This window comes from Leptodactylus fuscus, chromosome 5 (genome assembly GCF_031893055.1).
Source record: "Leptodactylus fuscus isolate aLepFus1 chromosome 5, aLepFus1.hap2, whole genome shotgun sequence".
Lineage (NCBI taxonomy): Eukaryota > Metazoa > Chordata > Amphibia > Anura > Leptodactylidae > Leptodactylus > Leptodactylus fuscus.
The window spans coordinates 89,843,704-90,069,767 of record NC_134269.1 but is presented as its reverse complement, the minus strand read 5'-3'; the positions used below and the strand labels follow the sequence as shown (position 1 = coordinate 90,069,767).

The 226,064-nt window shown below is 41.7% G+C and overlaps 7 protein-coding genes across 11 annotated transcripts; 4 read left to right on the top strand and 3 right to left on the bottom strand.

Moving 5' to 3' along the window:
* The first annotated feature begins 9,814 nt into the window (after positions 1–9,814).
* On the top strand, positions 9,815–14,053 carry PCLAF (PCNA clamp associated factor). The gene is made up of 4 exons (XM_075276228.1): positions 9,815–9,901; positions 12,090–12,173; positions 12,562–12,739; positions 14,004–14,053. Exons 1-4 carry the CDS (start codon positions 9,847–9,849, stop codon positions 14,041–14,043), a joined length of 357 nt encoding a protein of 118 aa, XP_075132329.1. The 5' UTR covers positions 9,815–9,846; the 3' UTR covers positions 14,044–14,053.
* Positions 14,054–23,849: 9,796 nt separating this feature from the next.
* Positions 23,850–95,109, top strand: CSNK1G1 (casein kinase 1 gamma 1). Of its 4 annotated transcripts, XM_075273707.1 has the most exons (14): positions 23,850–24,260; positions 51,899–52,292; positions 58,135–58,175; positions 61,484–61,553; positions 62,924–63,075; positions 63,842–64,076; positions 71,942–72,027; positions 76,245–76,329; positions 76,732–76,880; positions 78,423–78,530; positions 85,422–85,532; positions 86,879–86,985; positions 88,334–88,357; positions 94,544–95,109. In XM_075273707.1, the coding sequence occupies exons 2-14, from the start codon at positions 52,112–52,114 to the stop codon at positions 94,599–94,601; spliced, it is 1,407 nt and encodes a 468-aa protein (XP_075129808.1). In that variant the 5' UTR covers positions 23,850–24,260; positions 51,899–52,111; the 3' UTR covers positions 94,602–95,109. The 4 variants fall into 4 exon arrangements, with proteins under 4 accessions (XP_075129808.1, XP_075129811.1, XP_075129810.1 ...); XM_075273710.1 differs by lacking the exon at positions 85,422–85,532; XM_075273709.1 differs by lacking the exon at positions 88,334–88,357.
* Positions 95,110–100,583: 5,474 nt separating this feature from the next.
* Positions 100,584–112,909, top strand: STOML1 (stomatin like 1). Of its 2 annotated transcripts, none has more exons than XM_075273723.1 (7): positions 100,584–100,813; positions 105,196–105,302; positions 106,350–106,499; positions 108,833–109,036; positions 110,649–110,859; positions 112,360–112,500; positions 112,618–112,909. In XM_075273723.1, the coding sequence occupies exons 1-7, from the start codon at positions 100,738–100,740 to the stop codon at positions 112,815–112,817; spliced, it is 1,089 nt and encodes a 362-aa protein (XP_075129824.1). In that variant the 5' UTR covers positions 100,584–100,737; the 3' UTR covers positions 112,818–112,909. The 2 variants fall into 2 exon arrangements, with proteins under 2 accessions (XP_075129824.1, XP_075129823.1); XM_075273722.1 differs by having other exon boundaries at positions 112,354–112,500.
* Positions 112,910–117,993: 5,084 nt separating this feature from the next.
* Positions 117,994–128,949, top strand: PPIB (peptidylprolyl isomerase B). Its single transcript, XM_075273738.1, has 5 exons — positions 117,994–118,180; positions 122,812–122,925; positions 124,024–124,117; positions 125,915–126,099; positions 128,522–128,949. The coding sequence occupies exons 1-5, from the start codon at positions 118,046–118,048 to the stop codon at positions 128,642–128,644; spliced, it is 651 nt and encodes a 216-aa protein (XP_075129839.1). The 5' UTR covers positions 117,994–118,045; the 3' UTR covers positions 128,645–128,949.
* Positions 128,950–129,445: 496 nt separating this feature from the next.
* Positions 129,446–158,785, bottom strand: SNX22 (sorting nexin 22). The gene is made up of 7 exons (XM_075273742.1): positions 158,503–158,785; positions 149,912–149,995; positions 146,857–146,961; positions 136,002–136,096; positions 134,713–134,748; positions 131,619–131,686; positions 129,446–130,452 (listed from the first exon to the last, which is right to left on the bottom strand). The coding sequence occupies exons 1-7, from the start codon at positions 158,563–158,565 to the stop codon at positions 130,340–130,342; spliced, it is 564 nt and encodes a 187-aa protein (XP_075129843.1). The 5' UTR covers positions 158,566–158,785; the 3' UTR covers positions 129,446–130,339.
* A 17,828-nt stretch (positions 158,786–176,613) lies between these two features.
* Positions 176,614–209,289, bottom strand: SNX1 (sorting nexin 1). Its single transcript, XM_075273706.1, has 15 exons — positions 209,119–209,289; positions 202,931–203,033; positions 202,223–202,344; positions 197,989–198,055; positions 197,253–197,296; positions 194,834–194,975; positions 194,489–194,567; positions 190,905–190,980; positions 190,522–190,635; positions 188,211–188,304; positions 185,500–185,705; positions 184,424–184,567; positions 180,012–180,092; positions 179,278–179,349; positions 176,614–177,309 (listed from the first exon to the last, which is right to left on the bottom strand). The coding sequence occupies exons 1-15, from the start codon at positions 209,227–209,229 to the stop codon at positions 177,259–177,261; spliced, it is 1,506 nt and encodes a 501-aa protein (XP_075129807.1). The 5' UTR covers positions 209,230–209,289; the 3' UTR covers positions 176,614–177,258.
* Positions 209,290–218,950: 9,661 nt separating this feature from the next.
* On the bottom strand, positions 218,951–225,748 carry LOC142202956 (uncharacterized). Its single transcript, XM_075273350.1, has 7 exons — positions 225,647–225,748; positions 223,285–223,416; positions 223,035–223,214; positions 222,779–222,921; positions 220,455–220,533; positions 219,430–219,575; positions 218,951–219,247 (listed from the first exon to the last, which is right to left on the bottom strand). The coding sequence occupies exons 1-7, from the start codon at positions 225,746–225,748 to the stop codon at positions 219,139–219,141; spliced, it is 891 nt and encodes a 296-aa protein (XP_075129451.1). The 3' UTR covers positions 218,951–219,138.
* Positions 225,749–226,064: the final 316 nt, after the last annotated feature.

The window sequence follows — 226,064 nt, the reverse complement described above, 5'->3', positions numbered from 1 at the left end:
TGCTGAGATACAGCATTCCAAACACAATGCCCCCCCCCCCCCCTTAGCCAATACAAACCTGCAAGTCTTTCACTCATATTCCAACTGCAATACACACGGTCACTCCACATACACAACCCAACACTGATATCCAAACTGAGATACACGCATCAGAGGATTAGATACACAGATCAGCACACAGTATCACACGCCAGAGGATTAGATACACGCGTCTGCACACAGTCCCACAAACCAGAGGATTAAATAATCGCTTCTGCACACAGTTCCACATGCCAAAGGATTGGATACACGCATCTGCACATAGTTCCACACACCAGAGCATAAGATATGCACATCTGCACACAGTACCACATGCCGTAGGATTAGATACGTTCATCTACACACAGTTCCACATGTCGTAGGATTAAATATGCGCCTCTTCACACAATACCACACAGGGGAGGATTAGATACGTGTGTCTGCACACAGTACCACACTTTGGAGGATTAGATACATGCCTCTGCACACAGTACCACAAGCCAGAGAATTAGATACACGTCTCAGCACACAGTACCACACGGGGGAGGATTAGATACGCGCATCTGCACACAGTACCACATGCCAGAGGATTAGATATATGCATCTGCACACAGTACCACACAGGGGAGGATTAGATATGCGCATCTGCGCACAGTACCACATGCCAGAGGATTAGATATGTGCATCTTCACACAGTACCACACGCCAGAGGATTAGATACGCGCGTCTGCACACAGTACCACATGCCGTAGGATTAGATACACGCATCTACACACAGTTCCACACGCCGTAGGATTAGATATGTGCCTCTTCACACAATACCACACAGGGGAGGATTAGAAGCGTGTGTCTGTATACAGTACCACACTTTGGAGGATTAGATACATGCCTCTGCACACAGTACCACAAGCCGGAGAATTAGATACGCGTCTCAGCACACAGTGCACACAGTACCACATGGCGTAGGATTAGATAGGCGCGTCTGCACACAGTAATACATGCCGTATAATTAGATACGCGCATCTACACACATTTCCACATGCCGCAAGATTAGATACGTGCCTCTTCGCACAATACCACACAGGGGAGGATTAGATACGCGCGTCTGCACACAGTACCACACTTTGGAGGATTAGATACATGCCTCTGCACACAGTACCACAAGCCAGAGAATTAGATACGCGTCTAAGCACACAGTACCACACGGGGAGGATTAGATATGCGCGTCTGCACACAGTACCACACGCCAGAGGATTAGATACACGCATCTGCACATAGTATCACATGCCGTAGGATTAGATACGCGCGTCTACACACAGTTCCACACACCGTAGGATTAGATACGCGCCTCTTCACAGAATACCACACGGGAGGATTAGATACGTGTCTGCACACAGTACCACACTTTGGAGGATTAGATACATGCCTCTGCACACAGTACCACAAGCCAGAGAATTAGATACGCGTCTCAGCACACAGTACCACACGGGGGAGGATTAGATACACGCTTCTGCACACATTACCTCATGCCAGAGGATTAGATACGTGCATCTGCACACAGTACCACATGCCGTAGGATTAGATACACGCGTCTACACACAGTTCCACACGCCGTAGGATTAGATACGTGCCTCATCACACAATACCACACAGGGGCGGATTAGATACGCGCATCTGCACACAGTTCCACACACCAGAGGATTAGATAAGCACGTCTGCACACAGTACCACATGCCATAGGATTAGATACACGCGTCTGCTTACAGTTCCACATGCCAGAGAATTAGATACGCACATCTTCACACAGTTGTACACGCCATAGGATTAAATACACGTGTCTGCATACAGTACCACATGCTGTAGGATTAGATACGCGCGTCTACACACAGTTCCACACTCCATAGGATTAGATACGCGCCTCTTCACACAATACCACACAGGGGAGGATTAGATACATGCATCTACACACAGTACCACATACCAGATAATTAGATACGCGTCTCAGCACACAGTACCACACGGGGGGAGGATTAGATACGCGCATCTGCACACAGTACCTCACGCCAGAGGATTAGATACACCTGTCTGCACACAGTACCACACACCAGAGGATTAGATACGCGTGTCTGCACATAGTACCACATGCCGTAAGATTAGATATGCACGTCTGCACACAGTTTCACTTACCGGAGGATTAGATATGTGCCTCTTCACACAATGCCACACGGGGGAGGATTAGATACACACATCTGCACACAGTACCACACGCCGGAGGATTAGATATGTGCATCTGCACACAGTACCACACCAACAAGGATTAGATACTTGCGTCTAAACACAGTACTACACAGGGAAGGATTAGATACAGCTTTACTCCTGGTATCCATAACAACTGATCACAGGTTTTTCACTGATATCCAAAATGAGATACACATAATCACATGACGCTTATGGACATACACACAAACCACATACAAAATACACCAGTGCAAAATTGGACATTTCTTATGGGGCCACTACACAAACATAAAATGTAATATACCCGTGCGAAGCCGGGTCCTCCCTCTAGTAAGTGTGAATGTTTGTGGGTTTGGATGTTTGTTACTCATTCACGCAAAAACGGCTGAATGATTTCGATGACATTTGGAGCAACACGCAGACAAAGTCGCGGGCAGAGGCTAATTATTTATATTTGCAAAAATATTTCACTTTTAATTGTCTAGAATTTTAAACATGGTTATATTTGTGGGAAACCCTCTTTAGGCTGAGGCCCCACGTTGTAGAAGCAGCCTTCATGCCTGTTTGGGAGGCATTAGCACAACCAGCAGTATTGCATCTGGTGGTGGATCAATACGAACTGAAACTGCTATTATACTCTGGAGTTCCTTCAGACTTTGGAGTATACAGTGGGGCAAAAAAGTATTTAGTCAGTCACCAATAGTGCAAGTTCCACCACTTAAAAAGATAAGAGGCGGCTGTAATTTACATCATAGGTAGACCTCAACTATGAGAGACAAAATGAGAAAACAAATCCAGAAAATCACATTGTCTGATTTTGTAAGAATTTTTTTTTTCAAATTATGGTGGAAAATAAGTATTTGGTCACCTACAAACAATCAAGATTTCTGGCTCTCACAGACCTGTAACTTCTTCTTTAAGAGTCTCCTTTTTCCTCCACTCATTACCTGTAGTAATGGCACCTATTTAAACTTGTTATCAGTATAAAAAGACACCTGTGCACACCCTCAAACAGTCAGACTCCAAACTCCACTATGGTGAAGACCAAAGAGCTGTCAAAGGACACCAGAAACAAAATTGTAGCCCTGCACCAGGCTGGGAAGACTGAATCTGCAATAGGCAACCAGCTTGGATTGAAGAAATCAACTGTGGGAGCAATAATTAGAAAATGGAAGACATACAAGACCACTGATAATCTCCCTCGATCTGGGGCTCCACGCAAAATCTCACCCCGTGGGGTCAAAATGATCACAAGAACGGTGAGCAAAAATCCCAGAACCACGCGGGGGGACCTAGTGAATGAACTGCAGAGAGCTGGGACCAATGTAACAAAGCCTATCATCAGTAATACACTACGCCGCCGGGGACTCAGATCCTGCAGTGCCAGACGTGTCCCACTGCTTAAGCCAGTACATGTCCGGGCCCGTCTGAAGTTTGCTAGAGAGCATTTGGATGATCCAGAAGAGTATTGGGAGAATGTCCTATGGTCTGATGAAACCAAACTGGAACTGTTTGGTAGAAACACAACTTTTCGTGTTTGGAGGAAAAAGAATACTGAGTTGCATCCATCAAACACCATACCTACTGTAAAGCATGGGGGTGGAAACATCATGCTATGGGGCTGTTTCTCTGCAAAGGGGCCAGGACGACTGATCCGGGTACATGAAAGAATGAATGGGGCCATGTATCGTGAGATTTTGAGTGCAAACCTCCTTCCACCAGCAAGGGCATTGAAGATGAAATGTCGCTGGGTCTTTCAACATGACAATGATCCAAAGTACACCGCCAGGGCAACAAAGGAGTGGCTTTGTAAGAAGCATTTCAAGGTCCTGGAGTGGCCTAGCCAGTCTCCAGATCTCAACCCTATAGCAAAACTTTGGAGGGAGTTGAAAGTCCGTGTTGCCAAGCGACAGCCCCAAAACATCACTGCTCTAGAGGAGATCTGCATGGAGGAATGGGCCAACATACCAACAACAGTGTGTGCCAACCTTGTGAAGACTTACAGAAAACGTTTGACCTCTGTCATTGCCAACAAAGGAGATATAACAAAGTATTGAGATGAAATTTTGTTACTGACCAAATACTTATTTTCCACGATAATTTGCAAATAAATTCTTACAAAATCAGACAATGTGATTTTCTGGATTTGTTTTCTCATTTTGTCTCTCATAGTTGAGGTCTACCTATGATGTAAATTACAGACGCCTCTCATCTTTTTAAGTGGTGGAACTTGCACTATTGGTGACTGACTAAATACTTTTTTGCCCCACTGTAAGTAGCGGAGGTCCAGGGGAGGTGAGTAAACATAAAAAAAATACAGTGTTACTCACCTCTCATGGGCTCTGGTGCGGTTCCCAGTTCTCCTCAGTGCCCCTGCCTAATGTCAGGGACCATCGGTTATCTGGGTTGATGTTCAGCTCTGGTTATTTTTCTATTAATTAGACAGCCCTAATATTTTTATTCATATTTAATTTACTTATTTTGCATACTTGAATAGCGCCATCATATTCCCAGTCCTTTACAGACATTGTCAGTCACTGTCCCATATAGGCCTCACAGCCTACACTCACTATCAGTAAGTCTTTGGAGTGTAGGAGGAAACCAGAGTTCCCAGAGGAATCCCATGCAAATACACAAACTCCTTTTGTTATTTTATGTTTATTGCCTGAACAAATTCTTATGATCTTGGAAAACTGCTTCAAAGGGGCGCCACACATTAAAAAGGACATTCAGGCATTGCTAATGTTATATTAAACTACCCCCCCCCTCCCCTTTTAAATTAATACCCTAAAAAAATATATAATAATCCTATTTATTGTGCACGCTGGGTGAGCATGCACAGTCCAACATCATCTTTAGCCACGTCTACATCTTCTTTCTTCTTGCAGCGATGTCCTCGGGTCCCGTCTTCATTGCTTGTAATTCCGTGCCGGCGCAGTAGCAGGGGAACTGAGCATACTGAGCATGCTCAGTTCCCCTGCTACTCCTCGGGTCCCGTCTTCCTCGTCTTCTTCTTCCGACGTCATTGATTGTAATCCCGCGCCGTCGCAGTAGCCCTGCTACTGTTCCCCTGCTACTGCGCCGGCGCGGGATTATAAGCAATGACGTCGGAAGAAGAAGACGAGGAAGACGGGACCCGAGGACATTGCTGCAAGAAGAAAGAAGATGTAGGCGTGGCTAAAGATGACATCAGACCGTGCATGCCCGCCCAGCGTGCACGATAAGGTATGCTTATCATATTCTTTTTTAGGGTATTCTTTAAAAATGGGGGGGGGGGCCTTGTAACAATTGGCCTTGTAACAATTTTGTACAGAATACTGGTGTAAATAAGTTAATAAATCACCCTTTTCATTAAAGATTTTTAATGAAGTTTTCAAAAGTAACATGCAATAGAAACGGAAAGTGAATGGAAAATAAGCTGCAATTGCAGCATTGGGGAGAAAACCAAGATGGAGTTGTGGCAAGGGGGAACGATACATGGGAAGCGGATAAAATGAAAAAGGACCGATCCACACTTCTGTAGAGAATTCGTGTGGGGGAGTGCCTTCTTCATCATTCTCTCTCTGTCATACATAGACTCCTGATTGACCCCACTGAGGTTTGTTCCAACTTTTAAGTTGAAATGGGAAGTGGATTTATCCCATTCACTCTCCTGAGAGCAGAGGAGACGTATGTTCCACATCTCACATTAGCCCTCTGTCAGTTCCCGCTACCAGGAGGCAAGCTTCAAGATCCTATCCCATTGGTATAGGGTTCCCACAAAGATACATGTGTTATTCCCCCAGGTATCTCCAATGTGCTAGAGGTATAGGCAGGGAGAGGGTGACATGCTCCATATCTTTTGGTCCGGTGTTGTCCTGTCCCCATTCTAGGATGGTGTTAAGCGGATCATTTTGCAAATTACATACAAAGACATCTTATCATCTGGGCCCTGCTTTGTTTCTTCTCCACCACTGTGAGTCTTAAGTGCGAAGTTATAAGCGCTCCCTACTTTGATTTTTGGTCCTTGCTGCCCACGCTTGCATTCCACAATATTGAAAGCGAGTTGAACCTCCTCCTCTCTCTCTCTCTCAATCGATTTTAAAGGTCAAAGAGATCTTGCGCATGGAAAACAACACTTCCTTCCTGCATGACGTGGCTGAAGTCTTTAATAAAACCTGTTTTTATTGGTTGCAATTCCAACGCTCTGGTGAATATCAGATGCTTCTGGGCTCTGGGCCTTCCTCTTAGGCCTCAGCTTTGTTCCCTGTGCAGGGTTTCCAACATTGGCTATGGTGATATTGTTATTGATCAGCTATTTTCAGTCCTTATATGATTGATTATTGTTCCTTGTCATGGGCATCTGACATCCCCGGGACCTCATTTGGCCCTTATGTGTTTTATTTTCTGCTCATTCCCCTACTCACGCCCTTAAGCTATGCCCCCTCAACCCCTTTTTTTTTTTTTCTTCTCTCTCTCCTGTGTCTTTCATCTTTTTCTCTAGTTCTCTGTTCCCCCCACTTTCAATCTTTTATTTTTTTTTCTTAATATCTCTGTAGCCTTGCTGGCTGGTTCTGTCTGGGGGTCTCCTTGATGGTTCCAGCCGCTTTGCATTGTTATGTTTTGTTTGTATCTTTTGCACTATTGGTCTGTTTCAGACCTTGTTGTATTATTATAAAAATGCAATAAAAATTTTAATTGAAAAAAAGATGAAAAAGGACAGGTAGGAGTCATAAGCTCTGAGACAGCAGAGGAGCGATCAACAAAATACAATGCAGCAAACAACAGTGTGAAATGAGGTGGAGATGGTGGGAGGGGGGGGAAGGAGAGGTTAAGAGGGATAGGTAGGAAAGGTGATTTGGAAGGAAGAGGAGTAAAATAAAGTATTCTATAAGAGCCACACTTTCAGAGGGGCCACACGGTGGCTCAGTGGTTAGCACTGCAGCCTTGCAGCACTGGAGTCCTGGTGTTCAAATCCCGCCAAGGGCATAAAACCATCTGGAAGGAGTTTGTATGTTCTCCCCGTGTTTGCATGGATTTCCATCCCATATTCCAAAGACATACTGATAGGGAAAAATGTACATTGTGAGCTCTATATGGGGCTCACAATCTACATTTAGAAAAAAAAAAAAAAAAAGAGCCACACTTTCAGGTGGGGACTACTGTCCTGACTGATTTCCACGCTGAAGTCCTCCATTCATCGAATATACAGGATCTCTTGTAGCCAATCCGACATGAAATTGAGTTTGGTAGATTACCACAACCAGGGAATGATGTACCTGCCCACCACTAGCAGGAAACTAAACAGCTGTCAAATATGTTTAGGAAATTTGAGGGTGAAAATGGAAAGTAAAAGAGGAGCACAGTGATCCTCCAATTATCATGCCCCATAGTGGCCCCTGCGTAGAGTATTATGCCCCATAGTGGCCCCTGCGTAGAGTATTATGCCCCATAGTGACCCCTGAACACACTATTATGCTCCATAGTTGCACCTTCACACAGAATTATGCCCCATAGTGGCCCCTGCACACAGTATTATACAGCATAGTGGCCCTTGCACACAGTATTATGCAGCATGGTGGCCCCTGCACACAGTATTATGCCCCATTGAGGACCACCCATGAACAATTATTATACTCTTTTCAGACCCCAGAGTATAATAATTGGACACCCAGGGGAGGATACAAACATAAAAAACACTCACTTACCTCTCCTGGGCTCTGGTGCACTCCCCGCTGATGTCAGCCATCTTCAATTATTGAAGAGACGACGCTTGAGCTGGGCTTGCGTCGCGACGCATAAGCACGCAATCCCGGCTCATGTGACGTCTGGGATGTCACCAAGTAGGCCGAGGCTTTCCAGAGCCCAGGAGAGGCAAGTAACAGTGTTTTTTTTTTAATGTTCCCTCACCTCTCCTAGCTCTCCGATCATTATACTTGGGAGTCTAAAAAGACCCCCGAGTATAATAATAGCAGTGTTTGTAGGGTTCGCGGGCCTGCAGCCTCACTTACCGATCCTAGCTCCTGCTCACAGCCTCTTCAGAAAGGGAAGCGCTGACGGCCGTTAGCAAGAGCCAGGATCGGTAAGTAAATAGGGCTCATTATCTGCTGCAGTGAAAACGAAAATTATTATATTCTGGGGGGGTTTCAGACCACAAAGTATAATAATAGTTTTTGTACATACTATGGGACATAATACTGTGTGGAGGGGCCACTATGGGTCATAATATTGTGTAGAGGGGCCACTGTGGGACATAGTAATGTATGTAGGGGCCACTGTGGGCCATTATACTGTTTGGAGGGGCCGCTGTGGGACATTATAGTGTCTGTAAATGGGGCGTTATACTGTGTGGAGGCCAGGAAAGGGGCCCCTATGCCATGTGTGTGGGGAACAGTCCTTACTAGTTGAACCTCTGAACCTAAGGGAATTGCTTTTGTCTTTGCAGGGTTAAGAATGGACCACCCCAATGTATATAGCGCACATGTTGATCAAATCTTTAGCAGCTTTTGTTGACTTTATTAAAATCTAGGACAAAACATCAGAGTGTTCTGTGCTATCTGTTTAGCAAAGCGGCTGACAGTATTACAGTAAGGCCTGGTTCACATTTGTGTTTGGTAATCTGTTTGGGGAGTCCGCATGGGAACCACCCGAATGGACTACCGAATGCAGTGGCAAGCAGTGAGCAGTGAAAGCTCACGGACCCCATAGACTATAATGTGGTCCGTGTGGTCTCCGCACGAGTCATGTGGACAGAAAAGTACTTCACGATCTACTTTCCTGTCCGCATGACTCGTACGGAAATCACATGGGCCCCATTATAGTCTATGGGGTCCGTGTGCTTTCATTGTACACTGCTTGCCAATGTATTTGGAGGTCCCCATGACTCCCCAAACAGATCACCGAATGCAGATGTGAACCAGGCCTAAGCATGGGCCCATCAGGCGTAGTTTGTGTCGTCATATGACAGATCACTCCGTTGATGTTTCTGAGATCCTGATAGAGATGTGAATTGCCATATTGTCTGTTTTTACAGACCCCAAACTATTTGAATTCTATAGAAAGGTCTGGTGTCCATATTTATTTAGGATATTTTAGGTGCTTCTTGTGCATAGTCTGTATGCCTTGGAGGGGTCTGATGTGTGATTTATATTGATTTTTCATTTCAGATTTCCTCTCTTTCCGGGTCCCGATTGTGGAAGGGAAATAACTTGTGAGATGTATATGGGAATCACTATGGATTACTTTTCGGCACACTTGTGATATACAGTCATTAGTCATAGCACAGTATGTAATCTGTAGCATGACTACAGTTTGCCGCCAGCTAGTCAAACAAATGAGCGGGAAAACCAAGAGCTGCTCTCGCCAACCCCGCCTCCCTTGCACAGCCTGACTCTGCAGACTTTGGGCGGGAAAGAGGCGTCACAGGATGATTGACAACATCTTCTATTCTATCATTGGTAGATTATCAAAGCCTGGGCGGGGCATAAAGAGCAGCGTCCAATAGGAGTGGAGAGGACGGGTTGCAATTTCGAGCGCCAAAGTCTGAGCTTTAAATCGCGCTTTAGTCCGGTCTCCCGGTCGTGTGGTGATAGAGCGGATCGCGGCGATAAAATGGTGCGTACTAAGGCAGACAGCGCGGGACACTCCACCGGTAGTTACAGGAAAGGTGAGAAAGCAGAGTGTCATAAGACGTTATTTTCTGTTACGGGATCGCTTTGTAGAGGGCTTATGACGGGATGAAGTGTTTTTTTCCTCGTTGTAGAAGCAGCGCTGATTTCTCCATAGTAGTACTTGACAAAATCGTATTGATATCGGGATGAGTTAGCTTTCTGTCTGCGTTGTGTTCCTATTGGAAAAGTAGGGCGAAAAGGTTAACGTACCTGTTTGGCGCCATGAGGAGGTGCGCGCCAAAATACCTGTGTGCTCTGTCCTGTTAATGTAAATGCGTGAGTGAGGTGGATCTATCCTTTGTATTGTCTATAAGGGATTCCTGTGCTATGTGCATGGTGACTAGTATCTGCCACACACAGCCCATTGTTTATCATTGTGATGAAATGCTTGTAAATCAGAGGTGTGGCCATCTGCTCTAAGCTAATACAGGGGTTTCTAGTGTATCAGTTAAGTCAATTATATCAAAATATTGCAGCTATATATAGTTATAGCTGAGACCTGTGTGTTCTGATCTAGTTTCCCTGTCCAGTTCTTTGATCTCTTTGAGGTCCCAAGGTATTGTGAACAAACTTGGAATATTTCAAGGGCTTGTTCAGCCATTTTCTGATGTGTGCCACAGAATAAGGCGAAGTTCACATGTGCTGGTATCTCTACCACCACATAAACTGCTAGAAAATGGAGGGATGTCCTGGTTTTTTTTCCTTTCCACTGGTTTCAATCTAAAACCAGTGGATTTCATTTATAGTCTATGGGGGTCTGCTGATGTCTGTGGGTAATCAGTTTTGGGAATTGGGGTCAGCTGGTGGACTCAAACTAGACCCATACAGATGAGAACCTAGTCTGAGTTTGGGTCTTTAGGTCTTTTGCCAGTCTTCCTGGTTCTTCTTGCCACCCAGGAAATGAGCACTTGGTCTAACACTGACTATTAGTGAATTGCCTCACTTCCTGTGTGTTGAGGAAGACCAGGAAGTAGTTTAGTAGGGATTGTGGGAGAGGGAGAGAGATTCTTGAGAAAGATTGATCTGTTAACCTAAAGTTTTCCAAATGGTTAAACTATCGCAGCATAATAAAATATATATATATATATAATATAATCACCAGACACAACAAAAGTTGCTGCAAAAAAAACCCAAACATTCATTGACTTTTGTTTCCTTTGGGTTTATCGCGCTCCAGAAGTTTTGGTAATCTCTACTACATTTGTACTAAGTATACTGCCATTGAAGAAAACAACCGTTCATATACTGTATATGTCAACTTAAAAGTTGGGAGCCATTCACGTCATGTTTTGAGCATCAGCTTAACTGATTAGTTTTGCAGATACAAAAAAACTGATGTGAATAAAATGAATGAAAGCAGGTGAAAACTTATGACCAGACTAATGGCATAAATACCAGGTTAGCGGCTGCTACAGGGTCTGGAACATTAGGGGCCCAATTTACTTACTGATACCCCATTCACAGCTGCCTGCACTTCCACTTTGTGGAGACTGCTGTGATCAGGAGCGGGGATTGGTAAGTGTGGCTGCGGGCCTTTCAACTACTGATATTAGGAGTATAATAATTGGAGGCCCAGGGGAGGTGAAGGAACAAAAAATAGTTGCTTACATCTAAAAAGATCCCAGAGTATAATTGTTAATGGGTGGTCCTCTATGGGGCTTATTAGTTTGTGTGCGCAGGGGCCATGGTGGGGCGTAATAGTGTGTAAATGGGATGCTATACTGTATGGGGGGCTGGAAAGGGGGCACTGTGCTGGGGGACAAGTCTTTCTGGCTAACTCCACTGGACCATCCATTTACATAGTCAGTATTAAAGGGGTTTTCCCATCTTCTTTCAGAATTTTGCCTGCTGTGTCCTCTTCCCACTTCAAATATTCTGTAACCAGCTGGTGTGTGTGCTTTTGACTGTTTGGATTACTGTCTATGGGAAACTGGGTGCAGGTGTGAACACTTAACCTGCAAGGGACACGCTCTTCTGATCAAATGTATGATTTTCAGAGGAGAAAATAAATCTGTAGCAAAGCAGCAATCAAATGATCTGTTATTTAGGATTTTGCCCTTTGCAACAAGTCTTGAAATGTGACATTGATATTCAAAAAAAATAAATAAATAAAAAAATACGTTACAGAATAGGCTTGTCCTGAATGGATTACTGTAATTATTAATGTGTCTTTCTCTTTTTCAGCTGTTGCTGCCAGAGCACCAAGGAAATCTCTTGGTGCTTCACCCAGTTCCTCGAATCATTCTACATCCCCTACTGGGAAAAAATGTAAGTTGATAAATTTCTTATGTGGCTTATTATATTGGCTTATTTCTTTTAACTGGCACCATATAAAAAAAATAATACAGCGCAACTTTTTGTATTTAGTGTTCTGAACAAATCTTAAATGGGTTCTCTGGTTTTTGTTTTTTTTTTGTTCGTCAGTGCTATTAATGGGTTAAGTGGTTTCTGGGAGCCACTCCCCCCCCCCCCCCCCCCTCCCCATATCTTCACTGCACAGGTGTGGGCAGCTACTTCGGGCTCCCACGTTTGTGCAATAGTGATGGAGCATCTGTTTCAGCGCAAAGCCGGGGCTCCAGTTCTTTTGTGCATGTGTGAGCAACTGTAAACTTAAAATGAAACTTCCAATTTCTTCTCTCTTTTTTAACATGTGAAGCTGAAGGCAAATATGGTGGTGGCAATCCTGTATGTGTAAGACCTACACCAAAATGGCAGAAGGGTATTGGAGAGTTCTTTGGTTCGCCATCTACAAGCCCCCCTGAAAAGGAAAACCGTGTGCCTTCTGATGATGAAGAGGAAGCTGGGGGAAGTGGAGTGGGAAAAGTACAAAGAAAGTAAGTTGATGGTAATTTATGTTATTCTCCTGAGGTCCATTTGAGCTTTTATAACATATAGGGTAGACAGAAGTCCTCAAGTGAAATCAGTTTGCCTAGGGATTAGAGAATCGTTAAACATATTTCATAATTTGCTTACATTTTAGTGGGTATTTTATAGGCTTGGTTATATACAGCTATGGGTCTAGAGGATTGAATATCCTCAATTTTCCACCATGGTCTAGCCACAAAAGAATGCTGATGCAGGGATTAGAAATCAGCATAAGAATGACAGAACTTGTGATGTTTATTTAAATAACTGAGATTCCCCAAGTCTTGTCTTATATTTGGGGTCTGTAAAGGTTTATATGGTACTTGCGGTAATATATTCCTGGAAGATCTCACATCCTGTATAGTGACTTCTCTATCATCCAGAGCAGTGGTTCTGAAGGTGCAGTATGCCCACCCATCCTTGGTCTACGTGCTATGAAGAAAGTCCACTCTGCCCCTGCACTGGTAGTTTGTGGGGTTTGACTCGCATGAACTACAATTGAGGGTGTCTCTGGACTGCTGCAGCTAAAGGGTTATGTGAAGGGGTATTGGTGCTTTGTTCCTTGGTTTATACTAGTCGCAGTTGCGTACTCGCCTGTGATAGGTGTGCTATAAAAAGGCATATCATTCAATATATTGCCCCTTACTAACTGTTTTGGAGGTGTATTGACTGTGATCTAAGGGGGTTAAGTAAAGACCTGTGAATGGTCCCATAGACTCATTTTAAAAAAATATATATATTTGCGCTTTTTATGTAAAGGTTTTATTAATATTTAAGACCAATAAACAATACAAAAATGGTCTCTGAACATCATGTGCTGGTAAACAACTCAAACAAATAAAATAGTAGCAATGCAGGGTAGTATAGCATATTGGTAGAACCAACTTGTGGTGACTTTGGCATGGCTGAGGGAAGCAAGCAGCCCCAGCAATCACTCCATGAATGCAAAACCTGCAGAGCAGAATTCAACCCACTAGGTCCTGTTTCCCTAGAATATAATTCAGTGTCAATTAAAGACTCAGATACTTCTAGAGGAGACGTGGTGAGATCCTCCATTCGCTTGATATACTCCATGTTATGGCTTGTGCTATATGACTTTAGTGTAGGTGTCGTCAGCCTTAAATAATTGCACTGCACTCCAAGGACCTCATTTTATTTTTTCTTAATTTAAACTGGTATGCTTAACAAAAAAAGTTGACTACTCCTGTTCTAACTTATGAATTTTTATTTTAGGTCTCGCCCAGTGATTGAAGATGACGAAGATGAAGACTGAAACTCAAGACCTGACTCTTGTGTAAATTTGTAAATAAACTGTCTTCTTCTTTTTCTTTGTGTGTACATATTCTTCCGCTATAATACTTAAAACTCCTTTGTCATTTCATTACTTAAGTGTAGTGTTTTAGCTGTTTAATAAATCTCTAGACTTTTTTTTTTAATGTGCATATTCTTATTTAAGCTTGCCTGACTGCAATCCAGTTTTCTACTATCTGAAGTATTAACCTGGCAGGCCACATGTTACTAAACCAAGGCATGTTTTCAAGCAAAGTCAAATAAAACAATTATCAAAGGCTGTGGTTTTTTTTTTTTTTGCATTCCTTTTTAAAGTAGTATGTCAATTATACCTACGGAATCGCTGGTGTATTTCCTAAAGTGCACCTTTCACCAACTCAACTCTGCATTCTTCAATAGGCACAGCTCCAATGAGGTGGCGAGAGGTCCCCTTTATACTTTGCCTAACTAGACCTATTCATTATTGATGTATTGTATGAAGCTCATAGTCTATAGCAATAAACTGCAGTTCAAACTCAAATTTTTATTGCAGGTTTTTAACAATACAACATGGTCTGAAATGGACCCAAAGGAACATGAGTAGTCTGAACTCTTAAGACCTACCTTAGAGATGCATTGAATGACGGCAATGTCTAACGCCACTATGAGGTTAACGGTTTCCCACAATGGTACACAAATACAAGGCAGCACAGTGTGCTGGATGGTGTCTCATTGCAAAGTCAGTCTGACTTGCATGTAAAATAGTGGTACAGTAGAATCTTTAGGCTAGGTTAGATGGCTACTGTCATGCAGGTGATTTCTGTTGTAAAATTATATGGGAATGAGCAGCATGGGGCTCCGTGGCTCATCTTGCAGTTCTGGAGTCCTAGGTTTGAATCTGACCAAGGACAACAACTGCAAGAAGTTAGTGGTGTGAACCAGGCCCAAGGAAGCAAGTAACATCTGCATTTGGGGAGTCTGCATGGGGACCCCCGAATGGAATACCAAATGCTTTGCTGAGTAGTGAAAGTACACAGCTCTCATAGACTATAATGGGGTATGTGTACTTTCTGCGCAGTATTAACACGAGTCATGCAGACAGGAAAGTAGACAATGAAGGTTGCGCTCCCCCCCCCCCCCCCATGTTCTGCGCGGAAAACACATGGACCCCAATATAGCCTTGTCAGTTTCCATCCCATATGTAAGTGAGATAATAGAGCAGATGATTCTACAGCTCTGCACATATTTCCTTAACCCATTTATACTGGAGGTTATATATTTTGGAGTTCTAATAGTGGAACTCTAGGCATCAACGGGTTAATAGGAACACAGTTGCTTCTGGCCCGGTGTATAGCATCAACTTCAGGTAAAATTTTAAAGTAAACATACAACGAATGATGTCTTATTAGCTCTTAATTGAATTAATCATTTTAGCTTCAATCTGGAGTTGGTAATCTGACTCGGAGGTTACAGTAGTGATCACAACTACTTCGCCTAATGTAGTTCTGTGTTGTGTAAATCCATAAAACCCCTTATTAGAAATGTTTCCCTGTAATCCAGGAGGTGTTGCAAACAGACTTGGTATAGCCTTAGGGGGCGTTCACACCACCGTCGGTGTCCGACATGTAGTGTTCGCTCCTAGTGTCCGCTCAAAATCTGTCACGGACACTAGGAGCGGACACTAGATGTGTCCGTGACACCTGCCATTCACTTGAATGGGCATCGGGTGCGTTCTTTTGCACTCCGTGCCCGTCCTTCTCTGTCCGCAAGAGAAGATGTACGATTTCTCAAGCGGACAGAAAAACCCTGCATGCAGGGTTCCTCTGTCCGCTTGAGAAGTCGGACATCTTCTCTTGCGGACAGAGAAGGACGGGCACGGAGTGCAAAAGAACGCACCCGATGCCCATTCAAGTGAATGGCAGGTGTCACGGACACATCTAGTGTCCGTGACAGATTTTGAGCGGACACTACATGTCGGACACTGACGGTAGTGTGAACGCTCCCTTAGAAAAAGAACTTACCTTGTGGCAAAGTTTAAGACTACTTATGGAACAAGACTACGCTGTCTTTTTCTGAAGAATCAACATTTTTGATGAATCTTACGAGCTGTAGATATGACTTAGCCTAAAGACACTAGTAACTTCTACCATTCTGATGGGTGGACTCTTGCAGATCCCTATGGGCTAGCTCAAGGTAAAGTTGTGCCAGGTTTACCAGGGTTCCCTTAGGTTACTCTATAATGGTTGGCTGGCTGTGTTCAGGATTAAAGCAGCAGATGTTTGTGCCCAACCTCGTAGACATCTTAAAATTCTCTTGCAAAGTGCCGGCATCATTGACTGCAACCAGAAGACTATAAATGAAGTCATGGATAGGAATTATCCCATCAGAAATCAACTCTTGCTCTTGCCCTCTTTTGCTCTCTGAAACTGAAAAATCTGAATGAGAAGAATGGTATTTCTTTCCCCAATATCCCAAGTCTAGTTTAAAACTTTTTCGGAGCAGATCCAAAGGTCAGCAAAATTCCAGAACCATTTCAGAGTGTCTGATAAGACAGTTCTTAAAGCAGCCAGGGTTTAACTTTCTCTAAGAAGAAGCCCTCTAGCAAAAAGAATTGGAACGCATGACGCCAGAGAAGCAGTTCCTCCTATAGGGGGCAGACTGAAAAACTATCTCAGTTGACAACTATTCATTTGAGTGTGCTGTATTTTCCAGGAATACTCTCTGGAGTTTTTCACCCAACAAGTTTTTTTTTTTGTTTTTGTTTTTTTTTTTACTCAACATAGAGACTTGTTTCAGATACTGGAAGATTTTATCCACAAGAACGCAGTAGAGGAAATTCTTGTTACAGGATTGGGGAAGAGAGTATACACTCACTTTTTTTTTTTTTTTATTGTTATCCCCAAATTAGAAGGAAATGGGCATCTAGTGATAGACTTAAAAAATTTAAACATCTATTTGGTGCTAAATATGATTCAAGAGGGAGATTTCCTCTGAGGTATGCCTGTCTGGATACACCTGTCCTGCAGAAACACAAACTATATTTATATTGTACTTTCAATTCAGGGGAGTATTAAGTATCCAATTCACATGTATTCATGAAGGTAGCAGAGTTCATAATGGCTTGAATGAATAGCAATGAATGAATGAATTGCTGCTTTTTTGTGTGATCTGTAAAGAAGCTGAAATGATGTTAAAGGGGCTCTATCAGCAAAATCATGCTGATAGAGCCCCACATATGCATGAATAGCCTTTAAAAAGGCTATTCAGGCACCGTAAATGTTATATTAAACTACCTCCCAGTTTTAAAATAATACCCTAAAAAAGAATGTGATCTACTTACGCATCGTGCACGATGGGCGGGCATTCAGGGTGCGCCGTCTTCTTCATCCACGCCTCCTCTTCCTCCGATGTCCTCAGGTCCCGTCCTCCTCCGGCGCTCGCGAACTGACATTGATAAAAAAAAATGGCATCAGAGGAAGAGGAGGCGTGGATGAAGAAGACGGCGCACCCTGAATGCCCACCCAGCGTGCGAGATGCGTAACTAGATAACATTCTGTTTTAGGGTTTTATTTTAAAACTGGGGGGTAGTTTAATATAACATTTACGGTGCCTGAATGGCCTTTTTAAAGGCTATTCACGCATATGTGGGGCTCTATCAGCATGATTTTGCTGATAGAGCCCCTTTAATAATGTTCTGGACTTTTTTAAAAAAATTTGTATTTTCTTCCTTTTGCAAAAAGCACCCAGTTCACAGCATTTAAGGCTGATGTCCCACGGTGCTTAAACGCAGCTTCTTTTGTTGCATATTTTGTTGCGTTTTTTTGAGCCAAAAATGGCTACAGAGGGAATGGAGAATATATAGGAAGTTCTTATAATTCTCCCTTCAGCTGAATCCACTCCTGAGTTTGGCTCAAAAAACCGCAACAAAATCTGCAACAAAAGGAGCTGCATTTCTGCACTGTGGGGCCTCAGCCTAAATTAGTTTTCTGGACACAAATCGAGTAGTCTTACTGATGACTTATTCACAGGATAGATTCAGTATGTGACATGTGGACGCCGATGCCTGGACCCTGCACAAGATTAGCCGTCACAGCATACCAGGTGCCAGAAGCTGCTACAGTGGATGAATGGCGCATGATACACTGTTCCTGTTCAAGTAATGGAAACGGCACAGCAGCCCCATCCACTGCATAGCAGTAGTTACAGGGAGGACTGGCACCATTCCTAAAGGGGTTGTCCCATCTCAAGGATCCTATCTATACTGCTAGCTTATGTGGATTCAAGACTTTTCCTAAATACATTGCTTCAGCAAAACGGCTTTGTTTGGCTACTATATGAAATTATTCACTTTATTTTTTACACAGCGTCTCCATAACCATGGACAGGGGATGATTTTCTCTCTCCGCCCAGAACAAGTGACATAGCTCCATGCTCTCAGTAGGAAGGGGGAGCTGAGTGCTCGGAGTGAGCTGCTAGTTCTGACCTGTTTATCTCCCTCTCCCTGTTATCAGCTCTGCTATTTACATTTTGCTGATGAGGGCTGAGCTGACACACAGACTACAAGGCTCTCTTCAGTGGACCCAGACAGTACAATACACTCCAAAGTGGCCCCCATACAGTATTATTATTAGTCCCACCAAGAGCAGCCAGGTGTCCTCCTTTTCTGACTGCAAGCACTGATGAATGATGTCATCACGCTTGCGTAGGGGAGAGGTTGCACTCTGCAGTTAGTGTAAGCTGAGGACCTGTTAGTGAGCAATCAGGGCGGCAGCATGTGCGCAAACAGAGAGGGTTCTGAGTGCCCCTTTTGGCATGCGTGTCATAGGTTCGCCAACACAGGCCTAGAATCAACTTTAAATCTTAGGGCCCCTTCACATGGAGTTTACGCTCCGTGTATTCTGTCTACGCTCAGTGTATTCCGTACATTTTACACGTGTAAAAATACACATGTAAAATGTAGTTAGCCATTGAGTTCAATGGCTTTTCGTATAACGCACGTCTTTTTGCGCACGCAAAAAGACGCGTGTTATACGAACATGCCATTAAACTCAATGGCTAACTACCTTTTACATGTGTATTTTTACACGTGTAAAATGTACAGAATACATGGAGCATAAACTCCGTGTGAAGGGGCCCTTAGAGCTCATTCAACTAGATCCACAGCAGCTTCCCCGGCTAAGAGATTCTACATTCCTCAAGAACAAAACTACAAGGCGGCCATTTGATCAGTTCTGGGTACCTTCATCAGGCACTATCGCATGGATCTCCTGTGGATAGGTCATTAGTATTGGAATAGTTACAGAGCCCAGACAACCCCTTTAAAGTAGGAAGCCATGCTGTATTTAATTTATACATCTATAGGAACTGTTCCTTTATAGGCTTCCTTGGAGTAGACAAATCTGGAACCGTTGCCTCCTATTTATTGTCACAGCCCAATTAAATGAAACCTCACGCACTCTGCTTATGCCCATAGGCTTTTCTACAGGACCTACAAAATAGCTAAAAGTTAAAATTATCTGAATTTTAAAAAAATCCCAGGAAAAAGCTTCCATAATCCACCCAGTTCTAGTGAAATGATGGCGGTAGATCTTATAATAATCATGGGATTTATCTGTGTTATAAATGGGCAGCATCTAGTAAGCTGTATTATCTTCTTGTTGTAGTTGTCTATACACATTATGCCCTGGGGACACTGGTAAACCCTGGGGAAACTGGACAGCAGACAGCTTGCGAGTGGTTGACTTAAAAACCCATTCATTTGAATAAGTTTTCAAAGGTGACTGCCTGGGAGCGTTTTTAGCTTCTCCACCTGGTGTCCAGTTTTTTCCGCAGACACAAAATCCTACATGGAGGACTTTGTGTCCGTGGAAAAAAAAGGAAACCAGGCTGAAAACGCTCACGAGCGGTCACCATTGAAAACCCATGAATGGGTTTTAAAGCCAACTGCTCGCCAGCCGTCTGCTTTCCGGTTTCCCCGGGGTTTACCACGGACACCCCGGGGCGGACAGCAGCGGCAGTGTGAACACCGCTTATGCAGACATATTTAAAGATTCTAGTTCACTCCTCACCTTACCAGGCTTCTCTCCAAAAGTTCCATCTGTATCCAGCCTCAAGCAGAAATTTGCCCTTGCAGTGTTTAAAGAAAGAGACTTCTAAGAAGTTCTCCATTTTCTAGATGAGAAGATTATTCTTAGTTTGAACTTAAAAAGTCCTTTAGATGTTCAAAATATATTTTTCCAATTTCGTGGCCCTAACAAGGGCTAGTGATGCAACTTTATCATGTTGGATTAGAGACTTTATCAATGACTTGAGAGCCTAAAACAGTGATGGCGAACCTTTTAGAGACCGAGTGCCCAAACTGCAAATTTAAACCCACTAAATTATTGCAAAGTATCAACACAGCGATTTAACCTTTAATACTCTGCAGATCCACAATTGTAGACAGTTACTGATGCTCAGAATACAGTCGTGTGAATGGGGCTTTACAGAGCTTCAATAATACAAACTTTGGTAAAAGGTAAAAGTTTGCCTTTGGTACTTTTATACAATTATTGTTCACTATTTACATCTCGAAATATCTGTTTTATAGTGACCATGCAATGTTATTACAGCTTGTACTAATATCACGTCTGCTATAAAACAGATACTGTGTGCTATAAATAGTGAAGGCGCCCCTAGACAGTACAATGCTCTCCACAGTGACCCACAGACAGTACAGTGACTCCCAGATAGTACAATGCTCTCTACAGTGACCCACAGACAGTACAGTGACCCCAGATAGTACAATGCTCTCCACAGTCGCCCCCAGATAGCACAATGTGCTCCACAGTTGCCTTCAGACAGTACAATGCTCTCCATGGTGGCCCCCAGACAGTACAATGTGCTCCACATTGGACCCAGACAGTACAATGCTCTCCACAGTGACACACAGACAGTACAATGCTCTCCACAGTGACACACAGACAGTACAATGCTCTCCATGGTGGCCCCCAGACAGTACAATGTGCTCCACATTGGACCCAGACAGTACAATGCTGTCTACAGTGACACACAGACTACAATGCTCTCTTCAGTGGACCCAGACAGTACAATGCACTCCAATGTGGCCCCCATACAGTATTATTATTAGTCCCACCAAGAGCAGCCAGGTGTCCTCCTTTTCTGACTGCAAGCACTGATGAATGATGTCATCACGCTTGCGTAGGGGAGAGGTTGCACTCTGCAGTTAGTGTAAGCTGAGGACCTGTTAGTGAGCAATCAGGGCGGCAGCATGTGCGCAAACAGAGAGGGCTCTGAGTGCCCCTTTTGGCATGCGTGTCATAGGTTCGCCAACACAGGCCTAGAATCAACTTTAAATCTTAGGGCCCCTTCACATGGAGTTTACGCTCCGTGTATTCTGTCTATGCTCAGTGTATTCCATACATTTTACACGTGTAAAAATACACATGTAAAATGTAGTTAGCCATTGAGTTCAATGGCTTTTCGTATAACGCACGTCTTTTTGCGCACGCAAAAAGACACGTGTTATACGAACATGCCATTAAACTCAATGGCTAACTACCTTTTACATGTGTATTTTTCAACATTAGAAGTTTTATTGAAAGTTTTTCCAAGAAATTTTTTTACACAAAACCGAAGAGGGGAAGAAAAAAGGGGGGGTTTGAAAAGGGGGGGGGACTGGGGGGGGGGAAGTAATGTACAGAAGAATCAAATAATGGCAAAACTTGGGGGAAAAGAAGGGGATGGAGAGGGGGGGGTGAAGGGGGAGGGGAGGGAGATGGGCACAAAACAGATAAACGCTCTGGCGCAGAAGAGCTGAGGAACAAACCATATGCGAGAACCTTAAAACATATGAGTAACAATAGACAGAAGAAATAAGGAAAAATCTAACAAACAAACCACACAGGGGGACATTACACAGGGGACACAGAAGGAAAGAGGGAACGGAAGTCGGCAGAATAATAAAAATGGTTCCAAAGGAGCCAGGTTTGTTGATGCTTGGTATCATCCTGATGGAGCTCAGCCACCAGGGTTTCCATAGTTCGCAAGGCAAGAACCTCATTCAGCCAACAAACGAGCGAGGGAGGGGTCGTGGACTTCCATAGCCTGGGAATGACCGAGCGAGCTGCCACCAATAAAAATCCAAGTAGTCTACGGGTGGGTTTACGGAACACCCGGGAGAATAGTGAAAGAAGCAGCGGGGCCGGGTCGTCTTCCAGATCAATCCCCGTCACCTGCCGAATAACCTGTCTGACCCCAGTCCAAAAGGGACGAAGGAGAGGACATCCCCACCAAATGTGGGCCATCGTGCCGCGGTTGGAGAGACATCTCCAGCATCTTAGGGTGAATTCACACTGAGTAAACGCTAGCTTATTCTGAACGTAAAACACGTTCAGAATAAGCGGCGTCTAAAGCAGCTCCATTCATTTCTATGGGAGCGGGGATACGAGCGCTCCCCATAGAAATGAATGGGCTGCTTCTTTCACTCCGTGCAGTCCCATTGAAGTGAATGGGGAGTGCCGGCGTATACGGCAAGCTCTGCTCATGCCGGAGCGTACACGCCGGCACTCCCCATTCACTTCAATGGGACTGCACGGAGTGAAAGAAGCAGCCCATTCATTTCTATGGGGAGCGCTCGTATCCCCGCTCCCATAGAAATGAATGGAGCTGCTTTAGACGCCGCTTATTCTGAACGTGTTTTACGTTCAGAATAAGCTAGCGTTTACTCAGTGTGAATGCACCCTTACATGTGTATTTTTACACGTGTAAAATGTACAGAATACACGGAGCATAAACTCCGTGTGAAGGGGCCCTTAGAGCTCATTCGACTAGATCCACAGCAGCTTCCTCGGCTAAGAGATCCTACATTCCTCAAGAACAAAACTACAAGGCGGCCATTTGATCAGTTCTGGGTACCTTCATCAGGCACTATCGCATGGATCTCCTGTGTCATTAGTATTGGAATAGTTACAGAGCCCAGACAACCCCTATAAAGTAGGAAGCCATGCTGTATTTAATTTATACATCTATAGGAACTGTTCCTTTATAGGCTTCCTTGGAGTAGACAAATCTGGAACCGTTGCCTCCTATTTATTGTCACAGCCCAATTAAATGAAACCTCAAGCACTCTGCTTATGCCCATAGGCTTTTCTACAGGACCTACAAAATAGCTAAAAGTTAAAATTATCTGAATTAAAAAAAAAAATCCCAGGAAAAAGCTTCCATAATCCACCCAGTTCTAGTGAAATGATGGCGGTAGATCTTATAATAATCATGGGATTTATCTGTGTTATAAATGGGCAGCATCTAGTAAACTGTATTATCTTCTCGTTGTAGTTGTCTATACAGAACATTAGGTGGCGCCATACTGCTAAAGCAGCCACTTGGTTTATGTTTCCGCATAGCAACTACAGAAGCGGTCGCTATGGAGAGGGAGGACGTAGACGTACTTCTGACGCGAAAATACGCAGTGCGTCCAATATATTGCGTTGCCATTTTTAGTATTGGCAAGCAACTTAGCACTGAAGACCATTGATTATTTCTAGTGGTATGTTAGCATAGATGATATTTGCTTCGGGCTGCAAATTTACAACGTCTCCTATAAGAGGTATTCGGTACCTGTACACAAATGTATTGCGTGCGGAAGGGCTCGCCATTTAACAATCGTAATACATAGAAAATACAGAACATGAGGCGCCCTCTAGCGGCGCAATCCAAAGTAGCGTCATATGACGTCACGTCGTCTTCCCATGTGGTTCACGCCCCTTTCCTTGTTGTGCGGGAGGTTAGGGCGGAGCTGCTAGGGGAGTTTCCGGTTCGGCCCCGTTGTGTGTGAGGAAAGAAACCGGGACACCGGGGCGGAGCGAGTAACCGGAAACAACGGAGTTTGAGCTTGTTTTTTAGGCACCTGTCTAGTCGGTGCTTCCGGGAGGGTAAATGGTTTACTGGAGCTTTGGCTGTTATTGGATGTTCTAGTCCCGGCATCCGCCACCGCCCTGTGGGCTGAGAAGTGACAGACCCAGGAAGTGCTGGGTGAGCGCCGGTTGTGGGGCCCGGGCTGGACTACAGGTTGTGGGCTGAGCGCGGCCACCTGGAGCCTCTATGAGATCTGCACAGGACCGAACGGTGGAGCCTGCAGCCGTCTGGACATAGGTGGGAAGCAGCCATTGTCCCTGTGACACTCCCCAATCCGGTGCTGCTCCTGACACCTCCACATACCAGGTGACGCCACTATTCCCGGGCCTTTCTGTCAGACTGCTGGGTACTAGGCGCTATTGTCTGCCCCTCGGTGTCCTCACATCATCCCCCTGTCATTAGTGTCAGGCCCCTTCACCCTGCCAAGTACATGGGAGGGTGGACACCTGACACAAGCTATTGTTTACTGACTCACCCCACAGACCCACATTTCCAGTCACATAGGGGACTACTAGGGTGCCCCTAAGGTGAGGGGGTCTCTTTCAATGTGTCATAGTCATTTTATGGTTTGCAACCTTAGGCTGGGGCCACATGGGATAAACCTACAGCAGAGTTCTTTGGCAAGTTCTTTGGTGTGTCCTTCTACAAGCTGTCTCCAGTACACATGTGAACAAAGACTTAGATCTTTTACCTAGGCTTTCTTTTCTATTGTGCTGCTACTGTATTTTCTTTTATTGTAGTTCAGCCAACTATTCCTGTCACAGGACTGAGGTGTAGCTCATGGGCATGTAGAGGTAGCAGTCACTTCTGGGCCCAGGATTTAGAGGGGACCACAGCAGAAGACTCCTGTAGTCGGAGGCCCTGGGGAAGATTTTGTATGTAAAGAGATGTACTGCAACATTTCCAAAGCCTTTTTATTAGGTTTGTGTTTTCTGATGTTGGTACGGTTTCTTCTGGTAAAACGTTTCAGGGCTGTTCCATAGCAATAGTTCACAAATGGGTGTCGGGCTGTATGATCATCCATCTTCTGGCACTAAGTTCTTCCTGATCACTGCTTCAGCCTTAAAGATGCTGTACAGTTATTGCCATAAAATCACATGTTTTCCACCAGCCCTTGCATGGTAGTGACCCTGCCCTCCGTATTGCAGATGCTGGTGAGTTACAGTTTTCCGGCAAAGTATCATCATTTGGGACCCTGCACTAATAGCCAAAGTGGAGATCTGCTGCATAAGGTAGTGTATTAGTCCTTTACGTAGGCGGATAGGTGTTTACAAGAACTCCCATTCCCAATTATGACCTGTAAACTGGGCAGCACTTAGCTGACCAATGAGGATGCACTCATTTGTTGGCTGATCGCTTCTTTCATCTGTGGGTACTAAAATGCTTACTGGTCGGCAACATATCCCCTAGGGGTTCATTGTTGACATAATCGAACCGTTCCTCCCCCATACAGTTTCCATCAGCTTATGTAAAGGCTGCTGCAAACAAGCACTGATCAGTTTCCTGTATCGTTGATTGGTGCTTTCCTACTTAAACATCAGTCTGTGCTAAAGGACCCCTCCTCTGGAGGTCTCAATAATGTACAGGGTCTATTCTAGAATTAAGGCACAAAGATCCCTTAGTATTTCTCCTACATAGTGGTGCTCCTGGCCACCTGCTGTGAATGGAAGTGAAACATACCCCAGTAATGTAATGGAGACATGCTGTAGTTCCCTGCACAGCGAATCACTGGCAGTGTCTCTATAGCAGCTGCAGTGCTTAATTGATGATACAACTCATTTCATTCTGATGATTGATGGCAGTCAGACCCTCTCTCCAGTTATCAGTATGCCATGATGTCCTACAATGCGAAAACCCATTTAGGCTATGGCACCACATTGTATAAAAACTGTTGTTTTCTTTGCCACCAATAGTAAATTTAAAGAGGACCTTTCATGTCCTCATGCATATATGGTTTAATATACTGCTAGAAAGCCAACAGTGCACTGAATTCGGTGCACTGTCGCCTTTCCCGTTGTATGTCCTGGGGCTGGAGATATTAGTACCGTTAATTTTGGCACAGATCTCTCCCCACTGTCAAAAGGGTGTTCCTGACAGGCTAGCATCATTGCTGAGCTGTGAGAATACTGCTTTCTCCCCATGTTCCCTGACAGCACTGTAACGTAGCCTTGTACTGTCAGAGAGCGCATTCCTCACAGCCCAGCGAAGACGCTGGACTGTCAGGAACACCCTTCTAACAGTGGGGAGGGATGCCAATATCTCCAGGGCATATAACGTGTAAGGCGACAGTGCACTGAAGTCAGCTTTCTAGCGGTTTATTAAAGTACATGTGCATGAGGACATGAAAGGTCCTCTTTTAGAGAAGCGAGGGCATCCTTGGGTTTTTTTTTTTGGTTTTTTTTTTGCTTTTAAATAAACTTTGCAAGAAAAGGATCCTCAGGTTTAGGGCTAATGTACACAGCTAACACACTGACCCATTCATCTCTATGGTCCCAAACACCAGACCTTATAATAGTCCATGAGCAAAACTCCCTTTTATGGATTGGGCTCACTGGTACCAATCAATGGGGCCGTCTGTGCCATTCAATTGCTGCTCGGCGACACACACCCAGTGGTGTGTGTGAGTTCACCCTGAAGTTTTTTGCATGAAGATTTTGAGGTGGAACCCGCCTCAAAAATTCCCCTCCCCTTCATTTCAGGTGGAATTAGTAGAAGTCCGGTCATGTTGCTTTTATTCCTACCGTCTTCAGACCGGGCCTCGTGGGATGTAAACTCGTGATTTGCCCTGTGGCGGAAACAATTGCTATATTTTACAGTCAGGGCAAAGTCAATGGGATTCTAACGAATCCCATGCCCACTTTGCAGTAAAAACCGTGGTGCGGACATGTTGCGATTTCCAAAACCAGCACGGTTTTGGAAATTGCAATATGTCAATTATACCTAAAGAAACGCCGGCGGTTTCCCCATAGTTATAATTGTAACAGAAAGTCCGCAGAGGAAACCGCTGCAAACTTCCTGTGTAAAGCGATGCGGGAAGAACCGCAGTGTGTTGCCGCCGTGGTTTTTCCCGCAGCACTTTTGTTGCTGCGGGATGTCTCCTGGGGCCTTAGCCTCAAGTGGATTCGTCTTGTTAAAAAAAAAAAAAAAAAAACCCAAAAAAACCCAAAACATTGACTTCAATGGGAGGCAGAAAAAAACACCACACAGATTTCCAGGTCCATACAGTGTGCTGGCATAACAAAGCTACATTAAAAAATAAAATGTCAAAAATTGCATCGTAAAAAAAAATAAAAAATCCTGTTAATTCCTGGAGCAGATTTTATTCAGCTTGCAAAAAAAACAACAAAACTCAGTGGGAACATATCCTATGGGTGGTTTCATATATAGTGGTTTTTATTTTTAAAAATGCCACCACACGAGTTAGTGCTTTTTTTTTTTTTTTTTTTTTTTTTTTCTTTTTAAGCCAAAAGCAGAAGTGGATTTAGGAGTCTTTCTTCTTAAATTTTATTTCTTTTGAACCCACTTTTTCCTTTATCTCAAACTACAACTTATTTTTTTGAAAAAAGAAATGCTGGCATGTTAGAGTTTTGCAAGTTGGATTTTTAATGGTAGTGATGTGACTGGGCAATTGATGAGGGAGTCCCTCCATCAACATTGGTAACTAAACTGCCCAGTCAGGGTAAAAACAAAAGCTTAGTGAGTTAGCCCAGATTGGTAATGTTTGGCCAATGGATGGGCGTATGAACAGCTTTAGGTTGGGGACTCACAGTTTAAAGGGATCCTATCTTTCAAACACATTTTTTTTTTTTTTTTTTTTAAAGCTAAGGGTGAGTTCACACTGAGTATACGCCAGCTTATTCTGAACATAAAACACGTTCAGAATCAGCGGCGTATAAAGCAGTTTCCATTCATTTCTATGGGAGCTAGGAAAAACGAGCGCTCCCCATAGAAATGAATGGGCTGCTTTTTTCACTACGAGCACTCCCATTGAAGTGAATGGAAAGTGCTCACGTATACGGCTCGGCATGAGCAGAGCTAGCCGTACACGCGAGCACATTCCATTCACTTCAATGGGAGTGCTCGTAGTGAAAAAAGCAGCCCATTCATTTCTATGGGGAGCGCTCGTATGCCGGATCCCATAGAAATGAATAGGAACTGCTTTATACGCCGCTGATTCTGAACGTGTTTTACGTTCAGAATAAGCTGGCGTGTACTCAGTGTGAACTCACCCTAACACGTTGGAATAGCCTTAAGAAAGGCTATTCTTCTCCTACCTTTTGTTGTCTTCTCCGCGCCGCTGTTCGCTTGAAATTCCAATCTTTCTCGGTATGTAAATGAGTTTTCTCGCAGCACTGGTGCGCGGCCCCAATGTTGTGAGAGAACTCTCCAGCGCCGCCTCCATCTTCTTCTGGAACGAGGTCTTCACTGTGTCTTCTTCCGGCGTTGTCTTCTAACTTCTAGGGCAAGACGACTGCGCATGTCCGCCAGCCACGAGAAAATGGCTGCTTACACAGTATTGGAAGCGTCCATTTTCTCATGGCCAACGGGCATGCGCAGTCGGCTTTCCCTAGGCAAGATAGGATCCCTTTAACACTGCAGAATTTTTTTAAGGGTCCATTCACACGGAGGAAAATGGTGAGGAGTTTGGTGTGGAATTTCAGCGCTGAAAAAAAAAGCCTCCCATTGACTTCAGTGAGTTCCTTTTTCAGTCAATGGGAGGCTTTTTTTCAGCGCTGAAATTGCACACCAAATTCCTAACCATTTTACTCCGTGAGTGGACCCTATGGGAAATTCAGAATTGTGTTCTGTCAGCTGTTGCAACCGAAACGACACACAATAGGTTTTTTTTTGCTGTGTTTCACCTGCAGAAATTGCAAATGATGAAACCCATCGTGATAATTAACATGATGTAGGTGTAAAATCCACAGTGCAAGTCATTTTGTGCTGTAGGTCTTAGTCACAGCACATGGATGATATTTCTGTAAATCTCATATGCTGTGCTGCTACTGTAGATTTTGCGATAGCTACCCACTGTGACTCCCTCCTTATTTGTTCCCAGCCTAATGCTGGTTGCACACAACTGTGTGCTAATCGGTGGCCGTGAATGAATGGTACGTGCGGTGTGCATTTGACACACGGATGACATCCATGTTCTGCCCCTGCGTCAGCGTCCCCTTTCATACAATGAATAAGAGCCATGGAAGCAGGACCACAAAATAGGAGAAGAATAGGACCTTTTCCATATTTTGCTGCCTGGACATGCAGCCCCCACACAGAACCATTTAATTCATGGTCATGTGTACAGGCCCATAAAATGAATTGGTTAGTGTACTATCTTGAAAAAACTCAAATAGCCCACTGATCATTCATACACTCGTCTGCAAGAAGGCTTAGACACACAGGACCTACATTCTGCATCCTGACTGATAAGGTTTCTAAGGGCTAGTTCACACGGGGATTCATCATGTACACATTTCGTTGCGGCTGCCGCAACCGAATGTTGATGCAGTGCACGGCATCCCGTCACGGCTTTCCACTCCGGATTAGGCCCAATTGAATGGGCCTAGTCTGGAGGGTGCTATCGCGAGGCAGACGCCGCGGCTGAATCAGCCATGGAATCTGCCTGAAGAAAGGGCAGCTCGCTTATTTTTTTCCGCTAGCAAGAACAAACCGTTCACAAAAATAAGAACGCTAGCGGTCTACATAGACCTATATTGTGAGGGGGCATATTTTGAGGAGGATTCCGTGCCAAAATCCAATGCATTGCTTGTAACTTTGAAGTGCCTTGCTAGTCCTTGTAGTGCGTCTGTAGTTTTCAGCCTGGGCTTGTCTTGGCTCTCCTTGTAGCTGTAAAGAACTTATGCACCATAACCAATACTGGGCCTTAATTGTCCATTTGTGGTATGGGCAATTGCAGGACTCTTCTGCTCTCTTGTTTCATAGTCTCTAAATTTTAATTTTTTGTTTTTGTTTGTTTGTACTAAACATATCAATGCAGGAAATGGTTTGTCTGGATTAGCGTTAAGGGCCAGTTTGGATGAGAACTTAAGCTGTCTTGAGCAGCAGCATGCTTACACAGGGATATTGAAAGAACAGAACATGAGCTCACACTCCAGACTAGACAGGCAGCAATAGATTTTTGGGGTCTTGCTGTTTATGTTGAAGTGGTTGTCCATTTCTTTCTTTATTGGTTACTTATGTTCCAGATTGATCATTAATAAAAGATGAGCAGGGGGTCTGGCAGACACCTGGGACCCCTGCTAATCAGCTGTGTGAGAACTCTGACCCCTTTTACTGTTTATATCGCACACGATTTCATAGTGTCTGTGCAATGTACTTACAGCTACATCAACAACCACATTACTTGATCCACCACATTGTTCTACTGAACTAAACTGAGCTGTGTTTAGTAGAACTGGGAGGGTTAGTAGTTGCAGTCGAATGATGAACTGTGAGAATCATTTCATGGACTATACAATGAAGTTTTATGATGGGGCTTTGTGCTTGACACCTTAGACGTATCTATAATTCCACCATTCTCTTATCTGTATAACAGCCCATAGATTGCAGTTCAACTTCCCTTAAATTAGTGAGAGTCACAGGGCGACTAGAGAATCTTTGGTCACTATGGGAGTGAAGGGAAAAATGTGTTGGCCAAGCATAAGCCTAAATTCACACAAACGTTATAATCAGCCATGTGATGTTTTTTTTTCTTTTAATATTTAGGTGTGGTGACAAATATTCTATTTATTTTATTTTTGTCTTTGTTCATCGATCCCTCATTACAATCAAATATATGAGAGATCTGTGAAAATAGGGTGCCCCTGGGGTGCAAAATGGCTGTGAAATTTTTTTTTCACATCCATTTGCACACCGTTCATGTGAATCCAGGCTTAATCAGAGGTGCAATATCTATTGCAGACCTACATAACACTTGTGCATAAGTCTTAACACAACTTCTGACTTCGTCTTTTACACATATGAGGGCTTGCTTGTCTGTATTTTTTTTTTTTTTTTATGCAGTTGGTTGTTTGTGAGTAGCTGTAATGTCTTCTATACACATTCCTGTTCAGCTATTAGTTGGTTTATGAGCTTCTGCAGAACATCTTCATCGGATCTGTTACGTGATTGGGAATGCCAAGCAACTGTGTTGTTCCTCTGTTAGTCTGCCTGGAAATTTCTGACTAAATTGAAAACTACATATCGGTAGGGTGTCTTTGTAATCAGTCATCACTGCTTAGCTTGGGTCAATAGGATATATGCTTACATTTTGACAAGTGAAATAACACTCTGATGTCACTTATGTTAAACCTTTCCAGGCGGAATACCAGAAATGTCACAACAGTGTTTTTTAAAAAAAAAAAAAAAAAAAAAAAAAAATTACAATTGCTCCCGAAGAATATAACACTATGAAGCTGAGATGTTGAGAGAGCTGATAAATCTTCAAGTATTCTGCGTTCATACAGAACCTACACATCTGCAATTTTCCCACATGCAATAAAGCAACCTGCTGCTTTGTGGGATAACCAATATGTATCCTATTTGGATTAATATGAATGAAGAGCAAATGAATTCTGCACACGTCAATGGATCCTGTATGTGGGCAGACTCCATGTGCTGATGCCATATTTCTCTTGAAGCAATGCCTCTAGGGAAGGGTTAATGGCATAACAGTACACCAGTATGGCCTTGTGCATCAGGCCTAGGACAAAGGACTGTAACACTTCTATGAGCACAGAGTTAGAAGAAAGTTTTAACCTTTTATCTCAAATTTAGCATCCAACATAATATATTTGAGAGTAATGTTATTCCTCCAGTGGCATGCTGCCATATCCATCTTCTGGGAATAGGACATTCTTCCACAGGGGAATATTGTGCTTAATTCTCTGCCATTATATTGACTTACAATAATTTGATTGAATTTGAGGCACTTTATGGACTAATTGCTATCGGGCCCCATACTCCCTGCCTTTAGGCTGCACCCCAACGGGGGGTGTTCCTACATTGGTTTTGTTATTTAGGACCAACTGATGTTTTTAGTAAGATATATCTGAGAGTCTTTTTAATGCTATTTCATAAAGGTTATATTTTATTTTGGTATATTTCACACCCTTTCACTGATTATTCTATTTCAAATTTAGGTCTAAAAATTCTTTGCATATTAAAGGGGTTGTTTAGTTCTAGACTAACACTGAGAGACTAATGTTCTTGTTTGTATAATGAAATTCTACAATTTCCTATATACTTTCTGTATCAATTCAACGTGGTTTTCTAGATCTCTGCTTATTGTCATTCATTATGCTTACTGCCAGTGGATACAGATCAGTCCACGGTTATGTGATATACACACAGGTATACAGCTGTGCACGCCTGTTTGTCCATCACATGACCATGGACTGATTTTTATCCACTGACTGTAAGAAAAATGTATGACAGCAAGCAGAGATCTAGAAAACTGAGAAATATACCGTATTTTACGGACTATAAGGCGCACTGGACTATAAGGCGCATTGCCCATGAGCGCCTTATAGTCCGTCTCGGTTCATATATAAGGCGCACCGGACTATAAGGCGCAGTCCGGTGCGCATTATATGTTATTGAAAGCGGCGGCACGCAGACTTTGCCAGCGGCCGCTTAACCCCCCCGCGTGCCAGCCGCTTCTATTGGAAGCGCTCGGCAGGCGAGGAGTTAAAGGGGCTCTATCAGCAAAATCATGCTGATAGAGCCCAACCGTAAAAGTTATATTAAACTACCCCCCCCCCCCTTTTAACATAAAACCCTGAAACAGAATGTGAAACTTACCGAGCGGTGCAGGGTGGGTGGGCATTCAGGCCTCCTCTTCCTCCGATGTTCCGTCCTCCTCCGGCGCTCGTGAACTGATAATGGCCTGGGCGCATGCGCAGTAGCCGTAGTAGAAGCATTATGATATTGCGCATGCGCCCAGGCCATTATCAGTTAGCGAGCGCCGGAGGAAGTGATCAGGACATCGGAGGAAGAGGAGGCCTGAATGCCCGCCCGCCTACCCTGCACCGCTCGGTAAGTTTCACGTTCTGTTTCACGCCGGCGTGACAGCAGGGCTGCCGGACACTTCCCATTCATTTCTATGGGAGCCGGCATGCGAGCGCTCCCCATAGAAATGATTGGACTGCTTTTTTCCATTCATTTCTATGGGAGCCGGCATGCGAGCGCTCCCCATAGAAATGAATGGACTGCTTTTTTCCATTCATTTCTATGGGAGCCGGCATGCGAGCGCTCCCCATAGAAATGAATGGACTGCTTTTTTCCATTCATTTCTATGGGAGCCGGCATGCGAGCGCTCCCCATAGAAATGAATGGACTGCTTTTTTCCATTCATTTATATGGGGAGCGCTCGCATGCCGGCTCCCATAGAAATGAATGGGAAGTGTCCGGCAGCCCTGCTGTCACGCCGGCGTGTACGGCTGTGATGCACGCTGGCGTTCCGTAGTGTGAATGCACCCTTACGGTGCCTTTTATGTATGTATGGAAGCAGCACGCAGACTTTGCCGCCGCTTCCATCCATATATAAGGCGCACCGGACTATAAGGCGCACTTACGATTTCTGAGGAAATCGTAGGTTTTTATGTGCGCCTTATAGTCCGGAAAATACGGTATACAGTAAGTATATTGGAAATTGTATAACTTTATTATAAAAACACTATTGGTCTCTCATTGTTGGTGTTTAAAGTGGACAATATTATTTTGTTAATATATAATGTGAAATTATTTAGAATAAAAAAGCCAGCGGTCTGACTTCACATCAATCTAGTAAATCGACCAGTCAAGAGAAGTTCACATCAGTGTAAGCTTTCTGTTGGTCTGGTGGCAGACCAAGTAAAACAGCGATTGCTTATGGACTAATGGGGTCCACTGGGTGTCTGTTATTGTTAACCTGAAAATGGTGACCGTAAAAGCTGTGCGTGCAGGACTTTGTCTGCCAGTTTTAGGTGGACATTGCAGCAGAGTGTACTACAGAGACTCCAACGCAAATGTGAATGTAGGCTTACATAGTTATTTTTTCCTGCTACTTAACATATGGTAAAAATAAAGCCGTGAAGGGGAGTCTTTGCATGGCTCTGTGCTGTAGGTGTGAGAACTGTGCTAATGTCAGACGTCAGCAGTCTTGCATGAGTTGAGATTGTAGTCTGATTTCAGAACAGAAGGTGACTCACAAAGGGGACCTTTTTTGTTTCCTTCTGTCTGTGCCCACACCCATGTATTTAATGTAAAACATACTAATTAACCCATTATGCCTAAGATGATATGGTGTTTTTGTTCTTTAGTCCATCAGGACTTGTATTTCCTTTTGTAACCTATTATGAATCATAAATTATATTGTTTGAGGTGGCGGGCTGTCAGGAGTGAAGATATGAGTAGACAGAACATCATGTCCTTACAGGAAACGTATTATGTGACTGGGGTATAAGTGGACCTTGTAGCCAAATTTTTCAGCAGACTTCTATGGATACCTGTACAGTTCAGATAAGATAGGCAGATTGGATACCTGGCATCTGGAACTTGTTCTACTTGGACATGTGTTTGACTTTGTGTACTCCTTCATAGTCTATGTAGTTGCTTCAGTCAGTAGGACTGATTTATAGACTCACACCTAGTTACTTCAGTTTTTTAGCTCGGTTGCTGCTCCATTCACAGCCCTTCTCACTTTGGTAGTGTAGCCAGGATGAATATTTGGGCCTGTGAACCAATTTCTAGTGAATGGTGAAGATCCTAGCAGTGTCAAATGTACATTGAGGAGGCAGATTCCCAGATATGAATAGGTCATCAATATCAGATTTTGTGTGTGTGTGTGAAACCTGCTTCCCCACAATTCAGAAGAGCTTTATGGCCTCTTCATTGCTTACCAAGCACAACGCAGCACATTGTATAGTGGCTGAGTTACTTTAGCTCATCCCCATTCACAGTCCATGTCATGAAAGCACATGTCATTGGGCTGTAAGCTGGAAATGGAACTTGTCTGAGTGTCACTTGAGTCAGAAAATCTATGGGAATCCTGAGTGTTGGACCCTTACTGATCAGATATTCATGAAGACTAGGTCATCAGTATTTCAATGCTGGGAAACTCCTTTAACCTTAAGCTGTGTTTTGTTTGTAGGGCATGATGTGGATATTTCTTGGAAGAGAAGTACATATTCTAGCCTTCCTGGATACCCTCATAGATTACTGTTAGTGGCATCATCTTACTATTTTTACATGGTGGCATCATCACATTGCGGAAAATTGGTTCTTATTGGAAATTGTGGTTTTGCTGAACTATGGTAATACATCGAAACGCTATCTGTAAAATCAATTTCATAGAATGTCAAACTGGCAGCAGCTGAACTCACACCCCACAGATTTCTGCTGGGCGCATGTATACTGGTAAAATATTGAATTATACTGGTCTGGACCGTATTGAACCCTGCTATCTGGTCAAAAGTTTCTGGGTTTTAGTTTGTGTTTGACCATTTCATGCTGCTTGCAGTACTTTTCTCTCCGCATTATTAGTGTGGAAAACACACAGACCCCATTATAATCTATGGGGTCCGTGTGGTTTCATTGCTCACCACTTTTTAATGCGTTCATTATTCCGTTCGGGAGGGGGACTCTTTGAACGGAATATCGAATGCAGATGCGAACCAGGCCATAACATAGTATATAAACAGCAGGTGTGGCATATCATAAAATAATTGTTCACGAATTGTTATCTAGGTAAAATGCTAGAAATTATATTAAGATCATATTGTGCTTAGTTGGACTACATGTGGTCTCGCTTTCTAATAGTGGTTATGTATACTTGTAATATTGTGATTGTTTATTTGGTAGGAAATGAAGGTGTCAGAGACACAAGATTAGTAATGTGACAGAAGAAAAACAAGAAAGTGCTATGTTACTATACTTCCATACTGCTGCTTCTTGTTTTGTCAGATTCTCTGCCTGGCTTTATTTTAAGCACTCTTATGGCGCTGGCATCCTGCAAATGGAACAGGTGCACTGTGGGCACCATGTGTTTAGTGTAGTTGGCAGCAGTACGGTAACGTACTCTGTGGATTGCTGCATACCTGTCAGGAGTGCTGCGTCTGATCTTTCCTACATAGTTTAATCTTGGGGTGGGCAGTATGAATGCATAATCTTTACAAAGTATAATAATAGATTGTAGGTCTCTTAAAGGGGCTCTATATCAGCAAAATTATGCTGTATGAGCCCCGCATATGCCTGAATAGCCTTTAAAAAGGCTATTCAGGTACCGCTAATGTTATTTTAACACCCCCCCCTCCGTTTTAAAATAATACCCTAAAAACGATTATTCTATTGTTACTGTCCGTGCACGATGGGCGGTCCTGCACTGACCGACGTCCTCTTGCTGTCACACCTTCCTCTTCTTTCTTCTTCCAGCGACGCCCTCCTGTCCTGGCTCTTCCTCGCCTTCATCTTCTTTTCTTCCGGAATGAAGAGGTTCGTGAGGTACTTAGAACTACAACAAAAATGGCGCAGGATTTGAACACAACCCACCGGAAGAACAGAGGATCAAGGCGTGGAAGAGCCAGGACAGGAGGACGTCACTGGAAGAAGAAAGAAGAGGAAGACGTGACAGCAAGATGACGCCGGACAGTGCATGACCGCCCACCGTGCACAGGTAAGTATCACTTGAATAATCGTTTTTAGGGTATTTTTTTAACTGGAGGGGGGTAAAAATAAGATTAGCGGTGCCTGCATAGTCTTTTTAAAGGCTATTCAGGCATATGTGGGGCTCATACGGCATAATTTTGCTGATAGAGCCCCTTTAACCTCTCACTTCAGTAGTAGCTAAGTTCTCTCTCTAGCTCTGAAACCATGTTAGTATGGAGTAGTAACCATTGGCTCGTCTTGTTGCTGAGCAGCACACTCTAGTAGAAGTCAAAATTAACACTTCCCTACCCCTTTGTGTGCTGATGGTTCCCTGGTCGCCTTGCAATATATATACTGTAATTTTTTTTTTTTTTCTTGCTCCAGAATTCAGGTAATGCAGACCACTACTGGATTAGCAGAGGGTGTGTGAAGTTGAGTATTACTCCTTTTTGAGATGTAACTTTGTTATAAGGTGTTCCCTGTATGCTTGGCCTTTCTAGGTCCAGACACTTTGGCCATACAGTGTTGGATAAAGTATTGGCACCCCTGCAATTCTGTCATAGAATACTCATTTTCTTCCAGAAAATGATTGCAAGCACAAACTCTTTAGTATTAATATCTTCATTTATTTTGCTTGCAATGAAAAAATGTCAAATCATTGATCATTTTACACAAAACTCTAAAAATGGTCCGGACAAAAGTATTGGCACCCTCAGCCTAATTCTTGGTAGCACAACCTTTAGACATAACTGTGAACAACCGCTTCCGGTAACCATCAGTGAGTTTCTTACAATGCTCTGCTGGAATTTTAGACCATTCTTCTTTGGCAAACTGCTCCAGGTCCCTGAGATGTGAAGGGTGCCTTCTCCAAACTGCCATTTTGAGATCTCTCCTCAGGTGTTCTATGGGATTCAGGTCTGGACTCATTGCTGGCCACTTTAGAAGTCTCCAGTGCTTTCTCTCAAACCATTTTCTAGTGCTTTTTGAAGTGTGTTTTGGGTCATTGTCCTGCTGGAAGACCCATGACCTCTAAGGGAGACCCAGCTTTCTCACACTGGGGCCTACATTATGCTACATAATTTGTTGGTAGTCTTCAGACTTCATAATGCCATCAAGTCAAGCAGTCCAGTGCCAGAGGCAGCAAAGCAACCCCAAAACATCAGAGAACCTCAGCCATGTTTGACTGTAGGGACCGTGTTCTTTTCTTTGAAGGCCTCTTTTTTTTTTTTTTTTTTTTTTCCCTGTAAGCTCTATGTTGAAACCTTTTCCCAAAAAGCTCTACTTTTGTCTCATCTGACCAGAGAACATTCTTCCAAAACGTTTTTGGCTTTCTCAGGTAAGTTTTGGCAAACTCCAGCCTGGCTTTTTTATGTCTCTGGGTAAGAAGTGGGGTCTTCCTGGGTATCCTACCATACAGTCCCTTTTCATTCAGACGCTGATGGATAGTACGGGTTGACACTGTTGTACCCTCAGTGCCGCACCTCCCATGAGGCGACCTGAAGCGAGCGCTTCAGGCGGCGCTATGCCAGGGCCTCAAGGAGGGTGGCATTTTTGCTAACCTAAGCCAGTCCAGGACAATCTGTCCTGGACTGGCTTAGCACGGAGCGGTGGTTTGGGGAGGCCACTGGAGCAGCGCTGCTCCAGCAGCCTCCCCGCACGCACGCTCAGGCAGAGTGCAGGCAGTCTCCGGGCCTGCTCTCTGCCGGCGAATGGCGCCAAGCCACGCCCCTCAGCTAAGCCACGCCCCCGCTCCGCCCCCTCCCCGGCGGGGGGGGGGGGCGGCTTTCTGCACTTCGCCTCGGGCGGCGAAAGGGGAAGGATCACCCCTGTGTACCCTCGGACTGCAGGGCAGCTTGAACTTGTTTGGATGTTAGTCGAGGTTCTTTATCCACCATCCGCACAATCTTGTGTTGAAATCTCTCCTCAATTTTTCTTTTCCGTCCACATCTAGCGAGGTTAGCCACAGTGCCATGGGCTTTAAACTTCTCAAAGACACTGCACACTGTAGATACAGGAACATTCAGGTCTTTGGAGATGGACTTGTAGTCTTGAGATTGCTCATGCTTCCTCACAATTTTGCTTCTCAAGTCCTCAGACAGTTCTTTGGACTTCTTTCTTTTCTCCATGCTCAATGTGGTACACACAAGGACACAGGACAGAGGTTGAGTCAACTTTAATCCATTTTAACTGGCTACAAGTGTGATTTAGTTATTGTCACCACCTGTTAGGTGCCTCAGGTAAGTAACAGGTGCTGTTAATTACACAAATTAGAGAAGCATCACATGATTTTTCAAACGGTGCCAATACTTTTGTCCACACCCTATTTTATGTTTGGTGTGGAATTATACCCAATTTGGCTTTTTGACAATTCTATTTGTGGTTTTCCATTGAAGACAAATTAAATGAAGATAATACCAAAGAATTTGTGATTGCAATCATTTTCTGGAAGAAACTGAGTATTATCTGACAGAATTGCAGGGGTGCCAATACTTTTGGCCAACACTGTACATCATCTTGCAGTGGCCAATAGGTTAATTGAAAGTTAGAGCAGTAGCCATTGTTGGTTTGTTGTATTATTTGTTTTGTTGAGTGCACCCTTATTGAAGAAGATGAAGATAATCCTTTAATAGTCCCACGGTGGGGAAATTTCAGTATGTTATTGGTCGTCATCTTTGAGGCTAAGGCCCCATGTAGCCTCCCGGAACAAAAAAAACACAAAATGGCAATGCATTGTTTTTTTTTTTTTTGTTTTTTTTCCAGAGTTTTCCTCTGTGGCCTTTCTGGTTCAATTATACCTATAGGGAAACCACCAGTGTTTCCACAGGTATAATTGACATGCTGCGATTTCCAAAACCGCAGCTTGTCCACAGCACGTATTTTCCTGCATTGTGGGGATGGAATTCACTAGAATGACTTTATGTGGGACCCCGACCTAAACTTGTACTGTTAATATTCAAGTTGTGTCTTGAACCTGCTGACAAAATGACCGTTGTTCACCAGTTTGTGAAATGCAAATTCAGATGTGATAACCAATATGTACTTCGTCTTTTTGCTCATATTTAAATTGAACTGAATATTCAACTGTCATATTGAAATGATATACAAGGTTAATGCGAACTTGAGGTCTAGTTTCTTCAGTTTCAGCAGCTTGATTCTTATTGGTCCATGAAGCCTGGAGATCTGCTTTAGGTTGGGGGCCTCACATGGCGTATATGCTGCAGTTTGGCTGTGGCAGAAACGCCGCCATTTTACAGTCCCTGCATAATGGATGGGGTTCTAGCAAATCTCAACCACACACGGCAGAAAAATACTTGCAGCGGACGCGTTGCGATTTTAAAAGCTGTTGCAGTTTAGAAATCGCAGCATGTCTATTATACATACAGAAACCTTGGTGGTTTCTCTAAAGGTATAATTAAAGCAGAAAGTCCCCAGAGAACTTCTATTTTATGTTGATCAAGAGAGCGCCTCAGTATGTTTCCGAAGAAAATTAGATGTATGGTAGAGGCCTTATTCACACAACAGAATTTGGAATGGAATTCGGGCTTGTGCCTTGGATTACACTCCAGTTTCCAGCCCTGTGGAGCCCAAGGTGCAAAGCAAATTTAGAGCTTTGCCTTTCTGCTGCAGGTTTACATTTTCACTAGCGTCAGAAAAATGTGGCTACTTAGCCTGGGCTACAGGTTCTGCAGTCGAATGAGCCACGGAATCCGTGGAAAAGAAACATCAGTCTCTGTCTCCCTCTGAAAACAATGGAAGGTGGATTTGGTAGTGAATTTTGAGGTGAAATTTAGAGATGAGCGAATAGTAATCGAAACTCTTAGTTTCGAATACCTCGCTCCATAGGAATGAATGGAAACGGCTGGGATTTAACCCCTTGGTGTTAGGCCACTTCCATTTATTTCTATGGGAGCGAGGTATTCGAAACTAGAGTTTCGAATACTATTTGCTCATCTCTAGTGGAATTCTTTAAAATCTGCTCCCAATTCCTCCGTGTGAATATGTCCTTATTTTGGCGCTGTGTAAAATCTCCTTCTATGGTTGGGTTTTCATGACATTTTCCATTTTGATCAATAAAAATACCGTAACTACATGATCACTGGTAACCAATAGAAGAGTATGGCCTGCATTTCAGACTCTCAAAAGCTCTTGAAATGAGTGACAGACAGAAATATGAAGGATGCAAGACATTTGAGATAAATGTCAAGATAAAATAACTTGTAATGCTGTCATTTGTTTCTCCTTTAAATAAAGCTTTACAATTTGACATCTGGGGCAGTGGATTCTGAGCGTGCTCACTTATACAGTCCTCTTTTGTATGTTTTTCTGTCACAGTCAGCGGAAGTATGGTGTAACTTCTGCAAACAGTTTGGGGTATGAAACCAACGCATTTCCTTCCAATAAGTGATGCTAGGTTTTTGCCATGACAGTGAGGTGTCAATCATGTGTCTTGGCTGTGAGCTGGTTAGTCTGCAGTGTGCTGTCATGTTATACAGTCATGTAATATTAATGAGGGCTGGGCAGGGGCTAGCGAGTTAAAAATGGTTGTATTGATCGTGTGATGTGTACACACTGGGTCTTTTCTCCTCTGCTTTGCTTTCTGCAGGGTGGGGGTGCTTTGTTCCAGGCAGAGCTCACGCTGAGCTTTCTGCTCTCGTCATAATGTTCCTCCTCTCCTGAATTCATGTGGGTAAGATAATTGCTTGACACCCACTCATAGAAGCTTGTGCTTGCTTTTCCTCTATGTAATAGTGAGCATGGGTGGTAATTTCACTGTCTTCCAAGATTCAGTCCCAGGTAGCAGGCTTGCTGGTATAATGGGTTCAGCACATATGTGCTCTGTATCATACTGGATGCAGCTGGTTTCCTGCTATATACATTGATTACATAATGCATTAGTGGTTGTCAACAAAGTGACCTCGTGACTCTAGTACTACATGGTCAGCTTAGCATGTAATATATATTGCAGATTTATAAAGGAACGGTTATGTTTTGAGATCCCCTTCCTTAAAATGAACAAAGCTTTAAGAAATGTACTTTATAGAGCTGATCTAGAATATTACATAGCACCTATTACCTCTCTTGACACGTCTGTTTTACTGAATTTGTATGATCACTCTGGAAAATCTGTTCTTTCACCTCTGTGTTGTGCCGTTTTATTTCTTATTCCTGCAAGAAATTTATCCACCTCTTTTTATTAGAGGGGCGTTCACACTAACGTCGGTGTCTGACAGGTAGTGTTCGCTGCTAATGTCCATTCAAAATCTTGTGCGGACATTAGCAGCGGACACTAGCTGTGTCCGTGATATTTTGCATTGATTTAAATGGACATCAGGTGTGTTCTTTTACAGTCCGTGGGTGTCCTTAACTGTCTGTTCCCAAAGATGTCCAACTTTTCAAGCGGACAGCAAAAACCTACATGTCGGGTTTTGCTGTCTGCTTGAAAAGTCGGACATCTTTGGGAACGGACACTTAAGGACACTCACGGGACAGTAAAAGAACGCACATGATGTCCATTTAAATGAATGCAAAATGTCACAGACACAGCTAGTGTCCGCTTCTAATGTCCGCACAAGATTTTGAATGGACATTAGCAGCGAACACTACCTGTCGGACACCGAAGGTAGTGTGAACGCTCCCTTAGGAACAACTCAGGATAAGGTAAAGATGCTCCAGAATAGTTCCATTATAGGGAATACAAGTATTTACTTAAATGGACATGTAAGGAGAGGGAATGGGATGTTTTAAAGGTAAATTTTGATAAAGCATTGTATGTTTCAATATTGATGAAGCATTATATCTCTCCTGCTTTTTTTTTTATGCGCTTTGAAGGCGTTATGCCACAAAATAAACTTATTCAAACTAAAGGGCAAAGTATTTCGTTGGTTTGAGCAGCAGGCACCTATGCTTGCTAGGCCCTAGCCATCTGAGCTTAGTACAGAGTTTGGTGATCTTCTTTAATACCAGGGAGTGGAGTGGCATGACTGAAGAGGGGTGCCGCTTGTGATGGTTCATTTCTCCTGAAGGTGGGATAAAGTAAACTGTAATAGATTTAAGCCCATTTAACATGTGCCAACTGTGGCTAATGTATTTCTAGGAGCAATTGTTCCTGATTAAACGACTAATGGACACATGCCCCAGGTGTGGTTTTATCAGTATCTTCAGCTTCGTCATGCCTTCCATGTTCAGACTAGACGTACCCCCCTGACAGTTGGACTACACCCCGCACTGCAACATACTCTTATGGGATATATTACTAAGGGAATGATATCTACACTGTACCGACAGTTATTGATGGCATACTTGGAGTATTTCCCGGACAAGACTAGGGAAAGGTGGGAGGGGGATGTTGGTGCAGTGGATGAGGAAACCTGGCGAGATGTGTTAGTCCTAACCCCAACACTGTCCTCTAGTGAAGCACAGAGACTGTCTCATATTTATCTCTTGCATAGGGTCTATGGGACTCCACAGAGACTGTTCCGTATGCATATCCGTTCTGATGCCAAATGCCCCCGCTGTAGTATGGAACCCGCACATCTCCTGCATATGATGTGGGAATGTCGGGAGTTAGCCAATTACTGGAGTCAGGTACTGTCCTTGCTTGGCCGGGTGTATTCTATTGCACTTCTGCAATCACCATTAGTTTGCCTCCTAGGTCTTTTGGGGGAGGGTGTGGATACGGAAAGCCCGGATTTTATAGGGTTGTCCAGGGTTTTATACCAGGCAAGAAAATTGATTGCTTATCATTGGTTGGACCCGAGTCCTCCTTCTCTAGTGGAATTGATATCTAGAGTTAATAATACTATTAGGCTGGAGAGGGGAGTATATATACAGAGAAAGGCCCAAACTAAATTTGAAAAATTTGGGGAGCATGGTTGGACACACCTGGCCTTCCCTCCCCGTCTCTGATTAGGAACAGATATCTCACTTCAACTTTCTCTGTTTCCTTGATCCCCTGAATGCTATTCTTTACATGGAAATCAAAGAAGGTTTGGGAGATTTTCGGGGGGTCCTAATGGACTCCCCCCCCCCCCCCCTCTTTATGTGTCGGATTGTGTCTCCATATTTACTTTGAATTGTTATTGTGTTGCTGTTGTTTTGTCGATTGTTTGATTTTATGTTAAGAAAAATTTGTTAATAAAAATTATCTGATTTAAAAAGAGGCTGTTTGGTAACCACAGGTAAGGATGGATATCCAGCTGAAATGAAGCAATGTTTCACTTATCAGGCAGGGACACCACCCTTCTGCTGTACCAGAGATGTAGACAAGGAGGCGAGATCAGGAGGCAGAAGAAAGCATTTCATTTATGTGTACATCAGTTGTGTGAGATTGTTTTGATAGATTCCTTTTACAGCTGCTTTCACAAGAGTGATCAGTTTTTAGGCCAAAACCAAGGCATTGTACACCCTAATGTTAGTTTTGTTTCTTTTGGTTTCTGATCTGTGCACAATCTGCGTCAACCATGTATCGTTTGTGGTAGGGTTTTTTTTTGTTTTGTTTGTTTTTTTTTTCCCTCCTGTATCCATAGACATGCATGACTGTGATGTGTAGGGAGACAGATATTACATGTCACAATTTTTTTTTTTCGTCCCAAATTAAACGTCTGACCACAAAAAAAAAAGTCTGCCTACCTTCATGATTTCAGTTCTCCCAAGCCATGTTCGGGTGGGTAATTCCAAATGATATATGAACTGTTTTCTCTAATCCAGACACAGCTCTGTAAATTTTTTTAAAGTAATTCTGAACATTTTTTATTTTTTTTCCCTCTTTGTCTGCATATATCTTATGTCAAGTGAATTGTTTTTTTGTAACGTTTGTGTTCCAGAGCTGTGTAGTGAAGGCCTTTCTGTCTACTTGGTGATGTCCATTCTCCTTAATGCAGTACATAATCGCTCATCTGTCCTTCTAGGCTGTTTAATAATAAATGGGCTATCACTGGATGAGCTCATGTGTGTATATATAACAGATGGTGGCGTTGGATGAAAGACTCTTCTCGCCATCATCTTTTAACATTGATTTTTAAACCAAAGTTTTGACCTAGCAAAATGGCATCGAACAGGTACACATTAGTGAACAAGAAAAGTCTTGTTCTATGCAATACTTTTTTTTTTTTTTTTTTTTTTCTCTTTTGTCTGTATTAGTAATCTGATTTTTTTTTTGGTATTTAGCTTTTCAACAATCCAATAATGTTGGTTTAGAAGTAACAGATTTCATCCATTATAAAAGTAGCTAACATTTTTACTGTTGCTAAAGCTAGGTTCACGCTTGCGTTAGTTTCTCCATTCTTCTGATCCACATGGGGAACTGAAAAAACAGAGAGCCTGTCTGCTAAAAGTCCCCCCGTGAACCCTATAATGGGTTTTGTCGGATTTATACTGAAACGCTATATATACTGAGTGCAGCAGGACCATGAAAGTATAAGCTTTCTTCTGGGCCTGCTCTGCTGCTGGGAGCCAGGGGCTAAAAAATTAAGAGGAATCAGTGCAGAAGCCTGCCTCAAATTCCTCTTCATTTTCTGACATGTGAACAGGAATTTACATCTTCCCTATTCATTTGAGTGATGCAATGTACTGTAGTACGATTTGCATTGGAAAATCTAACCATATTGTTCTGTATGTAGGTTTTATTCACTTGAATAGGACCTTACTAGAGATACATTGGTACAGACTTAATATTGTATAAAAGACAAAATGCAAACTTTAAAAGGGTTTTCTGGTCCCAAATAAACTTTCATGTGGATAACCCTATCCACAGGTCATCCATTTCTGGCACCCAGAGTACGTAGCTTTGCAGTGCTGGAGTCCTGGGTTCGAATCCTGCCAAGGACAACATCTGCAAGGAGTTTGTATGTTCTTCCCGTGTTTGCTTGGGTTTCCTCCCACACTCTAAAGGCATACTGATAGGGAAAAATAGATACATTAAAAAACTAAACAAAAAAAAATGTTCATGGCCTATTCTTTGGAAAGGTCATCAGTGTAAAAATTTGATCTGGATAATGGAAGCAGGAAGACCATAGAGGAAAAATCTGCGGACTTTATGTGAAAAGCGCTGCAGGATAAACAGCAATGCTTTGCTGCTGCAGTTTTTCCCACAGCACTTTTTTTTTTTGTTGTGGCCCGCTATGTGGTGCCCATACACATGAAAGATTTATCTGCCGATCATTGGCAGACTCAACCTATTTTAGTAGCTTCTGCTGTTAATCTTTTGTGTGTGACAATCACAAACTTCAGAGTCTCACCAAAGTTAGCTTGATGTACCAAAGGTGTGCAGAAAATATTTTGTATATGGTCAACTTTAGACTAGATTATCTGGGGACTCTAATGGCTCGTTCACATCTGCGCCCGGGAGTCCATTCTGCAGGTTTCCGTTTCCTTCACAAAACTGGGCAGGAGACGGAAACCTGCCGGCATCTTTTCAAACCCATTCATTTGAATGGGATTGAAAAGTGTCCGGCCGTAAGTGCCGGTGAGCGTTTTATGCTCTCTGCAGCTAAACTGTTTTTTTTTCTTTTTAAACTGGACATGCAGTACTCTGTGTCCGTACCAGCCTGGAAACCTGAAGTCTGAACATACAGGACTCCTTCTGGAAACTGGTAAGTTAGAAGGACTTTTCACCAGCGACTCCAGTTCTTTTGTTAATTGACTTCCATCAATTTTGTAATTTATTCTGTAGCCTTTACCATACCTGAGCGAGCGTGTTTTTTTTTTTTTTTTTTTTTTTTTTTTTTTTTTTAATGTAGGTTGTGAGCCCCACATAGAGCTCACAATGTACTTTTTTTTTTTTTTCCCTATCAGTATGGCCTTTTTTAGAATATGGGATGGAAATCCATGCATACACGGGGAGAACATACAAACTCCTTGCAGATGATTTTTTTGCCCTTGGCGGGATTTGAACACCAGGACTTCAGCGCTGCAAGGCTACAATGCTAACCACTGAGCCACCGTGTGGCCCCTCCTGAGCGAGCGTTTAGGTGCCTGCCACGTTGGTGAGGAGCAGTCAGAGGGCCGTGGTACTGAGCTCTCTGACACTGTCCAATCTGTGATGCTCGCTCCTGCCTTAGACCACCTAGTTATTTTGCTTCTGTTATGTGTTAGCTGGGAATTTGTATAGTATATATTCCATTTGCTTCCGACTGTATATACATATTGGGGTAGAGCTAGGAAAACTGTCTAAGGGTCCATTCACACGGAGTAACGTGCCAAGTGATGTGGCACGTAAATGGCTTGTGAGACTGTGTGCGCCGTAAAAGCTCCCATTGATTTCAGTGGGAGCCTGGATCGTATACGCCGCGTTATATTGTGGCCGTGATTTTTGTGGCCGCAAAATCACAGCCACAAAACAACGCGGCGTATACGATCCAGGCTCCCATTGAAATCAGTGGGAGCTTTTACGGCACGCACAGTCTCACACGCCTTATACGTGCCACATCACGTGGCACATTACTCCGTGTGAATGGACCCTATAAGAAAAACCGTTTTTGCCTTTAGCCATCAATCAAGATAAGAGATGAAAGCTGTACAGTTACTATTGGTCAACAACAGATATGTTTGTTCTTGCAGGGTCCCCCCCCCCCTTTTTGGACATTTTTTGTGACCTAACAATTAGGTATCGGACCGTTCAGGAGCTACTATAGTTAAATGTACAGCAAAATGTAAGGCATTGTATTGTTGCTAGTTTTCTGAGAAGAACTTTGGTGGAAATTTTGGATGACCAGAAAGCTATAGGAAAATCGAACCTATCAAATTCATGGTTTCTGTTGACCTGCACTGGTGACTACTTAAATGCTACGTATTATAATTGTTCCTAGACTGACTCCTGGAAGAACTAGTCTACTCTGTTTAGTATTGTGTGTTTGTATATATAAAATGATGTATTTCAGCTGTAGTTTTTCCTGCAGCTCTTTTTTGCTGCGGCCCGCTACAGTGTGCCTTAGGTTAAAGGGGCATTCCCAACTCACCTGTTCACCACCTTGCAGGCTGTATGCTCTGTTCACTTCCTGTTTTGTTTTTTTCGGTAAATTGGTGGGTGGGGGTTCACTTGCTATCTCACAGACAAAGCCAGCTTTGCTAGCTCTCTTCATAGCAGTACATGTTTGCAGTCAGTAATGAGGGATTGTTGTAAATAAATTAGCACAGTACAACTGGAAGATGCTCAATATGAAGCTGATGTAGCATTTGATAGGTGATGAGAATCCCAAATTTACATGCTTCAGGACCAAGAGTCAGCTTGTAATAAACTCAGTTTTAGGTCTTTGTTTACATACAGAGGTAACAGACTCCCTGTCTCAGCCCTTATCAGCAAAAATCAATTAGCCAATCTGATAACTGGAAGAGCCAGAGATAACCAGCTCAGAAATACAAGCTGCTTCGAGCACTCAGCTCCCCCTCCCTCCTGAGAGAAGGGAGCTACGTCACTTGTTCTGGGCGGAGAGATAGGATCATCCACAGGTCCGCGGTTATGGAAATGCAGTGTAAACAATGAGGTGAATATTTTCAGCAGCCAAACAAAGCAGTTTTGCTGAAGCAATGTGTTTAGGAAAAGTCTTAAATCCACATAAGCTAGCAGAATAGATAGGATCCTTGCGATGGGACAACCCTTTTAAGAGTGACTTTGTAAAGGATTGTTAAACAAAAACAAACTACCTTCATCTTTTATTGTCATCCCAGGTGTTAAAAATGTATAGGTGTGTACATATAATTTTAGTGAGGCTAGTGGTATTTCTTGTCAAAGAGGGAGCTCCATTTGAGTTGCTGCATTTCTACCAGTGACCGGGAGGTGTACTAGCTTTTAGAGATGAGCGAGTACTATTCGAAACTGCCGTTTCGAATAGCACGCTCCCATAGGAATGAATGGACGCAGCCTGTGCCGGCATCCGCTTAACCCCATGTGTCCATTCATTCCTATGGGAGCATGTTATTCGAAAGGGCTGTTTCTAATAGTACTTTCTCATCTCTCCTAGCGTTCATTTCTGACAATTGGGTGTAAATAGTCCTGTATAATAGGGCCTTAATCCCCTTTTCCTCAGTGTTTGGAGATTTTACCAGTACAGGTGTTTGTTCTCGACAGTCGGCTTAAGTGCTGACAATTACCCAATGAACAAGTGTTCATTCATTGATCAGCTGATTTCAGCAGGTTGGACAAAAAAATAAATAATTGTCCATTGGCAGCACATTGCCCTGTCTGATAAGCACTGCTAATGGACAATAGAAGTGCAAGAGTGAGGAACCATCGCCTTAGCGATCATTTCCTCTGCCTCAGCTAGTGTAATCAGCCTGTACAGAACAAGTACTAGTGGGCATGGGCCTCACGTACCGAGTCACAGCCAAAAAGTGCTGTGGGAAAAATGTATTATGGGTTTTTCCTGGAGCGCTTTTCACAGAAAGTGGCAAGTGCAGACTTTCTGCTTCCATTTTATAGAAAATGCCAGCATTTCCGTAGGTATAATTGACATGCCACAAATTACAAAGACTCAACCGTTTTTGAAATCGTAGCATGCCTGATGCTGATATTTCTCTTTTATATAATGTGTAGATGGGAGTAGCCAGAATCCCTTTCACTTTGCAGGTACTGTAAAATACTGCAGAAAAATCATGGCATTTCTGCTAAGTTGGACCTCGGCCTAACAGTGACTTGTGTGTTTAAATTCTGATTTTTACCTACCTGCCATCCTTTGGTTTTGTATTTTTCACTCCACCCTATCGGTCTTTTGTTGCTGGTGTAACTATGCAGTTCTACTGTTATGGCTGGTTATTACACAAAGTGTAACAGGATTTTCAAGAACTCCATGGTAGGCTGCATGTATGTTTTCAGAGTATATATTGTACATTTAGATTACCAAAATATGCTTTTCTACCGTGCAGCTGTCTTTATTTTATTTTTTTACTAGAATTTATTACCACCTTGAATTTTTATTTGTTGACAGTTTTCCGCGCCTACACTGTTGATGCTTATTCTAAGGATTGGTCAGTCAGTATTCGTTTGGTGAAAGGCCAGTGCTTGGCATACCCAACCACTACTTAATACTAGTGGTTCTGGATTTAAAAGTATGATTCTCTCCCCAGAGGGATCTTGTACTCTTTAAAATGCTGGACTGAGCAGTGTTTTTTGGTGCAGGACTTCACCAAGCCACAGACCTCATTAGCAGCTGTAAGAATGGTGGAGCTGGAAACGGAAGTCTTCCTGCTTCACCATTCTATTCACTCTGTCTCCAGATAGAGCGTACATCAATACTGTCTTTTGTCTTGAAGAGGCTAGTCGCACACTTGCACCGTTTGCAAATTTCCATGAGTAATTTGCAGATTACATTTATAATGTTTTCTATGAAGATTCTTGTGTAACACAAATGTATGAACATATACTTTGCCACGGTGCTAAGCTCAGAAGTGACATGTCAGACATCCCTATGGGTGGCCATACGTTTCACACGCTGGGTTTGTGATTTGGCTTTGTATTCCCTCTTTCTGCTCTCCTCGGTTTACTAGCTGTTTCGCTGCACTCTGCGTTCTGAGCTCGTGTCTAGAAGGAATCCTCCTTGTAGAACAGTTTTCATCTTGTACAGCTTTTTTGTGTTGTCAGCATTGAATGCTGGCGGTGGGTAGGTACAGGGTTGAGACATTCATCAAGGAAACAGATCTGGGAAACCACCACCCAGGTTAATAAGTGCTTTGATGTGTGGAGCTGGCCAGCAGCAGGCAGGGGTAAGATGCAGGAGTTATTTATAGCAGCACAAAGGGGTGGAATAATTTCTGTATAAAGGCTGTGTTGCGAAAGGCATTAATATATGAAAGCAAAACGATGGTGTGTATACCAGTCTCTTCTACCCTGCCCGCCAGGCCTGATCTCTTCTGTATTTAAAGATTATTTGGTTTTTTGTTTGGTCTAAAGAAGGTTAAAAGACAAACAGTGACACTGTTTTTGTAACTAATCAAGTTAAAATGTAGCATAAGAAATGAGTGCAGTGTATTGTGTAAAGGCTATTATTTGAATTGTTGTAACTTCCAACTTCTAGGTCTTCCCCTTACTATATTCTCCCTTCTCCATCCCTATCCCCCTGAACGCAGCAGCCACTGTAGAATACAAAGCCTTTCACAGTGCTGCACTGCCCTGTTCTTCTCCTTTACATCCATCTACCATGCCATGAGTACTGTACATGTTCTGGCAATGTTCTGAGACTGGGGTGCTCTTACGGGGGCTGATACTTTGCCTAGAATGATACTGACAATCTGAAGTCAGTCACCGCTCCTTTATTACTTTTATTTTCAACGTGCAATAATTCAGAGGGGGTGAATAAGTGAGTGATGAGAAACCATGGATGGCTAAGTATAAGTGAATTGGATAGGGGGAGTAGTAGTAACGATTCGTTTCTGGAAATGAGGAAATGGATCGTTACCGGATTATCAGAAAATGTCCCTGATATGGGTAAATATACTTGTTTGGTTTTTTTTTTTTTTTTTTTTTTTTTTTATTTATTAATAATGATATTTATAAAATAGGAGGGGAAGGGTGTTTAGATTAGTGTGGGGATTTCAGAATATCTCGGACAATCCCTTTAATGTCTGTTACTCTCATCCTATGATAGTTTAGCTCTAAGGGTAGGTTCACACTAAAGTGTTTATATGTTTATACTATAAAAATAAAGGTTATTTATTATGTATATGCACGGCTGTGATCTCCTCCTCCTTTAAAGGGAGTCTCATTGCTCTTCGCTACTTTAAACCACTCCCATAGTGCCGTAGATGCGGTTAACTTTATATAAAAAAAAAAAATCATACCTTTCTTCTTTTTCAGAGCTCCAGGGATGCGTAGCTCTTTTATTCTTTATTCAAATGAGGATCTTGGAGCACAGGGGGCTACCGTCAGTTGACTCCGTGTCAGTTGATGCTCACTGTCCAGGGGGAGGAGCGGGATGCAGGACGGGTATGTTTAGTGATGGTGCAGCAGTGCTTAGTAATAGAAGAAAACTCCCCCTGTACTCCAAGATCCTCATTTAAATAAAGAAAAAAAGTGCTTTTTCTTCAGACTCTGAGGCTTTGCAACTTAAGCTATGTTTTTTTTTTTTTTATTCTTCTAAAAGTGTCTACAGCACTACGGGAGTGGTTTAAAGTAGCAGGGGCAATGATAGACTCTCTTTTAAAAAAATTTCCAACTATATTTGTGACACTGTAACTGATTATTCCCACTGAGAATGGACTTTATTTATTTTTGTCATGCCATAAAAAACAGTTCATACCTGCAGTTACTCTATTGAAATAATTTGATGTTACAAAAAGTGCTCTGCTGTTTTACAAACGTAATTTTTTATTTTTTTTTTTATTTCCCTCAGGATATCCTTTATGGAAAACTTCCATCATGAAGTTGCTGTGTGGATGTGAGATGGTACCTTGGCAATTCTGTGCGGTGATGTGATCAGCTTCTTTGGCCCCTGAGGATACTCTGCTGGGTCATTTTTGGCCCCCATTGTTTTTCTGCCTCTGTGGTTTGGGAGTCTCCTAGCATCAGCTGGGATTTGGAGGAATAGCTCTTATGGTATATTAACATGGACCATAGCAACAGGGAGAAGGATGACCGACCACGAGCAACTAAAGCTTTGCCAGTTCGGACTGGTCATAGCTCCCGACCGTCCAGCTCGACCACCTCCTCAGGGGTTCTTATGGTGGGACCTAACTTTAGGGTGGGAAAGAAAATTGGCTGTGGAAACTTTGGGGAACTACGGTTAGGTAAGAGAATATCTATTTTTGCATGTGTCTCAGAATTTTTTTTGTCTTGAACAGGTTGTCCATGGACTATTTTATTTTCAAAGGGTATTCCCACGTTGCATACTCACCAGTCTTCGTTGCTGTAAATTCTTCTTTCTTCCGGCTTTGTAGCGTCATTGGTGGGCGGGGTTTACATATGCAAAGCCAGCGGCGAGATGCCGCTGGCCCTGCGTGCACGCTCATAGACCAGTCTAGCCTTCACAATGCGAATACAGACCCGGCATCTGCCTCTCTCTATTACAGCGGATGCCGGGTCTGTATTTGCATTGTGAAGGCTAGACTGGTCTATGAGCATGCATGCAGGGCCAGCAGCATCTCGCCGCTTGGCTTTACATATGTGAATACAGACCCGGCATCCGCTGTAATAGAGAGGCGGATGCCGAGGAGTGTAGACGCCCGCACAGATGCCTGCAACATAGCTATGCTCCTACCCTGCATGAAGCCAGCAGCCGCAGAAGCAATGCTGTTATTCCACTCCTCCGCCCCCCCGGAATAGCAGCATCGCCCCTGCCGCTGCTGGCTTCATGCAGGGAAGGAGTATAGCGATGTTGCAGGCATCTGTGCCGGCGTCTACACTCCTCGGCATCCGCCTCTCTATTACAGCGGATGCCGGGTCTGTATTGGAGGCCCCTTCCCCCCCAAAGGGTAAACTACCCCACCCCCCTCCAGGCTCGCTCCCATGCACTTAGCCCCTCCTCCCTCCCCCCTCAGAGCAGGCAGATACATCACTTGACTTATGACCAGATAAGTCAAGGGATGTGTCAAAAAAAAAATGTATAAAGTAAGATAGTGGACAAACAAAGGAGTTTTGCTGAAGCAGTGTATTTAGGAAAAGTCTTAGGGTGCATTCACACTGAGTAAACGCTAGCTTATTCTGAACGTAAAACACGTTCAGAATAAGCAGCGTCTAAAGCAGCTCCATTCATTTCTATGGGAGCCGGCATACGAGCGCTCCCCATAGAAATGAATGGGCTGCTTCTTTCAGTACGAGCAGTCCCATTGAAGTGAATGGGAAGTGCCGGCGTGTACGGCAAGCTCTACTCATGCCGAGCCGTATACGCCGGCACTTCCCATTCACTTCAATGGGACTGCTCGTACTGAAAGAAGCAGCCCATTCATTTCTATGGGGAGCGCTCGTATGCCTGCTCCCATAGAGATGAATGGAGTTGCTTTAGACGCCGCTTATTCTGAACGTGTTTTACGTTCAGAATAAGCTAGCGTTTACTCAGTGTGAATGCACCCTTACATTCACATTAACAAGCAGTATAGATAGGATCCTTGTGATGGGACAACCCCTTTAACTTACTACCTTAATTTATTCCTTCAAGCTGGATTTAGGGACTTTGCTAAATTCTGTTAACATCATTTGAAAACTGGAACTAATGTACAAAGGAATTAAATGCAAGTCCTTGGACAACCCCTTTAAAGTCAGCTTCTAAAGGTTTTTTTTTTTTGAGGGGGAGGTGGGGGTTTGTATGCAGTTTCTTAGAATATGTGGCAAAATAAGCATTGAGCGAATTATATTTTTATTACTCTTGCAGGCTTTCACTTGATTTCATATTTTCCAGTTCATATGGAGACAACTCAGCAATTGTGCTAGAAATTCTGCATCAAAAACTCACTATTTTGTGTGGATTTCGCTGTAGATATCTGATGCAAAAAATATACAGCGTATCAACCCCATTTAGTCTGTGCAAAGCACAATGCTGCATGCTATCCAAGTGTTTTTTTAAGACATACAGATGTAATAAGATAAATGTCCCTTTCTCAAAGTCAAAATTGAGGTTTAATGGCCCTAACTATTCCACATTCCAAATTATTCTGATTATGTTTGTCTGATTTTCTTAAATGGTCGATGCAAAAGACAGTCAGTATAATGTTTAAATCTCCAAGAGTATAAATCAAATTTTATTGGACAAACCTCCCAATCACAAATTTTAAAAAATCAAAATCATTATTGTGCAAAACAAAGTTTCTAAACATTTTATAGGTTGTAAAGAATTGAAAATTGTCGTTTGTTGAATTTGCAGCATTTACATTTACTGAAATCAAAAGAAATTTCAATCAACAACTTAACAAGCCAAGTTACATGTTAACTTATGATATCAATTTCACAATTCTTGCATCTACGAGATTGCAATGCATGAAGATTATTTTTTTTTATTTTTTGTAGATTGTGAGCCCCACATAGAGCTCACAATGTACATTTTTTTTTTTCCCTATCAGTATGTCTTTGGAATATGGGATGGAAATCCATGCAAACACGGGGAGAACATGCATGAAGATTATTTTGTGACAGAAGGCACGGTTCTTCTTATTATACCATGGAAGAAAGTTGTCAGTCAGAAACTCTATAAACTTTGCAGAGATAATTTTTGGTTAGGAATTTGGTGTGGAATTTCAGCGCTGAAAAAAAGCCTATTATTGATTTCAATGGGTTCCTTTTTCTGATAGCAGAATATGCTAGCAGTAAAAGGAATCCATTGAAGTCAGTGGGAGGCTTTTTTTTTTTCAGCGCTGAAATTCCACACCAAATTCCTAACCATTTTCCTCCGTGTGAATTGACCCTAAAGGGACCTACCAGCTCTTTCTCCAAATCAGTCGTCATGCATGCCTGGGCCCACTGCACCAGTTTGTGAGTGTGTGAGTACTGTTTAGGGGTGGCTGAATAGTAGCTTTATGCACAACTGCAAGCCTGTAGAGGCTCCTACACCTTGAGCAGCTTCAAATACCAGTTGGTTGCTTTGTTATGGTATTTTAGTATTTGCTCTTTTAATCTGATGAATTTGTCTGGCAGAAACCTTCCTCATTATGTCTTTATCTGCACAAACCTGTCTGTGCTCTGAATCAGCCACAAATCTTTTCACCATACAATGAATCATGTATAAATTTTTCGTGAAATAGCTAATGTTTTCATACCTTTTCTAAGGCATTGCTCTATTTGACACTTTTGAACAACAAAGAGATCCTCTTTCTGTCCCATATTTCTTGAAACCTGTGTCCTCCTTCTTAGGCTGAGCCCCAAGTGGCATAAACTCCACAGTTTGACGTCTACAGAAACTTAGGGCCTTAGGTGGAACGTCCCACAGCAATAAAGCACTGCAGGAAAAACAGCGGCAGCAACGCATCGCGTTGCTTTAAACTGAAAGTTTGCAGATTTTTCCTCTGCGGACTTTGTTACAATTATACCTATGGGGAAACCGCCCACGTTTCCGTAGGTATAACTGACATGCTGCGATTTCCAAAACCGCAACATGCCCATGGTTTTGACCGCAAAGTGGGCACAGGACTTGTTAGAATCCCATCCACTTTGCTCTGACTGTAAAATGCCACAATTTTTCCTGCGGCGTTTCCACTGTGGGCAAATTGTAGTGCTTATACCACATGGGGCCCGACCTTAAGCACAAAACAAACTGAATATATTGTATTTCAGGAACTTTCTATTGCTCAAAATATTTGAGAGGAAATTCTGTTTAGGATCAGATTCAAAGTCAGATAATTTATCCCAACCATGATTGATCCCTGTTCTATCTATTACTATTTATCAATGATATTAATTTGTGAGGCATCCTTATATTACCTTGGTTTTGCTGTTTTTGCATCCTTTACAGGCGTAATAAGTCTAATGACTTTCTTTTCCATGTTATGAAGTCGACTGCAGTCTATTGTTTCCTGTAAAACACTAGTCCAATGAATTTGTAACGTGGGTCTAGAAAAATGTCTGCCCCCTCACTTAGTATCTCATCTCATATAGCTCAAGGCTTGAGAACCGCCAGAGACCTTTATATACTTTAATGACTAGACTAGCAGTTCTGTTTCTGAGCTTCTGTTTTATACCTGTATTTAGTTCCTGTGTTCCTTCAGTGATATTTGTTGTATATTAAAGGGGTTGTCCAGGACTTCTTAAAATCTTGTCAGTTTACTCCTTTATGTTCTCAAGTTGTCAGTGTCTAACACAAGCCACTGGCTTTGGAATTGGTAGGGTAAACCACTGACTCCATATCCTTATCCACAGCCTAACTCTGGCTCTGAATCTTGTCTGATTCAGCATAAAAAACAGTCATTGAATTCCTATGAAAGCAAGTATGTCCAAAAACCTACTGATAGGGAATGTAGATTGTGAGCCCTATATGGGACAGTGACTGGCACGATCTATAAAGCGCTGTGGAATATGATGGTGCTATATAAGTAAGCAAAATGTGTTATAAGTTATCTATGCAATTATAGAATATAAATAATTGTATAATTTATTTTGAAGTGAGTGGTAACTAGTTTTCTGACTCCAGTCGACACTGGCTACAACTCAGACCCCAACTCCATAGCCTTGATGCTACTTGCATCACTGATGTAAGGTGGTAAATTGTCAGCCCAAACCCCCAGAATTTTCAGCTGCTTCCCCTGTTGGAGCATAATACGGGGATTAAATTACATACCTGTCTGTTACTTATAACACTTTTTTTTTTTTTTTTTTGCTTTGGAGAAAGTCAACTTTGAAGTCTTACATGCAGCCCTTATTGCATTGGAGGGGTCTGCCTTTAGCACTGGGAGCCCTGCTGTGGGAAGGTAAAATCTCCCTCCACGGGGTAGATGTCTGTGTGAAGAGTGCTCTCAGGACTGAAGGCTTGGCACCAGTGCACCAACTACCATTTGCATAAGACGTCAAATCATTTTCTCCAAATCTACAAAACTGATATAAATAACAAGGGTATGGTGTTTATCCCTGTAATGTGCTCTGTAACGTGATGGAGACAGGTGAATATGCTTGGCAGAGCTGGTAGACTTCCTTTAAAGAAGCACTTCAACAAATGTATGCTCTATCACCTTGTAAGATGATGGAGATTGTAGCGTAGGCAGTCTTCTTAATGGTGGCTGTCAGTTATCTGTTGACGTCTTGCTCCCAGCTGTGTCTTATGACCAGCAATAAGACTCTCTGATCCAGCATCTTGTGTATGGACAGGAAGTCTCATTGTTTATTCCTGCTATCCTAAAGTGAGCATGTATGGACCTTGTACAAGTTACTGCTGCAGATAACTGTCCTCAGCAGTACATTACAGGTAAGCACAGGTATATATTTTTGTGTGCATAGTAAGTCCTCCCAGCAGGACCATTCACAGGGGTTCTTAAGGGATACTGTACACTTACTCCCTCCAGGGTTTTTAGGGATTTAAGGCCAGCTCCAACCTCAGCTTCACTACAACCTGCCAGCCCCCATATCACAGGAGAAGAGGGAGGATGCTAGGCAATTTGGGACTGGGTGCTGGTTTCAGTCATGTGACTCTTGGTTAAAACCAGCCAGGAGCCCTAGGTAAGATGTGTAAAAATCCAGGAGGGCAAGTGATAGTCTCTATACTTGCGTACCTGGGTTCTATAGCAGAAGAACCACAGGTTTTCTGGCTTTCTGATCCTGAGTCATGTTACTGAAACCAGCACCTGGCTCCCGAATTGTTCTGAATCCTCTCTCCTCTTTTGTGTTCACAGATTTGGTTTGGAGCACATGACCTAGGGATAGTCTCGGCCTGGAAACCCATAGTTTGTTCTCCCTTGAGAACCTCTTTAACAAAATTTGGTAGAAACACTGAAGGCAGTAGAATTTTTTTTTCTATATCCTTTGTTTTTATTTGGTGTTTTGTTTTTTTTCTCTTTTTCATACTTTGATACTGAGGATTTATGGAATTGTCCTGATATTGTTAGTTTGGTCTGTAAGAATCAAAGGAATATGAGGAAGTAATGTTGACAGAGTGACTGTTAATGTATTGTGAGTTCTTACAGATTTGTAACTCTCTCTATTTTCTTCCTCCTTCAGGCAAGAATCTATACACCAATGAATATGTGGCAATTAAACTGGTAAGTGTACAGCAGTCATGTTTGTGCTCTTGTCAGGATGACGTTTGTCTCCAGCTTCCTGACCTGAACTCATGCTTCCTTCCTTTTCCTGCTGTTAAGCACATGTATAAACTATGGCTGGCTTCCTGGTTCAGCATGTTAGAGTTCACAGGTCACTTGGATGTTGTGAGTCAAGCAGCACCTTTATTGTGTCTGCCTGTTTATTTCAGGAGCTTACTGAACATTGTAGGCTTCTGTCTTACAGCTTTTGACATTTGAAAATATGAGATTCATATTTTGCCATGTGTTTTTGGTTTTTTTCAAAACCTTATGTGATCATATATTAATGTTTCTCAATTACCAAAAAAGCATCTCTCTGCTTGGAGCCTGTGTTAAGCTTTATCTGTTAATATATCACAAATCTTAGAGACAATATTTAACTCTAAAACACTAGCCTGTTAAAAACGTTTTCAACAATAATTATCGGTTTTTCCAGCTTAAATGTACTGTTTAGGGCAGATGTGGTTATCAGGGCCGTTTTAACACATTGCTGGGACCTGTGCAAAAGTTTTGTAAGGTCTTATGAGTAACGCTAGGTTCACACTAGCGTTCGGGTCTCCGTGCTGTGGTTTCCATCTTCTGCATGCAGAAGACGGAAACATGTCAGACCGGGTCCGGTCGTGAGTGGCGGTGAGCGTTTTATGCTTTCCGCCGTGAAACCGTTTTTTTTTTTAAACCGGACACTGAGTACTGCAAGTCTGACTCTGTGTCCGATTTAAAAAAAAAAAAAAAAACGGTTTCGCGGCGGCCAACATAAAACGATCACCGCTGCTCACGGCCGGACATCTTTCATACCCATTCAAATGAATGGGTATGTAAGAGTCCTGCAGGTTTAAGTCTCCTGCCTCTGTTTTGTGCAGGAAACGGAAACCTGCAGAACGGAGACCGGGCACAGATAAACTATACCCTGAGATTAATATTTGGTGTAGATAGCTTAACAAACTTGATCACTTTAAAGAGGTTTTTGAGGAAAGAGGTCACACACAGTGAGTAAATGGGTAGAGAAAATCTTTAAGCTCTGCAAAATTAACTACTTATATTTGTTTCTCTTTTAATTAACTATAAATGTGGGTATGTTAATGGAAATACCCTTTAAGGCCCAGTTCACTTCTGCATTTGTCCAGTGGACTCCCTGAACGGAAAGCTTATATGCATTGAAAAGTGGTTACCTTGGAAAATACATGGACACCATAGACTATAATGGGGTTCATGTGGTATCCGCTCATTTTCCACACAAAGCATGTCGGAGAGAAAAGAACTGCAAGCAATGGATAAGTATTCTAAAATACCAGCTTTGCAAATCCCCCGATAAATATCCATAATATGGTAGGAATAGGAAAGAGGATTTAATTCTGAAATACTGCGAGTCAGTGAGGTTCAGCCAGCTGGTGTCTGACTCTGCCTTTCCTATAGGAGGTTTGGCTGTAGTAATAGTTGGCCCCCACTTCTGCAGCTGCTTAACACTGTAAGGATGTACTGTGTTATATACACCCTTGGCAGTGTTAAGAGTGGACAACCTGGACAAATGAGCAGTTAAAACCAAACCTTGCATGTAATGCCTGATTATGGATGGGGGTGTTTTTTTTTTTTTTTATAAATAATTGGGGTGCATGTCGAGCTGGGACCTAACTGGATATACTCGTAGTGGGTTATCTGATGTGTTCTTGATGACTCACCCACTACAATGTACTGTACTCTATACTCAGTCTCCTCCACTTGCTGTGACTTAATCTGAAAGAGCCAAGTGAGCTCTACTGCAGGTTTAAACCCTCAGCATGTCAGATATTACAGCCATTTGACCCATAATTTTTTACCCATTGAAATGCCAATTTTGAAAGCTTCAGGAGATCTGCAGGGGTTTTTGTTTCACATGATTTTTGCTGTGTTAGCTGTTAGGAACAAAAGTTGCTGAGTTGTTTGATGGAAATTCAGCAGTATTGTCCACACCACGTGTTCTAAGCTTAAATCGGATCTGTCGTCTGACTTGTCTGTTTTAATAAATACGGGTATATCCCATTGTGATGTGTGGAGGATCTTTTCTTCAGCTTTTCATTGTGCAGTTTCTTTGATCATCCACACTCTTATTGGAAACTATAAGAGTTTGTATGGATGTGCCCCCCAACTGGTAATTCCTACCGTAGGTGTGAATTTTCTTAAGTTTCTTATAGGAGTAGCACAAGCACTACACACCATATATAAATGATGATGGTGATGATGATGATGATAAAGATTCCAGGATCACTTACAAAAACAAGACCTGTCTGCAATGCCAACTTGTTCACTTTAGGGGCTAAAACTTATCACTAGTTACATTTAGCTTTTCTTTCAAGAGCATATACCCATGTTGCAAGGATTTTCTGCTTTTTTTGGATTATTTATTATGATTATTGGTGTAAAACAATTACTCAAACTGAACAATAGTAATGTAACAAGCTTGGAAGAACTGTAGGGATAGAGGAAACTCCACCCATGTCTATAATGCCAACCAGCAAACTTGCTACCAAGAAGCTGAAAGGAAGTCATTAACGTTGTGCTTTGTTTACCTGACCTTGGTTCCTAGTTCCCTTTACTAGTTACTGTTCATGTGTTGCACCGTAGTAGGGGTTCTGCTTCTGTACAATTGTTCTCTACATGCCCTATAGTACTATAGACAAATCTAAATTTGGATCATTTATGAAAATGAATTGCATAATTCCATTTTCTACCTTTTGGCTTTTCTAAGTTTAGCTTTGTATTGTTTGTGATTGCTATGGGTAACACTGTTAAAAATGTAACTTTATATTAGTTTAAAAAACTGTTCACCTGTGCATTTGCTGCCCTGAATAAGCTTTACTAATATGTATGCAGATCCATCAGAACACTAATAAATAGATACGCAGAACACATTAGGGGAGTCTTGGTCCTCTTCCTCCCCTGCTGACTCTTGGTCAGATGTGACCAACTCAATTCTTCCTGCATGTATGTATAGTAGAGCAGAGTTATTGATGTCCCAGAGCTGCAGCAAGAGAGACTGAACACAGGCCATAGGCCCAATGTTGGAGAAACCAAGAATGGCTACAAGAGGAATGGGAAATATATAGGAAGCTCTTATACTTCTACCTTCTGCTCAATCTACTCCTCGATTTGGCTCTAAAAACCACAATGAAAAAGCTGCATATCCGCAATCTCTTAGCCTAAAGGAGCAGTGTTCATTTATGGTGAGAGTGTATATGTATAAATAAATAATGTATAAATAAGTATACAATGTTTTTGTTTTGTTTTTTTAATAGGAACCAATTAAATCTCGGGCTCCTCAGCTTCATCTGGAATATCGGTTTTATAAGCAACTAGGGAGTACAGGTAAAAAAAAATTAAACCTTTTTATGTCTGAAAATTCAGGGGTGAGTTATAAGTCTGGTTTGGAAACCCCTTTCAGGCTAAGGCTGCACGTAGTCTGCTCCAGCCAAAAAGCACTGCTGTAAATACCATGGTGGTAACACATTGTGGTTTTTCCTGCAGCATTTTTCACAGAAAGTCCTTAGAGGTTTCCTTTGCCGACGTTCTGCTTCCATTATACCTATGGGGAAACCACTAGTGTTTCCATAGGTATAATTGACATGCTGTACATATTTTTCTACAAGGTGTGTATGGGAATCGCTAGAATCCCATCCACCTTGCAGTGACCGTAAAACACGTAGGGGCCTAGCCTAAACTGCTTTTCCCTCTTAGACCTTTTTTTTTGTCTGGTTTTTATCACAAATGTATGTGTGTGTAATACAGCATTGCCCCAATGTAAAAAAATAAAATAAAAAAGTCATTAAATCTTATTATAAAAAATGTAATGTTTTCAATAAAACATTTTTTTTTTTTAAACTGTTCTATTAAGTTGACCTAATTTCCTTCTTATATTGTCAGTTTAGTTGGGTATACAAGCATTTGTTGAAATGTTCATTGTTGACTGTATTTTTCCAGATGGTCGAACATTTCTTTTCTAGAAGAACTATATCTGCATAATTTGTATGGCCAGCTTAACACCTTAGATCTAAAACTTTCGGAAAAATGTTCGGGCATTTTCTGTAAATGAAAATGTAGTCATCTGGGTGGATTTCCTGTTCATCTAATTCATTGTGATGTTTTTCCTTGCAAGGAAAAGTCTCTAAATCAAGAAGCCTGAACACTTTATCTCCATATTTTAAAGTTAAAGATTCTGAACAGACAGTTCTTTGGGTCATAAACTGGGGGAAAGTTCTGGCTGTATCAACTAAGACGTTTTATGGCACATGTACAGGATTCTCATCTGTATCCCAAGAACATGGGTTGGGATCCACATCTCGTGGCCTCTGTAAATGTACAGATGGTATGGCACAATAGACAATGGAGCTTGATTCCTCAGCCTGATTCCCACATCAAAATAAAAGCAGAGAACCTGGCTTGTGCAGACACTTCACCATGCACAGTAGCCATGGCAAGGGGATCCTCCACTATGACTATCAGGTCCTGAAAGTTGGGCCTGCATCTATAAGATATTTTATAACCCTTCCTATGATGTGCCATAAATATTGGAGATGGGGAAAACCCTTTTAATGATTGTTGGTTACGTAAAGTATTGACACACTTTGTTCATTTGTATGAATATAGAAAATTTATATATTTCAGTTTTTTTGTTTTTTTTTTCCCCCTTTTTGCCATGACTTAAACATACTTTTTTTTTTTTTTTTTTTTTTTCCCAGCTGATGGACTTCCCCAGGTTTTCTACTTTGGCCCATGTGGAAAGTACAATGCCATGGTACTGGAGCTTCTAGGTCCAAGCTTAGAAGACTTGTTTGACCTGTGTGACAGGACTTTTACCTTGAAGACTGTGCTTATGATAGCAATTCAGCTGGTGAGTAGGACTCTTTTATTATCTCTGCCTAACGCAGCCTGGCATAGAAATCATCTGTTCTTTAGGACTACAGGAAATGTTTATCTGTATGGTTTGCTAAAAATTATTTCCATTAAAGCGATATTCACTAAAAGACATGCAGCGGTATATTACTGATAACCTGTAGGATAGGTAAATCCAATAGCAGGTCGGTCTAACTCCCAGCACCTCCACCAATCAGTAGTTTTTATCATTTGCAATGTACTGAAGCTAGCACATCCCCTTATACTTGTGTAGTAGCTGGAACTGATATAGTTTTATTATGTACATTAGTTTGTGGTAAATTTTCTGTCACAGGAAGACAATCCCTGGCATTTTAAAGAATTAGAGTATTTTTGCTGCTTCTGACTTACCATAGCTGTTCAACCCCCCTCCCCCCCCAAAAAAAACCACAAAAAACCCCACTGCAATATGTAAAATTAATTAAGTTAATTGAAGAATTTGCTCACGAACCAAGCTATATGACATGTCGCCTTGTTTGCCAACTTTTTTGTAAAACTTGCAGAAGTGGGGGCCACACGGTTTGCATGGAATTTCCATCCCATATTTCAAAGACATACTTATAGGGAAAAATGTACGCTGTGAGCTCTATGTGGGGCTCACAATCTACATTTTAAAAAAAAAACCTTGTAGAAGTGACAGATTTTTTTTTTTTTAGGACAAGGTTTTAGTTTTCAGCCCAGATACAATATTTTCTAATTTCTTCATCTCCTTTTGTATTTTTCAGATATCAAGGATGGAATATGTTCATTCTAAGAACCTCATTTACAGAGATGTTAAGCCAGAGAATTTCTTAATAGGCCGCCAAGGGAATAAGAAAGAACATGTCATCCACATCATTGACTTTGGACTGGCCAAGGAATATATAGACCCGGAAACCAAAAAGCACATACCTTACCGGGAACACAAGAGTTTAACTGGAACAGCCAGATACATGTCCATAAATACTCACTTAGGAAAAGGTGTGCATTGCTGTTTTTGGCATTTATTTTTAATGATTTTTAGGTTATGTTAAAATGCTGCAGATTTGTTGCAGGAATTTCTGTAACAAACAGTCTCATCTGAAGAAATGGCACTTATGAATACACACTATTCTGTCTGATTCAAATATTAACCAGAAAAAAATTCTCCTCAAATCAATACAAGAATTGGAGTCCCATAAGCTAAGAAAACAGCTACATGAAGAAAAATGTATGCAGATCTCCCATATAGTAAAAGTATTATCACACATTCATGTAAAATACCTATGTAGAAGATAAATATTACATGTCATTATAGTTATAAGAAGAGGTTACAAACAAGTAAGATGAAACACACAGCGTCTAAGAGACCAGACCCTCACCCCATGAGCCTATGTGAAGTAGACATAAAATCCTCTAACCACTCTATTAATATAATATATATATATATATATATATATATATATATATATATATATATTATGTTCCCCCAGTTGAATCTTTAAATTTCGCTGGTAATTTTGTATTTTTGGCTAAATTAATGTGGTTTTTAATTCAGTTTTTAAATTAGACTTGTCATTGCTTAGGATATGAGCAGAGGTGTAACATGAAGCTTCTGGGCTCCAGTTTAAAATCTGTTATATGGCCACTGTCTACCTGTGCTGTTTAGAGTAGTGGTATATTTTATGTGACACAGGAACCTTTGGGGTCCCCTTATGGTCAAGGGATTGATAGCAAACAGTACCTTTGCATCCCCCCCGTAGCTACGCCCATGGGTATGAGCCTTTCAAACGGCCACCTTGCTTCAAAGACATTGTGTAACACACATACAGTACATCATTTTACATAAACATATGCCTGAATAGTCTTTAAAAAGGCTATTCAAGTCCTGCGATTCGTTTAAGACCGCCCCCCCATATTTTAATGAATTACCTTTTAAACTTATATGTAAATGAGCCCTTCCATGCACTGTGGGCATTCCCGTGCACCCCTCACGTCATACTCTGTTCACACCCTCCTCTGTGGTTCTTCTATGTAAGTCCATCCTCCTGCTTTCGATTCATAGCCTCTAACTGTCTCTTCCCTGCTTCTGGAAAAGGACCTGTGATGACGTCACTACTGGTCTGTGATTGGCTTGTCCCTGTGATGTCACTACAAGGTTCATCGTCATCTTCTAAGTACTGATCTATGCAGAGCAGGGGCTGCAGCTCCTTGTGTCTATCATAGATCTCCATATGTACAGTAGATCTATGCTATGATAGAAAAAGGGAGCTGCCGCCCCTGCTCTGCATAGATCACTACTTAGAAGACTACCAAGGACCTTGTAGTGACATAAGCACAGGGACAAGCCAATCACGGAGCGGTAGTGACATCATCACAGGTCCTGTGCCACTAGCAGGGACGAGACAGAGGCTGTGAATCGAAAGCAGGAGGAGGGACTTGCATACAAGAACCAAGAGAGGAGGGTGTGAACAGAATATGACGTGAGGGGTGCATGGGAACGGAACACCCATGGTGCACGGAGGGCTCATTTACATATACGTTTAAAAGGTAATTCATTAAAACGGGGGTGTCTTTTAACAAACGATTAGCAAGACTTGAATAGCCTTTTTAAAGACTACTGAGACGTATGTATGTAGTGAAAATCAAGTGATAGAGCCCCTTTCAAGGGACTGTCCGGTTTCTTACAGTAGTCAGTACTATTGATATACTAAAACAAAAATAAAGCACATTCTCACATGCTTCCCTTGTAAACGCTACTCTATTCCCATATTTCCACTGTTCAATCCTCTTGGTTTACTAGGTGTCAGGATAGCATATATCTGTATGGCATTCATATGATGACATATGGAAATCATGCCAGTTTGCTGACACTAGGTTCACACTAGCGTTCGGGTCTCCGTTCTCAGCTTTCCGTCTTCTGCATGCAGAAGACGGAAAGCTGTCAGAGCGGGTCCCGCCGTGAGCGTTTTATGCTCTCCACCACGAAACCGTTTTTTTTAAATCGGACAGAGAGTATACTGCATGTCCGACTCTGTGTCCGATTTTAAAAAAAACGGTTTTGCGGCGGAGAGCATAAAACGCTCACCGCCGCTCACGGTCGGACATCTTTCAAACCCATTCAAATGAATGGGTATGAAAGAGTCCTGCAGGTTTCTGTCTCCTGCCTCTGTTTTGTGCAGGAAACGGAAATCTGCAGAATGGAGACCGGGCGCAGATGTGAACGAGTTAGGACTGAGGATCAGTAATGGAAATGCTGAGCAAAAATATTGATGTGATTCTCCAGGGTATCTGTGAAAACATACCACCTCCAGGGTTTTGTGAGTAACAAACCAACCGGTTCCTGGCTTGTTCTTACCCCTGGTTTCGAAATCTAAATCATTACCAAGCCCTTGAACCTCTCTGCTTTCTTCTTCATCTCCAGTGTTCATGGGTTTTCTTGTAAAGTGCAGGCTGCATTAAGTTCCCAAGATTTCAGGTCTAAAATCCAGAAACTTAGATGTTCAAGTGCTGAGATTTAATTTACAGTACAGTGCTAGCAAATTGAATTTTTTTTCCGTGTTTTCCACAGCCCTATGCACACACCTGTTTATAAACGGGTCTGGGGAGAAGGGGGGGGGGATTGTGAAACCCATCTTCCCCAAAACTCAGTAAGGGAGCGTTCACACTACCGTCGGTGTCCGACATGTAGTGTCCGCTCCTAGTGTCCGCTCAAAATCTGTCACGGACACTAGGAGCGGACACTAGATGTGTCCGTGACACCTGTCATTCACTTGAATGGGCATCGGGTGCGTTCTTTTGCACTCCGTGCCCGTCCTTCCCTGTCCGCAAGAGAAGATGTCCGACTTCTCAAGTGGACAGAGGAACCCTGCATGCAAGACCCTGCCTGCCAAGCCTACCTCTACCCGGTGACCATTCTCTAAAATTAATAAGTGAAATGACTGTATTTATCTCTCCTGAGTATCACTAGTGAAAACAAGACTGGAACTAAAGCAGCTATATGTTCTGTGTGATGTAGCAGGATAGTTCTAGAGCAGTGGTTCTCAACCTTTCTAATGCCGTGACCCCGCAATACAGTTCCTCATGTTGCCGTGACCCCAAACCAAAAAATTATTTTGTTGGCTACTTCATAACTGTACGGGCTAGTTCACACAGGGGGCTTTATAGCGGATTTAGGCACCGAGAGTGACGCAGAGAGCTGCGTCACTCTCGGGTCAAAACACGCTTGCCACGACTGTCGCGGCTTCCCCCCTGTAGGAGGTTGCTGCCGCCAGGCGGACGCCGTGGCTCACCGAGCCGCGGAATCCGCCTGAAGAAAGGGCAGCCCGCTTTCTTTTTCCGTGAGCGGCATAATCTGCCCCCCTGTGTAAACGGGCCTTAATTTTGCTACAGTTATGATTCGGAATGTAAATACCTGATATGCATTATGTATTCTCATTGCTACAAATCAAACATCATTTAAACATAGTGATTAATCACAAAAGCTCTCTTCCACTAAATCTGCTGAACCCCTCTATCATACTTACACACAGCCTGAACCCCCCTATCATGCTTACACACAGCCTGAACCCCCCTATCATGCTCACACACAGTCTGAACCCCTCTATCATACTCACACACAGCCTGTACCCCACTATCATACTCACACACAGCCTGTACCCCTAATCATACTCGCACACAGCCTGAACCCCCCTATCATGCTCACACACAGCCTGAACCCCTCTATCATACTCACACACAGCCTGAACCCCCCTATCATGCTCACACACAGCCTGAACCCTGCTATCATGCTCACACACAGCCTGAACCCCTCTATCATGCTCACACACGGCCTGAACCCCTCTATCATGCTCACACACGGCCTGAACCCCACTATCATACTCACACACAGCCTGAACCCCTCTATCATGCTCACACACAGCCTGAACCCCTCTATCATGCTCACACACAGCCTGAACCCCCCTATCATGCTCACACAGCCTGAACCCCTCTATCATACTCACAGCCTGTACCCCACTATCATACTCACACACAGCCTGTACCCCCCAATCATACTCACACACAGCCTGAACCCCCCTATCATGCTCACACACAGCCTGAACCCCCCTATCATACTCACACACAGCCTGAACCCCCCTATCATACTCACACACAGCCTGAACCCCTCTATCATACACACAGCCTGAACCCTGCTATCATACACACAGCCTGAACCCTGCTATCATGCTCACACACAGCCTGAACCCCTCTATCATACACACAGCCTGAACCCCTCTATCATACACACAGCCTGAACCCCTCTATCATACACACAGCCTGAACCCCTCTATCATACACACAGCCTGAACCCCTCTATCATACTCACACACAGCCTGAACCCCACTATCATACTCACACACAGCCTGAACCCCACTATCTTGCTCACACACAGCCTGAACCCCACTATCTTGCTCACACACAGCCTGAACCCCTCTATCATACACACAGCCTGAACCCCTCTATCATACACACAGCCTGAACCCCTCTATCATGCTCACACACAGCCTGAACCCCTCTATCATGCTCACACACAGCCTGAACCCCACTATCATACTCACACACAGCCTGAACCCCACTATCTTGCTCACACACAGCCTGAACCCCTCTATCATACACACAGCCTGAACCCCTCTATCATGCTCACATACAGCCTGAACCCCTCTATCATGCTCACACACAGCCTGCACACCCTTTCCCCCCCTCTTGCTTACACATGCTGTCTCCTCCCTCCATCTTACCTTCCAGTCTCCATTCACTGCAACTTGCTCTTCATGTGTAACTCGGCACTGTCCTGAATAGCTCTGCCCACACCAGAGTCCGATCACATGGTCATGACATCATCACAGGTCCTTCAGTACACTAGGACCTACCCTGCTGCGGACAGTAGCGCGGCTTCTCAGCTGCTAAAGCCATCGGAAATATGTATTTTCCAATGGCTTTAGGCGACCCCTGTGTTTTGGTCGTTCGACCCCCGCCGGGGTCGCGACCCACAGGTTGAGAACCGCTGTTCTAGAGAATGATACAGTGCCTCAAACCCTGACACCCCCCCCCCCCCCCCCCCAACAATAGCTCTGTAACATATTGGATGTTTTATGTAGCTAGACTTTTATTTAATGGATAATTGTATATGTCTGTTTATGGTACTGATCTTACACTGTGTTTCAGAAGGCAAGTGATATGTATTGTGGATTCCATTTACATGTCCTATTGGTCATCCTATAACTTGTGGTTTTGTAACTTTCACAGAAACTATGCTTAATAAAGGATTTTTATTTTTTTTTACTCCCCCACCGCCTTTTGAAGGTGTTTTATGGGGCACACATTGATGGCTTCTCCTTTAGGAGAAGCTGTCATAGTTTATTCATTTATACCTCCCACCAAACAATCTAGTGCAAACACCAACACCAAGATCACAAGCACCTAGTACTGCACCTCAGTCCACTACTTTTAAGGCTCCTTTTGAGCAGTTGGTGTTCTCAGGGTTGGATCCTTCTGATGTTGATGGCATATCCTAAGGACAATCCATCAATATTAAAGTCCTGGAAAAGTCTCTAGTTCTGTAACGTTTTCATGCCTTTAAAAAGGAACTTGCCATATTGTCTAACCCTCCAGTAGGATGTGGAGTTGGGTAGACCAATGTATATCTTTATGCGAAAAGAAGTTTGGGAGGTTGCCTGTCATAGAGAAAACCTGCCCACTTGACTCATAAACAGAAATATATGTGGGTTCAGAATCCCCCCCAAAAAAAATAAATTGTGGCATAGATTCTTAGGTAATCTGTCCTTGTACATATATTTGCTGAACTTGTCTAGTTCTAGAACTTGCTGCCCTTAGATTGTATAGTATCTACAGTAAGAAACTGATGAAGGGCTCAGTCTGTGCCTGAAACGTGGATTTATATTTCACAAATAAAGGACTCTTGGTTTTAATTATTGTGGATATTCATCAGTCTGATGGTCCGTGTCCCCAGAAGAGGTGCTCTTTATGTACAGTGAATCCGCATCTACAATTGATGGCTTCACTAAGTTTTTATGGTAGTGTGTTTTTCTATTTTTTTTTTTCTTTCCCCTCTTTAATTGGTATAAGGCAGTAAAGCACAAGCTGTGTATCGTACTGCCGGAGTAGAAAGCTTGAAAGATCAATAGCCGGGTTTTGATAATGGTCCCTACACACAGGGAAGGGACATCCAATACACTCATACATTATTTGTTACTGGACATTAGTTCAAAAAGTACTGTTATCGGTATTTTAATGGGGAATGTTTTACTTGATGCATAAGCTTTATTTGCTGAGAGCATTATATCATTTTGTCTTAAGTTATAAGAACTATATTCAATTACCGTACATAACTATTTGTTTTTAAGAACTTTGCTTACAGTCATTCAGTGGGATCCTTCATTGTTTGGTGAAGTTGGAGCAGGACAGAACAGTATCAAGCACCCATCCATCACATGATCAGAATAGGAACCATAATATCCTTATTTGAAAGTCCTATAAAACAGGACTTGTTTGAAGGATTGTTCTACTGTTTCTACAAGAGAAATTGAGGGAATTGTGGTCACTAGTTTGTTTTATTCATGATACACAGTCGCCAGAAAATGGCTTGGGAAACTTATTTGACATGGAATGAAAATAAATTACTGTCTGTTTCTCCTATGTAACAGAAAAAGCTGTTGTCTACCCTAAGAACTTTGCCAGTCGGCATCCTGTATTTCGGTTTTTTGCTCCCTTCTGAGTGTACCATTTTAGGGAAAAGGATTCTTGTTCCCTGCAGTGTAATGTGCTTTCAAGAACTGTTTGGAGTTGGTTGTTTTATGATGGCTTCACATTAAATGTAGGTTGTACAATTCTTCTATGCTGGAGTTTAGTGGATTGATCTATTGACGGTTCAGTATAAAAGGTCACTTATTTATGTATTTATCTGCTTGTTTTGGGCTTAGGGGTCCAGTGGGCACTTCTACTTTTTGATTGGCTGTCAGTCACTAAGTAGGACCGCCTACTGGACTCCTAAGTTCAGACCTGGCATAGATCTAGATAAATGACAGGTTACGCGATCTATCGCTCTGTTTTGTACCACGATGACGCTAGGCTGCATGGTGTTTTTCATGTGACAAGTCTGACAGCTGTTTAATATGTCTTTGCCATTGATTATAGTATGAGGTTGTGATTGGCTGTTCGCTATGGAGATTGCATTGTTAAACCTCTTATTATGCTGTTGCTAGCTGTTTGACAGACTCTGTAGAGGAACGTTGCATAATGTCATGATTTCTATGGCAACTACAGTGTAAAATGTTATTATATCAATGCTATTACAATGCTCTGCTTTAGTCTCACCTCCACTCCCTCACTAGTTCAATGGAAACATTTGCATTTACATAGATGAATGCACTTCAATTGCTTTTGTTAGCCATATGTTCCGAGATATATGTTGAGATTTTACTGAATAGTCTTATCAGGGCATGTAAAAGTCTTCACAAGGGCTCTCAATACTTCTGGCAGGTTGAGTTGCCTGCATTACTTTACTAGGAAGAAAATGCTTTTTAGAAATTTCAGCTACTATGTAACTTTATACCTTAATTCATGCCTAAGATTTATGGTTATTGATCTTGTGTATAAAAACAAGAGAATTGTATAGATGGTATAATAGGATGTTAAATAGTTTATGAGCAATCCTGGAGCTCCATTTTATTTTGTGTACATAATTATCCTGATCTCTTGTAATATGTGAAGTCTGTTAGAGAAAACTGCATTATAATGTGTGTGTCTGTTTGCATGTATGCATCTACATGTATCTGTGTTAGTAATTTACTTTTCATTTACCTGCTAAGAGCAAAGTCGAAGAGATGACCTGGAGGCACTGGGACATATGTTTATGTATTTCTTACGAGGGAGCCTACCGTGGCAAGGCCTAAAGGTAAGAACACTTCAATCCCTAAATTATACTTTTTCCCACAAATGTTAAAGTGCTGCAGTCAGGTCAGGTAATCTGAATTATATCTTACTTTAGTTGAGCAGTATCGCAATCTTGGATCTTAGGGCCTTTTTATGGCTGTAGGAAAAGGATTAAGGGGTTTTGACACAAATAATGCTTATTTCCCATCTGATACTCAACAGTCGCGAAAACTAAGGTCTCTAAGGGCTAGTTCACACATGGGGCACCCGCGTGGGTTTTGACACAGAGAGAGATGCGGCGAGCCGCGTCTCTCTCTGGTCAAAACCCGCCTGCCGCAACCATCGCGGTCACGGCTTTCCCCTCCTATGTCGGCTCAAATGAATGAGCCGACATAGGAGGGTGCTGCCGCTAGGCAGAAGCCGCAGTCCAGCGCGCCGTGGCTTCTGCCTGAAGAAAGGACATGTCACTACTTTTCTCCGCTAACAGCAGCCTGCCGCTAGTGGAAAAAAGAAGCCCTGCGTTCTGCATATACCACCATTGTAAATGGGCGGATTTTGAAGCGAAATCCGCTGTCAAAATCCGCCCCTTTGTTCACGTGTGAACGAGCCTTAGGGCTAGTTCACACGTGTTAGGGAGACGAGGAATTTGGTTAGGAAAAAATCCGCTTCAGTAATGAGGAAGCTTTTTTTGACATGAGGCGGTTTTAGGAACGTTTTTGGAGTGTTTTTTTTTTTTTTTTTTTTTTTTTTTTAGGCATTTTTTGTTTCAGGTTTGTCCTCCAGCACAGTGAATAGACCTTGAAAAAACAGCCTGGTGTTTTTTAAAGCGTTTTTGCCAAAAAAACGCTAGTGGGGGGTTCGAATCCAGCCAGAAACAACATATGCAAGGAGTTTGTGTGTTCTCCCCGTGTTTGCATGGATTTCTCCCATTCTACAAAGACATACTGATAAAATATATATATATATATATATATATATATATATATATATATATATATATATATATAAAATGTACATTGTGATCCCTATATCGGGCTCACAATCTACATAAAAAAAAAAGCTAGCAGTTTTTCTGCCTCCAATTGACTTGTATTGATTTCGTGAGTCAAAATCCGACTGAAAAAAGGTCATGTCACTTATTTTTTCCGCTAGTGGACAAAAGAATGCTAGCGGTCTACATAGACCTCTATAGTGAGGGGGTGGATTTTGAGGCAGATTCAGCGTCAAAATCTGTCCCCTCTTGCCCCGTGTAAACTAACCCTAATTCTCCATGTTGGTTTCTCTTTGGCAATCCTATATTGATAACTAGTATAGCAGCACGTGTGCATGACTGCTGCCTCATTTGTACAGGAGTACACAGGATCCCAATTCTCATTGTTGTCCCAACAATTAAACATTTTCTCCACAATCCCGTGAATAGGAGATGTTTTGTGGCCCAAATCGACACCTGTCAGCAGACTATGACCAAACTATTTGAATGTGGGTCTCAAGGCTTTTCATATTTATAAGGCTTTTTGTATTTATAAAAGTACAAAAAAGTTATTACTCAAAGAAATGAATAACTTTTATATAATGGTTTGCAATGCAGTATACTGTGCCAGGATGGATAACTTGTCTGATGGACATCTCCCCTCCAAATTGTCTGTGACAGAGCTCTTTGTTGTGACCGGTTGCCTATAATGAATCTTTCAAAGCAATTGTATTAATATTTCCTATACTACAAGAATCATGGTCTATGCCTTTTTAATTATTTCATCTATGATTGGATCCTTGAGAATTTAGAATCCACTTTTGGTTTTCTCCAGTCCTCAGTGACCTCTAATGTGTTCACTTGACAGGTGCTATGGCATGATAACGTAATGAACGTGGCAGGTTCTACTTGCTTAAATGTCAGCTTATGGCAACAATCCAGTTTCTATTCATGTAGCCAAAAGCAGTCAGATTTGCTCCTGCGTTCTTAGAAATGTTGTAGCATAACAGCCTAAAATAAAGAGCTCTGCATTCAGCTGACTTGTAGGGCTGAATCATTTAGCCTGTGTGTGTGTATATGTGTGCGTGATATATCTATATATCATTTTGGAGTTTTCTTGCTTGAGCCGTAGTACAATTGGTTTCATGTGCAGTACTGTGAAAATGTTTAAGGCAGGGTGGAAGTGTTGAGTTTATTTTTGTCAATTAATTATAATTAAGTGAATAAACAAGAGAAATCTAAATTGCATCAATATTTACCGTGACCACTCTTTTCGCTCAAAATTTCAGCAGTTCTTCTCTGTACACGTGCACACAATTCATGAAGGAACTGTTCCAAACATCTTGGAGAACTAACCTCATTTCTTGTGTGGATGCAGGCTTGCTCAAGTCTTTGTGTCTCTATGTAATCCCAGACAGACTCAATGATATTGAGCTCAGGGTTCTTTGTTCTTTACACTGAAATTGGTTCTTATTGACACTGGTTCTCTGTCCTGGGTTGTTCAGAGCCAATCCTATGTCTTCCTGATGTTGGTGTATGTTGGATAAGTATTTGTAGTTTGCACAACTGAGAACACCATTAATGCTAACCAAAATGCCCAATTCCATTTGCTTAGATTCAGCTCAACTTTCATGGCAACTCCACCTTGCTTTACGGTTGTCTGCAGCCACTCCTTTTTGTACATCTCTACAGACATTTGATAAATAAATTCATTTGCAGCTAAATATTTCACATTTTCATTTGAGTCCTGAGCACCTGTTGCCATTTCTCCATACCTCAGTTACTATGTTTTCTTTTCTAATTGAGTCACTTTGGCTTGTTTCCATGGTATGGCTTTTAGGCTGCAATTCTTCCATGAAAGCCACTTCTGGTTGTACTTCTGCAAACAGTAGATGGGTATATCTGGGTTCCACTGGTTTCTGCCAGTTGTGAGCGGATGGCACTGCTGTTCATCTTTCAGTCCCTTGGCTGACCACTCCGTCACTTTTTTAAATCTGTCTTTACCAGAAGGCAGATTCTATCACTAGGGTGGCATCTTGGTTTATGCTGCAGCAGAACGACGACTCTAAACATACAGCCAATGTCATTAAGAATTATATTCAGTGTAAAGAAGAACAGGAAGAGTCCTGCAAATGATGATATGGCCCCCAGAGAGCCCTGATGAAGAGAGAAGGATTTGAGGAAGCTTACATGCAAAGAAGAACTGCGGTTCGTTCTCCAAGATGTTTGCAACAACCTTCCTGCCAAGGATCTTCAAGCAGTGCATCTAGAAGGATTGATGTTGTTTTGAATGCAAAGGACGGGCACACCAAATATTGATTTTATTAGATTTAGTTTGTTCACTTTGTATTTTGTTAATTAAATTAAACAATTATCACTCTTATTTTTGAAAGCAGCATTTTTTCCACACCTGCTGTGTGTGTATGTATGTGTGTGTGTGTGTGTGTGTGTATATATATATATATATATATATATATATATATATATATATATTGAGATTTTTCTTTAGTTTCATCTCACAATCCACAAATTAACCCTTTCCCATAATAGAATAGCAGATATCTGGTATTCAAATATGGCAGCCACCCAAGAGCCGATATAGCCGTTAAGTTTCCACTGTATTATACAGCTGGGACTCTGTGATCGTGGGCATTAAACCCCTGCCATTTTGAGGAGGATCACCAGACCCCGGGAGTGAAATTCGAGGCAGTGGTGTGTTGCCTTTATGATTGGGGTAGCCTATTGAAGGCTCTCAGGCTTGTCTGCATTATCTTCTTCTATTACAGGCTGCTCTATGCTGCCTGTAGTAGGAGTGCTGCAGTTTTGCAATGCAATAGCTGATAACTGTTGAGAAGTGGAAAATCCATTACAGATGCATACACAATTTGGCTGTGTGTCTGGCTAAATTATAATATAAATATATATATACACACACACACACTATATGTATATAGAACTGTGTGTGTATAATAACAATTACTTATGGTTATGAGATTTCGATTGATACAGCAAAAAAAAAAAAAAATTGTAAAAACTTTTTTTAATAGATAGAATAGCGTAGTCCTAAGTTACTTTTATTGTTTGTACTTGGAAGTCTCTGTAAAATGGTAAAACAAATGCTCTTACGTTATGTATTTCGTAGCATAACTCTTTAACATATCAATCTAATGTTTGTTTTTGTTTTTTATTTTAAATTACACAAATAGAACTGACTGCATGTGTAACCTATATATATATTTTTTTTTACTCCCCTTATTCCAAACTTGTAGGCAGATACGCTCAAGGAGCGCTACCAGAAGATTGGGGACACAAAACGTAACACTCCGGTTGAAGTCCTCTGTGAGAATTTCCCAGGTGAGAACTTTTGATGACTTTTGGCTATGGGTCAGTAATACTGAAATTGTTATGCTGCCAGTTAGTTATTGATAGTGAATGTAGTTATTATTTTGCCAACAGTAAAGTCACAGTTGCGGCATCTTACAGGTAGCAACACAACCTCCCCCTCATGTGTATATCTGTAAAGCCAGGAATGAACCAGTCAGGGGACAAAATCTGGTAAAAGTTTTTAGATTTTCTGAGCTTCATAAAAAAAGAGGATTCCACAAAAATAAATAAATTACATATGTTTGCACTATAGTTCAAGTATAAATGTTGTGGGAGCACTACAGCTAAAACAAGTATTGAGGACATTGGTGTATATGACCAGATTGTTTCATTTTGGGAACTTCACATCTCATTTGCTTTTGTACTTTTCAGAGGAAATGGCAACTTACTTAAGATACGTAAGAAGGTTGGATTTCTTTGAGAAACCAGATTATGATTATTTGCGGACACTATTTTCTGAACTGTTTGAACGGAAAGGATACACCTTTGACTATGTTTACGACTGGGTTGGCAGGCCAATTGTAAGTAGCTTCTCTCCTTTTGAGTTTTTTTTTACTAGTCTTTAAATAAGACCTGTCACTTTTCCTTTCCAGACATGTCTGTTTTAGCAAATATATGTATTCTCCATAATATAACTGATGTAAAGCATGTTTTTTGGATTTGTGTGTTGTTCTCTTCATATTAGACATACATAAATTGATAACTGGGTTTTAATAGAAGGGGATTACATTCTATATCTGCCAGTCACTGGACAGTGTAAGAACGTGTATCAGATTGTCAGGTTATTCATACATTTCTATTCATAAGGAGAATAGTACTAAACATTATGAAAACAAATTGTAAGAAAGACACTCCAGGAATATGTGATGGGAAATAAAAGTATTTAGTAAGACAGACTACTCAGGAGTAATGACGACAGGTTCTCTTTACAGACAAAAAAAAAACAACTCTCCTGATTCTGTTTGTTATATTTTTTTTCTAGCACAAGTAAAGGGATGTTTGTATTGTAATTCACATTAGCCAAGGAGTAAACCTATATATCATGTTTTCACCAGGGTTATAAAATACAGAATATTGTACTGTGTTGAGGAGAAAGGGATTTTCTGGAACAAAAACTTTGAAGACTTAGGATAGGTCACTAATATTGGATTGACAGTGGTCCTATGCCTAGAACCTCGACGTTAATGAGTGAAATAGTCATTTTGCTTGGGTGAGCTCCTATTCACAGGCCTATGACATCACGTTCATAAGTTACATGGCCTCTTTGTAGCTCACTCCTATTCAAGTGAAGGAGACTGAGCTGATGTACCAAGCTGCTATAAAATTGATGGTGCTTTGTCTGGCAAGCCGTGAAGGGGCCGAGGTGTTTGACCGTGTGCTGTGGCCTCTTCTAATAAATGTTCATCTCCCTGATCTGATATTGATGATTAAAAGGTTAGGTCATCAATATCAAAGACTCAGAAACCACGTTAATGACTTATACGGTGTAGCTGTGAAAACTGTACGATAATATCTTTATCACAGGGAGTGCAGTCCAGTCATTGTATCTGTGATCTGGTAGAAAGCATCACGTTCTGTTGGGGCCTTGAGAGTAGTTGTACAGTGCTGAGACCATGACTTGACATTTATAAATAGCAGTAAATAAGAACAAACATAACCTGGGGTAATATCCCAGCAACTATTAAGAATGAGAAAGAAGGACCAATGTACTGTGATAGCCAAGTTAAGGCAGGTTCACATCTGTGCTCGGTGAGCATTCAGGCATTCTGTTACCCAGTCCTCCCAGTAGTAGAATAACTGGGGTGCTGCCACACAACGTTCTGCCCATCGTGCAGCTGTACTGAGTGCTGGGGCTGCTGGAGCTTTCACTTATAAGTACGAGTAACTTCAATTAATTCTAGGCCATTCTCATTCCTGGCTAAATGGTAACGGCAAATCCACTTGGCCTGTAATGAGAAATGGCCTGGAATTAATCAGTTACGCTTATTTATAACTGAAAGCATCAGTGTCCCCAGCACTAATAATTTAAACAAGGTGATAATTATTTGTTTAACTCTCTACAGCCTACTCCTGTGGGATCCGTCCATGTAGATTCTGGAACCTCTGCGATAACTAGAGACAGCCATCCTCATCGGGAACGACCGTCACAAACCCAACCCCTGAGAAATCAGGTGAGATCCTTTTCTCTTAGCCTAAGTGCAATGTTTAGGCAATGTGTTCCTCTCCCTTCTAGTATCTGCCAGCAGCTAAGGCTATGTCTCTGCTGCTTTGACACACATTAACCCTTTTAACTGTTATAATTTTCACAATGGGAAGCTGCATTTATTCGGCAATGTTTATTTTCCTTATATGTATTCTTTGTATTAAGTACTAGACTCATTCTGCCCTTTTTAATTTGGTGCATTTTTCCTTCCTATATTTTCTACACTCCAGTAGAATCAGTCCAATGGTAATATGATTCTATGTGACAGGTTTTTCACGTATATTCATCTTAAGAGATTTTGCCTTTTGTTTCTGCTATAGTCAGTTTGTATCCGAAGATCACTATTAGTTATAGCTGCTGTTCTAATTTTGTTTCCAATGCTCTTTCTGTACCAATTTTACCTACAGTATCTCAATACTACTTTAGAGCTAAGGCCCCGTGTAGCAGCCTGCAGAGAAGCACTTGCGTTTTTTTTCTGCATCGCTCAAAGGTTTCCTATGCAGACTTTCTGCTTCAATTATACCTATAGGGAAACTGAAAAGAATGTATTGTGCCTTTTCCCTTTTGAATACACCAGATTTTACAATCATTTTGTGCTGTAATAGAAAAGCAAATCTGTTCCTATATTATGCCAGCAGATCCATGGCCATAATCTGGCTGAGAAATACAGTGCATGTGTTGTTCACATTTCTTGTATGGCTCATATGGACCGAGCTGACCACATACTCGTGTTTTATAATGCTGGAATTTCTGTATTACAACAGCTGTGCTGTACAATTTTCACAGCACCATGTGAATACTGTGCAGTACAGCTGCTGTAATTTCAGAAGCTCCTAGCTTCATAAATCAGTATAATGCTGTGAATTCTATTCCCATTGGCCATGGTCAGGATCGGGAATTGGAACTGACACATGGATCGCATTCCCCTGCCTGAGACATGTTTGGAACTGCCCTTAAAGGGGGTTTATCGAGGAATTATTTAAAATCTCACTTCCTCCAGGGTCCTGCTATAGCTGTACCTGTTTTCTGGGATGGTTCTGACTTTGGCTCCCTTCTCTTCCATGTTTCCACATACTATGTAGGGTGGCTTTATTATTACAATTATGTATTCTGCCAGCCCATATAGTACAGGTGAACACGGGAGGAAGTTTCTGTGAACACGGGAGGAATTGGATCAACTCGGGTGTCAAGTGCTGGTTCCAATCACGTGACAAAGAGTTGGAACCATCCTTGAAACCTGAGCTTAAGCCAAAATAGAACCTCGGAGGAAGTGAGATTTTACAGTCCTCAGATAACCCTTTGAAGTTGGAGACTTGGTGAGTTATCAGCAGGTTAGCCTCTAGGAACTCGCTGGTGGCTAACCCGCTACGGACTACAGTAGAGCTGTAATGGATGGGATTTCAACAAATCCCATCCAAACAATGCATTAAAAAAAAGTGTCAGCACCAATTGTTCTGCAGGTTCTGAATACTCAGTATATCAATTATTGCTGCATATTTGACTGTGACACTAAGTTGGTTATAGCTGTTTGGTAGTCTTAGCTAGCCATTTTTTGCTGTTCTTTGTCACAGGTGGTCTGCTGTGTGATGTTTGCTAATGGCGTCTTGCACAGGACCCCGCTACATGTGGTTTAGACAGGAGAGGTCTTCGAGTTCTCTAAAACTGATAGTCTATTCTTAGGATAGGCCACTAACATTACATAAGTCCCACTCTTAGTACCCCCCAATAATCAGCTCTGCAATGAGATGTGTCTTCTACTACTACTACTCCATACAACACAGCATGGTGTACTTTCAGTAGTGTCTGTACCTGTTATTACAAATGAGTCCCGGTCAACCGAATGGGATGAAGTTGTAGCAAATCGCAATATTGGGTATGGCTGCTGTTAATAGTATGTGCTGTCCTTGGTAAATGGTGAAGGGGGTCTAGAAGCCTCTTAATACAGCTGATCTGCTAGGGTGCCAAGAGTTGGAATCCCAACTAATGTATTGATGACCTTTTTTTGACCCATTTTACAATGGAGCCTATTGCCTTCTGGATTTTAAGCCTTTTGAGTCTGTTATTAGTGTAAAAAAAACAAACAAATACATTTAGTACGAGGGTTTTTTTGTGATTGTATGGAGTAGCATAGGTATCTTTCAGTTATATGGTAGACAGTATAATAGAGAAACTTTTAGCAGTACAATAGTGCCACCTAGTGACCAAATGAATAAACTGGAATAAAAAATCTCAATCCGCTTCAGTAAAGCCAAGACTGTTTCAAAACCCTGAGCAGATAAATCCATTAAACTTTTTTACTCCCAAATGCAGAGCTTGTCTGCCCATGTTATATGCAGCTGTAAGCTAAACCACTTTAGAGCTTATTCACAAGACCATGATAAGCTGAGATTTCTAGCAGAAGCTTCTTCTTTTGGCATATTTATAAGAATTATTTATAGGAGTTTCTCTTTTTAGTGACCAACAAATAATTGGGGAAAAAAAAAATCACTATAGATTTTCTTTAAAAAATGGTTAAGGGGGTTGTCCAGGATAAACTGTTATTGGCAAGAAAGCTGGGAAAGGTCTCCCACTGCAGTCTTTTCCAGCAGCGCCCTGTCACTTCTGTCAGAACAAGTTCTCATGAGCAACAAGACTGGATCACAGTGGGAAATGCCAGAGCACCTTAAAAAGGAGTATGGGTTTTATTATTGTTCCCCCCCCCTCACCTACCCCTGACTTTCTTGCCAAAAACTGTTTATCCTGGAATAGTCTTTTAAGGCTGAAGCCCCACGTTGTGGAAACGCAACGTGGAGAAAAACATAGTGTTTTACAGTACCCGCAAAGTGAATGAGATTCTGGCTAATCCCATCCACCCATTGCAAAAATAACCTGCTGTGGAAAAGCTTTGTTTTCAAAGATGCAGCATATCAATTAAACTTGTGGAATAGGAATTTCCCTATAGGTTTAATAAGCAAAGAAATTCCACAAAGAAAAGCAGTGGGGAAAATAAAACTGGAAAAAAACTGTTTATTTCCCGACAGCATTTTTTTTTTTTCTTTAGCTGCGTTCCACAACAAGGGGCCTTAGCCTAAAGCAGTGATTACTTGGAAATCTGCTAGGGTCTAGATGCCTTTGTACAACGTTATCTGCGTCCTCAGGACATTTGTCTTTTTATAGAAAAAAAATATTTGTTAGGGGCGCCCGGAGGAAATTGTCCACCCCTGAGCAATCTTGTTTTACAAATAAGAATGTTGGTTTTGCCAGGATTTGCTCATTCTTCATGTCTTGTATCTGAGATGTGTATTTTCATTTTCTTTCTACTTTCTCTTATCCCTTTATCCAATTCCCTTCTACTAATTTCTATAATATGAATGCAGAGCATCTCGGCTACTTCTCTTACCATTTCAAGAAGCAGCTTCTGGGGTCATGTTCTAAGCGATGAGTCAGGGGGAAGTGAGTGGAGCTAGAAATAGGAAAAAGATAACTTTTTGTTTTTGAATAGTTTTATCACATGGGTAAAACATTGCTAATAAATGATTTGATGATTTAGCTGTTTCATGTATTTGGGTTTTCTCCTAAAATATTTCCATATATGTAAAATAAATTATATATATATATATATATATATATATATATATATATATATATATATATATATATTTTAGTGGTTCTCTTATCAAGACCATAATCTACCTTGCAAGTCTAAAAACTTTGATCTTTGATCTACAGCTCAGAACGTATATTGATAAAAACGTAATTAGCATTAAGTAAAACATGGGGGGGGAAGGTTTGTCCTCCTTGTCTTTCTGTACCTTTTAGAGTCTCTTTTATCTTGAGCTGTATACTGAGGGGGAAGAAATAAATAAATGCTAAAATGCTTGGTATATCTAAGGCAACTATTTTGCCCCAGTTTCTTCAGCTATTCTGCTCATGGCTGGACTGACTTTGTTGAGAGCAGAGAAGTAGTTTACTTCGACATCACACTGCTATTTTCTACCCCACTTTATTAGATCTGTTGTTGGAGAATAGGTATGAGTGGTGTCAATAAGAGTTCCCGAGTAGAAGGAGCAGAAGGTTGTTTCCAACTCCTAACAATTACTAGTTTTGCAATAACTAAGATCTTGCATATTAATTTTCGATTTGGAGATGGAATCAAACTCAGTTCTAAATGGAGAAGAGCTGTCTGTGAAGTACGAGGCACCGAACCATCCATTAATTTATCCAAAATATCAAAAGCTTCTTTCCAGTATTCAGTTACCCTGGGGCAGTCCCAGAGGATATGAAATAGAGAACCATTCTCCCCACATAATCTCCAACATGCCGGGGGAGAACTGGGGGACATCCCAGGGTAACCTTATATGCAGTCTCTATATGGGAACTGCATTTAAGTGAGAAAGCGGCTTTACATTCTTCATTAGACCAACTTTTATCAAGTGTTCTCTCCCATAAACGAATCGGGTGACTCTTTTGAAAGGATGAACGAGAATCAGTAGAATAGTAAATAGGTCGTAGACCACGACGAGGTAGTTTAAGAAAAAGTATAACTCCTGGGTTACACCTTACATTGAAATAATCGTAAGTATTGTATGCAATGTCTAACTTGTAGATATTTAGAAAAATCACTGTTAGGCAGATCAAATTCTTTGGACAGAGAGGCATAATCCTTAAGTATAATATTCTGAAACAAAGGATTTAAACTGACCAGGCCTTTAGCAATCCAGCTCTCCATACTCAAAAATGGGTCCGAAATTGAAAATATTCGGATAGGGATCATAGAATAGTCTAATATACCTGGTCTAACTGTTTCTGCTTGGAAATATGTTCATTCACGAGCAGAGTATTTAGTAAAAGGTGAACAAAGGCCCGGGTTAACTTTAGACCAAAAAAGGTAAATATAATGTGTCGAAAGCTTTTTGCTGAAAAATAAGATTTCTCAATATGCGCCCAATGAAGATCTTTCTCCCTAAACAAAATATTCATTAATAAAGACACAAGGTTAGCAATATGGTATCCCTGAATATCTGGGACTCCAAGACCACCCAGCAAGTTATGTCTAATCAAAATTGTACAAGAGAGGCGAGGTTTCATTCCTGCCCAAATAAATTTAGTAAGTAGGCAGACTATTGCTTCTGCAGTGATTACATGGGTAAAGTTTTATATTAGCTTTTCAGTTCAGTCATGTCAAACATGAACAAATAGAAAAACCAGGTCAAGTTCACAATACAGAAAAGAGTTTGTCCAGCACAAGAGTTAAAGGTAGTCTAAACTAGGTTTAGATGCCATTTTCTTGTGGCCGCTTACTGTGTAAGCAGTCATTTTCTTGTGACTGCTTACACCAGGCGGGCATGCGCAGTCGGCTCTGCCCAAGGCCCAACGGGAGTCGACTTGCGCGTGCATAGAAGTCTCAAGCCGAGGCTGGAAGAAGACTTGTGAAGAGGCCGTTCCAGAAGAAGATAGAGGCGGCGCTGGAGAGTTCTGTCGTAGCATTGGGGACGCCCCCAGTGCTGTTTGAGCGCATGGGACCACCCCCCGTGCTGCGAGAGAACTCATTTGCATACCGAAGAAGTATATAGGAAGTATACTTCTGCTCAATTCGCCCCTGCAATTGGTTAAAAAAAACTCCTCCTAAAAACGCCTCACCATAGGACTGTATGGTGAGGCGATTTTTGGAGGAGGAATTTGAGTCAGTTTCCTGACCAAATAACTCCATGTGTACGCAGCCTTAAAGGGATTCTATTATTAGAATCCCTTTTTAAACTGCTACCACGTAGGAATAGCCCGAAGAAAGGCTATTCTTCCCCTACCTTTAGAATTTGTCTCCACGCCACCGTTCCATAGATATCCTGATTTATCTTGGCATGCTAATGAGTTTCCAGACAGCACAGGGGGCATTCCCTCGTTCTCAAACAGCACTGGTGGGGGCATCCCCTGTGCTACGTGAAAACTCTCCAGCACCGCTACCATCTTCTACAGCCACGCCTCTTCTCTGCGCTGTCTTTGGCATCTAGATACCGTGCATGCGCCGTCGGCTCTGCCATCGGACTTCTGGCAGAGCCAACTGCGCATGTCCATTCGGCCATTTGCTTGTGGGAGCATACTGCTCGTCTAAGTGGCCACAAGAAAATAGCTGAATGCAAAATGGCGCAAAGCCTGATGGCAGAGCAGACTGCGCGTGCGCGGTATTTACATGTTGAAGACAGGATCACTGGAAGAGGACAACGCAGAAGGCGTGGCGGATAGGTGCAACTGTAGAAGATAGAGGCGGTGCTGGAGAGTTTTCCAATGACCTGAAATATTTCTGCTACTGGAATACGCAAAAAATAAATAAATAAAAATAAATTTCACAAAGACATGTCAGTCTTTCAGTGGTTGTGGGAATATTAATGTTAATAGGTAAATTATCTTGACTATTAGACGTTAGAGTGGTTTTACTACTAACTCTACAATTGTATTGCCTTTGGACTGATGCCTTGGAGTTCTGTTAAACAAATGCATCTCACTATTTTGTTACTTTGTAAAGTTTATATTTGCTTGGACTGCATTGCCAGCCCCCTCTTGTCCGAAAAATAACAAGCTTCATATACTGAGACTTGCATGAAAACAAGGTCAGGCACACAACCAAACTCTTTTCTTTATAGAATCTGGTTGCTGTGTCTGCTGTCTTTTCTTCTTTTGTGCTTTAGAGCCTTTGCATTTTTCAGTACAGAGAGGGCTGAGTATTTTGCTCCGCTTGCAGCACGCGACCATAGCTTGGCTTTCTACTCACCTTCACTAACACAGTGATCTGTTTCCATTGCTTTGGCCTGGCTGATCTCCTTCTCCCCAAATATCCCTCTCCTCCACACCTCGCAATCGCATGCTTCCTAACGCCTCTGCGCAGACGGGCGCTCCAGACCGCCGAGGAGCCTGGGAGTTACAGGCCAGCCGACAGGCTCACCCCGCTTACCTGGCACCTCACCTGGCATCAGACCGGCTTGGGGGATCTGTGCAGGTATTAGAGCATGTTGGGCTACTTATTTTTAGGCATGTGAAAGATGATTGTTGACAAAATGTTTAGTGAATAAATGATGTTATGGATGTAGCCATTCTCGGAACTGATTTTTCTAAATTTTGGGGTAATTGTCTTGCATGTGACCTCTGAATTTTTTATTTTGTGAACACTGGCCCACGTTTATCAAAGTTATATAATTTACTTACTGATGCTGTGACAGCTGTGAGACTTATGTAACTTATTTCCTTAACGTGCCACAGCATACATCTCTGCCATTAATTTTTACACTGGCTAGCAATATTTCATTTGCAACTTTTTAAAAAGTCAGCATTTTATAGGCCTAAATTTTGTCCAAACAGTAAGCCATGCCCACTTTAACTCCACAATTGCCAAAGTGCCATGCACAGAGCAGTGACTCTAAACTGTGGTGCAAATTAATAAAACTCACATGGCAAATAAGATGGCATTTGGCAATATAATAAATATAGGATATAAATGGTCTCTATCAGCTTCGCTGTTGAGATGGAAGTTAATTTCCTATATTTCACTGTGCCTGATAAGAGCATGACAAAGGTCTAACTGCTAGGACCTTTACCGATGACACATATTGAGGCCATATACTACCGATATGCTATCATTTTGTGGCCCTTTTCTTTTTCAGCTGCTACTGTTGTTCCCTTCACAGCTTTTCAGCTTTTCTCTACTTGCTGGCCCTCACAGGGAACTGCAGAACAGCTCCAGTCAAGTGAATGGTGTCATGCATAGTTGTTGGCTAGAGGCACTGCTGTGCAGGGAAGGTTTTCAAGTGGACATGGCAGCCCTTGTATTTTCAGTATCAATGTAGGCCTTCCTTATCAAACCATATGCCATCATTCTATGTGATAAACCTTTAAGGCTACATTCAGACTTGCTAGTGGATGGAGTTTTCAAAACACATTTCACTTGTAATGGAAGAAAAAAAAAAGATTTTAGGATATTCTGTAGATTTTCAGATCCAAAGGTTTTGTATTGCCACTGAATTGCAAAGTAAAATCCTCTCCAAAACACAAAGGTGAAGTCTACAGCATCTAAACATTGGTTTTGAGGTTTTAGAATGGCCAGCATGGGGATCTACGAGTGAACTATGTATTTTAAATATTGCTCACGCTCTATTCATAAGAGGTCAGGTACTCACATGTTTGGTTTGGCATGATTCTGACTTATTTTGTGGCTGGTGTATCGTGTTAAAATAATGCTTATTAAATTAAGAGTCCTGATAGGACTCATTGGATGTGTATACATTTCCTTATCCCTAATCCTTTTATTTATTTATTTATTTTTTTTTCATTTTTTAATTTCTGCTAAAGGTGATGAGTTCAACAAATGGGCAGCTGAATGCCGATGACCAAACAGGCGGTCACTCCAACGCACCGATCACAGCGCAGGCCGAGGTGGAGGTTGTGGAAGAAGCTAAGTATGTGCCTCTGCTTTGTTTCTACCTACAGTTCTACCCCAGCACGTGTTCCCATTTATTCCTTTCCCATGTGCCTCATTTACTACCTTGTCTTCAATGTTGTGCCTTAATGTTAATAAAGCTGCTGCAATACAACTTGCTGCCTAAATTGCAGCCACTTCTGCATGCGGTCAGTCTTCAGTAAACATGTTACATAACCACTGTCCTCCTTCAGGCACCACATTCTGTCTCCATTGCTGCTGTAAGATTAATAATTGTTAAAGGGGTTGTTCAAGACTTAATTTTGATAGCCTATTGTTAATTAATATAAAGTCTTGGGCAATCCCCTTAAGAATTGAGCTGCTGGTTTCTGGATTGTAAACTTTTTGCAGACCAGTTGTATATTGAAATAGACCAATAAACTGTAGTAACCACACAGATAGATAGTATAGATTTATCTTTATAATACTTGTTTGCTTCTACATCTCTGTTATTGGTTGCATTAAATTTTTTTAATATGCATAATTCAAAACATACAACAGGTTATCTCAATTTAAGACCGTACACATAACCACCAGTCATTTTGACCCTCGAGCAGCACACTTTTTTATTTTTTTTTTATTAGTATCTGCACTACAAACCTTTGTAGCAAATTCCAAACATGGCCCAAGACCAAATACTGTATATGTAGACTTATAGCTTTACATTAAAGTGTACCTCTGATTGTATAAACTAAATGACTATAGTGCAGGTCTTGTGCAGCAAATTCTGTCTCCCAATAGCAGCAGGTACCAACCGCAGCCTGTGCTATGGACTGCTCATATCCAACCAGTTCCCTTATTGAGCATGGGAGCACCCTCTGTCTACTAGTGTGAAGATGTGAGCAAGCTGCAACTGCAGTGAAATGTATTTAGAAAAAAAATATTGTGCACTAGAATGGTTTCTCCAATTGGACGTACACTTTTTTTTTTTTTTTTGTAAATAAACATTAGGTATTGAGCAAATTTCTGCTCATGTGCACATGAGGCTATTGTCGCTGACTGTGTTGCATAAATGTTGCTGGCATTTACATAAAAAAACTTTTTTTAAAGTCTTTACAAGCCAGATTTAGATAAGATTTTCTCAGTGTCATGTATTTAACTTGGCGTTAGTTTCCAGGTTTGTTTAGTGGTTTTTTGGGGGGGGTTTCTGTGTGGAATGGTCTGATGTATCCTAGGTGTCAGCCTCTTGATCTTAATGTAATATCCCCATTCTGTTGACCTGCAAGGCATGTTGTCTGCATGGCTACATCCCCCCCATCCTCTCCCTAGTGTCTCGTGGGTGTATTAATATTTCTCTCTTTCTCTCTCTGTCTTTTAACACACTGTAGCTGCGTGAAAATGCTCAACTTGTGGTGAGTCTCTCTCTGAGGAGCGCACACCATGGAGAGGACCCCCCTTCCCCTTTAACATTTGGCCCATGGGATTAGTTTGTGTACCTCTTTAATTCCCTGCAGAGTAGCCTACATCACCCTTCTTTATAGGAACATTTGAGAGGTTAAGGGTAAGTTCACACGTAGTTTTCTGGTTCAGATTTTGAAGCAGGAAGCTGCGTCAGAATCAGAGCCAAAATCCCATTGCCGCAGCTTTCAACAGTCGCGGCTTTCCGCTTCGGATTAGGCCCAAATGAATGGGCCTAATCAGGAGGGATTGTGTTGACGCCGCGGCAGTTTCCACCGCGGAATCCAAATGAAGATAGGGCAGGTCGCTTCTTTTTTCTACGAGCAGTAAAATATGGCTCGCAAAAGTAGGAAATGACTGGCTCCCATTGAATTCAATGGGAGGCGGTTTTTGACGCGGATTCCACGTCGAAATCCGGACCACAAAACTACATGTGAACTTAACCTAACAGGGAGGTGTATTCACCCTTTTAAAATCACATAGACTACATAATTTCTAGAGGGTGAATACACCCTTTTAGAGGCTCTGCCTTGGGCTATGTTCATACAACCAATTTTTCGATTAGAGCTGAGGCTGACCCTCTGATTTTGGTCTTTGAAGATGATTTGGAATGAAAACTATGGTTAGCCATATCAGCTACCTGTCCATTAGTGATGCAAATTACAAATCTGCATGAAAAACCTTGATAGCATATAAACAATAGTGTTGGTTCTCACTGAAAAAAGTAGAAGTTTTAAACTAATTTTTGGCATAGCATAAAAAAAAAAAAAAGAAATCTGTATTACTTTGTTGTGTAAATATCCCTAAGAGTTGCTCACACCGATTCTAGGCTCACACTAGCATTGTGCTCTTTGTCATTCAATTCCACCAGGAATCCGACTGACGGAGAGCAGAATTGCTATTTAAGCAGTTACACACGAACAATAGCCAGCCCGATCACCGCCAGTGTTGCCATACATCACAGCATATCCTATACGTGTATTTTTCCATTAGGCGTGAGTGGGATTTTGCTAGAATCCCATCCACCTTGCAGTGACTGTAAAACGCAGTGTTTTTTTTTCCCATGGAGTTTCTAACGCTACCAAACCGCAGCGTTTACACCATGTGGGGCCCCAGTTTTAGATTTAAAAACCGTAATGATTTTAAGTCATCAACTGTGAGCTGTTCAGCTTATATCTTTTAGGGTTCTCTATGTATTTTGTGTTTATCGCTCACTCAGATATATGGTACAACCAGCAAACTTAGTCAATACTATCTGCATTGCTTTGCTTAGAAAATGTCATGTCATTCTGTTAACTTTAATGACTACCAATGACTAGTGGGGAAACCATTTATCCCCTAACCTATGGAGAGGAGTAAAATATTTTTTCATGCCATAACCCCATTAACCCTTTCACTGCCAAGGGTCTCTGGAAATTTTGCACCTCCTGTAGCCAGAGCAATTTTCACAGTTTTGCAACATTAAAAAAGCATCCAACACCCCCCCCCCCCCCCCCATACCTATATATTTTCTTAAAGTAGACACCTGCAACATTGTCGGAATGCCACTTGGTACTGTATACGAACAGAATCTCATCTTTAAAATGATACCAAGAACTTGATGATAAAATTATAGTTTTGGAGCAATTCACTGTTGAAATGCTGTCGGGAATTGATATCTGCAGTTTGATCTCAATGCCAAATAGCGTTTTCAACAGTGAATCACTCCAAAACTGTAAGTTGTATCATCAAGTTCTTTATCATTTTAAAGATGAGATTCTCCTCTTTAAAATGCATTTTAAAGCATCAAGATATGTTGATGCAGTCCAGAAATATCTGCATTAGTAGGGAGGACGTAGTAACTACGTCCTCAGCTACTGATGTTCCACTTTGGGAGGACGTAGAGCTACATGCTTGGCAGTGAAAAGGTTAATGTATACTCTTGTTCAGATTTTTTTTTGCCTTTTTTTTTTTTTTTTTTTTTTTTTTAAGCCAAAGCCAGGAGTGGACTGAAATAGAGAAGTACAATCTGTCCTTACGGCTGAATTCACATGGTGCTGTTCCTTGGATTTTGTTTTTTACTGTAATAATTAGCACATTTTACTTTGTGTTTCAGCGTAGTAGAACATTTTTACTATGTTAGTAAGCCAGAAGTTTTCATTTTAATGACCATTGGCTTACAACTGTAATATATAGTAACATGTTTTAGGCATTACTGCAATTGAAAAAGCGTACAGTTTTTAATTAAGAATGCATCATGTGAACCCAGTCTTATAAGTTTGTCAGTTGATGGCATTTTGCTTTTATACACTATAAAAGATGCAAAATTCTAGGCAGTACAACAGCCTGAGTAGAGTATGTGCTGTTGATAACCAGTACAACTGAATGGTGGAGGAACAATCATGGTAGGTTTGTTCCTCACGTGTACTTTGTGTTGGCCAGTTATATGACACACATATAACTGCACTTGTTTGCATGTGCTCAGTAATCATTCAGCACTCGCCCTTATGCCTGTATGTTATGTTATGCCTGTAAATTAAGGTTGTTCCAACAGAATTACATGACCTTTTTAAGTAAGAATCTGAAAATCACTCTCAGCACATCACACCACAGCAATAAATTTAGTTTTTTTGTTTGTTTTTTTTGTTTAAAGAGGACCTTTCACCACTTTTGGGCACATGCAGTGTTATATACTGCTGGAAAGCTGACAGTGCGCTGATTTCAGCGCACTGTCGGCTTTCCCGATCTGTGCCCGCTGTAAAGAGCTTACGGTGCCGGTACCGTAGTGCTCTATGGTCAGAAGGGCGTTTCTGACCATTAGCCAGAGACGTCCTTCTGCCTCGCGGCGCCAATCGCGCTGTGCTGTGGAGCGGGGAGGAACGCCCCCCTCCTCTGCTCACAGCGCTCGTCCATAGACGAGCATTATCAGGAGCGGGAGGGGGGAGTTCCTCCCTGCTCCACAGCACAGCGCGATTGGCGCCACGAGGCAGAAGGACGTCTCTGGCTAATGGTCAGAAACGCCCTTCTGACCATAGAGCACTACGGTACCGGCACCGTAAGCTCTTTACAGCGGGCACAGATCGGGAAAGCCGACAGTGCGCTGAAATCAGCGCACTGTCAGCTTTCCAGCAGTATATAACACTGCATGTGCCCAAAAGTGGTGAAAGGTCCTCTTTAAGGGTTACTAACACCATTTAAGGTTAAGATGACATTTACATTATTACAGTCCATTGCAATCATCTGTCATAGGAGGAGAGCAAAGGACTCCAACGTAAAACATTACACACACACACACATACATACATACACACATACATACATATATATATATATATATATATATATATATATATATATATATATAAAGGAAGCTGTCAAGTTTACTTTTGCATGGTAATGTGAACTTGACTCAAATTAGAGGTTGCCTGGGCAAAACAAATAAAATAGGCTGGGGTGTTCTGGTGCCCTTCCAGCCCGGTCTGGTCCTGCTGCTCCAGTGTCTTCTCAAAGTGCTTGCTGGCTGCAACATCCCAAATCCCTTCAGCTGATTGGCCTCAGTGCTCACATGGCAGAAAGACATCAACTGGCTGGGCAGACCGGACTGCGCTGGGTGACACCAGATCACTGGAAAAAAGTGTGTTTGGGGGATTTTTTTCTCTTACCCCCACTGATTAAAAAATAAAATAAATTTTTTTTTTTTGTCCATTTTTGCCTGGGCAACCTGTTTAAATTTTTAAATGTCTCCATGGTAACAACTACAAGCAAACCCTGTATAGTCTGATCTTGCAGTCCTATTTTTGCCTACTCATTTTTAACCTAGAAATTAAGAATAAGCAACTGAAGTTTTGTTTTTCATAGCAGTCTATAGACACAGTTTAAATTAAAAATATTCTATTTGCAAACTGCTTCTTTTTTCCCCCAGATACACTGGATATTTAGAAGTGGTATTAAATCTTGTTTTAATGGAGCACTTTTCCATTTTAGGCCAATGCCATGGCAGAAAACACCACGGCTGAAACGCATCACAATTTTTTTTCTGCACTGTTTTTCACAAAAAGTCCTCTGTGGAATTCACCTATTATACTTATACAGAAAACATCAGATATAATTGACATTCAGTGATTTTTTTTTTTTATTTTTTTTTTTTCAAAGCATCTTTTCTGCTGTGGATGTTTTGCTGCAATTTGTGGAGGGAATTAGCCAGAATCCCATCCACTTTACAGGAAATGTAAAACACAGGGGGTTTGTTTTGTTTGTTTTTTTGCTGAAATTAAGCTGTTCATATTGAATTGAATTGCTATTTAAAGGGGCTCTATCAGCAAAATCATGCTGATAGAGCCCCACATATGCGTGCATAGCCTTTAAAAAGGCTATTCAGGCACCGTAAAAGTTATATTAAACTAAGCCCCCCCCCACACACACACACCGTTTTAAAATAATACCCTAAAAAAGAATGTGATCTACTTACCGAACGTGCACGCTGGGCGGGCATTCAGGGTGTGTCTTCATCTTCATCCCCGCCTCTTCTTCCTGCGATGTCCTCCGGTCCCGTCCTCCGGCGCTCGTGAACTTACGTTGATAAAAAAAAATTAGCCTGGGCGCATGCGCAGTAGCCGTAGTAGAAGCCGCATGCTACTGTGCATGCGCCGAAGCTATTTTTTTTTTTTATCAGTGTCCGCTCGCGAGCGCCGGGGGAGGACGGGACCGGAGGACGTCAGAAGAAGAAGAGGCGTGGACGAAGATGAAGACACACCCTGAATACCCGCCGAGGGTGCACGATCCGTAAGTTGAGCACATTCTTTTTTAGGTTATTATTTTAAAACGGGGGGGGGGGGGGGGGAGTTTAACTTTTACGGTGCCTGAATAGCCTTTCTAAAGCCTATTCACGCATATGTGGGGCTCTATCAGCATGATTTTGCTGATAGAGCCCCTTTAATTGAATTTGGAATTTGTATATTGAATTTGGTCGAAGAGGGGTGCTCAGAGGTTTTCTGGCAGGTAATTCTTTCTTTACTAAATGCTCATCATGCATTTAAAAAAAATTTAAAAAAACCTTAACTCCCCAAAGTTCAATAAACGGTCTCTGCCCACCTTCTAATATACCTTAACCAATATTAATCAATTATCAATTTGTCAGTTGATTCCAATCTGGACTAAAGGTAGACTTTATTTGTAAAGATTTTGCAAACCATACAAATCTCATCCACAATGTTATTTGCACAATACCATCAATATTGACTGCGTTCAGTGTAACATCAATAGTCGTGGTTGCATCTTAGCTACCTTGCCACAGTACACACACAGGAAATGACTGCTCAGCCACTCACTAGCCACAGTGCTGACCCACCTCGGCAAACAAGTGGCTGAGCAGCATTTCCTGGAATACCAGGGAGTAGAGAGTCTAGCAGGTAGCCTGAACAGAGAGACAACAGGAGCCGCAGGGTGAGGTGAGCATTGCATTTATTTATTTATTTTAACTCATTCTGAACCTTTCAATTAAAAACATAGTGGCCATAAAGCTATGTTATATCTGCTTACTAAGACAAGCTTGCACACTGCCAGTGCCGCCTGTATGATGACCCTTCTCTTGTGTGTGCTATAAACAGACTTTCTCCACTTTACACAAAGCCTAAGGCACATCCAGGATTATATTAAACATTTCTAGCAGTAGATGCCAAATTGCTCCTCTTATTATAATTCACCTAGCCACTTGGGTCCTTTCCTTTCACCCAAAACCCCACTTTGTCTGGCTAAGTTGTTGTCCACTCCTGATCACCTTGTATATTGTCTGCATGCGACACACCAGTGTGTTTCTTACTCCTTGTCATTCCTCAAGTGTCTGTAACCAACCACATGGTGCATCCAACCTCCACTTACCTTTTGGTTTAGGTTTTTAGTTAGCTCAAGGGACAAGCACCTCTGCAGTGATGTTAATGATATTAACTTGTTCAGTGCCAATGTTTCTTGTACAAACCTTCTCTAGCCCTTCTGCAGAAAACCTTTCTGTGCATTTTGATGTTTTTGTACACAGCATTTTATTTTAGAGTCCCCTCCCCCCCCAGTACAGCCATTACGCAGCAGTGAAAGCGCAAACATCTTTAATAAAGAAAAAGTTATCCTCATTTCACTGACCTGCCTCTCTTCTTTCTTTTTCTTTGCAGGTGCTGCTGTTTTTTTAAAAGAAAAAGGAAGAACCACTCTCAGAGACACCACAAGTGAACTCCATAATCCAACAGGAGGAAACTATCAGATTAGCGTCTGCAGTGTCGCTGTGTCAATGACTCTAGGGCATTGGGGGTGAGGATGTAGGTTCTGTATGGTATAACTCTTCAGGGGATAATTGGTCACCAGAAATCGAATGTCATCGGCTATAAGGGAAGGCCGACCCAGAAGTGGTTCCTGAGTCAAGGTGCAATAATGCCGATCCCTCAGAGCTAAGAGCCCTAAGATGAAGGGCCATGCCTACAGCTCGGAATAGGGATTGCCGGGGACCACTCTTCCAATCCATTTGTATTAACTACATAGGTTACTGCACTCCCTCATTGCTTGAATACAAGAAAGTCCTCATCACAAACAACCTGTTTACCCCCCTCAATAGCCATGGTCTGGGGGTTGCATCTCACAGCTCCCTAGATTGCCCTCCTCCCAGTACTTCTGCCTGAGGGAATAGAAACTTGACTACATTTTATTTAGAAAAATGGTCCCTTATGCCCCATCCTTTTTTGGTTACCCCCCCCCCCCTTTTTTTTTTTTTTTTTTCTAAATAAGTCTCCTTTAGAAATAAAGTATAGACAATTTAAAGCATTCCACAGTAGATGGGCCGCTTCCTGCATGGGTAAATGCCTCACGGAGTCTGTGTTGCACTACTGGCTTTAAACTAAATATACCTTTTTTGTTTTATTTTTTATTGATAAGACATGTACATTCTCTTGCTCTGCTGCACGTTCACCTCAGAGCGAGGCTTGGGCTCAGGTTTTAGAATGATGAAGCCTTGTCTCCCTGCTTAGCTTTATGTAAACAGCAGACCACAACGGATTAAACTGAGGATAAGTATTTAGTTTTGCTGCTTCAGGGGAAAAAATCAGATAGGAACTGATAAATGGACTAAATACTATGGGAATACCTCTCTATGCTTGAATTCTTACTGTAGATCTTCTTGCAATGTTATACTTTTAATAGGAACCATCAGAACCTTCAGGTTTGTTTTTTGTTAATTTTTTTTTTTTTTTTTTTTTTTAATTTTGGCATGGTATTTTAGAATTTACTTTTCCTACACAACAATACTTTGTGTTTTGATTTTCAATTACTGTGGCGGGTAACCTATGTTCCCTTGTGTTAAAGCATACACTGAGTTTGGCTGCGAAAAACTGTGAATCCATTTTATTTTATTTTTTTTGTACAACTATTTAATCTTTATCATGGCTGGTTCTAGGTTTTTATATATATGGATGAGGTTTTAGTTGTCAGTCCAGATGTTATTTTGTAGAATTTTCTTTGATGAAATCATGAAGTCTAGACCTTTATAGCAATGCAATGAGAAAGCAAACTTCAAAATGGCCATACACATTATTGCAGTAAGCCAACCATGCATAAGTCAGACATGCCACAATGACTGGTTTCATCCCAAAGTCAGCCAGTATGATTTCTGCATCACATTTCTGTTGTCTCTTCTTTGAACCAGTGATGAATCCTATTTTTTTTTCAGTTTCAAGATTGTGAATTATTGCTAATCCAGCGTTATATGGTTTCTACTCCAGTTCTGATCATTTGTGACCCTTTGATTGCCAGAAGTGATTATTTCTTGTGCACTGATGGGGTGGGGATACCTAGCGGTCTACAAGGAGGTGTCTCTACTGCTCCAGTGCCTTTTTATTTCATTCTGAATAGTCTTCATTTCAAACTTCCAGACACTGAAAACAATTGCCACAAGGAAATGCCTCGTGTAGATGTTTCACTTTGTTTTTGGAGGTAAACAAGGACTTAAGTTATTCCTCCTTACGTTTCATATACTTTCCACATGGATGGATCAACCCCTTCCCCTCAGGAAAATTCAGCTATCCCTTCATTGTACAGATCACTTTCCTTTTTCTTTTTCTTTTGTATGTTAAAGGTATATTTAATTTAGAGTATTGCATTGCACTGTAGCTAAAGGGGGATTTTTTTATGCTGTTTTGTGTTTCTTTTAAGAACTTTAATAAATGTTTGTCTGTTAAATGTTTCTGGCTGAGATATCTGAGGTTTGTAATCTAGAGTTGGAGGGGGATGTGGATTTTTTTTTTTCGTGGTCACTGTGATTGGGATAACAAGAAACCTACAATGACCACATTCAGAACTATCAAATGATACCTATACTAGGGCTATTATGGCACAAATCAAAATCATGATCACGAAGAATGGCAGATATTTAGGTCACGTCCCTAAGTTTCGTCTCACAAGGTGTTCCAGGCAGTTTTGTTTAGTCCAAACCGAAATTGCTGTTAGGGTTCATTCACACCAAGTATACGCTGAGCTGATTCTGAATGTAAAACACGTTCAGAATCAGCGCGTACAAAGCAGATCCCATTCATTTCAATGGGAGCCGGCATACGAGCGCTCCCCATTGAAATGAATGGGCTGCTTTTTTCCCCTATTGGTTTCAATGTGATACGCGCGTATCACATTGAAACCAATAGGGAAAAAAAGCAGCCCATTCATTTCAATAGGGAGCGCTCGTATGCCGGCTCCCATTGAAATGAATGGGATCTGCTTTGTACGCGCTGATTCTGAACGTGTTTTACGTTCAGAATCAGCTCAGCGTATACTTGGTGTGAATGCACCCTTATACTCAAGACCCCATAGCATAATTGTCAGAGGCCCAGGGGAGGTGTATTATTCACCTATTCCTAACTTCAACACAACTCTCTGTTCTCTCTGGCACTTCTACCTGACATCCAGGACTGTCGCAGTGGGCAACAGGCGTCGTCTCAGCAGTCCCTGACATCAGTCAGAAGACCGGAAGAGAAAAGGGAGTCAGGCCGGAGCCCAGCAGAGGTGAATAACATTGTCATTTATGTTTGATCACCTCCCCTGGAACTCTGCTAAATATATTCTGAGACCTCAGAGTATAATAGAAATTTTGGTTCAGAATTACAAGTTGTGTTTTACTGCTCCATATTATTTAGTTGATACCGTAATTAGTTATTTGTTTGGGAATTGCTAAAGGGAAAAAATAATAAAAAAAATGAAGAAAAATCTTTTGAAAGAGGTTTCGCAAAAAATGAGTCATCAGTATTTAAAGTTTAAAATTAAAAAATAAATATTAAAAAAAAAGCTAGTGACTGAATTCCTATGAAAGTTAATATGCAACTAATTCTGCATCTAATTTATACAATATTAAAAACTGTATAATTAAAAATGATCATTTTCTGTTGGTAACTTCTTTTTCAACTCCACACACAATTGTTCCCAACTCCACAGCCCTTCTCACAAAGTTGTGTGTCCATCAACAAAAATCAAATGGGTTTGTCTCCTTGTGCTGCGTGTGGCTACATGACCACATTAAAAGTCATTAGATGTTACGTGAAGTTGGCTGCCATTTGTTTCAGATGGAAGAACGCATTCGCTCCCGGGGACTTCAGGACCATTTTGACATACGCTATTTCTTAATTCAGGTTGCAGTGGTAAGTCAAAAATGTGGAAATTGTCCCTGAAATTCCCAACAGAAAAAGAGGTTGGAATGGTAGTTCGGTCTGAGCTTTCCACTATATTGTATTTGAGATGGATGCTCAGGAGAGGCTACGCATGCCTATGTCCAGTGCCAGAGACCCACATAGAGATATAAAATGAGTTACATACTTGCTCTATTAAACTGATTTGTTCATGTCATTGCATATTCCTTTAGTTCAAACCACAAACCTGGATCTGCAATCCTCTCATTTACTAAACTTAAGAAAAGTTTGTGCAGAGAATAACACCACCAAGTTCTCATTCATTTTGGCTGGCATAATCATAGTTATGTAGTTCCATATCCTGTATTTATTTAAAGCATACCTCCAGAAATTAATAGTAGACTGGAAAATAAGAAACTCTGGAATATATCTTAAAGGGATTCTACCACTAAAACACATTTTTTTCTAGTTAACACGTCGGAATAGCCTTTAAAAAGGCTATTCGTCTCCTACCTGTGGAAGTGCTCTCCGCCGCGCCGTTCGTTCAAAATACCGGTTTGTACCGGTATGCTAATTAGTTCTCTCGCAGCGATGGGGGCGTCCCCATCACAGGAGCAGCGATGGGGGCGTCCCCATTGCAGCTCGAAAACTGACCGCAGCGCCACCTCTCTGGTCTTCGGTGTCCTCCCCTTCAGCGTCTGTCGGACGCCTGCGCAGTACGCTCTGTTCGGCGAAGATTGCCGAACGTACTGCGCATGCGCAAAATAGTGGTCCCAGCCATAGTTGCGGGCACCGCAATTTCGCGCATGCGCAGTACGTTCGGCAATCTTCGCCGAACAGAGCGTACTGCGAAGGCGTCCGACAGATGTTGAAGAAGCAAGGGGAGGACACCGAAGACCAGAGAGGCGGCGCTGCGGTCGGTTTTCGAGCTGCAATGGGGACGCCCCTATCGCTGCTCCTGCAATGGGGACGCCCCCGTCGCTGCGAGAGAACTAATAAGCATACCGGTATAAACCGGTATTTTGAACGAACGGCGCGGCGGAGAGCACTTCCACAGGTAGGAGACGAATAGCCTTTTTAAAGGCTATTCCGACGTGTTAACTAGAAAAAAATGTGTTTTAGTGGTAGAATCCCTTTAAGGAGATCTGTTTCCTTCACCACTTATGCTGTTCTCTTGCCCTTTATGTGCAATCTCAATGCTTGATTACATTCTATCCATCTCTTAATTCAGCTTTACATATACTATATGGAGTATGGAGAGGCTGAGCAGCATTCTCTTCCTGGATAGTTTAGTTGCTGTATTGCCTCATTCTGCACACTAGTAGTTTTACAACCTAGTAGTGTTAATAAATCAAGGAATGCAACAGCAGCAGCAATTTAATAGTCTTTACTATATCCCCTCTTCAAAGAGTAATATGGAGAAAGCAAGTGCTGTAAAGGGTAAAAGAAAACCTTCCTCAATACTAGAACACAAACCCAGTCACTATGTACTGTATGTTTTGCAGACCAATGAAGAATATACAAGTTATCCTTAAAGGGATTGTCTCATCAAAGACAACACCTTTCAGGTTACAGACACTTCTGGACTGGTTTTGCCAAGGGAAGCAGTTGCTGGTTTACCTGGTCTATGTACAGCAAGGATGATTTGTATTTTCATGGGAAGAAGATTACTTTTTACCCAGCCTGCTAAGATTCTGCAAACTAGTTATGCTAGGTTCACATTAGCATTCGGATTTCCGTTCTTTGGATATCAGTGGTGCAGAACTGCAAGGGTACTGTTTCTCCTGACAAATGCCAGCCCAGAATAAGTAAGATGGGCAGGAAGGCAAGTGGTACTAGAGCCTCTTCAGTCACAAATACAAGTAGTACAGGTGGCAGGATTGGTTGACTCGCCTCTTAAGTTAGACACACATCTGTCCCTGTAGAAAGTCCCAAAGTATTTCAACTGCAGGGCTGGATTTAAGCTATAATTTGCTTCAATTGCATATTATAATTTTGCTGGGCTGTGGGCGAATATGCCATCTCTCTAAACCCTGCTATTTTTTAGAAAAAGTGTACTAGCAAATCCCATACCTATTTTGCAGTAAAAACCTTGGTGCAGATGCCGCAATTTCCAAAACTGCCACGGTTTTGGAAATCACAGCATGTCAATTATACCTACGGAAATGTTGTTGGTTTCCCCATAGGAAACATTGTAACAGAAAGTCCACAAAGGAAAACTCCATGAACATTGTTCTGAAGTGCTGTGGGAAGAGCCGTAATAATGTTAGTTCATCCTGTTGTAACTACCGGTATTAGTAAATCTGTCATCACATATCACATTGTATATACAGCAAGTCTCTGTCCCCTCCGTATTTTTTCCCTACCATTACCCGCACGGCCATGTAGAATGTATTAGTCACTTCCATACAAGCCTGGATTACTCCCTCCAGTGATAACCTGTATAGCGTCCAAATACGTCCATGCGAGTCACGTGTCCGTGTCATGCGTACACCGGCGGTCTCATTGGAGGAGCGCCCTGTCCCTCAGGTATTGCTTATATGGTAACCAGGAAGAGGCGCGGATGTCCGGAGCTGTACACAACATTAGGCCGGCGGTGTACATGCGGGGAGAGGCTGGTGAGGAGATGCCAGCAGTAATGCCATGATAGGGGGCACTGCCCGTGTACACTACTGTGTGTCCCCCTATCTATGTAGCCAGCTTCCATCATGTGGGAGCAGTACAAATACTCAGCTTTACCTCCGACATTAGAGGGACTGACACCATCACAGTCTAAAAAAGCAGGTAATATTTCTTCAGAGTGTCACCACGGACTGAGCTGCTGTGGTATTAGCGTGTGTGGGTATCTATAGTTGCTCAGAGAGCCCTCTCCCCTATCGTAATCATTTTAACCCCTTCATCTTGTTTTGTTTCTGTGGGTTAAATGATGTGAACTATTTCCAGTATCTGTTGCTCTAATACAAATTTAGATCCCCCATAATACAGCAGATAAGGGGTGTTGACTGTAAATCTAATGCTTCAGTACTGCTGTGCTAGGATTAGGGGATGTTCACATTACCATTAGAATTGTCCATTTCTGTCATCCATAATAGAAAGAGAGCAACAGACATCAATGGTAGTAAAGTGAGGGGTGCAAACAGACACCCATGTTGCTAATGTAAAAAACATGGACACTGATTTCCCTCATGTTTGTTTGCTTTTGTAACAAGTTCCACAAATTTTTTTACTTCCATCAGAAAAGTAAAAAGGAAAAGAAAAATGAAATCCTTTCTTTTTCACCTGAGTAAATGCAGATGGAGGGGTCTCTCTCTTCATAAGTCATGTAAATGTCCGTTGCTCTTATCCTATGATGAATGATCCCTATAGACTTTAACCTTGGTAGTATGAAGTTCAAAGGGGTTGTCCAGGAAAAATAAATAAAAAATTTGCCTGTCCCAGGTGCTCTGATATCTCCCACTGGTCCCGCAGTGCCCTAGGGCTTCTTCTGCCAGAAGTCGCCACCGCACATTGCTGCTGAGACCAATGAGTGGCCTAAGGAATGGAACTGGGATGTCATTCATATACGTTACCTGTGACATCTCGGGTCCTTTCTTTTAAGAGGTCATGTGTGATTAGGACTTCCACCAGAAGAATTCCTAAGGTACTGGAGGTAGCTCTCAGAGCACTGTGGATAGTTGAGCTGGTGATGATGACTTATCGGCCTCCCTGCTCTCACCTCCCCCTGTTTACACATATCACATAAGCAATGCTCAGAGAGAATCACATACACTTCCGGTGCACACTGGAGGCTAATTAGCATATCAATAAAAGAGGGCTAATTAAAAAAACGGCTGAGAGGATTAAAAAATTAAAGGTATGGGTGGAATAGCCTTTCTAAAGGCTATGCAAATATATGCTTAGTTAAAAATGAGTTTTCCCAATGATAGAATCCCTTTAAAGGGATCCTAACACGTAGGAATAGCCTTAAGAAAGGCTATTCTTCTCTTACCTTTAGATGTCTTCTCCACGCCGCCGTTCGGTAGATATTCTGTTTTCCGTCTTTATTCAAATTAATTCTCAGACCCCAGCGCTCAAACAGCACTGGGGGTGTCCCCAGTGCTGCGAGAGAACTCTCTCGCCGGACGCCATTTTTTTATGTAGCCGCTTACTACGAGAGCTCGCTTAAGTAGCCACGGAGAAATGGCTGCGCAGGTGCAGTTGGCTCTGCCCGCTAGCAGAGCAGATTGCGCATGCATAGAGGATTGAAAAGCCAGGCTGGAAGATGACACGTAGAGGCCGGTTCCTGAAGAAGATGGAGGCTGGAGAGTTCTCTTGCAGCATTAGGGACGCCCCCGGTGCTGCAAGAGAACTCATTTGCATAAAGACGGAAAACGGAATATCTACCGAACGGTGGCGTGGGGAAGACTTCTAAAGGTAGGAGAAGAATAGCCTTTCTTGTTAGTTAGAGAAAAAGGGATTCTAATGATTGGTTATAGTGATTTTTAGCTAAGTATATATTTACATAGCCAATATAAAGGCTATTTCAGGCACACCATTTATTCATTAATCATTTCAGCCGTTTTTGAATTAGCCCGCTTTTATTGATATGCTAATTAGCCACCACGGTGCACCCGGAAGTGTGTATGATGCTCTCTGAGCACTGCTTGTGTGATATGTGTAAACAGGGGGAGGAGAGAGCAGGGAAGGCTGATGAGTAGTCATCATCATCATCATCATCAGCCTTCTCTGGCTCTCACCTCCCTCCTTCTTTACACATATCACACAAGCAGTGTTCAGAGAGCATCGCACAGATTTCTGGTGCTCCATGGTGGCTAATTAGCATATCAATAAAAGTGGGCTAATTCAAAAACCGTTCGGATGATTAATAAATTAAAGGTATGCCTGAAATAGCCTTTATAAAGGCTATGCAAATATATGCTTAGTTAAAAATCATTATAGCCAATGATAGACTCCTTTTTAAAAAAGAGAAGATGCTCTCCTACCTCAGTCCTTCGTTTTGGTATCAGGTTCATGATAAAGCCAGTCACTGACCACATCCAACGTATTTTGAGTACTGGTGATATATTGACAGTGATGTCATCGGTACCCAATGTGTTGAGACCAATGATTGATAGCAACAGTGTGCGCTGTTTCACTACTGACCTGGCCGGTGCCTGCACAGGATAGTAAGGGTGACGTGACCTCAGAACAGAGGACTGGAGCATCCAAGGTTTTCCAGTTTCTCTGGAAAAAAACTTTAAGGCTAAGGCCTTAAAAAAACCCCTAAGAACTTCCTATTGTTTTGTGTCTGCAGCTGTTATGCAGAGTAATAAGAAGGAAGTACAGAAAGTTTGCTTAACATAGAGAAATGTCTGTATATGTAGTAGCAGTAGAGGCAAAACAAAAGGAACATTTTACAAGCCTTTATGTAAGGCTGCATTTTTTTTTTTTCTTTTAGACATAGCCTGCAAGGTCCAATGCACACAGGCAAAACTGTCTGAAAAATCCAACCATTTATTTCTCACTTTTCCAGGACTGAATATGGTACATAGATTTTGGGACTATTTGCATGAAAGTGATGTATAATGCTAGAAGTCCCTGCCTTCTCGCAGCTCTACTGACCAGTGTGCACCAAGCAAACACTCCAAGCATCATAGATCATTATGATCCAAGGAGCCCTAGTCTCTTTACTGGGTTCAGGCCAGGAAATCAAGTCGATATATAGACCAGATTTTTCAGCCCAGATTCCTGTGTACATTGGTCTTAAGACTAAGAAAAGTACTATTACACGTGCTGCCTTACTCACATTAAAGGGGTTGTCCCGTCATAAGGATCCTATCTATAATGCTTGTAAATGTGGATGTAAGACTTTCCCTAAATACATTGCTTCAGCAAAACTGCTTTGTTTGGCCACTATCTCACTTTATTCATTTTTTTTTGTGGCCACAGCCCTGACCTGAGTCAAGTGATGTGTCTGCCTGCTCTCAGGGGGGAGGGAGGAGGGGCTAAGTACACGGGAGTGAGCGTGTGTGTGGGGGGTAGTTTACCCTTTGGGGGACAGGTGAAGCCAGCAACATCGCTATGCTTCTGCCCTGCATGAAGACAGCAGCGGCAGAAGCGATGCTGCTATTCCGGGGTGGAGGAGCGGAATAACAGCATCGCTTCTGCCGCTGCTGTCTTCATGCAGGGCAGAAGCATAGCGATGTTGCTGGCTTCACCTATGCCGGCATCTAACTCCCCGGCATCGGCTGTAATAGGCGGATGCTGGGGACTGTTAGACGCCGGCACAGGCACATCCGCTATGCTTCTGCCCTGCATGAAGCCAGCAGCGGCCGAAGCGATGCTGTTCCGCTCCGGGGTCACATATGCAAAGCCAAGCGGCGAGATGCCGCCGGCCCTGCGTGCGCGCTCATACACCAGTCTAGCCTTCACAATGCGAATACAGACCCGCAGGGTGTCGGGTCTGTATTTGCATTGTGAAGGGTAGACTGGTGTATGAGCGAGCACGCAGGGCCGGCGGCATCTCGCCGCTTGGCTTTGCATATGTGACCCCGCCCACCAATGACGAGACAAACCCGGAAGACAGAAGATTTTAGAGGAACGAAGACGGGTAAGTTTGCGACGTGGGAGTACCCCTTTAACACCTGCTGAGATAAATGGCCAATGCTGATCAAAAACGTGAAATCTTGACTGAGCATTGCAGCAAGATCTTCTCTTACTCACGAGGAGACGGAGAAAGTCTGAATACATCAGTGTTACTAGAAGGGGATTGAATTAATGAAAGATCTTGCTGCGCTGCTCAGCTGACCCAGCACATACCCACAATGCACTCTGAGCTCATTTATAAAGGAGTAATAAGCGGGGGTTTTGTTGTCAAACTAAGCAGCCATTCTACAAACAAACTATAGCCCTGTATTCACTTTGATGGGTACTATGAGGTACTGTGGCTATGTTTAATAATGTCTTTGGTGCTGACAGGCCCCCTTTAATGAAACAAAACAACATAAGTTACTACATTTAAATAGCCCTTATATTATAAGGTTAAGTATGGCTAAAATGGATTAGGGGGAGAAATGCTTATGTCCTGTATATGAATGTGTTAGATTCAAACATATAACATATTAGAACTCTGTGCACACATACACGTTTGTTTTCTTGTAAAACATAGATGGCTTTCTTCTCCACAGATGCCTCTAACTCGTGGGTGTTGTGGTGCTGTCACATTTGGATTACCTGCCTTTCATTTATGTTATTTCTCATCACTTTACCCATATCCATCTGGTGTTTCCTAAAGGTAAAACAATGATCATTAGTATAAAGAGGGTCTTTGTTTTTAATCAAGAAACCATTTTCCAAAACACTGGAAACAATAGCTCCATACTGACGCTGTGGCGCACACAAAGCAAAAAGGTACTATAAGGAGAAAATTGGTTATATGTGTTTCTGGCACCAATAGAGAGAGAAACCGAGATTGTAAACCCAAACAATCCCTGACGGAAGTAGTGCCCTGTAAAGAACGGCTAAATCACCAGCTGCAAGCCCTTTACCATAACCACAAGGTTACGATATCAGTGAGGCGAGTATTGCTCATAGTGGGGTTAAGGACAAGTGTACAGTGTCGGCAAGAAGGTCACAAACCAAGGTAGAAATAGCGTCTGACTCTGAACAGAACTGCATATATTTATGTATGCATGTACCATCTATACTTTCTTACTTACAGATGAAGGAGAAATCTCAGATCTGTGATCAGTATTGACAACAGAGGTTAGATGTGTATCAGTTCAACTAGATGATTTTGACAGAACCTGTATTTCCCAGACTGAACTGTGCCGTGTGCATATGAATCACTTACGCTAGATTAACCTGTTGTCCATCTACTGCTAAACCATTTAAAAAGAAAAAAAAATGGACTGATCCAAAAAACGATTCCAAATAGTTACACAGCGGATGCCTGAATGGGTCAATAGGTGTCCATTAAAAAAAAAACAAACCTGTACATTTGTGTCTGCTTTTGACAAATCCTTCCCCTGATTTTTGTTTAGGTCTATGAGAGAGTAACATCCAGGCTCTCAAAGACTTGCATAGAAAAACTGACTTCCTGTTGGTGTGCAAATCAACACCATCAACAATTCTGTCAATTATATGACAAAAGATCTGCCTAGTAAGTCACTGCATTGTTCTCTTTACATTAGTATGTCATGTACTACAGGGCTAGTGCGTAATGAAAGAGAATGAGGCTTTAAATAAGCATTCAGCTGCCAGCTATCTAAGATTTATTGGCACACTAGTAGCCACAATGACATTTTCAGCATATTATATTGGTTTATTGTTATTTCAACAGATTGTTCCAGATTATGAAAGGGTAGTGGTATTCCGCCTCGGTCGGGTCCGTCCACCCAAAGGACCTGGACTTATCATGCTGCTCCCTCTTATTGACCAGTTTCAAAGAATAGACATGAGAACAAGAGCATTCAGTATACAGCCGTGTAAGGTGAGAGCTCTGGAGCAAACCTGTGTGGTTCCAAAATGCAGGGAATACCTTGCACACTCATGGATATATTCTGTAGCAGATCACTTTCTGTAAAGCATATATAGATTGTCAAGAAATGCTAATTTAACTTGCATCTGATACTGGTGATGTAAATAGAGTAAAATTACTTCAACTCCTCTATTTTGGTTTTTAAGTATGGACTCGCCCAAAGTAGATTTAGGTTGCAAAAATGTCAGTGATTGTCCCATTCATCTAAAGCTATGTGCTTGCTGCTAAAACATCCCCATTCAGATGAATGGAACTGATTTATACTTGCAGAAATGTCTGCAACACAACATGTTCTGGATTATCCAGTATTCTGTAAAGTGTAGGATGTTGTATAAAACTATGTAGTGCAGGAAAGCCTAGAATGCAAGTATAGAAATTGCTGTTAGTTTCTTAGATGAAATTATTGTTTTATATTTTGTTCTGTATATATTAATAACGACTTTATTAGATCTAGTAAGGCTAGGTTCACATCTATGCCGAAGTTTCTGATTGGAGATTCCACCACAGAAACTGCGGAAAATCGTCAGAGAAAATCTTGCATGGAAGACTTTTTTTCTCTGCCAGTTTCAATATAAGACCGGCGGACACCCAGCATTGTAGTCTATGGGTTCCACAGGGAACCACTGTTTTAGCAACCAGTTCATCGTTGTTCAAGTCCCCATGTGGACCTGAACAGCAGAGATGCGTGCGCAGATGCCATCCTAGTTTCAAGTGTTAAAATCAAGTAGAAATATTCCAAGTTTGTGAGTTTCATAATGCACTAAACTGCAAGATAGATCAGAGCTTTCTGTACCCCGATGAATATAATCAGTTGTAAATATGTGAGTGCAGATAGGATTTATTCTTGTTTTCTAGCAGCACTGCTTATACAGTACTTGATGTATACAAATGGTTAAAGGGGCTCTATCAGCAAAATTATGCTAATAGAGCCCCACATATGCATGAATAACCTTTAAAAAGGCTATTCAGGCACCGTAAAAGTTACATTAAATCCCAGTCCCGTTTTTAAATAAAAGTATTAAAACATATATGCAAAACTTACCGAACGTGCACCATGGGCGGGGATGCACGGTGTGATGTCAGCTTCAGGCACGCCTGCCTCTTCTGTCTTCTTGGAGTAACGCCCTCTGGTTCTGTGTCTTCCGGCTTATTCTCTTTAAATCCCGCGCCTGCGTAGTAGCGCTTCCCTCCGGAGCACTATTGCGCAGGCTCACTCGCGAACTGCCCTTAAAGGGGTACTCCCACGTCGCATACTTACCCGTCTTCGTTCCTCTAAAATCTTCTGTCTTCCGGCTTTGTCTCGTCATTGGTGGGCGGGGTCACATATGCAAAGCCAAGCGGCGAGATGCCGCCGGCCCTGCGTGCGCGCTCAAACACCAGTCTACCCTTCACAATGCGAATACAGACCCGACACCCTGCGGGTCTGTATTAGCATTGTGAAGGCTAGACTGGTGTATGAGCTTGCACGTAGGGCCGGCGGCATCTCGCCGCTTGGCTTTGCATATGTGACCCCCGGAGCGGAACAGCATCGCTTCTGCCACTGCTTGCTTCATGCAGGGCATTACCTGTCCCCCAAAGGGTAAACTACCCCCCCCCCCCTTCCAGGCTCGCTCCCGTGTACTTAGCCCCTCCTCCCTCCCCCCTGAGAGCAGGCAGACACATCACTTGACTCAGGAGCAGCTAGGTCAGGGCTGTGGCCACAAAAAAATGAATAAAGTAAGATGGTGGCCAAACAAAGCAGTTTTGCTGAAGCAATGTATTTAGGAAAAGTCTTACATTCACATTTACAAGCATTATAGATAGGATCCTTGTGACGGGACAACCCCTTTAAGTAAAATGGCAAGTGAGCCTGCGCAGTAGCGCTTCGGAGGGAAGCGCTACTACGCAGGCGCGGAATTTAAAGAGAAGAAGCCGGAAGACAAGGAACCAGAGGGCGTTACTCCAAGAAGACAGAAGAGGCAGGCGTGCCCGCAGCTGACGTCGCATCGTTTATCCCGCCCATGGTGCACGATAGGTAAGTTTTGCATATATGTTTTAATACTTTTATTTAAAAACGGGACCAGGATTTAATGTAACAATTACGGTGCCTGAATGGCCTTTTTAAAGGCTATTCACGCATATGTGGGGCTCTATTAGCATAATTTTGCTGATAGAGCCCCTTTAAATCCTGGTATGGGTGTAGAAAAAAAGTTTTTTTGGTTCACGTTTGAGTGTATAATAAAAACTGTTGTAAAAGTCAGGATGGCCAATCCTTTGAAATCCCTCTTCATCCTTTCTATTTTTAGGTTAAGTCTCGGGATGATGTGCTGGTATCTGTAGGAGCTAATGTTCAGTTTAGAGTATGCGATCCTGTACTGTCTATGCTGTCAGTCCAGGACCTAAATTTTGTTATCCAGAACACAGCAGAAAACCTGTTGGCACAGAGCTTGGGTCGAAAGTACCTTAGAGAGATTTATGGTGACCGAATGCGACTAGGAGAACACTTTAAGGTAAACTATAAGATTGATGAAACATAATCCTTGCAAATAAAGTATTTTCATGTATGCAAAGACCTTGGTGCACATTTATGAAGACTGGCGTTACTCACACCAGTCTTCATTAGCTCCGGAGCACACCCTCCACTCCTGTGTGCCTCGGGGAAAATGTCCGCCAGCCACAAGCTGGCATACATTTCCAATCATTTATAATTGTTCTATTTCTAGCGTAAATTATGATAAAATTTGTGGAGTTGAAGGACCTGCACCTGTCCTCTTTCACCCCCCGCCCCGTTGGGAAAAAGGCAAAGACTTTAGTGCAGATTTTAAAAAGTCACTCCCCCCAAATCCATTTCCCCCATGTTAGTCTGTTAAGGGTCTGTGCACCATATGTTAATGCATGCCCAGTACTCCTAAGCTCGAAGATATCATGGACAGTGCATAATCTGTTTGTGGGCTACAAATACCCAAATTCCATGTACCGTATTTTTCGGACTATAAGACGCACTTTTTTTCCCCCAAATTTGGGGGGAAAAGAAGGGTGCGTCTTATAGTCCGAATGTGGCGCCTGGCATCCGCTGTAATAGAGAGGCGGATGCCGGCAAGGGATAGATGCAGGTGCCGGGGCCTGAGACATCGCTGCGCTCCTCTGCCCTGCATGAAGCCAGCAGCGGCAGGGGCAATGCTATTCCGCTCCTCCTTCCCCCCGCCACTGGCTTCATGCAGGGCAGAGGAGCGCAGCGATGTCTCAGGCCCCGGCACCTGTGATAGCGTCTATCCCTCGCCGGCATCCGCCTCTCTAGTACAGCGGATGCCGGGTCAGTATCGGTGGCCCCTTCTCCCCTGGGGCCGGTCCCCACCAGCCCCATACCTGTAAAGTTGCAGGCCGGCTCCTGCGCGACGATATCGCAAGAGCCGACCTGTTCGGGTGACAGCCGGGAGCCTAATGAGGCTCCCAGCCAGGCCTGTCACTGCTATATTAGTATTGCGGCTGAGTCTATGTCCAGCCGTAATACTAATATACAGAATGTCCCATAGACGGCAATACAGTTGTATTGCCGTCTATGGTACTTGCAATCAAGTGACCGCAGGTTCAAGCCCCCGGGGGGGAATAAAATAGTAAAAAAAAAAAAAAAAAAAAAGCTTTAAAAATATATAATAAAAATATGAAATAAATAAAAGTCCTAAATCACCTCCTGTCCCTAGAATATATATATAAAAGTAGAAAATCATATATCATAAACCACCGGGTTTTTTTTCAATACAAGGTGATCTAAGCAATAGATATTCCCCAAAATGGTATAACTAAAAAGTACTTCTGGCCCCGCAAAAAACAACACTCTATGCATCCCCGTACAGCTGCAGGGTCACCTGTCAATGTGGCCTTGCAGCTGTTGCAAAACTACAACTCCCATATATTAAATATTTAACCATTTTTGCTTCAAATTTTTTTTCCTATTTTCCTCCTCTAAAACCTAGGTGCGTCTTATAGTCCGAAAAATATTTACAAGCTGTACTGCTTTGGGGGGAAAAATGAAATAGAAAAAGGTGTGTGATGAAATATTGCTCACATAATAATTTGGGGTTAAATTAATACACTGTTGGCCGTATGATAACTGTTTTACAGGAGGATATTAATGAGCAGGTGAAGCAGTGGGGGGTCTGTGTGGAGCGTGTGGACCTCCTTCTGGAAGCTGTACTACGACCTCATGAACAACATGTCAATGTTCCCATCACACCACAAGTTCCAAATCCAAATGGTGGATTAGAGCAAATGATCATGCAGTTTGTTTCAATGGCCCAGCAAGCTTCAGCAACAGATACAAAACCATCTACAGGTTTGACAATTTGTGGCTATTTCTTTGTAATATACTCATGCAATATGTGTATAGTGTGTATATATCATATTCTTCAAGGGGGTCTATCACCAGTACAGTCTCTATTGAGCTGCAGTATAAGCACAGTCATGTAGCTGCGGTACACATGAATAAAACTTTTCCTGCTAACTGATTGGTACCTCTATTTCTGATATATTAGTTTTTTTCCTGATATACTAGTGAGCTGTTTGGTGCATTGCAGTTCGATCCATTCTTCTGTTTGTATGGTGAAACAGAAGAACAGATCTAGAAATACAGAGCCCAGTCTCAAGATGGCAGACCACCATACTAAGCATGAGTGTATATTACTTGTAATTGTATTGCATGTTTCTCTCAGATTTCCTAATTCTCAGGCCATTTTAACTGTGTTATTATTATATGCTCTTCATCATTCTGAACTCTATTTATATACTTTTTTTCCTTTGTCTACTCGGCCTCTGTTGCAGTAAAGGAATGATGTAAATCAGCACGTTTGCATAAGTAAGCATTAGTGCATTAGGGAGTTCCCAGTAGAAAGTAGTTTTAAAATGAAACTTTATTTTAACATTTTCATTGGTAAAGGTGTTGCCCAACAGGTAATGTAATACGTGTGTGTGTGTGTGTATATGTGTATATATATATATATATGTATATATAAATTTATTTTTATATAAAGGGTGAAAAGAAGGAATACTGTTCATTGCCAGTAATCTTGCTGCTCTCATTCCAAAGCATCCCAGGTTATTACCTGCCGGTCTCAAAACATATGACCCTTTAACCGGTCAATGGCCATCGATTAACTTATCGGTCGCGTTTCTGAGTCACATATGATCAGGAAGTAGAGACTGAGGATCAGTGAGGTAAAAGGTAGTGAGATGTGGGTGGATAAAATTCTTTTAAGGGTGAATTCACACTACGTAACGCCGGGCGTGTATGAGAGCCGTACACGCCGGCATTACGGCAGACTGCCGAACACTTCCCATTCACTTCAATGGGAGCGCTCGTAACAGCGGCGTTTACGAGCGCTCCCATTGAAGTGAATGGGAAGTGTTCGGCAGCCCTGCTGTAACGCCGGCGTGTACGGCTCTCATACACGCCCGGCGTTACGTAGTGTGCATGCACCCTAAGAGTACTTGAAAAAGACATGGCTTGATCAGCACTGTCAGTAGTAGCACAGCAGTCCAATAAATACATTTCTTAATGTGGAATATTCACAATATAATCATGTGTAAGCCTCCTGACTGTCTAATTCACAGGAGATGTATCGCACATATCAGATTTCAGTATCCTTTGTTCTCATGGGAGATCAGCTGCAGGCAGTGGGGAATGATCTTGATATGTTTCCTCTTTGCAAGTAAATCATACATCCTCAGTGTGATGATGGCAGATCTAAGTTTTTTTTTACCATTACAATTTACTTTGAAGCTGTGGTCCTAATGTTACGGAGGATTAATACAAATCTGTGCTTTGCTGCAGTTACAGATCTGTCATTACAAGAGGTGTTGTCTCGTTTGGAAGAAACCTTGTCAGAATCATTGGTCTCTGAAATTAGATCTTCATATCAGCTATATGTAATCCAAAAAGATGGGAAGAGAGCTGCATGTTTCCTTGATTTAACAACAGGTAGATGCATTAAGGCATACATTGCCTCCAGTTGGTTATCATTTTGCATCCCATGTGTTCCATCCCATCTCCAAATCCTTTTCCATATATTTTTCTCTAACTGACTTCTTGTTGCAGGATCCGGACTTTGCGGCATGGGAGTTCTCACTTTTCCACCTGACGTTACCCTAGAGATTACAGAGACTGATCTTCTTTCTCTCATTCGGGGAGATTTGAATCCCATGACTGCTTACACCACAGGACGCTTACATGTCACAGGTAGTCTACAGACTGCTCTGTTACTGGGAACAATCTTGCCGAGGATAAGGAGTTACTGATGCTGTTCTAAAATTTTAAGATTTTTTTTTTTTTTTACAAAACAAAAATGTGTGTAAAATTATTTATCTATTAAAAAACATGTGGGCTATGATATTTTTAGCAGTCAGTACTTTTAAGGCTATAACTATTATGTATGCTTTTGTTACATAATATAAACATTAGGCTAGGTTTAACCATTTATGTTTTGAAGGGGTTTTCTTGGTCTATAGGATACTGATGTCCTATCGTCAATATCAGATTGGCTGCTGCCCAACATTCAGCTTGACCTCTGATCATTTGTGTGTCATGAGTTACATGGCCTATTTGCAGTCCCATTCAAATGAGTTCATTAAGGCCCCACATAGCGGGCCGCAGCAAGTAAAGAGCTGCGGGAAAAACCTCAATGGCAACACATCACTGGTTTTTTCCACAGTGCTTTTCTGCTGTAGATATAATTGACCGCAACTGCAGAGTTTCCGCTGTGCATATTTTTCTGCAATGTTTGGGTGGGATTCTAGCGAAAAATACGATCAACAGTGCCTTCTAACCGCCCTAGTTTTGTCTCCGCTTTTACACCATGTGGGGCCTCGTCCTTTAACCCTTTCACTGCCAAGGGTCTTTGGAAATTTTGCACCTCCAGTAGCTAGAGCAATTTTCACAATTTTGGGATGGACAAATCGTACCTAAAATGCAACATTAAAAAAGCATCCAACCCCCCCATACCTATATATTTTCTTAAAGTAGACACCTGCAGCATTGTCAGAATGCCACTTGGTACTTTATACGAACAGGCACCTTCATGCAATTTTGATTTAAAATGAATGTTTTATGAAAAAATGCAAATAAATGTATATTAGTTGTTAAAAGCAGAAACCAAACAAAAAATGAAATGCACCAAACCTCCTAAATATAAGAGTTCAACATGTGCAGAGTTCATTCATATAACTATGGACTACACCCACATGCATGTTTCTTCAGAAAATCGCTAGAACTGGAAGGAACAAAAATCTGCTTTGAAGCTGGAAATGTTAAAAAAGTATCATCCTATAAAATGTAGTGATTACACACCATGAAAAGTAAGTGAACCCCTAAACCGCATATATTTTTTGAAAGTAGACAACCTGAAGATTACAATTGTCTTAATGGGTCATCAATAGCCACATCCACCTTCATGCAACTTTGCGACCAATACAAAAATAATTTATTTGAAAAAATGCGCTAAAACACATATTTGCACCTAAAACTCATGTTCAATCTCACATTTATATACAAAATACATTTAAAATAATAGCTCAGACTCCCAAAACCACTAATACAGAAGACAAGCAGGATTTTGCTGTTATTCACTAATATGTTAAAAAGCTATACTGCACCTACCAAACTGTGACTGTGATACCAAAATCTAACTTTTTCAGATTGCACAGCATACCGTATATAAAAACACAATTTAATAGTTCATATATACAACCACCTTCATGCAACTTTGCGGCAAACAAGAGATTGCTAGCAAAAATTGCACAAAAATTCAATTTTTCCAATAAAGTGCGGCTCAAGCAATCCCTTTCTGCAAACAAAATGTACTGTCCATAAAACTGCACTATATGAGGAGTTCATACATACCACACATGTATATATTTACAGGGGTGGGTGTTAAAGAATCGCCAAAATCGCAGAAATGCGCCATCCCATTTTGTGCATGCAAATTAAATAGTACTTTACATAAAAATATTATTTTCCATCCCCCTATAAAAAATGTTAGCAATCTATACGTTTATCTCTAGTGATCGTTATTACTGTTATTTTAGTGTGTAACGGACATCACTAGAGACGTATTTTACTGTAGAAAGCTCAGGTATAGACAGGACAGGGATTGGGTGAAATGTAAACTTTATTCATGACTTTGTGTATATGTTGTGTGTGTTTGGTGCGACTTTTTTTTTTTTTTTTGATGCTGTGACCTGGACAATGGTAAACATCTGGGTCATAGCGCCAATAAACATCCTGGTTATGTTCAGGGGGTATAACATAAGAATACCCCACTAGTAAAGCTCAGGGGGGAATTACATTATCCCTGCAGGAGAAGGGTTAATAGGGACAGAGTCCCTGCCACCCCCCTCCTGGTGTCACCTACAAGTTATGTACAGAGTCTGATTGTTTCTCTGTCTCTGTTGCTGGACTGCTCGTGTCCCCTCTTTTTCCTGTTACAGTTCGCAAATTGCTTACTTAGGTGGGGGGACGCTTTAGAGCCCTATATCTTTGGACTGCATAAACATATCTTGATGCTTTAAAATGTTTTTTAAAGAGGAGAATCTCATATTTAAAATGATACCAAGAACTTGATGATTGAACTTACAGTTTTGGAGCGATTCACTGTTGAAACGCTGTCAGGAATTGAGATCTGCAGTTGGATCTCAATGCCAAATAGCGTTTTTTAACAGTGAATTGCTCCAAAACTGTAGGTTGTATCATCAAGTTCTTGGTATTTTATAGATGAGATTCTCATCTTTAAAATGCATTTTAAAGCATCAAGATATGTTGCTGCAGTCCAGAGATATCGGCATTAGTAGGGAGGACGTAGTAACTACGTCCTCGGCTACTGTGGTGCCACCTTGGGAGGACGTAGAGCTACGTGTTTGGGAGTGAAAGGGCTAAGCTTGTTATATGCATTAAATTAATATTTGATCACTGCACTGATTTTTATCAGAAAGAAGGCCACTGTATGGTGTCAGTCTGAGGCATACGACTGGAGCTTTTCCAACCATATGTCCAAATGCAGGCCATAAACGAACAGAACCTAAAATCTTTATAAACCAAGTATTTTGCTCCCCAATCATTATCTGTACTTCTGAAATCTTAAAGGGGTATTCCCATTTTAACAAGTTATCCCTGATCCATCGGGGGTCTGACTAAGGCTACTTGCTCCCCCCCTCCCTTCTTGAGGTAATGTTTTCTGATGTTTCCTTCTGTGTCTCTTGAAGAGGTGTTCCAATCTTAAGAAGTTATCCTCTATTCATAGGAAAAAAAAACAATTGCTGCTCTGAACTTGGGCATTCACCATCTTTAGAACAGTGGATAACTACAGTATTGTATTCCATACCTTGTTAAGCTGTGTGTCTTTGAATGGTAGCAACAAAGTGATCATGGTGGGACAATTCAGATCTGATAAAATATAAACAATTTCCTTGTGATTATGAAATTCTTAATCCAGAAATATCAGCAGATGTGGAAAAAAATAATAAAATGCTACCTTTTTGAAACGCCCTACAAACAGTGCATTTTCTGTGACTTTTTTTCCCCCTTATTTGTGGTGCATTTTTTTGATCCATGGCATTTTTATTTGTGTCCCAAGACTTCACTATAGCCCTGACCTTATGGCATTTTTTTAAATAAGCCCTACAAAACCTGGAACACAGTTGTGTGTGGGAAAGAAAACCTAAGGTTGGGACATACAGGCAGTATTTCCCTCTGTGATACGTAGTAAAAGCATCATCTTTACAGATCTCATCTACATGTTGAGACTAAAAACTGGAATGTGCCAGTTCTTGGCAATGGAGATCTGACTGAAATCCAGTACCATGGCCTTTCAAGGGGTTTCATGTAAGAATCAGGTGCTGAATTTGTCAAACAGAAATTTTCTGCTTTAGGAATATTAAACAGATTATTTCTGCTTGATAAAAACATACACAGATTTTGGCACTGAATTTGAAGCAGAATCACACTGTTGTTTGCCAAATTCTGTGAGTGGATTTTGACAAATTCTTTCCCAAAAGAAAAGTTGTACTTTCTACCTCCCATTTATTTCAATGGGACTTTTGAGGCCAAATCCACCTGAGGCTAAGTCACTATGTAGCGGGCTGTGGGGGAAAAAAAACCACAGCGGCAACACATCAGGATTTTTCCCGCATGCTTCACAGAAAGTCCACGCAGGTTTTCTCTGCAGATTTTCTGCTTCAATTATTCCTATAAAGAAACCGCCAACACTTACGTAGATGTGATTGGGATGCTGTGATTTGCAAAATTGCAATGGCTTTGGAAATTGCAGCATATTCACTGCACGTATTTTTTGTCAAGGTGTGGATGGGATTCACTAGAATCCGCTCCACGTTGCAGTGGTGTTTACCACGGTGTTTACGCCACATGGGGCCCTGGCCTGAGGAACGAGTAGGACGCTTAGGGTATGTTCACACGGCAGAATTTGCATTCCGTATGTGAACATTTCCAGTGGCTAGCCACGACTGGATGCCCGGTGCAGTGCACTGGCGTCCCATCGCTGCATTCTGCTCCGGATTAGGCCTGAAGAATGGGCCTTATTGGGAGGGAGACTCGCACCACGGCATCCGTGGCCAGATAGGGCAACTCGCTTCTGTTTTCGGCTACTAGCAAGCAGCTCCCATTGAAGTTAATGGGAGCTATTTTTGGAGGCAGGTTCTCCGTCAAAATCCGATCCAAAAAACAACATGTGAACATGCTCTTAGAAAAAAATCAGCTACTGCCTCTCATGGAAATGAATGGGAGGGAGATTTTTAGATGGAATTTGAGGCCGATTCTCTGGGTAGATACACCCACCTCTCCCACATGTGTATTGTTCTCACCATTCAGGACTCCTTGTGTTGGGGGGATAGTGGTCAGAATAAGGGGTTAGGGGCGCTGAAGTGCTGTATGATAAATGAGCTGCGCTGCTATAGGACACCACAAATAACACATCAGCGCCAGCTGTGCTCCAGCAGAGCCGAGTGTGTTATATCGCAGATGTTCGGCGCTCATTCCTATAGGCTGCGCTGGTTGGCATGGCTGCCTCTGATTGGCTGCTTCAGCGCCCAATGAGAAAATCGTTACGTGGCAAATAACTCCGATACCATAACGGGGGTGACGAGAAATGGTACAGTCCTAGGTTAATCTGATCAGTAATACTCGGAATAGACGCCCCAGAACTGATGAAATCGCAGGGAATTAGTAAAGGACAAGAAAAGAGTGAAAGAAATCGTGTAATGAGATAAGGTCTCGGGCATTACTCAAGTCGTTAATTGGAACGTTGTGCCCCATTAATCTTGTAGCTGAGGAGTACAAGGTGTCATTATAATGTTATTACAAGGATCAGTTACGGGCCCTCTAGGATTCGCTCACAATAGTGGCTTTATGTCATTGTTGGACACCCCTGCCTGGCGCTCTGTGGAATATTCCTGTCACGGTGACGTCACATCGCCTCGCCGCCCTATTTCTTCCTCGCCGAGGCCTCTGCTGCTCTTTGATGCTTCGGCTGCTGGAGAGAAACATGAAGCTGCTCTTTGCTGCCGCCCTTATCGCGGGTTCAGTCATCTTCCTGCTGTTCCCTGGAGGCTCCGAGGCTGACGAGAAGAAGAAGGGACCCAAGGTCACCGAGAAGGTAAGACGGGAGGAGGCGCTGCTGTAGATGCAGTGCAATGTCCACGCTACAGCGAATACCCAGACGCTCCAGTCATTGGAGATGCATGAGACGTCTCCTAGACGTGACGAGACGTGGCAGGGGCAGGAGACTTCCGGAGCCCCCACATGTCCCCCATTGTCCTGAGCTCTAGAATGGCCTCATTCCTGCTAATGGCAGCCCGGCCGTGTTTGTGTTTAGTCATACTACCAGGAAAATGAAGACCTTCAAGAGTCACATTCATCTGATGGGCCCTGATGGGCTATTGACTTATAGGGTCCATTATAGGGTAGCGTTATGTGGAAACGTCCTGATACAAGTGTGAACTGAGCCTTGGTAAACAAATGCCATCAGGTTTGCACAAGTTCGGGTTTGCAGTAATTCTGGTTAAGTAAAATAAAGCAATTTGACTACAGGTGTGAATATGTCCTTACACAGCAGACGAGTGAGCTGCTTTCCTTCGTACAGACTGAACCCAGCATCCTGACCATTCACCTATGACCTGTAAGGCGGCCCATGCACTATTGTCTGATAGGAGGACTACTTTGTGTTCCATGATGCTCTGCACGCTCCAGAAGTCACTGCTCTATCTGTAAAGGCAGGCGTACTATGGCAGTGTGAACCTAGCCTAAGGACTGATCACAATGGGAACATGTTTCTGCATGCAAATACCGTAAACCTTCACTGCACCAAGCTGTTGAGACAAGTCGCAGCTTCTTCCTCTTAGGTTTCCAGATTACCTGATGCTGTAACTTCTGATTGACAGCCTGGAGTGCTCACTCAGCAGAGTGCCATGTGCCACTGCTTACTGTGCAAGCATTATAAAGCTGCCTACCGACCAGAGGCCAGGTAGCATCAGTCACTAGCCCACAAGCACTGTGCCACATCATAAAGAACAGGGACTGTTCTCTGCTAAGGTTTCTCTTTACTGGCCACTGTAGATTTACGATGAGCAGTCATTCCTGTCCACAGCAGCAAATAGGCGATCACGTAAAGGGGTTTAGCCACGATTTGAACATCTCTGGCAGCCCTAAAGAAGTGGATAGAGCGCAGCAAACCTGCACCACTAATGATAGTTAGGAGGCACAAAGGCCCCCCTATTTTCGTGATTACTGGGGGATCCCAACGTTCCGACCCTTACCAATCTGTAACTTTTTCTAGGGTAACTTTGATTCATGGGCAGACTCTTTTTAAGTAGGATTCTGATTTCAGCATATACTATTCTTTGGCTTTTAGGAGATGACGGTATAGAAACAAATAATTCTTAAATAGGTTTATTTGAGCAAATGTATTACAATGCTAAAAACTATATATACACAGACCCACAGAATAAATTTAACAGTCTGCTGCATAAAATTTGTAAGGCAAAATCCTATGGCAGAATTTTTCACTTTTCCGCTATAAAAAGATACATTTACCAATAAGTTATATGTATACAGTAATGGTGTCACTGAAAAATATATCTCAAGACCAGTAAAAGGATACCTGACTCCTGCTCGCTGCTTTTACAGGGTATTAAATTACTCCGTGCTAAAATGCTAAATTCTCTTTCCCTGTCTAGCAAATGGGCGGACACTTCCTGTTATGACTCCTCCCACTGGCATTGTGCACGGTTTCTTCTTTTCCTTGCAAGTGTCACATAGAATACTCTTCACAACTTCCCAGGGACCCCCCTTTCCAACTCACACCAGACATTCAGGCGGAAATTCATCATAATTTGTACAGCAGTATTCTGGCATACAAGGCATGAAAAAGTTGCAAAGTTTTTGGTAAGGTTGGGTTTTCCTCAAAGCGCAGCATGGAAATGGTTTGCGCAGGGCCACTGTGCCAGTGTTTATGCCAGTTTACAGGTGCACAGACTGGCTGAAGATGAGGCATGTGCTAGTCTTAATAAATCTGGCTCTAAGTGCATGCCCCCTTCCTTTGTGCAGCTGTAAAATATATAAACTGATGACTTGTGGATTATGTAGACAACAGAGGTCCATGTATATAGATTGTTATACAATACTACAGTACAGACACACAAAACCATGTCTACACAATATACAAATACAGAGCTTTAGGCACACACAGTACATGTGCCTAAAGCCCAGCATAATAAGCAGACACACTACATGCGTGCATGTCTTTGCTGCCTATACATCACACACAGCTCTGCCTCCTCCCCATTCACGAACACACAGCTCAGGACAATACAGAATCATGTTTTATGTGCACACATATATACTCTACATGCATGCACATTTCTGCTCCATCCCCATTCACACACGCACAGCTCAGCAAGTTGTCTTTGCAGAGTATTGTTGTTCTGTACACTACGCTGAAATATTGGCTACTTTCTATAATATATGACAATAGAGGCACAAACAAAAGTGTTCACAGGGGGCATTGTTGGACAAATGTGTTATCCTAAGGAGGGGAGCCAGTCTGAGGTGCATAAGAAACAAGGAAGACAACTGCCTGCAAATGGCGCAGCTACCTCCTTCATAGCTCATCTGCTGTGCAGACGGCATCACACCATCACATCTGATGCTTGGCTTAGGAGCACCGCTCCTGGCTCTGCTAGTACTAGGAGACTGTATGCCCACATCACTAGCAAAAAGACTACTGCACATCTTAAAGGGGTGGAGGACGGATGAAACTTACACTTGGTTCACACTGGCATTGCTTCTCTGTTGTTGAGAGACCTGAAAAATGAAGGGGTTTGACGGCTATAACAACAGTTACATGTGGACCCCATTGATTATAATGGGGCCCATTAGGTGGCCGTCATTTTTAAACTGAAACCTGTGGAAAGAAAAGTACTCCAATTCTCAGAGTACTCTGTGAGGGAGTCTCCGGTGGAGAATCCAGCATAGATGTGAACATAGCCATTAAAAATGAATAACTCAGGGTAGGTTCACACCTGTGCCTCATCTACATTCAGAGTTTTCGTCCCCAAATCTGCTTAAAAATGCAGAGAGAAAAGTCCTGCAAGTAGGACCATTTCTCTCTGCATTTCTTGCCCCTTTGGGGCAGAAACCCGGCAGACCCCATGGAATCCACAGGTAACTGTTTTGGTTTTGTTTTTTTTAAATATGATTACATTTCCGTCGAGGGGTTTCCGAACACAGGTGTGAACCTAACGTCAGAAATGACTCAAAATCGAGTAATTAGACCAATTACAAACTATCATATTTAAACATGGCCAGTTTAAAAAGTTGGGGGGAAAAAACATTAAAGGGATTCTACCATTGAAAACCTTTTTCTGTGGCTAACACGTCGGAATAGCCTTTAGAAAAGCTATTCGTCTCTTACCTTTAGATGGGGTCTCCGCCGCGCCGTTCCTTAGTAATACCGGTTTTTAACGGTATGTAAATTAGTTCTTTGGCAGCGATGGGGGCGGGCCCTAGCGCTGAAAATGCGATGAGGGCGTCCCCACCGCTGCCCGAGAACAGGATCCTGCGCCGCCTCTATCTTCTGCTGGATCCTCCCCTTCTTTCTTCGGCGGCTTCACCTCTGTCGGTTCTGACACTAGTAGAGCCGATTGCGCATGCGCGGCCATAGTTCCGATGCCGCAATTGCGCGCATGCGCAGTCGGCTCTACTAGTGTCTCAGTGGCAGAGCCAACTGCGCAGGCGTCAGAAGAAAGACGAAGAAAGAAGGGGAGGATCCAGCAGAAAATAGAGTAGGCGCAGGATCCTGTTCTCGGGCAGCGGTGGGGACGCCCTCATCGCATTTTCAGCGCTGGGGCCCGCCCCCATCGCTGCCAGAGAACTAATTTACATACCGGTAAAAACCGGTATTACTAAGGAACGGCGCGGCGGAGACCCCATCTAAAGGTAAGAGATGAATAGCCTTTCTAAAGGCTATTCCGACGTGTTAGCCACAGAAAAAGGTCAAAATCGCCCCCGTAGCCCCGTGTGAACTAGCCCTAAGAAGATGTAGACAAGCTGCTTTCACGCAGGAGGTGTTCACGATCTCGTTGCCTTCAGAGCCGTGTCTGAAGGTTTTTTTTCCGTGACTAATCGCAGTGTTTACGCCACGTGGGGCCCCGGCCTTAGAGGGGCCGCACAATATGTGGTGGGACCCATACAGTGCCTGAACAAAGCCTTCTTACCTCACCATAATAACTCTCATCCCTTGCTTACAATTGGTCTTTGGTGTCCTGTTCGGCTTGGAGCTACTTTGCTTCCTAGCTTTGCAGTGGAGAAGTTAAGGTGACATTACCATTCTTCTTGTTTGTGAATGAACCGCTTTTATTTCAGAATAATTTTCCATGGTGATGTCCAGTCGGGGAAGCACATATTATATTATAATGGAATATAGGATATTCTTTTCAGTCCTAAAGGTTAAGCTTGTCTCAGAAGTCTGGTATTGAGCATGGGAGTGACTCCTGTTCAGTATTCATCACGTAAGGTATACAATGGTTTCTTGTAACTCTTACATCAACCTCCTTTGTACCTAATATTCATCTGGATTGAATCGGCTTAAATGGGTTTAGCTGCCGGAATTGATAGTGGGTACAGTAAATCATAGGCTGTAAATGTCAGGCCTGGGCTGCAATTATCAGAAGTGTTTTCTTTGGATATTACTGGTGGCAATAACTTGTTTTCTTGACCTTCTCTCTATAGGTGTACTTTGATATTAAAATTGGAGATGAGGAAGTAGGACGTGTTGTTATTGGACTTTTTGGCAAAACTGTTCCCAAGACGGTTGAAAACTTTGTTCAACTTGCAACTGGAGAGGTGAGTTCTACGACAGATTGTACAGGCATAGTTTCCTATAGGGTCCATACTCCTTGTCCTGCAAAGAACCTGCTGTCACATAACACAATTACATATTGAAGAAAATTCGGTTCGCTTTTGTCTACGTGTCTTTGTGAGTGTTAGATCTTCTTCAGGTATTATGGCCGGTATTATATCTGCAAAACCTGTAACTTTCCCTGTGGACTTGCTGACATTTGGTCTGGCCTATTGTGCAGCCATATTATATCTTTTTATACTGCAAGAAAATGTCTGTTCTTGCCCACGCTATCTGTATGTGCAATGAAGATAATAAGGCTTTTAAGGCTCCTCAAACCAATTATAGTCCCATGTAAGGGGCCTTTTAATAGGACCAGAATCATACCTTTGTGGCTAACTAATGTTTCAATGCAGAGATCACCGCCATCTTCTTACAGATACATGAAGTTATGGAAACTGCATATGCTGGGTTAACACCAGCGCCTGAACTCTGTCTTCAGGTTTCCGTCTTCTGCATGTAGAAGACGGAAACCTGTCATGCTGAGTCCGGCCGTGAGCGCTGGTAAGCGTTTTACGCTCTCTGTGGCAAAACAGTTTTTTTTTGTTTTTTTTTTAACCGGACACAGTACTGCATGTCCGACTCTGTGTCTGGTTAAAAAAAAAAATGGTTTCGCCGCAGAAAGCATAAAACGCTCACCGGCGCACACGGCCGGAGACTTTTCAAGCCCATTCAAATGAATGGGTTTGAAAGATGCCGGCAGGTTTCCGTCTCCTGCCCTGTTTTGTGGAGGAAACAGAAACCTGCAGAACGGACTCCTGGGCGCAGATGTGAACGAGCCCATAGAGTAACCTGCTAGACTGTTAGCCTTTGATGACCGAGAATGGATTAGCCATCTATTCAGTATTGAAAAGGTTGAAACCTTTAGAAAAGTCTTCTAGTTTCAGCAATTATTCTTTGTGTAATATTTTCTCACTGAAATAATAATTGTAGGGTATCTTTTGTTTTATATTCACCACCTTAATTAAGAATATATATATTTTTATTATTACCTTGGCTTAGTATCTTAAAATGAAATGGGCATGTGTGTTCTTCCTTTTTAGAAAGGATTTGGCTATAAGGGCAGCAAATTCCACCGTGTGATCAAAGACTTCATGATTCAGGGAGGCGATTTCACAAGGGGAGATGGGACTGGAGGTCAGTAAATGAAAATGTTATTTGCATATTTTTATTATGTCTAAAATGAGTGAAGTGAGTTGAAGAAACACCAGGGCAGATATAGTAAAACCATCTTACTTTTACACTGTACTAAGTGAAACTAGACAGTCTTAAAATGCATGAGATTCTCCAAACTGACTGATGCTTGGTTCACACTTGCGCCTTGTGTCCATCCGCTTGCAAACTGTTTAAAGATTTAAAAAAAAAAAAAAAATGCTTTGGTACAAAGGATTCCAAACCGGTTACACAGCAGATACCCAAATCTGTCCTTTAAGATGGATAGTCAATGGGTGTCCGTCAAAAAAACGGACCGTTGTTGTCGGCCAGTTTGCTGTCCATTTTTGACAAATCCGTTTTTGTTTTTCCTTCTTCATTCTGAGCATGCGCAGAGGGCAAAACGGACACAAACAGATGACTATCAGTTGTAATCCACGTTCCACGGACCTCAATGTTAAAAAAAAAAAAAAAAAAAAAAAAAAAAAAAAAACTGTTTTGAGACGGGCTGTTTTGTATCCTTATTTTTTTGTCCTGCAAGTCCAACATTGGTCTCTGTTCAAAAGAGCGGATACACAGCGGAAAGGCTCAAAACTCCCAACTGCGGATTGTTTTAAAAACCCATTTCCAAACAGTTTTTGTGATCTTAAGGCGGGTGCGCAAGGACAGATACCAGGTGCAAGTGTGAATAAAGCAATAACGCTGTTTGTAAATTGGGCATACATTTACTGTCTAGTCTAACTTTACATTGCTTATTAGTTGGCTTTGTTTCCAACATAATTTTGGTGCAGCTCGCAGTTTAGCATGTTAAACCACAGCAGCTTTTCAACATGTCCTCCCAAAAGTCATACGAGGTAAATAAACTTTTAGAAAGTGTGTAAAGCATTTACGACTGTTCTTTGGCACAAATTGCATCAGAATTCTGGAGCATCTTTTAGTTTATCTGCCCCACTCAGTGTAAAAGTATACTGCCACCTGGGGTTTAGATTCTTAAACTTGGCAAAATCAGTCCCAACCATTCCTCCATTTAAGAGATGTTGTTTTTTTATTTTCTGTAGCTTTCTCTGTTCCCAAGCAATAAGTGCTGATTGTTTTGGTGCCTGGTATGTTATTTAGGTTCTATCAAGAGGGTGGTGTCAGACCAGAGGTGTGATTCTGAGCTCTGCCTCTTATTGGAGCCCTGAATCACACCCCCTTGTCTGCTCCTACCTGACACCACCCACTTGACAATGCAGAGCTTAAGTGCTTACAAACAGTAAGTGAAGTGAGGACAGTACACCGTGTTGGGATAGATGTAGGCAGTTTGGAACTCTAAGCCCTCATTGTATAAGAAAATACTGGTGGTTTAGTGGTCTGAAACATGGTGATGTGTTCCCTTTTACTGTGGGTAGTTTATGTGGAACAGCTCACACCATTTCAACAGAATTTTGGCACGTGGCCTGTAGTAAATCTGCCCAATTACAGTCCCTCTTTGACAACATTTAAAGGAGCCCTTAAAATCAGGGAATGGCACTGTTTTTGGAGCATATGCCATCTTAATCCAAAAATTGCACTTTCAAATTTTTTTTTTTTTTTTTTTTTTTTTGCTGCTTATGCCAATGGGCTCTATTCACACATTTCTTTTGTAGCTCTTTTCTGCAGCTGTTTTCTTCTAAAAGCTGCTCCACTAATGTAAATGGGTCTGAGCTATAATATCACACTTGACGTGGCAGTGTTTTGGAAGAAAACCACCCCTTGGCAAGGAAATCTTTTACGAATTTATTTCTTATGTTTCTAATGTAGGAAAAAGCATTTATGGCGATAGATTCCCTGATGAAAATTTCAAGCTGAAGCACTATGGTCCAGGCTGGGTGAGCATGGCCAATGCTGGAAAGGACACAAATGGTTCCCAGTTTTTTATCACAACCGTTAAGACTTCTTGGCTGGATGGAAGACATGTGGTATTTGGCAAAGTCCTGGAAGGGGAGGTAAGATGTTAATTCAACCACCAGAAGGTCCTCATTTAGGATTTTAATGGGTGGATGGGATAACCTTTGAGCAGATATTTTTACTAAAACTGTTCTATTACAGTTCATTGCATCTTTAAATTGCCATGTAGACTGTAAGGGTAAATTTCTACACAGTCATATTAATGGGGCTTGAAGAAATTAATGTAATTGTTGCTAAAATAAATCCACTGAGATAAAGGAATAGGGCTGGGCAATTATGGCCTAAATCAAAATCTCACTTAATTAGTCAATTTGCCTTGATTACAATTAATGTCGATTATTTATGCCATACAGTATGAATAAGCCTTCCAGAGACCTCAATGTTATGTTAAAAAAAAAAAAAAAAAAAAAAAAAGTGCTGTTTATCATCTATCCTATTATTTTTTTTATTTTTTTTAAAAAAAAACATTCCTCTCCTGTGCTCCAATATAACCCCCTGCTGTCTCCAGAGCGTCTGACTAATGACCGGGACCACTGAGGTCCAATCACAGGCCTTGGTGGCCCTAACGTGTCAAGAGGCAGAAGTGATGAAGACTGCAGGGAGTTGCCCAGGAGAGGTGAGTAACCCTTTGTTCATATCTGCGTTCAGTATTCCGTTCGAGAAGTCTACATGGGGACCCCCTCCCCGAACAGAATACTGAACACAACTGGAAGCGGTGTGCAGTAAAAGGACATGGACCCCATAGACTATAATGGGGTCCGTGTGCTTGCTGCGTGCTAGCCAGCACAAATTATGTGGGCAGGAAAGCAGATTGCAAACTATTTTCCTGTCCTCGTGATCCCTGCGGAGATCTGGCGGCAAGCACATGGACTCCATTATCGTCTATGGCAGGGGTCTCAAAATCGTGGCCCTCGGGACAATAGTTTGTGGCCCCCACCTCAATACATAGCACCCACCCATCCCGCTTTTATACTCCTGTCCCGCGCAGCTTCCTGCATGTTCCCCCAAGTCCCCCTACTGTAAACTGAAGGATCTGTGAGTGACGTCGGACGTCACATGACTAGGGAGGCGTGTCTTAGTGTGCTGGCCGGAAGATGAAGGGATGTGCCGTCTAAAGATACTGAGAGGGGAGGGGAATGTGAGATGCAGGGTGGAGAGTGTGTGGGTTTCTCAGTAACCTAGGGGCAGAGATGGAAGGGGAACTTTATACTGGGGGCAGAGATGGAGGGGTGGGGGGCATGAAACTAGGGCCACAGATGGAAGGGGAACATGAAACTGGGGGGCAGGGATGGCGGGACGACATGAAACTGGTGGTAGATGAAGGGAGGCACTTAAACTGAGGACAACTGGAGGTGGCATTAAACCGTGGGAGTACCTGGAGGGGTACCTGTCTGCCTCTAGTTGCCCCCATTTTAATGTTACCATCCAGCTACCCCTATGGTTTAATGTCTGCTTCTAGCTGCCCCAGTTTCATGTCCCCTCTAGTTTCCCCCAGTTTAAACTGGGGCACCAGGAGAGGGTCTTAATACTGTTGGAATGGAGCATTATAATGTGGGGACATACAATGTACGGGTGACTGTAGGAGGATTATACTGTGTGGGGGCACATGAAAATGAATGAAAATGGGCGGAGTCCACATAAATGGGCAGAGCTAAATTTGCTGCGGCGCACATAGCTTGTGGAAAATCTGATGCGGCCCAGAATGTACCTCTAGTGGCCCCTGGGTAAATTGAGTTTGAGATCCCTGGTCTATGGGGTCCGTGTGCTTTCACTGGCACACCGCTTGCAGTTGCATTCAGTATTCTGTTCGGGGGGGTCCTCATGCGGACTCCCACAGACAGAATGCCAACACTAATATGAACGAGGCTTTACACGGTTTGTTTGCTCAACTCCCATGGACCTCCGCTCATACTGTGGAGTCTGAAGAGAAAACAGTATAATAGCAGCAGTTTGGGTTTGGATATGCTTGGTCCAAACAAAACTGCAATCACGTTGGTTATCCTGGTTGATCTTAAGTATTGGTTATTTTGTGATTAATTGCCCAACCCTATAAAGGAAACATTGACAGTCACAGTTTTTCTTTGTTACTGGGAAGGAATGGTCTCCAAACCAAATGTATTAATTCCCAGCTTGTGTTCCCCGTGGGTCTATTTGACCACAGTAATGACCTTTCAAGTCTAACCTTGTGAGCACTGAAGCAAAGTCCTTGGTGGTATAAAAAGGCATTTTTTAATACATACCAGTCACTTTGAAATTTATTTAAGAATCCTGAAGACTCCTTAAAGGAACAGTTATGGAAACAGTGCTATATAATCAAGGGGGGTGCACTCTGTTACCCAAAGCAGCTACAAAGAAAGTAGTTTCTAACCTTAAAGATGCTTCAGGAACAGGGTGATATTCAATGAATGACTTTGTATGACTGTCTTTATATATTTATAATCTCATGCTGTCATCTTGTAGGATGTAGTGAAATTGATTGAAGCCACCAAGACAGATTCACGAGACAAGCCTCTTAGAGATGTGGTTATTGTAGACTCTGGAAGGATTGCTGTGGAGAAGCCATTCGGAATTGCTAAAGAGTAAACTCAAGTCAGTGCCAACTCTACCAGAAATTGCTCTTCCATCACTGGATCAATCAGAGCTTGAAGAAATGTTTAACCAGTTGCCTTTGTACTTGGACAGGCAGAAAGTTCTTCACCATCTATACAGGGACTTCTGTGTAGCTCAGAACTGATCTAAAAGTGACCAAAACGCTGCCTAACAATGTTAGAGCACCCAGTATACTGACTTACACATTCCACCCATTTCATGTTTAATGTGTCCAAATTGGGTTGGGGAGACATAAGAAATATGTACAATTCCTTGAATAAACTGGTTTCTACAAATAATTGCCTATGATTGATATTATTATCCTGTTTTAACTCATTGATAGTGATAAGTCTACAGGTTCTGATCCAAAATGATTTATTGTTCATGGAGAAATCTGATGGGGGATTCAGCAAACAAGATCTTTCCCAGGTCTGTCTGTCACCATTTGGCAGGTTCATGCTGCCCATTGACATCTGCCATTGGTACAAATTACTGACATTTTAATGGCTATAGGCACTCCCCGACCTTCAGTTAACACTTGATTTTGCATTGGTTGCATATTTCTCCTCCTCCTAGTTGTATTATTGTCACATGTACATTTTCAGGAGTTTTTTTTGGAACGTTTTCTGTTACCCAACAGTGTCTGGTATTCATAGAGAAGCCTGAAGGGGCTAATGCTGTAAGCAAACCAACTATGTAGTTCATACAAAAAAAGCCCATGTTATCATATTATAGACTTGTCAGTTTCAGTTTTGTCAGACATAAAAATGATCCCTGAACATAAAATGCGTTCTGTAGTGTTCTAGGTGGTGGATTGTTTATATACACAATATGGGGACAAGACTGTTTTATGCCTGTTGTGTGTATTTGTTGACCGTGGACCTCCGTAGAAGCCATGCCCACCTTTCATAAGTACAGAGCATGGGAATGATAACATTCTCCGCAATGTATAGTTCTAGTACAGCCACCACTGTCTTAGTATGCTAGAGTTCACATACACTGGCCCAGATTTTCTAATAGTAAAATGTAAACATGGGCAGCCTGGACATTTATCACAGTGACTGCTGGATGGTACGTTTGGCGTATGTTTATACTACGTGCCTAGTCTACCTTTTAGTTAGCTTACTTTGAGCCAGAATTCTACTTTGGCACATCATAGTGTGTTTAAGCCACACACCTTTCCTGAGAATCCACTCCTATATGTCTAGCACGTTAATATTTTAGCCCACACTAGATGCACCACGTTTCCGTCAAGGTCTAGTTGTAAATCTGGCCCACTGAGATCCTGTAGATGCTTCACATGAGCAATCCTGGTCTGCCACTGCTTACTGACTAACAGATGTCAACAAGGGTAAACTTAACAGATTTAGTGAAGATTCCGATTTCTTTGCACTATAAATACCGTTTCACCAAGGTCTCCTCCGATGTGTCTGCTTTCTGCCAGTCATAGCAAGGGTAGACCAAATGTTAGCTGTGAATGTATTTTGAACATCCTAATCCACAGATGTACGATAGTGTTACCAGGAAGCAGAATCCAGTCATTCGGGCTTTTGTCTGAACATGGAATGCTCTGTGTCCCTAAAATATTTGATCCATATTTCTCAATAAAAGTTCTATTCAGACAGGAAAAAGCACAGCAGACATCACAACTCCATATGGAATGATTGTTATAGTAGTCTTCTGACCATATCACGGAACAGGATTGCTTGTTGGTAGCTTTTGCTTGCCTACAGGAGGATTCTTGTGATTCTGCTGGTATAGTCCTTGAATTACTCCTTGTAACACTATGTCTTCAAGCAAGTCTAATACAAAAAGAAAAAACTTAATTGCACATCATTACTGCAAGGAAGCTTAGCTTAGGTAGTGTTTACAACGGCATCATAGCCTCTATTAGTAACTAATCTACCAGATGGACACCAGTGACTTTAAGGTTGGGGGCCACATCGGTAGTAATCGCAGTAGGATAGCCAGTAGCAAAACTGCTGCAATCTCCAGCATAGTGGATTAAATCATATTTCTTGTGCCTAAATCTGAAGCAGCTCAATTATTCCTGTGGGATGGCAATAGAAAATGACAACAGCAACTTTAGCAAGGGAAGAGTCTGACAATAAGGCTAAGGGTCCATGTAGTGAACCACAGCAACAGAACACTGTGGAAATGCATCACGCAGCATTTTTCATTGCATTTTCGCCCCTATTATATCTATACAGTAAATGCCAGCGTTTCTGCAGGTATAATTGAAATGCTGCTTTTAAAGCTACAGATTTTTTTTTTTTTTCTGCAATGTATGGATGGGATTAGCCAGCATCCTATCCACTTTACAGGTGCTGTAAAATACAGCATGAAGTGTGTGGCCACGGCCCAAGACTGTGTAGGTAATAAAACTGATAGTCAGTTATCTGCCCTGCGGAGATTCGGTTACAGCTACTTTATCTCATAGCCAGCCATATGAGCAGGGGAGACCTGGCAAATCATATGGGACTGAGATTTCTTTATAAAATTTTTAGACTTTAATTAGAATGAGACCAAATAAATTATAGGAAGAATTAGTTTAATAGTCTGTTTTGGTTCTTTATGTGCAATTTTAGTGTGGAGGATTTATTGAAACTGATGCATGCCTTGTCAGAAAACAAGGGCATCTTCTGGCGGAGCCACTGAAATCTACATCTACTCGCTGGCATAGATTTTAGGCATCATTATGTCAGTAAATGGGCATAAATATTCATATATCTTACAGGGCCATTGGTCCAGCTCTCATCCCTCACCATACCCAGGTTCAGGAAAGTCAAGAGTCATGTAAATTTAAAAAAAACCCCACAATTTTGCACAAAAAATTGTGACTTTTTAATAGTTTTATGAAATGTGGGAGATAAATTTCCTCACATTATTCATAGGATGAAAAAAGAAAAATAAAAACCTTCCAATTTTTATTTTTTACAGAATGTCAAGTTACTGGTACATGTCTTACCTGTATCTGGAGGGAAAATGTACAGGTCCTTGTAAAATCCTACTACCGCCTTGTGTGCCAATTGTGAACTGTAAAATAAATAACAGTGTAATAGTGTTGCCAAATGCCCAGTTATGAATGTTTACAGACATGGCAGTTGCGATGCAGTCATTGCTTATTTTACTTCCTTCAGCCAAAATCAGGATTAAATCCAAATAGTGTTTAAAAACTTAAGACTAAAGGCCCCACGTTGTGAAACACAGCTTAAAAAAATATTTTTATTTTTCTTTCAAAAAAGAAGCATCAACTGTAATAGTAGAAATGTTATGTGAACCTTGACTGAGCCGGATATCATACATCATAATGGAAGTGTAGCTGGTGTATGTTCTAATAATTCATCTTCTAAAATCAAGGGGCTGCTGTGCTGGACCAAGAGACATGCAGCATTATACATACCCCACAGATAACATTATTTCATTGCCGCTGTGCCCCTGAACAATCTGAATTTTTAATCCAACCACCCCTTCAAAACATATGGAAGCAAGGCGGTCTATGCTGCCCATAACAACCAATCACAACACAGCTCTCATTTTGTATTTTGCTCCTGAACAATTAAAGCAGCATAGCGACCGGTTACTATGGACAACACAGAATAATAAATCTGCCCCATGGTCCCTGGAAAGTAATATGTGTAAGTTAGCTGTTATTCTCCATGTGCGCAGTAACCGCCTGTTATTTTCTCAGAGAAATCAGAAGTTACCACCCACTTGGAAAACTAGACCTAGTTTAGATATAACCCACCATGGGCCATATCTTTTGACAAATACTGTATATCATTTAGCCTTTTGTACTCCATGACAGGCCCTCTTAAAGAGGACCTTTCACCATTTTGCACACAGGCAGTTCTATATACTGCCGGAAAGCTGAGTTCAGCACACTGTCGGCTTTCCCGATGTGGGCCCAGTGTGAAGTGCTTACGGTCCGGTACCGTAGCTCTTCTATGGTCAGAAGGGCGTTTCTGACAGTCAGCCAGAGACGTCCTTCTTCACAGCACAGCCAATCGCGCTGTGCTGTGAGAGCCGGGAGGAATGCCCCCTCCCTCCCTGATAATGCTCGTCTATGGACGAGTACTGCGAGCAGAGGGAGGGGGCGTTCCTCCCGGCTCTCACAGCACAGCACGATTGGCTGTGCTGTGAAGAAGGACGTCTCTGGCTGACTGTCAGAAACTCCCTTCTGACCATAGAAGAGCTACGGTACCGGACCATAAGCTCTTCACACCGGGCACAGATCGGGAAAGCCGACAGTGTGCTGAATTCAGTGCACTGTCAGCTTTCCGGCAGTATATAGAACTGCCTGTGGGCAAAATGGTGAAAGGTCCTCTTTAACTCATAGCTTTTTTATTTTCCCATTCACAGACACTTATGAGGCCATATTATTTGCTGAATTGTACAATACTGTCACTATATGTCTGCAGTGATACCACGATGATATAGTACACAGTAACATTTTATATTTCCATTTGCAGGGCTGCACGAGGCATCTTTTTTGCGGGGCTAATTGTTCTTTTGTTTATACCATTTTGGGGAATATCTGACATTTTATAGCTTTTTGCTCATTTTTTGGGGAAGTGAAACGGCAAAAACAGTTATTCAGGTAGTTTGGTTTTCTTTTATCTTGCTACGGCGTTTGCCTATATGAAAATGTCTATTTCCTGTACCGTTCTCTGTGTGCCTGCTGCTGAGAACTGCTAATTCAATTGGGGCGGCAGGTGTCAGACCCCCCACACACATCTGACAGTACTGACCTATCAATATTATGTAGCTCTAGAAAACCTTTTACTGACTGAGAGCTCCTTATTATGGCTGCTTTTACTCTAAACCAAGGGACACCTGATGGACCCCATTATAGCCAATGGTGACCACCGGACTATATTTTGGCAGTCCCCTCAAATGACCCAAACAATGAGAGCCAGCACTAGTGTGAACCAAGCCTAAACTGTATATCTAATTATCAATGTGTTATTACTGAGGCAAGACACATTTGTTTCCTGTGCTTAAATTTGTTGTATGACATTGCATGTGACCACTAGGTGGCAGAAAGGTTCAGCAGATGATCATTGATCCTGCTTTTCTGCGTATGGTGCCTTTACACAATGTTATGCTTCGCTCATTCTGAACGTAAAATTAGTTCAGAATGAGCGCATAAAAAGCAGCTCCCATTGATTTCTGTCGCGCTCGGACACGTGTATACGTGTCTAAATGAGCGGCGCACTTACGCCGTGTGAAGGGGCCCTTACGTTCAGAATGAGCGGAGCATAACATCATGTGAAGAAGGATTCTGAATAAATGAATCAACATTCTTAGTATTTTCCTAATGTGGCATTATACTATGGGGGGGGGGGAGCACTAAGGAGCATTATACTGTGAGTGGAGGCATTAAGGAGTATTATACTGTTGGGGTCACTAATGGGACATTATTGCCCCATTTATTATCTCCTCACTTTTTTCAGTATTATTCGTGCCCCCAAACAGAACGGCAAGGAGGAACATTGATCTCTCAAGCCCTGATCTCTTACACTAAGCTGCAGAAGGGATTGGATTCGGCAGTCATCCCTGCTGCTTGTGGAAGAGCGAAGGCAGGCGGAATGACTACTGTTCCCTGCTGCCACTAGTCAAAGGATCAAGGCTTGGGGACAGTAGGCAGGAGATAAAGGTTTCTTCTGGCCTCTGTCATAATGAAAGTGCCAGGAGGCAGGGGTCCGGACAGCTGGCAGTCCACCAGTTGAGTATCTCTGGTCTACTGAACAAAAAAAAAAAAATTTATATATATATATATATATATATATATATATATATATATATATATATATATATATATCATATCCTGTAAAGTGCAAACAGAGACTAAATGTGTAAAATTAATATTTGTAGATAATGGAAATACAGATAATGTTGAGTTTAGGATTGCGTAAATGGTGATGTCACTTTCCTTTAGCTGAAAAACCATCTAATTCACTGGTTTTAAAGGGCTTTATAACAACAACTGCAGGTTACTGATGACACAATCACTTGAAAAACTGGTCAACCAAAATGCATGATGTATAAGAGGATTGTACCTGTTTTGTCCTGCAGTGATGTCTGCCAAGAGCCCACTGAAAAGAAAAGTTTGACAATTTACTAAAGAAGCTTGGTTTTTGGTTCTCAGTACATATACAATTTTCTATTTCAGCTTTATGTGCAATTTATATTCATAGTATAGTTATTCCTAGGTACACTACAATGATTTATAAAAGTCCCCAACTCTACGTGTTGTCCTGTAAAAATCACAGTATCTGAACTCAGTTTCTCAGATAGGTAACAATAGTTATTTTTTTGTACCTGGTAACACTAGATGCCTGCGTCTGCCCATTGGATGACTTGTTGCAGTCATACAAAGATCTCAGATCCTTAGAAACGTTTACTTTTCCCCCCTCAAATCTCCAACCCTTTAGAAATTGTTTACATGCTGCAAATTTGTTGCAGAAAAATCCATTCAATTGAATGAGATTGCAACTCTGTTCACATTATGTTTTATCTTTGTGTTTAGTATATACAGCAGCAAAATCTCCAGCCATATGCACTAAATAGATAAAGCTTTACTAATCCCAAAGGGAAATTACACCCCACCCCTCACAGCTTCAGAGGTAATCGATGGTGGTTTGTGGGTATTTGGGGGAACCCCCACTGATCCTGAACCAAAAGTGCCACAATGGTGATTTAGCATTTTGTCCCCTTTAATATTTCCCTGCACAAAAGCATTCCCGGCTACCTAGTTGTGCAGGGAGCTGTAGCACAGCCCTGTCATGAAGGGGTGCAATTCTGTCAGCCAAACCCCCTAGCCATATTACATCACTTTGTGTGATAAGAACACCCATTAACCTGCTTCTTGCCTGTTCCGTCCGTCTGGACGTGCGCATTTGTATACTTTGCTGTTGTAGGCCGGTGTTCCTCGGCCTTGCTGTTTATCTGATTTGTTTGGTTTATTATAAATAAAGAATTTATTAAAAATAAAAGAATACCCATTAACGTTCAGTTTTAGTGCCCTGTAATATTTCCCTGCACAGAAGTGCTCCCCACCAAGCTGGAGATAAGATACAATGGTACATTATATAACCTCTGTCTAATGCTGTCTCTATATTATTTTTCTTTCATTTCATTTTTGAAGCTGGTATTAAAACACCTCACTCAGTGTCCCGTAGTAACAAGTCGGACACCGGTTCCCCCAGATCAGTCGTGCTTCCTGAATGATTGCTATGAGCAACTTCTCCAATTTTCTTTAGACTGTCAGTTCCATGTTAGTTCTGGTTGATCTGCCTTTGTGTTTTTACTGCATTTTGCAACCACAAATATTGTGACATATACTCACTCCAAGCTGCAGTTCTTTTTGCTTTGTGGAAAATGTTTCACTTTTAGAAAATCTAACAACTCCTTGGGAACCTCTTCGTTGAACCACAAAATTCCCTAAAACAGAATAAATATGAAAATGTTTTCAATGTGCTAGAAAAGTATTCAGAAAGATTAGAACTTGCTTAATGCCATTGCTGAAATACAGTCTTTATCTATTTTAGGTCCAACAATACGTAAACATACGTCTCTCACTAGGAGGTTTTACACTTTTGCATGGAGTTTTGCACCAGAGCTCCATAGACACTGGGTTTTCGTAGTTTTATACAGCAGGAAACTGGCACCAGTGGCCAAGATTAGAGATAGTTTTCATCACAGAAAATTAACCCCTTGTATGTGATTTTGTTGTACAAATACGACCATAGTATCTAAGATGTTACATTCACGTTCAGGCTCCTGTTTGGTTATGGAGAACCAATTGCACAGGAATTCCATCGCTATGGCAGTCAGGAGCCTTCTAATGACTTCTCAGACCTCGTTTGGTTTTTTTTGTTGTGAATGAAGCCTTTCAGTCCTTACAAGATGGCTTCTTGTAAGCATATGGAATCAATTTACTCCTGGCGCCTTTTTATTGTGAGATAAAGGTGTTGAGTCTGTACATATAGTTAAATATATAGTTCTAAATATTTTGGTGTTTGCAGCAGCCATTTCAGTTTGATATATCTAATAACTGATGGACACAGTAATATTTCAGGATTGAAATGAGGTTTATTGTACTAACAGAAAATGTGCAATATGCATTAAACCAAAATTTGAACGGTGCAAAAGTATGGGCACCTCAACAGAAAAGTGACATTAATATTTAGTAGATCCTCCTTTTGCAAATATAACAGCCTCTAGTCGCTTCCTGTAGCTTTTAATCAGTTCCTGGATCCTGGATGAAGGGATTTTGGACCATTCCTCTTTACAAAACAATTCAAGTTCAGTTAAGTTTGATGGTCGCCGAGCATGGACAGCCCGCTCTCAAATGATCTGAAAACAAAGATTGTTCAACATAGATGTTCAGGGGAAGGATACAAAAAGTTGTCTCAGAGATTTAACCTGTCAGTTTCCACTGTGAGGAACATAGTAAGGAAATGGAAGACCACAGGGACAGTTCTTGTTAAGCCCAGAAGTGGCAGGCCAAGAAAAATATCAGAAAGGCAGAGAAGAAGAATGGTGAGAACAGTCAAGGACAATCCACAGACCACCTCCAAAGAGCTGCAGCATCATCTGGCTGCAGATGGTGTCACTGTGCATCGGTCAACAATACAGCGCACTTTGCACAAGAAGCTGTATGGGAGAGTGATGAGAAAGAAGCCATTTCTGCAAGCACGCCACAAACAGAGTCGCCTGAGGTATGCCAAAGCACATTTGGACAAGCCAGCTTCATTTTGGAAGAAGGCCCTGTGGACTGATGAAACAAAGATTGAGTTGTTTGGTCATACAAAAAGGCGTTATGCATGGCGTCCAAAAAAAACCAGCATTCCAAGAAAAACACTTGCTACCCACTGTAAAATTTGGTGGAGGTTCCATCATGCTTTGGAGCTGTGTGGCCAATGCCGGCACCGGGAATCTTGTTAAAGTTGAGGGTCGCATGGATTCCACTCAGTATCAGCAGATTCTTGAGAATAATGTTGAAGAATCAGTGACGAAGTTGAAGTTACGCCGGGGATGGATATTTCAGCAAGACAATGATCCAAAACACCGCTCCAAACCGACTCAGGCATTCATGCAGAGGAACAATTACAATGTTCTGGAATGGCCATCCCAGTCCCCAGACCTGAATATCATTGAACATCTGTGGGATGATTAGAAGCGGGCTGTCCATGCTCGGCGACCATCAAACTTAACTGAACTTGAATTGTTTTGTGAAGAGGAATGGTCCAAACTGCCTTTCATCCAGGATCCAGGAACTGATTAAAAGCTACAGGAAGCGACTAGAGGCAAAAGGAGGATCTACTAAATATTAATGTCACTTTTCTGTTGAGGTGCCCATACTTTTGCACCAGTCAAATTTTGGTTTAATGCATATTGCACATTTTCTGTTAGTACAATAAACCTCATTTCAATCCTTAAATATTACTGTGTCCATCAGTTATTAGATATATCAAACTGAAATGGCTGTTGCAAACACCAAAATATTTAGAACAAAAAATGATTAAGGTTAATAGGGGTGCCCAAACTTTTTCATAGGACTGTATGTATATATACAGTCCTATGAAAAAGTTTGGGCACCCCTATTAATCTTAATCATTTTTTGTTCTAAATATTTTGGTGTTTGCAACAGCCATTTCAGTTTGATATATCTAATAACTGATGGACACAGTAATATTTCAGGATTGAAATGAGGTTTATTGTACTAACAGAAAATGTGCAATATGCATTAAACCAAAATTTGACCGGTGCAAAAGTATGGGCACTCTTATCATTTTATTGATTTGAATTCCCCTAACTACTTTTTACTGACTTACTGAAGCACAAAATTGGTTTTGTAACCTCAGTGAGCTTTGAACTTCATAGCCAGATGTATCCAATCATAAGAAAAGGTATTTAAGGTGGCCAATTGCAAGTTGATCTCCTATTTGAATCTCCTCTGAAGAGTGGCATCATGGGCTACTCAAAACAACTCTCAAATGATCTGAAAACAAAGATTGTTCAACATAGTTGTTCAGGGGAAGGATACAAAAAGTTGTCTCAGAGATTTAACCTGTCAGTTTCCACTGTGAGGAACATAGTAAGGAAATGGAAGACCACAGGGACAGTTCTTGTTAAGCCCAGAAGTGGCAGGCCAAGAAAAATATCAGAAAGGCAGAGAAGAAGAATGGTGAGAACAGTCAAGGACAATCCACAGACCACCTCCAAAGAGCTGCAGCATCATCTTGCTGCAGATGGTGTCACTGTGCATCAGTCAACTATACAGCGCACTTTGCACAAATAGAAGCTGTATGGGAGAGTGATGAGAAAGAAGCCGTTTCTGCACGTACGCCACAAATAGAGTTGCCTGAGGTATGAAAAAGCACATTTGGACAAGGCAGCTTCATTTTGGAAACAAAAATTGAGTTGTTTGGTTATAAAAAAAAGGCGTTATGCATGGCGTCCAAAAAGAAACAGCATTCCAAGAAAAACACATGCTACCCACTGTAAAATTTGGTGGAGGTTCCATCATGCTTTGGGGCTGTGTGGCCAATGCCGGCATCGGGAATCTTGTTAAAGTTGAGAGTCGCATGGATTCCACTCAGTATCAGCAGATTCTTGAGAATAATGTTCAAGAATCAGTGACGAAGTTGAAGTTACGCCGGGGATGGATATTTCAGCAAGCCAATGATCCAAAACACCGCTCCAAATCGACTCAGGCATTCATGCAGAGGAACAATTACAATGTTCTGGAATGGCCATCCCAGTCCCCAGACCTGAATATCAATGAACATCTGTGGGATGATTTGAAGCGGGCTGTCCATGCTCGGCGACCATCTAACTTAACTGAACTTGAATTGTTTGTCCAAAATACCTTTATCCAGGATCCAGGAACTGATTAAAAGCTACAGGAAGCGACTAGAGGCTGTTATCTTTGCAAAAGGAGGATCTACTAAATATTAATGTCACTTTTCTGTTGAGGTGCCCATACTTTTGCACCAGTCAAATTTTGGTTTAATGCATATTGCACATTTTCTGTTAGTACAATAAACCTCATTTCAATCCTGAAATATTACTGTGTCCATCAGTTATTAGATATATCAAACTGAAATGGCTGTTATAAACACCAAAATATTTAGAACTAAAAATGATTAAGATTAATAGGGGTGCCCAAACTTTTTCATAGGACTGTATATATATATATATATATATATATATATATATATATATATATATATATATATATATATATATATATACACACACACACACACAAAACAAGAGGGAAAGAGAGAATTTTAGCCTATCACTTTTATATACAATAATTTATATACAGTATGTGATTTTGTTGTACAATATTCTTTGCAGTCTGTAATACTAAAAACCACTACTGAAGAGTAATAGAAACTGTGACTGAGTATCTGTGTATTCAGTATTCTTTGGAAGATGGATCCAAGTATATGGTTAGATAAAACAGATCTTTGAATTGTATTGGAGATTGTGATATAAGACCACCACCAAATTCCATAATGAAATGGCTCTGTATTGCACACAACCCCATTTCTATTACAGCAGAGAGCACACAACCCCATTTCTGTTTTAAGCACATACTGAATGAAATAGTTAGGTTTTTGGGTTGGTTTTTTTTTTTTACGTTCCTAGTCTTACGTCAGATTTCTGAGCAGTGGCAGAAGTAGAAGTGCCATGTAGCTTCTGGAAAAAGGGCCCCATTAAACGCACTGTCGCTAAGACTACAGTATCCCGGCGCAGGCAGACATCACTAAATAGCACCTTCAATGCTGGGTCGCAGACCTCTAGTGGTGACAGTGCCTTGTAGGCCGCAGGCCAAAAATGACTTGCAGCCTACAAGATAAATCAAGAAATATGATGATGGCTTTGATAAGTCCATGCATTAGGGGATCAAAAGCAGGTGAGAATTATTTTTATTTTAATTGAGGGACATTAAATTAAGGGGGTTGTCTGAGAACATAAATTTTAATGCAGGCAGCAGGGAAGGGTTATAATGTATCCTCCCCTCCATATGTGTCCTGGGCCAGCTGTCACTTTTGTTTGTATACAGAGTGGCTGCAGTGGTGACATCACACAGCAGCCAAAGACTGTATACTGCTGTACAGCTGAGAGAGTATTTACTTAAACGGTCTTCAGAGCCCTTTTTACACCTATATGGTCACTCTATAGCAGGGGTCTCAAACTCAACTCAGCATGTGGGCCGCAGAGCAAGATCCCAGCCAGTCGGCGGGCCGCACCGCTGCAAATTTAGCTCCACCCACTTTTATGTTGACTCTGCCCATTCATTTTCCATGTGCCCCCACACTGTATAATCCTCCTACAGTCACCCGTAAACTATATGTCCCCCCTCCATCTTTCCCCCAGTTACATATACACCCTTCATCTGCCCCCAGATTCATGTCCACCCATCTCTGCCCCCAGATTCATGTCCCCCCATCTCTGCCCCCAGATTCATGTCCCCCCATCTCTGCCCCCAGATTCATGTCCCCCCATCTCTGCCCCCAGATTCATGTCCCCCATCTCTGCCCCCAGATTCATGTCACCCCATCTCTGCCCCCAGATTCATGTCCCCCCATCTCTGCCCCCAGATTCATGTCCCCCCATCTCTGCCCCAGATTCATGTCCCCCCATCTCTGCCCCCAGATTCATGTCCCTCCATTTCTGCCCCAGTGTCATGCCGTTCTCCCCCCTCCCTTCGTCTGCCCCCAGTGTCATGAGCCCCTTCATTCCACCTCAATGTTTAAAGAGGACCTTCCACCATTTTGTCCACAGGCAGTTTTATATACTGCCAGAAAGCTGACAGTGCGCTGAGTTCAGCACACTGTCGGCTTTCCCGATGTGGGCCCAGTGTGAAGAGCTTACGGTCCGGTACCGTAGCTCTTCTATGGTCAGAAGAGCGTCTCTGACACTCAGTCAGAGACGTCCTTCTTCACAGCACAGCCAATCGCGCTGTGCTGTGAGAGCCGGGAGGAACGCCCCCTCCCTCCCTGATAATGCTCGTCTATGGACGAGTACTGCGAGCAGAGGGAGGGGGCGCTCCTCCCGGCTCTCACAGCACAGCGCGATTGGCTGTGCTGTGAAGAAGGACGTCTCTGACTGAGTGTCAGAGACGCTCTTCTGACCATAGAAGAGCTACGGTACAGGACCGTAAGCTCTTCACACTGGGCCCACATCGGGAAAGCCGACAGTGTGCTGAACTCAGCGCACTGTCAGCTTTCCGGCAGTATATAAAACTGCCTGTGGGCAAAATGGTGAAACGTCCGGATTCAACTTGGATCCGGCGTCCCTAGGCTTGTGCGGGCCGCACAAAATTGTTCGGGGGGCCGCATGCGGCCCGCGGGCCGCAAGTTTGAGACCCCTGCTCTATAGTGATAATATTGGTATAACTAGGTTGGAGGCCAACTCAGATATGTTTTACCTCCCTTCTCACCCCTGTACTAAATCCTTAGCTACGCCTCTGGACAGGATGCTTCTTTTTCATCTAATTCATTCCCACTGAAATCAATGAGAGCATTTTCTGATGTTTAAGCTGCTTTTAGAGCTGTTTTTAAGGCAAAAAGTTCTCAAAAATCACTCCAAAAAAGTGTTGTAAACTCTTAGACTAAGGTCCCACATAACGAAACTCCGCAATAAAAACGCTGAGCAAAAAAACGCAGCAAAGCCTCATCAAACTCATGTCTGCTGCTTCTGATGCCTGTGCAGTTCTTCTGCAAAGCTGAGGATATACACTCACCGGCCACTTTATTAGGTACACCATGCTAGTAACGGGTTGGACCCCCTTTTGCCTTCAGAACTGCCTCAATTCTTCGTGGCATAGATTCAACAAGGTGCTGGAAGCATTCCTCAGAGATTTTGGTCCATATTGACATGATGGCATCACACAGTTGCCGCAGATTTGTCGGCTGCACATCCATGATGCGAATCTCCCGTTCCACCACATCCCAAAGATGCTCTATTGGATTGAGATCTGGTGACTGTGGAGGCCATTGGAGTACAGTGAACTCATTGTCATGTTCAAGAAACCAGTCTGAGATGATTCCAGCTTTATGACATGGCGCATTATCCTGCTGAAAGTAGCCATCAGATGTTGGGTACATTGTGGTCATAAAGGGATGGACATGGTCAGCAACAATACTCAGGTAGGCTTTGGCGTTGCAACGATACTCAATTGGTACCAAGGGGCCCAAAGAGTGCCAAGAAAATATTCCCCACACCATGACACCACCACCACCAGCCTGAACTGTTGATACAAGGCAGGATGGATCCATGCTTTCATGTTGTTGACGCCAAATTCTGACCCTACCATCCGAATGTCGCAGCAGAAATCGAGACTCATCAGACCAGGCAACGTTTTTCCAATCTTCAATTGTCCAATTTCGATGAGCTTGTGCAAATTGTAGCCTCAGTTTCCTGTTCTTAGCTGAAAGGAGTGGCACCCGGTGTGGTCTTCTGTTGCTGTAGCCCATCTGCCTCAAAGTTCGACATACTGTGCGTTCAGAGATGCTCTTCTGGCTACCTTGGTTGTAATGGGTGGCTATTTGAGTCACTGTTGCCTTTCTATCAGCTCGAACCAGTCTGGCCATTCTCCTCTGACCTCTGGCATCAACAACGCATTTCCGCCCACAGAACTGCCGCTCACTGGATGTTTTTTCTTTTTCGGACCATTCTCTGTAAACCCTAGAGATGGTTGTGCGTGAAAATCCCAGTAGATCAGCAGTTTCTGAAATACTCAGACCAGCCCTTCTGGCACCAACAACCATGCCACGTTCAAAGGCACTCAAATCACCTTTCTTCCCCATACTGATGCTCGGTTTGAACTGCAGGAGATTGTCTTGACCATGTCTACATGCCTAAATGCACTGAGTTGCCGCCATGTGATTGGCTGATTAGAAATTAAGTGTTAACGAGCAGTTGGACAGGTGTACCTAATAAAGTGGCCGGTGAGTGTACACCCCAGCTTTCTGCATGAGAGCTGGAAATTCAGGGCATGTGTGCAGAAACCGAGGTGTACTCCTCTGGCTTCAGTGAAAAATGTGCTGGCGAAGGGTAAATGTGAGCGAAGGGTAAGTAAAAAAAGCTTTTTTATTTTTATTGTGAATCCGGATGGCTTTATTGAAGGGCAAGTTGGGACACTAAACCCCCGGTCCATAAGGGTCTGTGGATGGTTTAGTGTCTCAAATTGCCCTGATAGATTCCCTTTAAAGGGATATTATACTGAAGAGAATGAGAGGTGGAGCCATGCTGGGAATAACAGTGATCGGGTCATCTCAAACCAAGAAAGTTTACCATGCTGGGGATCATAGGTTAAAGAGATACTACACTGGGAACTAAGCATAGAAGGATACAAACAACCACAATGAAAAGGGATACCATGCTATAAACTAGGAATGAGAGGGGATCATGCTGGGTACCGCCAGTTAAAAGGATTTCATGCTGAGGATCTGGAATCAGAGGCAGAGCCATGCTGGAGACCAAGAATGATAGGACCATCTTCAACCAGCAAATGCAGAATACCAGAGGAGTAAGAAAGAGTTGTAGCCACCTATGGCTATGTGTGTGGATTGGAGGTACTTGTGTAAACTACTATGGCTTTTTTAATCCTAGTGTTTAGGCCTGGCTCTATGTAATGGTTAGCACTGCACCAACTCTATACAGGACCGTATAAGAATACAAATAGCCAATATATAAAAAGATGATGCCTCTTTAGCCTAAAGGGCTCTTACACTGCATCAGCACGGACACAGCTTAAACAACATGTCTACAGGTAATGGGATTCATTCAACATAGGGGTTAATAATTCCTGCATCCTTTTTCTACTATATGTATGTGTGCTAATTTGAATTCTTTTCCATTGGTACTTTACATACACCGTGATACAATCATTTGGTGACTACACTTGGCTGTTTTTGCAAAAAAAAAATTGATACTATTCACGGTGTGTGTGCATATGGGAATACATTGCTGTTCTGACCACACATGCATTGTATGGTATTGGATTGCCCCTATTTTCCCTGTAAAAATATTTCTATACATACATCCATATGGGTAGAGGTACAACAAATATTGTTTTCAATCCTTTTTGTACTTGAAATATTGTAAATGAACCAATCTATATGATAATTTATAGCTGTTTCCTCCCCTTTTGGATTGTATTATTATTATTTTTTATTCAATATATGAATGCTTGGTCCGTTGCTTGGTTTTCATCCGTGTATTCACTGGTGTTCCATCTATATCTGCTGATCACAATGAATTTTTTATATATTTTTTGATAAATAAAGTATATGCAAAATCTTTTTATATATTGGCTATTTGTATTCTTATACGGTCCTGTATAGAGTTGGTGTTTGTTAAATAGGCCCGTGTGTTTATTGAGGAAACCTTTTTGTATATGGTTAGCACTGCAGCCTTGCAGCACTGGAGTCCCGGGTTCGAATCTTGCCAAGGGGCAATAAATAAATGGCAGATGAAGTGGGACATTAAACAGTGGGCAACTAGAAGCAGACATTAAACCGTAAGGGTAGCTAGAGGGTGAAATTAAACTGGGAGCAACTAGAGGCAGACAGGTCCCCCTCCAGCTCCTCCCACTGTTTAATGCCCTCTCCAGTTGTCCCCCCAGTTTAAGTGTCCCCTTTATCTGCTCCATTTCATGTCCCTCCTCCATCTCTGCCCCCGGTTTCATCTCCCCACCTCCATTTCTCCCTCAGTTTCATATCCCCATTCATGTGCCCCCTCCATCTCTGCCCCCAGTATAATGACAAACACAGACAGACACTCTCTCTCTCCATCCTGCATCTCAGATCCCCCTTCCCCCTCTCTTCTCAGTACCTTACACAGATCTCTTCTCTCTTCACTGCACAGGACACAGACACACCCACCTAGTCACGTGACCGTGTGATGTCACACAAGGTCCTTGGACCATAGTAAAGCATTCCTCCAATCACCGCAGCCTCTTATCTATTATAAGAGCAGGCGGTGATCGGAGGAATGATTGATCAGTAAATCATTAAAGGGACATACTGGGACATGTAGGGAGCTGCGTGGGACGGCGGGACAGGGGAAGGAAAGCGTGAGTGTCCCGCGGAAATCAGGATGGTTGGGCGGTATACTGATGCAATACCTGGTTCTGTGTAATACTCTTGATACTCAGGATTTTTGGTTCTTACATCATTATTTGGGGATCTGAGGGGACTGTATGAGCTTAATGACTTCATTTAACCTGAGTTCTTTATAACGTTCTATTTGAGAGGACCACCCCTATAAAAGGCCATTTTTCTTTGCAAGTTTCGGTGGCTGGCTCAAAGAAGTTGCAATAAATCTTGCATCCTTACACTGTATCTTCTTACAGCAGAACTAAAGTATGGCAGCAGCATACAACTCTTGAGATGGTGTTGCTGCATACAACACAATTTGCTATCACTGCTGCTTGTATAGTATACTAGAAATTGTTATATTGTAATGCTAGTATAAGTCACAATGTTATACAAGTAATCTAGTGTTGTATAGTTTTATTCTTTTATTTAATTCTATTTATGGATATGTTCATTATTTTCTAATTATTTCTGTTAGTTCCCATCAGTAACTGATAGTTTGTGAATAAAAAGTATTTCGGTTCCTTTCATGAACTATCTTCTTCTTCCACATCTGCTGAGACAGAGCTTCATGAATCACTTTCTGTATTTGGTACTGAACTTTCTCATACCTTTTCTTCACAGCATTGTGTTGTACAGTAAATTGCTACTTCTTTCCTGTGCTTACTATATCCGCAGCGCTCAATACAAAATTTGGCCTAGAGACATGTATACCTGAGATTTCTCTTGCAGTTCCCAATTATTTTGGTAGAACTCACCAAAAATATCTTATCTTACTGGGCTGTCACAGCTTCCTTAATGTTAAACAGGGATAGGAAGGGTTAGATTATAGCATATCCTATTGCCCCTTACTCTCTTCCTTTGTCTCAAAGTGGAAAAATATTCTCACATAGCCCATTCCAGAGAAACAGCTAAACTGCTGCAATCTTACAACTGGGTTCAGTCCCACAAAATGTCAGCTTCCTTGGTTATTCATACAAAAGGTTTTAGCCAAACACATCATTTGCATCAACTGGAGGGTCAAACAGAAAAAATGTGCATTGCACAACAATAATCAGGGTAGAAGAAACACTTTCTTACCTGGATGTAAGCTTCTAGTCCTTGACGCCGTTGCTCTTGTACCTTAGACATCCAGTTTGGAACCCTTTTTGGTGGAAAATCAGGAACTTTGCATGTCTTCTTGAGCTGCAGATACAAAAGTTTCATCCACTTAGGGTAAGTTCACATGGAGTAAATTACTGGTTATCCTATCCTATCCTACTAATATCCTATTACTATTATAAATGTGAAAGTTTGTGTGTTTGGATGTTTGCATGTTCGGATGTTTGTTCCTCAATCACGGAAAAACCACTCGACCGATTCGGCTGAAATTTTCCACAAACATAGTTAATACACCCGATTAAACAATAGGCTACTTTCCGTCACAATAGCGCACATACGTTTGTTCCAGGACCCCCACAAAACCCAAACTCACACCACCATCTCTGCAATCTCACACACTTTGGACCATAGCAAGCCACAAAATTCATATTGCCCTCTACAGCCTAGCCCCTAACCCCACACAATCACATATACATATACTTTACCACTTTGCCCCTCACTTTAACGATACTCCAGGAGGGTCTCTTTAACGCTCCGGAGCAGCCATGTTTGCCGACCCCCACCGCTCTGACAATCCGCGACACCCCCCACCCATCTCAATACCCCTAGGCGGTCTAAAAAAATGCAAAAAATTTTTTTTAAAAAAGTAAAAAAAATATAAAAAAAAAATAAAAAGGATTAAAAATTCAAATCACCCCCTTTTCCCTAGAACACATATAAAAGTACTTAAAAACTGTGAAACACATACATGTTAGGTATCCTCATGTCCAAAATCGCCCGCTCTACAAAGCTATACAAATATTTTTCCTGTTTGGTAAACGCTGTAGCGGGAAAAATGGTCAAAAGTGCCAAACCGCTGTTATTTCACTGTTTTGATTCTGATAAAAATTTGAATAAAAAGTGATCAAAGCAATAACATTTCCCGAAAATGGTAGAACTACAAAGTACACCCGGTCACGCAAAAAAAGACGCCCTATACATCCCCGTACACGCATGTATAAAAAAGTTACGGCTGTCGGAATATGGCGACTTTTCAAAAAAAAAATTTTAAACACAGTTTTTTAAGGGGTCAAAATGTAAATAAAACCATATAAATTTGGTATCCCCAGAATCGTAAGGAAACAGAATACAGGGGACATGTCATTTTGGTTGCACAGTGAACGCCGTAAAACCAAAGCTCGTAAGAAAGTCGCAGAAATGCATTTTTTCTTCAAATCCACCCCATTCTGAATTTTTTCCCTGCTTCCCAGTACATTATATAGAATAAATAATGGTAGCATCATGAAGAAAAATTTGTCCCAGGAAAAATTAAGACCTCATATGGCTCTGGGAGCGGAGAAATAAAAAAGTTATGGGGTTTAGAGGGAGGGGAGTCAAAAACGAAAATCAAAAAATGCCATCGGCGGGAACTTCAAATACTTCTGTCCCAAAGTCACTATGTAAACTTTCTCACAACACCGTATAGCAGCTCAAATACAAATTAACTTCAACACAAAAGTCTCATGTATTGTCTGAATTACAGCAAAAACAAGATACAAAGTTACATTTCATATCCCATACCTTATACACAGTATGAAAACCTTACCCATGCCTGTATATACCCACTTCTACAATCACCGCAGGCGAAGTCGCGGGTACCAGCTAGTTATATATATATTAATGTGAAAGTTTGTGGGTTTGGATGTTTGTTCCTCAATCAGGCAAAAATGGCTGAATGGATTTGCATGAAATTTGCCACATACATAGATAGGAACCCCGATTAAAACATAGGCTACTTTTTATCCCAGTAAATGACGTCACTACACGATCGCAGTGAAGGAATTTAGGTTCACAAAACACTAAAGGACCTGTGATGACAGGTCCTTCAACCATTCTAGGATAGGATCATGCTAGGCAGTGGGCGGAGTTACACACTATTTTGTGGGCGGATCTATATAAGATGAAGTGGGACAGTGTGAAAGCTGAAGAAAATGGAGTCTCATGGAAGATCAGGAGACTACAGAACATGCAGCCTGTGTGTGGCCAAGAGGAGTATATTGGGTGTAGAGTTTCAGTGAGTGCGACGGGGTGAGTGCGACGGGGAATGTGTTGTTTTGCCTCTGATGGGGGAGGGGGGAGAACTTTGGCACATTTAAGCAACATCCATTCAGCCCTTCGTAACACAAAAGCTGCTCAGACAGTCACATAACAAAACTTCTGTAATCACAATTGCCCGATGTGGCAGAGCTTACGCAGCGCTGTAGCACACCTCTGTAGGCTCTCCATATGCAAATACTGTACATACATCTGGGTATCCTACGCATATGCAGTGATGTAGCAGAGCCGAGACACGGGAGCAGGCTGATCGAACTTTGGCACATTTCAGCAACATCCATTCAGCCCTTTGTAACACAGAAGCTGCTCACACACTGACATAAGAACACCCCTATAATCCAAATAGCCAGATGTAGCAGAGCTTAAGCAGTGCTGTAGCACAGCTGAGTATGCTCTCCATATGCAGAGATGTACATACAACTGAGTATGCTGCGCATATGCAGTGATGTAGCAGAGCCGAGACGCGGGAGCAGGCTGATCATCCACAACAGCAAATGGCTAAATATAAGTGGCTCAGCGCCAACAACCACCCGCAGACGAAGTCGTGGGCAGATGCTAGTACTAAATAATTTCCTTCAAAACTATATGTCTGCTCTGCTCCTTATGCTCTAGAACACACTGCCTACAGAACCGACTTCATGTTCAATACGACAGTTTCCCTTTACTGAATCACTTACATGTGTTGTCCAAGAATTGCATGGAGGTTGGGAAGGGGAAAAAAGATAACTAATTAAAAATATTTAACCTGGTACTCTGTTGTCCGCCACTGATGTCTGGTCTCGCGTCAAAAAGACCTACACCCCAATCAGTGGACTCAGCAGTCAGACTTGCATTTTGGAAGCAAAATGATCTCCCAGAGCATTAGGTTTACTCATGAAAAAGGTACATGCTTGGGTGAAGTTAACAAATAAATCTGTAAGACGGGAAAAACACAACTTACCAGCTTATGGAGTGTATGAAATTCACTATATCGACGGTCCAGTGTATGTCGACGGCCATTGCATAAAACATCTAATTTGAAGACCTGACAAGAACAGCAAAGTTACTTTTAATAAAAGTGTGCAAATAAAATGAGAGTAAAGAAAGAATCTGCTAAAGTGCATTTAGTTTACATATAATGCTCTGGTGGAGAACAGCTGTGCTATCAAGTGGATATTAGTGGTATATGTTATATACCGTACATAGCAAATTAAATTCTACATGCCAGGGACATAGCAGGTATATAGGATGTAAGATTTGGGACCCTTCACAACAGGTGTTTAGAACAGAGCCTTTCTAGTATTATGCTTCCCAAACTTATAAAAGTCATACCAACTTTATATGTACAGTATATGGAAGAGATAAGCTGTCTGTAAGGGGTTGGTTGGAGAATCGTGCTACCAACCGTGAATGACACTCACTTACAATACATTGTACATGTCTGAACTGGACTAGTGCTATTCTAATGAAACCGACTGGTTATATGCAAGTTATGCTAAGCTGTGTCATGCACTTGCAGGTGCTGTGCCTCTTAGCAGTGTTCTGCAACTTATGTCATGTATATGTGTAATGGCAACTACACAACTACAATAAGCATGCATGTCTATGGTGGAATTGGGTTAAGCTACTGGCCAACAGGATGTGTTAAACACAGGACTGTGAAAACTTCACCCTTAACATAACTTGTGCTAACCTTTATTGGATACCATAAAAGGGTTGATTTCTGTAGTAGTATCTACAATGAAGATATATAGTAGCGTAAATCTGTTTATGTGGTACTTTTGCCATTTAACACCATATCCCTTTTCTTAAGAAAAAAAATTATATGTCTTATAAACAGCCATCTGCATTATAATCCATACATGTTCCCATACTATGCTGATTTCAGAAGAGTACAAAACGTATATTAATGGCCCACAGTATGGTCAGGCTATGGCATTCATTTTTAGCCAGTCAAAAATGGTGGAAGTGGACTCAGAATGGGTTAAATAAAATATCTATACTCTCCTCTGGTCCCTTCTCAGACACAGCAGATAATGGGCAAGGAATGCCCACTCTGCCAATAACTGACTGCAGTGATGATTCAGGAACTATAGCAGATACGAGGTATAACCCACGGCAGAAAACTCATTTATAATAAATATATGTTTGGTCGAGGCAACCTAGTCATGGCCCACATCGCCCCATGTTCACAGAAAATGGAGAGCAAGGAGCAGAATGATGAACGTGTCACTTCTTTAACGCAAAAGAGGGCCTTGCTCGAAAGATGCGCCTCTTGTAAAAGGAACGTTCAAATACATTTATACTGTGTATATAAATTATTACTAAAATATGTGTGAACGATTAACAAAGGTGATCCTGAAATGTTTATATGACATTGTAAACAATTCAAACAATTGTAATAGTGTGAATGGTAAAGACAACTTAAAAATCTCAGTATTGTACAGATAAGATGTGCTTTAAATGGCAAGCTGGGTAATTGTATCATTAACAAAACATGCTCTTTCCTGTTCTAACTTTTGACATTTGATCTAAGGTCAGATCATGTGAGGGACCTGCATGCAGATTCTTTTGCTTGCAGTGAACAAAAACATGCCCCACACCCAACTCCTGTGCAACAAAGTCTGTAGGGTTATTGAAAACCAGACGTTACAATTCCTACCCAAAAGAAACATCCACTCAGAATCGACATAAGCAGTAAACTTCGGTAGTCACACCAAGACACGTGTCTGTTAACTACAGTACTGTTTTTGGTGACGCAGTACAACACTAAAAAAAACTTTAAATGTTCTTGCAGAAGCCTCTGCATTAATACGAATGGGTCACATCAGGTTTTGGTTTGTTTTTTTGGTGGGGAAATAAGTCTGTTAACTATTATGTTCTCATGCCTACTACCCTACCATGTCACTATATTTATAAAAAAAAAAAAAAAAAAGTACTAAATCCTGCAATTTTCACTTTGGTCACTAAGCCTATAAATAGACTACCAATACTGTAGGTTTTCTTTGCTGCAGTCAGAAAAGAAGCTCAGGCAGGATGGCAGTCTCTGTACAGAAAACAGAAAAACTCTACAATCAGAAAATAAAAAAGTGATGTATTTGGGTTTAATAAATACATTTTAAAAGTGGTGAAACATTCCCTCAAAACGCAGAAACATCCTAAGGGCTCGTTCACACGGAGTTAACGCGCCACGCAATGTAGCGCGTTTACGGGACGTGTACGCCGCGTCTTTTTAAGGTGCGCGTGTACGCGGCGTTAACCGTAAAAAAAACGCGGCATACACGTCCCGTAAACGCGCCACATTGCGTGGCGCGTTTACTCTGTGTGAACGAGCCCTAGTGTAATAAAACAATCACTGGCCTCAGCAGACGCAGCCATACAGTATGTAGCTGATAATGTCACATCTTTTATCAGTTTATCACATTTACTTGCACTGTGCAGTTATTCGATAACCTGGTAAACCCTTTCAAAGCCTTGTGCTCAGAACCATATTTGGAATCACACTAATTTTACATACAGTAGTAATGTATTTCAGTGGGGAAACACAGGACACCAGATTTTTTTAGGCTATTATGGGAATTGCTCCTCTCTTTATTTTTACTGAAATGCTGTTCTTTTTTTCTTTTTTTGCTTGTTTTATATTAAGATAGGGCTCATTTGCTGGAAATATCATAACATGCCAAAGAACCATAAACAATGAAAACCATGGACAGTTTTTGAAGCAGTTTTGTTGAATCTGCTTTAACTGTTCAAACAACAGAAAGCAATCGGAGTATTTATCAATGCCTAGAGGGTTACTCGAGTGGCAGGCGATTCCTTATTACATACAGAATTTTCTGCACATTACATGACTAAGCACACTGCAAAGAAAACTATACACAAAAACAGGTACAACCACTAAGGCACACACCCATGTATTGAGGCAAAAATAATATTATTAATAATGCTACAAAACACAATAAACACAGAAAGAATAAAACCAATTTAAAACAAAGTTCACCAGTAAATAAGGATGAACCACCTGCAGTAGAATTATCAGGTACAAAATCCAAATAATACATATAGAATAGCAGAGTTTTTCCAATTACTTTACTTTGTTTTTTTGTTGTCTATTGTGATAACCAACTTAGAATTTGGGGTTAACTCTACTACGTCTGTATAGCAAATGTATGTAAATTGCTTTGTCTCGTTTGGACACTATGCAACTTCTACTTTGCCAACTCCAAGGGGACGCATCCCTAACACCTATGATTATTGATGCAGCACTTTGTGTTCCCAAGTTGCGCAATGTGGCTGGAGATAGACCCCAAGATGTCATCTGCAAGCTACAAAGTAAGAGGCTACGGGATGAGTTACTGGCTGTGACTAGGCTCTCGGATGCTCTCCACTTTCACCCATCTACTTGTTCCCGGATCTACCTAGAAGGACCCTGCAGCTCTGCACTTAAGCCACTGCTTATAGCCCTACAACAGAGAGGCTTGCAGTATCTCTGGGGTTCACCCTTTCAACTCTCTGTTGTCCACAGGGGTGAAACTACTGGGGTAGCAGCGTTAGCGGATGCCATAGGGCCCGGAACATTAGGGGCCCGGCAGGCCCATGATGTTTTTTTATTTTTAATAGGCCGTTACATGCGGGAGTAACTCTGGCAGGTAATGGACCTTATTTACTTACTGATCCTCACTACTGCTCATGGCCACCTGCGCTTCCCCTTATGCAGGAGTTGCTGTGATCAGGAGAGGGTATCTATAAGTGAGGCTGCAGGCCTGCAAACACCGCTATCATTATACTCGGGTCTTTTCAGACCTCCAAGTATAATGATTGCAGGGCTAGGAGAAGTTAGGGAAGTAAAAAAAAAACAACACTGTTACTTACCTCTCCTGGGCTCCAGAAGGCTTCGGGCCTATTTGGTGGTATCCCAGGCGTCACGTGGGCCGGGCATGCATCATTGTGTGTCGCGATGCAAGCCCGGCTCACGTGACGTCTGGTCTATCATTGAAGATGGCCGAGATCAGCTGGGAGTGCGCAGGAGCCCAGGAGAGGTAACTAACAGTGGTTTTTATGTTTGTATCCTCCTCTGGGTCTTCGATCATTATACTCTGGGGTCTGAAAACACACCACGGTATAATTGTTCTTGGGAGGTCCACAATGGGGCATAATACTGTGTGCAATGGCCACAATAGGACATAATACTGTGTGCAGGGGCCACTATGGGGAAGTTAGGGGGGCCCCATGTCAAATGTTCGCCTTGGGGCCCAGTCATTCCTAGTTAAGCCTCTGGTTGTCCATGACACCAGTGTCATCTTGCGTTATCCTTCTCACATTCCATGGTTTTGTGCAGCACTGAACCAGAGCCCTCCTGACCTCTCTGCCTAGTGTGTCCTCATGCCTAACTATGCCTCTCTGTCCACCCACGATGTCTCTGACATGCAACCACATGAGGACTCTCCTCACTGTTCTCCGCTATCTCCTTTGAAATGAGGACCTCGGGTGAGATGTGGCGTGGAGTCTTCAGTTGGAGGACACTTCGCTGGTTGCACGGGTTCTGTTTTACAATTTTGCCTGGAGTTTATAATGTTCTCAGTTCACTTACCTGGCTCCCGTTCCGGTTTTAATGTGTGTATTGCATTTTGTAGCATTAATAATAAACATTATTTTTGACTCAATGCGTCAAATTCATCAATCTCTCTACACTAGAATTCTGGTGTAGAGGCATTCCATTAAGATGCAAGTTTGGCATAAGGCACTTTCTTGTGCTAAACATATTCTTCAAGCCCCAATTCTCTCCCCTCTCTCCGCTTTCTGTGAATTATGTGACTATTTGCCAATATTTTACCTTGCATAGGTTTCCATTCTGGCTGCAGACTCTTCAGAAAACTCTTGGTTCCTGCGCCAGTCAGGCCGTTTATAAAGACTGTCGTACTTAGATAAAGTGGTCTTAATATGTGGCTGTGGTTGCACTCCTTTTTGTGGATAGTTTTCATCATTGTTCTTACATAATTATGGAGCACACTGGCAGTTCTCTATAAGGGTCACACTACCTTAATTTTATCCCTTGCTCAGATCAGTCATAGGATCAGAACAATGGACTAAAATACAAACAGAATGATGGATGGAGATGGAGCAAATGGTGTCTCCATCCGTCTTCAATGTAGAAAACGGAGGAGAAAGTTCATCTTATGTAAGATAGATCAGAATAATGGAAAAAATAAGGTAGTGTGAACCTAGCCTAGAGGTGTGGTGCCTTTAGCTGTAGGCATAAGCACACCGCCAAGTCACCAATATTGGTTCTTTGAACATACAGAGTAAACACTGTTCATGTAACACAGAATACATAGACACCTTGCTGTGTGTAACCTGATCTGAACAAGGGCAGTACACTATCTACATAGCAAAATTTTGTACAAATATGATCCAGGCCCCAGTCCTTTATAAATACAAAAAAAAAGCTTTTTAAATGATATGAAGAAAAAAAACACACACTGAAAAACACAGGGTCCAAGCATTGGTGTCACCGGTTTTATAACTTTTGAGAGCTCTGTAACTTTAAAAACAAAGAAACCATCTCAGAAAGCAGAGTTAAGGGCAAAGTGGGGGTTATTATTACCCTTATTTTTCGATATTGTAATACAAAGCCACAAAACACCCACACCTGGGTTAGACTTCCCTGTCAGCACCCCTATTCTACATTCTACACTGCAGGCTGACGTGAGTCACTGTACTTGGCATGTCTGTGGTTTCCCATCTGTTTTATTACAGTAGTCAATCTTCTGGAAATCCAATCCATTAACATCAAAGCAATCTGGATGACTTATGCGATCACGGGCTGGCATGCACTGGTATCAAGTTAAGGCAACACAAAAAGAAGAAGAAAAGTTTGCCATGAGAAAAGAAGCAAAAACATTTGATCTGTAACATTTTCTTGGGCAGAATTACGATCTCAACAAGTCAGTAAATACTGTACAAATCCTTCAGTTCTTCTCTTCTGTCTGTTCTACGTAATTTTCAATTACATTAGTTTCTTTGCTGGCAGTTTGCCAGAAGTGACAACTGGAAATGGCTGATATTACAGCTTTTATAGAGGGATTGCCCAATAGGCGTAGCATAGACACCATGGACACCATTTATTATTATACCAACAAAAACCATCTTTATTAGAAAAGCCTTCATTATCTGCTGCACGGCCCTAGAGAGGTTTCACCTTTAGGAATAGATTGAGATAGCTGCCCTAGCCCAGTATCTAAATGTACCAGAGTAGGATCTATTTGCGCCCCTGAAACAAGGGTTTACGAACACCAAGTAGTGCATTTATCTAACATTAGTCTTACACTAGGTTTTCGTTTTTTCAGGTCAGCTTGGGGATCCCAGAAATGGAAACCCAATCCGCTTAAAAAGCAGTTATCCACGGTTATTCAGCTTGAAATGGGAATAGAAGACACAATTTTATTGTCAGGAAAATACTTTTAAGATGCAATCTTTATCTGAGATGTACAAAAACATTTTTGCATGTCGTGAATTATACCAGCTCTATAGTTTAGTAACTGCACAATAAAATGTAATAACATGTTGTCTTTGACGGGACACTAGTATTAGGACATGTGCCCCGTTGTGTTACATTAATGTCATTGCTCTCTGGCTTTACTAAAAGCTTTTCATTGAAAATTAGAATAGGAAAGAAAGACTGAATACAACAGTGTGCTGTAATATAATATATGGTTATTTTCCTATACACCTCCATTCAACTTTGGACATTGATATGCTGCCTACAAAGACCAGTGTATGAACACATTATAAGAGCTGTCTGACAGAGGCAGCCTCTGTCTATATGCCATATTAGGGCACATGAACATCATAGAGGTAGTCCTTCACCTTATCTACCTGTAGCTCTGTACAAAAGACTGCCTTTTTGGTGGATTCTCTTTGTATTACATAGATAACAATTCATCTGGAACAGCAGGGGAAAATCCTGAGAACAGCAATATTGCACAAATTAATATTTGTAATACATTTTTTTTAAAATAAACAATAGCACTTTAAATTGTGATATTATGCTTTCATCACAACATATTCAAAATACCATCGTTCTTCCAATGTCATTGTTCTGTGCCCCTGTAGATCTATAAAGAACATTATTAGATCATTCCTATCAATTTGGCCTCCAGTTTCTCTGCTCCCTTCTTTATTTCCCCACTCTCATTTACCATCATCCATTGTTACTACTAACTGCACCTCACCACCAGGGACATAGTTAAAGTCTCATGGGCCCGACTTGAGTTCCTTAGCAAAACTTATCCTCATAACCATCAGCTGCCTGCCATCCACACAATTAATGCCAGGTTCACACCTACGCTCCAGTTTCTGCTCTGCCACTTGGGGACCCAAAAATACGGAAGCCTAATCTGCTTAAAAAGTGGTTACCTGCAGAAACCCATGGATCCCATAGACTATAATGGGTCCACCGGGTTTGTACCTGAAATATGCAGAGAGAAAAGTCCTTAAGCTTGTGCTTGTTTATTGACTGGGGTGTCCATATACAGTGGATCAGTAGTGAAAATCAGTAAGCCATGATCTACTAGTACATCTCAGATATGTGTTTACTGGCAGAGCCGGATCATTTCTAGTGAAAGGCTTCTTGTATTATATACAGTCTGCACAACAAGCAGTACATGAGGGAGCTGCAGCATAGAAAATATTACAGCAATGGCTGTGGCACAAGTGCAATAAGTAAAGCAATGGCTGTGGCACAAGTGCAATAAGTAACCGTGGCATCTGAAAAAGGGGCTTTCTAAAGCATTGCATCAATATAAAAGATCAACCACAGTAAGTTGATTTCAGTGACAATGAAACCTCCTTACACATGACTTAGAAACAATCCAAAAAGCCTGATGCAATGTTGTAGGTTTGGGACTGTTCTCGTTTCCCCTTCTCTTATGGAGAAGAGGGGGAGCTCTTAGTTTAATATATTTCCCCTTCTTCTTAGTATTCAAGCACACCAAAATCACCAGAATACAGAGGAACTGAGTCCCAACCACATAGCACTATGACACAGATCAAAGTCTAGACACAAAGTGACTATCCTCAGTAGGTATAAAGGGTTTTCACATTACGTAACACACAGCACAGGAAAACTGTCACATATGCCAAACCATGGACACAAACCCAAACGCCAACAACCTTGTGGGTGGCATAAAGAAGCCGTAAATCCAAGCATAATACAATGAGGCGGACTGCAGACGTCGCCATTATTCAGACACTTATTAAGAATGACCGCCATACAATAATCCTGGGATCTCCAAAATGATCAGTCATCTAAATTTAAGGCAATTTCTAGTAAATCTTTTAATTTGTGTTTTCTGGTAATGGTGGCATGTCTAGCAAGAACTCTACATACTAATATTATGTCAGCTGGTACCAGGGCAGAACAGCTCCAGGGTCCTTTGTACTGAGCAGACAAAGCAAACCCCGGGCAGTCGCCAGCTGATCACCTCAGGGTGCCCCAAAACTAGAATGGGCAAATAGAAAAGATGCCGCTCAGCGCCGCAGGCTGGCACCTACCGTGTGGGTCTTGTCAGACTTGTACGCCTGGTGTCCTACTGACGGGATATACACCTCGAGCATTCTCTAGCTTTGGCTGTGTCCGGGATGGAGGTGACACAAGTGCCCAGCTCAGGGTCTCGCCATTCTCCTCTGGATGGTGCCGGCAGTATGAGCCCTGGCAGTCTGTGGCTCCGAGGTGCCCCGGGCTACACGCCACATCTGATGTCTTTATGCCACCCCACCCCCTCTAAGCTTCCCCTGTGTCCTCTTCAGCTGTTTGAAACTTGGTAACACTACACTCCTGTGCCAGACCCTCCCCTGTACATCTAACCGCGTCCCCTCCCTCCCCGGCTCCATTCATGTACCACAGGAGAGCCGTCCCCTCCGCGCCATTCACACGGAGTTATTACAGCCGCCCTCCTCCCTTCACAAGCAGCTTGTCCGTCACACACCGCACATAGCAGAGATAGGACACGACGCAGCCATAGCAGAAGACCATTACCGGGGACGTTTAGTTGTGAGGTGTCTGCTTAGGCTCATGTAGCGTCTGTCACCCAGTTAGGCAGATGTCCTGTTCTTGGTCGGCCGACATTACAATCATATAGTCAGCCGCAGGTGTGTGGGCAGTGCAGACGCCAGTCTAGTCATTCATGTTCACACAGGACAATGCTAAACTTTTCTGTTTCCATAGAACCGCACCAAAAGCCCAGGGACAAAACGCCTCTCAGGAAACGGCTTGTCGTAGTGCTGCGTTCACACGGAGTTTTTTGGTCAGGAAACTGACTCAATTCCTCCTCCAAAAAACGCCTCACCATACAGTCCTATGGTGAGGCATTTGGAGGAAGAATTCGAGTCAGTTTCCTGACCAAAAAAATCTGTGTGAACACAGCCTAACCAGTTTTATAGACCTGAGGAGAACACTGGGCCAGAACCGCTGGATTTGTCATGGTAACTTAGTATACATTATCTAAAAACCGCTGCAAAAACCCCATCAGGTTCTATGTAGATATCCCTTATCATTGCAAATGTAGAAGTCGCAGGAATAACGCACAACATAAACTGACTAAACTTTTTTTTTTCTTTTGCAGTATGTGGATGAGATTTGGGAATGGGTTAGCAGTAGAGATGAGCGAACACTAAAATGTTCGAGGTTCGAAATTCGATTCGAACAGCCGCTCACTGTTCGAGTGTTCGAATGGGTTTCGAACCCCATTATAGTCTATGGGGAACATAAACTCGTTAAGGGGGAAACCCAAATTCGTGTCTGGAGGGTCACCAAGTCCACTATGACATCCCAGGAAATGATACCAACACCCTGGAATGACACTGGGACAGCAGGGGAAGCATGTCTGGGGGCATAAAAGTCACTTTATTTCATGGAAATCCCTGTCAGTTTGCGATTTTCGCAAGCTAACTTTTCCCCATAGAAATGCATTGGCCAGTGCTGATTGGCCAGAGTACGGAACTCGACCAATCAGCGCTGGCTCTGCTGGAGGAGGCGGAGTCTAAGATCGCTCCACACCAGTCTCCATTCAGGTCCGACCTTAGACTCCGCCTCCTCCGGCAGAGCCAGCGCTGATTGGCCGAAGGCTGGCCAATGCATTCCTATGCGAATGCAGACTTAGCAGTGCTGAGTCAGTTTTGCTCAACTACACATCTGATGCACACTCGGCACTGCTACATCAGATGTAGCAATCTGATGTAGCAGAGCCGAGGGTGCACTAGAACCCCTGTGCAAACTCAGTTCACGCTAATAGAATGCATTGGCCAGCGCTGATTGGCCAATGCATTCTATTAGCCCGATGAAGTAGAGCTGAATGTGTGTGCTAAGCACACACATTCAGCACTGCTTCATCAAGCCAATACAATGCATTAGCCAGTGCTGATTGGCCAGAGTACGGAATTCGGCCAATCAGCGCTGGCTCTGCTGGAGGAGGCGGAGTCTAAGATCGCTCCACACCAGTCTCCATTCAGGTCCGACCTTAGACTCCGCCTCCTCCAGCAGAGCCAGCGCTGATTGGCCGAATTCCGTACTCTGGCCAATCAGCACTGGCTAATGCATTGTATTGGCGTGATGAAGCAGTGCTGAATGTGTGTGCTTAGCACACACATTCAGCTCTACTTCATCGGGCTAATAGAATGCATTGGCCAGCGCTGATTGGCCGAATTCCGTACTCTGGCCAATCAGTGCTGGCCAATGCATTCTATTAGCTTGATGAAGCAGAGTGTGCACAAGGGTTCAAGCGCACCCTCGGCTCTGATGTAGCAGAGCCGAGGCTGCACAAGGGTTCAAGCGCACCCTCGGCTCTGATGTAGGAGAGCCGAGGGTGCGCTTGAACCCTTGTGCACCCTCAGCTCTGCTACATCAGAGCCGAGGGTGCGCTTGAACCCTTGTGCACACTCTGCTTCATCAAGCTAATAGAATGCATTGGCCAGCGCTGATTGGCCAATGTATTCTATTAGCCTGATGAAGTAGAGCTGAATGTGTGTGCTAAGCACACACATTCAGCTCTACTTCATCGGGCTAATAGAATGCATTGGCCAGCGCTGATTGGCCAGAGTACGGAACTCGACCAATCAGCGCTGGCTCTGCTGGAGGAGGCGGAGTCTAAGATCGCTCCACACCAGTCTCCATTCAGGTCCGACCTTAGACTCCGCCTCCTCCAGCAGAGCCAGCGCTGATTGGCCGAATTCCGTACTCTGGCCAATCAGCACTGGCTAATGCATTGTATTGGCGTGATGAAGCAGTGCTGAATGTGTGTGCTTAGCACACACATTCAGCTCTACTTCATCGGGCTAATAGAATGCATTGGCCAATCAGCGCTGGCCAATGCATTCTATTAGCGTGAACTGAGTTTGCACAGGGGTTCTAGTGCACCCTCGGCTCTGCTACATCAGATTGCTACATCTGATGTAGCAGTGCCGAGTGTGCATCAGATGTGTAGTTGAGCAAAACTGACTCAGCACTGCTAAGTCTCTGCATTCGCATAGGAATGCATTGGCCAGCCTTCGGCCAATCAGCGCTGGCTCTGCCGGAGGAGGCGGAGTCTAAGGTCGGACCTGAATGGAGACTGGTGTGGAGCGATCTTAGACTCCGCCTCCTCCAGCAGAGCCAGCGCTGATTGGTCGAGTTCCGTACTCTGGCCAATCAGCGCTGGCCAATGCATTCTATTAGCCCGATGAAGTAGAGCTGAATGTGTGTGCTTAGCACACACATTCAGCTCTACTTCATCAGGCTAATAGAATACATTGGCCAATCAGCGCTGGCCAATGCATTCTATTAGCTTGATGAAGCAGAGTGTGCACAAGGGTTCAAGCGCACCCTCGGCTCTGATGTAGCAGAGCTGAGGGTGCACAAGGGTTCAAGTGCACCCTCGGCTCTCCTACATCAGAGCCGAGGGTGCGCTTGAACCCTTGTGCAGCCTCGGCTCTGCTACATCAGAGCCGAGGGTGCGCTTGAACCCTTGTGCACACTCTGCTTCATCAAGCTAATAGAATGCATTGGCCAGCACTGATTGGCCAGAGTACGGAATTCGGCCAATCAGCGCTGGCCAATGCATCCCTATGGGAAAAAGTTTATCTCACAAAAATCACAATTACACACCCGATAGAGTCCCAAAAAGTTATTTTTAATAACATTCCCCCCTAAATAAAGGTTATCCCTAGCTATCCCTGCCTGTACAGCTATCCCTGTCTCATAGTCACAAAGTTCACATTCTCATATGACCCGGATTTGAAATCCACTATTCGTCTAAAATGGAGGTCACCTGATTTCGGCAGCCAATGACTTTTTCCAATTTTTTTCAATGCCCCCGGTGTCGTAGTTCCTGTCCCACCTCCCCTGCGCTGTTATTGGTGCAAAAAAGGCGCCAGGGAAGGTGGGAGGGGAATCGAATTTTGGCGCACTTTACCACGTGGTGTTCGATTCGATTCGAACATGGCGAACACCCTGATATCCGATCGAACATGTGTTCGATAGAACACTGTTCGCTCATCTCTAGTTAGCAGCAAACCTGCTGTGTCTACGTCCTGTGTGACCCTAGGCACATGAAAAACACTCCAGACTTTGGCTCAAAAAACCACAGCAAAATCTATAAGGCTCCGTTCCATGGAGTAACGCACCGCTCATTTAGACACGTATACACGTGTCAGAGCGAGGCACTTCAAAACAAATCCCATTGACTTCAATGCGTACTGGTCTTACGTGCGCTACACATTGAAATCAATGGGTTATAAAGCCTCCCATTGCGTAAGCCGGCACCCATTGAAGTCAATGGGATCTGTTTTGAAGCGCCTCGCTTTTACACGTGTATTCTTTTCACATGTATTATGCAAAAATGAGCGCGCGTTTACTCCGTGTGCACGGGTCCTTAACAAGTGCTGCAGTTCAGCAACGTGGGGCTTTAGCATTGTGCTTGCCTTAAGATAAGTGTAATGAGTCTCAAGGTACTCATCTGTGGTCCTCCCCTGACCTGGCTCATTCTTCTCTGAAGCCAGGAAAGTACACCCTGGGACAGATAAACTAAAGATGTCTACATTTTAGACATACAAAGTTGGACTAGTGAGTCATATGGGTCCATTCACATGGAGTAAAATGGTGAGGAATTTGGTGTGGAATTTCAGCGCTGAAAAAAAGCCTCTCATTGTTTTCAATGGGTTCTGATAGCTTTTTTTTTCCCACTAGCGGAATTTTCTATCTAGCAGAACCCATTGAAATGAAAGGGAGGCTTTTTTTTCAGCGTGGAAAATACCACGCCAAATTCCCCACCATTTTACTCCATGTGAGTGGACCCTTAAACTGCACAAAATTTTCCAGTCTCTAATCTGGTTTGGAAATCTGGTGCACTTTTAGACTGTACTCCTTAGGGCTGGTTCACATCTGCGCCCGTGCGCGCTTTAAGCAATCCTGCTGGGATTCCATTTTCTGCTTCGAGAAACTGGACAGGGGACAAAAACCCAGCAGGCAGTTTTTAAACCCATTCAAGTGAGCGTTTTATATCTGTCCACAGCAAAATCAGTTTTTTTAACCGGACACAAAGTCATACATACAGGACTTTGTGTCCGGTTAAAAAAGAAAAACCCGGTTTTGCTGTGGTCATGTACAAAACGCTCACTGGTGGGGGCAACACGGTAGCTCAGTGGTTATTACTGCAGCCTTGCAGCGATGGAGACCTGGGCTCAAATCCTGCCAAAATAACATCTGCAAGGAGTTTGTATGGATTTCCTCCCACATTCCAAAGATAAAAAAAAGAGAAAAATGTACATTGTGAGTCCTATATGGGGCTCACAATCTACATTAAAAATAAATATATATATAACGCTCACGGGCGCTGACTTTTCAAACCCATTCAAACCCAAATCGCCGAGTGTCTGCACCATGTACTTAACAGCAAAGTGAGCTTGGGATTCACTAGAATCCCATACACTCTGCTGTGACTGTAAAATGCTTTTATTCTTCTGTGGTGTTTCCGGAACGTGGGGCCTCGGCCTTAAAGGGATTTTCCACTAGTAGTAGTAGTAGTAATTAGATAACCTGATTGGTGGAGTCCATCCACTACATCTCTCACAAGTTAAATACTGGCTAGACATGAATAGTTCTTCAATATCTCCACCTACTCATAAGACTACAACTCATTAAATAGTTGAATAAACAATTCGAAAATCACATCTGCTGAGCAGTTTTTTTTATCTTTAAACACTGATAATAATAGGGGGTGTTCACACTACCGCTGGTGTCCGCTCGGCAGTGTCTGTGGCTATTGTCCGTACAAGATTTTAGCAACGAACACTAGCTGGTCCGTTTGCAATTTCCATTCATTTAAATGGGATTTTATCTTGTGTCCTTTAGTGTCCTTTTACAACAATGTCCGTTTTTTCAAGTGGACAAAAAAAATCCTACATGCAGGACGTTTCTGTCCATTTGAAAAAACGGACAGCAAGTGTCCGTTATTTTGTTAACATTGAGGTCTATGGGTAATGGACATATAACAGACAGTTACTGATAGCCGTCAGATATTGTCCGTTATTTTGTGTCCGTTTATTTTCTGCGCATGCTCAGAAAGCAGCAAAAAAAAAAAAAAAAATGGACAGTATAAAAAAAAAACCAGACACTAACTGATCCATTAAATGCAAGAGTTGATGTCCCGAAACAAGTCAGCTTTTCATCATGCTCCTACCTTCTTTAAGTATATACACTTGAAAAAGGGCGTAGTGCCCGAAACGCGTTGTGTTTCTTCTACCGAAATAAAGGATTTTCAACTGCTTATTGACTGAGCGCGGTGATCCTCTCTATATTCTGGTCCTCTCTCAACATCGTTTAATAGTAAATGGATGTGTTTTGACAAGAGGTCCCTCTTAGGTCACCAATCTGATATTAACTGAGTCTTGTTACATGAACATCTTAATGGTTTGGAATACTTACTATAATATTAACATACCAGACTGCAGGAAGTCTGTGTAGGAGTAAAGTTCCCTGAAACTTAACAGAGTAGAACATTGTTAGTCAGGTGGACTTGAGATTTTTTAAGTAAGATATGTACATGGCGTTATACATTTATATAATAGAAGACGGCATACGTATGTTTGTTTACTGCACAATACTTTAGGTTTAGCTGTGTTGCAGTGTACAGGTTTTATTACACAGTACAGTGTTAGATGCATCAATCGTAACTAGTTTGTATCGGCTTCTTATAATGGACAAGGACAACAAAATACCAGCGCAAATGTGAACAGAGGCTTATTTGCAACACCTAACAAAAGTTGAATGCGAGTTTTTTGTTCAATTATGCATTTTTTTTTCTTTCTTTTTTTTTTTGGGGGGGGGGGGGGGTGTTAAGTACAGGCCACTTTGATGACATGTCCCCTTCAGTAATCATATATGGCTGGGCTTACATCTTCAGTGGGAGCTCAGTTAGGAAACTTTGTTGCAGATTCCATCAAAAATGCCAGTCAGCACATTGTGCCATTTGGTGTGGTAGAATGACCTACTATCTGATGGATATCTAACAGGCCCTATTACAGTGAATGGTGTCTGTCAGGTGCAAAGGACCTTGGGGCACCTTCATTATTTAAATTTTTCTGTTCCTATGACAGAAAATAAAAATAAGACATAATAGTGGTAAATGTAAAATTGTATATTTCCCATTCCACATCTGGAAATACCTGCTATATTTAAAATGTTATGCGGTAAAAAGAAATGTACAACATGTTATTTAGTAAGTATAGTGTCGCATGCACCCACACATACTGGTTTCATTTTTCCAAGCTCCCCTTCATGTTTGTGCCAGAGCTGGTAATTGGGGGTGAGCCGCACACTGTGCTCTCTGTCCATTAGCTAAGATGTTACAGAAAAGAATAAGGCACTACTGTTTACTTACGTCCGGCAGTGGAGTGGGTCAGGAAGGGAACTGCTGTTACTGGCACACAAACACTGAACATTTGTCTGCAGGTGTGTATGTATGACTTTTGCATGAGGGGTTTTTTTTATTAATATTCAAGGCACTTAATACATCCTACTTTGTATAAAATTGTAGATTAATATTGGACTACATCAACTTAAAGGCCGAATGCTAAAGTATACATGATAAAGTATACATCTGCTTATTTTGTCAGTATTTGTTAGGTACCAGATTTAAAGGGAACCTTTCAGCACCTCCACCAAGTCCAACTCTTTTCAGAATCTAAGGTCCCATGTAGCAAGCTACAGTCAAAAAGCACTGCGGGAAAAACTGCTGCGAAACGCATCATGGTTTTTGCAGTTTCTGTTTATGTACATACAGCATAGGTATAATTGACATACTGTAACTTCCAAAAAGTCAATGGATTTGAAATCGCAGCATATCCACTGTGGATATTTTTTTGCAATGTGTGGATGGGATTAACCAAAAGGACTGCAAGGACTGTAAAATACAGCGGTTTTTGCCACAGTGTTTGTGCTACGTGGGGCCCTGGGCTTAATTGGTGCTGTCCCGCTGATTTCAGCACAGTTGGATTTTTTTTATTTTTTTTATCTAGCCCTCCACCCTTACAAAGCAAAAGTGTGGTTATTTTTGACTCCTTATATGGTATTAGGACTCTGTACTTTCAGGCGGGTGGTGTCAGGAAGAAGCAGGCAAGGGGTACGATTTTGAACTCTGATACTGTCCTCCTCTGACTGTTGTGAATCACATCCCCTTTCCTAGCACTGCCAACCTGATATTACAGAGCTAAGTAACATATCAAGCACCAAAACTACCTGTGCATTGATTGCTTTGAAACGGCAAAAGCTATAGAAAAAATTCCAACTGTGCTGGAATCAGTGGAGCAGTGTCTATTAACTCCTTCCCGCCCTTCACTGTACTATTACATCACACTGTATAAAGTATAACGTTAATGCTGTGCACCGTAATAATACGGCACATTACCTCCAGCACTTGTCTATATTAAACAGCCAAGACCCAGGACTAGCCGTTGAAGTATCCGAATCCGGTGGATTAACCCCCCTGAATGCCATGACCAATAGTGATCAAAGCATCCAGTAGGTGCGAGGCAAGATTGAACCCCACCACCAACAACAACCCCCTCAGATCCCCCACAAGTCAGCCTCCTGACTGGCATACATACTGACATACCTACATACACAGAAACAAAAACAAACATGTTAGGTTTCTCCATGTGCGTATAAGGCCCCCACTATCTGAAAACTGCAATATTTATTCTGTACGTTGAATGCCATAAACAAAAAAAACAAAAAAAAAATTATACAGCTATGCACAAAATAACCTATTTTGGGCACCTTGCTTTCCTCAAAAAATAGCAATAAAACGTGATCAAAACGTCATACATAGTAAACAATTGGACCAATAAAAAGCACAATGTACCCCACAAATAAAGACCCATGACATATCTCCGTCAACAAAATAGTAATAAAAAAGGTATAGACTTCAGAATATGGTTACCCCAGGAAAATCGCTCATTTTCAAAAAGTGACGTTTTATTTATAAAAGTGGTAAAACATGACACAGTTGACATGTAATTTTTTAATTCAGACTGAACACCATGAAAACGTTGAAAAGAGCTATGACAAAATTATGACACCCCAAAATGGTGCAAAATAAAATTATGATTGGACATGCAAAGAATAAGCCCTCATTTAGAAAAATTAAAAAAGTTATAAATTTTGGAAGGTGGGACTGATAATATGAAAAAAAGTCTCCAAGCATTAACATACAAACTACCTTGTGTCCTTAAAGGGTTAACAAAAGCTAAGAACTAGAGTTCATGGAGGTGGTGAAAGGTCCTCTTTAACCTGCCAAGTCAAGTTACATTTTGTCAAACCACATTTATTTGAAAGGTAGTTAAGCTGCAGTAGAGGAAAACAGACATCTATAAAACTATAAAAACAGCAACATTAATCATATACAGTGAATACTGTAATGGTGAAAAAGCATCAAAGTAGTCAAATATCCCTTTAATTTCTTTTTTTTAATAAAAAGCAATCAAAACGTTGGACATTGTCCAAAATGGTAAAAAATAAAAGTGCATCTTGTGCCACAAAAAAAAAGACAACTCCATACACAGAAATCTAAAGTTGTCGGAATATGGTGACTAAAATAATTTTTTGCATATTTCAAAGTTTTGGATGTTTGAGAAGATATTAAAACATAAAAACTATAAAATTTGGTATCGCTGAAATTGTGGCAACCCAAAAACTATAAGGAACATGTCATTTTTGCCACACAGTGAATGCTATAAAAACCAAACCTGTAAGAAAATGGCACAAATTCAGTTTTGTTTATTTCGACCCCATTTTGGATTTTTCTAGCTTCCCATTATATTGTACGGAATATTAAATTATACCATTACGAAGTACAATTTGTCCTGCAAAATATAAGCCATCATACTGCTCTGTGAACAGAAAAGTGAAACAGTTATCACTTTTGAAAAGTGAAGAGTAAACTACAATAATGGCTGCAGTGGGAAGGAGATAAAAGTTGGATTCCAATATTTTCAACTATATGGTGTACAAGTTTCATATTCTCTGCTGCTGAATATTAGCAGGGTTTTAGTCCTTTGAGGACATACTGGAGACATATTCTAGAGCCATGTTGGCAAACCTTTGGCATGCGAGCCCTCTCTGTTGGCACACCGTCACTCCATCCAGGCTCCCTGATCCCGTAGAGTCCGGTACAGGATTCCCCATTAGTGAGCGAGCACTTCTTTCAGTTGCATCTGCAAATACATATTCAGCTGAAAACTGTCAGTGTAAGCCACAGGTACGCAGCTTACACTTACTGCAGTGTGTGACATCTGCCCCGACGCAGGCGCAATGGCATAATTCATCAGTGCCTGCAGTGATAGAAGGAAAAGGAATCCTGCTGCTCTTCGTGGAAGGTAAGGTAAGTAGCATATTATACGGTGTGGGGGCCCACTGTGCAGCGTATGATACTGCGTGGGGGCGCACTGTGGAACGTATAATACTGGTGGGGGCCCACTGTGGAACGTATAATATTGCGTGGGTGGCCACTGTCCGGTACATATGCTTACATATGCGTATGATACTGCAAGGGGGTCACTGTAGAGCATATAATACTGTTTGGCGGCCACTGTGAAGCACACTGTACAGTCTGGGGGCCACTGCGAAGCACACTGTACAGTCTGGGGGCCACTGCGAAGCACACTGTACAGTCTGGGGGCCACTGTGAAGCACACTGTACAGTCTGGGGGCCACTGTGAAGCACACTGTACAGTCTGGGGTCTACTGTGAAGCACACTGTACTTTCTGGGGGCCACTGTGAAGCACACTGTACAGTCTGGGGGCCACTGTGAAGCACACTGTACCGTCTGGGGGCCACTGTGGAGCACACTGTACCGTGTGGGGCCTTCACTATTTATGTCACACAGTATCTGTTTTATAGCAGACGTATTATTAGTACAGGCTGTAATAACATTGCACAGTCACTATAAAACTGATCCTCTGCGACCGTATTTTGCAGGTCTGTATTATCCGCAATTGTGGATCCACAAAGTATTAAGGTTAAATTGCTGTGTTGGTACTTTGCGATAATTTAGTGGGTTTTGGGTTGCAGTTTTGGCACTCTGTCTCTAACAGGTTCGCCATCAATGTTCTAGCGGCTGTTAATGCCATTCAAAAACCTTAACTTTTTATTTCTTGAAGTAGTTTACGGTGAATTTACCCTGCGAATAAAAAGTGAATGATGTCTCACTCCAGTGATATGTCAGGACCAGAAGTGTAGTTAGGGGTTCAGCAGAGGGGTGGGGAGTGCAAACACTAGAATCCGCCATTTACAAACACCCCTTCTCTGTTTACAAAGTAACATTTCATAGCACAGACTCACCCTACACACTTCCATGAGGAAAGGCTACAATTATATCCCATGGTCACTACAAAACAGACAGCGTGCAATGTAAACAGGGGCCATGGTCCCTTATAAACAGCTGACCAGTGGAGGCTCGCTGATCTCTTATTTATGATCTATCCTGAAGATAAATTATCAATCAAAATGAGCTGGAAAACTCCTTTAATAAAGCCCAAGTGCCACCTTAATTAAATTGCTTCCTCATACTATGCCCCTGATGTCCCCTAACATTAAAACTGACCCCAATGACCCCTTTTAAAAATGATGCCACGTATGATACTGCGTGGGGGCCAACTCCCTTATTTTCAAAACACCCACTTAGAAAAATGACACCCCCCAATATTCTTAGTACCCTCTAATGAACCTGTATAATATAATAATCCCCTCTACTACCTTAAAAAGGCAAAAAAAAAGTTATTTTCAGCTGTCTGCAATCTCTAGATGAATAGAGCCGACACCACTGATGTCTAGTTTCCAAGAGGCCTTGACCACACACAGGACATCTGCGTCTCCGATACTGTGACATGATTGTGCCCACTTACATCGGGAAGAAGACATCTTGTCTGTGGTCATAGCATCTTGTAAACTGCAGGAGTGAAATGGCTATGGCTGTGATACTTGTCATGGTTTCTGGGGGGGTTTTGTTTGCAGTATGGAATAGCATGGCTAGTCATCCATTGAAGATTGTTGGGAATCCCACAACCAGGTCCCCCACAGATCGGCTGCTTGAAGTGGCAATCCCTGAGTGCTGCTCAGTCTCATTTAACACCAAGCACAGTGACTGTACAAATGTACAGTACAAAAGTACTGAAGAGACTACAGCCTCCTCAAGGTAGCTGCTTGACCAGGGGCCCAGGTGTCAGACCCTTGCTGATCTTTAATAGACAACCTGTCCTAAGAACCTGTCCTAAGCACACTGTACAGTCTGGGGGCCACTGCGAAGCACACTGTACAGTCTGGGGGCCACTGCGAAGCACACTGTACAGTCTGGGGCCTACTGTGAAGCACACTGTACAGTCTGGGGCCTACTGTGAAGCACACTGTACTTTCTGGGGGCCACTGTTAAGCACACTGTACAGTCTGGGGGCCACTGCGAAGCACACTGTACAGTCTGGGGCCTACTGTGAAGCACACTGTACAGTCTGGGGCCTACTGTGAAGCACACTGTACAGTCTGGGGCCTACTGTGAAGCACACTGTACTTTCTGGGGGCCACTGTTAAGCACACTGTACAGTCTGGGGGCCACTGTGAAGCACACTGTACTTTCTGGGGGCCACTAATAGACAGGTTGTCTATTAGTACAAATGTACAATACAAAATGTACAGTACAAAAGTACTGAAGAGACTACAGCCTCCTCAAGGTAACTGCTTGACCAGGGGCCCAGGTGTCAGACCCTTGCTGATCTTTAATAGACCAACCTGTCCTAAGAATATATCAATTATTTAGCTTTGCGAACTCCTTTATCTATCATGCCCACTTATATTAGAGATTTTCTCTTTTCTCTTTTTTTCGGTGCATATTACAAGGTGGGATGTTTGGCACCGTTTTCTGACTCAGGCATCAGCCCACAGACCAGTCACAGGGTCAGTTGCTTCAGCGCTCCTGACTCAGCCAGATCAAATCATAAGCTCTTAATGCTGCATCAGCACAGACTGAAAATGACAGGACCAAAGCTTAACAGAGTTCAAAGCATGCAAAGTAAGCAGTTTATTTAGAGTGGCGGGGATTCTCTGGGCAGTAACACAGAGGGTGGAGGTAACATGCTAGTGAATATACCCCATCTCATGTAAAATTCCTCCAGAGTGGGGTCAGACTATAGCATAATAAAAATAATGTGAGCACAGAATACTGCCACACGCATTAAGCATAACCTTATTTCAAGTTGTAGCCCATTAAGTGAACATTTTTGCTAGTATAAGTAATTAATAATTTTGTAGAGTTTTGAAGATTTTTCTCTAGTCATTTTAATCATTTGTCATGGAGGAAATTTCTACAGTCTGGCACTTGCCAGAAACCCTGCCTTCATTTTCTTACTGTGGCCAGGTTATCTTCTCATTCATGTAGTGAGTCTGATAACCTGGCCACAATATATCATGACTGGGCTCCACACCAATGCACCTTATTTCATTAATTTATGGCCTGTTGCCGAATCGAGAGTTGGTAGATCAAAAGCCCTGTTTCGCTGGGGCTTGGGAGCAGGAACTGGAAGTACTTTTTCAGGAGAGCAAAGGTTGGCGTCATACACCGTGACACACAATGCAATGCCACGTCGGCGCCAGGAGCTCAATTATAAAATTCTGTATGCTACTCCTGTCAAACTGCAGAGTTTTGTATATGGGGGGTGGGTGGGGTGAAAGAAAGGTCAGTCAAACATAACGCCAATGCAGTGGGCATGCTTCCTCAGAGTCATGGTAAGACCGCAGACTGAAATGAAAGTATCCGGGTTAGGTCTATTGGCAGATGGTGGAGACAGCAGTAGTTCAGTCTTCGAAATATTCAGTTTTAGATAAAGCAAAGTCATGTAATTTGAGACAGCAGAGACATTGCTACAGGTGTTCTGCAGTACTGCATGGGTGATGTTAAGAGAAGACATATATAATTGGGTGTCATCAACATAAAGATGATATCAGAAGCCTAGCTGATGACTAGTCCAATAGGGGCTATGTAGAGAGAGAAGAGGAGGGGGCCTATGACTGAGCCCTGAGGAACCCCAACAGCATGTCAATCTGGTGAAATTGCCTTCTTAGGGCCCCTTCACACGGAGTTTACACTCCGCTCATTCAGACACGTATACACGAGCGCTTCAAAACACATCCCATTCACTTCAATGTGAGCAATGTGTAAAACCAGCTTTACACGTGCTACCATTGAAGTGAATGGGATGTGCTTTGAAGCGCTCGCGTATACGTGTCTGAATGAGCGGAGCGTAAACTCCGTGTGAAGGGGCCCTTACTTTGTGTAGCTCCTAATAAAATATGATCAAACCACAAATCATGATTGGGTTTTTGACAAATACCAGACCATATAGGGTTTCTGCATTCATGGTCATATCAACTGGCAATTGATCAAGCCAAAAGACTGTGACTACTGGTTAGAGGAAATCTTTTATTATAACTATATCTATTTATATTTACAAAAATGTTTCAAGATGGTTATGTTTGTGGCAAAACCCTGGCCAATGTGCTGCATGATAAAAGTTTCTTACCATTTGCAAGATGTCCTTTTTACTGACAGTGACTATAGCTATTCAGAAGCTAAAGAAACGGATTCTGGCTGGAAGTATGTTAACTGGGCTAGCCAACTGATCTTTATATGATCAGGGCAGGTTAACAAGTGCCTGTGTGTTACAGTTATACACAGGCAAATATACTAGCATGTATAGACTGCAATACTACTGTGTTTTTATGAGCCAAACCCAAAAGAGTACCCTCAAAAGGAATGGGAAACAAAAAAAGGAATCAATTATACTTATTCTTTCTGCTAAATCTACTGATGGCTTTGGCTTTAAAAAAACAAAAAAACAAAAACCCCTTCAACAAAAACTGCAGCTTTTCTACATTTCTTTTTAAGATCTTCTATCAAGGGGTTCTCCTGCAATTCACCTTCCTTGTACGGACAATAAAATAATATCTACTAATTTTAACATTAAATCTGCAGAAAATTCAACACTACAATGTATGGTATCCAGTAAGCAGCCATGTATTCATATGTATTATGAATCTGCTTTTGCAGAAAATCTTTTTACTGACCCAACTGCTCTGCTGCACAATTCACTATGGGAGAGACAATGTGACTTCACTGCTCTAAAACTAAAGCCCTGACATTCATGGTCCTATGCTGACAGATCACAGAGGTATTGTAAGTCTCTTTTTCACACATACGTAATTGACTACGAAAGAATTAATACTGGGATTCTGTCAGTCAATCACAACTTGCCTCAGCAGCACGCAGCAATATCTGCAGTGTCTACATGGAAAACCAGCCCTATCACTGAACCGACTAACACAGGAAAGTTGTGAAATTGTGCTACAATTTCCCATTCTTCTGAAGGGGTTTTCAGGCAGACTTTCAAGCTTGGTTATGTGACGAAAATGGAGGTATCTTAATACTGTCAGAGAGCATTTGACATTACATATTTGTCAAGAGGAAATGGTCTTTTCCTTAGAGGGAACAGAAAGTAGCTGTTTCCTGCTTAACATGATCATCTTTTAGTCCTCAGTCAGGCCCACTGGCATGTGCTGTATAATCATCTGCTGATCAAGGCAAAATCCGCACTTGTGTTTAATGACAAAGTGTATCTATGAATAATTTTACCATATATAGACTGTAAACTTTACATTGAAAGGTTAGAACATATACAAAAGTGCTGTTGCTGCAAATATATATTTCTACATATTCCTTGGTAAATATAGACTTTCCAGGATATACTTCATGTAAAAATAACACTGACCTGTACTGACAAGCAGCTGTATCCTCTTGTCTGGAAAGAAAACTATTTACGTTAATGCAATGACATAGAGAAAACCCTACAGTATATGGCTGCTAAATATACAAATGCATTTTTTTTATATTAACTTTGAGATGCACCAGATAGAACCAGTCAGCTCCATGAGGTCCATTTTTATATAATGTGTTAACTACTGCACTATGTAAATCTAGGCTTAGATAAGTACTTTGTGCCATTTTTCACCCCCGAACCTTAGACTAATAACTTGCCCATTGTAGCACAGGTATATACACATTTAAGTATTTCTGCTAGACTTTCAAGGCTGCTCAGTGCATGCAAGCAGGTACAAATGCAGCAAGCACAGAATGAAGAGCTGCAGGGCAATACTTAGTCGCATGGTGTCTAGAAGATTGGCACTGGTACATCTACTGTGTTGAATGTCTCCACTATTCCTTTTACATTAACGGTACATAGTATGTTCCATGATGTTCTATGATCAACATCCCCTGAAGAACACTGACAAGATAAATTTAGCGCATCTAGAACAGAAAATACTGATACTCTACTCATAAACTAACACTAACCAGAGTACTTTATAAAATCTAAAAAACAAGAATTTTTGTTGTTACCTTCAGCTTGACAACATATGTAAATTTACATTCAAAAGCACTTAGAGGATTTTAATGTTTTCCTTTATGTTGCTTATAGGTTAGGGAACAGCCATTATCCATACAATACATAGCTTTTCATAGGGGTTACAATAAAACTTTTATTACGAAGACACATAGTTATAGGGTTCTAGAGATTCCAGTCATCGCAAAGCCCCTAACTACCACAAAAAGCACAGAGCGTAACTCCGTGTGAAGGCACCCTTAGGCTGATAGATATCCTAGGAGTTATAACCTCCTCATTTTCAGCTTTGGATCCACTGAGTGGCCAGAAACTAAAGCCCAGTTCACATCTGCACATGGGTTTCTGTTTGGGGTCCGCCTGGGGCCTCCCCAAATAGAAAGTTAATCTGCATAAAAAAGCAGTTACCTTAGAAAACCCATAGACCCCTAAGACTATAATGCGGTCAGTGTGGTTTCCACACGAAAAATAGAGAGAAGAGTGCTGCTTGCAGGACTTTTCTCGGAATGACCTGAACGCAGATGTGAACTGGGCCTAAGGGGTTATGACAAACACCTTTGTGTCCTACTGCAACAGACTGGTCAGATGTGAGAGGCTTTTCCTCTAGCCAGTTGTCCTAGTCTCTATACACAACTGTAGTTCTGGGCTTTCCGGGGGTTTTCCGGGCAAAGAAAAAACATTTTTCAAAAAAGGTCTGTTAGTGCTATTAATAAGTTAATAAGTGCAATGTTTTGAGTGATTTCTGGGTTTCTCTGTGGGCTCCTGGCATCTCCTGCATTTGTTTACAAGGGCATCTTCCTGTTGTTTTCCTACAGCTACCATAATGCCTTGAGCCACTTAGCGCTGACTCACACCACCTCCCTCCCTCACACTCTCCCTCACCCAACCCCTTTAATACAAACCTGTAATAACAGATAACATATAGGCCCATTTTTTTTCTATGGCCCCATATAAATCATGATATTTTTTTTTACAGATCCGTGTGGAGGTCGCAGGACTTAGCTTCAAAATATGGAGAAGATCCTATTCCCGTCAGTTTTTGTAGCTCAGTCTACTCTAATGACAGGGTCCAAGAAAAACACGAATGGACACAGAATCCATCCATGGGCCATCTGTTCCATTTTTCATGGACCACTTCAAACCGTAAGGTTGTGTGCGTGCAGTCTTACAGTAAGACACCAGATATATGTAGTGTGTTGATGGTCACGTATGGTAGAACAGGGACTATTCGAGTAAGATTCCAGGGTTTTTACCTGAAACATTAAATTGCTGTGAATTGACAAGCCTATAAGTGTCATGTGTGATGTGACTGCCTACAATAAAGTATAACCAAGTGCAGATAATACACAGAGTGACGTCCCTATCCTTTCGTCAATACAGTGAGAAGGAGAAGGGTTGTGGTTGATCTGTATAGACTTCTTTATATATTTCTCAGTTTTAGTTTCAAAATGAAACAAAATAGGATCAAAGGAGAGGAGTAGTTTCATAAAGGAAGGGAAAAGAGAAAGGGATATTATTTTATGTGCATATTTTAAATCTGGTGCTCCTTTAAGGCAACATTGTAAATGCATTTTTGACATGAACTATTATAACTGTAAGGTAATGTAATGAAAGAAATCAGATTCAGAACCATGGTGAAGCATCTACCTAAAATTTCTATACCCAAAAATCCTCAACACATGGGAATACAAAAGAACATTTTAAGAATTTTATTGAATAACTGTGTGGTTCTTGTAGAATAGAAACACTCCATTCTTGTGTCTGTGTCACAGCCAAAAAAATATACATTATATATTTATATTAATAAACCCTCCCAAGAAATTCCCACTAGTTTAAATTGTTTTTTTTTTATTATTGTTTTGTTTTTTTTCTTCACAGAAAGCCCTAAATTATCAATCAGTTAATAAGAAAATATATGTGGAAGTTAAATGAAAAATATACACAAGAGAAATGTTAACAGATGTGGGCAGGTCTTTAAGTGCTGGGACATAACTGTCCTTATCTAGATTAACTTTCACCCGTCAAGCCAGTTTACAGTTATATCTAATGTCTCCTGGCTGATCAGGCTGCAAGAGGAAATGTCAATGCGTGTCCATACATGAGGCACTAGGCTGTAGTAGTAAAGATCTATCAACGCTCTGCACAGCAATGCGTAACAGATCTGGCTCAGCACTGATGGGATTAGCAGAAACTGATGGCATCAAGTAGATGTAGAAGCAAAATCGAGATTGTGATTTCTATAGTCTCTAAAAGGCAAGAGGTATAATATTTATATATATTAAAAAAAATGGCAAAAAGAGAAGTAGCATAGTTCGGGCTGTAATTCTGTTCCATGGCAGTTAGGATATAACTTTTGCTTCAGGTAGAAATGCTTCCCAGTACTTGGCGAGCTAAAATAAGAGAAAAATGTAAGATTAAGTGATGTGGCTTTAAAAAAAAAAAAAAAGCATGATGTAGAAGATGTTGCAATACTCTAAGTAAATACATGGTAACAGGACCTTCCACCACCTCCACCAATTCAAGTGCTTGCTATCTGTTCATAGGTGCCGCCCCACTGTTTCTAGCACAGTTGAAATTTTTTTCTGTAGCCTTCACTGTTCTTGAGCAACAAGTGCAGTTAGTTTTGGTGTCTGATGTGCTATGTAAGCTGTGTACTGGCAGAAGGGTGGTGTCAGGCAGGGGGTGTCACCCCTTTCCTACTCCTTTCTGGCACCACCTGACAGTACAGAGTATAAATAGCACATCAAACACCAAAAAGAACAGCACTGATTGCTTGGTTACAGTGGGGGCTAGAGAAAAAATTCAAAATGTGCTGGAATAAGCGAAGCTGCATTTATTAACAGATACTGAGAACTAGGGTTGTTGGAGGTGGTGAAAAGTCATCTTTAACAGTGTTTCCATGCCACTTAACTTTATTGAAGTGTCATTAAAAGGGAACTGGTCACCAGGGAAATGCAGTGCAATCTGCATGTGGCATGTTATAGAGCAGATGGAGCTGAGCAGACTGATAAACAGATTGGTGAGGAGAGAGTCAGTAGAACATGATATCTCTCCTCTTTCTTTGCTATAAAGTGAAGGAGGTGGTCCTATCAATGACAAAAGCCTCCCCTCTACAAGGAATACAAAGATAACTGTCAGTCACCGGTGGCACAAATACCTTAACTTTATAGCCAAGAAAGGGAAAAAATTTCAATGAAACAATGTTATAGTAAATCTTTCCCAATAAACAATATAGCTATCCGCTCACCTCCTCTAGCTCTTTAACATCCTGCCTGCTCATTGCACTGCAGTTTTCCTGGCGACAGGTTCCCTTTAATGTACGTAGGCAGAGGAATAAGCTAACCACAGCCTTACAAATATCAGCAAAACCAATAGCAGTGTCATCTTGCTTCCAGTTGTGCTTTTTGTATGACACCAAGTCCTCTTAAATAGTTACAATATCAATTTAATTTTGCTTTTATAGCACAGTACAGAAATTGCAATTATGGTACATCAATACTCAATAGGGCTCACACTCTAATTTTCTGGTCTGTTATACAACTACACATCATACGACAAATTTTATAACAAGGCAACTAGGCTGTAAACAGGTGGTGTGGTATAAACTGCATTCGGCTTTGCCACAGTTTTCTGTGTGGTTTTTCATTTTACAGGTGTAACATTGTCTGCTAGCTGGTTTTCACCACTGCTTTCAGATGCAATTCCTGGACTGCATATCAAAGGTTGAAAACTAGGGCTGAACTCATAGAAATAGCAGACATACTGAAGGTCTTTTTTTTTTTTTTGCAGTGCGTGGTTTGGATATATTTATATCCCATCCACCACACTGCTACTGTATATTGCAGCTGGGTAGCGGTCAGTAATTTTACCACGACTAAGCCACTACAAACTCACCCTGTGATCCCAAGAGAAAGGGGTATTATAATGAATGACAGTTATAACCTATGCAAAGGATAAGTGACTGACAGTTGGGGATCCAAATGCAGGAAGCCACAGCAATCATAAGAATGGGAATATGAGGGTCCCAAATTCCCCATGTGAATGAAGTGCGCATACTCATATCCCCTACTCCATTCACTTGTATAAGAATGACAGAAACTGCTGACCTAAAAGTCCCATAGAAGTGAATGGAGTGGTGGCACACTACCTCTGCATTCACATGGGGCATACAGGGACTCCTGTTTTCATGTTCAGTCAGATTCCTGGGTCTCAGACACTTATTGCCTATTCTGTTGGATGGAGATAAATCTGTTTGTACATATTATATTTGTTTTTTGTATATTTGTTATTTTCAGAGTAGAATTTTTAATCTGTGCTATTACAGTAACATATATTAAAGTATAGGACTGGTCACTTACTTTGTGCTGTGAATTCAAGAGGGTTTCCAAGTATTTCACTATGTGACTCTTAAAATCCTTCGATTTGTCTTTCTAAAAATGGAAAGGAAAAAAAAAACACCGTAAAAAGTAGACATCCTATTTATTCCTTAGGCAGAGATTTTGAGGAATTTCTATTTTAAGCAATACATAATGTTGGGTAAGAATTTTACATGGCTAATGTTTGTCTGGTTTCACAAAATAAAAGCAAGAAAAAAAATGCTGCAGTGCTGGTGTTCAAATCCCGCCAAGGGCATAAAACCATCTGCAAGGAGTTTGTATGTTCTCCCCGTGTTTGCATGGATTTCCATCCCATATTCCAAAAAAGACATAATGATAGGGAAAAATGTACATTGTGAGCTCTATGTGGGGCTCACAATCTACATAAAAAAAATAAAATTAAAAAAAAAGCAGGTGAAACGTGCCTAAAGATAAGTTAAAGTAAAACAGAGATTGGAATCAGTTTGTAGCACTCATTTGGGAGCTCCCTTTTCTGCTCGGGAATACAGGACTGTACCCAAAAGACTAAGCTCCAGACAATTTTGAGCTTGTAAACTTGACAGGATTAGCAGCTACTGAGAAACAGATTCAAGTGCCTTCATAACATCAGTTGTATCTCTAGGTGACTTTCATTACATGAAAAATGTCATGCAGCTTGTCATGGGGTCATATGACAAATTATCCTTTGTATGATGCATCATGTTACTACTATGTACCTCAAATCTCATGACCTCCTTTCGAACAGTCACAGAAATCCTCTCAAAATCCCTCTCATACTGCGTGACTCTGGACTCCCACTAGAAAAAAAAAAAACAAACAAAAAAAACAGATTACAGAAATGGATTACACACAGGTATTTTTTAAAAAAATAAAATCATAAAAAGAAATAGGGCGATTATTTAGCAATTCAGATTTGATTACCTCGAAAATTATGACTCAATTAAGAACTGGACACTACCAGGTGGGGATACATGCCTATTAGTGTTGAGCGAATAGTATTCGTCGAATACCTTGCCGGCATAGGAATGCGTGTAAATCGGCGGAACACCAAGGGGTTAAACGCATGGAATCTTCATAGACAAGAATATTTATTTTAAAAAAAAAAAAAAAACCCACTTTGACAACTGTATTTTATACTGACACAGGCCAATCAATGCCAACATTGCCAGACTGTGTAAAGCCAAAACGAATAGTTGTCAACTTATTCATAAATATTCAGGAGGAATAAGACAGGAATGAAATAACACAGAGGTGTAAGAATGAAAAATAAAAAATAGGCTCTGGAAATATTTATTAAAACAGACAGGAACTGTTACAGGTTCTCTCTAAAACACCATGCACACAAGCAAGTGTGCACCTGAAGTGGAGCTGATTTTGCAGCAAAATGCACTCCGAGAGATTCCCGAGTGTCATTTGAGTGTATTCCGTGATGTTCTCATCTCTATGGGAGCTTCCAGTCCATTCTGATGACACAAAGGAGAATAGGACCTGCTCTATTTTCACCGGAACAGATGGACCATCGGATACCACCTCAGATGGCACACACAGAGGTGTGCATGGAGCATAAGGGAAAGTGGGTTTTGTTTTGTTTTTTTTTTGTTTTGTTTTTTATTATTCTTGTCTATGAGCTTTGTCTAGTATTGCAGTACAGCGCTATTCACTTGAAAAATGCTACGGTGCAAAAGTAGACACATTCTTAGGCTGGGTTCACACGGGAGATTTTTGGTCCAGATTTTGATGCAGAACACATCCACTCTGCTGGTAAAATGCTGCTTTTTCACAACATGGGGCCCCAGCCTAAGGTAGGGTTCACACAAGAGTTTTTTGGACCGGATTTTGACACGGAGGCCACCTCAAAATCCGGTCCAAAAAACAGCTTGCTGATTGCTGATAAAGGCTCGGACAGGGTTTGAATAATCTCTCTATGTAAACACAAAGAGAACATTGAGCTTAATATCTGTCCTGGTAGGATGTGCATTCTATAGTACCTGCTGAGTGGATTCTGGCTAATCCCATCCACACATTGCAAAAAAATCTGCAGAGGAAAAGTTGCATTTTCAAAAACGCTCACATTTTTTGAAACTCACAGCATGTCATTTACACCTCTTTGCAGCATTTTTTTGGCTGTACTTTGCTATGTGGGGTCTTACCCCTAAGTGTATCCTGACCAGTGGTTTTCTAAAGTCTGAAGGATTTTAGGAGATGCAATAGCTTTAATGTGTTGTAGCCTACAATTAAAGAGGACCTTTCTTCACCTCTGCCAAGTTCAGCTCTTTGCATCCATCAATAGGTGTTGTTCAACTGATTCTGGCAGAGTTGGAGTTTTCTCTCTAGCCTCCACTGTTCCTGAACAATTAATGTGGTAATTTTTGGTGTCTGATATGCTCTTTAGTCTCTGTACTGTCAGAAGAGAGGTGTCAGGCAGAAGCAGACAAGGGGTGTGATTCTGAGCTCTGACACTGGCTGCATCTGATAGGAACTCTGAATCACACCCTTTTTCCTGCTCCTGTCTGACGTGTCTATCTGACAGTACAGAGGCTAAATAGAATATCAGACACCAAAATACCTGCAAAAATTACTTGAAAATAGTGAAGACTATAGAAAAAAAAATTCCAACTGATCTGGAATCAGTGTAGCAGTGCCTGTTAAGAACTGGAGGAGGTGGTGAAAGGTCCTCTTTAAATGATCTACTAACTAGTTCTTTCAGTCTCTGAAATCACTTGCTCTGGACTGCAGCACTGAGTCTATAACAAATCATTTAATATTCAGAAGGATTTTTTATACATATATATATAAAAAATTTTTTAGAAGTGTTAATGTATACTGAAGCCTCCACATCTACACATTGCGGACTTATTTCAAGTTAAAAATAAACAAAAAATTAAAATTAAAAAGGTAGGAAGTAGATAAAATTTTAATAAAACGTTTCAAAGGAATAGTTCCCTTTCACAGTGTTGTCTTTTATCTCCACATTATCCTATTAATATTGTGTGTTTGGATGTTTGTTCCTCAATCACGCAAAACCTGCTCCACCGATTTGGCTGAAATTTTCCACAAACATAGTTACTACACTGGATTGCGCAATAGGCTACTTTTCGTCACAATAGCGCACATACGTTTTTCCCAGGACCTCCACAAAACCCAAACTCACATCACTATCTCTGTAATCTCACACACTTTGGACCATAGCAAGCCACAAAATTCATATTACCCTCTACAGCAGAGGTCTGCAACCCCTGGCACACGTGCCAAGAGTGGCACTCCTGCCGTATTTCACTGGCACACCAGCAGCACAGGACCTGCAAGAGTTAAATAAAGTCCGAGGTCCCTTCAGTGCTCTGCTAGAGCTGAGGCATAAGGACACTCCCCTTTGAGAGGGGTGCAGGAAACCCAGGGGGTGGAGCTTAATCGCTCAGGTCTGTGCCTGCTATAGTGGTAGCTCCTGCCGTCTGCATCCTGCAAAAATTCCCCGAGGAGGAGAGGAAGCTGCTAGCAAAGTGAAACTGAAAAACACACAGGTACATAGGATTACTGTTCTAATTAATGTCAGGCATTTGGGGTTATTAGTTTAGTCTTAGTAACTTCATGTGCCTCACATTAATAGGAATAAACCCCATCATGTCCCTCATATTAACCCCTGTGTGCCTCATATAAAGGTTACTAATATGTGAGACATATGGAGGTACTAATAAAAGACCTCAATAATGAAGATACTTAATTATTACCTCCAAGTACTCACATATCAGTAACTCTTACACAAGGGTTAATGTGAGGGACATGATGGGGTTAATTGCTATTAATAAGAGGTGCATGGAGTTACTAAACTGTCATGCACAGGGACAGACTTTATGTTACTTGCTCAACAGTATCCTGTGCCCAAAACTTACATGTACTGGCGGAAAATAACAAATCATACAATGTCGTATTTCCAAGTATATTCACTTGTAATATCTCTGTCCCAAAGACACTATGTACAGTTTATACCAACACCGTATAGCAGCTGAAATACAAATTAACTTCAACACAAAATTCTCATGTGCTCTCAGAATTACAGCAAAAACAAGATAAAGTTACATTTCATATCCCATCCCTTATACACAGTACGAAAACCTTACCCGCGCCTGTATATACCCACTTCTACGATCACCGCAGACGAAGTCGCGGGTACCAGCTAGTCTATCATAATTCTACTACAGTGGTCCCTTGACTTTCGCGGGTCCGACCTTCGCAGAAGGGCTATACCACAGGTTTTAATATTAATTGAAGGATACTTCTTCCTACTGATGAGAAAGTAGGCAACAGTAATCGCCCTGTATGTAGTGAGTTAATATATAAATAAAGAATTATCAGTTGTTCACTAACCAAACTGGTCCTAATGTGGGGGCCTCCTGAGGAAGGAAGCCGTATCGGCGAAATGTGTAGGGATGCATTTTAGGCACTTTGCATTTTTGGGGAGCTCCAGCTTAGCCCTTTCCCTGGCATGTATTAGTAACCATATATATGGACCAGAGTGGGGTCCACATTAGGACCTGTTTGGTTAGTGAATAATTGAGTGATAATTATACATATTACTAAAATATATTAACGGACTACAAAGGAGTCGAGTACTGTTGCCTACTATTTCAGCACTTTTGCATCTGTGTGATATTATGTGTTTTCTAAGCCATTACCGTGGGCTGTGACTTAAATAATGGTTACTATACCATGTATTATTACTATACATTTGTTATTTATCTATGTTCACTGTAGCCCCTTATACTTGTTTCTTGTGGTTTCTATGTTGTCAGTTTTGGCATTTACATTATCTGCCCTGCTGTAGTTTTTAACTATATATTTATGTAGCATATGTTTGATGAAATTTTCTCTACAAATATTATATTTTTATATACATTGTGGTTTGATATGAGTCTTTTGATCACATTTTTCTGAAGTATTACAGCGTTTACTGTGTACTGTGGTGTAGGCATTTTGAGAGGCGTTCTTGAATATTGAGCAGCAAGACTTTACACACATATAAAATGCGTAAGCAAAACCTTATCCACAATATAGTGTGTATGGATGTATACAAGTAGGTGTTTAACACTCTCTACACTTCAGAGAAACCAGAGCACATTCACCTCACACTCACCTCAGAGATTTCATCCTTTGCCTGCTGTAATTTATCTGGCTTGTTGGCCCACAACAGACGGGCTTCGTTCTCCCTCTTTTTCTGTAAAGTTGACTGGGCATCCTGCCAACGCTGCCAGGTCTTCATACGTTGGTCAAACGCACCCTACAGCAGACACAATGAATCGGTGAAGCATGGCCTGTAGCGCAAAATGAGTCTTGTATCTTCCATAAAAAACAAAATGATCTAAAAACATTGTGATTAAAAACTACAATAGTATATTTTACTGGATTGAAGTTAAATAATTTGCTGAACAGTACCCCCACCAATCAGCTGTTTTTAAACACAGTGTACGTGGCTGGAATCAGAGGTCTCCATACACCATGCAATGGCCATGCCATGCTTGTGAAATGAGCTCTAATTCATCTGAATCAGGAGATGTGCTACAATAGTGTGGAAACACAGCAAACAAATCCATCTACTTCTGGCACAGCACACTCTGCTGAAACAGCTGATCAGTGAGGGTGTTATGTGTCAGACCCCTACAGTAATGATACTCAATACAGAGTGATTGAGAATACCTTTAATTTTTGGTAAGGACCTTCACTCAGTGCCCCATTACCTGACTACGGGTGATGTCTTAAGTTACGGAATTTCTAGAATAGATTAAGTGATCTGCAGAGTTTGCAGCAGCATGGTATGTAATAAGGAGATGAGAAGGCTATGACAGTTAGTACTCCACAGCCATTCTAAACCTTGTGCTGAGTGATAGCACAGCAAGGACACATATCTAGAATAATGTGGTCTGCTTTGCCAGCTGCTTATCTTCCCTGTAGTAAACGTCATCATGGTCCCCCAACTTAAAGAACATAGTCAGTATGTAACAAGTAGAAATACATACAAAAAGACATGGCACACTGGTACTTCTGTGATAGCAAATGTTACTAAACAGTCGGTGTCTACAGAATAGGTTGAGTTACACCATGTCACCAATAGGCATATTCATACAAATTTTTTTCTTTGTTTTCATATAGTACCTATACCAATCTCATGTTTAACAAATATGTTGGATTGCTTAGATCAGTTATGTCACTCACCCTGACTGCAGACAGGATGCGGATATAGTCAGCCAGAAGTTCAGCAAGAAGGTAGAAGTCACTGTTAGCCTGTTCCTGATGTAGTTGTTCTATCTTCTCTTCTACTTCAGCTAGCTGAGAAAGTGCCCGGGAAAGTGCAGTGTTATCCTCTGAGCTCCCTAGCATCGCCAGGCTTTTGGCAAACTGAGCAGTATTCACAGCAAGTTCTGCAAAAAGAAGCAGTCCATACATATTCAAAAGTCCATCAATATATCCTATCCTACTAATCCTACTAATATTATAAATGTGAAAGTTTGTGTGTTTGGATGTTTGTTAGTCAATCACGCAAAAACCGCTGAAAGGATTTGAATAACCTGGATTAAAACATAGGCTTCTTTTTATCCCGGTAAATGACATGGCTTCACAACTGATATGAATTTCACGTACTTTGTTATACTGCTCTTGGCTGCAGCTTATCTCAGCTTCTGATTAAGCCAGGTCTGTTATCTCTCTGTGTAAACACTCAGCTAACCCTCAGTGGATTGTGTACATGTTTTTGCATATTATCTGATCTGCCCCAGGCAGTGCTGACACACTGGATGGAAAAACACCTTTAGGGCGCCTTCACACAATATAACGCTCCGCTCATTTTGTCCATTTTACACATGTAAAAATACACGTGTAAAATGTAGTAAGCCACTGAGTTCAATGGCTTACGCACGTATTTTTGCGTACGCAAAATTATGCACGCAAAAATATGTGCTCAAAAATACGCGCGTAAGCCATTGAAACTCAATGGCTTACTACATTTTACACGTGTATTTTTACACATGTAAAATGGACAAAATGAGTGGAGCGTTACATCGTGTGAAAGCGCCCTTAATCCAAATTGCCAATTTGCTACTTTTAAACATGCCGGGAAAAAGAAAATCTAATTTGTTGCAAAATTCTAAAACAACATCTATGAAGGCAGCCAGAAGTAAAGAGTTCTCCTCAAGTAGAGTTGACGGAGATTATTAGCGCCAACAACACGCTCATTATATGGCTTCCCAGTGAGCTGCTGAGATGCTGGAACAATCAAGGGCACAGCGCGAGGAACGAGTTGAACGGCAGGCCAGCTTGACAGCTGTCGAAACGCCAGAGCAGGCGGATCATCAACACCAACAACACGCTCATTATATGGTGTCCCAGCGAGCTGCTGAGATGCCAGAACAATCACAGGCACAGCGTGAGGAAGAAGTTCAGCAGCAGGACAGCATGAGAGCTGCCGAAATGCCGAAGCAGGCGAACCATCAATGGTAGCCATTTGCTGAATAAAGGCAGATCATCAACACCAACAACCCACAGACGAAGTGGGCAGGCGCAGGCAGAGGCTAGTTAGATATAAATAAGAGAACTTTTATCTTTCAAAAGTATTGCCACTGACAACTGTTCACATGAGGCCTCAAAATCAGCACCAGATTCCTCCCTGGTTCTGACTCTCATTGTATTTAAATGAAGGCAAAGATTGGAGCAGGATGGTGAAAAAATAATTATCCTGCTCAATTTTACCATGGACTCCACAACTGATCAGCCCCATTGAACTGGGACTGATCAGCGACTGAAAGATGCAGAAGAAACCTGAAGTCCTGCTTCAGCTTTCCGCCATGAGTCAGGGCCAGAAATAAAGAAGAATCTAAGGTAAAAGTCAGATGCAGTTTCTGTTCGACCCTAAATGGGGCACCAAATACCCCTGCCCTCTGTACCCCGTCAGTATAAATATGTCACGTGTAATAAATATATATCTCAATGTTAACATTTTTAATGAATGAAGACAGTGTTAGAAATCTGTTTTCGCGCTGCACAAACTGTAAGGTAATGCAGAGCACCAACCCAATAACACTATAATAAGGGTATTTTTTTTTTTTTTTTTTTTTTTTTTCTTTTTTAAAAGTCTGACAAAATGAAGCGTACAAATGAATATGTTGCGTTTGTATCACCAAATACATCAATGTTAAAAAATAATGTATCGTCCCTTAAATGAGGGGGGGGTGGGGGTGTTGGGCATTATGCTGTGTCTTTTTCTGCATTTGCATCTAAAAAATGAAAGGCCAAAGAAAGGAACCTTACATCTTTATTTAACATAGCTGTCAATTACGATGGATATAAATAGAAAAAGTGTTCTGTTTGATCCTTCATTCTGTTTCTCTGATGGATTAGAACAAAAGACAAAGACTATAGTGTAAAACTGCCTGAAAAGAATGATTAGAATATTTGAGGTTCATATAAGAAAATGCACCATCTGTCCCCATTAAAGTGGCTTGAAACAAAATCCTCAGTTTAAGCCTATGTTCACACTACCGTTATTAAAGTCCTTTGCCTGTCATAGGATGACCGCCACAGACAATGACAGTAGTAAAGTAATGGTCAAACACAGAGCCCCCTCCACCTGTGTGTGTTCCAACTGACTGTAATGTAAAAACACGACAGAAGCTGTCTTACATTATGTTTGTTTACTTTTGTAATGGAAAAACATGATGGAAGAAAGCTTCCATCTTGTTTTTGTTTTGCATGGGGCTGATTGCAAATTGACACCCAATGGAGGGGGTTCCATCTGCATCTGTCTTTTAATGTCCACTGTTCTAATCCTGTGACGGATAACAACAAAGTACATTAAATAATGATATTGTGGTATTGTGAACCTACCCTATGAGTTTATAGGTGAATTAACTGCAAAAACATTATTCACATACCTTTCCTGTGGTTTACTAGCGTTTCCACCACAGCATGAAGTTTCCGAAGATGTTGTTCTTCACATTCCACCTCTTGCAACTTGTCTTCAAACCACTAAACAAAAAAATAAAGAACAAATGACAGAACCTGAAAAAGTTCAAATCAGTGTTTATATGTTTGATCCCTGTCACACTGCATATTTTGTAAAGCAGAGTTTATCTCTTATAAATATCAATTTATTTATGGGTAAGCTGCAGCGGGTCAAAAAAACAAAAAAAAACCACTGCAACACTGCTCTGAGCCACTAGGGGGCATTTCCATATTGATCAAATGATGACATGTACTCCCTACTGATTTTAAGATGCATTTGAACAATTGTATTGTTTTTTCCCTATTAATTTAGAAATTAGTAGGACAAAAACTATCAAGATACAAAAGTATCCGTCAATGCGATTTCCAAACTAAACCATCAAGGTTCATTATGTTCAAACTTGTGTTTGTCTAAATGCATCCATGTGGACAAGCTAAGGGAGACATCCTGAAAAAGGAAGGTAGTAATACAGGTCAGATTATGAAAAAACAAACAAACAAAAAACTCTGCAGACAGTGTATATTCTTGTTACTTGACAAACAAGACATCCTGAAAATTGTATTATGCAATATCCTGTGATGTAGCAGATACCTAGCTTCTTATGATCAGACATACCCACCATGAAAGCATCATATGCACGAACTAACAGGGTTAGCAGCAGAAACTATGCGTGAAGGCAGCACACAGGTATTAGAAAGGTCTTAAGGTATCTCCTTCCGTGAGACCCAGTTCAAGTTAATTATGCATTGGTATCACACCCCTGCCCAATTCCCTTAACCCAAGCATTTCGCCCCTCTGCTGGCGCTGCCATTCAAGTATTGGTACATTATGCCACATTTTTTGAGACTGTACCTGTGTCAGCCCCTTTTGGTTAGAAGTCCAGTCCCTCACCAATGCTTTATTTATCCAAGGTGTCCCGCTAGACCTGCTTATTTATCTAGACACTTATAGCTCTCCACTGAAAGAGGTCTTCTCCGCCTTTGGGAGTGGACCTTGTGGCTAGAGTGAAAGATGTCCGGAGTATGGAATATCTGACGGCATCTCTCAATCACACTATGGATGCCTTTCAAGCCATTTGGTCGTCCAGGGACTCTTACTATATTTTGCGTGGTCTCTGATTCCCTCCCACCTCCCCCCTCCTTTCCCTCTCCTCCCTTTCCCGTTTGTCTCACTTTGTTAGTGATTCTTTTTTCTTTTGTGCTACTTGTCCGATTTTATGTGCGTTTACGTTTCTTGTAAAATTTTCAATAAAAATTACAGTTTAAAAAAAAAGAAAGGTCTTAAGGGTGCTAGTTCAGAGTGGGGCTGACCACCTCCCCACAGTAGGAGAATCCACCAAAAAATAAAATAGAACGGCACTTCAAATATGGTTACGCTTCAAAAAATTCCTTTATTAATATAATGCAACATTTCAGGAGAATCCCTTCATCAGGCACATGAAAGCATCTGCTAGGAAGACCCATGAGAGGTGTCCTTGCTTACCCCACAGCTTATCTCTTTGAATTTGCCTGCCGTTGCTTTTGGGAATAAGCTGATATTCCTGAACTCTCCGTTTACAAGTACTCGTATCGATGCTGTGACTAAGTGATTCATTTATATGGACTTCAACTATCTATTTGAACTTAAATCTGTATGTCATTCGTTTCATGCACCTGATGAAGGGATTCTCCTGAAACGTTGCACTATATTAATAAAGGAAAGCATAACCATATGGAGTGCTGCTCTATTCTATTTTTTGAGGGTTAGCAGCAGGACTGCCCTTGTAGGGGCAAGGAGTCAAAACTTCCGAGGAGATAGGATGAAATTAGGGTTATTCCTCCTGCACCCAATATACGGATTCCTCTTTCCTGCTTCTGAGAAACATGGCCCCATGCTATATGTAAATAACTCATAACAGAACTTGGTAAGAATGTTCCATTTTTTTTATAATGACACTTTATATATTCTTTAGAACCGGTTGATAGGTTGAGGGACTAACTAAATGATTAAGTTTTATTTGGTTTTCTATAAGAAGGATCTATGCTTCTAGTCTTTTTGATTGCGTGATCCAGGAAGGATTTACATCTGTTCCTTCTCTTATTTTGCTTATAAGCATATGCCCGAACTGCTAACATGTTTATATTACCTACAGGATAAAACATGAACACAGACAATCACAATGCAAGTTAAGTCGTGAAGGAGTTAGTCGCTTTCCAAATTATGCAATAGTAAAAGCCTAAAAGTCTGCATCCAGTACTCACAACATCAGATTCATTCATCTTGATAGTCATTTTGTTGACAGCATCAGTGGCTCTGTTGAACATCTTGAGGAGACCAGCTCCACTCAGAGTCTGAGTGCTGACAGCACGAGGAAGCTAAAAGAGAAAAACTTCAGCATATTATAAAGTCATAATGCAAACTTTAAAGCTGTTGACTGTAAACATATATAATACAAAACTATAATGAAGCTTACACCAAGTATAATCGCCAGAAGCATAACTCTCTAAAACTAATACAAATTATTGAAACAAACAAACAAAAAAAAAAAAAAAAAAGAGCATAACTCATTACATCAGGTAGAATTCACTCAAAAGTACAAAACATTTTTAAGAACTTCTTATTTAACTGATGCTGTACAACCTACCTCTTCCTTCTCCAGAAATTCACGGACATCTGGATCTTGTAAAAGAGTAGGATGGCTAACAACTCTTTGAAGGTATCTGTATCAAACATGAAAACATGGATTGTACATATCAAAACACAGATGTTAGCAGCCTTTTTGAAACAACGTGTAAGAAAACACTGATAAAGGTCTAGTAGTCATCTCAATAGTCTTTATAAGGATATGTACATTTTTTTGTAGTAGAGCCTTAACCCTTTCACTGCCAAGGGTCTCTGAAAAATTTGCACCTCCAGTAGCCAGAACAATTTTCACAGTTTTGAGATGGACAAATCAAACCTAAATTGCAACATTAAAAAAGCATCCAACCTCCCCATACCTATATATTTTCTGAAAGTAGACACCTGCAGAATTGACAGAATGCCACTTGGTTCTGTATATGAACAGGCACCTTCATGCAATTTTGATTTAAAGTGAATGTTTTATGAAAAATGCAAATAAATGTATATTAGTTGTTAAAAGGGGAAACCAAACAATAAATTATATGCACAAAACCTCCTAAAAAATAAGAGTTCAACGTGTGCAGAGTTAATTCATATCACTATAGCCTAAACCCGCATGCTTGTGTCTTCAGAAAATCACCAGAACTTTAAAGAACAAAAATCTGCTTTGAAGCTGGAAATGTAAAAAAAAAAAGTATCATCCTATAAAATGTAGTGATTACTCCCCATGAAAAGTGAACCCCTAAACCCTATATATTTTTTGAAAGTAGACAACCTGAAGTTTACAAATGTCTTCATGGGTCATCGATAGCCACATCCACCTTCATGCAACTTTGTGACAAACACAAAACATTTTTTTAAAAAATGCACTAAAACATATATTTGCACCTAAAACTCATGTTCAATCTCACATTCATATGCAAAATAAATCTAAAATAATAGCTTATGGTGTATACAATGTGTATATATACTATACGTACCGCAAACATCAACTACAACAAGAGCTCAGACTCCCAAAAACACTAATACAGAAGACAAGCAGGATTTTGCTGTTATTCACTAATATGTTAAAAAGCTATACTGCACCTACCAAACTGTGACTGTGATACCAAAATCTAACTTTTTCAGATTGCACAGCATACCGTATATAAAAACACAATTTAATAGTTCATATATACAACCACCTTCATGCAACTTTGCAGCAAACAGAGATTGCTAGCAAAAATTGCACAAAAATTCAATTTTGCCAATAAAGTGCGGCTCAAGCAATTTCTTTCTGCAAACAAAATGTACTGTCCATAAAACTGCACTATATGAGTTCATACATACCACACATGTATATATTTACAGGGGTGGGTGTTAAAGAATCACCAAAATCGCAGAAATGCGCCATCCCATTTTGTGCATGCAAATTAAATAGGACTTTACATAAAAATGTTATTTTCCATCCCCCTATAATAATTTTAGCAATCTATATGTTCATCTCTAGTGATGATAGTCATTACTATTATTTTAGCGTGCAACGGTCATCGCTAGAGACGTATTTCACTGTAGAAAGCTCAGGTATGGACAGGACAGGGATTGGTTGAAATGTAAACTTTATTCATGACTTTGTGTATGTGTTGTGTAAGTGTTTGGTGCGACTTTTTTTTTTGTCGCTGCAACCTGGACAATGGTAAATGTCTGGATGACAGCGCCAATAAACTTCCTGGTTATGTTTAGAAGGTATAACATAAAAATACCCCTCTATTAAAGCTCAGGGGGAATTACATTATACCTGTATGTGACAATCAGAGGGCAAAAGTATAGTATGCCCTCTGACAGGAGGGGGGAAATAGGGACTAAAGCCCCTTCTCCCCCCCTCCTGGGGTCACATATAGGTTATGCACAGAGACAAAGAAAATGCTTCTCTGTGTGTGCAAGCTGTAAGAGTCCTCCTCCCCCCTCCCCTTCCTTACAGTTCATGAGACAGGAGAGGGGGGGGGACACTTTAAAGTCCTGTATCTCAGGACTCCTTTGGGCTATGAAGATAATTTTAGATTCAATTTAAAGATGAGAATCTCATCTTTAAAATGATACCAAATTCTTCATAATAGCCCTTACAGATTTTGAGCAAATCGCTGTTAAATTCGCTGTCGGGAATTGAGATCTTCAATGGGATCTCAATCCCCAATAGCGTATTCAATAGTGAATCGCTTTGGCACAGTAAGGGTTAACATGAAGCCCTTGGTATCATTTTAAAGAAAGTCTAAAATTATCTTCATAGCCCAAACAAGACCAGAGATATGGGCAATAGAAGTAAGCACGTAGTAGCTACCTCCAGAGTCAATGAAATAAAAATCACCACAATAAAATACTGCAGCAAGCTAAACTATTTTGTTCAGCAAAATACAAGAACCATAATGGAAATCTGATGAGCTACAGTAGAGTCAATGGAGTCCATCATATGCCAAATCTGTCCTGGTCTGGATTTCTGTTATCTGATCTTACTAAAAGAGCAGAAAAAATGAGACCCCCATTGAGAATTCAACCTTTGTATGAGAGATAGGCATGGGTCCTGAAGGCAGCACATTTCTTTCAGGTATTTATGGCATATCCTATGAATAAGTCATAAATAACAGAGTTTGGAATACCCCCTCAAACCAACAAGAATATAGATCCTTGTAGGTCTAAAAAACTGCAATGCATAGTTGCAAAACTGATCCTGTGCAAGTATTGGAACCCTCTAAATGAATAAATACTGATTTGTGTCAATCAATGACTGATAATGCCGTTAAATCTGTAGACAAAAGACTAAGTAATTAATCAACGTTATCTTTATTTCTAAAGATTATCTGTTATATGACGTTCAAAGCTTCAGGTTTCCAGTCACAAAACAGAATTTCTACAGCTAGTGTTAAAGTAGAGCTCATTAGAGATGAGCGAGTAGTACTTGATCGAGTAGGTATTCGATTGAATATTACGGTATTCGAAATACTCGTACTCGATCAAATACCACACGGTGAACGCAGTAAAAATTCGATTCCCCTCCCACCTTCCCTGGCACTTTTTTTTACACCAATAACTACGCAGGGGAGGTGGGAGAGGGACTAGGACAACACAGGCATTGGAAAAAAAATGTATACAGTCATTGGCTGGCTAAATCAGTAGTAGCAGCAGCAGCAGCAATAAGAATAATAATCCTGGGACTTGGGTGTGTTAGATGCCCCCAGGCATACTTCCCCTGCTGTCCCAGTTGCATTCCACAGGTCTTGGCATCATTTTCTGAGGTATCATTGTGGACTTGGTGACTCCAATTGGTCAAATTTTGGTTTCCCTGAAACAAGCATGTTTTTTCCATAGACTATAATGGGATTCGATAGTCGAACAAAATAGTCGAATATTGAGGTCTACTCAAATCGAATTTCGAATATTTCACTACTCGCTCATCTCTAGAGCTCATTTTTTTTTTAAAACTTTGTCGAGAGGTATTTGGTGAACATTTTTGTAATATATTTTATTAACCTATGTAACATCCTATTTAATAGAAAACAGGCTGTAAAGTTCCCACTAGCAATGCTCTAAACAGTTATACGTTAAGTGCATGAAGTTTTGATTGCTTCCTACCTCTCCAAAGCAGCTCGTCTTCTCTCCAGGAATTCAGTTGAAGACGAATCCTCTTTCCCCACCTTCACTTTGGTCATACCTAAGTAAAAACAGTGTTCATTAGATTAATGCAATTTTCCAACTATAAAAAGACACCAACGCCTACAAATAAAGTAAAACCAGTTACCTGGCCAAATTGTATTGAAAGCTCAAGCTGTAGCCCATGTTTACCAAGCCCCAAGTCATGGATTCAGAAGCCAATGACATCTTTTGTATTTAATGGAAAGAGAGATTTGGCATTTGACTTTTATTAAGCGAGAAGATACTAAATACTAACACTTGACTTGATGTGCCCTTACTACTCACCTATGAGGCTTTTCTCAGGAGGGGGAGCTATTATAACTCCTTGATGGGCATGCTTCTCAGAAAGCTTCTCAAAAAGACCCAGAAAGTCACTGAACCGTCTCTTCACAGTAAAATGCTTGCTTCTGAACATTGGCAGATTGGTCTGGCATTAAAAAAAAATACAAATAAATAAATAATGAAATATTTTATTACAGTGCATATTACCAATTCTATTTACTTTCTAGAGTTTTGATCTGAAACCTCTTTGCTCAGTATACAACTCACAAGGAGACTCCAATGACACAAGATAATGCCCACTGCTTGTGAGATGTTTGCACATCATCCAACCACCTATCTAAAAACCCCAGTAGAGCCCTGCTTACTTTATGGATCATACGGAGCGAATCCACATTTTACACAGGCATGTGACAAAAGTGAACTATGGTCTGACAAAACAAAACCATGTGTTGTCATTGCTGAGTGATAAGCTAGGAAGCTGTAAAACAGGATCTTTCACCACCACCAACAACAACTCTATGCATCCCTCAATAGGTGCTGCTTCACCGATTCCAGCACATTTTCTGCAACCTTCATAATTTCCAAGCAATAATTTGCTAGTTTCAGTACAATTATGCAGTTTATGGTCAGGTGGGTAGTCCCAGATTGTCGGTTCCAGCCTAGGACTGTCTACCTGACAGTAAAGAGTCTCATTAGCATAATGTATGCTGAAACTAACAGCACTGCTTCTCAGGACAGGCGGGGGGTAGTCTATAGAAAAAAAATTCTAAATATCTTATAGCTGCACCTATTAATTGATGTAAAAAGGTGGACTTGTTGGATAAAAAGTGCTCTTTAAACAGTAAAGAACATGTTACAGGGAGGGTAAAATATTTTATTCTACTGAAATTAATGTTTTCTATACATTTCTATCAGTTTCCAGCATATAATAAAGTGACTAAATTACTACCACACTTTCACTTTCTGCATTTGCACAGAACCTGGAAGCCAGCACATGTGCAGGGTATTCCAGAGACAGATTACTGACGTGTACCTCATAACACAATGACCGTCCACATATATTCATGTTCAGGATGGGAGCTGCACGCTACTGAGGCTAGGCTTCAAAAAGAGTGTGTGACTTTTTACAGTAAGTAAATAGCTGGTATGGATACATAACTATTAACACCTTCTCGCCGCAGGCATTTACCAATATTTGTTGACTCCCCGCCTTCCAAACTTTTTTATTTTTCTGCCCACTGAGCCATATAAGGGCTTAATTGTACTTCATAATGGTACCATTTAATCTTATGTACAATGTACTGGGAAGCTGGAAAAAAATTCAGAATATCAGAATAGGGTGATATTGAAGAAAAAGTGCGTTTCTTAAGGGCTTTGTGCAGTCAAAATGACATGTCACCTGTATTCTACGGGTCTGTGTGATTCCGGGATATACTAAATTTATATAGTTGTTTTTTGTTTGTTTTTTTTAAGTTTAAACCCCTTTAAAAAAAATCCAAAACTTTTCAAACACAAAATTCCTGGGAGTCGCAATTTTTTTGACACCCATAACTTTTTTTTTTTTTCCTGTATTTCCTTGTATGGTGATGCATCGGCTGTCATTTTTGTGGGATTGAACGTACTTTTCAGTTATTCTACTTTGGGGAATGTCTATTATTTTGATCGTTTTTTATTCAAATTTATAATAGAGGTCAAAACAGCGGGGGGAAAAAACCAAAAAAATTAACGCTTTGGCTCTTGATTTTTTTTTCTCTCTCCCGCTACACCATTCACAGTATGTGAATACATTTTTTTCACTCAGTTTGTAGACCAGGTATTTTCCCAGTTGGAATTTTTCTCTAGCCCCCACCAGACCCTTTCACCACCTCCACCAATTCAAGTTCTTAGTACCTGTTAATACCTGCTAGAACACAGATTCCAGCCTCCACCATTACCAACCAGCAAGCACAGTTAGTTTTGTGCCTGATGTGCTATATAAACTCTGTAATGACAGAAGGGTAGTTTCAGGCTTGGGGCATGATTCAGAGCTCCAGTCAGAGGCATCCAGTATCAGAGATCAGAATCACACCCTTTGTCTGCTCCATCCTGACACTACCTTCCTGACAGTATAGAGACTATATAGCATATCAGGCTCTAAAACGAATAGCACTGATTGCTCAAAAACAGTGGGGGAGCTAGAGAAAAAATTGCAACTGTTCCAGAATCAGTGAAGCAGCAGCTATTAATTGATGTAAAGAGCTGGACTTGTTGGATGTTGTGAAAGGTCCTCTTTAATAACTTGCTTATATGACTATTTCATGCAAATTTTTGCAAAGTATCCATAAAGCAGGCAACTTCGTTAATAAAAACATACATTGAAATAAAACGTGCCTAGATACAGAATTGTAAAACTGTAATGGTGTCACTTGCACTCATTGCTTACCTGGGTTGATACTTGATAAGCTACATATGCATTCATACCATCACCTAAAACCAAGGAACTGCAATTAATGTTTCCACAAATGCATCAAAATTGACAATGTACAGGACTATGCAAAGCACAAGAAACCTGTTGGTTAGCTATACTTTTTAGGAGGCTACAAGAGAAAATCATTATTTTTGTCTATTTGTGCAACCAACACCACAGTCTGTGTAAAGCAGTCATCCAGTTTCCAATATTAATGGCCTGTACTTAGGATAATTCATCAATATTAGATTTGTGAGGGTCCAAAAGCCGCAGATCTGCTGTTCAGCTCTTGGCCATTTTTACATGCTGGAAGGCATGCTGGTCACTCTCTGTATGAACTGTAACAGTGGCTTTAGGTACTGCAGCACTGCCCCATAAATTTCAATGTGATAGCATTACAGTACAAAAAGCCAAAGCTGCAAATCATATGGCGAGTGAGCAGTGCAGCTCCTGTCATGTAAACATTACCAGAAGCAGAGCTGTCCCTGAAAAGCAGATCTGCTGAAATATCTCCTATTGATAACCTACATTACAAGTTGTATGAACTAATAAAAGAATAAATGTAACCATGTGACAAAACCAGCAATAATATATGCTTGTATCTGTACAGTATTCAGCGAGTTCTTCTGTCCTCCAGGGATGTTTACTAATCACAGGCTACATAGAATATAATTAGTCAGTCCTCTGGGGCAGAGAATACGGGAACACTTACCAATCTTCTCTGGGTCTGTGATTCTGATGTTCAGGTCAAACTGATCCTCCTGCTCTTCCTCTTCTAACTGAAAGCAATAAAAATAAGCTATAAGAATATAGGATCTGCGCCGACATTCTGATTTTAAGGACTTGAGGACTCTGTACATTAATCTACATTGCTAAAGAAGATGAGCTTTGTTTTAGATGACTGAACTCTATGTGAAGGCCTAGTTCAGACAAAATATATTTAAAAAAATAAAAGTCGATTGCAGAACTACCCTGAAAATTTTTTATGAAAATAGCAAGTGCACATGGGGATTTTGTACTAGATTTTAACCATTTCATTACAACAGATAAAATTTGTGTGTGGGGGGAGGGGGGAATCAGCAACAGGACAAAACGCAGATCTAAAAATCTTAGTAAACTAAGTATTAGGCTGAGGCCCCTCATTGTGGAAAAGCAGCTTTTTTTGTTGCAGATTTTTCTGCGTTTTTATTTTTGAGCCAAGGCCAAGAGTGGATTTAGCAGAAGGGAAAACGATAAGGACTTCCTATAAATTTCCCTTTCCTTTTGCAGCCATTCTTCGCTTTGGCTCAAAAAAAAAAAAACGCAGCAAAACCTGCAAACAAAAAAGCTGTGTTTCTGCAGCGTGGGGCCTCAGCCTTAATGTAGTTTTATATGTGTATAGTGTGAACAAATTTTAGAATTTGGTACACTCACAATACCCAAGATCTACTATTGGTCTGTGGTTTAGATCACCAAAAACATGAAAATTTAATGCTTTTTGTTTTTGTTTTTTACACAAAAGAAATAATTTATATGGTCCTGTATATCACTGAACACCAAACTGAAATGTTTAGATATGTCAGGCCAATTTTGTGGTTGTATCTGGTGCACACAGTGGCTCAGTAGTTAGCACTGTTGCCTTGCAGTGCTGAGTCCCAGACCACCAACAGAGTTTTGATGTTAAAACCATGGCATTTACCTGGTATAACGTGAGAAAGATGGATGGAATGGCCGACACACTGACAGTCCTATATGTACATCAGCAACGGTAGCTACCGTTATAAGGATACTGTCACTCGAAAAATGCAGTCTGATCTACAGGCAGAATGTTGTAGACGAGGATAAGCTGAAACAGGTTTATGGGAAAATATTCAGTATAACCTGTTATTTATCCATTGAAATCTCTGTTCTTTCTATGCTGAGAAATCGAGAAGGAGATTCTAAAAGTGATAATAACTAGAGATGAGCGAACACTGTTCAGATCAGCCGTTCCGAACAGCACGCTCCCATAGAAATGAATGGAAGCACCTGGCACGTACACTTTGCTGGCGGCCGGTCGCCGTGCCAGGTGCTTCCATTAATTTCTACGGGAGCGTGCTGTTCGGAACGGCTGATCTGAACAGTGTTCGCTCATCTCTAATAATAATCTCTGCATGCTCAATAATAGTAGGGAGGCTATCAGCCACGGATACGATTTCTCAGCATAGAAAGAACAGAGATTTAATTGCATAAACTGAATCTTTTCCCACAAACCTATATGTCAATCTGTTCAGGTCCTTCTGTTCTATAATACATTGCAACTGCAGATCAGACAGCATTTGAGAGGGTACCTTTAAGCTTTTTCCTGTCACAACCAATTTTCAGTTTTTGATTTTCGTTTTTAATTAGCTATAACTTTATTATATTTCTGTCATACCAACATTGCCAAATTTATATAATTTGTTATGTTTTAATGCCTTAACAAAAAAAAAATAAAAAATTACATTTCTTTAGTCACCATATCCTACCACTCATAACTTTTTTTCATACTTCTTTATACAGGGCTGCATATGGCTTTTTTTTCCGGGGGGGTTGAAAGGCCATGTACATTTTTTATTCATAACATTTTGACCACTTTTTGAGGAGAAAAAGTGAAAAAACAAAAACCGTGGCTTGGATATTCTGATTTTCCCACTATGGCATTCACCATATAGAAAAATTAATTTTATATGTTTGCAGTTCGTGCTTTTTTGGATATGGGGATATTTAATATGTTTATGTTTGTTTATTTTTATTTTGAATTTAAGGATATGGTAATTTGAATTTTTATATACATTGTGAGAAGGTGACAGGCAGATGCTGGAGTCCAGACATATCAGCCCAAGCTTTCTAATGTATGTGTGGTCCAGGGTGGATCTGGAGTAGGCCTCAGCAGAGGTGTAGATCCTGGGCTCATTACAGACCCATAAACGGCTGCAGAGCCTGCAGTTCATAGCAGTTCATGAGGTGTATGGTTCTGTCCTGTAACCCTCAGTCTGGTGAGACAAAATTGCACTAGTTTGGTTCATATGGATGGAAGTAAGTCACACGTATAGTTAGGTTAACCTGCTGTTTAGCTAGTGACACAGACGAGCAGGTATTTATTTTGTTTTTGCCGAAATTAAGGCTGTGTTTTGTTTTGTTTATTTTTTGTGCCTGAAGTCAAGGATTATTTATTTTCCTGTTTTATTTGTAAATAAATCAGTTTGCTGCACATTTTGTGTCCCTGTCTTGACTGTTTGGGTCCACAACACTGCTTCTACCGAGCTAACTTTCCCACATTTTTTTTTTTCAGCAAAGGGTTAAAAAAAAAAAAGCACACTAGCCAAAACACTTTTTTTCCATCCCTGCACCTATCACTTGATTGTCTGTCATTCTTCAGGCACCTTTCATGTACACTGCTTTAATATCCCTGCAATAGAGCTTCTAATAAGCTCATGATCGGACTCCTTAGCTTTTATTTCTCTATGTGCTCTGCTATCCATCCAATGATAACATTAGTACACCATCACGTGACTAGCTGGGGACTGTACAATATCAACTTGCTAATGAGCAGCACAATTATTTTCTCTGTATTATCCTACATAATCTACAGGACTAAAAAGATATATAGTTATGGAGACTGAGAAGTTTCTGTCTTCCCCTGTGCAGAGCCTATGTGGTTCTGTCCATCATACAAGACGTCAACTCCTGTACATTTTATTTGCTCAGAGGGAGAATCACATGACCTTACTGAAAAGAAGGATTCCAACAAAAAAAGAGTAATTAAATAAGGTAAAACTGGCTGAAATATATACGTTGGGGTAATAAGTACATCATGAATGAAGAAAATGAATGAATGAAGAAAATCACCAGAGAGCTTCTTTAAAAACATATGGCACGTAATATTACATGGAAACAGCTGGTAGTACAGTCGACAGCAGAGGTCCTCAAACTTATTTTGTCTACCGCCCACTTCGAGAATTATTTTCTAGCCCCCCCCCCCAATTTTTTTTAACTTTACTACATCTTAAGATTAAGTTTGTGTTAAAAGCAAAAAAACAATTTTAAAGGGGTAGCCTCATGAAGCTTGATCTGCCTTCTAAGCTGCCTAAAAATCTTCTTTCTTCCTGTTTGCTCGCATCAATTAGCCCCGCCCCCAAATTAGTGTGTAGCTCCGCCCACCACATAGCGTGATCCTATGGGATGACTGAAGGGCCTGTGATGTCATCAAAAGGTCCCGTAGACTTGGATTTACCTTGTACGGAGTTTCCTAAAGGACCTGGCTCCTCTGCCCACTAGCAGCCTGCTCTATATAATAAAGCTTTATCCTAGTGAACAGAGAGACCAGGTCCTTTAGCCCAGTAGGATTTAGACTGCTTTATATAAGAAAGCAGCACTTATTCCACACACACCCCTCTATCTCACAGCAGGGAGCTAGGTGATGTGTATGTGTGGTGCAGACACAGGCTGGCTCCGTACACTCAGCCCCCCCCCCTCTCTCCCCCCACACAGCAGGGAGCTACGTCATGTGGCTCCCTCAGCAATGAGCAGGGGGCCAGGTGCTAGTGTCCATAATGAAGTGAATAAAGTAAGATAGTGGACAAACAAAGCAGTTTTGCTGAAGCAGTGTATTTAGGAAAAGTCTTAAATTCACATTAACAAGCAGTATAGATAGAATCATTGTTATGATACCACCCCTTTAAATTAGCCATCGCCCCCCTAAACCGCTTCAACGCCCCCCAATCTTCTCTGTGCCCTTTACTGCCCTCCTATAGGCCTCCAGCGCCCACAAGGGGGCGTTATCGCCCACTTTGAGAAAGACTGGTCTACAGGGAGAGGGTTAGGAGGATTACTTTAGTGTAGGAAGTTGTCTTAACTGGTTCATTGTTTTTTGTTTTGTTTTTTAAACAAATACAAGTAACTGACATGGTTACTGGGGAAAACATACATGATTTTTTGCAAAATACCTCTTCATATGTCTTTTGCTTGGAGGTAGCGGAAGCAGCTGCAATAAGTGCAGGGGTACTAAGAGGAGCCTCTTCTTTCTGATTGTTGCGTGAACTGTCCACGGAAAGCTTGACAGTGGATTCTGTAAGAAAAAAAAAACCCAGCAAAATAGTGACAGGATAACAGAAAAAGAAATTGTTACCAAATTCAATGGGCTAAATTTACTAAACCAAAAGGGTCAGAATACTGGTTTAAATTGTGCCCAAAAAAACTGACCTACAGGCTATGCACCATATTTCTTATGTGTATTAGGCACTTTTTCAGCACTTGCCGGACAATATGCAGGATTTAGCCTGCATGGAAGGGACTTATTAGGAAAGGGTATAGAAATTACAAGCATGATTACAAGCATAATCATGCATGAGCATGATTACATAAAAATGGTTTGAAAATTCATGTTTCCAGAACCCAACTAATAGATGTTATAAATGTAGACTGAACTGTCTAAAGAGGCAGCATATATATCATCTAGCATTAGCCACTGAGATAAAATTGGAACATTTACGACTGTTAAGCTTATAAACCTTCCCACTGTTTAACTCGAATACATGGCGTCATATAGAAATTACTATATAGTGCCAATTTAGAATATGTAAGAAAGCAGTACTCAGTACCGTGCCTGTGCCCCTTAGCTTTCTAGCTTTAGAAATAGTAGTCTATTTTTATACCTGCAAACAAATCCTGGTCGTCATCATCCAGGAACAGTCCATTTTCTCGAGAAGGCTCTTGGACTACCTCTTTTGGGGGCAGTGGAGCAATCACTTCTTTGCTCTGAAACATAAGACGACAGTAAGTTGAAAGAAACTGGCTAAGTGAAGGGAAGTATTGTAAGTACAGGGGAACCTGGCAAAGCTTTTCACAAACCTGCGGCTAAAGTTACAAACCAGGTCTGAGTAGCAGCTTTTCCGCATTTGCTCTCAGACATATGAAGTATTAGGTTTCTGTTATATAGGTTAGGCCAGCCACCAAGAGAGAAGATTATGAGTGTCCTATGTTGCCAATCAATGCTCATTCAATCAATTCAGGTGGTCCCAGCAAATATGTGTAGGGTGTAATTACAAATGCAGGTTTTCAAATGGAGTTATTACATCCAAAAACAGTAGTAGAATGACACAGGGGGGAAAAAAAAAACCTGAACGTTTGAACATACCCCTAAGGCCCAGTGCATAAGTTGCTCTGCAAATGAGGATAAAAGTGCGGACATATATATTTCTATGGGTCCATACAATTGTAGAGGTGTGCCCAGGCCGGAGGAGGGGTCTGCAAATTATGATGCATGTCCTATATTTGTCCGCTTCTGCAGCACATTCCAGTGTAGAGAATCTGTGATTGTGGATTACTTTACAGATGCAATCCAGACATGTTTATGTGCAGATTTAGATTGAAAATCCACCATGGATGTGTATTTAGGTCAAGTACACAATTTTACCACATTACCACAGTTTTGAGTGTGTTATTTAACATGTAAAGACCTGTTGTATCATAGAAAAGGTTTACCTCTCCATGGTAAAATGCATTTGGCTTGTCACAAAGATTTTGATGGAGAAGAAAACCAGATGTGAATATATCTTTTAAAAAACAAAACTATTGTTTTCTTTTATGCTAGGCTCCATAACTGAATAAGAATGTAGCGATGCCTAACACTTGCTAAAGGTGACTCCAATGACGGTCTATAAAAGTTAGGTGAGGGTCTAAATGTTCCCAGGGATAAGAAGACCCCAGTGACCTGTTCTTATCAGTCAGTGATTGGTTCTCTGGGCATGAAATGCTCTCATCTTTTTGAAAAGAATGTATACAGCATTCAGATGTGAATTATGTCCTTTAGTAACGGCTCCACTCAAATAGCTACAGACCTGCTTATATGAAACAGCAGGTTATCAGACAGATGATCCTGTGTAAATGAGCAAACCACGAACAACAGAAGTAAGGAACCGGGGTCATCTCTCCAGCATGGAATTTCCTAGTTCTGTTCATTAGGTAAACAGTCGACAAAATGGATTGCTATAAGATGTGTAAACAGGCTTGACATATCCTGTAAACTGCACGATCTCAGTGCTGTAACACCGCCTTTACCTGGAGTATTAGCACACAATGTGCCCTCTTCATGGCCTACCAGAGATACTTGCAAGCTTATCCGAGTTGATGACAACAAATAAGGAAAGACAAACTTAGTTTTGTATTTGAGGCAGATATTCTGACAGATCTGGTAAACTGCAAATACAAATGTCATAGATGACCGAGATCCATTCTCCAGTACCTTACAATTGGCCTTTTCCACTAATGACAGATATTCCCTATCCTAAACATAGGTAATAAGTGTCTGAGGGATGGAGGTCCAAGCACTGGGACTTCCAGTGATCATGAGATCACTTCCCCTATGTGAATGAAGAGGTGGTGTAAACGCTTCACCACCAATCCACTCACTTCTATGGGACTATCAGAAATACCTGTCCTGGAAGTCACATAAAAGTGAATGGAGTGTTGGCCAAGCGTGTATTACTGGTCCGATAACATGAGGCACTCACAGCCCCACAATCTCCTAATCTCTGTGGGTCCTAGAAGTCAGACTCTCAGCAATCATAAACCTAAAGGATATAAAAAGGAAACCGTAAAAGGATGGCCCAAAGAAGAAAAATACGGAAAAAAAAAAATAGAAAATGCACAAGATAATTGTGAAACTTTTACTGTGCGGACTAACAGTTTTTCTTCAGTCATTCCCACTGAGATCTGAAACCTAATTTACTCTAATAACAAGTATAAGGAGTGGCATTGATCTCATCTGTTTTGTCATGTGCTTCTGAAGAAGCTCTTTCAGCCCGTGCCGTCAACTGACCCTTTCTGAAAGAAAACTGGCTTTAAAAAAGTGTCATGGCACTGACATGTACGTTTACAGTTTTGATGCATGGAAAACATATGGAACAACCCTTTCTGAGGCTCTAAAAACATGAAGTATTAAAAATGGATAAACCATAGAGCTTTTCTTCAAAGCAAAATGAAAGTGTCCGCAAACATATTTTGGACGTCAAAACAACTGTATTTTAAAGGGGTCCCCACCCCAATCTGGAGCCTGCTGCAGAGCCAGAATGTGCAGCTCATCCCACAAGTTTGTTTTCCGGCTCTGTGTGTTCTAAGTGCAGTTTCCTCAGGAGAATCTACAGAGGTGTCTCCAGTTTACATCCGAGTTCTTTGCTCCTGAGTCATATCTGGATGCTGTGCACTAGTCATGTGCTCCGGGAGGTCAATAAAGAGCTGAATGTGGAGTTTGTTGGATAATTCCTGCAGCCCACTGAAATGTTTTCCATCAGCAAAATGGTTTGTAATCTTGCCAAAAATACAGCTTATATGGAAACAATGGAGATCTGTACTGTCTACAAAGAAGCAGAAGGTGAGGAAGCACTGTCCCCAGCAGAAACAGCACTTGTGACAACAATAAAGGAGCTGCTCAATGCCGGTAATACTAATGGTATGCAGCACTCACAATATATATAAATACATATAAACACACACTTGAGTGTTTGGAGGGAGGCATAACATTGGCTGTCAAAATAACAGCACAAAGTCGTGTACAAAGAACTTCTCTCTCCACTGGTTTTATACTGAAACCAGGACGGAGGACCCCATTATAATCTATTGGAACCGCAGTTAAGTTATTCGAAACGGCAGTTTCGAATAGCACGCACCCATAGCAATGAATGGAGCCGGCCGGCACGCAGACGGGACCGGTGTCCTGTCACTTAACCCCATGCGTCCATTCATTCCTATGGGTGTGTGCTATTCGAAACTGCCGTTTTGAATAGTACTCGCTCATCTCTACAGATAACCACTTTTTTAATGGACGGCCTCTTCGTCTTTTGGGTCCCCATGCAGTCCCGAATAACGAAGAGACAAACACTAGTGTGAACCTAGCGTTAAAGTCTGTTAAATGTGTTATATCTGCTAAACACCTTGCACCTGAGGAACATTTGAGTGCATGGTAGGGTTCATGAAAACAGACAAAAATAGAACATGACCTGTATTTTCACAGTCTGTGAGAACAGATAATCAAAATAATGTTCACGTGAATAGCCCCCATTCACTGACATTGAAATTAATGCTGGTGTGTGACATCCGTTTTTAACCAGTAATCACTGTCATGTGCATGTAGCTTGTCAGTTTCCAAAAACGATTAAAATAGTTGTCAAAGTGTACCATAAATATCTTACTAAACTCAGGGAACATTCACCTGACAGAACTGCAAAAACTATATAGATTTACTAGTAGACACTAATAGTTAGACCATACTGTAAAAATGCACCAGATTTATCACAGTGCCGGATACTGGGTGATAAATCTTGCACAACACCAACTAGCTTAGTTTATATCAATGTGACAAAAGTCACAACTCCTTGTCAGACAAGAAGAGTCTATGGCCAGGACCAGACAAGAAATTCTGTAGTGTGTTCCTACTGCAAGCTGCCGCAGCAACAAAGCCCATCTGCAATTGGGTGGTTTTTCTGTGGCCAATGTGCTGGTTTGTATGTGGCTTCCCCAAGCTTTCAACCTTTGCAAAGTGAAATCCACACCAATAACTGACATGTTACGTACACTGTGGGATTTAGTTACAGGATGTGGATAAGATTTGTTAACTCTCATCTACAGTCTGATACAGGCCATGATCATAACAGGTTGCAGTATGGCCTCAGCCTACAAAAAATAAAAAGCACACACATACATGTGTAATTAAAAAAAAATTTAAAAAAATGTTGATTGCTTTTTTTTTCCAGTAATGCTCAAGCATGTTCACACACAGCAAAATTTGCAAGGAAATTTCTGACAAACCCATTTTATACATTTGAAATGTCCATGTACATGAATTTCAGCGCAATTATTTTTAGTGTTCAATATGCTATTTAGACTATGTATTGTCAAGAGGGCGGTGTCAGGCAGGAGTAGGCATGTGGTATGTTTCTGAGCTCTGAATCGTACACCCCTGCCTGACACTGCCATTCTGACATTACAGAGCTTACATAGCACATCAGGCAACACAACTAACTGCAATTGTTGCTCTGGAAGGTGGAGGCTAGAGAGAAAATTCCAACTGTGCTGTAATCTGTGGAGCAGCGTCTATTAACAGATGCAAAGAACTTGAAAGGGTAAGAGGTGGTGAAAGGTCCTCTTTAAAAATAGTCCAATAATTAAAATATTCAAGAAAACTATAATTTCTCTAAACACTTTGCATGGTAAATTCTGTGAATGCTATAGGTGGCTCACATCTACTGTGTATCCGATTAAACTACGTGTCCTAGGCTCCCGTATCTAGTATAGTAAGATCACATTACATACTACAGCACTGGCTCCCCGACTTGATCATCTCCAAATTCCCATAAGTAGATGCATCACATGTCAGAAACTCAAAAAGTCAGATACGGAAAACAGCAGCCACCTGACTGTCCCTGCATGACCATATGTCAGAAACCCAAAAAGTCAAGTAAAAACTGCAGTCATTTGATTGTCCCTCAATCTATAAACCAGAAATAGGACAGGGGGTGATACCAAGTTGTAACAGATGTCACAGCTAATAAGTTAAGTAGCAGCTTTCTGGTCAAATTTTGCAGTTGTATTGTGCATACAATATTTCTACAGGTATATGATGTGCTGAGACCTGAGTGCCAAACAGGGGGGCAGATCTCTGTGACCATTTAGCCTTGGCGTTAGCATGTGTACCTTCACAGTCCAAGCCAATTTATACAGAGAAGATATGCATGCATGGTATCATGGTCCTTTAGCTGCATGCCTGGTACCTGGAACTATTATTATTTATAACAGCATTAATTCCATGGTGCTTTACATTTGAGGATTTACATCCGATACACAAAATATACAAGCCCGCAAGGGCTTAAAGTCTATGAGGGAAGAGACTGTACAGATGGTGATGTGGTGACATTACTGTGTTACTGGAGGTTGTAGGCCTTCCTAATAGGTGAGTCTTCAGGGCCTTCTTGAAGCTTGTGATTGTGGGGGTCAATCTTAAGTGTCTTGGTAATCAGTTCCAGAGTATGGGGGATGCACAGGAAAATCTTGGAGATGGTTGTGTGAGGAGCGGATAAGAGCGGAGTAGGAGGTCATTGGAGGATCTGAGGTTACGTGTGGGCAGGTAGCGTGAGTAGGTCAGGGATATATGAAGGGGACAGGTTGTGGATGGCTTTGTATGTCAGTGTTAGTAACAAATTCTATTTGCTGGACAACAGGTGGCCAGTGAAGGGATTGGTAGAGGAGAGTGGCCGATGAAGAATGGGGAGTGGGGGAGAAGTGTATTAAGCTAGCAGCACAGTTTAAGGTGGACCGGAGGGGGCGATAGTATTTGCTGGGAGGCCACAGAGAAGTGTGTTACAGTAATCTAAGCGGGAGATTATAAGGACATGGACGAGCCTTTTTGTGGTTTCAGGGGTCAGGAAGGAGCGGATTCAATGGAAGTTCTTGAGTTAGGGGCAGCAGGAGGTGTTGAGGGTTTGGATGTGCGATATGAAGGATAGGTCAGAGTCCAAGCATACAAACCTTAGAGAGTGTTATATGATTCAGCACAGCTGGCACTTCACTGGCCAGAACAGTCCCATCACTGACTGCAGGGATAAGGTAGCCTTGTGACAGTGATGTCCCCTCCTCACACATGGCTCTGTGGGATATGAAGGGCCTCCTCTACTGCAGACACGTCAGCCCTGAGCCCTAGCACACATACCCCTATGTAACACTGGAGTCAGGCACAGCCAGCACACACCGCAGACCAAGACACTGACATGAAGTGAGAGGAGTGCCTGAGGACATGACACTACTACCTGCCAGCCATACTCTACTGCAACTGTTACTCGGTGTTACTCACAGCTCCGGTAAAGATGTCTTCTCCCTCTGTGTCACTGTCAGTGCCCGGTGCCTCCTCATCTTCATCCAGTTCCGGGGGACCGTGCTGTAAGACTCCACTATCATCCGCCATCACTGGAGCTGCCGGAAGCGGGGGGGATTACACAGGAACTCCGGCCAGCAGGACTGAGGGCGATGGCGAGCTGACGTCAGGCACACAAACATACAAAACACACGCGTAGCAGCGCCACCATGTGGTGGAATGTCCGTAACAACATATAGTGACTGCTGAAATCTCAGTTTATTTAGTAGTATTTGCTATGGGCCAGGGGTGGAGTGGCACCCCCTGGATGCTAAGGATTGCTTCTTCTTCTTTTTTTGGGGAACATGATCACAAGCACATTGACTTGCTCAAATACCAGCAGCCTCAGAAAAAAAATCAAAAAAATCACAGACACCAGTGACACTAACCTGGGAGAGCCCTTCACAGGGTGATATGCGAATGGTAGATGGTGGGAAATGTGGGAATGAAAGGGACATGGCCTTTATAAAAAGTACTAAATAGCTAAATATATTAAGATGCCAGATACTATTCTAAGATCAGGACGGCTACTGGCTAAATAAAATATTTAACCCCTTAGTGACCAGCCTATTTTGGACCTTAATGACCAAGCCAAATTTTGGAAATTTGCCCTGTGTGACTTTATCAGTGAATAATTCTGTAACAGTATAGCGCATCCAAGCGATTCTGATATTGTTTTTTCGTGACATGTTGTACTTTACTGAGAAGGTAAAATTAGACTGATATAACTTGCGTAAATTTATTTAAAAACTCGCAAATGCTGAAAATTTTGAACATTTTTCAATGTTTTCCATTTTTAGCTGCGATATCTCACATATACACAATAATACAGGGCAAAAAAGTTAGTAGTTATATACTTCCAAATGTTCCTTTTGTGTTTCAAGCATATTTGAAATAATTTTAGCATATTTGAGTAACTTAGACAATTTACAAGTTTATCAAGTTTATAAGCAAATTTTGGAAATTTTGAGTTTGTCATTTTTTCCTGTACCAAGCTCTGTTTGCAGACAGGAATTGGTGGAATAATGACAGAACCTCCCATTAAATGACCCAATTTGGAAAACTAGACCCCTTCAGGTATTCTTTGAGGGGTTTAGTGAGTATTTTGATCAAATAAATATTGTTTTGCAAGAATTATTACAAATAATGAAAAAAATGACATTTTCATTTTCTTCAAATATATGTCATTTTAAAGCCAGTTTTTTTGCACACAACACATCAAAAAGAAGAAACACACCCCAAAATATATCACCCCACTTCTCCCGTGTTAAAATATGTCCATTTTGTGGCCTTAGTCCTATGTAAGCACATATAGTAGGGCCTAAGAGGTAAGGAGGGCCAATTGGATTTCAAAACACAAATTTTGCTTGCAGATATTTTAGGCCCATTGCACATTCAAACAAGATTTGAGTTACCAAAGCAATTGAAAACCCCCATAAATGACCCCATTTTATAAACTAGACCCCTTAGGGTATTTATTGAGGGGTATAGAGAGTACTTTGACCCCATAAGTTTTGAGAAAATGTGCGTCAAACAAAAAAAAAATCATATTTTTTACACAAGTGTCATTTTATAGGCAGTTTTTTTTGCACATAACACATGAAAATGAAGAAAAACACCCCAAAATAGATGACCCCATTTCTCCTGTGTTCAAAAACGTACACTTTGTGGCCTTAATCCTATGTACGGATGCACGGTAGGGCCCAAAAAGAAGGGAGCACCAACTGGATTTCAAGACACAATTTTTGCTTCTAAATGTTTCAGGCCCATTGCTCATTTAAACAAGATTTGAGTTACCAAAATAATTGAAAACCCCCATAAATGACCCCATTTTATAAACTAGACCCCTTGAGGTATTTATTGAGGGGTATAGTGAGTATTTTGACCCCATAGGTTTTAAAAGAATTTGCGTCAAACAAAAAATTCTCATATTTTTTTACACAAAAGAGTCATTTTAAAGGCAGTTTTTTTGCATACAAGGCATGAAAATAAAGAAAAACACCCCAAAATAGATGGCTCCATTTCTCCCGTGTTCAAAAATGTACACTTTGTGGCCTTAATCCTATGTACGGACGCACGGTAGGGCCCAAAAAGATGGGAGCACCAACTGGATTTCAAGACACAAATTTTGCTTGCAGATATTTCAGGCCCATTGCACATTCAAACAAGATTTGAGTTACCAAAGCAATTGAAAACCACCATAAATGACCCCATTTTATAAACTAGACCCCTTAAGGTATTCATTGAGGGGTATAGTGAGCATTTTGACCCTATAGCCATTTCACAGATTTTACTAAACTTGGGATGTGTTGGTTAAAAATTACTAAAATGTCCCTTTATCCCCAAAGTTTTCATTTTCACAAGGGGTTAAAAGAGAAAAAGCCCCCACAGTTTGTTACACAATTTCTCCTGAACACGGCAATACCCCATATGTGGCCATAATCTGCTGTATGGGGACATGGTGGGGCTTAGAATGGGAAGAGCGCTATTTGGCTTTTGGAGGGCAGATGTTGCTGGACTAGTTTTCAGGTTCCATGTCGCATTAGCTGAACCCCTAAAGTACCAATACAATGAAAAGTCCTCAGATGTGACCCCATTTTAAAAACTACACCCATCAAGGAATGTATCAAGGGGTATTATCATTTTGAGCCTAAAAATGCTTCCCAAAAATTAATGTACAAAATGAAAATTGAAATTTTGAAAGAAATCTGCCATCTCGGTGCCCAATACGTTGCACCCACTTTGTGTTGTCAGAGACCTACACTCCTAAAACTATTAAGGGGCCATCCCGAGGGGCAGAAAATTATATACGTGGGTGTAAACTGCTGCTTGGGCACACAGCAGGGCGCAGAAGGGAAGGAGCACTGCGCTTTTTAGCTATTGGGGTACAGAGTTAGAGGGACTTTTGGGGCGCCATGTTGTTTTTGCAGAGCCCTGGAGGTGCCAGTAAACTGGAATTCGCCAAGAAGTGACCCCATTTTGTAGGGGAAATTTTAGGGTCTCGGCAAATATGACATGGTGTCCAAACACCAACAATCTAAATCTGCACTCCAAAAGCACATAGCGCTCCTTCACATCTGCGCCCTGCTGTGTACCCAAATGGCGGTGTATGCCCACATGTATGACACTGGTGTACCCCGGATAACGGACTTAATGCCATATGTGGATAGAAAGGCTGTTTGGACACAGCCGGGCACAGAAGGGAAGGAGCGCTATTTTGGTTTTTGGAGCTCAGTTTGGTTTTTGGACGTCACTTTTGCAAAGCCCCTGAATTACCAATAAAGTGGAATCCGCAGACATGTCACGCCATTTTGGACACTAGCCCACAGATGGGATTTATCAAGTGGTGTAGCGAGCATTTTTAACCCTTGAGTGTTGCATTTATTTGGTTTCCAGAAATGAAATTGCGGCTGATAATGAGAAGTTAAAAATGAAGTTTTCCAGAGATTCGCCATTTCAGTATCTGATATGTTGTGCCCGACTAATGTCAGCAGAGATACACACTCCAAACACTGGTAAGCGGGTATCCCGGGCACAACAGCTTTCAGAGCGTTCATCTCTGATACAAGGTGGGCACAATATATTATGCACTGAAATGACAGATTCCTGGAAAAATGGTCATTTTCACCTTTCACAATCATCTGCGTATTCATTTATGGATAATAAGTTATAGCAACATTTGGGGGTTAAAAATGCTGTCTGTACCCCTGGATAAATCCTTCAGGGGTGTAGTTTCCAAAATAAGGTCTCATATCAGGGGATTCCACTTTACTGGTGTTTCAGCTCTACAAAAGTGTCATGGCATCCAAAAACCAAACCGTCTGTGCTCCAAAAACCCAATAACCCTTCTTCCCTTCTGTGTCCGGCTGTGCCCTAATATCAGTTTATACCCACATATGACATTACGTACGTTATCCCGGGTACACCAGTGTCATACATGTGTCATACATGGAGCATAATCTGCAGTTTGGGCGCACAGCAGGGCGCAGAATGGAAGGAGCGCGATGAGGCTTTTGGAGTACAGATTCAAATGTTTGGTATCTGGCTGCCATGTCATGTTTGTAGAGCCTGTAAGGTACCAGAAAATTGGATTCCCCAAAGGAGTGACCCCATTTTGAAAACTGCACCCCTCAAAGAATTTATCAGGGTGTGTAGTGAGTATTAGTATCCCAGACGTGACTGCACAGCGGATGGCGAAGAGGGAATATATAAGCTGTGCGAAGAACATTGCAGACACCAAATTCCCTACTATGTCCCAGTAGCTCCTATGATTGGGGGAGTCACTCTGGGGGTCACTTTGGGGGCACTTCTGGTGTCTTTTCGCTCATAAGCTCTAAATCTGGGGTGTCCCCTGATATACGCTCGCACAGCTTATATATTCCCTACCTGCCGCAACCAGTTGTGTTCTAATGATTTGGCGATTTTGGGGTTGTTTGTCTTCACATTACTAGATGCTATATTTTCTTTATTTTTCTGGTTACATGGCCATATAAGGGCTTGTTGTTTGCGGGATGAGATGTATTTTGTAATGACACCATGTTTGGGTGCCTACAACTTATTGAATACATTTTATTAACTCTTTTTTGCTGGATTTTTCTAAAGAAAAATCAATTCTGGCATTGCATTCTACCTTTTAAATTTTTCGCCATGCAGCGTACAGTATAAGTAACATGTGTCCTTTATTCTGCGGGTCGGTACGGTTACGGCGATACCTCATTTATGTTATTTTTTAATGCGATACTAATTCTGTAGAATAAAAACACATTTGGGGACATAAATCAATGTTTTTTGTATCACCATCTTCTGAGAGGCGTAACATTTTTATTTTTTGGTTGACAGTGTTGGTTGAGGGCTTATTTTTTGCGGGACAATGTGCGCTTTTTATTGGTACTATTATGCGGTGATTATGACTTTTTGATCACTTTTTATAGCATATTTTGTAAGGTGAGATGGCGAAAAATCACTACTTCCGGCGGGTTTTTTCCGTTTTTTTTTTTCCGACGTTCACCGTATACATTAAATATTGTTGCAGTTTTATTGTTCAGATTGTTACGGACGCGACGATACCAAATATGTATTGTTTTTATTAACTTTTAGGTTTTTTTTAATATAATTCATTTTCTATAGAAAAAAGGGAATTTTGGGGCTTTATAAGTTTATTAATTTTTATCAGACACTTTATTTATTTCTTTTTCACTTTTTTTCTCTTACTTTGTCATGTGTCCCTTTAGGACACTTGGATTAGTGATGCTTTGATAAAAGCATCACTAATTCTCTATTAGACGCTGCAGGACACAGCTGTCAGTGTCCTGCAGCGTCTGGAGGAAGTCAGACGCAGGGGCTGCCTACGTCTGACTTCCTCTTCCCCGGGCAGGATCAACCAGGTATTGGGGGTCTCTTGGAGCTTGGGGTCACTGGCCAGACCCCAGGCTCCATGTTAGAGACATCGGCACCCCTCGATCTCGCCGCGGGGGGTGCCGATTCAGCCGGCACCGTCACGGAACCGCTTCAGTTCCGTGATCATGTTTGATCATGGAACTGAAGGGATTAAAAAACCCCGATCGGAGACCCCTCCGATGGGGGGTTATGGAATGGGGTCTTAGCTGTTAGATACAGCTAAAATCCCATCCAATTATGTCGGCACTTACAGGGAATCCTTCCCTGACTGCCCGACGTAGTTTTCCTATAGGGCAGTCAGGAAGGACCTGCAAGTGCCGACGTAGATTCCCTATGGGCCGGTCGTTAAGGGGTTAATAGCGCCATTTTTATTTATGTCATTTCTTAATCACTATAAATATGTTCATTAAGGGAGCGTTCACACTACCGTCGGTGTCCGACATGTAGTGTCCGCTCCTAGTGTCCGCCCAAAATCTGTCACGGACACTAGGAGCGGACACTAGCTGTGTCCGTGACACCTGTCATTCACTTGAATGGGCATCGGGTGCGTTCTTTTGCACTCCGTGCCCATCCTTCTCTGTCCGCAAGAGAAGATGTCCGACTTCTCAAGCGGACAGAAAAACCCTGCATGCAGGGTTCCTCTGTCCGCTTGAGAAGTCGGACATCTTCTCTTGCGGACAGGAAAGGACGGGCACGGAGTGCAAAAGAACGCACCCGATGCCCATTCAAGTGAATGACAGGTGTCACGGACACATCTAGTGTCCGCTCCTAGTGTCCGTGACAGATTTTGAGCGGACACTACATGTCGGACACCGACGGTAGTGTGAACGCTCCCTTATTGTTTGGTTCTTAACATTTACATCAATACCAAATATGGCTTTGTGCTTTATGACAGTCATTTAATAAAGTATTACTAAAATGGGTTTATTCTCATTTACTTTGTTATGTTAAAACTTTAGCAATATTCATTACATATATGGGCATAAAATATGAATATGTATATGTAGAGAGATATGTAGATATATAAAATATTTATGTATATACACTTTGTTTTAATTTAATTTTTCAAAATGGCTAAATCTTCATTTATAAGGCTGTGGCCTCACATTGCGAAAACGCAGCTTTTTTTGTTGCAGATTTTGTTGCGGTTGGGGTACCAGAACGTCCTGTCAGAACAAGGCAGCCACTTCCCGGACGTATATAGTCTATGGGGGGTCCGGAAGTGGTTAAAAAAAAAAAACGCTTTTCCTATCCAGCTCAGGTTAGGTTCACACCTGCACCTGGATTCCATTTGGAGTTTCTGCCCCCGAAACCACTTAAAAAATGCGAAGAGAAAAGTCCTGAAAGTAGGACTTTTTTCTCTGTATTTTTTGGGCAGAATCCCAGCGGACCCCATTATATGGTCCATGGGGTCTGCAGGCAACCACTTTTTAAGTGGATTATGTTTCCGCTCTTTAGTTACCCAAGCAGGCCCGAAGAACAGCAAACCAGGCGCAGATGTGAACCTAGCATTAAAAAAAAAAGGCACAAAATGTAACCATAAAACTTTCCCATCCTAGGAGACATTTGAATTTTCAGTCATTTTAATGCTCCCTTTGTACTGGGACTGAATAAAATCAGCATTCAGTAAGACTATGTTCACAATGCTGTTCAATGCTGTATATGCAGGAGCTCTGGAGTCCTGATGTCAGTGGCGTGCTGTATGTCTGTGAGCACAGCCTGGATGGGCTCCACATCAGTCAGGGTTCTGGCTCAGTCTCTCTTTACACTCTCCTCTCTCTTCCAAATACTTGATGCTGAAGCCCCAAACACTTGAGGAGAAGTAACTGAACCAACAGAACCATGACAACTGAAAATCATACGGGGGGTTTTTGAACCGGATTTTGACGCGGAGGCCGCTTCAGAATCTGGTACAAAAAACGACTAGGTGCGACTGAATGCCGGTGCAGTACATACAGTGCACCGGCATCCAGTCGCGGCATTCCGCTCCTGAGTAGGCCCAAATGAATAGGCCTAGTCGGGAGGAAGTGTCGCGCCACAGATGTCCGCGGCTGATTCAGCCACAGAATCTGTGTCAAGAAAGGGCATGTCACTTCTTTTTTTCTGCGAGTGGAAACAAACTGCTTGCAGAAAAAGGAGCCCATTGAATTCAATGGGAGGCGTTTTCTTTGAGACGGATTTTGACACGGATTCCGTGTCAAAATCCTTACCAAAAAGCGCATGTAAACTCGGCTTTACACTGGTAGGCCAAGTTCTATTTGGTGCTACAGGAAGTCAAGACGTTAGACCAGATCCACTAAGACATATGGTCTCTTGCCCCTGGGTCCAGAACATAGTGGTTTAATAGAAATGTTTGTGGTCTAGATCAGCTGGTGACTTTCCTTTGAGAGGTAGCTATAAAGGTGGAAGCAGTAACATACAGCCTATTAGGGGAACACATACCAAGACAGTGTGATGCTACTATAGGAGGGTCAGACACAACTTAGTTTAGACCCTAATAACTACTTTCCCTTGAGCTGTTCCTCATTTACCCATAACTTTAAGCATTAGCTTTGTATAACAAATGCATTATTTTGCTCCAGAATTGGTCTGTCTACACATTTAAACACATATTGCACCTGTTCATTGTTATCCATATATATACATTTTTCTATGCTGTAATGTGTGTAATAGGGCAAAATGTGTATGTTCCTCATGGAGATATGCCCGAAAATAATATGTTGTGTAGCCCAGACGCAATGACATACAAAACGCCAGTGCATGTCCTGGGGCTTTTTGAGCCCTCCACCTATATTATTTTTTTTTAACACCTATAACTGGTTGAACAACTATAACAATTAAAATGTCTATGAATGCATCGGTGAAATGACCGTTCACCGGACAATTGGTTGTTCAACTACGGACTACATTAATTTCTGTGTGGACAGCACGGTACCAACTAGAAGGGTGAGGTGTTTCTCCAACAACAAACCATGGATCAAATGCATCATCCATCTTCTTCACAGAGCTCTCTCTCGCCTGGAGAAACCGCCCTCAGTATGTGAGAGCCAGGGACTGTGTGTTAAACACTGTGATCTGTAGTACAGGAGCACCACAAGGTACAGTTCTTGCCCCTTTACTCCTTACACTGTACACTACTGACTTTAGGCACAACTCATCTAGCTGTTACCTACAGAAGTACTCCGATGACTCTGCAATAGAAGTCCTCATCACAGACGGAGACGACAAGGAGTACAGAGACTTAAACCGGCATTTTGTAGAATGGTGCCAGCGGAACAACCTCGTGATTAATGATGGGAAGACCAAGGAGATGATGGTGGACTTCAGTAAGCGGAAAAGTGCCCCGACCCCGGTGGAGATCCAAAGGTCATGCATTGAGATAGTCAAGACCTATAAGTCCCTGGGTGTGCTCCTCAATAATAAACTGGACTGGGCTGATCACCTGTAGGCGCTGCATAGAAATCGTCACAGCAGACTCTACCTGCTCAGGAGGCTGAGGGCCTTTGGAGTCCAGGGGACACTTTTAGGACCTTTTTCAACTCTGTGGTTGCTTCAGCCATCTTTTTCAGTGCAGGCTGCTGGGGAAGAAGTATACCAGGGACAGAAATAAACTTGACAGGCTGATTAGAAGGGCCAGCTCTGTCCTGGGGAGCCCCCTGGACCCAGTACAGGTGGTAGGTGACTGCCTGTGGTGAGCTCCATTCGGGCGAATAAATCCCACCCCATGTATGAGACCTTGACGTCAAGTGTAAGAAGGAGCGCTATCGGAGGTACTTCCTCCCAACTGCGGTCAGGATATAATTTACACCAGACCAAGCGAAGAGAGAGAGCTAAATGGTCCTGAAGTCTTCTTTCTTTCTTTTCTTCCTTAGCTGCTATTGATTCCTAGCATAGTATTTTTCTCAGTTTGTGTGTGTTTCACTGTTTATTATTCTGTATCTGTATTACTATGCTGCTGTAACACACTGAAATTTCCCCTCAGTGGGACTATTAAAGGATTACCTTATCTGAAGTGTATAGCTACTTTTAGTTGCATATTTACCCTGACTGGTGAAGAACAAGGAATATACAATACATGGTTTCATGTAAATTTCCACACGAAGAACAAGAATGTTTCCATGTCCATGTTCTTGCATCAGAGCCAATGATCACCTGCTATTAAGTTATCTAGGGCTCAGACAGGACAGATGCTCCTCTAATATGTAGAATTATCCTGTATTTATTAACAGGACAGGACATACTGGCACTGGGTACAGCACAATACTGCAGTTTACAATTTATTGAAAATGGTCAGAGTACAGCACTGCAAACTTGATGGATTCATGAAACCCTGACATTGGGATGGAGATATTCTCAGTGTTTGTATCTCTGCACCTTCTGTATTTCCATGCTCTCACATGCTAGTCAGCTGACCTTTCATATCACATAATGACTTCTCTTGAGCGGAAAAAAAAAACAAAAAAAACATCCACAACACATTATTAGATATACTTGGCATGCCACACTGAAACATATTCATGTTTTACAGAACCAAATAAACAGTTCTTTCCTTCATTCAAGTTCTCACGACACATTGAAAGAAGCAGACCACTTGGCATGGACAAGGTTTCTTTGAGTAGAGGGCTTTTTTGGAGGTAATCCTTGTAAAGAATGTCTGAGCTTTGACATCACACTGCAAAACAGACATTTTCCATTTAAATTCAGAACTGTACAATAAATAGGTATAACAACATTTATTATTACTATTAATATTAGGATGTGGAATGTAAACGGATCACTGATCTCTCCTTAAAAATGTAATCCTTATGTGACATCTGGGCATTCAAGAAGCAGGGACCAACATTTTGCACTCACCAACACTCCTTACACAAGTATCTCTGTATATCCATCTCCTGCAATTTAGGAGTGACCACTAATGGTCTCAATTCCCTGTGGGTGTGCAGAGGTTTCCATTTCCTAGTCACACGGGTAGGAGATAAACCATGGCAAGAAATGGCATCCTGAAGAGAAAAAGAACAGATTGTATACATGTTGCTAAAGAAAAAACCTCTGTTTTTGCAGCAAATTATTAACTATTAAGAGAGTTTCCACATTACTATAGTGACTGTGCTTGGTATTGCAATTCACTCCCATTCACTTCAATGAGCTGCCAATAAGTCGTGTGACATCACATGGCCTGTAAAGTGGACGTGACACTACTGTTACTTCAAACATCTGATCCACAGGGGGCCTTGAAGACCTATCCTTATCTTGTAAGCCCCGAAAACTTGTTTAAGTTTCAGTACTTGCACTGATCACTGTAAGGGTGCATTCAGACTACGTAACGCCGGGCGTGTATGAGAGCCGTACACGCCGGCATTACGGCAGACTGCCGAACACTTCCCATTCACTTCAATGGGAGCGCTCGTAACAGCGGCGTTTACGAGCGCTGAGTAATGCTGGCGTTTTTTGTGCTTATTTTTGCACATAGTGCCGCGTTAACGCTATTTTGCGGTGGCGTTGCCCGGCGATAACGCGGCGCTACGCGGCGTTAACGCGGCGCTATGTGCAAAAATAAGCACAAAAAACGCCAGCGTTACTCAGTGTGAATACAGCCTAAGAATGCAAAATTTAGAGTTTTTAAACACTTACGGTCACACTAGCATTCGTCTCTCCGTCATTTGGGCTCTGCATGGGGACCCGAAATATGGAGAGCACGTTCACTAAAAAGCGGTTACCCTCAGATACCATAGACTATAAATGGGGTCCGCCATGCATCCATCAGGTTTTAGTAGAAAGCCGACAGAGAAAAGTCCTCTGTGTAAGAGAATACAGACTACCTACGGAGACTCCAACGCAGATGTGAACAAATTCTGAACTACATGCAGTATTGGTATTACCTGACTCAGTGGGGAATAACAATAGTGCTCAACACTTTTTCTGTTAGAGTTGCTTTGCTTACGAGACTCCTGTACAGAACTAAATGAGAAAAGGAAATAATAAAGATACATTAAATTAAGTTCTATTGTCCCCAGCACAGTTGTAACTGCAGGAAAGCCTGCAATATCTTTGGAATAGATAGCTCCATAGGAAGGGCAGTGGAGGTTATCATACCACAGACTTATCATATTGTCTTGGCTCCTGATGACCCTCTAGATAAGATAAGAGGTGAAACCATAGAGAAAGATAATATTAATTGAGACAGAGATAAGATTGTCAGGGAATATGCGATGAGACAAAGATTTACTGAGTTTAATACAGACATAGGCAGTGGAGTGGCTGGAAACATATTGTCTATACTACATTATCTAGATTTATTGTAGTGGTTGAAGACTTTGCAACTATTGATTAGTTTGTTGCACTACTATCTAGTTTAGACCCAAATCTTACATTGTCACTTTGTGTGTAAATGTGGTCACACTGATGCCTAGCTGTTTACTCCAGGTCATGTTTGTCCTCTTTAGGGTAAGTTCACATGGAGGCCGCCTCAGGTTCTGGACCAAAATACAGGTAGCTGCGACTGGATGCCGATGCAGTGCACCAGCATTCAGTCGCACACTCTGCTCTGGATTAGGCCCAAATGAATGGGCCTAGTTAGGAGGGAGTGCTTTCAGGCAGATGTTGCAAGGCAAATCCGCCCGAAAGAATGAGCATCTCGCTTCTTTTTCTGGGAGCCGGAACAAACGGTTCCAGGAACAACAAACTGACCGACTCCCGGAAGAACGAACTGTCTTTTTGGTTAGGATTTTGAGGCAGATACGGCCTCAAAATCCTGACCAAAAAACCCAGTGTGAACTTACCCTTAAAGTAAGGCTGGGGTGTGGTAATTGAAATATAGCCAGCTACTCTTTAAGGTTCCATTCACACAGAGTAAAGGTGTACTCATTTTGGCAAAATACACGTTTAAAAAATGTCATTGAATTCAATGGGAGTTTTATTTTTAGACGTGTATTTTGCCACAATGAGCACATGTTTACTCTGTGTGAATGAACCCTAAGAATTCATGTCCTTTTTAATACATATTTATTTGGGGTTTATTCTGATACATAGGTCTTCATGAGATGCGATTAGTGGGGGGTAGTGTAGTTATCTAGTTCTACACCCAATTTTCCCATCTGAAACAGTTTTGAAATTAACCTTTGTATCAGCGTTTTTTGTGATTTTAATATAAGGCCGAGTTCACACAGAATTTTTTGGTCAGGAATTTGGTCAGGAATCCGCCTCAAAATCAGCCTCCAAAAAAAAAGCCTCCCGATAGGACTCTTAGCCTTAGGGTAAATTCACACAGGGTTTTTTGGTCTGGAACCTGAGGTAGAGGCCGCCTCAGGTTCCGGACCAAAATACAGGTAGCTGCGACTGGATCCACCGGCATCCAGTCGCACACTCCACTCCAGATTAGGCCCAAATGAATGGACCTAGTTGGGAGGGAGTGTCTTCAGGCGGATGTCGCGAGACAAATCTGCCTGAAAGAATGAGCATCTCGCTTCTTTTTTTCGGGAGCCGGAACAAACGACTCCAGGAAAAAAGAACTGACCAGCTCCCACTGATTTTGAGGCGAATACGTCCTCAAAATCCTGACCAAAATACCTCGTGTGAACTTACCGTTAGTGTTTTCTTGCATAAAATCGAATACTCTCCTTGTACCAGCAAGTAGGTTGTCAAAATGTAATGCAGAAAGGGTCTAAAGTTATATCATTGAGGGTTAGTTCACACGGGGACAAGGAGGTGGATTTTGACAGCGGATTTCGCCTCAAAATCTGTCTCCATACAATGGTGGTTTATGTAGAGGGCCAGCGTTTTTTTTTTTTTTTTTACTCTAGCATTTTTTTCCGCTAGGCGAAAAAAGAAGCAACATGACCTTTCTTCAGGCGTTTTCCACCTGAAGAAAGCAATAGAAGTAAATGGAAAGCGAAAAACGCACGTTTTTTGAGGCCCATTCACTTTATGGGAGAAGAAAACCGCCTGGCGTAAAAAAAAACGCAGCAAAATCTGCACCAAACCCCCCTCCCCCCAGCTTTTCTGGAATGAGTAGGCTTAACCTTAGAGCCAGAGTGCAGCATGGTCTACTTGTATATTTTTTTTACTTCAATACAGGAATTGTGATTAAAACAATTATTTCCATTATTAAGAATACTACAGTAGAGAGACAGCAAAAAAAAAAAAAAAAAAAAAAAATCATCCTGTCAATATTGTTTTCCTCTCAATGTTTTACTTAGTCAATTACCTTTCAGCCCAAGATATCAGAGGCCTGATCAGAAATATCCCAGTGTCCTCATGCACTTCTTGTAAAGTTCGGTTGAGAACTGCTGAGAGTTGTAGCCGCTGCTCTTGGCTTTGCAATATTTTGTCCCTCCATTGCAAAAGAGCCTGAAGTACACATACATTCACATGTAGCAAAAATATGGACATATTAATCAGTGACTGTAGAACAGCTTATGTGCTATTATATTATCAAAACAATGTAATTTTGTCTCCTTTACCTTATCCTTTTGCTTTTGCAGCTTATATAAGACTGGAGTCATATGTGGATTGCTGAGGCACTGCCTTCTTAAAAGATTTTCAGCCCTGTCCCAGGATATATATTGCACATATCCCCAAACCAGACAACGTAGTCTCTCCTGGCACAATATACGGTACCTTGACATCATTTTACTGGTTGCCTGCAGGGACACGTAAAGTGATTACCAGAATGACTATCTACAAAATGCATCAGTCACTAGGATTTCTCACCTTGTATATATTAATTGGAATCCTGCCCTGGCAACATGCCCCTTGCATCTCTTGTTTGTTGTAGTCTTCATCAGTATGGGTAAATATTAATGAGGAGGTATGAACATTATCATAGCGGAGTTGGGTCTTTATCTGGACACAAACAACAATTCACATTTTGACAATTAACCCCTTCCCGCCGATGGCATTTTTTGATTTTCGTTTTTCGTTTTTGACTCCCCTCCTTCTAAACCCCATAACTTTTTTATTTCTCCGCTCCCAGAGTCATATGAGGTCTTAATTTTTGCGGGACAATTTTTTCTTCATGATGCAACCATTAATTATTCTATATAATGTACTGGGAAGCAGGAAAAAAATTCAGAATAGGGTGGAATTGAAGAAAAAATGCATTTCTGCGACTTTCTTACGGGCTTTGGTTTTACGGCGTTCACTGTGCAGCCAAAATGACATGTCCCCTATATTCTGTGTTTCGGTACGATTCCGGGGATACCAAATTTATATGGTTTTATTTACATTTTGACCCCTAAAAAAAATTCCAAAACGGTGTTAAAAAATTTTTTTTCTAAAAGTCGCCATATTCCGACGGCCGTAACTTTTTTATACATAGGTGTACGGGGATGCATAGGGCGTCTTTTTTTGCGGGGCCGGGTGTACTTTTTAGTTCTACCATTTTCGGGAAATGTTATTGCTTTGATCACTTTTTATTCAAATTTTTATCAGAATTAAAACAGTGAAAAAACGGCGGTTTGGCACTTTTGACTATTTTTCCTGCTACGGCGTTTACCGAACAGGAAAAATATTTGTATAGATTTGTAGAGCGGGCGATTTCGGACGCGGGGATACCTAACATGTATATGTTTCACAGTTTTTAACTACTTTTATATTTGTTCTAGGGAAAGGGGGGTGATTTGAACTTTTAATACTTTTTATATTTTTTTATATTTTTTTTTACTTTTTTTTTTTATTTTTTTTTTTGCATTTATTAGACCCCCTAGGGGTGTTGAACCCCAGGGGGTCTGATCACTAATGCAATGCATTACAATGCTAATGCATTGCAATGCATTGCAAAAAATCATCATCTCTTTTGCAGGCTGTATACACCAGCCTGCAAAAGAGAGAATTTGCAGACTGGCTGGGAGCCCTTAACAAGGCTCCCGGCTGTCATGGCAACGGGGGGTCGGCCCCCGTTTGTAGGTAAATTCGACTTTTTACTGTCTATGGAGGCTTCTGTCTATAGTATACGGTGAGCAGGACTCCCTCTGCAGGGCATTAGTGGGTACTGCCCCCAATAAATGGAGAATTTGGTGGGTTTGATTCTGATCACACAGTCTCTTCCTGATTTTTGTACGTTCTCCTCTCATATGCCGGCGTGTCCATTCTCTTTCTATTATCGGAACCGCCTCTGCTTATGGTAGAGAGAGCTGAGTGCGCCGCCGGGAAGATGGCGCCTCCGGCGCCTTTGACAGCAGCGCCGGAGGGGTTAATGCCTCCGATCGGTCCGGGGACCGATCGGAGGCATTAGAGCCGGTTGTCTACTGCTTAAAGCAGTAGACACCCGGCGGCTATGACGGGGCGGTTGCCATAGTTACAGACCCGACACGCGCCGTACTATTACGGCGCATGTCGGGAAGGGGTTAATTAATGTGTTTTCAATTGCATTGATATTCTAGATATTTGTAAACTTTGCTACTATAGGAGATAGTCAACATATACAATGATTGTTTTATCTGTTAATGCTAAGCCTTTGGGGTTTTCAACAAGGGTTAGTAAGATGAATATTATTTTAATAGGTCCTTGCATCACTGGAGTCCTTGGTTCAAATCCAGCTAAGGACATCATCTGCAAGGGCTTTGTATGTTCTCTCTGTGTTTGCATGGGTTTCCTAGCACACTCCAAAGGCATACTAATAGGGAATTTAGATTGTGAGCCCAATATGGGACAGTGATTGACATTGTCTGTAAAGTACTGCGGAATATGTTAGCGTTATATAAGTAAAATAAAATAATAATAATGAATGCTCAGTTATTAAAGTTGTATGGCTTTAAAGCATAACTAAACTTTCAGACAACTTTTTGGCAGCATTTGTGTCATTGATAAATTTTGTAACGTACTTTTTTAACACATTTTGGCTCATTTCTGTGAAATCCTGCATCTCTTTATTATTCCCCTTGCTTCTGTATTGAAAGCTGTTCCTGCCTCTCACTGAATGTTACTGTGTATGGAGTACAGGCTTCGAGTACAGGCTGCGTAAAATGTAGGGTAGGGGAGGGTTACTTGAAACAGTTATATCTTGGACATTAAAAAACATACAAACTTGCTTTTGTATCATATAGAAGAGGAGATTCTCTCCCCAAACACCTACCCCCGACCTTATCTTCCTTTCCGGGAACGGCTCCTTCCCTCTTTCTCTCTGCAAGTGCTTGCGTAGTCTGAAGTTGCCTGCGACACAGTCATGCTCAGGCATCAGAGATACTTCTGGTGTATATAGCACTTGCAGAGAGGACAAGAGGAGTCTCGAGCTTGCGCACAGTGAATGAAAAGGAGCGCTGTCTCCCAGAGAGGAAGACAGGTAAGTATGATGCGTGGGGAGGTGGGCTGAGTTAGTTGGGAAGGGCTAGTAGTAGGCAGGATAACTAGGGAGACAGGAAGGGGGTTAAGGGAGTAAGAGAGGAGGGGGGCAGTGAGAGTGAGGTAGTGTGGAAGCTATGTAAACAATTGCAGGGGAACCTAGAGAAATCCAGAAATCACTCAAACCACTGCTAAAGGTATATGAGTGCACT

Excerpts from the sequence above, each read along its gene's own strand:
- CSNK1G1 (XM_075273707.1), top strand. The coding sequence starts at position 52,112 with ATGGACCATAGCAACAGGGAGAAGGATGACCGACCACGAGCAACTAAA. Across the intron at positions 85,533-86,878 it reads GGCTTGGGGGATCTGTGCAG|GTGATGAGTTCAACAAATGG; the intron begins GTATTAGAGCAT and ends TTTCTGCTAAAG. Across the intron at positions 86,986-88,333 it reads GAGGTTGTGGAAGAAGCTAA|CTGCGTGAAAATGCTCAACT; the intron begins GTATGTGCCTCT and ends AACACACTGTAG.
- LOC142202956 (XM_075273350.1), bottom strand. The coding sequence starts at position 225,748 with ATGCCTGAGCATGACTGTGTCGCAGGCAACTTCAGACTACGCAAGCAC. Across the intron at positions 223,417-225,646 it reads AAAGGAAGATAAGGTCGGGG|ATAAAGACCCAACTCCGCTA; the intron begins GTAGGTGTTTGG and ends GTTTGTGTCCAG. Across the intron at positions 222,922-223,034 it reads TGCAAAAGCAAAAGGATAAG|GCTCTTTTGCAATGGAGGGA; the intron begins GTAAAGGAGACA and ends TGTGTACTTCAG.
- PCLAF (XM_075276228.1), top strand. The coding sequence starts at position 9,847 with ATGGTGCGTACTAAGGCAGACAGCGCGGGACACTCCACCGGTAGTTAC. Across the intron at positions 9,902-12,089 it reads CACCGGTAGTTACAGGAAAG|CTGTTGCTGCCAGAGCACCA; the intron begins GTGAGAAAGCAG and ends TCTCTTTTTCAG. Across the intron at positions 12,174-12,561 it reads ATCCCCTACTGGGAAAAAAT|CTGAAGGCAAATATGGTGGT; the intron begins GTAAGTTGATAA and ends TAACATGTGAAG.
- SNX1 (XM_075273706.1), bottom strand. The coding sequence starts at position 209,229 with ATGGCGGATGATAGTGGAGTCTTACAGCACGGTCCCCCGGAACTGGAT. Across the intron at positions 188,305-190,521 it reads AGATGAATGAATCTGATGTT|TGGTTTGAAGACAAGTTGCA; the intron begins GTGAGTACTGGA and ends TTTTTTGTTTAG. Across the intron at positions 185,706-188,210 it reads GCTAGTAAACCACAGGAAAG|AACTTGCTGTGAATACTGCT; the intron begins GTATGTGAATAA and ends TTCTTTTTGCAG.
- STOML1 (XM_075273722.1), top strand. The coding sequence starts at position 100,738 with ATGTGGGAGCAGTACAAATACTCAGCTTTACCTCCGACATTAGAGGGA. Across the intron at positions 105,303-106,349 it reads CCATCTGGTGTTTCCTAAAG|ATTGTTCCAGATTATGAAAG; the intron begins GTAAAACAATGA and ends TTATTTCAACAG. Across the intron at positions 106,500-108,832 it reads TCAGTATACAGCCGTGTAAG|GTTAAGTCTCGGGATGATGT; the intron begins GTGAGAGCTCTG and ends TTCTATTTTTAG.
- SNX22 (XM_075273742.1), bottom strand. The coding sequence starts at position 158,565 with ATGCTCGAGGTGTATATCCCGTCAGTAGGACACCAGGCGTACAAGTCT. Across the intron at positions 149,996-158,502 it reads AGTCTGACAAGACCCACACG|GTCTTCAAATTAGATGTTTT; the intron begins GTAGGTGCCAGC and ends TGTTCTTGTCAG. Across the intron at positions 130,453-131,618 it reads CATTTTCCCTCCAGATACAG|ACTTGCTTGAAGACATAGTG; the intron begins GTAAGACATGTA and ends TTTTTGTATTAG.
- PPIB (XM_075273738.1), top strand. The coding sequence starts at position 118,046 with ATGCTTCGGCTGCTGGAGAGAAACATGAAGCTGCTCTTTGCTGCCGCC. Across the intron at positions 124,118-125,914 it reads AAGGGGAGATGGGACTGGAG|GAAAAAGCATTTATGGCGAT; the intron begins GTCAGTAAATGA and ends TTTCTAATGTAG. Across the intron at positions 126,100-128,521 it reads GCAAAGTCCTGGAAGGGGAG|GATGTAGTGAAATTGATTGA; the intron begins GTAAGATGTTAA and ends GTCATCTTGTAG.